Source organism: Syngnathus acus, chromosome 9 (assembly GCF_901709675.1).
Source record: "Syngnathus acus chromosome 9, fSynAcu1.2, whole genome shotgun sequence".
NCBI lineage: Eukaryota > Metazoa > Chordata > Actinopteri > Syngnathiformes > Syngnathidae > Syngnathus > Syngnathus acus.
In genome coordinates this window covers 8912591-9137644 of record NC_051094.1, presented here as the reverse complement: position 1 = coordinate 9137644, position 225054 = coordinate 8912591, and the positions used below count along the sequence as shown (strand labels likewise).

Below are 225054 nucleotides of genomic sequence, written 5' to 3'. Positions count from 1 at the left end.
TGTTTGGCACAGCTTCACGACCAATATTGCGTCAGGAAATGTTACTCACTCAGGTAGCTCGTCCATAAGCAAATCCAGAGCAGCTCAGCCTTTGGCGAATGGACGCTATAGCTAGCAATCTGCTTTTGACTGTACTTCAAAGTCCTTTGAAAAAGTAACATGTCGTATTTCCAAAGGCTTTTTTCGAAAATGCTTTATTGTTCATAACTTCTATGAAATGTCTCATGACGGATGGTGTGGCTCCCTGCAGTGTGACGACGCTTGAGAATCACGGATGTATAAAATGGATGTGTAGAAACAATTCATGATTCTTTTTTTCTTAGATGATAATGAAAGTGTCATCTGGAAACCAGACAGCTTTCTGTTGCTCACATAAGGAGTAGAGCACGATACCCATGAAGGGAACACCAAAGCACGTCTAGATCACCGACATCACTCTGAACACTAACCAGGTCAAGCAAACTTTGACATTCTATCACAGTGATGTTTTTTTTTTTTTTTTTGTGAGGCAGCGTTTGTGCTAACAAATGGCGAGAAAACCTGAGCTGATTCAGCCCATTTCCCCAGCTTTCACTTTCCATCTCCGTTTCACTTTTCTCCCCTCCTCTCAGGTACGGCGACCGTGAGGCGTACTGCCGGTCAGTGTGAGGCCGCCTGCAGTAGAGCCGAGTGCTGGAAGTTGTGTGTGATTACGCCTGAACCCCCCCCCCCCCCTGCTGCTGCGGCATGGGGACTGCGAGGGAGAGCGGTGAGCTTTTAATACCGCACCTCGAGCCCAGACAGGCACCATATTTACACTGCGCCTCGGCTCTCCCTGAGCCTTATGACAGAGCAGGCGGAATGATCACCCCTCGCCTTGCAGCCGAAGATCCATAATTCATGAAGAAAGGTGGATGGGGTGCATACAGGGCATGCTTACAGGGAGCGGGGGGCACCGCCTGAGGAGTGTGTCCTCAGCCCTGTGTGTCTAAGTAATTAAATGGGATTAGGTATGCGCTGAACCCATTTTCTGAGAGATTGGCTGGCAATGCCATTATTATTGGAAAGGATCAGAGGGGCTTAAAAGCATCGGGGAGAAAGGTAACTGAAGAGAGGTTTCAGGAGATTTATTGAAAATAAAATTACTGATGTAGGTTGCGGGATGGAGACAGTCATCTTTTGCGGTCCTTTTTAAAAGGTGAGAAAGGTTGTGGTGCTTAGCTTCCTGTGGGATGAGGGGGGAGGCACTCACGTCAAAGGCGAGCCTGATGTCCACAGACCGCTCGGCCCTAAACATCCGTTTCTAATTTGTGTGACAATGCTAGCGCGGATGGTGCCTGATTTGCAAGAGGGTGCCCACAGCACAACTCATTTGAATAAGCACACATCCGAGCTATCAGGCGGAAGTGTTTGCAGACAGACTGAGCGCTAACAATCTTTCGTCAGTATAGCCAGACAACCTCGGCAGCCGGTGTTTCTGCACGTGCACCTGGACTGTAATCCTAACACGGCTAGCGAGGCAGGTCCAAACACAATCCTGTATTGTAATCCCAACTGCATTCCTAATCTGAATCTCAGCCTGGCAACCAAAATCGGAGATGATTTCCTTTTGCCAAAGGAGCTGAGGCAACTTCTTGTTTGTGCCTCCCTTCTTCCCTTTGGCGACGGCAACCCTGGGAGAGATGCAGAAAGCACGTCCCCCAGGGAGAAAAGCTGCCTCGGGCCGCAGAAAGCCTATTTACAACAAGCTGTGCTTGTTACTTTCATCAAAATAGAGCACAGAGCTTTTTCTCGTGCCTTGTTTTTGTGCTTTTGGCAGGAGGTTGTTATTGTAAAGCACCGACTCCATTGTGTTCAGCCGTGCGGTGAAAGTTTAGTCGGGTAGAGATGGTCGGCCACAAAAGCTTTGTTCCGTGAGAGGTCATTGCGGTTTATAGACTTGGAAGGAGGTAACTTTAGGAGACGCAGAGCCGCTCTATCCTCGGCCGTCCTCGATCATCTTCAATTAAAGGATCGACGGTCTCCGGCGGCCGCGTTTGTCATAATCTATTGGCGATGGCGCATTCCAAATATTGAAGGAGAGGACAGAAAATCAATAGGCTGGATTGGTCTGCAAGGCCCAGAGGGAGGTCTCCTTACCTAGGCTCAATTCTCTTCCATCAAGGCTCTCTTTTTACTACTGTTTGGACCATCGCTTTGAATTTCGTCAAAGGGTTTTGAGAATATCAAAAAAAGGGAGGGGGGGACATATAGTAATGGGTTTGTAGTTCACTGACCTACCATATGCCCTCTAGTCAAATATGCAATCACTTCTAGTCTGTCTGTAGAAATGAAATGCTTTTGTTTGCACCATCTGGGATAGAACTTCATTGTTGCATACAATGAATGAATGGTTTACAAAGATGCTTGCAGATGTGGATCAAGTCAAGTGTGATGAAAGAATGTTTATCATGTTGGTTGGAGAACTGACTCTACTCAATATCCACAGCGTCTGTCTGTCTGTCTGTCTGTCTGTCTGTCTGTCTGTCTGTCTGTCTGTTTCTCTTAATGTAGAGGACAGAGTAAGAGTAACACTGCATTAGGTAAAAAAAAAAAATGTAAATAAATAATCTTACGTCTCTTTTGATCGTTTATGAGGGCTTTTATCCAGTCTGAGCAGACACAGTTAAAAAAACAGGCGGGGGACGAATCAAGGTCAATGACTTCTTGACAAGCACTCCGCCCGTGTGGTATTATTTTTCATTCTCTGTCCACACCAATAGCCTGTACACTTCTGTTTTTCTTCTTTTGACTTCTTTTCAACAGTAGCTATTGATTCACTGAACTGTAAAGGACCAATCATGCTGGAACTATTAGCACCTAACGGCAGTATTCTTGTCTGAAAGCTGTGTGTATCCGAGAGACAAGCTAATCACTGAAAAAATAAATTCTCCCACAGGGTGGGCGACGCTACAACTAATCGGCTATGACTTATGTTTGCCCACTCTTTCTTGCTCAAGTATTTAGAACAAAGCTGAGAAGGAATATGGCCCAGAGGAGGGGGTCCACCTACGATCTATAAAGTCCTCCATCAAAACCACCTCCCTCGCTTTATGAGAACATTAATCTGAGGTTGCACTATTCTGCGGCTCTTCAAAGCACCTCGACAGAGTGAGTTGCCTTTTTTTTTTCCTTTCAAATGCTTTTTGCTGTGTAGCCTTTGTTATACAGAATTGCAAAAACCAAAATCAATCTTGTATGTTGGATACAGACAGGGGGCCTAATTTACCAACATGTTTGTAAAAATTGAGTGTGCTTCCCTCAGAATGAATACTTCAGCAGACAAACATCTGCAAGAGATGGGAAAAGTCAGCACTTGCTGGAGCAAACATTTTTTTTGCCTTAAGCCTGCTTGCAAAGCCTCCAGCTCACCACCACCATTACACACACAGCTGCACACTGCAGCGGGCCAGTGGAGTGAGTGCACGGAGGTTGGCCTGGATACACTTTTAATTGGCAGTCCGTAGGTGCAGGATGAGTGATATGTGCCAAACAAGTGAGTACGACGAAGAGATGCACTTCAAAAGCCATCACTCCTGGAGCATAGCATTGTCTTGGCATTGGCCGTGATGAATGCAGAGCACGAGAGCTCCCCATCTACCATTATCATCAGATTCATCTCCGCCAATGCTCGGTGGTCCCACTAAAGTCTGCCATCAGGTTATTTATGACGCACATGGAAAAGGCTGTTCTTTAACAGGCCTGCCTGTGGCGGGCGGGAGCAGTACACAGAACACGAGCTTTGGTAAGCCGGTGGATGTTTAGGAAATAAATCAAGCAGCTAAATGAGGGCAAGCAGCGGAAAGCGTAAGACCCCTTTCCTGTTAATTACGCCCCAGGCTTCAGCTTCTGGACTCTGCCACTAACAAGTTCTGGATGCCGACAACAGGCCAGACGCTGTGCTGTAGGTAGCGGCGCTAAGCTCGGCCCATCGGATCCGACCCGGCCCGTGAATTATTTGCTGTCAATGGAAAGAAGCCAAATAAAACGTGTGCAGGATAATCTTCACTAAGGAGGCTCCACTCCAGTCGTTTCCTTTAACAACCCTGTTTTTTTAGTTTTGAAAAGATTCACTTCCTAATCACAGATGAGAAATGTGCACATCAAACAGCGCCAGCGACTTTGGTCGACACAGCTGCCTTATAAAAGCAAACAAGCTATAAATAAAAGAGAATTTTATAGAGGGGCGTCTGTCGGGCATGTGGGGCTGAAATAGAGAGGGGTGAATGAAATGAAGAGGCGAACAAGTAAAAGGAGAGACAAGAAAAGGAAACTACACAAAGGAGATCAAGCAAAATGGCAATGAAATGCCATGAAATTAGTGAATGAGAATTAATCGGATAGGACAGGACAAGACTTTCTAAAGGCAGACTGGGTGATGTTACTTCTTCTGCTGAACACAATGTGTGATGCCATTTAGATGTGATGCCGTGAACAGGTTGGCTTAGGGTGGGACCGGTGTCACGGCTCGTAATGAAAGCCTTTCATGTGGCAGATGATAAGAGGGGGGCGAACAAGGCAGAGGGCCCTCTGGGGAGGTGAGGACACCGAGCACCACCTCCGCCGGAGCAGTGGAGAGGAAAAGTGCGGGTGTGGGCAGGAAGCAGCTCCACAGTGACGAGACGGGTTCTTACCAAAGACAATTGACTGTTGACTAAGCCCCTGTCAATTTTTTCCATTCTTGCACAGCATGCAGTTTGTACTGCACAACGGGGAAGCTTTCCAATTTTGGAAGCACAGTTTGACATCATTTTAGACAAAAGCAGTTTCTCTCTCGAGCAATGACTGCCAATTTGGCCTCCACAAACATAACACGTCCATTTTATATTTGCATGAGTCAGTGTATTTGTTGATGTTGTTTTAAAGAAACGATTGGAATTTACAAATGTAAATGATACTGTTTGGAGAAAAGGTTTTGGAAATCTCGCCTTATCTTTGGAAAACTTTGCTAACATTTTGACTTGGAAAATTACTAGCACCGAGCTATTGAGTTCATCAATCACACAATCTCGGGTTATCACACATTTAAGCAACAGAGGTTGTTTTTCAATCAGAAGGTGTCTTGGTAGATTGTAACATATTGACAGCTCAAACTGTTATGAGTGCTCAACCAGTCAATTTGACCTTAAGTCCACCACGAGGGGTGAAAAGCCTTTTCTGCTAGGCTACACTACAGCCTGCACACCCTATATCACTCTCACAGTACATGTGTGTATGCATCTGTGCGTGCTTATGAGAGATAGCAAGTGAAAGTGCGATGTGATTTTATGACAGCTAGAAAAACAATAGTGTGGTTAGTCACTGCAGGCTACAAAAAGCATGAGGCTTTGCGAACCGCTCGATCTCGAAAGCTACTTGAAAAGTAGATTTTGGCTCAAAAAGAAGTATGCCATCTGACCTTTACATCGAAAATGCTTCATGCATGGCCATGCATAAAGTCCACATAATAGGATGATTTTTCTTCCCAGTCATTTTTTGTTAACAGAAAAAGGTAGCATTTAGCCAACCAACCAACCAACCAACCAACCACTAGTTTGGATAATCAATTTAAAGTTGCTGACGCCAGTAGGCTACCGTATTTTCCGGACTATAAGGCGCACTGGACTATAAGGCGCACCTTCACTGAGTGGCCCATTTTAAAACGTTGTCCTTATATAAGGCGCACCGGACTATAAGGCGCACCATTAATGCATCATGTCAGATTTTTAATCCAAATCAAATCATTCTCCATTTTATCTTTTTTATTTCAACTTCAGACGCAACAAATTACTTTATAATCACAAAATAATAATCCATAGTCTTTTTGATTCATGATTCATAGTCTTCAGCGAGCCACTTATGATTGATTTCATGACACAATGCTTCGGGCCAGTTTAAATTTAGGAATTCAGTCCATATATAATGCGCACCGGACTATATGGCGCACTGTCGGCTTTTGAGGAAATTTTAGGTTTTTAGGTGCGCCTTGTAGTCCGGAAAATACGGTAGTTAGCTGAGTAGGCTTGTGTTGACATGGTATGGCATTGGAGCAGCTGCTGATTAGCCACATATGCTTCCGACATTGTTAGTGAGAATAAGCAAAGAGTCATTTAGCGTAAAGAAATCTGTATTTACTCCCATGCTGTGCTCATGTAAGCATGTTTGTTTGTGTGTGGCCTTAAGAGCTTCACTCCCCAGGCGTCTCCAGTGGAATCACTCGGTCATTATCAGAAATCTCCACCTGCTGTCTTAGAGCAGCCTTGCAAGCTTTACTTTTGACAGAAATCAATATGGCCGTCACAAGCAATCATCAGCCAGCTATGTGTTTGAGTGCACACCCACCGCGCACGCAAAATGCATGCGCTCCCGCATATATAGCTAAACAAAGAGAAGTGTGAAAACAACACACGGAGCTTTGTTTGTTGCCTTTTTGATTGCAAACAAAGTGCAAAGGAGAGGGATCATTTGACTGAGAGAGTTGGAGATGTGCATCGAGAGACCTTGTACTTTTGACACCGGCATGCCAAGCATGTTATTGAAGCTTACTTTGAAGGTGAGGGCAGAGCAGTAATTACATCTCTGCTTCTGAAAACACAGGAATCCTCGCACACGTTGCTTTGTCGGAGTCAAAACAAATTGATTTTTATTAACAATGCCAGATCGCCTGATCCTACGCACAAGAAGCGAAGGCGCATTTTGATTTATTGGAATTCACATACGCAAGGGCTGTTTTCATCTCAAAAGTTTTGTTTTTTTCCCTCAGGTGTTCCACTGTTGTGCCTCGGAGGGTTTTAAGGGGAGGTATCTTGAGCTGATCAAGGCTTCTTTTGTTTTGTTTCTATCTCCCATCAGGCCAGATGCGAGGTTATCGCCAAGCCGTTTGTCCTTACAATGCTCGTAATCTACAGAGCTGCCGCGTCTCAAATATCAATTAAATAATCAGATGCAATCTCATCCCATTGTTCCCTGCAGACAGTCCAGACCACAAAGGACTTCTGTTTACTGACCTGAATATCATTTTAAAATCACAATGCACATTTTTCAACTACACACAATATGTACACTGCTGTTCACTGAGTGTGTAGTGGTCAACTTGTCGGACTTCCAGCATGGATTTAGTTCCCACTCAGTGGCAGTGAGTGTCTGTTTCCATGTGTGCGGCGTGATTGACTGGTGACAAGTCCAGGATGTAGTCTGCTTTTAGCCCCATGTCATCTGGGATAGGGTCCAGCTTCCCACTACACTCAACAGAAAAAGTATAGACACTACTGCACTTTATTGCCTCCCCTTGGGAGAGTATTTTGCATCGTCTTTCCTTAGCGTGTTTGGAAGAACCAGTTTCCACCTAATTTACAATTTCGGTGAAATATCTTAAGCCTGAAATTGCACGAGACATTTTTGAATGTTTTGTAAGAGCAAGAAAACATATTCAGCAAATGAGAAGAGTACAGCTTGCTGAGATATTTTTATTTTTTTTAATCAAGGACGTTGGTATTTTTTTCATTTATATATAATGTCAGTAAGTTAAAACTCATTTAGACAATTATGCTCTTATCTTTATTTTATAATAATCAAGATGTACATGCAACTGTTGTGATCATTTTGTAATAATTACATCTCGAGAAAATTATTTAACTTTATATTTTACAGTGATACATATTTACAGAATATAATTGTAAAACTCCTGCCAAAATATTGCTTTATAATGTCACAACCGAAGACAGACTGAAAATAGCAGTAAAGGTCATTGGAAGGTGTATCAGAGCTCTACCTACATCGGGATATTTACAGTCAACGTCTGGGACAAGCTGTCGTGTTTGAGCAAGAAACCAATGAGCATGCAGCTTTATCAAAGCAACAACTGCCACGGGCTGCCATGTGAGGGCCCGTGTGTCACACATCATTTCCCTCGGGTCTTCATGTCTTTTGGCAGTCAAATGAGTCGGGGCAAACACAACGCGGTGACACGTTTTTGTGTTTATTTCACACCAGCAGCGCTTCATGAGGAAATTTACCGACATGCTGGTATGAGAAGTACTGGCAGCCCAAAACTAAAAAACAATCAGGTGACGGGATGGGAATGAGGGGTTCAAAATTAATAATTAAAAATGTAACTACAACAAACTACCTGAATGTAATTTATTATCTAGGGTACAAATCAGTTTGATGTATGTATTATATTAAACAAATGAGAAGGGACGCTTGTGTCTCAGACGAGAGACTACACCAAGGTGCATAGTTGTGAAATTATTTCATACATTCTTGCTTGTCGGGTTGCTTTGCCAAAACTAACATTTAAAAGTCGGGCAAATGTCTGCGGGGGAAAGGCGCTTCATGCGATGTTGAGTGACAAAAGACTGTGTGAAACCCGCAGAGCACACGAACGCAGCACCCAGCTGGTAACTGTGCTCTAACAATATACATTATAGCTGAAAGTACCAACTGTCAAATCACAAATGTATCCAATATGTAAACCACATAGTGAAATTTATGTGTGTTTTGTTTGGATTCTTTTTACTGTAGCATTTGTGTCAGTGAAGTAATGATGGACAAAAAAATATATATTAAGTGGTCAGTGTGATAATGACTGAGGACAGACGGAATATACAGTACATAAAATAACAATATTACTACTACTATTATAATAATAATAAATAATAATAATAATAATAATAATAATAATAATAGACTCAGAATAAAAGACCCAGATTTTTTTTCACATTACTTTTTTCGCAAAATAACAGCTACTGGCATGGTTACAAGTCTGTTATCACGATCCATTTTTCATTTTCAAAGATACATTTTTTTACCATATCACTCGCTAGGAATAAGGTCTCAAAGCAACAAGATGAACGGTCCCCTTTTTCCTTCCTTCTCATGCTACTTCCGTGCCAAACCAGCTTTTCTAGCACTGGCACTCCCACCACATTCAAAGTCACTTGGCCAATTTTGATACTTGATGTCATCACCAGTCTGGTCATGACTTACGTGTCTTTGAGCCCAAAATGTTTTTGTGGTACAAACATGTGAGTACGTTCTTTCCGCAAGTTCTTCGTGTACATATTGTAGAGGTGGTAGTGTACAGTATTGCAGATATTTGTTTGCAGTGCTTTACAGAATAGATTTTTTTCTGATTGCTTAAATCTAGATCGTCAATAGTTAAGCAGCAGAAAGCTCTTAGCTCATGTTTTGGTATGAGTATCTCTTGAGCTAGTGACCTCTGCAGTTAGATTTACTGCTGTGACAGGAAAACAAACTCCTCCAATTTCCACTGATCACCAGAGGGCTCCTTTGGTGGTGGGTGGGGTCCCAAGCTATAAATTTGAAAAGGTTCCTATATGAAAGGGCAGCAGGGAAAAGTAGCTAATTCATCAAAGCGAACAGTTGTAGACTTTTGCAAAGAGAGCAAAGGGCTCCGTAAATCATTACTAATCAGACACCCGTAAGCAAATTAAACTGGTGAAAGAATCAATGGTCCCGGATCGATGGGTGTAAAGGACAGCTGATTTGACCCCAGAGAACTGTGGAATTCCAGAGGCCACGCAGAAAGCCACAGATCTGTTTCCACTTCATGGCCGCAGCTGTCAGTCTTCATTCATGTCAAGGCGGGCCGTCGACTCCGAAGGTAACTCAGCCAAGCTTGACTAAAACAAAACCTTGGAGGGCAAAGCAATATAGGACAGAGAGAAGTCTGATGGCATCTCGCTGGATGGACGGAAGATTAAGGTGAGATCTCGCTCTGTCTGAATTCGCCCCCCCCTCCTCCCAAAAGAAAAAGTCTCTGGAGGTGGATGCACTCCTCAGACTGCAGCTGTGCAACAGATGGCCTCAAGTTCACGGATGGCTCATTTCCACATCTTTAAGGTCACAGATAACGGCTTCACCGACGGCAATTTCAACTTTGACTTGTTGGCCTGACAAGAAGAGCACATTAAATCATTTACTCATTAAAGATTCTCTCTTTCCATGAATCTCTCTCTGTCCATCTACTATCCTCCCACCACTTTGAATTACAACAGATGGCTCCTCAATGTCTTTTTGCCTGTCAGTCTATTCCTCCATCCATCACTGCAGTGCAGCCTTCGATAACCTCAACAACGAAAATAAGTAATAGTGGTCAGGCTGATATTTGATGTCAGGATGACGCCTCAAGGCTGAGGTCATTCTCGGACATTCTTGCTTACCAGATATTCCATCTTAAGTGGTTGTTCACCCAAACTTTCCCTTTCGCACTGCATCTTCGGAATAAATAAATAGAATAGAAAAGCACACAGTACATCTAAATGCTGCTTCAGTAAAAAAGAGATAGGTGAAGTGCAAAATACACAATTTGACACATGAAGGTTCGTAATTACAAATTGCCTTTGCGTATGATCCTGCCGGACAAACGTAAAGGAGCAGTCAAACTGCTTCTGAATGCTCGAGTGGATATTCTGACGATGGATGACAAAAAGCGCATTTTCCCAAAATTCTGAATTGTGCAACTTCATTCAGCTGTGTGATTTTTGCTTCACAAGTTTTTTTTTTTTTAATAAAAAGTTGCTATTGATTTTTTCACCTTTAAATCATTAAGATGTTATTCATTCCACAATGACAGCATGAATAAATCCGTATTCACTCAATTATCACACATTTGAACTTGCTTCAATCGAATCCCCAGGTCACACACTTGCACATCCCCCACGGCACCTTTGCATGCGTGATGTCAAATATAGTTGTGAATTCGGCAAATGTTTCACCTTGTTAGAAGCGTACAATTATAGCACGAACCCCTGAGGCAAACCTAATCTCAAAGTGAAGGGAAATCTTCTATTATATCAAGCGAAATTACTGTGAGCTTTTCTCGGCCTATTCCGATAAGATACCGATCAGGCAAATAGATTGGCTTTTCCATTATCTCTGGTGTGATCTAGGAAGGCATTGGGTAGATAATTTGCTAATGTTTCCTGTGACCTCTCCAGTTTTAAATGTTGTCTTTGGCTACATGGCAACTAAAGCCTTGTGTTTACCACGGCGTAAAAATTCAGTCATTATTAATATTCTCAAACACACAAATGGGTTTTTACATTTGATCTGTTACAGTATTTTACAAAGTATAGTCTTAAGGCGACTTATGTTGTTGGCAGTGAGGTTTCTTGAGTTCTTTATAGACCTTGTGTGTGTGTGTGTGTGTGTGTTCACAAAAACAATAATAATGCCAAAGAATTGGAGCGAAATGCAAAGAGGGGGAAAAAAATAATATATTGCTAACTAGGCAACTGAAGTCCAATCTATATTTCAATGAGCAGAAATCTGCTCTCATTTCCCGGCATTTTGAAGTGAGGTTTAATTATTTGGCATCTAATTAACAAAATGAAATGAGCTGCTTTGATGTGGGGAATTTAAAGAAATAAACGCGCAGGGTGAAATCATTTTAATTATTGAGTTACTTTGTCTTTCCTCATTAAAGTAGGTGCACAATTTCATCAAGACATGGGAGCGCTCTATAAACACCAAGGCTTAGCTATTTGAATGTTTTTCATATATGATTTAATTTCGCCCAAATATGCAGACGTATAAAAAGGTTTGGAGCTTCGTCAATCAGGTGCTGCCGTCTCACTCTTTGACAAAATTGAGGCGAACTTTTTGTTTGGCTCAGATCAAAGTGAAAGCTTTTTCTGATTGTGATCTTAAATGTATAAAATGTGTTTCAAGGAGAAATGTCTTTGGTATCAAAACTATAAATTACTTCAAGAGGTGAATCAAGATAACCAAATTGACACTCCGATTTAGCAATCATGGAACCATCAATGCGCGTTCAATTCAGAACTGACTTTTCTTTTCATCTATTGGTTGTGCCGCACATTTGTTTTGAATTAAACCCAAACAACCAGTACCAATTTGATCCATATTAGGGTCACAGGTGAAAGGCAGGGTACACCCGGCCGGGACAGGTCGCCGACCAATCCTCGAAAGCACGCATTCACAAAGACAAACAATGGCAACTCCCACTTCATTCTGCATTTTAAAAGCTCGTTCAAATGTATTCAATTCAGTACGTTTAGTGGCCCGGTGCCACCCACTCCTCATGGAGTTATTAAATCAGTCGGCAGCAGTGTGGCTCTGTCACAGCCGGTATTAGAACGCCATCCCCCCCTCCTATTACCAGGTGCAGCCCTGTGATTTAAAGCTTTGATTCTGTTCAAATGACAACAAAGGTGAGCCCACAGTTGACGCTCCTAATTCATCATTCCCTGCTTGATAAGAGCCGGATTAATGCTTTTAATGCGACGGTTGCAGGCAATCATCCATTTTAAAGCTGGCTCCCCAGAGGATGCAGCTGAAAAGGGAAAACACCTGAAACACAAATGTAGCGGGGCGGGCGAGGGATGGAGGTTGCATGGCAGGGATATGCAGAACACTGTACGCCATTATTTTTTCGTTAAGCATAGCACCAGTTTCCCCCATCTTGTTTAGCCTGTGGCATCTGGCATGAATCCCAGGAGCAGATGGTTGCAAGAACCCGGTTAAAGTTCGACCTAAATGATATCATTTAAAAATCAGAGCTGTCCTCAAAAATATATAGATATTTTTTTCAATATTCATTTTTTTCCCAGTGTTTTTCTGCCATTACAAAGTCATTCCATGCTTAACATCTGCTGACTCCTTCACCTTTGCTCTATAGCCTCTAACCTGTGCAGAGGCATGGGATTTGCAATGAAAATGATCCATTATCCAGATGTATCTGGACAGAACCAGCTCCCTCCCAGCTGTTGCTCTGATCTCTACTTTAATTGTCTCTGAACTGTCGCCAAAGAAAACCATGGACGATGAGAAGACAACTGTTGCTCTTGACAGAAATAGGCCCATGCGAAACTTGACATTGCCCCCCACTATCTCATCTGACCCTTCTTGTAACCTTTAACCACATTTAAAGAGGACAGCATTGCTTGAGAAAATATTGGGTAATCCTACCAAAACAATGGAAAGTACATCTCTCCATCTCTTTTGGTCAATATTGGGAAAAGTGTCGTCATTTCCCATCGGTCAGATAATGTTGATATTTGTGTAGTTGGCAAATAACTTCCTTTGGGCATTGTCAAATAAAGTGTTTAACCTTCCGTGCGATCTCTTCCAAAATTCTTGCAAAATGAAAGACATTTCTTGCATTGATTAACAAGTTGAGAGGCACAGAGGTGGAAAGGCTAAGACTAATGTGAATTAATGACACTCTACAAAAAGTGGTGTCGGGAAATAAATGGAGAACAATGTCTTTAATTAGACATGGTAATCAAGGACAACCCGGAGTGGCCGCTTTCATCTTGAAACGAATGGATGTATTATTTTTCTTTGAATTAATGCAGATTCCTTTCCATCTTATTGATTTACATTTGGGAGAAACAGTAGCAGTAAAGATGAGCGTTGAGAGTGGGTTTTTTTTTTTTTTTTAAAAAAGACAAGGCTGAATAGATCTTGAATGCCATTTACACAGGTTTCAAGTTGACACTCACTTCAAATGAATTTTGCTGGCCTATTTTATTTCTAATCACATTCAAAGCCTCCCTTATTTGCATTAACAGAACATCAGCTGTGCGCTGTTAACGCTTGCCTCAAATGTCCTGCCAGTATACCATATTATGATTAATTTATGAATGAATATGCATGCAATTCTAAAATGAGCACGTCGTGATTACAAGCAAAGAAAAATAAAGTGATGGATGACTTTCTAGTTGATGCCCATTTATATACTAAACAGACACTCACAGATTTATGTTTGATTATCCTGAACTTCAAAAACTAGAGTTCATATTTACTAAGATGCTCTCTGCTCACTTGAGAGGGAAAATGTAAATAATCTAAGGAAACAGGACAGGAGAAATTGTAAAAAAAAAAACTCTGAATCATTTAAGTGAAGTATCAAATCCTAACATGTCGTCGCGTACCGGAACAACCTACAAAGTGTCTGCGCTTTAATGACGGTACTAGGTCAGGACAAGGTGCTGCAGGCACAAGCTCAGAGCTGTGATGTTTCATTATCATCCCCCGTTAGCTGCATTGACAACACAGTAGGCCGCTTTAATTACTCCCCATCAGTGGGGGAGTCAGCGCCACTTCAGAGACACTCTCTAATCACCCCTCTTCTCTTTTCCTCTGCAGGGCACTCATTGTCTCCTACATACAGTATCAGTTCCCTGTACTTTATGACCACCATTGGACTACAACATGGAAGCTTTGCTTAAAGGGGGTTAGCTTGATTGGCATTTGGGTGTTTTAGCCCCAGGAACAGGCTTTCTCTTATGACATTTCCAACGCATCTGCTCAGTAACCCTGCAGAGCTGATTTCACTGTTACTGTGGAAAATGGACTTTTATTAGGGGAGCCCAAACTTTCTTCCCCCAGCCACTTCATCCGGCTCCTCTGAGGGAATTTCTAGCCGTCCCCAGGCCAGCAGGGAGACATAATCTCTCCAGCAGATTTTGGTTCCTCCTCCTAGTGGGAGATGCCCGAAACACCTCATCAGCCTGATCAGATGCCCAGACCACCTCATCTGGCAGCTCTACTCTGAGTGCCTCCCGGATGACCAAGCTTCTCACAGGGGAAACTCATTTCAGCTGGATCTTGTTATTTTCATCATGACCATAGGTGAGGTTAGGAACGTAGACCGACTGGTAAAATTAAAGCTTCGACTATCAGCTAAGCTCTCCACAATCATCACAATGGACTGACACAAAGGCCGAGTCACTGCAGACGCTCCACCAATCAAGATCATTGGGGACTCAGAAATGCCTCCAGCCACAATAAGGTGATGGCTCAGGGCTGGGTACAATCATTATTTTGAGCAGGGATAGTCAGTAGTAGTTGCAATATTTTCACCATTCCTAGTATTTTCACCATTAGCAATACTGTTTTCATATCATTTATTGGTGGTTTCAAAAATATCGAGACTGACAACATAAAATAACAATATATTTTACATAATTTTTCCAAGGTCTTTGTGTATATTCCGATATCTGATGTATTAAAAGCGAGACAGTAAGACAGATTGTTTGTGCAATACAAAAAAGAAAGAAATTGGGAGCCAAGTGTTAAAATTGGATTGTGGTCCTACTGTACTTCCAAAGTGGACAAGAAACCAAACACATCCTTTGTGAATGCACACTAAGAGGTCAGCTCAGGAAGCTGCAGCGAAGACTGATTGCATCTAAAATAACTTGTGTCTCATCGTTTATGAGCCATGCAGAATTTGTCCTAATGGGAAATGACTTGCAGCACAGCCTCTGCACAGATGATGGGGATTTCACTGTTGACAAAAGCGGTTCAGAGGGGACAGCTCGCATTGTCTTCTTTTACTGCCCATCAAGCAGTATACAAAGTCCCCCATCCCTCCACTGTGCGCATGTCAAGGCTCTTTGTTAGCCTGAATGCAAGTCTATTCATCTCAGGGCGAACAACACAACACAGTAATAACACAGTCATGAGTTTTGACTGATGTCATTGAGGCGAAGTGCTGCCTCTGTAAGCTGGAACCAGCGCCGGGCCCGCTTGACCATCGAGGCCCACTGACCTCGGCGTGACCCGGTCCGGCGCTAACGCCGCTGCTGGCTCTTTACAGACTCAGACCAAGCATCAACAACAGCCGGGCTGCTTAATGCCAAATCCAGGTTAACCTCCCGACCTCCCTCGGCCCCCCTGCCTTCTGGCCAAACACAGACATGGGGCTGATGTTTCCCCAGGCCATTTTTCACAGCTAATGACGTGGAATAATATTGGTAGGGATCGTTGTGCGACGCATCAGCACTATTCATTTTTCCTCCGCAGTTTTGATTACCACATGCAAACAAAGTCATTACAGCTGCCCTAGTTCCTTCTTATATCCACTTTTGCGCTGGGCATTATGTTCTACATGCATGAATATGAAACGTACGGAATATGGCAGCAGATGTCATGAGCGTCCAACAATGCTGAATGGTTTAGGAGCTGTTATTATATGGGAACTAGGTCACTATTCAAACCCACTGGCTCGCATTGACTGTTTCGAGTGACTATTGATTTTCTGACTAAAGCAATGACTTCATTAATATCACCATTAGTCTGCCATCTGACATAAATGGGTAGTTTGGCGGCGCAGGCCGTAATTCCGGTAGATATGAATCACAAAATTAGATGCATTAAACATTCAGTACATTTGACAACAAATGTGCACCGTAGTCGTGGTAAAGGTTGCACTGCGCAATGGGGCCATTTAGTTTGCCTCGACGCTCACCAACATTGCTATACAAATGCTGTCGTTTACTTTGAACTTAATTTTTGAAAGATGAGGGGAACAGAATCAACAATGAGTGAAGGATTATTCTCTTTTTGATCCAGGGATGCCAGTTTAGTTAAAACAAAAGAACAACTATGGGCTCGTGTGCATTGGAGAATGCATAGAAGACTCACTCTCCAAAAAAAACACAAAAGAAGTACAGTGTGTGTGCGTGCGTGCGTGTGTGTGTAAGCAGCCTAGAGAAAGGGAAATAGGATTTGAGATCTATATTAAAACTGTAAATAGCGTTTCAAGATTAGTGACGGGCAGGAGGAGGTGACAGCGCGAGTCTGTGAAAAGTGGATTTCCCCCTCCCCACTGTGTCTATTTTGATTGCAGGAGCCTTGACAAGCTTTGACTTGATTGTGAGAAGGCGACATGCACAGCCGAGCCTTGATGACTTTGTTTGAGGCATGTCGAGATCTTTTGGTGACTGAAAGGAACACAAATCAGGATTACGTATTACACAGTCATATTCATGCAGTCGGAATTACGGGCTGTGAAGTGTCTGGCAAGACATTGTTGTTGCCTTTCCTCGCTCCCTCTGCGTGTGCTGTAATTGCCAAGATCTGGCTTTCAGAGAAGAGAACCATTTCATTTGAAGTCATACAACCAAGGGATGGACGCCGCCACTCTGCTCAAAATAAATAATTTGGTGGTGTCATACAGTAAGCAAAGAAATGCCCCAAATTTGTCAAAGACATCTTTGTACTTCTCCATTGCCTATACAGAACAATCAGTTTTACCCGAAGCAGCTTTGAGTAGTCATAAGCAATCAATCAATCATCATAATAATAAGAGCCAGAAAAATAGTAAAGAATAGTAAAGCAGATCATCTAAAAGTGATCGCCCCTGAGGCTTTACACTTTTAAAATCAACCAAAACCTTTTAAAGATATGTTTCAGTCAAACGTAAGACATCAGTTCAGCAAGAATTAAAGGAGTAACTCATTAGCTTTTGGCGGTTAACACTTTTGCAGGTGAAAAATTAAGTCACGCTAACACTTAGTATATGTAGATTTCAATTTAATATTAAGCAATAAATAATTCATCTTGGGCAAAGCTCACAATGGTCTGCTCTCAATGCACAATTAGAGTAAACTGGATGGACCCCTACTTCTGACACAATGGAGACTAAAATAACCTCGAACCAACTCCAGAGGATGTATAATTTCAAGTCCGATAGACTAAAGTATGATATCATTCAAACCATGTACTATATCATTCATTTTTTGCTTTCGTAACCTTACAAGAGCTACAGTAGACGGTAAAAGGGGGCACGTATTATTTTTGAAGAAGAAAAAGTGGAGCTGCCAAACGCCCTTCAACTGACTTCCTCCCCAGCCCCCATCGCTCTTATACAAAACTTGGCTGTCGCATCATCAGGCGCCATTAAGTCATCGCATGTGCCTGACACTGGGGCGATGTGTGTGCTCTGGCCCTCTCCCAGCCCTGAGCCTTTATCACCATACAACCTCTCTGTGACAGACAGGACTGATCTCCCTTGCAGCTACCCTCAACCGTGCCAGTAAAAGGACAGCATTGGAAAAGGTCCCCCGAGGGCCACTGAGGATGGACTCATGAATCAAACATGCGCCTGAAGCTTGCTTCCTATCACCCAGGTCAGCCCGAGCATTAATACGTGGTGGCTCCAGGGAGCTACCTACTGTGACCTCCCCGGTTTCCCCCAACAGTAGGGCACTGACCTCGGGTGCCAAAGAGGGCCTCCCTCCAACATGATCACGTCACATTATGTCCGCATACTGAGGAAGCGGTGCCACCCATAATGACGGGGATGAGCGAAACAAAAAAGAATAAAAGTGAGTGAATGGATTGTATTGTCGATTTTCTTTTTTGTGACGCTATCACACCTGTTGTGAAACAGGGGATGAAGAAACAATAGAATAAATGACAACAGTACAGGTACATTGGGGGCGCGCCACCTCTCAAACCATGTAATTCCATCTGAAGACAGTCCAAACGATGTCTTAAGAACCAAAACAGCGTGAATGATGAACCACAATATAACAGGAGAGCACTGTAATCGAATAAGACTCAACGCTAGCGAGGAACTTGCCTCTCTCATCAATATTGAACGCAATCATCTTAAGAGAAAATCCAGCATCTATCAAAACCTGAAGGAGCTAGACACAAACGGCGCCGCGTAGATAAAACATAACCTCGTCGGAGGGGGGGGGGAACAAGTTGCAGCAATGGAGCATGAAGGATCAAATAGACTACAAAAAGGCAACTCGATTCTTTGATGCAATGCCGGGCCGCGTGAGTAAAATCGACTGTGTACGGGGCCTTCCAAAAACACTACCAATCTTCATTGGCCAGACGGGGTGTGATATATGTGACTGTCTTCCAGCGTAAATTAGGCAGTCCAGAGCGCTGCGTGCTAAAGCATGACGGAGGCCGGACAGTGCACTAACTCAGCCGGCCCGGTGCCATGCGCAGCAGCTTCTCTGTGCTGCGCCGTGCCATAAATCACCAGCTGGGGGGAAATGAATCGCTGTCCGTCTGAGCTGGACGCACCAGCTGGCACCGCCATCACCTGGCCAGCAGGAGCCCACACCGACACCGGAGCGAGTGAAATCAAGAAAAATGAGGCGTGGAGGCAGACGGAGCCATAGCCCCGCACTCTCTCATTAGTCTCCTCCGGGCTTCCTCCTCACTGAGCTCGTCTGAAGTGAAAGGGCACACAAAATATATTTCAGAGTGTCACCTAGGGGGAGGAAAAAAAGGGGGAAAAATGATCACCCCCGGTCTCCTCACAAATCTATGTAGCACCATGCTGGCAGACAGCATTAGTGTTTCTCTGGGAGGCAACGGGATGGAGTGCAGCTCAGGGAAAGGCCGAGTCACTACTTTGTGTTATTTAATGGAGTCTGCTATGTGAACAAAAGCATAGCCGTACAGATATTTTAATCTGTTCATTCATTATTGATCTTACGTGTTTTATTTTGGGCTGTCTAATCATTTTCACTTCCTGACATGGCCACCTTTTCTTCATACATTTTATTTTACTGGAAGCAATGACCCGAACCGATTGGGGATTCAACTCTACATCCAGAAGTAGTTAACAGGAGAAAAAAAAAGGTGTTGTTGAATAGATTTACACTTTTCAATATTGCAGAGTTGCTCGTGGAGAGACCACTTATATGCTGACCGCTGCCATTATGAGGAGCTGTGTGGGTGTCAGAACCGAGGTACTCGTGGAGAAAATGGCTTGAAATTACATCAATACAGCCGCATTAAAAAGTTGGAGTGATCTAAAACAGGATAGGTTTGATCTTTTATGGACACTAGACTGTTGTTTACCTCCAGTGATTTGAATGAGCCACTTTTTTTGCATTAATCTCCACACCCCCATGAGAGAACTCATTTGTAGCAAAGGGACAGTCAAAGTCAGGATAACATGATAAAAAAGGGGGCATTCTAAATGAACAGATGTAGCCTCGATTGACAGCAAATTTGAGGCTCGGGGCACAACACGTGATTGGCAAAGCCAATTTCCTGCCAACATCCACGTCGGTTCTCGCCTAATTTCGCTGGTCCTGCGGCAGAGCCGTACAGGTCCATCACGGTTTCTGATGTGGTGGATTAGCTCGTCTCTCCTGTCACAAGGGCTGTGATGAATGGCAGGAAGGAAGCGAAAATGCACTGGCTGCTCATTGGATTGGGTCGGGGGGGCGGGGCAAGGTGATAACTGGCCAGCAGGTTGACCTCAGGCTCATATCTCACCTTGCTGTCCCTTCCCCTCCCTGTGGCTGTGACCCCCCGCAGATGTCCAGGTGTACGTTCACATATCTGCAGCGCACTCATCAGTCGTAGTAGACTACGGCATGACTTTGACACATGCTTTGACAGGGAATCCAATTCCATCAGTGTCTGAAGGTCCCTTATAGCGTCCACTGAATCCCCTCCCGTTTATATGAAAAGGGCATGTACTGTGTAAAGGTCAGGTATTTTAAAAGAGATGCATTTGATATGGAGGGAGATAACAATCACAGCCTTGTGAAACTGGCCGTCTGCTTAGTTTTCAAAGAATGTTAGGCGCGTACACGGAACACAGCATGAGCTGTTTTTCACCTTCTTGACATGTTTGAAATTTTTCTTTTACACACACACACACACAAAACTAAATTGTAAATGCAATGTGAAATAATATCGAGTGAAAAAAACTCAAGCCACAGTGTCAGCATTTGAATGTATTCAAAGGTCGAATCGCTTTTTTTGTTTTTCGCAGCAGTTCTTTGCCATAGTAAAATGAATGTTGACTATATTAATTTGCATTCAGTTACATTCAAGTTAAACAGCGACAAATTTGGACAGTTGTGTAATAACTTAACTGTTCCTTCTGCATCTACCTTTGGACCGGTCAGCCACCAATAACCCCCTGCTGAGAAATAATTGAATATTGTTAGCATTGCTAAAACAACACGCACACAAAAAAGTGAGTGCTGTTTATCTACCGATGGACTTGTTGTTTTCTTTATTATTTTGTTAATGTATCCAATTGTAATAGGTCATGCTACTTCTCTGTCAATCCCACAGACGATTAATCTTTTCTCAATTAACGACATTTTTGTATTTTTTTTATCGTGCCTTATCTTCAGGTTATTGATTGGCTGAAAAGGTCTTACAGGGATTATGTTTTGAGTTATTGCACCACCTGTTGCGTTGACAGCATGCAAATAAATGCATCAGTATATAGATTTTTCTACAAAACATCATTGGTATGGATATTTAGAATTTTAGCATTTTTTGAGGGGGGGGGGGCAAGTGGGGGGTTGCTAAAATAAAATTATTTAAATGAGTGTGTACCTCTGGACATAGTTCTCTGCAGTTGCCACTCTTACCAGTTTCCACACACACACACAACCCCAAGCTAGCTACATCTTCCCCTCAACTCCTCCAATTCGGCTGCAATCATGCAGCTATGCAAATGCTGTGTACTGAGAGTTTGTTGTTAAATCCTCCAGGACATCAATCCCAGCTGCCTGAGTCCTCAAAATTGACCACCCAAGGGAGGCAACACTAGGAAGTCATTTCTGCAGACACAGCCTCTACATTGCCAAAGAGCGCCCGCCAACTCTGAGAGTCCTTGAGAACTATATATACTAAAACATCCATTTTCAGTTGGGGGACATTTATAATGGCGAACAGAAATCAATCACACTAAACCCTGCACAGACCTACTGAATATGTCTGCTTATTTGGCTCGGGGGGTTGAGCCACCCCCTCAATATGATCCACATTTCCGGAATATTCATAATTCATCATCTTCGATTCCTGACATCTGCCACTGATTGTGCCATCGGGTCGGCTGGATTTAGCCACTCTCGGGAGCTGCGTTAATGTGCTGGTGGGCCAACACATGAAACCCGGCTCGGAAGGGGGGGGTTGGGGAAGAGGATGGAGGCCAGAGCGGCAGGAGGCTTTCACACTCCTAATGTGTAATTAGGAGCCAATTTGGAGTGCTGCCTTCCTCCGCTGAAATTAGCTGCCTGTTATTAATCGGGGCGACTAGTTCAATGGCACGATGGGCTTCGTGCTAATGTAACACAAAATGTTCTTAATTATGGCTGAGAGACGGGCTGCGGCGCCTCCATTCTGTTCCAGAATAGCGGAACACGAGCAGAACACTTGGAATGCAGCATTTCCTGAGCGATATCGAATCAAGTTTTTATTCTTTCACCCTAAGGATGCTTTCTATTTTTTTAATATCGTCTAGCACTGACATCATATCGAGAATAAAACCCTCAGAGCTACACCGCCCGTGAAATCCATTTGCAATGGCTGAATGTCAGCAGCACTTGAATGAAAGATTGTCCATATTATGTGATTACAAGCGCTGGTCGTCCTTTGGAGAGTTAAGTGCTGTGACCCTGACCGCGCTCATCAGCAATTGTGTGCTCCTGACTACACATGAGAATAAATACTTCAGTGCCCATTTTCATCCCGCTTGTTCTTTTTCTCCCTTCCAACCAAGTGGAAAAGATCAAAATGATGAAAATCCATATCCGACTGGAACTAAAAGACAACAGATTGCTGGAAGTGGAACAATTCCACGTTTCCAGAGAGGCATTAGACAGAAAGGGACATTTGCATGTGTCAGTGATGATAAACTAAAGGGAAAGGAATAGTGATGGTCACGTTATGTTTTTGTTCTTTTGGCCACAAAATAGTTAACTTAATCAATATGGTGTAACCACTGCTCGAAGCAGCCGCGCAGTGAACTCCATGATGCCTCATTTCCTGCAAACAGTCAATGAATCCATAATGGTCATCCAGTGACCAGGCATCCAGGCCATCCATGATGATAGAACTAAAAAAAAAAAAGCAAATAACTAAAGCTAGTTATATTGTTTTTATCCCTTAGAAGTACATTTATTGCAACTATAAATAAACGCTAACTTATTCATGTACCTGAACACAAATACCGAGTGTTTGTGATGGTTACGTGTATCAATGATAACTCAACAGGGATGAACACCAGCTTAGTTTCAGTTTTGACTATTGTTTAGTTAAAATGGAGACAGATTTTCTCAATTAATAAAAGACTTGGTGCTTTTTGTAATGTTTTCAAATTGCCATCACAACAGGGTTCCTTTAAGTGCAATCATGACCTCTTTTGTCGTTCCGGTGTTTAACAACGCTCGACTGCATATTTATGACTATTATGGGAGAGCTGTTTTTTCCTATAAATATCATCTCAACAGGCCGAAATCTACCAAATGGCTCCTTGAAAAAATTTCCCCTGCAGAACAAGGACCCTACCAGCTGATTTAGAAACAGTCGACACACGGTGAGAGTGCGCGTGAGCGCTAATGACCGCTTCTCGTCCATGCAGCTTGATGATCTCACACTGAGGTCATCATACGCTGCAAGGCCCGCTGAGCGTTTTAGTCTTCTAAAAAAAAAAAAATACTAACAGTGCAACTCAAGCGTTATTGATGGAACAGTGAAGAAAACAAATCTTATGTAGGGTCCCTGAGTGAAGTGTTGCTCAGCTTGAAACAGTGTCCAAGTAGCACAAAGAGCACACACAGCAGTGGTTATCAGAGGACACATTTGTTGAGGAAACTTTCAACGTATGTGTCAAATCGATGTTTTATTGCTTCAATGGCTTAAAGGTTGACTTCTGTATAAAAATGTGACTTAAACCAAAGGTTATTTATGATGTCAAAAGTTGACACTGCTATGGGTTAAATCACATAGACCACAATCGATCTCCTAGTGAGCAAGCTTCATGGAATGTGTTCAACTTTGGAGGTTCCACTGTATCTCAAATGCAGAAGGACAAAGTTCTGGCCCAGTGGAGAGAGAATTAACTCCACAGAGGGAGTCCCAAGGGAACCAGATATGCTAGCTTTGAGTGGGAGGGTATTGGACTGTGAGTCTTTGGGGAGCAGAGCAGAGGTGACTGATGGTGCACCAAAGCCCGTGTGTGGCACCTGGACAGCCTGTCACAGTTCCAAGTAGACAAAGTGACATTTGACAGGATGGGAGTTGAGACTGCAACAGCACAAGTCAAGACCGGCTGACAGGAAGGATGAGAGGTGTGCAGTTAAACTCAATGATTCCCCCAACGCCTTTTCAATCTTGTCAGCCTCCTCTTTCCTCTCTTTTCCTTTGTCAGCATGACCCTTTAAATAAACCACGGTCTGGAGGAGGCTGAAGCTATCAATTAGAGTCATCTTGATGAGCCCGCGTGGATATTAATCAGCAGGCGTGTGACAGACTGGGACGAGAGAACTCAAACCAGCAGGCTCTTGAATTTCCCGCTCTACATCACTAAACTAAACTGATATCCAATTATGCCCTCTTCGTCGACAAGCTAACAGAGCAGCTGCGAGTTGAAGAGTCTGGCCGTGTCAGAACTGGCCGGGCACGAGCTAGCGAAAGCCAAAACCTTGAAGGAGATGTCACGAGAAGGCTGGAGTCAGACGCTTGAGTGAACGATGGTCCCCACGCTTGCCTGAAAGCATGACATTGCCAAAGGGGGGAAAAAAAAAACACCATTTTATCATTCAGTGCGATTCGTGCCCTCTCTCCCTGTCAAACATGCCATATGTCCCCGTCACAGGTCGTCTTGCTGCCTTATCGGGTGTGACAGGGCTATTCACACACTGCTCCCAATCAGACACCATCTCCTGCAGGGGAGGGGGAAAAAAACTCCACCATGGCTTGGTGACAGGCTGTCAGGCAGAGGGCAGCAACCTCCACAGGGCTTCGGCTGAGAGGCCGCCCATCTGGGGAAGAGGCAGGGGCCAGGGGTTACAAAGGGACACCCATGTGCCCAAAAACGTACTCTTCCCTTTACCTACTTGAGCCGAAAAGATCGAAAGCTTGAGCACATGAAAACATCAAATGAGCCGCGAAAAGTGTTGTCCTTGGTTACTAAGTCTCACGGCTTGAAATTAACCTGAAATTTCCTGACTGAAGGTTGGAAGAGATTTCCCACTCTGACCCAGTCAAAAATCCAGTGATTCTGCAAAAGTCAAACATCTCAAGCGCTGGTACAAAGGTAAATGTTTGAAAATGAACAAACTGGTCGTCAACCAGTGATCCAGACCAAACTGTGCTGGACTTTGAACATGACTCCATTTCCCCCCCCATTTTCAAATGCCAGGTTTACTCTTCAAGCGGAGATTACTGTTTGATTCTGACTAAGAGCATGTTAAGGCACTTCTGGAGCTGGCATGTTTCCTTTGGTGCCAACGCATACCCTATGACTTAGTAGCTCCTTAGCTCGACGCACAATAACCCCGCAACCACTGAATACATTTACTAAGTGAGCAATCAGTTGTTTAAAAATCACACTTATCACCCCTGTGATGATATGCAGGGGGGAAATAAATGTGTAAAGAAAGAAGAGCAGTGGTGCAAGGGGGAGAAGTGCGATTACCTGATCTGAGTTATCTCGCACAAAGAAGTGGGATGTGTCACCTCAACTCCTCCGGAAAAAGACGCAAGCCTCCGAGCGCACATTTTATGAAACATTTTCTGTGAAATGATTGCTAATCTATGCAAGAAAGCAATCAGCGGCTCATTCATAATGCATGAGCGACGAGATAGCAGTTTTGCAACGCTTTTGGATTATTAGATGTTATCTTGCATGCGGCATCTGAAATATGAACACTCCTACCTGTCCTATTGCAATTACAGGACGCCGGAGGTCTCCCGACAAAGTGGTGGTGAGGGAAGAAAGATGGAGAAAAGTCAGACGGATATGCATCGCAGTGCGAGAGCAAATAGCTGAAGATGGGAATATTTGTTTCTAATAGTTTTGTAAATCCATTTGTGCCGTGACCTAAAAGCTCTTTAAATACTGTACATCAGGTTGACATTTTAATGGTCCATCAATCACACGCTGTCGTGTGATAACATTTTGAGATCATCTCCCCTCCTCCCTGAGCCTCTAATGGTGAAATAAAATGAATGCATTGAATTGGCTGCAATCCCAGTGAAATGATGAGAATCTATTTTCATTTCAAAGTATGAATATGATGGAATTTTGAGCTGCTCAAATTAATGCAAATCAAATTTCATTTAGGATATTTTTGTTCTATAGACCTAAAGTGCATTGAATCTATTTTTGTGCCATTTTCTAAACCCCATTTTCAAACCTATGTAAAAAAAAAAATAGTAAAAAGCTATTTTGTTTCTTTATATGAATAGATTATGCGAGGATTATTGCTTTCACATTATTAAACGCAACCACAGTAACAAAAAATGTATTTCTGGCACAAGAACTGTGATTGCTTGCATAAACTGGAATTCCTATAAACAATGGATGGATAAATACAACATACACTGCCTTTGATGAGCAAAATATATTTGCTTTAAGTGAATTGTCAAGTCAATCAATTGGATAAAACCCCATTCAAATTAAATAATGAAGGGTTGCGCAACAGACTGGGAGAACATAATGATTGCTTTTCTACTGCTTTAGACAAATTCCAAGTAAAAACATATGCTTCGTAGTGCTTCAACACAAGCCCCACACACACACACAATGAGCCAAGGATGAAGGGTGCTATAAAAATCAATGAGTCTTTTCAAAGGCAACAAGAAAGAAAGGTGCTTTTGTCTACAATTAAACAAGTGTGCTAGTGGCACTGAAGGATGACAGTGTGTTGCAGGTACCCGCTTCACACAATCAATTACTGGATCAATACGACGACATGATACAATTCTGTGATGGAGAGGAAAAAAAAGAATGGCGACTGGAAGTCAAAGTGTGTTAAGGGTTGCAGATGTTTACAACAAACAGTCCAAAGGGACTATCCACAGAGGGACCGCCCTGTAGAGAGAAATGTGCCTGACATCCAACCAATCAAATGGTTGGAACCTTACAAGAAAAATATGTATTTAAAAGGGTCACACATCTCAAGATGGTTTAACAGTCAGGAGAAAGCGAATATGCTATGCTAATGCTATGCTGTCAGAATCATTTTTGTAAAATGTCTTCAGCAGATGAGGTCAAACCCTAACCCTTATATACCAGAACTGCTTTGCCATCTTTTTGTCAAAATAGAGTTTTTACAATTTTTGTATAAAGTCAACAACGGGCAAAAAGACTGCTTGCCTCAACCTCTTGGGTTACATTTCCTTTATGTGAAGACGAGTAAAGTAGTTGCAATACCAATAAACGACTTTCTTGTTAATTCCTGTCTTAATGGTCAACAGGCCCCTTTAACAAGACTGACATTGTTCATAGCTGATAGACAGGCTAAGGTTACAGAGAAGACAGTGCTTTGTTTTGAAAGGTCACACATTCCAAATGTATGTTTATGCATGTATATATGCAATCCGTAAAAGCGGAATAGCAAAGCTGTTTATGTAGATTGCAAATATATGATTCTTAGAGCAAGAAGGAATATCCATAACTTACAATTTCAACTCAATGCACTCAGTTCCTTGGCAGTGCACTAAAACCTCCCACCCTGCTCAATGAAAGGGTAAACACCCCCGGGAAGATCATTCCCAAGATCATGACGTTGATGTTTCTTGTCTGGGTAAAATCGAGCCCTGCTGAGCAAATTTCTCCGTCCCACTCTGGCACAGCTACTGTAAATGTGTAACATTAAACTGTTGTCTTGGATAATACAAGCTGACAATATATATATATATAGTGAGGCCTGTGAGTGCAGAGTCGCACATGTAAACACTCTCTGTAGGAAGTCACTAAAACCCCTGTTCGTAAAAGCAGCCGCCATCAGCGACATGCCATGTTGTCACTCAGCTCGGGTTGTGTATTCAAACTTAATGGCTCCTGACAAGCTCTCCAGCCACCCACTGGGGGTCCAGAGGGAGAACGTCCCTGGTGAGCATGACCACTCAGCACATTCACATTTTAATCTTCATCTTAGATCAAATGAATTCAACATCCTCAATTTCTGAAACTGCAAAACTGCATTTAACATTGGCTAGCCTGCATTTCTCTGCGGTATCACACTTCTGGGACAGCACCGTTTTTTAAATCAAATCCCTCCAACTCGGACATAAGCATCCTTGACCCCTTTGCACCACTTCCTATGTTATCTGAAATAATCTTACAGCCTCCTCAGATTCTATTCAGAAAGAAGCAGGCATTGACATTGGGGAAAAAAAAAAACATCTGTGGCTCACAGGAAGAAAAAAAAAAGAGTGAGAATGAAAGAGCGGAGAGAGGCGCTTCAAATGAAACCGGCTCTGTTGTCTCGCCCTTGCCCCCCCTCCCTCTTGTCGATGCCGGTTCAATTGAAAAGCACAGTGGTAATTAAATTCCAGCAGGGGTTAGGGGCAACTGTGCAGTGTACTGCCAAGGGGGTGTGTGCAAGATTGGGGGCGGTGATGTTCACTGAACATAAAGATGACACAATCCAAGGGGACAGAGGGGGCGGCAGGCAAGAAGAAAGGGAGGGTGACAAATGTCGTTTATTCACATACACCGCAGAACTTAATCTTCATGACATATAAGGGGGGAGGAAGAAGGAAATTCAAAAACTTGTAAATCCCAGGATGACCTTTTTCCAAACCAGGAATATTCCAAACAGATCCATCATCTGTATGTGCAGCCTTTGCAGTTATAATAAGCAAGGTTTTCGAGGTTGAGAGATGTTCCGAAGACAGAGTATACAATGTTCAGAACACACCAAGCTTTAAAAGAAGTCAAGGGTGAAGCTAAAAACTTGACTTGACTCAGTCATGATCATTTTGGTAGTGTACAATCAAGAGTGCAGCGCTGCACTTGAGCAAACATTTAGAAACAGACTCTCCAATAAGGAGAATTTATGGAACTCTATCGCCATCTAGCGGAAAACGTGTATTACATACAATTATCAGTCAACAAGATGCATGATTCAATGTACTCCATTTTTTGCTCGGGTCGAAAATGTCCCTTGGTTCACTGGAGCAAACCTGAATATCAAATGTATTCACTCGCACATCCATGGCCATGTCTCAATAACGGTTTAATATTCCTAGAATATCCTCCTTTACAGAGAGGGGGGAATGCACTTGGACACCAGGCCCGCCAATACTCGTTTCCCAGCAGTCAAAGTCGCAGTCTTTCAAGTCCCGAATCGTAGTCTGGACTACCGCGGAATCTGTTTCTACAAATAAAAGGCAATTCATGATTGTAGATACTGAGAAAGGAGACATAAAAATGATTTGCAAACATTGTAAAAAGTATAGTCCAGAGAGTCTATTTAAAAAATACATCTATATATATTTCTCTAAATATATAGATATATAAATATATTTCCCACCCTCACACACAATTCAAACACACTTAAACATACAAAAACACACTTTTTGCACACAATGTAAATATTTGAACAAAAGAAAATGTAAACATGTACATGCATGTGACGATAAGATGCAGGGCTTGGTGGGGGAATGTGACGTTGACAAGTCTGTGAGTGTCTGGGTGTGAGCTGTGGCTAACAGCAGCTCCGGCATGAATCAATTGTGTTTGCGTTTTATTTTGTTCTGACATCAAATAAATGACTGAAAGGGGAATCGGCTGTGACTGTGACACTCTTTTCCACGCTCCAAGAAATTACAGTAACTGTAAAACACCATGAAAAATGATCCTTTAAAAAATGCAATACAGTGCGGTGAATGAACTGTACCATTGCGGGGGATCACTGTACATTTTTTTCAAGACTATATAAATCAAAGGGAATTTTCTAGAAAAGGACCTACCTGGTCTCAGAAGAGTAATGGCACAGCCTCCGCCCCCTGCACCTGTTAGCTTGCTGTGCAGACCCCTGGCGAGCGTGACCCGACACACGGTATCCAGGGCAGGATGTCCAACGCCCATTACGTTCAAATGATGCTGGTTGATATCAATCAGCTCCTAGAAGTGTAATGACAAAAACAAACGCTGACACTTCTGGTAGTGATGGAGATGAGATGCTTGGGGCGCGGGGGGGTCATACCTCTAAAATATTGTAGTGCTCTCCTGTGATGGGCTCGTTGGTCATCTCTAGGAGGACTTTCTCACAAGTGCAGGAAATGGCATCGACCGAGTCGAGCACAGAGGTCAAAATGGTGGGAAACTATGGGAATTAGGGTGATAAAAAATTATTAACATTCACTTCAATTAATCCCAGACCTATTTTTAAACAAGACAATGAAATGAGAAAATAGATCAATAAAACTGAACTGCGCTCGCCTGATCACAACAACAAGCAGGCTAATGTGTGCACACCTGCTGGTGTCGCCAAGGCAACAGCACACAGAGGTAATGGCTAAGAGTTTAATTTCAATATTTTATGACAGCACTCAATAGCAGACTCTGTAGCAGGTGGCATACAAAGGAAATGCCTAGGATATTAATCATAATATCAGCAGGTAGCGCACTGGGGAGGAGAAAACATTTAGTACCTTGTTAATTTTGTCCTTCACCCTGGCAACAAGCACCTTGGTGCTACGTGGCACTTTAGTGTTCGTTAGGAGGATTCTTAATAATGGCACCCTGGAAGACACAAAAAGAGGGTTGAGCTAAATTTGTTCATCTGCCCTGCTGAGAAGACAATTTATTCCCATCGACATTCATTTTTGGAGGAAAAATATGCGCTGTGATTTGTATGAACCCACTCTGCGGAGTTTAATCAGTGCCACTACCTGCTCAGTGGTATTATCCTCCCGGCCAAGAACCTCAGCATGCCTCCTGCACAGAAACAAATCAGTCATTGAAGAGATAATCATCTGATGATAATGAACACTGCTGCCGCACGTAATACTCCAGTGATTCCATGAAACAAGTGTCCGTGGAGGCACAAAGGTGTCGCACAATTAGCACTGTACCATATGCCGGGCCTCACCCCAACTCCCTACAGCGTTGTCAACTCCAGAAGGATTACCATGGATGATCATTTCTCCTTGGAAGGCCCAGCTGTTGATCAACTCCAGGTCCTCCTGACACCATCTGCAAAAATGATTCTCATTATTTCCATGATAATCTGCCAGGATGAATAAATTGTTGTGAATATTTATTCATTAAAAAAAAATGTATTACAGAAAATGTTTGAGGATCCAACCCAAACGTGCCATGGAGTAGACTGCTATGATTTTATTCTCATAATTATATTGTCATTACCTGGCGGTGTGTTCCAACTCTTTGAGAGGAGCGGGAATGGCTCCACTTGCACAAAGCAGAGCTGCGGCTAAACACACTGAATAGGCTGCGCTCGAACCCAATCCTGCTCCGGTCGGCAGCTCTGACCACACGGATATTGTAAGGCTTGGCAGCTCACTAAATGCGAAAGGAAAGAAAGTCGAATGTGTGAATAAACCTTTACTACTTTTACAATGGCATGTCACAGAGACTTATTTTGCTTGACATCCATGTGTGGTACCAGAATGGAAATTGGACAACTTTTGTCTGAAAGAGAACCCGACCCCCCTGGCTTGTTGATGGTCTCATGGCTTCATGCTATACTTTCAAACAAGGTCATTCTTTTGGAAGCCATCACTTCTGGCAAACATGCCAGCAATGTGTCAACGGCATTTAAAGCTCCCGATGACCCGAAACGCCAAAAAACCCATCCCTATCTTTACGGATCATCCTGCTTTGCCGTCTACATTTTGATCACGTTGGCAGACAGACATTTTTAAAAGGCTGTAAAAGTTGAAAAAGAAATAAGGCATCCTCCAGGAAACTGCACTTGTTATCTGGTCGACCTCCACTTGCATCATCCTTGTTTACAGCTTTGAGTTACAGCAAACACAAGAACTAATTTCAGTTCTCTCACTGGCTGTTTTACACAGCCTGTAAAAGACCACATTTCCCACCATTTTTCAGGTTCTACATGAAAAGCAATAACAAGAAAGCAGGGAACCAAGGAAACCAGCCGATATTCCAGAGTAAGGATTAGAGCGGTAACACAGTCGCCTGTGTAAATCCTGAGTGTAGAAATGTCAGGCCCAGCTTCACATTAAAGACTCAATTCGGAATCGTACCCTGATCCAAACAACGAGAGGTAGATGTAGAGAAACGCCAAGGTGGCCATGTTGCTTGTATCCAAGTTTCCATTTGCTACACCGACAAAGTCACGCAGTCTCTTGACAAGCTCAGGATCTAGTCGCTTTACTTCCTCCTGCTTGCCTGTTAAAAGTAAAAACAACAACAATGCACACAATATTACAGCATGCATGTCCAATATGATTGGGTGTGTTTACCACAAGATTGTCAATAGGGAAGGACTGCAAGTTAATATTTAATGTTGCATGAGTTTGTTTCACTTATTTCTCGTAAGGTTATGGGATGCAAACGTAAAAATGCCAGCTATTTATTTTTGGACTTGGTAGCAATTCCTTACCACGTGACAGTGGCAGAAGAGCCTTCAACTCAGAAGCATCCCAACAGAGGAAGGTGTCAATGTTTGGGAGGTTGATGCACACTTTACCACGGTTAGTGGCTTTCAACTTCAAGTATGTTCTCAGATTCAAACTCACAGCAAGTGCGACCTGGAATGCATCAGCAAAAAGTGTTAACAAGCAAAAGTGTCAGTACCTTGCTTCATTGACAAATTACCTTTCCGTGTACAACTGCATGTTCTCCATGAAGAATTGCTTTTCCCGGAGCAGATACGATGCATTCTCTGGTGTGCATCTTTTCACAAGAATAAAAAGTAGCCCGTAAAAGCAAGTTGCTACATAGAGCTAACCCTAACCCTACTTTGAGAGAAAACAGTCGTCAGCAACTCTAGCTCCAATGCTTTCGTGGAGGATCAATGAAGATTTAAGAACCTTAAAATACAGTAAAATGCAAGTGCCATTACACATGTCGGGCCTCAGTGATGGGGAATAACGTTGCCTGCTAACATCTCGCTCCACACAGTTGACAAAACGGATGACAGCTCAGGACATGTTCGACCAATAATAACCAATCAGCTCATATCACTCCTTTTTTTTCGTTGTCTTTTTAACCAATCACCATCCGTGTTTTCGCCGATCATCTGGTGAGTTATCCAATCGTGCGATTACAAAGGAAACGCCCATTAAGAACTACGGAAACTGCGAGAGGACATATTTGTCCAACTTTAACAAACATGGCTACCTTTGTTTGTAAACCTTTCATTTTGTGCAATTTTTTTAGAAATATTAGACAAATTAGCGGGCGACAGACATCGTTCATTTGGAGAAGGTTGTAGAAAGTTTATTCTGATATGCATAGCCCCTCAGATGTCTTCACGATAGTTTTCGTAAATGTCGCTGTCGACAGACTGATGCATTTAATGTATATCAATAATATCCCTTAATTGAGTTTTTGATCATTTTGACTCTTGTCATCTATTATTTTCACAGTTACACAACCGATGGAGACAATAAAGTTCCCAAAATCTACACCAAAACGGGCGACAAAGGTTGTTTTTATTGCAACTTGAGTAAATGAATTCTACATTGATGTACATGCTGACTTGTTTTGGTTATTCCTCCAAGGCTTCTCAAGCACTTTTACTGGAGAAAGAAGACCAAAGGAAGATCGTATTTTTGAAGCTTTAGGAAACACAGATGAATTGTCATCAGCTATAGGGTAAGAAACGTGACATTGTATACCTACTGCCTTTTTGTCTAACATTGATCACATTATATTAAATGTTGCAGATTAGCCAGAGAATTTTGTCTTGAGAAAGGCCATACGTTCACACATCAGCTGGATAAGGTTAGATTGACCTGATATCACTTCTTTGATGGGGCATTGGATTTATGACTTTTGTTTGTTTTTTCCAGATACAGTGTGTTTTGCAAGATGTTGGCTCCAATATCGCCACTCCTCAGTCATCAGCAAGAGAAAGTCATTTAAGTATATACAGCTGTTTTTACTGGTTATGTTTTAACTTAGTAAATGCATTCTGTTCTAACTATATTTTCTGTATGTAAGCTCGGACAAAATTTACTGGAACTCCAATAACAGATTTGGAAGGTTGGATTGATACATTCACAGAGGAACTCCCTCCGCTGACTAACTTCATTTTACCTGTAAGTCTAATTAGACATCTTCAATAATGTCAGTGTGCTTACGTTGTTTTTTTTATTTGACACTTTTACATAACAGTCTGGAGGAAAGAGCAGCGCATCTTTGCATATAGCTCGAACTGTCTGTCGCAGAGCTGAGCGCAGGTCAGTTGATGCACACACACACCCTCATCACCAGTGTGAACAAAACCCTGACCCTTACTTTGACAGCATTGCTCCAATTGTCCGCTCGGGGGAGGCTGATCCAGATATTGCCAGGTTTTTAAACAGGTAATTATGGAACTGTAGTTAACATCATGCTATCATTATGTTATATTTAGAACCTAAATCTGATTGTCAACATTTTCCACACAGGCTAAGTGACTACCTTTTCACTGTGGCCAGATATGCTGCCCTAAAAGAAAACAACAAGGAGATCATCTACAAAAGACCTACCTAATGCTTCATGGATATTTAGGCATATATTCATGTGCAATTTATTTTTAATTATACATGAAATCAAACCTTTGATTTTGATGAATCTTTATATACATTCAGTGAGAATACACAACTTTTCAAAATTGACAACCACTTTCATCATTTAAGTATTGGAATTAATCTTCTGCAAGTATTCAGTTAATGCACGTCAACTTTAATCAATTTATCATTTTTTCTCGCTGGATTTTGTGCTTAAATTAATGATATTGAGGTTTAAATAGAAATGTGGTTCCAGTTTGACCCTTCCACACAAATCACAAGATTTGGCACCAGCCCTGGCTCTTCCAGGAGAGACTGCTCCCCCACGCTATGAGGGACAAATTGCGGTCATCGTAGGGTGGATAACGCAGAGAAGTGACACATTCCAAGCGTGTGCTTCTTAGCAGACATGACTTCCTATGAGAGAATGTATCAAAGCTGTAGCGGCCATGGAAGGAACCAAATCCACTGGCACCTGTCCCATAAACAGAAAAGTCGCATTTGATATATCGTCCGATTGTTTAATAACGCATCCAAACTCACCAACTCCACCGAAAGGAATGGTAACCATCAGACTCTGCAGGATGCTGTCGTTGGAACAAAAGCTTCCACTAGAAGTTTCAGTCATGACTCTTGTGATCACCTGCGTGAGGTGGGGTAATACAGCCAGTTGAGAATGATGGTGCAAGCTCAGGTCAAAGGTCACTGAACTTGTATGGTTGAATTTGATTCACACAAAGTTAAGTTGAACTGCTAGTCTTAAAACGGGACAACAATTGCAATGTTTTTTTTCTGAAAATATCAAATCCTGTAAATCATAAAAATTATAAATATTAAATCTGATGAACATGATTTTTTTTTCTCCAAAGGTGTTTAATAAATGGAAAGATGAAGTCATTGCACTCTAAATTTACTTCAAGGCATTGTCCGTCTATGACTTTTATTTTTTTGCACAGATCAGTGTGCTTGGCTAAATTTAAAAAAAAAAAAAAGGTTGGAGGACCACAAACTAATTTAAACAGTGTTTAGCGTTTCTATTCTCTAGTTTTGCCTCATACCTTGCTGTTGTTGGAATACACATACACACAGAGGGGTTTCTCTCGTTTGTTGATGAAGGCAATCGTTTCATCCACATTGTTCACAGAGAGAATTGGAAGAACCGGGCCAAAAACGTCTTGCTGCATAATAGGGTCTGACTCATCCACTTCAATCAAAATTGTTGGGGCTTTAGACAGAGCAGAAACAGTTAAGTCAAAAAAAAAATTGACAGGATCCAGTTTTGTGTGGGCTCTCACCAATGTACTTCTCTGCCTCGGTCACCTGTCCACCCAAAGCAACCTTGCCAGATCTCCATAACAAGTCTTTCGTACGGTTAAAGATGTCCAGATTGACCATGCGGCAGAAGCTGCTGGATTCTCTGGCATCAGGACCATAGAACCGCATCAGGCAGCACTTGAGTGCCTGGACCAGACGGTTTTTTACCTCCGAATGGCACAGAATGTAGTCGGGGGCCACCAAGCTCTGCCCGGAATTGTGAAATCGGGCCCAGGCAATGCGCTGGGCTGCGATGGTAACATCGCAATGTTGGTCTACGTAACATGGGTTCTTCCCACCCAGAACGAGGGTGACAGGTGTCAAACACTGTGCTGCAGCTTGAGAAATTCGAATTCCTTCCTCTCTGGTTCCTGGATTTTAACGTACATTGATTAAATACTGTATGCCATTGATTATTTCAAGATGGGTTGTATTGCATCACTGCAATTGTCTTACCAGAAAAAAAGATATGATCAAATTTAAGTTCCACAATGTCGGCCAAGTCATTGGTGCCTACAAGAATTACATGGAAGCATTCCTTGAGAAAAACAAGAATTGTAGATCATTGATATGAAATATGGTGTGATGCAGTCACACGCTACAAATTACAAGCACATTAGTTAACATGAAAAAGATTTAAATGCTGTTCCAGACAGAACTATGACAGAGTGATTTTTAAATGTTCCTGCATGCATGTGATAAACACCATTTTATTTATGGCAAACTAAAAAAGAGCTGAAACAAACTGTTGTACACAAAAAAATAACAATTTAAGTTAACAACAATAAATATGACACTAAAACAGCACTCACATTGTCCAAGTAGGAGGGGATGAGACGATGGAGAAGCGCTGCTGTGTGAGCCGTGCACACCGAAGGACTGATGATAGCACAGTTGCCTGAACAAAATAAATCAAATCATGCGTGTTTGTAAAATAAAACAGACTGAAATGTGTAGAGCGTGGGGGTACCTGCCGCAATGGATCCCACCAGTGGCACCAGGCACATTTGGACTGGACTGCACCAGGTCCCCATGATAAACACAACCCCCAGGGGCTCGTTTACCACAAGACACTCATCCAGACTGGTGGACTGAGCCAAGCAGACACGTCGAAAGATGGTCATTAAAACTGGAACTTACGAGGTCATCAGTCCATCAGTTGGGACATCTTAAAGGCTAAAGAAACTTAGAGTCGCCTAATTACAAAAAACTGCTCTCAATGGCCTTTTAACTTTTATATTAAAAACAATGATAATTTGGGATTTCTTTTCCATAGATGCTCACTATAAAGGAAAACTTAACGGCAGAAAACTGCGATTCCTCGTCACCAAAATTAATATGGAAATTTGTACTTGGGCCTACATCTGAAATTGTTAACTATGTCCATGTTAGTGACCATGAAATCCAAAATACTCGAGCAATCCTTACAATATTTGCAAACATTTAAGTCGGCCTAAGTATGTTCACATAAATTATATATATTTATCATATGAATTAAATATTGATCAGTTTTCTCACATGAAGTGATATTAAGCTTTTCTATGAACAGAAACACACTTCCCATAAAATCCAAAAATTTACAGGGATTCATTTTAATATTTTCAGAGGTTGAAGTGGGCATAAATAATGTTAAAAACGAACATTTATCTTATAAAATTGTCCTGTTGAGTTCACATGTGGACTAAGAGGAAAACAGTTTAAGCCTTCAACAGCGCAAGGCAACGTGCATATTAATCTTCTTTGACGAAAGAATGTAGCAATCCGATGGAATGTTCCCCACTAAAATGTCATGTAATTCATTTGTAATCCCAAAATGTTTTTCATAATAACAAAACAGTCTCACCAGGTTTTTTTCCACATGCTGTGGCTGCATCCACTTCCTGAGGTTGTCAATGGCATGAAGAGCCTCACTTTTTATTGGAATCAACTCTGACACAATCGTCTCAAATCGTGGCTGGTTCAAGATGGGAGATTTCAAACTTTAAAAGTCAGTTTTCGCTTTAAAAAAAAAACCCCAAAAAATCCATCCACTCACCTTGTGAAGATCCCTTCCAAGAGCGTCCACAAAGTCACACTCGTGTTCCTCCAGCATTCGCAACACAGCTTCTAACTGGGCCAGCCTGAAGTTCTCCTTGATGCTACGCTTGGCTTGGAAGGACACCCGGGCTCTCTTCAGCAGATCTTCGCACTGCAGAGGGTACGTCTTCAAGCACGGCTCGCCTAATCTGGTCCTTCAACATCCAAAAGCCAATTATTACCTCAACATCAGAGTCAACCTTCAGACCAAAGTGATCCAACTCTACCTTCTGCACGTTAAACGGCCATTCCTTTGGCATGCAGAGCAAGCCTTTCCTTTTGCACTCATGTCTACTCTACTAAGATCTCCCGTACTAGACTTCCTCATTGTAACTGGTGAGATTGAGAAGCAAAATCCCTACTAGCAGGGAGGCATGAAAATCCTAAAGCCCTCCAGCTAGTCAGGTGATGCGCTCTACCAAGAAAAGCTCAGCCACAGTTGACATCACATGCATCTCACTCACTCACTACTGAGCAATAAAACCTTTAACTCACCTTCGTAGAGATTTGAACCAGTTGGCAGGTGAAGGACTCGGCAGGTTGTTCATGCTTTTGCCGTTCTAAGCTGTGTGGGCCATGATAGGACTGGAGGAGGTTCTGTACATTCACAGCGTAATCCACATTATTCAAGAAATGTTCCCAATGTGCTTCTTGGGCGTCTTTCCCAATCGGACTGCGGCCTGTTTTTATTTTTTTTGTGTTTGCATGGGGTGTTGCTCTCTCACACAGCAGCTGCTTGCAATCCGACATAATTGATAGGGGTCAAAAATACCTGGTGACCTTTGGAGCAAATAGTTTATATAATACCGGTGCATGATTTAACAAGAAAACATATCTTACATACATGGACAAATTTTACACAAGATTCGCTCTTTGTACACATTCCATAGTGCAGTCATCTCAAAAGACACTTTTAAGACAATTTGACTCTCACATGAAGGGGGAACAATGTCTCTGGGCGTGTATTTGCATTTAAAGTGGGTTAGATGTGGGGTTTTTTTTTTGTTGACATCATTTTTTTAGTCTCTTGTGAAAACAAACTGCGCTTCTGTATTTAATTTTGCATGCCTGGTTAAAATTAGGAAATGCAAGTCCACTTTGAAAGGAACACGACATTTTTTGTCAACCAGCTCTACACAATAATATTTTGTAAGGTAGGGAAAGGAATTATATTTGGTAACTGAGTCACTAACAGATGCCACCGAATTTAATCAGATAAAATACTGAATAATAATACATTTACATAAATATGAAAGAAAAATATTTTAGGACTTCGAAACATTAATAAAAACAATCATTTTCTGAGGTTATTGACTTACATTAGATTCAATTGCATAGAACAGGTTGACAAAAAAACATAAAGCCATTATTCTATTACTCACAAAAAAAAAAAGGCAATCGTATCTTTTGGGTATATTGGTTGGTCACTGGGGTGGTATCTCAAAGGTAATGTTTTTGAGAACATCCCCTTTAGGAACCTAGTCAAATTATTAGAACTAGGTACAGTAAGTCTACATACAACGTTCAAATGCCAGGTTTGTGTGATTTAAAAAGAAAAAGTATATAATAATTTCAAAACGTTTACATTACTGAATTATCTATTTTTAGATTTCAAGTCAAATTAAACAGTTGAGATATTGTGGTTGCACAAGCGTGTACAGGCACACCCTCTTAGAATTAGGATGTGGCTATGTTCAGAATTAACCAATAACGCTTATACTCATGCGGGGTCAGCACAAGCCTGACACTATTTAATTTATACAATTTCCAAGCCACCCTTTAATTAAATTGTACAGGTTATAGGTTACCTTATGGTGAAAGAATTTTTTTAAATTATTAATCTCCAAAACCTGGCATTTGAACACGTCTGGGCATATTTATTATACCCACTGCAAATTGGGGTAAATCTAATTTTGTGTCACAGAAATTAACTCTTGTGAACCAAGTCTACTTAGGTAAAGAATATTTTACCTTTAAATCCAAACTGTGTTATTTTCACTCAAGCTGCTGGTTATTAAAAGTTCACCTGTATGGTAGTAGGTAATGACAATGTTTTTTCTTTTTGCATAATCACAGATTTGGTTGAGATGTTATGCTTACTTTTAGGACCTTCCTTTGAAAGCCGCATTTCTATTTCTGTTAAGTCCTTGACTAAAATGACCCTTAGCCCTAAATATTACCCAACAGCAGAACAACTTCCATGACATTACCACCCAGAGGAACATCAAGCCACTTAGGCCGATGATCCAGTCCATGACATCACGTTGAGAGGCTTGTTAGAACCGATAATTCTTCGCAAGATGGCTTAGAAAGTCCATGGAGAGCATCGTCAAAGCCTCAAGACTATGTTGTCGTCGTTATAGTGGGATTACAGTGGTTGGGTTTCAGAGAATAGGCCCAGTCCTTGTTTCTATGGCTTGTTTCCAACATACAACATTATTGGTTTCACTTGTAATCGGTAAATAGGTCAAGTTGATAGCGAGGGAAAGATGGCGATACATGAGGCACTCAGTTATTTAAAAGGTGTAGTGAGCAACGTTACGGTTTTCGAGCATGAAATACAAAACCGCAGTTCATTTGAGACGTGACAAGACATTTCCGGGCCTTTTTTTTCATGGGTAAAAGTTGCAAAAGCAGACATCACTTCTGTATTTAAAAAAAAAAAAGATTGCCTGTGCCTTTAAGAGAAAGGAAGTTAAATGAGATCAACACAGGACGGGGAAGCCCTCCGTTGTGGAGGCTGAAGACAAATTGCATTTATCAAGGCAAAAACTCATTAGAGCTCATTTGATACCCTCTCAAAGATGCTTGGATACCAAAGTTCAAAATTGTAAGTGTATTACCGATGCATCACGTTGTTTTCACGCATCGAATGCCTTGCATTGCATCTGTATTGCTTTCCAGGTCTCAAATGGTGAGAGTGTTCAAGCTAAAAAATATCATGTTAAGCCTGAGAAACTGAGATCAAGTAACTCTAAAAATGATTTGATGGAGTTAAGTACGATATACGACCTTAGATTTTGAGATTTGTATGGCAAGGGGAAATGCAGAATTAGATTGTGCTGCAAAATCAGCATCCCCCTGTTGCTGGAAGGGAGTTAAATAGTAATCCTGCAAGTTTGTTGCCCTTCACGACTCCTCTACTTTTGTGGGAGATTTCCTCAGACGTGACAGGCGACCACGTAGCTAAACTGTTTTGCTTGGTTCCGGCAGCCTCATCCTGTGCACATTTGTCCTTTCGCAACACTTGTGCGTTACGAAAGCTCAAAGCCGGTGTTCATACTGATGGCGTAGCGTAGCTTGTCACGCAAGATGCTCTTTTTGCTGTAGTTGGGCAGTTTGAGCAGGTTGAAGCATGTGGAGGAAGTGGGCAGTCTACCACCAGGCTCCTTTTTACGGATTGTGAAGAAGCCTCGGAGCACGCTGCCAAGGGTGTCCCCCGTGTCCTGGCCACAGAAAATAAAACATGAGAAAGAAAAACAGACAGATGACAAAAAGGATGTGCAATTTTTGCAATTTTCACACCACATCCACAACATCATTAATTGAGAAAATTCAGAATGTTAACAACATTTTCAAATTTTTTTATTTTAATGATATACTAAGGATTGGAAAGTTACAAATCAAATCCAGTCAATACCTGTTTATCTTCTCTTTCTAAAATGTATTCAAAGGAGAGCAATTAAGAATCCTACTTTAAAAGAAGACCTAGAAACAGCCTGTCATTAACATTTCAGCATCATTTATACATTTCCTTTGGAAACAAGTCACCTGGCATTTGAGTAATGTGAACAGAAAAAAACATCTGCTTGTTTGCATGAATTATTACCATCTGCTAAACAGCAAAAAAAATATGCAATATATATACACTTGTATCACTAAAAAATAAAACACATCGGACAATAAGAAAATCTACAATGATTTCCAAAACCTGCTGTAATATTCTTGACCACTCCCTTTTTCTGTACATAAATAAAACTGAGCAACAGTCTCACCTGATCATCTGACACTTCCACACAACGGATTGAAAAAGGTGGCTTGAGGTAGGCAAAACCTAGGAGAGGAGGTCTTGAGCAGCTGGTAACAAACTACACAAGAGTAAAATGAGTTCAAGGGCACACAGTATGAGACAAATGAAAATGACTGGAAATGAGCTTACTTTGAGGAACATTGCCCTCTCCTCAGCCGTGAAATCACTGGACAAGATGTCCCACAGCCAGATGATAACACGATGGCTGCTATGAAAACCTCCGTAGTAGACGGTGTGCTTCCTAAATCATACAGACAGCAAGGCCACAATTTAGAATGGGAAGAAAGTCAAATTGTGTGCTCCAACTCCAAAGCGCAACACTTTGGAGAATGTGAAATCGTGCTAGGATAGAGGAGGGTGAAAATGAAGGACGTACTTGAGGTCATCCAAGTCAATTTCAGCATTATCTCCCGAGACTAGACGCTGAACCTCGGGTGTCGAAAACATGTGCAACCATTCTGGGTTAATGATGCTGCGAAAGCCTCGGATGAAAGCTGCAGTTTGCTCCTTAATCTGAGTGTGCATCCGGAAGTGAGCCATGAGGTGGATGTAGCTGAACCTGCAGATAAAAATGGGTCAAACTACAATCAGAGCATCAACAGATTTTACGTTTTGAAACTTTGATATTGACTGACGTACTTATTTTCATTGGTGACTGGCATGGTCTTGCCTCCAGGTATCAACTCATGACAAACAAGCTGTGTGGAAAAATATAGCAATTCATTCTGGATGAACTTGCCGACAGGTCATACGATTTGAAAAATATGCCTTTTAAATTTACAACAGCTGTTGATGTTGGAATTAAGAGCATTTTATTATTGATCATATCAATATTCCACTGGTTATAGTCATTCTCCACACAATGTTATGAAGTTGTGATTTTTCAAATTTCAGTCATTTTTTCTTATTGATATTATTATTTAATCTAATCAAAATGCAGGTCTGCCGGCATCCGGAAAAAAAATGTACCACCTTAGAGATCTGTTTCAAATCCTCACCTGTCCCATAACATCTTCATCATAGGACAACGAGAGTCCCAGGTCTCCCACATCTCCATCATAGCGCTGGAAAACATGGATAGAAATATAAAGTATTATGTAGAGAGTGATCCACAGCACGTGAGGTGATAAAAATGTACCATATGACAATTCAAGATTTAAAAAACCTTAATGGAGGTGAGGTTCTTGTAAAACTCTGAGTCCAAGGAGGGCAGCTCATCAATGGAGCTGTAAAAAGTGCTGTGGTGATGACCCAAAACTTGGCTGAGGAAGAAGGAAGCAAAAGGAACATCCACCACAATGCCCTAAACACACACAAACGATGCCAATGTTACACAATGACCCAAAATGAAACAAATCCATGGTGGGATTCCTTTGTGCGCCACAAATACCTCATAAATGGCTTTCCCTAACATCTTCCCCACAAACTCAAATAGCTGCAGATGGTTCTCGTGGATGTAGGAAGTAGGCGAAGGATAAAGCCTCTCATTTCCACTCGTGGTCTGAGACAAATATGAACAAAAGCAAAATCGGATTGAAAACAAGATCTTAAATGTTTGATTTTTTATTATTTTTAGGAATGAGTTACCTTGAATAGGTTGAGTGCAGGGTTGAACACTTTCTTAATGATCTCTTCAAGAAACTCTTTAAACACACCATCTTGATCGATACCCGCTTCATCCACTCCCAGGTCATTCACAAACTTCACACGAATGACGCCTTTTATGGAATTCACAGGTAAACGGCGGAGCTGGTCGTAACCATCCTAACATATTGACGCACACGTTAATGGAAACAGCAGGAACATTTCTCATCATCCATCCCATTTGTGTCCGTACCTCTAACATGCGTGAGCGGCGAATGGTAATGTGCGTGACGTGCGGCGAGGCGGAGTTGGTTTCTATTAAACCAAGATTCTCTTTTTCCTTAGTGACGATATTCCGAAACAGCAGCACCCTCTGAAATAGTCAGAGGGCAGGCAACACATTAGTGCATGCAAGATGATAGGAGAATATTTATTTTGTCACGGTTATACTACATTCCAGACCCCTGAGTAAGATACAATAACAATAAAAATACAGTAGTAGGATAACTCACATTTTTATGAGGAATAACATGTGGGATATATTGCAGTATCAGCTGGGCTCGCTTCTTGCCTTTCTCAAGTTCTTGGAACAGCAAGCTTGGTTTTAAGTCTCTGAATGCAGCAGATGGAGGATGAAAGAGATTTTTAAATTAATCCCCGTTTTAAACATAGAGGCGCATTCTCAGTTTGAATTTACTTGCGTAACCAGTGGTCATCAAAGGTGAATTTTCTCCGGCAATCACGTTCGTAAAGCACCATTAACCATCCGTGAACGCTGTGGAATAACTCCAGTTTCTCCCCCTTTGCGTTCTCTGTCAGACACACAAGAATACGTTTTGCAACCCCAATGTTCAAAATGTTCAAATTGAAAACTCTCTCAATGTACTCTTCAAAAAGGAGAGAAATCATCTTTCGGTGGGGATTGAATTATTCTACCAACATTTGTATTGGCAACTTGATTGATTAGGTCATTATTTGTGTGTGTCCGTTTTAGCAACTTTATCACAATTCCAGACAAAAACATTTCCACGTCCATATGAATGCACTGACAGAAAATAGGATCACTCACCGAGGATACCGTCCCATATCATTTTGTACACAAAAGTGTTAAGAAAGGAGGAGATAGTGATGAGCTCCTCTATTTTAAAGGAGGTCTGTTCTTCGTAGACTTCGATGTCATCCAGAATTCTGAAACACATCGACAACAACTCGTGAACACGTACGATTCAAAAAGCACAGACTAAAACAAATGACGAATAATTACGTGATGAGGTGCCGTGAACAGTCACAGAAGAGCATAAGCATAGCCAGGAGCCGCTTGGACTCTTCAGTGTCATTGTTGAGACACTCCATAAAAAGCTTGAGGCCTCCCTGTGGGCCCAATTCACAGATAAAAGCCCACAACTTGGGCAGGAGGTCATCGAGGTGTGTCAGACCTGCACGTTGAAACGGAAAACACAGCGACTGTCCCGTTACAAGTCTCCAAATAGATCAACATATTATTTACCGGCCGGTGTACTGACCGGTGAGAATCTGTAGTCGTATTTGCGTCAGTGTGGAAAGGGCAGTTTGGTAGAGCACACAAATGCTGCACACCTTCTGAACTTCAGCAGAGTCCACCCGCTTTCCCCCGACCGGCTTCAAGATGTTTCGTACAGACGCGGACTTCTGAAAAGCTCGCTTAAACAGGCCTATCAGTAGAGGACAGCAATTGATTTCCTCATCCATCACACTCACCACCAGAAAGTACGGATTTGGATTTGTGACCCACTTTTAACTGGCAGGTTATTTTGCGATGTGCTAGGTTGTGCGGGTGCGGGACTGAGCTCCTGACTCTCGAGCTTCTTCGAGAGGACGTCACTGAAGAGGGTCCGAATGACAGGCACGCCCCACAGATGCTGCAGTTGCTTGGTGACCAGTGGCATTGATTCGTTAAGACTACAAGAAACAGAGCAGCAACATGCAATCAGTGGCCACAGAATCAAATCAGTAAGATTCACTTTCAAGGTAAATCTAAACTTGGATTAAAAATCTGTTCCTCACCCATAATCTACAATTTGGGAAAACCAGCCCAGGACTGGGTGCCAGTGGGTGAGGTTGGACTTCTTTTGGGACACATATCTCTGGCAGTAGGACAGCATGTCAGTCAGGTCCTTCACAAAGCGATTGGTCTCCTCCTCTATGATTTGCTCATTCAGGAAGCCCAAGTGAATCAGGTTACCTAAATTAACACAGGAGGAGGAGCGAATTGAAGTATTCTCTCACCTAAAAGTATCAACTGACTCAGCAGAATAGCTCAAATGCTGTACCTAATAAGCAGAGTGTGTGGCTCCCCTCGAGACACACACAGATATCAGAACACTGCTCCTCACGGCTGAGAAGAAGGATAAACTTCTTTAGAAGGCCATGAGTCTGGATCGACGTAATACACTGTTGCGAGAGAGCTAATGTTTAAAACCTGTGCATAGCAAGTATATTATTAGCATTGTTCGTAGTTGACTTCGTACCTCTGGGGTGAGTTTACACAGGTGCGAAGTCACAGCTGGAACTGACATAACGTGAATGAGGAATGATCTGAGCAGGTTGTCTGAGAAGTGAGCAGCGATGACTGGCCTGAGATTAGACAAACAAAACAGGGCAGAGAGGATCAATCGAGGGCTGCACAATTCATTACATTTCAATCGTGATCACAAGTTTGGCCGCCACTTTTTGATTGTGTGCAGCCGGCAGGTGATGTATTACCTGACACGATGAACACTTAAATCACGATTACAATAGTCATTGAAGTAATCATTAGCATTTTGACCATAAATCATGCAATCAATCTACCCCCACCCCCAAACACTCCATTTGAACTCACCCACCTTAGTGACAAAGTAAATATAGCTGTTAAAGTGCCTTTTGAGAGAGCTGGTTTCGAACGAGCCAAGCCATTGGTCAGCAAAATCTGGAAAAAAAGAGAAAAATGTCCTTCGTGTCAGCTGGCAGTACTGCTTAAGACTAAAACTGTCACAAATTAGTAAAGAACAGAAATGAGAGAGGATACATTTACTGGTACACTTGCACAAGATCCACCGTATCAAGAAAAAAAAAACTGTAGACTTTTCAAAAGGCTCAGTCACGCAGTTTTGATTAATACATTTGTTATTATTATTATACTATGTTCATATAAGACCAAATGGTGACCCAATATTCAGAATTTCTGTTGTGAATTCTGCCTGTGATACCGAACCTGTAGTGTTGAATAGAATCCCTTTTGATTGAGATGACCCATGATATTCTCACAGATTCTCATCAAAGCAGGTCGGAGAGCTTCTCCTAAAACAAAGAGGAGGAACAAACTCCATGATGCTTGACATTATCAGATAAAACATTGCTCGTGTGGCTCCTGACCTACCTTTCCCTCTCACAATCCGCCATGTTGATGTGTCCGTGAAAGTGACCAGCATGGTGAGGTAAAGGGTTACCAATTTGTTGTCCTGCAGGATATCAGGCTGGGAATCATAAAAACAAAGACATCATGTAACCTAATACCATCCATATTGTGCTTATTTATCTTTAAGCTTGTACAAACCTTTAAAGTCTTTAGTAGTTGACAGCAGGTCCACAAAACATCTTTAATCTGTTTCAACCAAGGGATTGTGAGATCTTTGGAGAGTGCCAAAGACACATACCAGACCTGAGAGACAAAAGTGAAAACAATCAACATGATATAAACTCACATCAAGTTATTTGGCAATGAAAAGAGCACTAAACACTTACTTTAGGCTCGTTTTCAACTTCCATGCTGGCAAGAATAGCCCGACAAAGCTTTTCAAACCTCTGTCCAAAAAGCAAAATTAAACATCAAAACCAGCCCATAAATTGGGGAAGTTCAAATATTAGAACCCCCCATTATTATGATGTATTGCAGTTCTATAGTATCGCAAGCTACAATAACAAATTAATCAGTCATACAAAAATGTTTTCATTATAAAGCTGTTATCAATACAATGTTTGTATTGCCTAATGTGATATTTGTGGCTGGTTGCTGTACTGGAAACGTATCAAATAGTCTACAACAAGATGTCACAAACACCACACTGCTCTAAAACTAAAAAAAAAAAAAAAAATGTTCTTGGTTATACTCACCATCTTATCCTCCAAGTGGTAAATGAATAGTAATTTACGAGCAATTTTAAAAATTGAAAGTGCATTTCTTTTTGACGTTGCAGCTGAAGACTCAAAATAGTCATCAACATCTTTCCTGGTGAAATAGAAAATACAAATATTAACTTAATGCAGGAGATATCTTGAAGAAGCAGGGTTTGTTTTGCAAGTAGCCAATAGAGTTAAAAGAACCTTATTTGTTTCTGGAGTCTGCTGCGACATAAAAATCGTCTGACCAGGGCTTGGATGAGGATTGCTGCTCTCTCTTTCTCCTTCTGCCCTTTCCTCTCCTCCCTGGCTTGCCTGGCTTTATCCAGGAATTCAGACTTCGAGCTTTGGGGTGCACCAAACATTCTGCACTCTAAGGAAGAGGGCATTCAATCGCTTACATTTTGTGCCATTTTGCAGACTGTATAGCTATTGATGTCGATTCACAACATTTACATGCACTGCATAATTTTCGTGATGAGATCATTTGCGTGCCAAGAAAGCTCACCTGGTGCTACACCTCCATAATGATTATGTTGTCTTCGGGGTCCGAACAGCAGCAAAAGCTGATTAACGATGTGGACTAACTCGTCATCTCTGGATAAACGCGCTACACACTGATAAAGTAGCTGAAATAGTTAGCATCCGCGGCTAGTTTGAGAGTCTGCATAAATATTGTCTTCTAGTTTAGCTTCTCACATTGTTTTGTTGATAGTTATCATAATTTCAAGATGACGGCTAATCCGTGAACGACGACAGTCTCAAAAACAGGAGATACATATCACTTGAACATGTAAACAATGAGAGGCGAGCCCCGCACGACCCGAAACCATTAATGCACGGTGTCGCATTGAATTGTGTCCGTGTTGCATTCATCTACCAGAATTTAGCAGTGATATTTATCTAAAAGCAAAACAGTTCACCATGATCATATGAGAACTCCAACTCGGTGTATGTGCCCGTGAATAATAATATTTATTGAAGTATTATAGGCTTAAGGACAATCCTGTACGATTTGTACACGTGTTCTGTTTATAAATCGAAATGGTTTAACCAAGTCAAAATAACGTAACTGTGCCTTTAAGGAGTAAAATGGAAAGTTGACGTCATTTTCAACTGCGCAGCCATGAACCGGAAGGAAGTTGATGACGCTGACGTAGGTTAGCAAGTTACATTTACCAAGTCGGCCGTGGCTTCTATGGTAAATATGATATTTTGTATTACTTTCATTTGAGATCTTCTCACAACGCCACCACTAAGTTAATGTAGAGAGCGCGATATCAATTTTGATTGTCAATATGGATTTCTCCCCACTTGCTTGAGTACATAAATAGCATTCAAATAGCCAGGAGCTAGCGTGTTCGGCTTGCCTTTCTAAATCAAATTACTTCATTATTCAGTTGTTGGAAAGGGGGTGACCAACACAAAGCGCTTGTTCTGCTCATTAAAAAACGATGGACGCAATTTGTGTTGCAATCTTCAATTTCGCATAGTTTTTCTTCGTCGCTATATTTTTTGATCGAAACTAGACTAACGTGAACAAATGGTGGAAAGGGGAAATGAAAGGGATAGACTCGTAGTAAGCCACCAAATCAAATTAAGAAATGGGCACGTTATCATTGTACTTACCAGTTTACAGTAAACAAAAGCTCGATCACTGTAACTCAGAAATGATGTGTTTGACATGTATGTTTCTGTGCCACGATTAGGTTTGACGTAAATTGAACCAAAAAAAAAAACAAAAAAGTCAAATTACTGTAATTAATTAAATGATCTCCTAATAAATGTAATACACATAAACTGTATCATATTTGCATGTTATTTGGAAATTTGAAAAAGATAAAATAACACTGCTGCTCATCCTGATATTTCCTTGATATTTGAAATAATTGTTTTATTTACATCTGTAATTCACTTGTCGTATGTTTTGGTATCATACTGAACGCAGTCACTAATTGTCGCCATTAACAATGAGTTGTAATGACAGGAAACGCCATCAGTTCTGAGCATCATCAACATTAGTTGTTGTAGTAATTATTAAGTCATTTGTCAAATTTTCATGGCTTGGAAGCATAACACATTGAGAGGGCAGTACAAGCATGATTGTTCTGTTTGGTTGTGCTCCAGGAAGAGATGTCAGGAGAGAGCGCCGTGAGCTCGCCAGTGCCGGCAGCTACCACCCGGACCACATCCTTCAAAGGTTCCAGCCCCAGCTCGAAATATGTGAAGTTAAATGTAGGCGGGGCTCTGTACTACACAACAATGCAGACTCTGACCAAACAAGACACCATGCTTAAAGCCATGTTCAGTGGCAGGATGGAGGTCCTCACGGACAGTGAAGGTGAGTTGCTCGGAAATCTTCAAGTGCATAAATTACCAAGTCGACCATTCAGTGTCGAAAAATTGAACTTACAATTGCCCTGGTAAATTTGATTTCTTATGAAGGTTGGATTCTGATTGATCGCTGCGGCAAACATTTCGGAACGATACTAAACTACCTTAGAGATGGAGCGGTGCCGTTACCGGATAGTCGGCGGGAAACCGAGGAGCTGCTTGCAGAAGCCAAGTATTATCTTGTCCAAGGCCTCGCAGATGAATGCACGGCTGCTTTGCAGGTACGTCCTGTAACTGTGAAAGGACATTTTGCTGATTAAATGCTTTTGCAATTATTTTTAAATCCCTTGTCCTGCAGAATAAAGAAACGTATGAGCCCCTTTGTAAAGTGCCTCTGATGACATCATCGAAGGAGGAGCAGAAGCTAATTGCAACTTCAAATAAGGTGTCGATAGCATATTAGTGTTCCTCATCAGGATCCTTTTGCCAATTGTTTTAAACACATTTTTGCGTCTTCCCAGCCTACAGTCAAACTGCTGTATAACAGAAGCAATAACAAATATTCCTACACCAGGTGAGTCTTCCAAACTGAAGCTCTTGACACTTCCAGACAGATTCAGACTGGTTCTATATTATATGAGCTGTTCCCCCCCCCCCCCAGCAATTCTGACGACAACATGCTGAAAAATATTGAGCTGTTTGACAAGCTGTCGTTGCGGTTCAACGGCCGTGTACTCTTCATCAAAGATGTGATCGGGGATGAGATCTGCTGCTGGTCCTTCTACGGGCAGGGTCGGAAGATAGCTGAAGTGTGCTGCACCTCCATCGTTTATGCCACTGAGAAGAAGCAGACAAAGGTGAGGAGATCTATTTTGGTCATAAATGTACATTTGAAAGGGTAAGTTGATTAAAATAAAAAAACATGCGAGTTTACACATAGTTAACATGATTGTTGAGGGACTGGCAAGTTGACTATTTTTTTCAATCTTTGCATGTGTGAACTAGGTGGAGTTCCCTGAAGCTCGCATCTATGAGGAGACCCTCAATATCCTCTTATACGAATCCCACGACGGGAGGGGGCCAGACAACGCTCTGCTGGAGGCAACAGGCGGCGCCGCCGGACGATCCCATCATCTGGACGAAGATGACGAGCGAGAACGAATCGAGCGAGTTCGTAGGATCCACATTAAACTACCCAACGACCGAACGCACCACCACCAGTGACCTCCCACCTGTTTTAGCTGAGGCCTTCCACCGCACCCGTGCCTTAGACCTGCCCTCAACAGCGCCTCTCTAACATGCATTACCAGGAGACGGTATTAGTGTGTAGCTGCGCCGTTCATGTGTTCATTGTGTCTCCTTTGCTGCGGTCTGGCTAACTGACTGCAGTGTGTGTTCAATTGTATCACGGTTGTCTTCTGGCACGCAGAAGTTCATAATCATATTTGGTTGCTCACCGAAGTTTCAACTAACGTCTGTATGTTGTATGTGTGTTCATCACAAGTGGTCCTAAGGAGATCAAAAATTATGATGTCAGTAGTTACAAATGGATCATGTCATATTTTCCTTTCCATGTGGCTTTGAGTGCTTCACTGATCATTCAGAGAATGACCCAAGTGTTAATCACGAAGTGGCCACCAGATGGCACTGTTTTTATTCTTAGACATTTTTATTAGATGTTATTGTTTAATACACAGAAGTGGATCAAATATTTCCAAGTCTACCTTATTTAGTTTGAACCCTTATTCATTTTCTGTTCTTATTTTGTATGGCGGTAACTTGAGCCCTCACCTGTGGTGGTAATATGGACTTCATGATGGATAGATGCTAAGATTGGGGTGAACAAGTGTAACTGAAGATCTCCCTGCCAGAAACACATTTGCATGGACATGCTTTTTATCGAGGGGGTAAATTGACGCTGTCCATCACAGAAAGTTCAGTTTTGCACAGTTATAAATCAATATGTGTAACAATCACTCGTAGATTTATTGTACAGATTGTATATGTTATATATTTATACATCTAAAATAAATTTCTATAAATGTATGAATTGCTTCTGTTTTTATCTTGCATGTTCTGATTGCTAGGAAGCATACAAAGCTTCTAGTGTCCACAATTCATTAGAGATGACAGCCCAAAGTGCAAGCATCCAAAAATATTACCAAAATTATGCTTTTAATATGCAACATTTTTAATTTTTGCAATATGTATTATAATTGTTGTACCACTGCAGTGTAACTACAACTATCAATAGTAATATTAATACTTCTTGTAAATATAGTGCACTTTATGGTGGGTGAGTTGATAAAAAGTAGCCGATTAAAATATCCGATGGTATGAAAGTAAATTTAATCAGTGAGGAAGTGATGACATCATTCATTGCATAGGCCCATCCTAAAGTGCGTAACAGTTGAGGTCATACGTGTATCCAGTGGCCATATCTCTCCAGCTTTGGGGTTTCTGATGAAATATGCAAGGGGCCTCTTATGTGTCTCCTCTACCCCTCGTGTTACCTCGGCCTGGCCCGAGTGGCAACCTGTCATGACAAATGTTGCTTATTAACTTCCCCTGACTCAAAAGCATTGTCATTGATGATGCCAAAATTTTTCATGACAATCTAGAACGCACCACCATGAGGTGTCCATTCTTGGCCTTGTACACGTTCGGCTCCGGGCCGATGCTGAATTCTATCACGCTCTCTTTTCCAGGCTGAAACTCTATCTTGATGCTGAAAACATTTCGATCAGCATAACACCTACGCTATCAATATCCAATCCCTTCAATTTTACCATTTGGTGACTTACCTGCCTTGGCTCACCCTGACTGCATTTTGCTTGTTAGCAATGATGCTGAGTTTGGTCACCAGCTCAAACAAGTGGTTGCACTGCAGTACAAGATCTCCCTGAAACAATGTGACTCATTTATCTCGTTAGAAGAAGTTGGACCATGTTGACCTGATTTTAACATGTTATATTTGTAATAGTAGCATTTAATATAAAATCGATCTCCGTACCTTTTGTTTGGGGTCCTCACATGTTACGTGTAACACAATGATGCTGTCAGTCAAATTACTGACGGAAATCCCTACAACGAGAGATGCATCGTCCATAAACTTCGAGTTGAACATAAAATCGTAATGGTTGGTGTGTAGCTGACGTCAATGTTGACCTTTGAGAGCAGTATACGAAATTCTCTGTTTGATCCTTGCCTCCTCCACCATGTAGGCCGCCGCCTGGGTGAAGATGAGCTGCCGCGGCCTCGTTTTGAAACCGTTCCTGTCGTATTTAATCATCGGGACGCTGTACTGTAGAAATACGAGTCCCATCACAGAATAAGATTGGGTTATAGAATATCAGCGTTAAAAAAACCCCATCTTTTTTCACCTTGATGTGCTCATGTCGAATCATTTGTAAGACCCTCGCGTTAATATCTTGATCACCTGAAACGATACAAAGTTTTGTTCAGAAAAGTTTTTTTTTTTTCCTTCGGGCATTTATTTACTCTACCGCAGAGCATGCTGAGTAGTTATTATAAGGTGGCATCAATTTGGCAGGAGGCCTTTTAGTTTGTGTAAAGACGTTCATGTCTGTCTTTCTGATGACAGAAAATTGCTACTTTCATATTGTTAGATTAATTGAAGACTAAATCAGGAGTCACAAATGTTTTTGGGTCCCGATTATTGTGACGGCTTAGCTTGACAAACACTAAAATTGCATTACAATTAGGCGAGCTAACTAACGTATATGGACAAATGTGCAAATTGTTTCCACCAAACTGTCCACGTCCAATTTGTTCTTCAATACTTTTGGATGTCTTTTATGTCTTGTATCTACTTTGATGTGCTGGACCGACTCTCAACTCATTCTGAGCCTGTCTGATTATTTTCAGAAACAATCTAAGTATGTTACTCACTGATTCGTGTTTCTACAAAAGGTTGGGCGACACTTTGTGGATAACTTTCCTTTTTCCCCTTGAATATGGAGCTGGCAATGAACTTCATTTGAAGCTGAAAAAGGACATTGAAATTAGCAATAAAATAAAGTATTATTATTTGACATGTATTACCTGTATTTTCTTCTGGGGTGTGATCCCTCGAACGTATTTCCGCACCATGAGGCGGTAGTGCAGTTTACGAAGTATTTCCGACGTCTGGAGCGGGCAGAACATGCAAAGGTTGACTGGCATACAACTCAATTTGGGCATCAATGTTGTTTCTGTGTACCTCGGCCAGCACTTGAGGTGGAGATAGCCACGTGGTTTTATCCAATACGGTTTTTGGCAAGTTTTCTTTAAGCCGGTTCAGGTAATTCTGTCTCACAAAGGCCAAATACTCTGAGTTATCTGTGACTTTTGCTTGCCCTCTGGTCATGTAGCCTTTGATAAATCTGAAAATAAAAATGGTACAGTCCAGGAATATATTTCACATTTTCTTGTTATGTTAGTCCTCTCTTGTTTTCTTACTGTTTAATGACTTTCACAGCCCACGCTCTCTTGTCTCTCTCCTTCCTTGCCTGCACTCCTCTCCAACATGTCTCGATCTTTGTTGCTGTGGGCATCGAAGGAAGAAAGTGGAATCATTTACCCACATTGAATCACTCATTACTTCAGGAAGCGTCTTATGCACGCACCGGCCTCCTTCTGTTTTCGGAACTCGCCCTTTGCCCGGTAGCCTTTGTATTTGGCCTGGAGTCTTGATGCTGAAATATAAACACACCATTCATTCAATGTGTAATTGTTCAAGCCTTGATCATGATGCACATCATCGGATTTGCTCTCACCTAATTGATGTTTACACTTTTCAAAAGCATCCTCTGTAGCATACAAGGTTCTTGGATGGCGGATGAATATTTTGGTTCTAATGAAAAAGTTGAACATATTTAATTTCAATTCTCAAGGTATAGTCGAGTGAACTAGAGTCAAGTAAGACCTGATATTGGTATTTTCGAAGATGAGCGGATCTGAGTGGGAAGGCTGTGCCACTATGTGAGTGGTCACAGCAGACTTCAATCATGGCCATTTGAAGCAGCTTTCATTCCATTTAAATGCCACAAGATGGGGGTACCTGGATACCGACACCTTTCTCTGATCGTTCATATGCGCCCCATAACATAATATTTAATGGAATAAATATAAATTAATAATAATACATTTAATTAAATACAATGATTCAATGGTTCAGAGGGTTTGATACCTGCTGTTAATAGATGTGGTGTATTGTAAATATAAAATAGGTATGTTGCATTTGCCCAGCTGTCTACTCTGTGCTGGTGTTGCATGTGGTCTGAGGTGATTTTCTGTCAAATTGTCATTCGATCGGGCATAAATCCAAGACTTTGCTGCGCCGTGCATCAAATTTGAAATGAGAGAATATTGGCAAAACAATAATAATAACAACGCTTTTAGTGTCTTTGCAGAGCATTCACCTGAAGTATGAAAATCCAGTTTTTATTTATGATTTACACAACCCCCCAAATTTCATTGCAATTAAGGTTCGTACATGGCACAAACATGATGTACTGGGACAACAAATGACATGAGGTGACTTTTGTAATCAAGACATTTTTCTCACCTTCCCATTTTGTACTCATTTGGAAAATAGCCCAGATGTTGAACCAGCACCAACACCCCATCAGCAGGTTCTCCTCTCCAGTGTGGCCAAGTGGCTGGGCACAGAGCTTTATAGCTGTTCAGTGTCAAATGTATTGGCATCAGCAAAAAAAGGAATTATACATTTGTCATAGGAATAATATCCTACCGTTGTAAAAAGACATCATACTTCCTCCTATACGCAAAACCAGCACGTCTGACTCTCAGGTGCTGCATCAGGCCCAAATATTTGATCTGATGTCTGATGAGAGCTTCATCAAACTGTCCTGGGTTAGAGAAGGAGGCTAAGTGGAGAATTCATTGCGCATCTTCTTTTATAAACAACAAGTACCTGGCTTCCTGGACTCATTGGATTTAAGGCAACGTATGTACCAGGCGTCTTTGGCCATGAGGATCTCTGTCAGCTTCAGCAGGCTGCTCTTAAACTGGGTGGCCACCTACATAGAGAATGCTGCTCATAATCCCAAGTCAACAGTTCATCTGTCAGGTGCACATGGCTTGAAGATGAGATGTCACACTGACTCAACTTACTGTTTCTGGTCTCCGCCTGCTGTCTGGGTCCATGCAGGAGAAGCATTGCCTGACAATGCTGTTTTTTGATTGACATATCAGCTGGGAGAAGGTGGCAAAACACGAAAAAGGCACCATGAGGTTGATGACTATTTCGATCATTCATGTCAAAAATTCAAGTTGTATACTTACATCTTTAATGTTTTTGTATAAGAGGTCATTATTTTTATCCAGAAAACCTTTTAAATGACAGAAAACAATTTTAGGCAGTTTGCTCAAAGCAATATTTAAATATTTGAGAGCGAAAAGGTAGATTGATTTTTAATTTACCCACAACACAATAGGTGACCTCTCCGGCATAATGCAAGAGACGGAAATCTCCTCTCTCCATCGTCCTGCGTGTCTTTTTGTCTGCCAGCTTGTGTCTACGCTCAAAGAGGGTGAGGACGGATTTTCTGTCAGCCATAACATGACATTTGAGTGTGATGTGAACTCACGAGACAAAGTGCGGGTGGTTCCCCATTTTTTCTTCCAGTCTCTCCAGGAATGTGAGGTCTGTAGCCTCTCCTGGTCTCAGACACTCCTCATCCTGTAGGTTCAGAATCAGAGCATCATTTTCCCCAATCAAGGTCAAGATTGTACCCTGCAAGCACATACCAGGATTGATATGATTCCTCTATGTCTCTCCTCCACGAGATCACAAATAATCTTGTTATTGAAAAACTGCACCGGCTCCCACTGAGGAAAGCAAAACTTGAGTGGAACTCTAAATTTGGTTGACTCATGTTTTATTTTGGGGTTGAATCTCAGTACCTCAATATCCTCCGCTTGATATTCTTCCTGCTCTGCCTTGAGCGTGAGCTGGATGAAAAGTTGCTGGAGCTTCTCGTTGCAGTAGTTAATACAGAACTGCTCAAAACTGAACACACAAGCGTACAGACAATCCATGCGGCTATATATACAAATAAAATATCTAATAAAGCAAAAGTGGTCTACCTGTTGATATTAAAAACCTCAAAACCATAGATGTCCAAAAGTCCAATGACAGTTTTTCTTGCAGGGTCCTAAAATTAAAAATCACAATAAAGTGTCGCACATTACCGTAGTGCTTGACAAGATGTCCCTTATTTTTTTCTATCTCACAGTGTTCTCCATGGACTCATTTATCCTGTTTACCAGCCAGGTGAAGGTATGCCCATAAATGGCCTTGGCCAGGGCATCCCGCACATAGATGGCGTGATCCAGAGAAAATGGACTGAGCACCTTGAGAGAAAGTCAAATACAGTCCTAATGAGCCAATGTTGTATTGCGCAACATTTCTATTAGAAAATAATTCGTCATACCTGGTCCGTTTTGGCTTCAATCTTCCTGTACGTTAAACCTTCTTGCAGACTGTGAGCATCAATTCCAAGAAGCTGCAATAATATGACAAACCAGTTGGACTTTTTGGGTCTTTGCACTTAAAACGATTAAAATTTCGTCTTACATTTGACACCCAACGTAACTCCGCATTGGTGTTGTTGAGAGTGGCACGAGCTTTACTGTCAGGCTGAAACTTAACATTCCCCAGGTGAAGAACACTCGCAACGATCCCAAACAAGTGCTGCACACAAGTTGCAAGGCCATTAAAATGATTACTGTTGCCTTTAACATCAATAAAATGACCCAACTTACATTTGTGTTGATCGCATCGATGTCAATAACTTGAAGTGCGTTTTTGACTGTCTTCCAGTCATTTTTGTCATTGATAGATGGCACAATGGCGCACTCTCCCTGTCGGATCGTTGACACAGTGACAGTTGGCAAAGGTACCAACGCAATGCGCCAATGTGAGAAATCACACGCACGTACTTGGGTTAGATAGCTATAATGCTGACAGTCTCTCTCCAGGCCTAGCTGGTGCAGCAGGTCCTCCTCTCCTCCCTCCAGGAGCTGGTAGAAAATGTGGAAGTTTCTCTCCCCGTGGTTCTGATGCACCACCCTGGACTTTTCAAGCAGGTAGTTCAGGATGTGGCCACCAACTGCATCGCCCTATTGCACAGGATTCAGCAGGTAACAACTCAACATAGACGATGGTCCAATGAACAATTTTGTACACCTCTCTTGATCTCAATGTCTAAGAAATAAGTTCAGGTCACTCACAAGTTAGCTACAGATCCAATACATTAGTGTATCAAAATACCTTTTACAAGTTCCCACTTTTCCTGCAAAAAGGCTAATAGTAATGTGGGAAAAATGTGTATAATATTCAAATATATAAATATAAAATAATTACATATCATTAAGATGAATGATTAAATCTGACCTTTCTTACCTCACTATCAAACTGAATGTCCATATACTTTCCAAATCGACTTGAGTTGTCATTTTTCAGCGTTTTGGCATTCCCAAAAGCCTGCAGAGAAACATTGTAGACGGTAATTCACCCGAGCCGGACCTGTTTTTGGCAAATGTCATCAGATCATACTAGAGCATTGACCTCAAGGACAGGGTTGGACATGAGCATTTTGTCCCTGACAGTGTTGAGCAGAGCAGTACTTGGACAGCTGACTGCGTAATACTGTAGAATCTTTTTGGAGGCTTCCGTCTTCCCTGCTCCGCTCTCTCCCGAGATGAGGATGAAGTGATTGTTGAACTCGGTCAACATGGTGTGGTAGGCGTTGTCGGCCAGAGCATAGCTAGGGCAGTCGACACAATGTTAGGTCAAGTATAAACTGCAATCCACGTAAACACTCACAATGTTTTTTATACTCACATATGAGGTGGAAGCTCAAAAAAGTTGACCCCCATGTACACATCCATCTGTTTTTTATTGTAGATATCCAACTCTTTATACGGGTTTACAGATACCAATAAAGTGCCAATGTAGGTCTAAAAGAGAGAGTCAAAGTTATACAACGTTAATACGGTAATAAAGAGTTTTGTCTCCCGCTCACGTAAATGAGATCCTTGCTGAAGCGTTTCTTGAGGTTGTTGAGGAAGGCTCCCTCTGTTGTCTCATCCAAGAGAACAAAGTCTTGAATGCCAACTTGGTCCCTTGCATTGAGGGCACCCTCCATGTCCATTTCCACCTGTGGGGAAAAAACAGTATGGCCGCCGTTATTGTGGAAATAGAGGAAAATAATCTTATACTCGTCGGACAAGGTGGAATTAAAATTTATGGTGGAGCCTCCTAACTGTGATCAGATCATGATCATCATCAAGTTACTGCCTTTTTGTTTTACTGTTGCGTAACGTTTAATAATGTTAAAAATCGTTAAAATGTTTATGCGGGGTGACTTCACTTTCAAGCAATAATTACCCCGCTCCAAAATGAATACTGATTATTTTTGTTCAGTGAGTTTTGAACTCCTGACCTTTTGGTGTTGGTCCCAATGCAATGCCTCACAAGAATAACTATTTTACTTGAACTTGTGACTGAATGTTTGAATGGCTTCGTGGCGGTAAATGGAGGTGAAAAAAAATAGCCCAAAAAAAAAAAGCGCAAACTCGGCACCTGTTGTTATCTACATAGAGCACCGGCCTGCATGTTCTCCAGTGCTGATGCACCGAGCAAACACAACACACTGTGCAAATGGGATTCTGGGGAGCCCCCCGAAAACCAGCGGCACATTCAATAAGCATAGTGGGAAAAATTCCACCAATCTGTTTTGCATTCTCAGCACCGACACTCGGACCAAAGGTTTTCCCAGCTTTTGTTGGTTTTGTATTTTCTCCTCCTCTCTTTTGGAAGCAGAAGTCCTTTGATTCTCAATTCTTTCTGTAAAAACATTTAAAAAAAGATAATCCATTGGATCTAATTGACACAAAGCCCTTCACCCCCTCCCATCCTGCCCCCTATCCTTCGCCTATGGCCTTCATTTCTTCTGAGAAAGGCCAAGTGTTTTTGTCCTGTAAATACCACGAAGCGGAGACAAAAAAGATGTCTTTAAAATGCAGTCTACAATCCATTACACATATTCCCCCTGCATATCCATTCAGTAATTATTCATTAGAAAACATTTAACGTCACAATGAATTTCACACTAGGCAGTCGAAACACAATGGAGGAGATTTGGCCTATTTTGGGGCGAGGACTTTGGGAGGCGCGGGTTGGCTGTACAGAGTGAAGGCGAAGGCTGGAGAAAGAGGCGATGGCGGGAAGTGGGGGTGGGGGGGGGGGGTGATGGTTGCCGTATTTGTCTGATCTGAGAAGCTCTGAAACAGGGCCGTCTTGAGACAAGGGGGCAGACTAAACAGTGCAGTAACGGTCTGTGCCCCGCTGCTTGCTGTGACACTCATTTAGTGCGCCCCGAGGGGGAACAATAGAGGCTTGTTCTTAGTTATCCTGTGTTGTAATTTGGACTTCATTACTTTGCTTGGGGGCCCCACTGGAAGGAGAGAGGAGGCTAGTCAGATGTTTTTTTTTTCTACGTCAGCCACTGTACCCTAATATGCTTTCGCCCCGTCTCCGGGACAATACCCCACCATTAACCCTTCGCCGCCCCACCCCACCCACTTTAAGCCAATGAGACAGGTGAACAATATCATTGAAGGAACCCTTTTTGGGACGTCAGAATCAATCTGGTGATGCCATGGGGGCAATGCCGGTGTCTGGTGTCTTTGACACCCCCTTTATTCATGGGAAAAAAATTCTCTCGGGGCGGCAAAAGTAGACAATATAGTGGGACAGCGTGACTTAGGGGTCTGCCATACAGTATTACAAGTAAGAACGTGGACAGATAAGCTCCTGTCAAGATGACGATTCATGGATTCAATGGTCATAATCATGCTAATGTTTGGGGGTTTCATTGAGCGTTTCGAAGAGTTCAATGTTTTCGTTGGGCTTCAAAATGAGGGACGTGTCTCTAATAAAGAGAGACAAGATGAGCCAAAAAGCAGGTACAGTGGAGTCTCAGTGTTAAAGACAAGTGTTGCTATTGGAAAGAACAAAAAGTGGATTTTTTTTTTCCCAGGTTCCAAAACCGCACAGACAATTAAGTACCGTTTAAGCAAAGCAAAACCTTTTCAGCATTTGCCTTTGGAAGACAAGTTCATGTGCATACAAGTGTACCGGATAGCAATTATAATAATAATTAAGCATTTGAAAGCCCAATCAGGTCAACGATGGAATGAATGGTCATCCGGTGGGCCTTTGTCAGCACACATCCTTGCCGCACAGCCATTTGTATTGTAATTAAGAGATGTCCCCTCATCTTGTCTCGAGTGTCACTGTTGCCTGAGACTGTGTGACCTCATCCATGTGAGAAGCAACCTTCAACGGAGGAGACGGAGCAATTTACCAAAAAAGCGACAGGGCGTTTTATCCACCTGAAAGCGTTACATTAAAATGATGCAACTGTAAAGTCTCATCTATTTTGTAACATACTATAATATCCACCAAACCCAGTACAAAAATGTTAAAACTGCGCTGAGGCACAAATAATCATCAAACCTGCATTTCTGAAGTTGTATTTTGGTCTCGTCAGTCAGGATCCAAACTTGCAAACACTCCCGTCCTCCCGTGTCTGCTTGCATTGAGTCACCTGCAGAAATCGGCCTTTTGCTGAGGCTGTTGCTGCTTGGAGGCCTATGCGCACGTCCGGCCCATCCTGACCCACACCTAGGCCACAGTGCACCAGTTGCTTAATCATTCATGCCGTGGGAGGTGGAGGGACCAAGATATCTTATTCAGTTCTTACCTGAGTGTCTACTTCTATGCTGAGTGTAGCGTAACCACCCAGAAACTGGATCCAAACCACTCCATTTCACCGCCAGCCCCCCCGCCCCTCCACAACCTTTCTCCTCCTTCTTCTTCCACTTCCTTATCTCTTCCTCAAGTGCTTTGAGCTCCATTGTACAGTATATCAAAAAAAAAATACCCCCTACCTCAAATCTTCTTCCCCCTCACTGTGCCAACATCCAGATCTGGTTACTGATCTTTGATTAGGTGGATACATATCAGGACATACTTGATTGCTCAGCATTACAAAGCTGTGGCGGACAACACCATTGTTGTCATGAGAGGACTTATCTGCCAAAATGAATTTTCTGCTTGGGTGAAAACTGGTCAGATTTGACCATCTTCAGTTCTTATTATTATTACATCAATAACAAAGATCTGATAGACATTGAGTGCAGAATTGTGAGAGGGTTCAAATATTTTGGCGAGCTTATTTATTCAAAACTAGGAATGGGCGACGATCGATACCAGCCGATTGCCAGCCTTATGTCAAAGTATCGGTACTCACAATACCAGTATCGGCCTCCCTCTTGTGGCAGTTTTACGATCAGGAAATAAAAATGAATATTTAGAAGTCTACAAAATGTAGTAATGCAATTTTAAAGACAATCACTGTATTGTTTGTGACATAGAGGTCTTTAAAATGATCTGTCATTATTTTGGGGGAGAAACTTTATGCATCAAAAGTACTAGTGGCATCTGTACTTGGTATCGGGGACTTGTAGAATCATTCTATGAACCCATGACACCTTGCAAGGACGGTGGAATCAACTGTTTACCGCTGTTACCCGGTAACGGCCACTAAACACACACACAAACACACACCCCAGAAACCACAGGTGTCCACTTTCTTTGTTCTACTGACTCACATACAATATAAGAAGCTAGTGTATTTCCCCCATTCATTGATTGATTAACTATTGAAAAGCTTTCAGTCTACTTAGATGATTGAGTGGTTGAGTTTCTTTGACCCATCCAGTCAAGAGAAGTTGCGAAGCTTACCTTGGTTTGCCCCACCTCTCGCCCCGGCTGAGTGGTCCTGCAATGCTTGTCCAATCTTAACAAGCTTTGTGCTACCCACTGGGCTATGATTCAGCACGAGACCCGGCAAATCCAATTACACAGGAGTCAGCGAGGTTGATTTTCCCATTATGGATTCCATGCTGAGAATGAGAGCTGATGATAACATTCATATCACACCACAGCTGCCCCTGCACTCTCCTCTCATTTTTGTCCTGCCGCTCTTCCTATCTCATTCTTTGTTGAAATACCTCCTTTCTTCTCTTGTCTTTCTTTCCATCGCTGCTACTTTCATAGTCAATTATTCTCATTTTTAAGAGACCCGTAACAAATGTTGGGTTCAGTCATCATATTGGTTCAAAAGAGATGGGTCAAAGAGGTTACTGGATGAAGTCGAAATTTAATAAAGCGCAAGATAGATTTTTGATCGTCTGCAGTACCTCCTCACTGATAGTTTCAGCATTTTGTGTTTAGAAATCTGGGCTTCAAATACTACACACAAATCCAAACTACCTGACCGACGGACCTCTGAGTGCCACCATGGAAGACACCATATGCCCGCTGTGCCGCATAAAAAGTTACATGAGCTCTTTTAGAGCCAAGGCTATTTTCCACTAAGTCAACTCTATAAAGAAACAAACAGAACTTTTGCTCCAGCACCAGTGAACCAGACTGACCCCGCCTCAGACCAAAGGTCAACTAAAGGGGTCACACCACTGATTGACCCCAGTAAATTGAACTGAAAAGAAACTTTTCTGTGATGTTTCAGGACATGAAGATGATTGGCTGACTGACCTTCTCACTGACTGACTCACTTACTAGCTGATTGTCAGACCAAATGACTAAACTGCAGACTGACTAACCGACTGACTCTGATCATAGTGAGTATCTAGTTCACTGTCTCTCTGACCCGTTCAAGCAGGAATTTGTTTGTGGCCGCTCAGCAGCTAGTGCTGAGTTCCATTTAAGCATGGTTGACAGCAGCTTATCCCAGAGGGTCACCCAAGGACAGGGGTGCCAAACTCATTTTTGTTGCGGGCCGCATCGTCATCATAGTTTCTTTCGGAGGACCATTATGACTGTCAACCCAAATAAATGTATGAACGCCTCATATTATATACAGTAAAAGCTACACAACAAATCGATGAATAACTAGTTTTCAAATCTGAAACAAGTAAAAAAATATTCAAATATTTTGAAAAGTTTTTAACAGTGAAGACGATTTGCAATTCTAGTACTGACATGAATTTGATTCGTCTTCGCGGCCATATAAAAGGATGTGGCGGGCCGTATCTGGCCCCCAGGCTTTGAGTTTGACACCTAGGCCCTAGGCGATATGCTGCTCTATGTGGGTGGAGGGGTCTCTCTCTGCCCAGAGAGGATATTAGAGTGGTGAGCTGACCTCATTCTCAGAGGTGCTGGTGTGTTTTTAGGAAACACTTGGTGCAAGACAAAAACACAGGCTACAAACAGGGGCCAGCCCTTAGGCGACGATCCTATTGTTCCTCATTACTCCTGAACAGGCAAGAGAAGGGAAAACTATCAGTCTTGTCACTTGTCACACTGTGCCAGCAATGTATAGTAACAGGCCGCTAGATGGCAGAAAGTGAAATTAACCTGTGTATCCACCAGCTTTCCATGAATACAATAAAAAGACAAGATCATCAATATTCTCATCAGTATTTTTGGTTACATTTTTGGCCTTGGCTCACTAAAGTTTGGGAAATTTTGTAATTGATACACTCAAAAACCTTTTACGAAGATGACTGAGCATTTCAGTTAGCATTCACAATAGTAGTTGGTTGACAATGCTGTAGGACTGAAATGTGTTTTTAATATTTTGCTCAACCAAATGAAAGATGCGCAATATCTAATATATACAATACTACAAAATTAGGTTAAAATGAGATTTTTTTTTAAATTACTGACTGTGTCAAAACTGAGGATTTGTATCAATGGAAAGGCCATCTTTTAATAATATGTGCATACTGGATCGCATTCGATTGTGCAAGTGTACCTAATGTGTGAGCGGTTGGTATACCATTTCAATCTCATCATCATTGAACACCCTTGAGGCCACACTGGTGCCATATGGTGCCGTGCCAATGAGTCCCAAGCACTGGCCACAGTTCAAGAGTTTTGCAAGGTGGGAATATCCGATTTTACTTACAGGCAAAGAAAAGCACGATTTATTTTCTACAAATAAAATATTCATCTATTCTAGTCCATTCCATCCACTGACGCAAAGTACAACAATTCAAACCTCTTCCACTAGATGGCAGAATTTACATAATTAACCATTGTACTGTATGCACTTTTCTGACAATTTTGTCAAGTGGGGTGACATGGTAGTTTTCTGACGTAAAATCCTTGGCTCGATAAAGGTTGGAAAACACTGGTGACACGCGTCCAGAACGCTGCAGGCTCTAGGACCTTGGGAGCTGTGCTCTGTGAGGTCTTATTTTTTGTCCGTTACGTTCATGCATGTAATCATTGATTGTTCCTTTGTGACACACCGATTTACCATCTGTGGGCTCTCATGGGGATGCTCACGTCCAGTCATTGCAGACTTTGATGAAACTCCACACACACACACACGCGCGCGCCTCAAAATAAATAAACAAGCCGTGGCTCACCTATCAAGAAGTTTGCAAGTAAAAAAATCAACCCTACAGCCAAGTTGCTGAATTCAATGTTGCATGCATGCATCATCTTAAACACTTTCGCAAATTACATTCAAAAAGAAAAAGATGAAAAATGCCTGAGAGACATATGAGTCATTCAATGACTCATTGGGCACATTTTACAGCTCACTTGATAGGCGAGATGTACAGTAGACCTCCATATTGAACTATTTTCTTAAGTGGACCTGCTCATCCATCCTGGGTCCCCCTCCTCCTCCAGCCGCCCTCCCTTTGCGCGCCTCCCCGGCTCTTTTTCCCACCGCTGAGAGGAGCAGGACGCGGCTACCACGGCGGGAAGCAATGATCCTCAAGCATTTCCCTTAAAAAAAAAAAAAAAAGTTCACTGTCCCATACACAGATGCCACCACAAGTGGCGGCTCACATCGTCTTAGACCTCTCATGGAATAACCTGACAGGAGCGTATTGACGCAAATGTGGATATTTCATCTTCAATAAGACTTTCTGTTATTATTTTTTTCTTCTAAAATTGCGCGGCTTTGCTTCCATACTTCCAAGACGTGCACGTGTGCGACTACTATAACAAATGGAATGGGCTAATATATTTTGATTGATCAGATGTAATGTTGTTGTTGTTTTTTTGAGAAAATTGGAATTTGATTTGAATTTAGATTTTTTTTTCTTCTCTAGCTAAGGGTTTGACTGCTGGTGGTACTTTGGAAGCATTCATCATCTTTTGCGCAAGAACAATCAGAAAATCTGCGACGTGTCTTTCCGTGCCGATTTTGCCGTGAAGTTGATGAATGGGTCTGTTAGAAGCAGCTGTCAAAGTCATGGGATCCTCCTGCCCCCGGGCCGCCTGGGAGCGCCGTTCACAACTCCACTGCGCATGAGCGCGCATTGGACAACTCCAGAGAGGGAAATTTAAAAAACGTTCTTTGGGGGGGAGAATCAAGTGCTGCACAGTGGAATACAGTAGATGGTCTCTCGGACGATCCATTCACACATTCTTCAATATAATCCAAAACAGGTAAATTGCAATGTTGTTCTCTTCTCTGCATGTTTAGCTTTGTTGAATGTTTTGCTTAATGAGCTAATTGAAATTTCATGTCTTATGGCTTTGTTGTTATTGTCTTTGTTGTCATGGTAAAGGATGAGGCATTTAAATTTCTGGACTAACCTTAATGCCAACATTTAAATGCACGAATTAAGGTTAGAGTCCCTGATTATTTTTTTTTCCCCAATAACATCTTTGTTAGAGGAGCTCAAGTATAATTTGAATTGTGCGATTGCAAATAAATAACGATAACAACATGCCACAGTATTAAGATGATACAATAAGGACTACCTATTTTTTTTTCATTATTTATTTTTTATGTCCGTGTGGATTATTGAATTAAATATTTGGTTTTAAAATCAACTGGACCACAGCATAAGCAATGCGGCGCTTTATCTCATGTATACGATCTGTTTAAAACATCATCGGTACGTGCAAATATGTTGATTTTATTTGTACCCCTGGTGTGGTATCACATATAGATCCCAGGAAATGATAGAAGGTGGAATTACATCCAGGATGTCGGGAATAATTGAGGATGCTGGCCATCATCCGTCTCCACAAGACTATAGGTAAGACTGTACTTGACTGAAACTAAAACTTGCATTACACAAAACAAAATCTTCAAATTGGAGATTAGAACGTTCTGAACACTGTCCGTGTAAGCATTAGCAAATTGCTTTGGAGCACAATGCTCACATGTATGAGCTCTTTTCGACAAATGGGGGAAGGGAGTGGGATGAATGAAAAAAAGGAAGAAAAAAAAAGATAATAAAGACGAGAAGAATAAATGATTTTCAGTCTGAATGGATCTGTCAGAAACCATCAGCTCTGTTTACACTCCTGCTGTCGGCACACGGAGAGCTTGAACCTCTCGGGCCGTCGGCTCAGGGGGAGATGGGGCGCTCTCTGGGTGACCCGCATGCACAAGTGGCTCCCAATTAGACAAGGACGAGAGGGGAGGGAAAGGGAGGGAGGGGGAGCGGCTTTGGGGTTCAATATTTGGTGTTGTTGAACCTCTGGGAAGACTCGGGTGATAAACGAAGAGACCAGTTCAACATGTTATGCATCAGTGAGCAATTTTTTATGCTTGCTGGTGGCACAAGAAGAGGGCTGCTGGAAAGGCCCTTGTGTGCCTTTTTTTTTTTTAAAATCCGCATTTTGGACAGTTTTAGGTCATAATACATTGTGTGTGGCAGGACCAACGACACTTTATTATACTGATGTGTCATTATTGTAATGATATGGGAATGACGAATGACTAAACATTTTGGAACATGTGTCCAATTGTTTTTTTTCTTACATCTTACATTTCCAAGTACAATATTCAATGACATCAGTAATGTCACTAACTGTGTGCATCAAAAGACTCCAAATCAATGACAAGAGTGGAGTCGACGCGTGCTGTCTGGAGTGATGTCAGGTCACAACACACATAAACACACACACTCACACAAACTAGTCTGACCTCAAACTGCGTTTGCACCCCCCTGGGGCCCTTGGTTGATTTCCTCATGTAGGAGGTGTATCGTGTGTGGTGTTGGGCGTGGTTTTACCCAGGGTGGAGGCTGGAAAGGGACAGGGAAGCAGATGGTATCCTATTTGTCCCTCTTATGTGAGGCCTGTCATACCGGCAGATTAATGCAAGGGCCTGGGGCGAAGAAAAGAAATGACAGAAACAATCAAGGAAGGGTCTGACCAAGACAATAGAGCCACGTGCCACTGGGCAGATTTGTCGTTTGAGACACAATAGGTGATCATTTTTCAATAGACGAGGCCAACTGTTGCAGGCAACATGTGCTGCTGTGCCGTGTTTCAAACGATCTCATGTGTTGTTTACGTATGATTCAGCCAATGATGAGGGCCGGGTTGCGGTCACCTGACACGGTTGATTTTCGTTTTTTTTTAAATAGGTTTGGTTTGTGCATGCGTGAAGGGGGCGGGGGGGAAGTGCTTCACTGTCCCCACAAAGTGAATACTATATGTTGTCATGGCGACCCCTGTTACAAACCCCCCTGAACACTTAGTGCGTGTGTGTGCATAGGAGAGACTGAAGAGGATTGAAGAGGATTCCTCTCTTTTCATTCTCTCGCTTCCAAGTCGGCCACATAAAAGACAGTATGACTGGCAGATGGTAGTTCACTGCTTAAACTAAAATTAGTTGGGAAAAAAAAATTAAATCTCAAAAATGCATTTCAAAACCATTGACCCAAGAGTTGTGTTAGATTAAAGACCTACCCAAAATACATTCCCAATAATTCTATGAAAATAACATTTAAAGTCTTGCAATGTATAACAGTTGTTTTCTTGGGTTACCATTTTTTTAAATTTGATGCATTGCCAATATTTATACTTCACTGTGTGTCGTTCCTACAACAATGGGACAGATGATTTCTTCTGAATAGGATTTGTTTAACTCCCTGGTTGTTGATTAAAACAGTTGCCGACGAATTAACACCAGTAGCTAATCTTCTTATATGCTAAACCCTGGAGGGCACAGCTAATACACTTACACTGGAACCCAGCTTCACGGAGCAGCTGAGGCTTCTGACTTAGAGAGATAAAAATGTTCTCTTTGGAGTTTATATGTAAATGCAACCTGTGCTCTTTGAGCTGGGTCTGACAGCTATGTCGGCCCCTCCCCTTCCCTCCCATCCCCTAACCTCCCCCTTCCCTCTGAAGGCTTCTGACCACGGACCCCTCCCAACTGAGGGAGGAGGACCTCCCTGGGGACCTGCAGTCTCTGTCGTGGCTCACCTCGGTGGACGTTCCCCGACTACAGCAGATGGTGGATGGCCGCGGCCACAGTAATGGGCCCTCCCAGGGCAGCTTGTTGGAGCAACAGACAGGTGAGGTGACAATTTCCAAAACAATCAAAAAATCTTCACCTCTCTGATTGGTCACATCATATTTAATTAGAAAATGTTCAACATTCTGCTCCTTAAAGCCCAACTGAGCAGCATGGCCATGACAGGAGCTCAGTCCTCCATGCTCCACCTGCAAAGCAACATGCAGCACAGCCCACTGGGAATCAGCATCATCAGCACCCACAGTGGAGCAGTGAGTCCAACTGCATGCTCTGAGCCATTCAAGACTTTAAGGTGTGCAATTTTTTCACGCAGATGTCTCCGTTTCCCATCAACGGGATGCCCTCACCGGGGTACCAGTGCCCCACCTCGGTATACCAGTCGGCACCACAGCAGGTGTACTCGCTAACCCAAACTGGACAACAGGTAACACACTCAAATGGAAGAACCCGCCACTTATTGAACACTTCTTAAAAGCCCAAACATTCATTTTGGGACATCCGAAGACATCAGTGACAATATTGTGATTGTCTTTTTGCATTAGTGCTCAACAGGCGGGCTGTACAGCAATGTCTCTTTCACCAACCAAAGTCTATTTTCACAATCTCGCCTGGCACCACAAGAACAGGACCTGCAGCCAAAATGTTTCCCCAAACCCATCTACTCGTACAGGTTGGTCCTCAAGCATCACAAGTGACCCTTTTTGCTCACCGCTTCATTCGCAACTTCTTTCTCTCTTCAGCTGTTTGATTGCCATGGCTCTGAAGAACAGCAAAACAGGCAGCCTTCCAGTCAGCGAGATCTATAGCTTTATGAAGGAACACTTTCCTTATTTCAAGGTACATACACACAGTTTCCTCAATTGTGAACAAAATCATGAACGAAGGTGCCGCTCACACGACTCTTTCCACGCAGACGGCCCCGGACGGATGGAAGAATTCAGTCCGGCACAACCTGTCTTTAAACAAATGCTTTGAGAAAGTGGAGAACAAGACGAGTAGCTCGTCCCGAAAGGGTTGTCTGTGGGCGCTGAACCCGGCCAAAATTGACAAGATGGAGGAAGAGATGCAGAAGTGGAAACGCAAGGATCTCCCAGCCATCCGCCGCAGTATGGCCAATCCAGGTCAGGGACTTACCGACAAATTCACTGACAACGTTCAAGTCGGCAATTGTACTCAAAATGATTCACCTGCTTTTCAGATGAGCTGGACAAACTGATCACGGACCGGCCAGAGAACTGCAGACGGAAGCCAATGGAACCCATCATGACCCGGCTGCCCGGCTGTCCGACGGGCCTTTCGCTGACGGCCCAGATGCAGCAGCCCCAGCCTATCGTGACCCTCTCCCTGCCGTGTTTACCCATGCACCAGCACCATCAGATCCAAGCCCAGCTGCAGGCCCAAGCCCGTTTGGCGCCCATGTCCCCGGCCCCGGCACAAACGCCTCCCCTCCACGCCGTGCCCGACCTCTCGCATAGTCCGCTAACACAACAACCCGGCAAGCCTCCTGATGACTTTTACAGCGTTCACGTAGACAGCCACACAGAAGTGGACGCACTGGACCCCAGCATCATGGATTTTGCCCTTCAAGGTAAACCCTGCTTTTCTGTTTGAAAGCTAAAATCACTGAAAACAGAAATAAGAGCATAAATTACAATAAACAATAATAAAGGAGTGGAAGAAGTGAAAGTTCACATAATATTGAGACAGTAATCAATCATAAATAAATAACCATATGTCTATATAAATATCCATCCATCCGTGATTGTGTTCACAATCCAAAATGTATTTTAGTCTGTCAATTAATTGTTTTCAAATGTCAAAGACTAAAGATGTAGAGCAGATGATGTAGCAACAACAGTCATAACTATGTTTGCATGTTAACATTCCTTGACGTGATCAATCACTCTGACCTCAGGTAACCTTTGGGAGGAAATGAAGGACGACAGCTTTAACCTGGATGCATTGGGCACCTTCAGTAACTCCCCATTGCGACTATCAGACTGTGATTTGGGGAGCAGCCTCCCTCCTGCCGCCGCAAACCCACCGCTGTCAGACGTACAAGTGACGGGTCTGTACACGTCGTACACGTCACAGGAAAGCCTCTCCTCCCAGTACATGGGCTCACCGGCCAACAGCAAACCCATCGTCCTGCTTTAGAACAACACAGGCGAAGGATTTCTGACGGAATACCAACTGGAAAGATTCTGAAGTACAAATCAGCCGGGAACTATCAAAAATATGAGTTGTTGGGAAGTCCACAAGAAAATTGCTCACTTAAAAAAAAAACCAGACACTTCCAAGAAGGTTTTGTGGAGGAACTGTCATGTTTTTCATCCTGCTCATTTTGTGTTTGAAAGCCCTTACTGTAGTTTTGTCTCTTGTCTGCTGTACTGTGATAGACCTTATTGCTGTGTTGTTTTATTTATATTTATATATCAAAAAGGCAGCTGGGGAAATTGACCACTTGTCAACCTTTTGCTGTATATATCTGAATGTTCAAATGGCTATTACCACAGAAAAGCTTTCTTTTGACGACATTTACCCAACTTCATTCCAAAATGCTGACACGTGCCATCACTTTGTAATTCTGATTTGACACCTTACATATGTGATTTACATGTTGGATGGAATATTAGATGTGTTTTTATGTTCCACTGGAAAAATGAATGGGTAAATAAAATACGTTTCTTTTGCCAAAAATAAATCGGTGACATTTATTAACACATTTGTTGTCAAGATGACAAAGGTGCGTGTGAGCTAATATACATTCATATGAAATGATAAACTCTTAGCGGCAACTTGAAGTCCATCAAGGCCGTGATATACAGGGGAAAAAAAGCAGTCAAACACAACTCTAGATATCTGTATTAAATAAATTTGGTACGTTAGCCACGTGAAAGGGAAACCGGACCGATTCCACCACTTGAAAGCAAAACTTTAACAAAATATGAAATGTGTTCTTTCATTTAAAAAAAAAAAACATTCAAAGTCATGTTGGATTTGTAGAATTACAAATCAATGAAAATGATTAGGACCCTTGTACTACATATACTAAAATACTTATTTTGCTAGATTAGCACTACGCATTCCGACATGAATGTTTACACGATTATCAGCAAATGACTGCTTTGTACGACAGCACCTACCTCAAATATAAATACAAAGCTCTGTGTAAGCTGCAAAAGTAACAGTGGTATGATGCATGTAGAAAAGCAGCAGTTTGTCAACCAAACGTGAAATTCTAGACTGAAATGGTCTTTGGATATCCAACTGAAATGTCCTTGCAAGATTATTAAATTGACAAGTCACGTTATGGTATTTTAAAGAAGTGGACTTCAAGACTATTTCAAAAAAATAGGTTCATAAATCCAATTCCCTAAATTGCACTCTTAAAAGTGCGAGTGTAACTGGAAGCACTTAGTTCCCATTTTACAATAATACAAGCCTTAAAAAGGTCCCGCAGTTCAGTTGGTGTTGCTGTTGTCCATGGTAGCAAGCAGATGAGAAAGCTTGGCCCTCTGTGATGCAGTAATATTCTGGCTCATGTGGATGATGCAGTCCATGGCGACGTCAGGGTTGGACTCAACCAGACTTTGACAAGAGCAAAAGAAACCAGGCGGCAAATGTTAAATCCAAAGCATACATTTACTATTTCTGCTCACCAAGACAATTTGGTCTTGATTATGCTAATGCTAATCTGCGGTGTGTGTGCATGCATACCTGCGGATATGTTTCAAGGCGTTTTCCCTTTTTAGGTACTTAATATTCTCCCGGATGGCAGATCGAGTGCCATCCTCTTTGGACCAGTGCTTTTCAAGCCATTCGACTACTGCTTGGTTATTATCCCACAGGTATGCCTGGAGGGGAATTCAGAAGCACAAACTGGTTGTTGATATTGACTAGACATTTAAATCTCACATGCCTGTATGACATTTCTTTTTGGAAGACGCTTTAAACAATATGAGATGACTTGTGTGTCAGGGTAGGTAAACGCCATAAAGTACATATGTTGCAGTCACCAACCTTGACAGTTCCCTCGGTTTCGACAAACCAGCGGCGCAGCATGGACTGCATGTGTCCGTCACTGAGGTCTTTGTTGGCCTGGAGAATCTCGTACTTTACCTCCTGCTCCGACAGGAGACGCCGCAGACGCCAGTAGAAGAAAGGCCGTGCATTCTTCCAATCTAAAATATCCTGAAAGCCAGAGTGAACTCTATAATTCATATTAAAGTACAACATTTTTTAAACATATATATAAAGTAGAGTTGAATGGACCATTTTGGGGTGCAAAAAGAACAAACTGTATATTTTTGTCTGTTGAAAAGTATTTCTGGAGTGTGTGCAAGAGTATATTTTCGAAGGGTCAGAGGCCTGGAAAAGTGTTAGAAGCATTTCATCAGACTTTGGACAAAGGTAGCCTATGTACTCACATTGATGACCCCTTTCTCCTGCATCCTGCCAGGAGTATCGTGAAGATCCACAAACTGCACTGCCACCTGGTGGTAAATGGGCAACAGGAATTCTTCTCTTGCCTTGAGCTTTGCTTCCAAGTCTCTGCATTGCTTCTCGGGCAGATCTAGAGACGCTTCAAAATACACACGAATGTCAACAATTAAATAAAAATATGTGCGGGGTGGGGGGAAAATGTGCGCTCAGTTTGTATTACATTGAAAACAAAAAAAAAAAAACACTTACCAAGCTTCTCAACCAGACCAGCATAGACGGAGTCCAGTCTTCGCATGGTTTTCAGCAGATCCTTTTTCTTGAATTTGATCTCCACTGTGCCTTCAGCTTCCAGCACGCCACCTCTGGACAGATTCATTTCATGAGACAAGACTATTGATGAGCATTCAGTATACGTACACACGTGTTTCAAGCATCTTCACATGAGGTCAAATAAGTTGTGCACCTGCTCTCTCTGTCAGCATATAGCTCCATGCACAGAGGGTTAATGGTGGGGTCAATGACAACCCAGGAGCCTCCTCTCAATTCGGCATGTGGTGGAATGTACACCAGCACAGGCTGATGGAAGCCATGAAGGGCATCCACGATGTAAGCCCCAAACTTTAATATCTGGTCATACATATCTGGGAGAAGGAACGGAAACAATAGTGAATGATGAAGCATTCCACCATGTTTTGGACATAATGCAAATTTTCCGCAATATACCTTTCATTCCACCGGAGAAGCCTCTCCAGTTGGCAAACACCATGAGAGGCAGACGCTCCCGGTTGAAGTCACAAATGGCCTGAGCTGTTTTAAAGGCTGAATCGGGAAACCACACTTGACCTGCCTGTTGCAGAACCTGAAATTTAACACAGATCATTATGTTGAATTGAGTGAATGTTGACAAAGCAGTATATCAGGAGGTAGCGTTATAACCACATTGAGCATCTTACAAAACAGAGTATTCATCTCATTTATAGTACATCAATGCGTAATATTGTGAATGGCGATGGGGACAATGTTCCCATGGATACTCACTTTGGATTCTGAATCCAAGTTGGCCGGATCAGCCGGTACAGTTAACTCAACAGTGCGTGTTTCCACAGCAATGACACCAAGGGGGATCCCTCCTAACCTGTACCATTTCAGCCAGCAATTAACAATCGCTTTACACACATTATACAATACTTTATGCATTATTATGACATGAGCTTTACCGTGCTCTGCCCACTACGACAGTCTGAGCCCAGGAGCCCATGATCTCCATGAAAGAGCCATGATCGAAGAATCCACTCTGCCATGCACCTCTCACTGCTATGAATGGTTAAAAAAATAAAAAATAAAAAATAAATGTGTGTATTAAATAATTAACAGGGCTTGTTTTCTTTCTCAATGCTCACTAGGGTGGGGTCTCCCGACCAGCATCCATCGGGGGTCATATGGTGCTTTTGTGGGAGTGAAGTCAATCTCTCTATCAACAGGATCTGTGGTTGGTACAACGGGCACGGACGAGTTGTTGTTCTGTCAGAAGAGGAGACAATCACTTATGAGTGACACAAATGGTTACCACGGAAACAGAAGAATTTGTATCACTCGGCGGGACCTTCGGCATGTAGGAGAGCCACTGGAGGATGGTGACAACGCCCTCAAAATCATCTGGCACAGTAGTGTGTGTGACGCCATTGTTGTGCATGATCTGGATGCCGCCCAGCTGGTTGTTGGAGGCGTAGACCTCTCTGCCCAGAACCTGCAAAATCCAGGCCTTACTTAAACCTCTCACACTGCTGAATTAAAAGTTAATTCTTTTAAGAGGAACTGTATCAGTCTCCAAAACTACATTTAGACACACCAACCTTGTTGAGCGCACTTGCTCCGGTCAGGATAATGTGAGAGTTCTCCACCTGGATCACCCTCTGGCCCAAACGTACCAAATATGCCCCGATTCCAATGGCGCGGCAGGTCACCTGGAAGAGCACAAACGAATCAAACCTGGGGTGACGAAAAATGCTATTGTCTCATTGTACACATCTGCTATGCAACCTCACCATACTGATTGTAATGATTTCGTCATAGGCCTGAGCGGATTCTCCGGCAATGGTGCCTGAACCTCGCAGGTTCTCAACCCCAAGACCTTCATCCTTCCCAATGATGTCAGTGAGGATGTACCTGGGAAAACAGCAATCGTAGCAATGAACATGAGAAAAGATACAAATAGAAAAGGTGCTCTAAAAGTCAAACATATTTCGTTTCTCATACCTTGACTCCCCTCCTTCTTCCACATGGTGGCAGTGCACAGAATTGGTGGCACTGATGCGTGTATAGTCATGTGGTGTCAGGTAAAGATATTTAAAGCCCTAAAGAGAGACACATACGTCACATGACTCAATATGACTCCTGGGGACAAATAAAGGATGTTTTTGGGTGTTTGGGCTAGTTCCTCAACTGGAACCCAGCGAATGCCAGCAGGCCCTCACCTTGTAGGGGTCGGAGGGGTCTGTCCAGGCTACTTGGAACATGTGTCTGATCTCCTCAGCGAGACCAATGCGCGCTCCACTGTTGGCGGCAATATAAATACGAGGGATTCCCTCAGCTCTTGCCAACTCCGAGGCCCTGAGGAACAGCTCATCTTCCTGAGGTCCAAACGACCCGATCATGTGGGTGATGTCGTTACAGATGACGACGATGTCTCGACCTTCTGGATATTCTGGCGTCTTCATCTTCATCTTGAAAGCAACTATTCCCACCTGGCAAAGAGAAATACGAGGAAATATTCACACTGACGTAATGTATTCCGCCGGATGTCAATCTTACATCATTGTCTCCAGGCAGGCGGTTGAGTTGCACCAGACGACCTTCTGGGTCCAGAACCAGCTCAGTGCACATTAGCATATCTTTTGGATATTTGTCTCCTGGACCCCACTGCTTAAATAGTGCCTATAGAATGATTATAATGTGAGCGAGAACAGGGGGGAAAAAAAGGAATGACAACATTCAAGTTGAGCAGTGTTGTAACAGGACCTGCTTGAACATCTCCGGGAAGTCATAGACGTATGTTGTGCCCAGAGTTTGAGCCTGGAAACGTTTGGCCTGCAGCAAGTCTTTGGTAACATAAGGAGTGTTGATCAACATGCCTTGTAGAGGTCCTTGTTTGTCTCCATAAGACTGGAACATAATCTAGAGAGGGAAATGACAGGGAATAAATCAAGTGAATCAAGATTTATACATTTAATATATATCACTGATGAAAACCGTACCTGTCCAGAACCTGGGTCAGTAACTTCCTTATACAGACTGATGTCCAAGTAATAGCCAGACTCGTTTGTCAAAAAAAGACGAATAGGGATGGCGGGCCCAGTGGGAGTCAGGCGAATGTTGATTTTCAACTCAGCTTGCAGGACACGCAGCTTCCAAAGTCGGCTTCCGTAGCGCATCACCATGGAACGGACCGACTCCTCGATCTGAGAAACAAAAGCAGATACGCATGTATGTATGTATGTATCCGGTTGCAGAGACGTGCAGCGCACTCACTTTCGATGGGTCCATAATGACGGTGGGGACAAAGTTGAGGAAGATGTGGTTGCAGTCGGTACGAACGGTTGTGTTACTGAAAGCCACCTCCAACTCATCCATGGCCTCCAGCAAAAGTCGTTCTCCCTCATTCTGAAGATACTCAAAAGACGCTTCCTAATTTGCACAACACAATCCCAATAAAACATTAAATAGGATAATATCTATATCTAGTTTGGGCTTTTTTTGTCAACAGCCTCTTGCCTTTGTTATCAGATCAGAGTGGCGAATAATAGCTCGGATGAAGAATCTGTAATCTGTAACTTCGGCACCCTCCTGAACACGAGCGGCTCCCAAGTAGAGGTGCATTTTGTGGTTGGCACAGGGAACGGCAGTCAAGTCAAAATTCCTCATGCGGTTCAGTTCCAGCTGAAACGCTAAAGCTGGCTCCAGATTTCGGTAGATCCGATCTTCCTGGAACTGTGCGTGAAAACAGAAGGGGAGGACCTCATCAGAGAAGGAACACACTTGCTTTAAGAGTTAAAAAGAAGATAAAAACAAACGTACCCCATCTCGTGCTCTGAAAGTAAAGAACTTGGGGAACTCTCTCTGTTGAAAAGAAATAAAATGTTAGCAACTATTCACACCCATTTTCGTTTCGTTTCGTTTATTTCAAACGTGAAAAAAGAATAAGATTATTGTACACAATGAAAAGACATGACAAAATACATGCATATACATATATACACATACAGACATACCTACATACATACATATACATATATATATATATACATATAAAAATATACATATACATATATATACATATACACATACACATGCACACATCCATACACACAAACTACAAGCGTAGCAATAAAGATATAACCGCAAAAGAACCATAAGTCACATTCACATGTCTGAAAAGGCGTAGGAAGAAGTATAACTTATGTTATATGTTCTTAAAAAAGAACCTAAAATGCAATTTTTTCGGAAGACGGTAAGAAATCAGAGTATCCAGAACCTTTGACTGTGTGGCAACTGTCAACCAATATGAGACTTTCTAAAAATCATCTAATCATTTGAGGCGAATGTTTTGTATATGAAATTCATCGACTGGAGAAAATGTACCTTCTGTGCAACCAAAAATGTGATTCTTCTGATGCCGTATTCAAAGAGGGATGATCTCTAAGGAAAATAAAATGACATTTGAGTAATTCTGGAATGACTTAAGATTGAGAGCCACTTCGGTATATGAGCTGACCTTTGACTGGGCAAAAGAAGTGAAGGCAGAAACTAAGTCGTCATCATCCTCAGTGTCAGCTCTTTTTATTGAGACATTAATGATGTGGATTGGATTCTCCCTGGTGTTCTGTCGGGAACAAGAAGATGTATCACCAGTGGGAAGAAAAAAATAAATAAAATCCAAACTGACAACAAAAGTACTCACCTTAGAATTCTCATCTTCAAAAAGACTGGAGCAGGATTCTAAAAACGGCTGGTTCTCCGAGAGAGGCTCTGCAAAACTGGAGAGAACTTCATCAAAGTTCCTGCAAAAGAAATAATACATATGAAGTCAATGGCCTCATAAATCCCTCCTAAATGTGAAAAATGAACACAGGGTGGACCTTTTGAAATCGTCAAAACACTGGAACGCTACCATAGCGCCCATGCGTTGACAAGGTGGAGACAAAGCTCCCTCCAGGAAGAGATCACTGCTCTGCCGTCGCATTTTTAACTGGCCCGAGGCATTCAGTGGGACAGGAACCCTGGAAAAAAATAAAGACAGATGGTGACTAGCAGATCACACCAGTAGAAATGTGTGCTTTGTCAAAAACAAACACGAAGAACATTAACAGCCATGACAATAAGAATTTGAGGCAGTTGCATTTTTTTGCATATTAAATACAAAAAAGAACAATCGCCCTCACGTGGATTTTGGATTTCCCATTTTGACATGAATTATGATTTGTTATCAAGATTAAAACTTCCGCTCCACATTTGAGGACAATCACATCTTTGGCAGGAGATTTTTAAGAGGAACGGCCGAACCTCCCAAAAAGCTCTGTATCGATGTACAAGTTGAGAGAAGCGTTGCATTCGAAGAAGATCAGCTATAAAAGGAGAATTAAGGAAGGACTTGTTATACAGCAACAGTCCTTGAGGGCAAATGTTTCTGAATTGACAGGAACGAGAGGAAAAAAAAAAAAAAAAAAAAAAAGGCAACTGGCATGCTTAGCTGTGAGACATACACACCATCAGGTGTAGTTGGTTGGGAGGAGCTTTACTCTACCTGTTCAGAGTAGGGCTGCTCCCTCTGAAATAAGATGATTGACAGGTGAATATTAGCAGTGGAGGATCAACATCCTCCTCCACCTCTAGGCATTATGATTTATACTGCACATTCCAGTTGAGTGGGTTTAAACTACTCTTTGAATATAAAAATAATTAAAAGTTATCTACATGGATGTAATTGAAAGATTTTTTTTTTTCTTCACCTATCCTATCCACATTGTTTAAGACAGAATAGTATTTGTGGGATATGGCCTGATATGCAATCGGACTACAGGTTGTCATTCGCCAGCAGAGGAGTTGAATTTGCTTTACAAGTGTTACCTGTTGGGATGTGATGACGGCAGCATGAACTGGAAATCTACAGCGCACGTTCCATCCCGCAGCTGGTGATGCTGGATACTGTTGAGCTCGTAAGCGATGTAAGCCCGACGCACGTACACCTGGAAAAAAAAAGGCACCATGTTGTTCCTGGCGAATTAGAAAATCAATACGAGCATCTGAGGGGGTGAGTGCATTGTGCAGACCTCCAGCGCAGCCATGCAGACGACTTGATTGGCGTGGTAGAAGAAATTGGGCAACACGTCAAAAATGGAGGTCTCGGAGAGGATGAGTTTCTGGGGGAAATGAAGAAACACAAATGATGGGATGTCAAAGTAAGACAAAGTGACAATACTTACCTTGAGGTTTTCAGGGCAAAATTGATGGCCATACATGTCAATGGCAGAGAGGAAGATGGATTCCACTTGGTTGTGTCTCAGTTCATACGATGGTAAATGAGAGGCAATCAGCACCTACGCCAGAGTATCACACAAAATGAGTCACGGGGATCAAAAAATGAAAAATACACACCATACTGCGTCGTACCTGTCTGGCTCTTAAGGCGACCTTTGAGTTCTCCATCTTACTGAGCTGAGTGAGCTCATTGAGAATCGCCATCAGCTCATCTGCCAGAGTTGGATCCCTCCCGCACAGTTGATCCTAAACAAAGTGCAAGTTAGTCCGAGTTGTGTTGAAATCCACTTGTGATGAATGCGATGAAGGTCCTTACGATGAGCATCGTGACCAGGATGTTCTTCTTGAAGACCTGGGCGTGAGAAAAGATGTATTCCAGTACAGGACTCATGTCGGGCTTGTACTGTTCTCTCAAGTTGATGACGCACTTGTCGTAATGAGCTGCTTGTGGAAAAACATCAGATGGTTACGCTCAAAATATTGTTAAAGCGGAGAAAGTATGACTGTCACCTTGTTGAAACTGCATCTCTACTTGAAGGTATCGCTTCAAAAGATCCAGAACCACAGACTTCATGTAACCACGTATTCCACTGCGATACCTGGAAGACGACAAAAAAAACATGAATGCGTGCAATATCGATGACAGAAATAATATTTACTGATCATAGGAAATGTGAGCAAGCTGACCTCTGTACCAGCTGAACGATACTCTGAGTGTTAATAAAGAACACCTCTCGATCAGCCTTCCTCTGCAGAGTGGCCGCATGGCTGTCGAGAACGTTTGCAATCTGGATTGAGAAAGAATGTTAAGCCCTGTTTAGCGAGACAATTAAGTTTATAAACTGACAGAACTCAGCATTAGTGAGGACAATCCAATGTGTTTCTCCAAAGTCGTTTTTGCTCAATGGCCGCTGTGTTGACGTCTGTTTTTCTGGTTGTGGCCAAGGTGTTTCTACAACACACTTGGCATTTCTAATTTAAATTAAAAAAAAGCACCAAAGCTCTAATTGATACATTTTACTGAATTGCATGGATTTATGATGCAGCAAAAAAAAAAAAAGGAATGATGTTATATAATCCTATCCATCCATTTTTAATTGCCCTCATTTGGTCACGAGCAAGCTGGGGCTGACTTATTAGAGTAAGAACCAAAAGAATAGAAAAATCACTGCAGTTTATCTGCAATCAAAATTAAGACAAATATTAGTTTTAAAAAAATTGGAATATGCCCATTTATACAGAGCATTGCTTTCTAAACTAATTTTGTACCCTTTGGCTTGGAAACTGGCACAAGACGGAGGTGATGTTGCTGGCATATTGGGCCATGACTTTACGGATATCTTTCTCAACGCTGGGTGGGATCCGGCCCGCCACGCTAGTCATGATCTCCTGCAGCTCCAAAAGTGGCAGAGAGGGGTCCCTCAGAGTCTTCATGAGGGTTGCTACCCATTGTTTCAACTGCAGAAATAAGAAGAAAAAAAAGTCAGCATGCTCAAGTGATCGAAAATTCAGTCGCGGGTAAACTTGCTGAGGTCCACCTTGGTGCTAAAGTAGGGCTCTTCTAGGCAATAGCCATCCATTACTTTGACTAGATTTTCAAGGATGCTGTGGAACACCTGGTGGAGCCTTTCCCCAACTATGGGCAACGGGTGCTGAGGTGGTAGAGAGGCTGTATTGAGCTCCACCTTGATTATAAAAGAACAGCATGGTTAGACTTTGTGTAAATCACAAAAGACTTTTCCCCATGCCTGGACATTTGCACATCTGAGTTATTTAACTTGCCCGATGTATACTGCTAGGGTCATCCAAGCTCATATGTGCCATCACACAGCCCGACTCCAAAACCGCTCCGGGCCGCTTGACAAAATGTACATGCCCTGCTTGCTGCACAGTCAGAGTCATCACCATCTTCATCACCTAAGTCCACACCACAAAAATAAAATCGTTACATATTAGTTTGACTGATATGAATACAAATGCATATTTTGTGAAATTCACCTCAATCTCCGCATAGGCCTCTCCTGCGCAAATGTGAGCTCCGTCATCAACAATGTACTGCAGTAGTTTACCAGCAGAGGGCGATCTCAGCATAGAAGGATCTTTTTCTTTATCAAACACACAAGTCTTGTTGCCAACAGTGATGCGGTAGCTGCGGAATTAAAGTTGTAAAGCGGGGGTGAATAATGAATTCAGTCTGAATTTTGAAAGTAAAATAACCCTTACCTGTCCACCTCCTCTTTCATATAGGTTGTATGGCTGCTGCCATCATAGGAGAGCAAAAGTCCGCCATCACTGAGCCGATGGACATCTATTTCAATGTTGGAGCCATTCATTATGATGACATACGTTGTCGGCGACTGGCGAGCGACCTGTCGTCGACAAAGTAAGTTAGTTGACTGAAAATTAAAATGGGAAATTAACCATGGAACGGAATTGAACGATACCTTTAAACAGAATTTGACTCCTTCATAAATGAGATCTACACTGAGAGAGTTGAGGAGGCTGGCTGCAGGCAGAACCTGGCCTCTGTGGGTAGAGAAGAGTTTGGGCACACAATTATTCATTATTATTATTATTATTATTATCCACTGTCAAGATGTTACGAGATTTATACTGACCTTTCTAGTGAGTGAAGAAAGTCAGACATGCTCTTTCTGAAGCTTGCATCAGCAACATGCAAAGCCCCACAAACGATGCCCAACATGGTGTCTGGTCTTTCTGCCTGCAGAAAAGTCACGTGGCCTCTTTTCCCAAACTTGACCAACCCATCATGTCAAGACAGCTAACACATGACTCATACCTGCACTTTTTCTGCTATGAGATGATCCAGCCAGCTCGTGTCTATGTCATTGTTTCGGAAACTCTCCGTTTCTAGTAACTTGATGAGGTATTCGACGGTGGTCCTGAAATCCCCTCTGATTGACAGCTCCTTCATTGCCACCACCATGTTCCTGAACCAGATAGATAGCAAAGGCTGACAACGTAGCAATAAGTGATTTAAGGTCAACAAGAAACGAGACTTACGAAATGGCCTCTTCTCGGTTCTCCCCCCAAGAGAAACAGTGTCCGAACTGTGAGTCAGCAAATTCATGCAGACCCCCGGTTGCTCCGACACTAAAGTAACCCCAGACGTTTTTGCTGCTGCGGAAGTTCAGCTCTTGCACGGTGCCTGAGCTGGGTTTGAACCCCTGCAAACAACAAGCTGGGAATTATCTTTGAGGAAAAAAAGAATGGAACAGCATTGGTGAGTATGAGCTCTACCTCGTCAGGGTTTTCACTGGTGATTCGGGCTGCTATGACGTGCCCTCTTGGATTTGGTGGGCATTCTGGAGTCTCAAAGTTGATCGTGTTGTCACCCCATGCGCTTTCTCCATAAAGCAAACGAATGTCTTTAATTCTGTGAAGGGGGATGCCCATGGCGATCTGTCGGAGATGACAAAATGTGGGAAAACAATTTCTATGGTTGCAAAAATTGGTTCATTCTGAAAAAAATAACACCTGGAAAAAAATATACCTGAAGTTGGGCAGCTGGAAGGTTAACATCAGCAAACATCTCTGTACAGGGATGTTCTACCTGCAGACGAGGGTTTAGCTCCAAAAAATGGAAACTTCCATCCTCCGAGAAAAGATATTCCACTGTTCCAGCACTGACATAGCCAACCATCTTGGCTAATCGAACAGCATACTAAGTCAGGAGGAGGAAACAAAATGTCAACAAACTGGAGAAAATACATCCAAAAAATACATTCTTGACGTGACTAACCTGTTCCATCTGCTCAAACGTGGAGGGCGCAGCAATGGTTGCAGGGGCTTCCTCTATGATCTTCTGGTGCCTTCTTTGGATGGAGCAGTCTCGACCAAACAGAGAGATGGCGTTTCCATACTCGTCAGCCAGTATCTGAACCTCGAGGTGCCTTGCGTGCTGGGCCAGCTGCATGATGAAAATGGGCGAGCCGGGTACTTCTGTCTGAACCTGCACCCAATATACACCTTTGTCAAAAATGTGGGGCTGGATTACATACAATTTGCATCAAGATAAAAAAAAAAAAGAGCTCACATACCTGTCTAAATGAGCTTGGAAAGTCATCAGCACATTCGACTTTCCGGATACCTTTCCCGCCTCCGCCCTCTGAAGCTTTGATGATAACAGGATAACCAATTCTCTCAGCGCCCTGCTCCAAGGGACATACAAACCAGTTTGGGAGGTCATACTTATTTGAAAAAACTCCGGATATGTTTGTTGAACATGGCTACCTACCGCCAGACCATCATCTACATCTGCAACACAGCCTTGTATGTAGACTTCAGGAGGAACACTGATTACATTGCTGGAAATTTGGTCAGCCTCCTTCCAGTCTACTTTCAGACCTGGAAGAGCACAAGAACAGAGTTAAAGGGACAGTGTGTTGAATTTTTTGTGTGAAACAAACAAACTATCTGATGATAACTAAAATACAGTTCTACACCGCACTACATAGAAATCAATTAATGTCAATTAAGGTGAATCAATTAATGTCATTGGAGAATGAAAATTGAGAATAAGTAAAAGAATTTGAATTATTTTGGGGTGGTAATAAGCCTGAATATAGTCACACAAAACCTTTTTTGCCTGACGTCTTGAGCAACCTCACCAAATCTCAAGATCTCAGTTCAACAAGCATTAAAGGATTGTTATTCCATTTGACTTTTGTGTGTCTTGTGACACGTATTCCAAAAGACAGACCAGTCTCAACACCGGCTGTTAAAACAAGAAGACCTTGAGAGAAGAATCTACACCGAATCTAATGTAGGCGGTAAATCTGTCTGCAGCTCAGCAATGTTGTCCGCATTGGGTAAAATGACACAAGAAGAAGAGCTCAAACCTGATCCGCTCCACGGCAGTGTAGGAATGTCTGCACTCTGGGCCACAATTGAGGAAGCCACCTTATCTCCAAGAGCCCACATAGCCTTGCTGGATGGCCCTAAAATAAACAAACAATTAGAAAACCAGCACAAACTCACAAAAGAGCTTTTTCAAATTTTGTTTTACCCAAGAATGAAATGCCTGCTTTGTTCAACAACTCTGGTAGTTTGGGATTTTCCGAGGCGTGACCCCAGCCGGCCCAAACTGCCTGTTGATGGACAAATCTTTTGTTACACTTGAAACACATGCGGAGATGCCACAGTGGCGATTACCTGTACTGGAATTCGTTTAGCAATGTCCACTATCAACTCCACATTGGCATAGTTGTTGTTGTTTGGCCCACCAGGAACAGGAACATAGTGGTCTGCCATTTTGATGTATTCTAAACACAGAGACAAACAGGTAATGATTCATATAACAGCATGTCGATGAATAAATAATTAGTGGCGTGCAGTGCCGTACCTGCGTTAGCTTTCAAGTCTTCAGGGGTGACCATGACCACAAAGCGGATGGCCTTCTCATTTCGAAACATCTCGTAGGACCAACGTCGAATGGAGCGCATGCATTTGACTGCAGCGATGCCGTTGTTGGCAATCAGCACCTGTGAAAGACGCAAATTGAATAAGCAAAGGGAAAAGGGAGTGATTTGTACAACTGGAAAAAAAACAACAACAGCAACAATTAAGCATTTCTAATCTAAGAGGTAGTTTAGAAGGAACAAGATTTTAAGTTCTTACTTTTTCAATGACACGATTTCCACCAAAGCGGGTGACAAACTCGGCAGGAGAGGCCACAGTGAAGTCTCGATGAAGATCCATCTTTCGGTGTTCGCGTCCTCTTTTCACCAAGTGAAGACCAGACATGCTGGGCCTAGAACAAGAAATGAAACAACGTGGGGCTTACTTGTCGTCCTTTCAGATGACAGGTAACTAGCTGAAAAGAGTTCTACACAAGCACACAAGTATAGAGCTTGAAGCGTAGATAGAAGCAATTGAGCTGTGGAAATCAAAAGCCAAAGTCAAAGTCCAGCTTCTATGATGCAGCAGCCAATCTACACGACTGTATTTTCTTATCTTGTTTTCTGCTGTTGCAAGTACAGTATATTGTATGGCTAAAGCACTTCCCATTGAAAGTGCTTTGTGTTGAGAAAATAGTCCTAAAATGACATCATTAAAAATACAGCACAAGTATAGTGTCCAATAGAAGGTTTGTCATTAAGTGGCAAAAATTCACGTTGAAAGAAAATACAACAAAACAAAAGCTATCCGGCAAAACAGCGTGATTAACTCTGATGATAAGAAATGATTTGTTGCTATCATAGATTTGCAGGAAGAATATTTTTATTAATATGCACTCAGTAGCCACAACATTAGACACAGTAATGCAGTTTCATTGCATCATACTGCGAGCTTGCTGTTTGTAATATTTTTATTTGACTTATTTCATCATGTGAGAGAGACAAACAATAACAAACCACACCAATCAATTTCCGGCAGCCCGAGTGAAGTCGGACCATGAGTGAATCCAACTTGAAAGGCTTGCCCTTGTTTGGAAGTAAACTGTTTGATCAGTGAACTTGATATGAGTCATAATTATACAAGCTGCACTTTTTTTGTAGTACTTGTTTACAAGCACTTTTTAAAAAATTTCTCCGTCCTTGAGCAAAGCACTTGAGTGACATAAAATGGGAAGTATGAATATCACAGTGATGAAAGACACCTAACGAGAGCTGTAAAGGTCAACAACGATGACGCCATACCACAGTTAAACAACTCTTAATCCACTTCCCTCCACTAGAAAGAGCTTTTTCTTCAGTTGTACACACATTACATAACACTAGCTACATCATGAGCATGTTAAAAAAAATATGCAGCAGCATCTGCCCGGAAATGCTGCATGCATGAACAGAACTTGGAAAGTTGAAACAAAACATAGGCAATGGTGTCAAAGGACAACGCTTAGTGACTGACCTTTGACGACACGGGAACCAGGTGTTACTTTGAAAAACATCTCCTTCCATTATGTCGCATGCTTGTGCATTTGAAAAGTGAAATGAGAACTCCTAACAAAAAAAGGACACTTCCTGCCAAGCTCCCCTTTCACTTTGCCCTCCCACAAATGCAGATAAGACAGACCACAAGCTACCCATTACAAGTTTAAACAGAGCAGACTCGAGAGTAGCGCACAAGCTGGTCCTTCAACTGCAACCACAGCAAGCTACTTTATTATTAAGGCGACACATTTTAAATATATATATAGTCGTATGAAAGGAGACTTGGAATCTCTCCTTATTGTATTTCTGAGGTCGAACACAATCTGTTCCAGAATGCTGGAGTTTATCAATTAATTAATCAATTAGTAACTCCCAAAGTGAATATCAAAACTTAAAAAAAAAAAACACCGTTTTGTATTCATAAGTGACTGCATGCGTTTTGCTAAGCTGTCGAATGTGAATAAAACTGCAAAGTTGTTTTTCTTTGCATCTTAATAGACATATTCCGTGCCAAATTGTGTCCCAATTCCAAGTCATATGACTTCAGAAGCGTCTGACTTAAAGCTTCCAAAATGTTTTTCTAAAAGAGGGCGGCTAACACACGTGCTGCATAACTATTCTTTATTGCACCTACTGCAGAAATGTTTGGAAAGAAAATGTCTTACCTTCCCCCCACGGAAGTAAAACAAAAAGAAAACTCAATGTGCTATTGTAAAAATAATTCACTGACGGAATTAGGAGGGTGGGTGGTTAGCCCTGCAATCACAACACAAATTTCAAAGTCACTCTAGCTCCACTAATAGAGCAAAGGGGGTGTGTAGCATACAACAATAGCACAAGTTGTGGCAGTCAGATGATAAGAGCCAATCGGGGCAAGTATGATGCTTGTCTGTCACTCCAAGCAGAGCGTAAACAACTTTAAAATGAGACCACAGGAACACTAAAGAGTGAGCATATGTAAGGTGTATGAGGCACTATATGTATCATACTGTACGACGTCACATTAAGTATCTTACTTGATGCCTGAAGAGCTGGGCGGTGGCGCTTCATGGGATGTCTGAAGATGAGACGATTTGGCTGCAGAGGCAGTTGTGGGCTGCGAAGCGCCACTCGGCGGTTTAGCTGCCAACGGCTCCTCGTCTGAAGAATTGTCTTCTGATGCTCCCAGTATAAACTTGAGACGCTCTCTCGTCCCGGGCCTGGATCTGAGCATTGGCACATTGCTTGTAGAAGGGTTTTGATTGGTGAGGGGCTGCTTGTGCTGCTGCTGTTGCACTTTCACGTTGTTCCCCTCAGGCTGTGTCGATACACACGGTTGGCCTGGATGAGAAGAGTGTGCAACAGGCACACCCTCCTGAAGTCCAGAGGGGCTGTCGCCTGACGGAGATTCCTCTCCTTTCTCGGGCATCGCCACTGAGCTACTATTAATCCTCCGCAGGTGAAAAATAATCCATAGGATCAATCCCAACAATGCAAATGTAAGCATTTGCAAACATCCTCCTGATACTGTGGAGAAAACAAACAATTATATTACGTAACATTTCTATTCACATCGGGCCTTTGACCGAATTTCCTTCATTGATTATCCAGTAATTAATATTATTTGAAATGGGTTTTTAATACAGTATTCAAAATAAATATTTAATATTAATTTAATTATATAGCTTTCAGTACTACTGACCACTCTCTCTCTAAGTAGATTGAGGTGTCAAGTGAATGTATAACAATTGGTGGATGATAACTGTTTCCTTCTTTTGTAACGTGCTCTTGAACTGCATTTGTCTGCCCTTGCCCTTTGATTAGTCCACTGGGAGGCAGAGCAGGCTTGGAGACTGCAGTACAGTATTCTATTCTAGTCTTGGGACATTAAACTGAAAGTGGACTGCTGAAGGGGGTTTGGAGGGCATATGTCTCAGCACAAGGGCATGCTGGGTAATTTACATATTTGAATCAGACTAAAGAGTTGAAGGCAAAAGCGTGCAATGAATCAATTGATTTCCCATTGCGGCATTCAGCTCCAATAAAAGTCATGCAACCTTACCCAGGAACTGTCTGGTAAACAAACCAGCCGCTCTAAAACAGCTGACATCAGATCCAAGAGTGGCTACTTGGCTACAACAGGAGAAAAGGTCAGTCCAGACGGTCTGACTGACCATAGATGATGTACGTAGAGGTAACCAGAGTAGCAGAGCACACTGAATGTGCACATGGTGGACACGACTAAAAACTTCAACTCTGTATCGACGTCAACTTGTTGATCCTGACACTTATCGGGCGGGTCAGATGTCTAATCGAAGACATGTCTGTGGTGGATGTCTAAAAAACTTTGTTTCAGCAGAAACCCCGAATATAAGTCAAAAGCTCAGTACAATGTATTAATTGAATTTAGTAGCCTTCTTCGCTGTTCATCTCAGTAGCAGCAATGCTTTGATCTTGACACCAGGTGAGAACAGAAATCGATGTAAACAGATGAAATTGCCTTCCTTTGCTTTATTTTCCATGAAACTGACGCGTTTTTTGTTGAGATTATTCAGGTTTTGTTTTTAAAAAAATTAACAGAAGAAGTATTCGGTGAAGCCACTGTTATAGACTAAATTTGGTTGTTGTTGATGCCAGTAAGTTAGCTAACAGACAACAAAACAGACAACATTAATAGATGTAGACAATTATAAATGTTTTTAATTAAGTTACTTTTGTTCAGATAAACCTTTTGTCATGTGCACCTACCTGCAGTTTGGTGTCAATCACTCACCAGCAGCAACTCCCCAGTATAGTAAACATGTGCATAAGGGTTAAGTTTAAGCTCCTCCCACTCCCACACGAACGGAAACTCCGTCAAAGATCGTTTGGAGTGGTTTGAACCCTTATTCTTATGAAAATGAATGACCTAGACAGCAATAATAATAATAATAATAATAATAATAATAATAATAATAATAATAATAATAATAATAATAATAATAATGATAATAATAATAATAATAATAATAATAATAAAGATAACAAATGTTTTCTGTAGATATCTTTTTCAACATATTACATACACGACTGTATCTTAATGGGTTTTGATGGCCAATTTAAATGTACATTTGGCATTTTTAATCATGTAATTAGTTAATTACATTAAAAGGAAGTAAAACTCATCAAAAACAATTTAAACATTGACTGGTTAATTAAATTCAAGTAAGGATCAAGTATTATTCTGTCACTAAATTTTCGACTTTTCATATTTCACATTAAATGACCACATGCACTCAGGCAAATGATGGGGGGAAAAAAAGAAGAAAAAAAGGAGTTACACAACTTGAGTTTCGTCGATGAGGCCCAGAAGTGTGAATCTTCCGAATAAACGATCTTTGTGTGAACGATTCGCGGCGCTGATCTCGCGGGAAGTGCGAGAACGCGCCAAACTAAGAAAACACAAGGCTTGTCACTGTCAGTGAAACAACGACACAGGTTAGAAATAACTCCAAAATATTACCAGATGCAGAATCTGTCGCCGACATAACACCATATCGCAGCCGGTAACTACTTTTGTTGGCCTGCGGTCTGCCCACTTCACAAAATGGTGTTTCGAAATAGTGGGAGATTCAAATCGGACCAGGGTAAAAGTGGAGATCAGGAGAACCAGTAAGTAGTTCCGCATCGAGTCTGCATGAAAACCAAATTACACGTACATGATGGCGAGCAATGTATTTCAACCAGGGATGATGGCTCCTCAATGTCGGCCCTCAAGAGGCTGGAGCGCAGCCAGTTCACGGATGAGATGGACAGTCGCTTCGGCTTCGATAGGATGAAAGAACCCGGAGAGAAAACTGGATGGTTGATCAACATGCACCCAGTAAGTTAACACTCACTCACTCACTCACTCACTCACTCACTCACTCACTCACTCACTCACTCACTCAAGGTGTTTGCCTTTTCTGTCATTACAAAACATAAATGTCTACCTCCTTGTATATCTAGGCTGAGATCCTGGATGAAGACAAAAGGTTGATCAGTGTTGTGAACTATTATTTTATCCAGGAGGATGGAAGCAGGTTTAAGGTGTGTTGGGCAAAACTCAAATTAAAACAAACTGTTCGATCATTCTGTTGATGTATGATGCATTAAGCGCAATATGTCTTCTGTTTATAGGTTGCGCTCCCTTTCAAGCCTTATTTTTATATTGCGACAAAAAAGGTAAACCTGACCATCAAAGTTGCACCAAAATGTACACGTGCTCATAACATTTGCACTATTTTTTCTAGAACTGCGAAAGAGAAGTCATCTTATATTTGTCAAGGAAGTTCCAAGGCAAAGTGTCCAAGCTTGAAATAATCTCAAAAGAGGATCTGGACCTGGTATTTACATTTTTTTGTGTGTATATACAGCAGGAATAATGACTGCTCTTGCAAATAACTTTTTTCTCTTTTATAACTCAGCCCAACCACCTGGTAGGACTGAAGAGAGGCTACATTAAGCTGTCCTTCAATACTGTGGATGACCTCATCAAGGTCAAGCGGGAGATTTCCCCAGCGGTACGCAAAAACAGAGAAAGAGAACAGTCTAATGATGTCTACACGTCCATGTTATCAAGGTATGTTTTGTTCAATGAAACCATAATCAAACAGTCTTCATTTGTGTGTTTTTATTTACAGGCAATTGCTTGGTTGCCATTTTTGATTTGTTATGTAGTTCAGGACTGCAACGGCAGACAATGTCGCTCATCCTCTTGTTTTTTATTTTTTTGGGGGGACGATGGGAGTGGATGAGGTAGCCTAATGGGTTCGCTGTTTTCTGTGTTTGCAGTGCACTATCAGGTGGGAATGTGACTTCAGCAGAGGAAGATGGGATGTCCAAGAATATTTCTGACCAATTAGACAACATTGTGGACATGAGGGAGTATGATGTGCCTTACCACGTGCGCGTGTCCATTGACCTAAAGATCCACGTGGTGAATACATCCGACAGCTACTGACTGAAATAAATCAAAGAGCTTATATCTGTTGTTCTAATATTGACTTTTTTTATTATTATTATTTCCTCAGGCTCACTGGTACAATGTTCGATACAGAGGCAGCACTTACCCACCCGAGATTGTTCGCAGAGACGATCTTGTCGAACGACCCGTATGACAATCTTCTTGTTGAAGTTCTGTCTCTTGTTTTTTTGCATTGACGTCCCATAATTCACTTTTCGTTCTTACTTTTAGGACCCTGTCGTTTTGGCTTTTGACATAGAGACCACCAAACTTCCACTAAAATTCCCAGATGCAGAGACTGATCAAATCATGATGATCTCATATATGATTGATGGGCAGGTGGGTTTTATGCCGCTTCGTTTTGAACCCCGTCATTGTAACTTTTTTTTGTTTTGCTTTCTCCTTTTAGGGCTTTCTAATCACAAACAGAGAGATTGTCTCTGAAAACATTGAAGACTTTGAGTTCACACCCAAACCTGAATATGAAGGTCCATTCACTGTTTTTAATGAGAATGATGAGGTACATGTCATTAGACATATTGTAGTAGATTAAGCTCCTACTTTTAAAACAAATTGAACAATAATGCCATATTGTAATAATATTATTTATGCCTTTAGGTGGGACTTATTCAGAGGTTCTTTGATCACGTTCAAGAGACCAAACCTAACATCTTTGTCACGTATAACGGAGACTTCTTTGATTGGTGAGCTTTTTTTTAAAGTTCCTGCATTTAGTCATATCACACAAATGTTGTCAACATTTTTACTTTTTGACTTGACTGTAATTCTCTAGGCCTTTTGTGGAGACACGAGCTTCCGCGCACGGACTGAACATGCACAGGGAGATTGGCTTCCAGAAGGACAGCCAGGGAGAGTACAAGTCCACTCAGGCCATCCACATGGACAGTTTTAGGTTCGACACTGATGCATCACATACCGGTTTCAAAAAGTATTATTTTGGGGGAAAAAAATATCAGACAACATAAAAGCAATACGGAAAGTATGACAATAAGATAAATATTGTGTGACCTATGATATTCCAAATCTTGACATTATTATTTAGTGTATCTTACATATAATGGAAGGCTTGATTTAATCGCATTTTCCTCTTGTGCGCTAGGTGGGTTAAGAGAGATAGCTACCTGCCAGTGGGAAGCCATAATCTGAAGGCCGCAGCAAAGGCTAAACTGGGCTATGACCCCGTGGAGCTGGACCCGGAGGAGATGTGCCGCATGGCAACGGAGGAACCACAAGTATGAAGTCTATCTGATTTTAATTCTTAGTGCTAAAATCTGTTTCATTCTGTTATTTACTTATTTTTGCCAGACGTTAGCCACCTACTCCGTGTCAGATGCTGTGGCCACATATTACCTTTATATGAAGTATGTTCACCCCTTCATCTTTGCTCTGTGCACTATCATCCCCATGGAGCCCGATGAGGTTTGTTTACTTGGCAATAATATACTTCAATGTAGGATTGTGCCACGTGACATGTGCGTTCTTCTCCACGCAGGTGCTGCGTAAAGGCTCTGGCACTCTATGCGAAGCTCTGCTCATGGTGCAGGCCTTCCACGCCAACATTGTCTTCCCCAACAAGCAGGAGCAAGTCTTCAACAAGCTGACAGACGACGGCCACGTCTTGGATTCTGAGACTTACGTGGGGGGCCACGTGGAAGCGCTGGAATCTGGAGTGTTTCGAAGTGACATTCCCTGCCGTTTCAAAATGGTACTTTATTTGCTTTTTTCGTATCAGTATATTTCCTAACCATTGAGCCAAGGCACATACTGTGTTTGTAATAAAAAAAAAAGTCTTACAGTGCGATTTTGATTTTGAATGGTGATTGGTTTGTTGACAGAATCCAGCTGCGTTTGACTCTTTATGCCAGCGAGTTGAACAAACAATGCGTCATGCCATTGAGGAAGAGGAGAAAATCCCCCTTGAGCAAGTCACCAACTTTAATGAAGTATGTAGAACATATATTTGGTTTTCTTTCTTTATTTCTGTGTCAACCTATTCTACTTTTGCAATATAAAGTAAAGGACACTTGTTTTTTTAATAGGTCTGTGAAGACATAAAAAAGAAGCTGTCTTCCTTGAAAGAGGTTCCAAACAGGATTGAGTGTCCCCTCATATACCATCTTGACGTTGGTGCAATGTACCCCAACATCATCCTCACCAACCGTCTACAGGTTAAACAAAAAAGGGAAATTTAGATTATAAGAGATAAAGACATTAAAATTGTATTCTTGTCATTTCTATTATTCCCCTCTAGCCTTCCGCTGTGGTAGACGCAGCCACTTGTGCTGCCTGCGACTTCAATAAACCAGGCGCCACTTGTCAAAGGAGGATGGCTTGGCACTGGAGAGGGGAAATCAGTAAGTTGGTGTCACACGCTGGGTTTTCAAGGTATCCATGAGTTTGTCACATCCTCATCCCCTTTTGCGTAGTGCCCGCCAGCCGTAGTGAGTTCCACCGTATCCAGCAGCAACTCGAGTCTGAGAAGTTCCCTCCGTTCTTCCCGAACGGTCCACCTCGGGCCTTCCACACACTCAACAGGGAAGAACAGGCTAAGCATGAGAAAAAACGTCTTGCAGGTGTCGTATTTGATTTAAAACAGTTTTGTTTTCCACCTTGTCGAAGGCAATTTTGACTAATGTTGTTTTTGTGTCAGACTACTGCAAGAAGGCTTATAAGAAGATACACGTCACCAAGCTGGAGGAGCGAGTCACTACTATCTGTCAGAGAGAAAACTCCTTCTACGTGGATACTGTTCGAGCTTTTCGAGATCGGCGATATGAGTTTAAAGGTCTACACAAGGTAGGTACCTTGCTTTGTAACATGGAAAAGAAAATGAATCATGTCCTCCTCCCAGGAGGTTTCCCGGCTGGGACACTTGTTAGTTTGATTGGTTAATCTTTATTTCAATCAACTCTTTGTGGTGACACAAAATGGTTTTATTCGAATGCATTTTTTAAGGTGTGGAAGAAGAAACTGTCCGCAGCTCAAGACAGCGGAGATGCTGCCGAAGCCAAGCGCTGTAAGAACATGGAGATCCTGTATGACTCTCTTCAGCTGGCTCACAAGTGTATCCTGAACTCGTTTTACGGCTATGTCATGAGAAAAGGGTATGAGTTAACTCTGCTTTTTAAATCCAGTTTCCTAAACGGCCTCTGTAAAAAAAAAAATCTGTGTTGCTAAACTGCTGCGCTGTGTGTCCACTAGGGCTCGCTGGTACTCAATGGAGATGGCTGGCATTGTGTGCTACACTGGTGCCAATATCATCACTCGGGCAAGAGAGCTCATCGAACAAATAGGGTACGTAACATATGGCAACGGTAATAATTGATGTAGATTTCCTCTGGCATAATCTGTTTCTTGTCAACTTTCCCGTGACTCAGGAGGCCTCTTGAATTGGATACTGATGGTATCTGGTGCGTCCTTCCAAATACTTTCCCGGAGAACTTTGTAGTGAAGACTAGTAACGAGAAAAAGCCCAAGGTGACCATCTCTTACCCTGGTGCCATGCTGAATATCCTGGTGAAGGAAGGGTTCACCAACGAGCAGTATCACGAGCTGGTAGACCCCGCGTCGCTCACGTATAATATCAGGGCGGAGAACAGCATCTTCTTCGAAGTGGACGGGCCGTATCTTGCCATGATTCTGCCTGCCTCGAAAGAAGAAGGCAAGAAGTTAAAGAAAAGGTAAGGCCAAATATCACATTTCATGCCAATAGCACAGTTGTAGAACAACAGCTCCATTACATGCGTTAATATTTCTGTTGGCCTTTGACCTTAGATACGCCGTATTCAATGAGGACGGCTCTCTGGCTGAGCTGAAGGGTTTTGAAGTGAAGAGAAGAGGAGAGCTGCAGCTCATCAAGATCTTCCAGTCTTCCGTGTTTGAAGCTTTCCTCAAAGGTACCACCTTGGAGGAGGTCTACGCCTCTGTAGCCAAAGTGGCTGACTACTGGCTGGATGTGCTGTACAGCAAGGTAAAGAAAGGCAGTTGTTTAAAATGGTCACACTCTTAACATGACAGGAATTATTTCACAATTTCTGTGATCTTCCAGGCTGCCAACATGCCGGATGCTGAGTTGTTTGACCTGATATCCGAAAATCGCTCCATGTCGAAAAGGTTGGAGGACTACGGAGAGCAAAAGTCCACTTCTATTAGCACAGCCAAGAGACTGGCAGAGTTCCTGGGAGACCAAATGGTGAAAGATGCTGGTCTTAGCTGTCGTTACGTCATCTCACGAAAGCCAGAAGGATCTCCTGTGACGGAGAGGTGGGGAAACGGCACATGTTACTCCTCAGTGCTAAAATTGTGATCACAGGCTGGCAGAAAGTAACTTGAAGCCAGTTTTCATTCATGTCTTCTCTTTCAGAGCTATCCCTTTGGCCATCTTCCAAGCTGAGTCGAGCGTGACCAAACATTTTCTGCGCAAATGGCTGAAGATGCCCAGCCTGCATGACTTTGACATCCGCTCAGTAAGGAAATAACGAAAGTTATGGATTTTTTTTTTTGTACTCATTTTGCATCAGATTGCCTTTCCTGTTCTCATCACAGATCCTTGATTGGAGTTACTATATTGAAAGGCTAGGGAGCGCAATCCAGAAAATTATCACCATCCCTGCAGCTCTCCAACAGGTAATTAGAAAATGCTAGTGATGCTTGGGTTTGTTATTGGTCATCTGGGTAATCTAGTAGATAAACAGTCAGAGAGCTAGTCTTTTGAAAATATTTTTATCGTGATAGTAGTTTGCAATTGGAGAAAACTGCATCATACTAGAATATCTAATACTTTCAATTACAATATACTCGTTGTGATGTTCAGGTGAAGAATCCAGTTCCCCGAGTCCGACATCCCGACTGGCTTCACAAGAAGCTTCTTGAGAAAAATGATATCTACAAACAAAAGAAAATCAGCGAGCTGTTCACCAGTGAGGGCAAGAGACAGGTAGGTAACGATTATTCGACTCACGATTCATCATCAAGAAAATGTAATTTGCTGCCCGTTGAATAGAAATATTTAATTCCCAAGAAAATCAGTGCTTTGACATAATACTGTAATTAAATTTAAAACACATCAAGAAGTGTATTATCTTGTTTCAAGGCCCTCTTCAAACCGCTCATAGCTGATGTTTTTCTTCAGGTGGCTCCTCTGCGCCACGAGGGCCATCCAGTTCCCGATATGGAGGACTTTGGGACGCCAGCTAAGCCGCTGCAGCCGGCCATCCTCATCAGCACCAAGAGGAAGAGAACTTCTCAGGGGGAGGGCAGCCAGGTGGAATCTCAGGATCTTGAGCTTACCCAGTCATGGAGAGAGGTTTTGGGACCGCCACCACCAATGGGCAAGACAAAAGTAGGCAACCGTTTGCACATTACGTATAACTAATTCTATGTCCTCATATGGAATTTTTAATTGTTTGTCCACAATGTGTCACATTACATAGCTGTATATTTTATTTTTTTAAAGGAGGAGCGCCTTGTGTGGTTGCGTTACCATAAGAAAAAGTGGGAGCTGCAAATGAAGCAGAGGAAGGAAAGAAAGAAAAAGCGAAGACTGCTGGATGGCGAAGCCCAACCTGTCGGCGGAGGATTGATCAGGGATGGCCACACCACAGGTCTGGGAAGTTTCCTCCGCAAAACGGCTCGTAGCATCCTGGACATGCCTTGGCAAGTCGTGCAGGTGGGCACCGCCTTCATTTTGTTTTTTATATGCAATCCATGGAAGGAGTGAAATGGTGATTGGAGTAATGTATCTGATACTTGCAGATTGCAGAAACGAGCCACCCTGGACTTTACAAGTTATGGGCAGTCATTGGAAATGACCTCCATTGCATGAAGCTCAACATTCCTCGCATCTTCTATGTCAACCAAAAAGTCCCGAAACAGGAGGAGGGACCAACATATAAAAAGGTAAGCAGTTGAGCAAGATGCTTTTTTTTTTTCTGCCAGTTGTATTTTTTTTTTAAGCAGCCTGTTTGTGTTACATCAGGTGAATCGCTTGCTCCCTCGCTCCAACATGGTCTACTACCTGTATGAGTATTGTGTGCCCGAGGACATGTACCAGGAGCACATTAACGAGATCAACACTGACCTCTCGGCCCCAGACATTGAAGGGGTTTATGAAACACAGGTATCGTGCAAACACTACTGCCAATTTATACCGCAATAATTAACAGTGATAATATACAACCGTGAATTTTGATCATCCATCTTTCAGGTGCCACTACTTTTTCGTGCACTGGTGCAGCTCGGATGTGTGTGTATGGTCAGTAAGCGTGTTGGGAGGGATATGGCTGGCAGGGAGGCAGACACTTTTGATCTGGAGAATCTGGATATGAAGTCTCTGGCTCAGTTCAGCTACTTGGAGCCAGGTATGAACGTGTTGGTGTGATTTACTAATTGTCGTCTAACAGTCTGTTAATGTCCGCTCATGTTTGTTCCTCTTTCAGGGAGTGTTCGCCACATGTACCTTTACCATCACAGTCAGGGTCACAAGGCCTTGTTTGGCCTTTTCATCCCTTCTCAGCGCAAAGCCAGCATCTTTGTTCTGGACACTGTAAGAATAGTACATTGCTGTATTGTTTTGCTGCCTGTTTTTTTGTGTTGGGGGGGGGCTCAGTTCTACGCACTGTTAAAGTACTGTGAAGTTCATACATGACGGATTGAATTCCTTCTTTCCTCTCTCTCCTATGCAGGTGCGAAGCAACCAGATGCCAAACCTCAGTAACGTCTACACTGCTGAACGCACTGCCCTGTTGGAAAAAACTACAGAGGACCTTCTGCCTCCAGAAAAACACAATTTTGAGGTTCGGGCTGAAAATGATGTGAAGGCCATCCACCGTGCACTGCAGCGTATACTTCTGAGCTACAAAGTAAGAAAAAAACGAATTATCCATTGATATGATTTTTTTTTATTATTATTATTCTGGCTTATGTTAGGATTCTTCTAATGTGCTTCTCCCCGTTATGTTTAGGAGGAGCGCCGGGGTCCGACCCTCATCGCAGTTCAATCCAACTGGGAGTTGCGACGACTGACTACGGGGATGCCAGTTTTGGACGAATTCCCGGTTGTGCCGGTGCATGTTATCGATGAAATCAGTTACAATGTGCTGGACTGGCAGCGACATGGAGCTCGGCGCATGATCCGCCACTATCTGAATCTGGACAGCTATCTATCGCAGGCTTTTGACATGGCTCGGTAGGTAATGTGTGCACTTCAAATGGGTGTTATTAATTATTAGCACTGGATTTTAAAAAAAGAGTTTCATATGAGAAATTGTGATGGATGACCTTACTTTGAGTTATGCTAAATGATTAATTTAGTTTTTAAGCTGATTTCACGTGAAACAACTGAAAATCTGTCCGTTATCTCTTTTCTATTTCAGGTACTACCACTTACCTGTAGGAAACCTGCCCCAGGATGTGTCAATATTCGGTTCTGACTTGTTCCTTGCTAGACATCTTCGGAAACACAATCACCTCCTATGGCTCTCTCCCACAGCGAGGCCAGATCTGGGTGGCAAAGAGGCGGATGACAGCCGCCTTGTTATGGAAAGTGATGATCGGTGCTCTGTTGAGATTAATGCCCAAGGGTGCTACTCCACAGGTACCTCGACACTTGCTTAAACCCAACTCTAGAAAATAATTAATATAATTGGAGTCTCCCAGCATGATTTGCCATGAACTCAACAAAGCAGATACGAGATCCTAATGAAAGACAAAATGTACCCTATTGTGAGGAATGAATTTTAAGTTCCAAATGTTTCCATCTTGCAGTGTGCGTGGAGCTGGACCTGCAAAGCTTGGCTGTGAACACCATCCTCCAGTCGCAGCATGTCAATGACATGGAGGGAGGAGCCAGTCTGGGTGTTAGTTTTGATGTGATCCAACAGGCCTCTTTGGAGGACATGATGTCAGGAAACCAAGGAGCTAACTCACTCGCTAGCTACGACGAGACCGCCCTCTGCTCCAACACCTTCAGGTACATCCTGAAAACACACTCGGGTTTTATATTTTCCCCACTGCTCCACTGATTTTTGTTACGCATAAACAGGATCTTGAAGAGCATGGTGGTGGGATGGGTCCGAGAGATCACACAGTACCACAACGTGTATGCGGACAACCAGGTGATGCACTTCTACCGCTGGCTGCACTCTCCCAGCTCGCTGCTCTATGACCCCGCGCTGCACCGCACTTTGCACAACATGATGAAGAAGGTCTTCCTGCAGTGAGTGATGCACAGCCTTTATTGCTTGCCTGTATTGTTTTGTTTAAGCGATGCTTTTGGACTCGTGGCGGGAGATTTAATTGGCTGGCCTTGACATTGTAATTCCTGTTGTGGTTCTGACAGGTTGATTGCGGAGTTCAAGCGTCTTGGCTCCACTGTGGTGTACGGAAACTTCAACAGGATCATCTTGTGCACTAAAAAACGGAGGATAGATGATGCCATTGGTTATGTGGAATACATCACAAATAGGTTTGATATTTGTCATCTAACTTATTAATACTAATCAAGGTTTCATTGGATTCATCCGATCAAATGTGTGTCTTGTAGCATACATTCCAAGGAAATCTTCCACTCTTTGTCCATCTCCTTTTCTCGATGTTGGGAATTTTTACTGTGGATGGATCCGGCTAACAATGGTGGTGTGAAAGGCAAACTTCCATCCAGCATCTTGTGCGGCGAGGTAGTTCAAACGGACAGTAGTTCATTATTCATGTCTACCAAATAGGCGACTTATTGCTGCTTCGGGCTGGTGCTTTCTAGGAAGGAGTCAAAGCAAAGACAAACACAGAGGGAGGTGAAGATGGCAGTGAAGATGAAGAGGAGGATGAAGTGAATGCTCAACAAGATGAGGAAGATGCAGCGACGGATGAGGTGGAGGACTTGATTGAGAGCAACTGGAATATCATGCAGTATCTGCCACAAAGTGCTTCCTGCCAGAACTACTTCCTCATGATTGTGTCATGTGAGTCCTTTTTTGAAAGTACAGTCTGTTTATTCTGGTTCTGTCTAGTATTTTCTAAAGACTTGCATATTTGCCATTTTGGGCCAATGTCATGTCTAATATAAAAATATTGCTTTGGCACCATCTAGTGGTGTTTTGTTGCCAAGCAACCAGGCTGAAGTGTCATTCTATTTGTAAATGCATTACACCACTTTTCATCCATTGACTTTCTACTCAGCTTACATTGTAGCAGTTTACCAAAGCATGAAAGAAGAACTGAAACGCAACGCACCTGGTGCAACGCCAGTCAAGAGGCGAGGCAGCCAAATTTCCCAGCAGGCCGTGGGGGATTTGAGTGCTCTTCCTGGTACAATGCTCTTTTGTAGAACTGAATAACAATGCCGCATATTATGGTGACCTTATGATGCACATTTTAAATCTTTCCTTTAGGAATGATCACTTTCTCCCAGGAGTATGTGTCCACCGAGCTGACGCAGAATATTTTTACTATTACACAAAAAATCCAAAAAAAAGTGACCGGTACCAGAAATGTCACCCAGCCTTCGGAAATGTTCCCGGTCTTGCCAGGGTCACACTTGCCACTTAACAACCCAGCTCTGGAGTTTGTCAAATATGTCTGTCAGGTAAATATGAAGAAAAAGAACCATGTCTTCAATGTTAAATCGGCTGATTGATGTTTCTCTATCTTTTGTTGTTTCTTCAGGTCCTCTCACTAGATGGCAACATTGTGAACCAGGTAAACAAGCTAAAGAGGGACCTTCTGCGCCTTGTGGATGTGGGGGAATTTTCAGAAGAAGCCAATTTCCGCGACCCCTGCAACTCGTACATACTGCCCGAAGTTATATGCCACAATTGCAATTACTGTCGTGACCTCGACCTCTGCAAAGACCCGTCCGTGGCACAAGTAAGCCAGCAGAGGCTCCCATGGTAGTCCTACGTCTTAATTGCATCAACAGATTTTTTTCTTTCTTCATTCAGGATGGCGCCGTCTTACCACAGTGGTTTTGCTCAAACTGCCAAGCCCAGTATGAGACCGAGTCTATTGAGATGGCTTTGGTGGAAGCTCTGCAGAAGAAATTGATGAGCTACACTTTGCAGGACTTGGTGAGTTAAAAAAAAGCTGCAAAGGCAAAACTACTGAAATGTACTGACAGCAAAAGGAATTTGCTTCAAATGGATAGAAACTGTAGAGGTCAATGTTCCATCATGAGGACAATAAATGATGTGATTAACTTCATTTAAACAGCTTGCTAGCAATTGTGTGTACATGTTTCAAGAAATAATCCGCCTGTTGTCAAACATTGATCTTTCGGTGATGTTTAGGTTTGTCCTAAATGTAAAGGAGTGAAAGAAGCAAACATGCCCGTCTACTGCAAATGTGCCGGAGACTTTGAACTTACTTTCTCAGCTAAGGTACGTGTTCCCTTATCGTCTTCTAATATCTGTCTTTATTGTTTTGTGTTGTTTTTTAATATACATGATCTCTTTCCCTCAAAAGAACTTCTCAGAGCAGGTCGCAGTCTTTCGGAACATTGCTTCCCACTACAACATGAGCTTCCTGAAGGAGACCATTGACTGGTTGATGATGATGACTCCTCAGATGAGCCAGAGCGATTCTTAAAAGCACAGCTGAGATTCGCAACTGTCTGTTGCATTAGAACAAATCAGTCGTCATTGTTGGTGAGTGTTGCTTGAGTGTGTGCGTGCGTGCGTGTGTTTGTGAGCTGTAGATATGATTGAACTCTCTGCGGTGGGAGTTTTGAAATATTGTATGCACGTCAATAAATATTTTTTACTTTGTAATGCTGTAGTGAGGTGTTTTTAAACGTATGATTACATCTCTGTTGGCACCGTCTCTTGGGACAACCATCAATCTGTACAAACACTCGTTTTTCCAACCAACAATATTTGACGAATTCCCAGGACAACTTTGTCTTATGAGCTGGGAGGGCTTTTTATTATTGCCATTTATTTGTCATAACTTCTACACACGTCCCTTAATTTTGTGGTAATGCCTAAAATATCAAATAAAATAGAAAGGGCTCCTTCAGAAACTCAATGCAAAATATATTTTTTTACATGTTGTCTGAATGTATGTATAAAATGGGAAAAACGGCCAAAAGATTTAAACAGCATCTTTGTTGCAGAATATTATTGGTGTAAATGTTGACTCCATATTCACACATGATTCATAAATGGCTCACATTCTGCTCTACTCTTTCTGAGACATATAAGGTAATTATAAGAAAATAATATTAGCTTATCCATACTGGCTAATAACGTACGTTTACATGTTCTCACATTTTACTCATGTTAGTTCTACATACCTACAAAGCTTATACTAAATTTTCCCCAAACTGAAATGATACTTCACTCATCACGGCAGAAATGGGTCGATGACTCTTCACCGACTCTTGGCCGTTGTGGTCTTGTGAAGAATCCAGATGAGTTTAGACAACCGCAGAATCTTGTTAGCGATGCACTTTATGGGAAGTGACTTATTGAATTACTGCTCATTACTCATCTCGTGCGTCGTTTCGTGCTGGAAGCTCTCATCAGGCTAAAAAAAAATGATGCCAAGCAATTTAGATGAATCTTATTAGTATTCAAGAGAGGTCATAGAAAATCTTGGAGTCCACACCATGAGGTGACTTTTTTGATGACATCACAGCAGCACGTCATCTGACAAGTCTGATTGGTATGCGCTGAAGCTAGTGATGTAAAGCAGTTGTGGCGGAATGGACTCATCGGTTGGTTCATCTATAACCTGGAGAGAAAAGTAGCCATGTAAAGGTCATAGTTCACTAAAATTTGTGAAGTGTTTACTTTCTATGCTTTTACAGCGCATCAAACTAATGTATGTGCACAAAGGTGACTTAATTGTGAATAGTTATTTGCCTTGCATTATGAAATTATTATTCTAAACACTTGCGATTGATAGAGATTGATGAATTGTTAGCGTGAGTGAGAATGAATATTTCTGCCTTTACTTACCTAACTAAATGTGGTCTTAAAACTGTTGAAGTACATTCTAAAGAGAAAGCTTTTGGCCCATTTTTTTTTTTTTACTTACTTCATCAAACTTGCTCTCACTGTAGACGTTATCTTTGTCAAGAAATGTCAGCATGATCCAGTCACAAATAATAGTACACTAATGGTAGGAGAGGAATAAAAGTCAGAAAATGTTTTTCAGTTGGACAAATGAGGAAGGATGAGCTAACTCACAATTCCGACAGAAGTCAAAGCGGTCACCGCACTGATGATGGTTGGAATTGGGCTGAATTTACCTGCCTGGAAAGAAGAAACATTTTAATATGTCATAGTAGAAATTCCTAAATCGACGTAGATTCTTACAAAACCTCTGCTTACTTGTCCATGAACAATGATATCCAAACGAATGCCATAAGCCTTGATAAGTGTCCGAGACTCTTTTCCATTCTTTTGGTAGTATTTGGCAAACCTAGAGACAAGCAGCATTTCAGACCACAACCTCAGTTTTAAGCTTTTATTCTACCTGTGAAATTCACCTGCAATAGTAACCAGAGTTGGCCTGATCTTTTCTGAGGTCCAGGCGCCTAAAGGAATATTTGGGTTTACAGCGGGAAGGATCCAGGTCCAGGTCACAGTTCCAATGAATAAAAACACCAATCACACCTCCCTGAGAAGTCAATTAGCATAAAATAGGTGCTGTGTAATATTTGAATTAGTATTCCTACATTATAACATCAATTGAGATTATATTGACTCAATAAAAGAAATGTATTAAAAATTGCAGCGATTGATCAGTTACAACAAACCATCTTTATTTTTTTTTTTTAAAGGTCAAACATTTCTATTGAATCTCATTCTGCAAAATGCAAATATGACTAATGTTTAATGCTTTCTCTACTAACCGTTCTGCAGAGCTCACTAAAGTTCTCCCGGGCTTGATGTGCAATGTAACCCAGTCGGAAATTTGGACAGTAGGGCTCCTTCTCCTCATCATATAGACATTTGTTCAGGTATTTGTGCATGTTGCGTCTGTTTGAAGAGCCCTTAATATTACCCCTGCCACAAAGATAACATCAATATTTATTTGGATTTAATGTGTGATCTCGCTTATGTGATGTGTGAGTGTACCTCCGCTCTCCAAACTTTGGGAAAAGTATGGAGTTTCTGATGAATACAGTGAAATTGATGGCCTCCATCAAAGGTGGCTCTCTGTACCCATTAGAAAAAAACAACTCAATATACCAACTCATTTGACAGTTTTACAATAACTTGTTTTTAGGGGAAGTCTGTTTTGGGGAAAAAAGCTAGACTGACTTCACCCCATTTATTTTCGGGTTTCTTTTGACCTGCTTTCTTTGCCCTTAATTGGACAGGGAGCCATATTTGGCAACTGCACGGAGGAATTAAATATTGCTTGAAATTCAGGCAGTGGGCAAAAAGGAAAAAAAAAAATTTTGAAAAATGACAAAAGTGTTGAATCACAGAGAGAAGCTGGCTATTTTACATGGGGACTTCACATGCATGGTTCTAAACCCCCACAATGGGAAATGTCTTCTTCTTACCTGTGGACAGCATATTCCTCGATAGGACACCAGGATTTGATTTCACAGGTTTTGAAGGTGTAGTTGTAGTATCTAATGCATCTGCCCGTCCTTCTACCTGTCAAACAGAACCAACAGAAGCTTGAGACAAATAAATACCTAATCGCACGGGACATTTTGTGAGCATAGCACTACCGTGGCCATTAAAGTCAACCTCTCCTTGGATGCAGTCAGAGTCCCTCGAGCAGTTAGCATTTGCAACACCAAAATACTAGAGACAAAAGCTGACAATCATTGATGGGGTACTTAATACATATACATAATATTTCAAGTGTTTAAATTAGTATGTTGTTTGACCTTTTACCTCAGCACAGTTTTCTTGCTTCTGGTCGTATGTGACCTCTCGTCTCAATATTGCAGTAATGACATCTCCACCCTGACACATTAACACTGCTCAATAATCGTAACCTCCATGAAGGCAAGATCATAATGTGAAAATGCATGAGAGCCTCTTCACCTCCGATGGTCGAACATATTCCACAGTGTCCAGGATTTGATCTCCATGAACTGCTGAGCCTTTCATGCGAGTGTAAACTGAGCTCGCGGGACGTGTTTCAGTTTCTTGGTAGGCTTTCTGACTTATGAAGACGTACCTTGAGAGCACATACAAAACCATTGATGACAAGGATACGAAGCTGAATGATACTTTATTGTTAAAAATAAAAGTTTTTATATGATATTCTTATATGATATTTCAACTGAATTTGCATCATCAATTTTCTGTTTTAGATATATTACATTTTGACCAATCAAACAAGCACAGTGTGTAGATGATGAAAGATAGATACATAAACAATAAAAACATACAAAAACAATGCTTACCAGACAAAGTAGGTGATGACAATAAACTGAACTCCTCTGTATATGACTCCAAGAGTTAGATTCTTAACTACCATGATTTTGGGGGTTTCATAGTCCCAGAAACCAAGAAAATAGTCCTTTAAACATGCACCTACTCCCATGATTAACTTATGTAATGCACTACCTCTGAGATATCCTGTCTTATTCTGGACCCTGGAGTTCACACTAATTTTATTTCACTCTAACCAGCTTCAGTTCCCAGTGATATTTCTTTGTTCTCCGCCTCTCTGCCCTACTCCAGTGTGCATCTCCGTCGTGTTATTGTGCTTGCCCAAACCAGAGAGAAAACAAGAGGGCGGAGTTTGTGTCATTTATTCTGATTGCCCTTGCATGTTTATGACCTCTGGGTTAACTGATGAATCTTTAACCAACATTTGAACATTTAGGGCTATTTATCATACATTAGTAATATATCATAACATTATACATTACTACATAGTGGTATTAAAAGTTCTCAGTTTATGTTGCTAATTATCCAGGAATCAAATCTCAGCACATTCATATTCATAAAATTTACTATATTTACTCTGTGTACTGTATATTTGCTGTACTTAATTTATTTCGATGATGATGATGATTATTATTATTATCTTATATCTTATACATGATGATGATGATGATGATGGTTGTTGTTGTTGTTGTTATTGTCATCTTATACATGGGGCAACTACTAGAATCTTTTTCTACACTATTACAGTACATAAAAAGTGCATTAATGGTCATATTCATAATCCTCTTGTTACATCGTTTTATTACATTTTTACACTGTAAAATGACTAGCTTTTATAATGTAATTTTACAATTAGGTTTATTTTCATACAGGCAGATGATCGGGCGGTCCAGGGTCCTGAAATCGTCTCCTGTGCGCATGTCAAATTGCACGTGCATAGCTTGCATGTTGCGGTGGTTTGTGTTGTAATCACCTTCGTAGACTGCTTTTAGCGATAAAAATACTTTTCAATCCGTTCAACTCAAACGTTGTTTGTAAATGGGAGGCACACAAAAAAAGAAGGTAATTGTCGCCGTTAACTTATGTCAAACATTTGACAGTGGAGGCAACGTGGGTGCTAGCTAGCATTGTAGCTAATAGTTTGTTTTCCTTCGCTGGTGGAGTTTAGTAAAAATGATTAAAAGTGTTTAAGATTTTGTATTGAGTTCATTCAACTTGTTCATAAGGTTAAGGTATATAACGGAGTCTCTTGGTCTTTTTTTGCAGTATGAGAGTGGCGCTGCCACAAACTATATCACCAGAAACAGAGCCCGCAAGAAATTACAACTCAGCCTTCCCGATTTCAGGTAAATCCATTTTCGTTTCATTTCAGGTACTGTTTATGTCATCATGCTGACATGAAACTGTCGGGCCAACAAAGTCTCTTGTAGTCAACAATTGATTTGTTTGGATTTTCAGACGATTATGCATTCTTAAAGGCATTTACCCTCATGAACCCAAGCACAAGAAGAAAGTGAACAAGGGCTCCACTGCCCCGAGAACCTTTTACCTTCTCAAAGACATTCGCTTTCTTTTGCACGAGCCAATTGTTGGCAAATTCAGAGAGTACAAGGTAGTGTACAATATTTAATACCTAAACACTAATATGCTTTTACATGCTGTATCTTTGTGTGTTGTTTTGACTGTCCCTTATAACTGGTGTTTCTTTGTAAAGATATTCGTTCGCAAGCTTAGGAAAGCTTATGCAAAAACAGAATATTCTGCAGTGGAAAGGCTCAAGGATAACAAGCCAGCATATAAATTGGACCACATTGTCAAAGAAAGGTAAGAAGTTCATCAGTGTGATCCATCGTTGAGTTTAGCAATGTAATGAATTGGAGAATCAATTAAACTAATCCGCCTATAACAAACAACTTTTATTGTTGTTGTATTCCAGGTATCCCACATTCATTGATGCTCTCCGGGATATTGAAGATGCACTTTGTATGTGCTTCCTTTTCTCCACATTTGCTCGGACAGGGAAATGTCACGTGCAAACCATACAGCTGTGTCGGCGCCTCACTGTGGAGTGGATGAACTTTGCGATAACCTCCCGTGCCCTCAGAAAGGTGCGAGCTTTAACTAATAACAGTCTAGTTCAATTTCAAAATGGAATGTTTTTTGACACTGTCATTTCGTTGTTTGGTTCCCTGCAGGTTTTCATCTCTATCAAGGGAATATATTACCAGGTTGAGGTGATGGGGCAGCTAATTACATGGCTGGTGCCGTATCAATTCGCCCATGATGTAAGTGCACATTAATGAAAGACAGCATACTGGATAATGATTTGCAATTACTGCGCATTCAGCAGACCAAAAGTTCATAGTACACCGTTGGATACAATTTGTGAATAAATGCTTTGCTCTTTGTTTTGCTTTTTAGCATCCTACTGATGTTGACTACAGAGTCATGGCAACTTTCACAGAGTTCTACACAACTCTCTTGGGCTTCATCAACTTCCGGCTCTACCATTCTCTCAATCTGGTTTACCCACCAAAGGTAGATGGTTGAGTGCCTAACAATTGTTGCCTGGGCTATGTGAAGCCTCACATCAAGTCAAACAGTTGTATTTTTGCGATAAAATAAGCAGTACAGATAATGGATGGATGGATATTAAATCTCACATTCAATAGCAAACCTCGACTGTATATTCTATTCTGTGCTGTTAATGTTTAGTTGTTGTTGTTTTTTTTCTTAGCTGGACAGTAAATCAGAGCAGGAGCTAAAGGACACAAATGAGGATGACTATGCCTTGGATTCAGAAAGCTACTTAGAGGTAAAAATTACAATCAAACCTCATTAAATAGACTTTAGAGTGTCTACTTGGTGTGCTTGTGAATGACATTTGATTGTGGGTTTTCTTCCACGCAGAAACTCTCCGCCTTGAGTTCGAGTCTGGCCCGGGTAGTTTCTTCTGCAGAGGAAGAAGAAGCGCAAGTGGACCACTTTCCTGTTGATGGGGTACAAAGCAAAAGCAAATGCATGATTGGCTGCTTCAAGTGTTAATATATATATACAGAAGTGTACCTGGTACTTTTGCGTCATTATTTCCTCCATCCACTTGATTCTGTCTATACTTTGTTCTTTACCTCTGCTCTGTGGTGTTGAGCCCAAGTACTTGAATTCCTGCACGTCTACTCGTCAACATTCCATTGGCCTACCTTTCTTTCACACATACAAGTCACAGCTAAATATTGATGTTTGATAAGTTACTTCCAGCTCTTAAACATTCTATGTTGTGGTAACTTGACTCATTGCCTCTGTATCGAGAAAAGAATGAATTGAACTTGTATCAGTGGGTTTAAATGGAATATGATGCTCTCTTAGGAAGACATGGAAAAGTTGGAAGAAAGAGAAAGGGAGCACAAGCAGCTGGAAGCCCATAAGAAAATCTTTGAGGGATTCAAGTTTTTCCTCAACAGGGAAGTCCCCAGAGAGTCTCTGGCTTTTGTCATCAGGTGAGTCGGAACCACTGCACTTTCATACTGTCAACGCTAACGTGCTCCTGCTCCGTCGTCAACTTGCGGCATCAACATTGACAGGTGCTTTGGTGGCGAGGTGTCCTGGGACAGGACCGTCTGCATCGGGAGCACGTACGATGAGACAGATGAGACCATCACACATCACATTGTTGACAGACCCAGTGTTGGCACGCAATACATCAACAGGTAAAGTAAATGTTGCATTATCTATTTGAAGTCAAATGTGTGATTCTGAAAAATCAACTTCATAACGTTTAATGCGTTGTCATTTTCAGGTACTATATCCAGCCACAGTGGGTGTACGACTCTGTCAATGCCAAAATAGTGCTTCCTGTGGAGGACTACTTCATGGGAGTCGCTCTTCCGCCTCACTTGTCTCCATTTGTGGAGGAGAAGGAGGGAGACTATGTTCCTCCAGAGAAATTGAAGATGATGGCGTTGCAAAGGGGCGAGAAGCCGGGTAGGGCCTTTGTTAAGTGTTGAAGGCTAGAACTAGTAGGATTTGAAAATGTGTGCACAGCCTTGACCTATTTTTTTGTTGCGCATTTAAAACAAGGGTGGTTATTGTCGTGGTATTCTTGCTTCAGTACTTTAAATTTATTCTTAACAGCCCAGCAAAATGATGAAGAGGAAGAGAGTGAAGAGGAGGACGAGGAGGGTGAAGAAGATGAGGAGGAAGAAGACAAGGTCCAAGAGAATAAACTCAAGAAGATGGAGCAGCAAAGATCCCATCCCAGGGTTTGTGACACACAAGCGAGTCTGTTAGGGTGGTGCTCACTCTAACTTATTTTGCAAGAACCACACGGGAGACAAGTAAGTCCTTTTAGACACCTTCAGGTGGAGAGTCCATTCGTCGCTGTGCGTACAGCGATGATCGAATGAGGTCTGACTCAGGCCTCCTGCAGGAGCATTTTTATTGAGAGAAACAGAGTGGGGGTGAGAGTGGACAGGATGGGGTTGAAGCCCCTGGCCTGCTGATCAAAACATAGCAGGGGGTCTTTTACGACGTTTTGTAAACAAAGCAACTTTGATTGCTTCCTCTGCAGCTAGTCAATCCGTTCAAAAGATCTTAGCACTTTGTTCTACTACTTTTGTTAAGACAGGACAAGCTAGGTTAATTATTACAGGTTACATTCCAACATAATCATACGATCAAGATAATCTGTAAACCCTAACACGAGTCATCTCCTCTCATCATTCCTCACCCGCTGCTTCATATACCATAAAAGATTGACTTGACCATTTCAGGTCAAAGTAACTGCCGGGAAGTTGAAAGTGGATAATCGAGCTCAGCGGGAGCAGCAGGAGGAAGCTGAGGAGAAGCGACTGGCCATCATGATGATGAAGAAAAAGGACAAGCACCTCTACGACAAAATCATATTTGGAAAAAAGAGAAAAGTCCGAGAGGTTTGTCCCATTTCTTATCAAATCAATATGGATTTCCATCACGTCTGTTTGGACTGATAAGTGTCACTATTGTAACATTGAATGCCTTATTTACAATACCTGCCCTCTTATTGATGCCATGTGGGAATGTTAAACACTATAACAAATGTGCTTCTTCAAGAATGTGCAGACCATATGACCTGTGAGTCAACTCTTTGCTAGAACTGAGTTTGCTCTTTTGTTCTCTCGCTCACAGGCAAACAAGCTCGCTGCAAAGAGGAAAGCTCACGATGACATTGAAAAGGCAAAGAAGAAAAAGGCCCGAAAATGACTTGTGATAAATCAACCTTTGTAGCATAATTATAACCGGTATGTAATTCTTGATGTAGAAGTGACCGTTTATCATTTTGTTCCAGTCTTCAACACACACTTTTCATCGACACTCTTTTAACTTGTGGACTGTATTAGCAAAGTATTTCTTACGACCATGCAACAATGATTCAATTAAAATGGAATATTCTAGCTGTTTGTTCACACATCACCTCTGTGTAACACGTTACATGAAGACGATTGCAGTGAAGCAGAACACAAATGCAAAGCTTGACCTGTGATAAGGTCCAGTCAGGCATACTTCCCCCTCCAAATGCTTCTGTTGTGGTTTTGGTGGGCTCGTTCTGCCCGGCACACTCAATATCCTCATTCAGTTCCATGTGCATCCTCCTTGCCCTAATGTGCATTCCAAGCGCGCCCACCCAGTTCGGGTCTCAGCCTGGCACTATGGGTGCCTGAAGGAGCAGGGTGCTCAACAAAAGAAGCAGTGTCAAGCTACAGTGCGTCTTACACAAATCTATGCGCTGAACAAAAAAATGATTTCGCTTGTAACCTGTAGCCACAATATTAGGTACACCATGTAATGAGAGCCAATATACGTACATCAGAGCTCTATTTGCCTTTACATATTCAATTTGTAGTGAGTCCAAATGTAAATTTTGCTTAAATGTTAATTAATTGTTTCCAAAATAGAAAATACCTGGAATTTTTAAACTATAATAGTCCATTTCTTGAATCCGTTTTGAACCCGATAGATAGGATGTCTCATTATTATTATTATTATTATGAGGAACCAACATTTTTTCACTCTCAAACCCAAATCTCCCGTCTCACCTTTTGAACCTCAGAAAGGCTAAAATGACAACAGACATCGACAAAATCATACATTTTTCTCCCCACAAGTATCTGTACTCAAGTATAAAGTGAAAGCTTTTGCATCGGAAAACTGTGCCAAATAGGAACTTCATGACAAGGTTATGAATGGCCAGGCCGCTTAACAATCAACTTGCAGTCAACCATACATTCCACATGTAGCATGTGCAGAAGGCAATTCAAAGAACTCGGACATACGCAAGTCTTGATCGAGTGGTACAATTGCTGTCTTTGTTCTTTGGATGCCTGCATTTGTTCTTTTTATGCTGATTTCCACCCCTCCTATCAGCTTGCAGCTCAGACTCCAGTGTGTGCACTCAATGGCCCTCTGTATGGAGACACAGGACTATACAGGCCTCTCCTCCCTCGCTCCATCACTCCCCTCCCCCCTTGTGTGTTACGCTCTCACTCACTCACTCTCTCTCTCTGACAAGTGCTTGTCCCCTGACAGTGACCCTGATGTCACAGGGACCCGAGACTCCCTGCAGTGCTTCATTCAGCAAGATGGCTCTTGGATTAGAAAGTTAAGAGAGGGAGGCGGCCTGAGGCATCAGGTGCGCCTGCAGCGGCGCCGCGAAATTGGAGATCGGGGAGATCTGTTATCTGTGGACATGTGATGAGTTGAGCATGCATGCAACTTTTCTGCCTCTCGTCTGCGTGCGTCAAGATCACATGCAAGAAATGCTGGCGTAGGCGGTAGATCAACTTGTGGGATGTGAAGGGAATAAGGCAATGGTGATGGACAAGGGTCACGTCCTGCTGGATTGGATTTATTATTTATGGAGGTAAGAATTCACTGGCCTTTGAGTTGATTTCCCTGAGTGAAGTCATTTTGTAAATACTATGGATACCAATGTGCTGAATGTAAGAATCATATTTAAATTCATGTCAAGTATTCTCAGTATTTTTTGTCTGCATCTAATGAAAGCCAACATACGATCTGTATCAACAACTTTGCCTTTAATAAAATATTTACAATATCCAATTTTGAATGTAAGGTAACCAGACAGCAGTAATTCAAAACCACACATTCCGTATCATCGTTACTAGTAGTCCTTAACCTGAAGTGGACTGAATAGATTAATGAATTGGAATCATTATAAGCAATACAATCTGGTTTTGTTTAATTATAGTAAAAATGATCATTTAATGTGTAATATCTATGGATTACATCACATGCTTAAGTCTGTATTGTGCAAGCTTTTATAGGTCAAATCTAGAAACAAAAAAAAATCTAACGTGCTAAAAAAAATGACATTTTCAATGTCAACAATACATTTAGAGACACAAAACTACCTGATTAAAATTGTTAATAATAGATAAATATCCCAGAATACAATCATATAAAAGAAATCCATTCCATTTTACCAGTCGCTGCTGTTATCCCTGCTACCCGTTACCAGACCACAGTATTATATGACAAAGAAGGCACAGGGTGTCTCTGCCTGGTACATTGATGGTATCACATAGTGCTAAACACGTTTTACATAACCAGCACTCCAAACAATGCTGATAATGCGTAACCTCAGTCTCAGTTTTTCTGACTCTGGCCAAGTATTTAGCACATATTCTCGGGCCTATTCCTACGTTACACAAAGATACGTCTTAAGTTAGGTGAAGGTGCTATATTGTCCTTAGGTGTGAATATGAATGGTTGTTTGTATAGAGTAAATCAATTCTAAATTCCATTGTGTGAATAAAATATTTACAAGGTTGATTAAAATAACTGCTTGTCGTATTCCACCTTTGGTCCAACACATGACGAATGAAGTGAGAAACGGATGGATTGGGGAGAAACAAAATTCTAAAGCGCATGTGCTTCTCAAATTCAAGAGCCCTTCAAGCATCATTGAGTGCTTTCATGTGTACTCCTTCATTTTCTGATTGTTTAACATGCACGACTTGTTATGAGTTGTTTTACAGGTAAGCCTTGGATTTTCTCGACCATGGCGACAATACACGGGAAGCACTGGAGGTCCATGTGCAAGCGTTTCATCCTTGGTGTCCTGCTGACCAGCTGCATTGTCCTCCTTTACTGCCTTTCCATGACCCAAGTTCCCTTGAGCATGCCTGAGTATGGTGCAACACATGCATGCACGCAACACTTGATCATATTTAACAGTGCGTGTGTTTGATTGCTGCAGAATTCCAGTGCCTTACTCCTGTGCCCACCGTCCATCCCGGCTGCCCAGCAGACGAAGCAGCAACAGCTCACACGAAAACACAGGGAGGCTGTGCACCCCCAAAGTGGACATCATGTTCATGAAGACCCACAAGTCGGCGAGCAGCACCTTCCTCAACATCCTCTTCCGCTTTGGAGAGAAACATCGACTGAAGTTTGCTTTTCCTGACAGCAGGAATGACTTTTTCTATCCCGCCTTTTTCCAGCGCTCCCACGTTAAAGACTACAAACCCGGAATGTGTTTCAATATCATCTGTAATCACATGCGTTTCAATGCCGCCGAGGTAGCCAAGTTGCTTCCCCTTGATACCGTCTACATCACCATTCTCAGAGACCCCGTAGAGCTTTTTGAGTCGTCCTTCCACTACTTTGGCCGGCTGGTGCCTTTCACCTGGAAGATAGCGGGAGATGACAAGCTGGCCGAGTTCCTCCGTAACCCCCACTACTACTTTGACCCGGAAGGCTTCAACGCGTTCTACCTCAGGAACCTGCTGTTCTTTGACTTGGGACAGGACAACACTCTCGAGCCGGACGATCCGCGGGTTGACGAGGGAATCAGGTCCATCGCGGAGCGTTTTCAGCTGTTCATGTTGGCGGAACATTTTGAGGAATCCCTCATTCTGCTCAAGGATGCTCTCTGTTGGGACATGGATGACCTCATCTTCTTCAAGCTCAACGCCCGCAAGGGGTCAACTGTCTCCAAACTCACACCCAACCTGAGGGCCAAAGCCCTTGAGTGGAATGCTCTTGACTGGAAACTGTACCAGCACATGAACCGCACCTTCTGGAGGAAAGTGGATGCTTACGGATGGCAGCGCATGGCGGAGGACGTGGCGGAGCTCAAAAGGAGGAACGCGGAGATGACAGCCACCTGCATTGAAGGCGGACATGCCGTCGATGCTGGCAGCATCCAGGAGAGCGTCATGCAGCCGTGGCAGCCAGTCGGGGAGAAATCCATCATGGGATACAATCTGAAGAAGAACATTGACAAGGCCCACATTAAGTTGTGCCGCAAGATGTTGATGCCGGAAATTCAGTACTTGAGTGAGTTTGGGGTCAACCTGTGGATCACCAAACTGTGGGGCCACATTAGAGATATCATTAACTGGTGACTGATTACGAGCAAGTGGGGACAAATACGGGTAAATAAGTGACCAATGGGGAGCAAAGGGATTCCGAGTTCTGTGACATTTCAGTCAGCTACTTATTCTAATGAATGCATGCTTGATAGAAATATTTCACAATACAGTATATAGGTACAGTACTGAACTAAGTTGTATATTCTCTGTTTATTGAAGCGGTAAAATATTTATTGGATTAAACAGTACGTGTCCTTGATCTTTTTCCATCTTTGCCAACTTCTGTTGAAAGACAACCTGATAAGAACATACCACAGTCCCGAAGAGAATTTTAGAAAACAAATTCCTAATGACGTAAAAATTCATGAATTGAAAACAAGTTAGATTGGAAAACAGAACGTTTCACTCGCCTCTGCCTTCATACTGTGAATGACCATGTCATTTTGTTGTAAAAGAGCTTTAAATACAAAAACAATACAATATAATATAAATACAGTATAAAATTTGTCTACTGTGTTTTTTTCCCTACAATATAACATGTGTCTGTGCTGCTTATGTGGATTTTATACATACATACATACATACATACATACATACATACATGCATAAAAATCTACTTAATTCACTGCATATAATATTTTTTCCCCATCTATTAATACCAGTGACATAATAGGAATAGCAATGAAATGTTCTTCTACTTGACAGCAGCGGTTGAATAAACCTTTACACATTAAAAGTAATTATTTTGGTATGAATGGGAAGACGTGTCCACTTGTTGTACACTGAGTATTTATTTAGTAAATTGCAAAGAGGTGGATCACCATTATTTCAGTATATTTTTGCATGTCTGGTGGTCTACAGTGAGATTTTTCTAATGTAAAATACGACAGTAATGTAATTCCACCACTAGAGGAAGTCGTGCGCTCTGACGCAAATCTGGGGGCGTGGCAGGGCGACAGTGCACATTTATGACAGCGATCGTGTTTGCTTGTTCCTCATTATTTTTGTTCTCAATTCTGTGGAGAACAAGGCACATACCCACGAATACAACGAAACGGATGAATTACATATTATCTGATGTTTCCCCATCCTTCCATATTGATAGATTTGTCGTTTTTTGTTGCCGTTTTACACGTTAGCATTAGCTTTGCAGCTAGTGGTTGTTTTTAGCATCGTCTGTGTTTAGCTAGCGGCTAGCCGGAAGTTTTCGTTCTCTACAATTTGACGATGATATTAGCTGCAGATGCGTGTCCCTGATACATGCTCACGTTGGATGAGTGGAGAAAAATGTCGTGCAAATCAACCAAAGTGGCACCCAGTGTTGACTTTGACCACAGTTGTTCCGACAGCGTGGAATATCTGACTCTTAATTTTGGTCCATTTGAGACTGTTCACCGTTGGAGAAGACTGCCTCCATGCGATGAGTTTGTTGGAGCAAGGTAACGTACTGACAACCTAAATGGACACTAATAGGCAATTATGTGTCTTTTCAATTTGTGATTTAAAAATATATATATATATGAATGCAGGCGCAGCAAACACACTGTTGTGGCATATAGGGATGCTATCTACGTATTTGGGGGAGACAATGGGTAAGTCAGAAGTTGACATTAAATATTGTTTTTGCTACATGAATTGATGTCAAAATTGTATGTCTCAACAGCAAGAACATGTTGAATGATTTGCTTCGCTTTGATGTTAAGGACTGCTCATGGTGTAGGTAAGAAATGAATCAAATAAAATGTGTCATTAAATCATAAAATGCAAAATGTAACTCTTATTCCATAGGGCCTTCACCACAGGAACACCACCTGCTCCCCGCTATCACCATTCAGCTGTTGTCTACGGCAGCAGCATGTTTGTTTTTGGTACCGCTGAAAGCTCCTTCCTCAACCAGTGCCTACAAATTTCAATTTTACTAAGTCTAATGTTGATGTGCTTTTGAAATGTATTTCAGGGGGATATACTGGAGACATCTACTCCAACTCAAACCTTAAAAACAAAAATGATCTTTTTGAATACAAGTTTGCAACAGGACAGTGGACTGAATGGAAAGTGGAGGGGAGGTAATATTTTGAATCTTATCAAACGTGTGACTAGCAATCAGATTGTTTTGAACCATAGTTTCTTTCAAATAATGCAAACCATTTATGGTTAAATGAAGATTTGTTGTTACATTTCTTTGGGTTGTAGCTTGCCAGTGGCCCGCTCTGCTCATGGAGCCACAGTTTACAATGACAAGTTGTGGATATTTGCCGGTTATGACGGGAATGCCAGGTATGTTTTCTGCTCTAGTGCTTCTCCCTTTTCATAACAGCAACTTATGCAATTATGATGCATATTTTTCTTCATGTAGGTTGAATGACATGTGGACCATCAGTCTACAGGACAGGGAGCATGCATGTTGGGAAGAGGCCAGTATATTAGCAGCACTTATGGTGGAGTACAAACAAATACTTGAATGTGCTGACATTTATGTTTGTGTGTCACCCATCAGATCGAACAGAGTGGTGAGATTCCTCCATCTTGCTGCAACTTTCCCGTAGCTGTATGCAGGGATAAGATGTTTGTGTTCTCGGGTCAGAGTGGAGCCAAGATAACAAACAACCTCTTCCAGTTTGAGTTTAATGGCCACATGTGAGCTCAACTAATGCTATGGAATGTGCTAACTCGCACACTCAAATTATCTAAACGTTACGGCCTTCATCCCTACAGGTGGACCCGCATACCCACCGAACATTTACTACGAGGCTCTCCGCCACCTCCGCAGCGGCGTTATGGCCACACAATGGTCGCCTTTGACCGCCACCTGTACGTGTTTGGCGGTGCTGCTGATAACACTCTGCCCAACGAGCTGCATTGCTATGATGTGGACTCTCAGAGCTGGGAGGTGATCCACCCCAGCCTGGACAGTGAGGTAGGAATTACCAAGAATTGCTTTTGCAATTCTTGTTACTCAAAGTCACAAAGTTCTTCTGTATTATTTGTGTCCTCACCATCTTAGATGCCCAGTGGGAGGCTCTTCCATGCAGCTGCTGTGATTCAGGACGCTATGTACATCTTTGGAGGGACTGTGGACAATAATGTTCGCAGTGGGGAGATGTACAGGTTTCAGGTGGGCAAGTGTTTATTGGTACATGTCTTTTTGAGTTTTTTCCCTTGGAGGCAGCCTCTGTCACCTGCGGTTCTTGTAAAGCGCATGGAGATAACTTGATTTGTGCAATGGCATTATACTGTACAAATTAGTTAAGCTTGATTTGTCTCGACTTGTATTGTCCCAATGAATCACTTTCCTCATAAATGTTTGTCTTCCTAATCTCAGTTTTCAAGTTATCCCAAGTGCACCCTCCATGAAGACTATGGCAAATTGTGGGAGAACCGTCAGTTCTGTGATGTGGAGTTTATTTTGGGAGAGGTGGGTTTTGCTCTCAGTTGTGTGACTGCTTTAGTTTACTTAGTTATTATTAGTGAAGGAACGTGTTTTTTTGTTGGTCTTTTTTTTAGCGAGAAGAACGAGTCCTGGGGCATATAGCCATTGTGACCGCAAGATGCCAGTGGCTCCGCAAGAAAATCTTGCAGGCTCGGGAGAGGCAACGACAGGTCAGAAGCATTAACATTTGTTGTGGGTAAAAATCAGCAATACATGATGAAGGCCTATGTATGCATATCAAAAGTCACATTTTGTGTCCTGCAATATAACTTTTGTTTTTTTTAAACTAAAATGTAATTATTGAAAAATACATGTTTATTTTTACGAGATGAAATTATGCCTCAAGAACTGTAAAACCGTTTATTCGAATTTTTTTTGTCTTAGAGGACCAAACAGGACAGCAGTGAGGAGAGTGACGAAGGGGCCACCGGAGGAGAGACTCACAGGCCGTCGGGCAGACAGCCCATGCTGGAGGTATCCATCAGGGAAGCAGAAGCACAGCCTTTTGAAGTCTTAATGCAGTTTCTCTACACAGACAAGATCCAGTACCCACGCAGAGGTAGCGTTGTCCACATGTGGTGGCATTTCTAAGCTCATAAACGAATAGAAATGTGGGTCATGCATTCTGGTTATGTTTTGTGCAACATTAGCGATTTTCATGAATAAATTCCAATTTGTAAAGTGGCTTTTCTTCTCTGTTTTGCAGGTCATGTTCAGGATGTTCTCCTAATCATGGATGTTTACAAACTGGCTCTAAGTTTTCAGCTCTCCCGCTTGGAGCAGCTGTGCGTTCAGTACATTGAGGCTTCTGTCGACCTGCAGAACGTTCTCAGTGTTTGTGAAAATGCCAACAAGCTCCAACTTGACCAACTGAAGGTACTTTTTACTGGTTTTGCTGGTCATATCAGCCTGTCAGCAGGCTCTTCAAATGGGAACCATGAACCTGTTCACTTAATACAAATAATGTCTTGGTGTTGTCTTTTCCTTCAGGAACATTGCCTAAATTTTGTGGTGAAGGAATCCCACTTCAACCAAGTGATAATGACTAGAGAGTTCGAACATCTGTCCACGCCCTTGATAGTGGAGATAGTCCGACGAAAGCAGCAGCCTCCTCCCAGGCTGTACTCGGACCAGCCTGTGGACATTGGGACCTCCCTGGTGCAGGACATGAAGGCTTACCTGGAGGGAGGGGGCCTGGACTTCTGTGACATCATTCTACTCTTAGATGGACACCCCCGACCAGCTCATAAAGCCATTCTGGCGGCTCGGTCCAGGTACTGAGCCAAGGGTGCCGGGGTATTTCTTTCCAAGGCTTTCCAATTCATCACCTTTACCCTTTGAACCCTCAGTTATTTTGAAGCCATGTTCCGCTCCTTCATGCCAGAGGACGGCCAGGTGAATATCTCCATTGGAGAGATGGTCCCCAGTAAGCAGGCATTCGAGTCCATGCTGCGTTACATCTATTATGGAGACGTCAACATGCCTCCGGAAGACTCTCTGTATCCTTTTTAAACTCAAACCCTTCATCACAGTTAAGCGCCATGTTGCCATGTTGTAGTAGGGCCTTGCAAAGTGTGTGTAGATAGTGCCCTCTTGTGGCAGTGGTTAGTTTTTCCCCATTGAGTCCAGAGGCAAAGGTGACTGCAGTGTCATCCGGTGGTCATTTTAGGAACTGTCTATGCGTGTTCTATACTTCTTGTGGTCATAATATAATGTAAATGAAATACTTAATAAGTCTTTTCCTTGACTTTTTCTTCTACAGTTATCTATTTGCTGCACCATATTATTACGGCTTTTCAAATAACAGGTTGCAGGCTTACTGCAAGCAGAACCTGGAGATGAACGTCACCGTAGAGAATGTCTTGCAGGTATTTATGGTTGAGGGCTTCACCGAGGGCACAGTGACCTGATTGGAAAACGTGTGTGAGACATGTTTTTTTTTTCTTTTTTTTTCGGTGCAGATTCTGGAGGCGGCTGATAAGACGCAGGCTTTGGACATGAAGAAGCACTGCCTCCACATAATTGTCCACCAGTTCATCAAGGTGGGTGGGCTCATATCCGGCGCCCTGGGGGCTTGCTGCCCACTCGCTGCAGCTGAGCTAACCTTGTAGTCACGTCATCTTTGCAGGAGACTTGACACTCTTGGCCTGCTAGTGGAGCGGCCTCCGTCTCCTCTGTAGAGGGGGAGAGTGTTTACAGGGCGGCCGGCTGAACAAGCACCTCCTCGCGTATACACTAGCCTCAAATCGGCTCTCTTATGATTATTGTTTGTTTATGCAGAAAATACTCCTCCCCTCGTCACTGACGTTTTCGTTGGGCTTGCTTCAATATTTTTCAGCATGAGCAACCCGAGCGCCGTTTATTCCTTATTTTACTCTGTTTGACTTGTGGTCTTTTTCCCCCCTTTTTAATTTTTGCTCTCCTCCTCCCCTTCCAAAGGTATCCAAGCTCCCCAACCTGCGATCCCTCAGCCAGTTGCTGCTGTTGGACATCATTGAGTCGCTAGCTACACACATATCAGACAAGCAGTGTGCCGAGATGGGCTCCGACATTTAGGAGGATGGCAAGAGGCCAGCACTTTAATTTTGATCCTCTTTTCCCAAAAGCTGTTTACAATTTTGCCACACCATTCCTCCCTTTATACACTTTGTTTGAACCTTGCATGTTATAATCTCACATATGGCGCATTCATTTGATAGCAAGGTGCTTTGGGGGGTTTTCCCGTCTGCATATCATTGTGGTGTCATTTTATTTTGTTTTTATACAGCATCGATTTCAAGCCTCAAGCATGTTATGCTCTTTTTTTTCCTAAGTATTATTACTGAGAAAAAAAAGATACTATACAATTGTTCCCACCGTGTCCCTTAACAGCTGAAACTACCAAATGACGTGACTTGTATTTGCTGGATCAGCATTATTACATTACAAAATTACAATTATCATATTATTGTTATATTGTCATGCTATACTGTATTGTAAAAAAAAAAATCATTATTGATAACCATGTGCGTGATTAACCACCACTGTTAGACATTACCCATGTTTACCTGACAATACAAGGTATAGGTAGTAATACATACCCAAATGTACCGTATAAAAAAAACAAACACACACTCAAGTGAGTGTGTGTTGTAAATGTACTAGTATTGTCTTTTTTCTAATTTATAAACTTATTCTATGTTTTCTGGCATCAATTTTGATTTAGGAGTAAGATACCAATTGTGGATCCTTTATGTCAACAATAAAAATTGTGCCTACGTCTGGAAAAGCCTAGTCCAGAGAGTCAAGACATTGCTTTGAGTCTTGTCAAATCCCACATTTTAATTAGACTTTGGCAAAGCTGGAATGAGTTACAGAAAGAGGCCTTTATAGCGGCTGCTTCTTTTCTGCACTCATGTTTCATTCATCCAAGGGTAGCCGGGCCCAGGATACCATCGGCCCTATTAGGTTTCATTTAAAACAGAGTTCATTGTCTTGATATTGAACACTGAAACAAAACAGTAGTTGTCTCCCCCTTTTTTCTTTTTTTTTTTTATAAATATAATTGAGCCTCAATGTTGGGGCTACATCAGCAGGTGGGCCAGGCTGTGAATTTTCAGAATGCACCTCTGCGAGGCACAGCGCAGTAGGCAGTGATGGTTCTCCTCACCACCAAAACTATGCAAAGGACAGCAGTCTTTGTCACCTTTGGGGGACTGCTGACCTCTTTCATCACCACCTTCCTTCCACTGTGGAAGACAATGAATTCAGACTTGAACGAAATGGAAAACTGGTACTCGGGACTGTGGCACATGTGCCTCTACACGGAGGAGGTTGGCGTGCAGTGTAAGGCCTACGATTCCTTGCTGGGACTTCCTGTGGACCTGCAGATCTCCAGAGTGCTCATGTTGGTGTCCATATGCACTGGCGGTTTGGCTCTGCTCTTCGCCCTGCCAGGACTGGATGGGGTACACGTGTGTTTGGACAAGTGCGCCAAGAGGAGAAGCTTCCTGATCCTGGCCGGGGTGCTGTCCTGGGTGGCTGGGATCACCACACTTGCTCCGGTGTCCATCGTGGCGTACACCACTGTTGTGGAATTTTGGAATCAAGGTTTTCCTGACGTGATGCCGCGCTGGGAGTATGGAGAGGCTATCTTCTCTGGTTGGTTTGGAGGTTTGGCTTTGGTCACCGGGGGCACTTTGTTTTTCATAGCTGTGTGCATGGCCGACTATGAGCTGCGGACAACAAGTGTGACCAACAGTCCACACGTAACGCACAGGATACGACAATATCGCAAGACCGAGGTTCTGTAAAACGTGTCACAAAAAAATTCTAATTAGAAAATCGCGTTTGACTTTACTGAATTGAATCGTTACATTAAAATGCGACTTGGACTCATGTGAGCTTGTGGACTTGGTTGATGTCTTATTTTTTATTTCTGTATATTGATTATACTGTGACATATGTTTTAGATTTTTTTTTTTTCATTTTTAAGCAATTGAATTCCAGATAATTATGACAAAGCAATGGATTCAAATGTGACAACTGAGTGACTGTGATTTATGCAAACTGGAGAATCAAAATCTTACATCATTAATTTCAACTGGCTTTTATTGATTTATATGATCGTGAATCACAGGAGGAAAAAAACACAAACATGATTATAATGCTGAATGATTTGTTAACATCCAAGCAATTATAAATACATACAATATAATGCTGACATCGACAGAATGTGGTTCTGCTTTCTTCCATGTGTAAGTGCTGGGTTAAAAAATGTGTTGCATTCCACAGCTGCAGTATTGAATTTCTTGTGGATGGGGGGGGGGGCTGGGCGAGGTCATGTACCTGGAGGTCATCAATGCACAATACTCTGTGTGATGATTGCAATTCACAAAACTCTTGCTGACCGTGACTGACAGGATATCGATCTTCCCTCCTTGATTCTTGAATGCAGAAACACTGGCAAGGATCACAGCAGCCTGATGGCAGCTGATGCTGCATGTCGTTTATATATTTTCTACACTCAAAGCAATCTTGATGTCTCCTTCGCATGCTGTAGCATAATTCAATTAAAGTGTCTGACTGAGCGCTGAGCTGTTGTCTTGCTGCACTTTTATCAGCCTCCTGTGTCAAAAGAATTTGCATGGGGTTGTCAGCGACCTTGTCTGAAAGGACATCACAGTGTTACCGATGATTAGACATATGCAGTTTTTTTTCATTTTCTAGTCCATGTCATTAACAATAACTACTCATAACTGTGAGTTAAAAAAAACACATGACCAAAATCCCAAATTAAATTGCATAACAGTAAAAAAAATTGAACAGGTTATTGAGAACTCATTTAAATTTGTCTTTCTGTCATTGAGCTACTTTGACCAAAAACATATTTGCCAGTCAATTTTTATGGTTTTTTTTTCATGATGGTGTTCATGCTGTGAATTTCAATTTAAGCTTCAATAGTATTTTTGTATCGCAGGGGAATTATTTTACCGCTTTCAGGTTTGTAGCGGCAGTTAGGGGAAGGCAATTTTATGCCCCAAATCTAAGACCATGAAAGCACTTATGTGAGGTAGGGGAGTTTTAAAATGAAAAAAATAAAATAAAATGTCATATTTGATCAAACAGTCAGTAAGACCTGCGAGTAAAGCACATAACTAAAATGATCTGTGAAATAAATCCACCCTCTCTATCCCCAGCTTGTGCCTTGAGTTGGATTTGTAACCAAACCACTGCGCCCGAAGAAAAACAACCAATCAGAGACCGAAAGCATGAATGATGGTTCAACCATTTCTCCTGCACTCGTGGGCAGTAATAAATTTATTACATTTGCACGCTTCTATCTGCAAAAACAAAAGCCGTGCATTGAGAAACTCTTTGAGAGAGAGAGACAGAGACACAGAGAGAAAGCGAGAGAGAAAGAGAGAGATAGTGCCTATGTGTGTGCTTGGGAGCAAGAGGAGTGGAGGGAGGTGGAGGGGACGGTGTGAATTCATGCTGTGTTAGCATCCCCTCAGCAACTCCATCAATACTGCATACAGCTAAGAAACTGGCAAAGGTCTTTTGTGCTGCAGTTGCAGGCTCGGCCAGCAAAAGAGAGCAACTCCCACGACCGGTCGGCCCAGTCTACTCCTGCTGCGCACGCACGCACACACACACGCACGCACACACACACACACACACACACACACACACACACACACACACACACACACACACACACACACACACACACACACACACACACACACACACACACGCACACACACACTCCAGATTCTGTGCTGCATCAAGAAGGAGCAAGGAGGGACACACGGACTGGGAATACTCCAGAGGAGAAGAAACAGTCCCACAGAGGAAGCGGATTTTTGGGGACTGCTGCAAATATGTTCTCTGCACTGCACCGCTCCATGCACCTGCTTCATGACCACAGATCTCTTTGGTAAGCTCTGCTTGACACATTTTGATCATCTAATTAGTTTATAGCAGGATGTGAAAGTAACTACATTGCTGGAGAACTTTTGGATTTGAAAGCTGCTAAATCAAACCCTTTTTTTTGGGGCGGGGGGCAAATTCAATCAACTTTAAAATATAAATGTTGTTCCAAAACAGTTAGCTGAGATGGATCTTGTTTATCATTTAGGTTGGGGGGCATTATAATACAAGGAACAATTAATTTAAAATTTCAGAGCAACAAAATATTTTGTAGAAATGGAAATGTTTATGGAAGTTTGTTGCTGTTTGTTCACTTTAACTGCGATGGAAAACAGTTGTATGGGGTAGAATGGAGGCTTAAAAGTGTACCATGTGACTTTTCCATTATGTCACAGAGAGTGTGCAACTATTTTGTTACATCCCTCAAAGAATGAATGGTAGAGGTCCCTCAATTTATTTGATAATTTATTGACCAGTGCAGTAAATAAAGCCACAGAAACATTAGCATTGAAGTTAACATAAATTGAGATGTGTCATGACTGGCATTCCTATGTTTTCAAGCTCTTATTTGAAGATAAAACTATTGACTTGACTTGACAGTCCTCTGCCTGTCATATTAAACCTTTTTATAAACAAAGCAGACAGCATGGCGAGAGACCACTTTTAAGGCAATTGGGGGATGATTCAAGTGCCTTATCTTGTTTTTTATGAGCCAATTGGATTTGGAAATGAGGGAAACAGGTATGGTCAATTATTTACTATGTGGCTGGATTGCAAAGAGCTCTTCATCATCAGGCCCGGTCAGTAACCGAGTGTGGGGACCAACATACCAGACAAGCAGTTGTAATTTAACAGTTTAGTTCATTTGAACAGCTCTTTTTATTGAGCTTCCCTGCGAGCGAGTGTTTGAGCCATTGAGGCATTTCCTGTTCCGCTTAGATTTGATATTCAACACAGTTGTCTTCATCATGCTATTGATGTGACACAATGAGACCATGACGAAAGCTACTTTGTTTTAGCTTCATCCTGAAATTTCACTTGGAGATTGAATACTGAACACCCAAATTTTGTTACCAGTGTATAATAATAATAACAATGTGTTTTGACATGTAGTTCTGTTTGAAGATGTGGACATTCCGCTCAGTTTCACATTGCTGGACATTCCTGCTTTTCTTGGTCACACTCAGGTTATGGATCGGGCAACCAAGCTGCTAATTCTCCCCCGACATTCCTGTAACTGGTTTTACATTTGTAGGGAAATGAGTGAAAGTGACAGCTTCTTTGCAGACTGGATTATGAGCATTGCTTGGGGACGGGGCCCGACCAACACTGCCATTTGCGTCATATGTTGTGACAAACAAATCTGCTTAGCCTACTTTAGTTTGGAGAAAAAAAAATCTTAGGCCAAAAAAAATATACAGCCACTTTTTATATTATAAAATTGTTGTTTCCTGATTGGCGTGAGTCGCTAAGGCAAAAATGACCTTCTAGCAAGGTCAGTCAAAAATCTTTTTCCAACCAACTATTTGAAGTTGTATGTCATATAAAAGCTCCTGTTGGAGATTTTCTAGCTCTCTTAACTTTATGTTGCCACTGTGCTCTCATAGAATTGACAACAGGCTTTATTAGTTCCTTTGTGGGAAAACTATACTTGTATAGTTTCAAAACAGACAGTACCAGTGTAAGGAGAACAAGCCCAGAACATCCATGTTATTTTTTTTCCGAATCGTAAAATGGACAATCGACAAGAGTAGGGAAGGCAACAAGTAATTAATTAAATGCAGTCAAGAATGATGCCTTCAATCTAATTGAGTATACCTATTACGTAAACACAGTTGTAAATAATACAGTATTTACAATACAGCGGTCTTTCAAAGGATTGGTGAATTCAGTGTAAAACTGCTGCAGTATGTCATTAAAAGGCGTCTTTCACGAGTAAGTAATTTTGCAAAGTTGATCGGTCTCAGCAGCAGAGGAGGCCGGTCACAGTGGGGATCTTTCCACTTCTCATTTGGAACTTTGCAGTGCACGCTCCCACTGAGCTTCGCACACTTTTTCCCCCCTTCGCTGAAGTTCAAGAACATTAAGATGTGCTCAGAATACCAAGTAACTCTTTTGGTTTTTACTTAACTTGCTAATGGACGGCTGCACGTTGGCTGCACGTTGCAAGCACATTCAAACTGGCCCGAGCTCGGTGGGGAGTCGCTGTACCAGAGTGGAAAGAGATGGGAGCGCAATTTGGCAACAAAACATGGGAGATTTTGAAACTCGAGGGGCCCCTCGCTTTCCTTTAATGTGACAAGAAAGTTAATAGGTGTCGAAGTGCAGTCAATATTTAACTCTGCAATATACAAGGTGTTAACTGATGTTGTCAATGAGCTGAATTGCTTCTTTTCGACAATCATGACACAAAGCAAACATGAGGAAAAACTTGAAAAGGTGCAGACATGTTGTTGATGTGATGCTCTCTTGTATCCATGCAGATTATGTGGAGGGACTGACAATGTCCATTGTGGACCTGCAGGTTTTCATCCCTTCACTTCTGTGACACCGCTGCAGTCGTGGGTAGAGGATCCGAACCAAACTCACGTCCCCTCATCTCTCTCTCCCCCTCCCTCCCACCTCCCCCTCGGTTTCCAACAATCCTGAGCCCACCATGGGAGGATGCTTCTCCAAACCCAAACCAGGTGACCGACACCAGCTTTGTTTGCAAGTTAGTTAAGAACTAACTTAGTAAATGTGCTAAATATTGATCTCATAAAGGAAGTCACTCTATTTTAGCGGCTTTCCATTTGGGATGATTTTTAAGGATACCAACCCGCCTTCATACAGGATTATGCGCAGCCTTTTATAGAGTACAACCTACTCTGCTTGCAGTGTAGTGTTTCACGGAGGAGGAATTTTAATGCTATTTTGGCATCTTACTCAAGCGGATTACATACACATGAATATGAAAAGGTGACATTGAGTGTGTGTGTGTGCTATTTGAGTTCCTGTATTTCTGGCCTGATTGGAAGATGAGCGTGCATTATTCTAGGTAATAAAAAAAAAAAGTAACCTGCCGTGCCAGAGATGCTCGGCTGGCTGTAACTTCCCTCAGCCACACCCCTTCGTTACCGTAATGTCTGTCACCTACTTCCTCTTGTTACCTTGTGTTTTTAAACCCTGCCCGTGTGTTACTCCCTTTCGGTGTCTACTGTTGTCTTCCGTCCCTGTCTGCACCCAGTGTCCTGTCCTGTTGTCTAGTTTTCCCCCGGTCTTGTCAGGAGGCTCACGGTCAGAATTTTTTCCGTGTCCAAGTGGACTTCTGTCGGTCTGTCTGTTTGCTGGCCGTGAGTCTCTATCCTGTCTGTGTCTTTGTTGCCCACCTTCCTCCCTTCCAAGTCCCTTTTCCCTTCAATAAACCCTGGTCCAAGCTGCTTTTGGTCACCCTGGCTCAACTGATTTCCTGACAAAAAATATATATATTTGCATTAAACATCATCTAAAAGGAGGTAATGTATTGTTAAAAAAATTTAATTGTTAAAAAAAAAAAGGAATTCTTACTGACAAACTTCCGTGTATCCCGATGTCTCATTTTAGCAAGTCAGAATCCATTCAACTCTAGAGAGCATGTTTTTTTTTTTTTTCCTTTTCCCCACACTATTACGATTTTCCGTGTGTTTTAATTAAGACTTACTCAGCGGGAGAAAATTCCAGCCAGATTACTTTGTAAGACCTGGACAATGAGCACATTTTCCAGCCAAACAAATAAAGCCTGCTACATTTAAAAAAAAAAAAATAAAAAATAAAATATTTTCATGCACACTTTGATTTTAATGTAAATCAGTTTAAATGACTGACACTTTTATTTTTCAAATAAATCCCTCAGAAATTCATCATGACAGCTAACTAAAAGAAAAGCAAACACAGGTGGACAAGTTTGCCCTTTAAATGAGTCCAGTCACCCTTTTCCTGCTTTCATTTGTTCCACTTGTGGAGATGTCAGGCTTCATTTGTCCTTTATTTGCGTCCAGACGGCAGCCCCTCTTAGCTGAAAATCGCTCCTGTAATGAGAGAGAACAAAAAAGTCACTCCAATGCTCATTCACGCTTTCCGCTATTTGCTAAATTGGCAATTTCTGTGTTGTGCAGTTGAAGTCAAAGTGGAACTGTCTCTCCTGGAAAACGAGAAAGAGGTGGATGGCCTTTCACCTAATGGCAAGGCGAGTCCTTTTGCAGACTGCAGACCAAACGGGGCACTCGGACACAGCTCGGACGACGACTCCACCTTGCTCCACGCTTACCACAAACCACGGGATTATGTGGAGGCCTCCGTCTGCCATGTCAAGGATCTGGAAAATGGACAGTGAGCAGAGGAAACATTATGTTAAATGCAGTCACCAAAAAGTTGAAGTCAATCGATGAATATTATGTTCCAGGATGCGAGAGGTTGACTTGGGAAGTGGCAGAGCGTTGTTGATTAAACAACATGGCGAGTTCTCAGCAATGGGCCACAAGTGTCCACATTACGGCGCTCCGCTCGTCAAAGGTAAATAATAATGTTGAAGACCGCCAACCATGTGACCTGATTTAATTTCTTTGCGCATTTATATTATGGTTTTATACGGGTTGTGTGGTTTGCAAGGTGTGCTGTCAAAAGGACACGTGCGCTGCCCGTGGCACGGCGCTTGTTTCAACATCGCAACGGGCGACCTCGAAGACTTCCCCGGCCTGGACAGCCTACCGACCTTCCAGGTGACCTTCCCAGCTCGAAGCGTCTCTTGACACATTCCCTGCCTTCTCAGAGCATGTGTGTACATAATGCATGTTTGCTTTAGGTCAGAGTTGAAAAGGACAAGGTCATCATTCGAGCAAACAAGCAGGTAAATTAGCAGCAGGAACTAAAGGAGAACGATAAGCCAACTGATTGAGACTTTTACAACTTTTTCAGGCTCTTCAGCTGCAGAAACGGTCAAAGGCCATGGCAAGATGTTCTGCAGTCATTAATTCCAGCACAGCCTTCACTAATGTTCTAATTATTGGATCAGGTCAGTGTGTCGTGCTCTCTTCTGTCACTATGTCAATGCTGAGAGACAAGTTCAGGTGTTTTGGTGAAAGTTCAAGATGAACCAAAAATGATAGCTATTGCAGGTTAGCTTCATTTGACTTTGCCTAAACGTTTGAATGCACATGTCCAACTTTCCAAAGTATTTTAGGGGGGAATTCAAAATGTTTGAATTGACAACAGAAGTTTGATCCATGAATTGACCGATGCATTTCCAAGATGTCTCATGATGTCAAACACCATGATGGACTAAATTTAGTGTGATAGGGAATTTCCCATTCATCCTGAAATGTCAGCCCAAATCTGAATACCCTAAACTTTTTGTGAGTCGTGTACCAAACAATGATGAGTTGTAATCAACAGTATGTTGTTGTCATTTTGCTCCTGAAGTCTAGCATATTTGAATCTAAGTATTAGAATATATTTTCTGTGTGCAGTCTATTATTTCTCCGCTTATCGAGGCCGGTCTTCCTTTTTCAAAAGTAACCCAAAATAAAAGTAAAACATGCAGGCATCATTAAGTGGTTTGTTGCAGATCTCATGAGATGTGCTGATGTCTGGCTTGACGTCAGTGTGACGGCGACTTAAACTCTGTGCAAACTTTGGAGGCACATTTCATATTTTTGTTTGCATTCCAAAGTGTGCAACCTCCTGGGTGTTTCCACTTAAGTTCGCAGGATCCTCTATTTATAAAGCGTCCCGTCAGATTGTACTACTCACAACCACTAGGGGTCGTATGCGTGGCATCAGAAAAGTGCAACATGCTATACTATTCGGTGTATTATACCATACAGGTGCATCTCGATACATTTGAAAATCGTAGAATGATTTTTTTCCAGCAATTCTACTGAAACACTGTAAGATGCATGTACAATACAAAAAGCCACTTCTTAGCTAATTTCTAATTATAATGGGTTTTAAGTTATATTGTATTTTTATTCGGACTGTCACTATCAAATATTTTCAGAAATCTATCGGTTATTCTATCAATTTTATTTTGCATGAAAGTGCGTTACAGAAACTTTTTTTTCTGATTACTGTTTGTTCACCAATTATTTGGTGTCATTGTTAAGTAATAAAACTAACTAAGCAACAATTAAGCAATATCACATGAGCAGAACTGACGTTTTAAAATTGATTTTGTTCCTAGTTTTCCAAAGTAAAAGTGCCTTTTTGCAATCGCCTTACTTTGATTGAACACAAAAACTGATCACTGAAGGGCTAATCGATTAATAATTACTGTTAACACGCTTAAATCTGAGGATTGTGACTATGTGAAATTAAGGAATGACTAAACAGTTATTTGGTTATTAATTTCTCAATTTATAATAAATTAGATGTTTAATTTTTGACATCTCAAATTTTCATTATTATTTTGCGATTGCATATTTGGTGTTTATCTTCATCAAATGATTTAAAAACAAATAAAATCATGAATCCAGTCCATGGAAACCAATTTTAAAATTGAATTACTGAAATAAAAAAAAAAATTCCATGGCGGTCTAAATGAACTCATCAACCCCAAGCAATTCATCAGGGGTTTTGCAGCCCAATGAGTGAAGGTCAACATGTGTGCAGGTCCAGCAGGTCTAGTGTGTGCAGAGACGCTGAGGCAAGAGGGATTTACTGACCGCATCATCATATGCACCATGGACAGACATCCTCCTTATGACAGGCCAAAACTGAGTAAGGTTTGTACACAGAACAGTCATATGTAGAACAAGCTGGTCAAAGCATTAATTTTTTGTTTTGAAAAATAGTTGCTGCAAGTATATTTATGATGGCCTTGATAACATCCCCAGATTGTTTTTGTTGGACTTGGAAATTGTGGGAGAGAAGTTGTTCCTTTAACAAGCTCTTTATTTAATAAACGCATTCAGCACTAATGTACTAACCCCTCAGTCCCTAGACAGCACAGCGGAACAGCTGAGGTTGCGTTCCACGGACTTTCTGCAGGATCACGACATTGAATTGCTCACAGAAAAAGAGGTGAGAGGTGGTGAACTCACAATCGGAGAGTCGCCGTTTAAAATAGTGATTTACAACAGTTTGTATACTTCTCAAAGTTGACACTTGTATTGTCTGCAGGTTGTGGCCATAGATGTGAAGACACACTCCATCACTTTTGAAGAAGGCTTGAAGATGGAATACAGAAAACTCTTTATCGCTACAGGCAACAAGTTAGGGGAAAAACAAAACCTGCATGTTTTTGGTTTTGCTTGAACTAATCAAATACATTTAATTTGCTCTTTCAAAGACCCAAACCTCTCAACTACAAGGGCGAAGATGTCAGGAATGTGTTTCACCTCCGAACGCCTGAAGACGCAAACAGCATAGCAAGACTGGCCAACAACAAGAACGCTGTGATTGTGGGGACATCTTTTGTCGGTAAGCACTTGAGTGTCGAATGTTGATTTAAAAATGTTATCTAGCGCTTTCAATTCAATTTCGTTTGGATTTTGGCTGATAGAAAAGCTACAATTTCAAAATGTGATTAGTGCTTTCAATTCAATTCCGTTTGGAGTTGGTTGATAGAAAAGCGAATGCTGTCACTCACAAATTAGTTTTTACGCATATTTCTCATTCATTTCTCTTTTGTGCAGGTATGGAGGTGGCTGCCGCTCTGACTGACAAGGCCCACTCTGTCTCAATCATTGGGATTGAGTCAATCCCATTTAAAAAAGCCCTCGGTGAGAAAGTAGGCAAAGTCCTAATGAAGGTACGTACACTATCAACTGAAAATATAGCGACTGCTATTTCCACTACAAAGTCCGCCTTCATTTCTGTGTCACATCTATGTTGATGTTCTCTGCAGCTCTTTGAAGCAAACAGGGTGAAGTTCTACATGTTGAATGAGGTATCAGAGATGATTGGCCATCATGGACAGGTATTCCGAAAGTGAGAGACACAGCATGAGTTGCACTACTCACACATCGTGTATCTTCAAATTGTAATCATCTAATCTAGAATAATGCAGAACAATGCTAAATTTGTCTGACCTGCTTGAAAAGAAAACATGGTGTTGAAGGCCATGCTGCTCCACTCCCAGGCCTGTAGGTGCAGCCCCAGCTGCTGGATTACTTGGCCCAAGTGCGAGTGGACTGCAACAGAAAATAGTAGTTAGCACTCTCTAGTTTCTATTGCTGATGTTCTTGTAAGGGCAGCGGCCCACTGTAAACAAAAGTGAGTGTAGTGTTTATACCAAATATTTTTAATTTTAAATGTTTCTTTTTTATTTTGATTTATTTGTATTTTTGTTCATTTGTATTTTATTTTTTTTATTTCTGTTTTGTTAGATTTTTAATCTTAAAAATATATCTATTATTGGGCGCCATTTTCCATGACTGACCTATTTTTGTTACGTTTACTTTTTGCACATTTATTATAGGTGCACACAATTCTTGCGTGGAAAAAAAAACGTGCTGGTGAGAAATGTGTTTTGTTTCTTCAGCTGAAGGAGGTGGTGCTGAAGAGTGGCAAAGTGCTGCGAGCGGATGTTTGTGTCATTGGAGCGGGTGAGCGAGGCAATATTCAGGTTACGTTTTATTGCGAAATATTTCAGGTAGCATCCCATCTGTATTTTTTTTTTCTATTTTTATCTAATATCGAGATGTTAAGAATAACTGGACAGACGCGTGACTTGGCACTTTCTAAAAGCCAGTGGCAGCTGAGCAAACATTTTCTCCCCCTTAGATTCATACAGTATAGTTCCAGGATGAAAAGTTGGTCTCTTTTCTACTATTTGGACAAACGCTGCTCTTCTTGACTCGACAAAACTGACATGGGAAACATTACACCCGCATGTCAGTGTGCTCACTGATTTTTCCTCTCGCAGGATGTGTTCCTGCAACAAGCTTCTTGAAACAAAGCGGCATTCACGTGGATTCAAAGGGCTTCATCACTGTCAACAAGGTATTTTGCGACACATCAACCTGCCTCATGGCTGAATTTTTGGCCCGAATTGTCTTTTAAAAAAACAGTAAGGAGGAATTCTGTGGTTCTTCCAACAAAACGATTTGATCAATTTGTTGGCATCCTTGGCGTTGTCGAGGGCTTCTCTGATCTTCTTTGACTGTTAATGCGATGTTGAAGATGTTGATTGAAGATCAAATGGACATGTCGTGTCGCTGTCTCTGAGATGATGCAGACAAATGTGGATGGGGTCTTCGCTGGGGGAGATGTGGTGACCTTTCCATTCCCGCCACGCAACAATAAGAAGGTTAACATCCCTCACTGGCAAATGGCTCATGTGCATGGTGAGTGGGTCATGATTGTTTTAACCTGGTGAGGTCATGCTTTTCAAGTTTTACTTACAACAGGAAGAGTCGCAGCTCTTAACATGCTGGGCAGGGTCACTGAGGTGAAAACAGTGCCTTACTTCTGGTCAGCCATGTTTGGGAAGACCATACGCTATGCAGGTGTGTTTACTGTGTGAGGCCGAGCTGGAAATTGTGTGTGAACAATTTCTTATTATTATGAGGTGTCTTTGTGTCAAGGTTATGGGGATGGATTTGATGATGTCATCATTCAAGGTGATCTTGATGAACTGAGATTTGTGGCATTTTACACGAGGCAAGTTTCTTTTAGTTATGCAACTTTATTTATGACTATAGAGATTTGAATCCATTGGCACATTAACATCGTTTCTTTGACCTCATTCACAGAAGTGAGGAGGTGGTTGCGGTGGCCAGCATGAACTACGATCCCATTGTGTCCCGAGTGGCTGAGGTCTTGGGATCCGGAAAGACGATTAAGAAACGAGACGTAGAGTAAGTCTCTATCCAAGACTTAAACTCGGTCGTGATTCAAATAATCTTTATATTCTGTAGCGTTCTCAAGATTTGAAGGGAAACGTCACAAATGTGAAGGCAGTAGCTTCATCATATGACAAATGGAAGACTGGAATTGATTTACTGAAACATTTTGAGTAGTACAAAGTTGACAGTCAATGTTGCATGACTCAGGTTAGAAGTATGAAGATGTAATCAAGTAGTTTTTATGGGAGATATTATTATTGGACCATTATGTTTCTGCTGGCTGTTTGATCCAGGACTGGAGACATTTCCTGGTTGATTGACAAGGGCTCCCAATAACTTCACATGTACACACGCATGAACTGGAATTCTGGATGCAGATACTAAATGGTGCGGAGACAAATGGCAGCTATTCCTTCTCTGAGGACTGCGACTGTTCAAAATACTGAATTGTCACGGAGAGACTCTCTGACCTGAAAGCGCTGAGTCAGCGAGGCTTTGGTGACCCGACTTGTCATGTTTCAAGCAATAGTGGATTCAGCTGTCATCAACATGTACACTTTGTTTATAATGGGCATTGGCGTTTTATATTAACAATATTAGCTATAATCTTGAATGCACTGCAACTATAAATAGAACTTCTATTTGAGATGATTTTTTTCAAGTGATGGAATGATTGCATACACGTCTCTTACCTGCATGATACAGTTTTAAGATAGTCTTCACAAATCCCTTCAGTAGGTTCACATGCATAATCCAATGAGATCCAATACAACAGGATGACATTTTGTAATGGATCACATTTGACTGTGCAAGTGAACCGATATGTGATTGTGGAAGACACACGCAGCTTTAATCTTTTCTTGATTAAAATGTATATTTTATTATTGGCTGTCTTGCTAGATTACTCAACAAAATTTGATGTCTTTGATTTGACATTCATGCTTGTATGGCAAATTTTTAAGTATTGTCTAGCACAATACAGGATGCTGATCATGATGATGCTAATTGCTAATAGCAGTGTCCTCCAGTGGGATGTTTTATTACTAACTCAGGGAACTAAGGTTTGTGGCCTCCATGGGTACCCTGTATTTTTTTCAAGAAAGAAATTTGTTGGTTTCATTTTTATTTTCCAGTTATTACATCTTCTTTGGTTCTGTCCGTATGAATTCAAGACACTGGTAATGTACAGAACTTCAGGGTAAAATGGAATGTTGAAAAAAAATATATATATATATTGTTCCTCCTACAATGGAGTATGGGTGGGATTTTTGTAACTTTGAAATAAAGGTTTTCTGCTTCACAGAATCCTCCATGACTCCATTTGCTAATTAAAAAGTAAAACACAGAAGAAAAATAGGTCAGGAGAAAATATTTAATGACTTTAATAGAAGCGGGAAAGTTCATGTGTGCGTTTGAGACATTACATTCTTTGAGGCAGAAAGCTATTTCTATATGAATGGGATTTCTTCCTCCTAATTTCACACCACAAAGACACATTTAAATATACTGTATACAATTTAAACTCACTAAGATCACACACCCAACACAAATGGATAGGATATTACATAATTTAAAAAGTTGAAATAAAAATATACCTGCACATTTGCCTTTTATGTCATGATACAATAGACCAGGAATATTGCTGGCACTGAAAAGTCAGTTTTAGGCCTGGAGTGTCTTTTTGGAGTACAATTTTGTTTTTAATAGCTTGACAAACAGTGGTCTGTTATTTGCGTCACAAAACAAGACACATCTTAAGACAAGATGAAACTTGTAAACTGTTAATTTACACTTTATTGATGCACTCATGACTGCATAGCGATTATTTAGTTTTAAAAATATTTCTTTAAAAACACTCATAATGTAATGATCTCCAGTATATGAGCGATTACTCTTTAAAAACACATTACATTGTAAAATGTACTGTAAAATATATATTACATATAATATATATTACAAGTATTTTAACAAAGCATCATTATTTGTAGAAAATATTAACATGTAATATAATGTGATTTTTTTCAAGTGTTTTTATAAATACAGACCTCCCGGTTAAACAATTTGTCAGATTTTTTTTGCACCCTGTAAGCAGGTCAAATCTTTGATGAAATGAAGTGCATTTGTAAACTAGCTACATTGATGAACTCTACACTGTCAAAAGATATTCACATTTGTTTTCCTTTCAGTAAATGACCACCATCACAGTCTCTTGACTATACTAAACAGCAAAGGCACTTGCTAATATCCCAAACACTCTTGGCTGCATTATTTGGTGAATGATTATCAGTATCTTTACAAACTTGCCAGTGTTTCGTCACAGACTACACAACGTATTTTGTCCAAACAAGTGGCTTTTGAGCACCATGCAGATATACACACACACGTGAAGAACATTCATCTTACCCAGGGTCAAAGGTCATATTCCGCAGCACACTGTTGAAGGTACCATTCATACAATTTGCCCTATGGAGTGAATGAAATGTAAGACACGGGTTCACAAATTATGAGGTGGATATGTGTAAGCCTAAAAATGTTATAAATAAACAAAAATTAAATGACCGACATTTTATACGGCTGTGGCAGAAGTGAAGTTAAGGGCTTATTAAGTAGCCAAAGTGGAGTCTTACCTTCTTGGTTCTGACGATATCCCGGATATAATCATTGTACTCTGTCATTTTTCTCTTCTCCTTCTTTGTTAAAGTCTTGTACCTCTGACTACAGGATGAGACAGACTTGGAATTAAATTATGTGTATGTAATTATTTCACAAAAAAGTGCAACTCCTAAAAAATATATATACTGTATTTATAAGCTTATTTCTACTCATGTGAGAGTTTGTGGTACATATTTACCCAGAAAAATGTTTGGCGAGGAAAAAAAAGAAGTAGCAGAGGGCTCCAAAAAACATTAAAAACACAACTTGTCCATCTTCTGGTATCCAGTCCCATACGTACATCACTATTCCCTATATGCAGGAACAAGATTGCAAAAGGCACGTTTTTAAAAGTTTTGATTAACATTAAGTGAGGTATTCATTTAATAATACAAGGTCATCAGACTGTGCAGGTATACCTAAAAAAAAATGTTCAGTGAATATGAGTGAGATGACTCACAGTGCAGATGAAAAGGGTTTGTGCCAGCCCTTCTCCCAACAGCTCACTTAGCTGCTCTTTGGAGAAGGTGCTCACAATGAAACTAAGGAGGAAGACAAGAGGAAGGAAGACTCCCAAAGCACCGCACACAAACGAGTTCAGGCGGACACTTTTATTGTAAGTGGCATCAGTCCTGCAAAAAAAGGAGTATTCAATGTCACTGGTATTGTACAGTGTACACTTCAAACGTATATAGTAATGCACATTTGACCAGGTTTTAAGACAACAAAATGGGTTTTGACCATTTGATATTTTTCACCTGTCCTGTTGTAGTCTGTCGCTAATGGTGGAGCAAATACAATCACAGTCTTTCTCCAATTGGTCCAAAGTCCTCTGCACAGCTTGGTTGATGGTCTTTTCGATGGTCTGACACACTCTGTCAATCTGGTTCACACAACGGCTTGGCTGAAAGAGAGCAAAAAGAAAAAAATGATTACACCTTCAACTTGGTGATCATTTGCATCTGTTAGAGGACGGAAGCTGCACTTGATCATTAAATAGGTGTTATTGTTTTTGTGTGGGTATCATTTTTGATTGTGCTGGTTGGTGCTTTACATGTACTGAAGAAAATAATGCAGACTGAAGTTTACCTTCTGTGGGTTAGGAATATATATAGTTGGCATTTCAAAGCCACATTTGTTGAGACCTGGGCGGCGGCACAGTTCCTGGACAATCTGCATCATTACTCTCTACAAAAAAATATATACAGTTTATATACAATATATCAGCCATTTATCGAAAAAAAATGACTATCCATTCAGATACCTGTCGATCTGTTTCCCTTCCGGCCTCATCGGCCTTGCTGAGGTAGAACAGCAGTTTGTCTCCACATTTCTCACTCAGTTTCTCCACAATGTTCAATGTGCGCTTGCACAGGGCCTGACCCATTGGGTCGAAGAACACAAATACCAGATCGGACTGTTCTCCTGCACGGAAATAACAGGTGTCACCTCGGGCTCAAACATACAGTGATCACACGGTATTATGCAGACTTACCCAGCCATGTGATAGCGCTGTTGACATTAAAAGGGTAAATCATGTCCCCGTCCACCAAGCCAGGCGTGTCCACAAAAGTCACAAGGCTGAACTTTTTCTGCTTGGATGTGGAGATCTCTGCAGAAAGGTAGTCCAAAACACCTGGAATATCCAATAAAACAGGACTACATAGATGGCATACAGTCACAATATTTACCTAAAGGATCATTTTAAAAAGAGAGAGACCATTGTTGTGTTTTAATAATAATAATAATAATACATTCTATTTATAAGGCGCCTTTCAAGGCACTCAAGGTCGCCTTTTGCACCTTTTGAGCATTTAAAACTGCATAAAAAAAGATTTAAAACATCTATATAAACACAACTAATGCATCATGACAATTCCTGGATGACAAAAATGGACAACAGCAATTTCCACACATCCTGTCAATGAATTTGCCAAGTCAGTTTTTCCCCACTCTCTGTGTAAAGAAGTCTGTTGTCATGGTTACACACAACAGCTCTTCAACTGGCAGCTTTAGCATAGGGGGTGGGACATAAAGCTAGCCAGTGAAGAACGACTGTGAGGCAACGCACTGAGCTTTCAATACACCCACCAGAACAGGACCACTATTGAGATGTACCCAACACACACACAACTATTGACACCCTCCCTCTACACAAACACACACACTCAGAGCGAAGCAGGTGTTAAGAGGCCGCACAATTTACATCCTTGTGCTGCGCACAGCAGAGATGGTGGTAACGCCACATTAGCATTCCTCATCAGCGGAGCCACCTCATATATAGGGAAGCAAATAGACATATTTTGCATGCAGCATCCCGCTGATACGTGACATGGCAAAACAATTGTGCTTCTCAACATACTGTAATGTCCAAAATATGCAGAAACCCATTCTTAACAAATATGAAATATCAATAATATTGCCCCATGGACTCTCTTAAGAGAAGAAACAGCAGCGACTTTTCTCAAGGGCTTGTAAGTGATAAAGTTCCCCCATAGATCCTGTGTACGATGCTGCAATAACGCTGAGGGAAAAGAACTTCTTGTACCAGACAGGTCCAACGAAAGGCATTTACTGAATAGTAAAATCAACTCCAGAGATAGGGTCAGACACATGATTTTAAAGCAATCATCATCATCAGCTTCTCCCATATACTGTATTTCTGATGAGTCATCTTCAGTTGCTCTGCAGCGTAAACATATGCGCTCTTCTATAGGGTGTTTCCGAGCAGCGGCATTGAGGTTCAAATAAAAAAAACATGCTTGTATTCCAGATCAGAGCTGTCGGCTTGGCGAAGTTCCGCACCACGGAGCGGAGCGGTGCGGTGCTGTCTCTGACGGTTCTCAGCAGCTCCTCTCGCCTTCTCCCCACCGCCCTGTTTCTCTCACCATGCCGCCAGCACCCAGTGAACCTTCAATGCCACTGCACAGACATACATCACTGCTCTCCCCCCACCCCACCACCTTCTTTTAACCTCCCCACCACGTCACTCCCTGACACAATCGCCTCGCCATTCCCAGGCTCTGGACCACAGCTGACGCATGGAGAACAATTGTCTTGATTTATTTGCGCTAGTCAGAACTATTTCTTCTATAATCAACACAACTCTAAAAGAAAAATAACAATTGATGTGTCAAATTATTTATCCATCCAAAGTATGGCTTACCTTTGAACTCAAGGAGCGGTCGAAAATGGGGGTAGAGATGTAATGTTGCATTCCCCTGTGAAAAAGAGAGAGACAAAGAGAGAGTGTCAGCGAGAGAGAACGAGAGGGGTAGAATTGATCTTCAGTAGTTTTCTGAGCAGCCAGCCCTCTCTGCTGCAAGTGCTTGCACTACTAATTATTTGGTTTCATCTTCTAAACCGCAGCAGGAGAATATGTGAAGGCAAGGAAGATGCCTGCTGAGTCAGTTTCTACTTTGGCTGGATGAGTGTATTCAGTATTGCTTATGATGTGGGCAGATACAACAGTTTTATCACTCACAGTGGGGATTGGCTGGTTTAATTACTAATGAATGGGTGGCTTCATCAACCTTCACGAGAGGTGTACAAATTTCGCAACAACAAGCTGGACTGGAGCATTCACTTCTTACCGTCAATGATTCTCTTTTGCGCCCACTTGTGATGAATGTGAAGCCCTGTGTTTCGATGGCAACCCCGGTTTTTTGGATATGCTCTTCTACGTACCTGGAAAAAAAAGTCAATACTTCAGAATTCCTCAATGTTTGAATTGGATTTGGCAGGAATTTGAAGTTGTGCTCTTTAGACATTAAGGACAGAAGCTACACAAGACTTAATATATTTATACTTAGGTTTTGAATGCCCAATTATCTCTCTGATTGTGTTCACCTTTTAAATTAAAAAAAAACTTTGGATGATAATCAATAACAGAAATTTATTTTTTACAATGTTCATTATTAACCTGAATAATAACTCAGTAAACTTGCTTTCAATACAAAGACATCACACATGAAACACTTATTGAACATTTTGGAATTGGAGCATAAGATAGGTGAGATACCAGTAAATAGATGAGATGATAGGCAGTCATTGAAACATACCAGTTAATGAAGGAGCTCTTTCCTGCAGAGTGGTTCCCCATGATCATCACAATAATCTTTTTTCTAGGGGGCAGGAGACACACTCCAAGGCTGCTGGCAATTTTGACCAGGCCTTGAAGATAAATAGTAGTCATGAGGAAAACCCTAACCCATTTCCATTGAATGCAATCCAAGTCAATCAAGTGACATTATTAAGATGATAGATGGATGTAAAATGTCAAAATTCGGATCATAAAGCTTTGATGGAGAACTGGACTCTGGAATAATTAATTCTAGTTGACAGTTGAAACAGTGAAATGTCGATTTCTTGCGGCAGCCTAATCTTGAACTATACTTTGATGTTGAGAATTTTTATTTTATATTTGAATCGCCGTTATTGCACATATTTAAAAGGGGCTGAATCAACTTGTCTGCAGCAGATGAGTCCAAGTGCAATATGACTTTGGAGGACCGGTGTCCAATGTCAAATGTCACATGCTGGCACAACTGCAAACACATGAAGCTATACCTTTTCATGAGTTCATCGTGTATGTATACCACTAACCTTCGCAACAGCAGAGAACATATATATTTGTAATAATATATCTAATATTGTACCATCGTAAAAGGACTACCTGTTCATGTTTATTGTGCAAACTTAGCTCCAAACTTGCGTTTTTCATGATTTACCGTTTTCGCTGTCGACATACAAATTGTGGCATTCTTTGAGTATCCTCTCACTCGGTGAAGTGATAGCAGACTCCAAAGGGTTGGCCACCGAGCGAGGCTTTCTGGCCGCCATGACGAACCAGATCACGGGCACCAGCCTGTTGACGCACGGCTCCGCCCAGCCTCGATCGGGGAAGGCTTTCAGTGTTACACCACTGCATGATTTTAACGGGAATAGCACGCCCTCTTGTGGCTATACTTTCTTATTACACACGGTTGTGCCAGGAGACATTGTTACACTGTTCTGTGGGAGCTTTATTTATGTCAAAAAGAAATTTAAATGTTTACATGTTTAAACATTTAAATGTTTATCTATTTATTAAATTGGCTAGGCGCAATACTGGTTAGCACATATGATGCTGAGGTTTTTGGGGTTTCAAACCAGCTGAAATTTAAGTTCAGAATTATGACGGAAACATTACTAACATTATCATCTTTGTGGGGGGTGTAAATATAATTTTTGATACAACTCTTACTTTAGGATTGGGGAATATAGGGCCTATATGTCTAATTCTGCTTTGATGTTATTGTTTTAAACAGAAAGAAAAGATGGGCAATGTCTTAAATTTATTTGTCTTAGTGCCAAAGCCTTTGTCCTTGCATAACTGAGGGAAATACTAAACACACTGAGCATTCAACCGAGGTTGTAATATTGTTCTATTGAAGAAAACACAATGGGAAGCAGATGGGGAACAGCTGGAGGGGCGATAACACACATTTCATTGAGCGCTCTAAATGTCTTGTGATTCTCAGAACGTCTTCTTTTTATTACTGAGGATTTAATGACAATTGTGGGCTTTTTTTTTTAAACTACACAGTAATCTAAAAGCTGTTTTTCTTCAGGGGTTCTCTGGTCTGATGACCAGCCTCAAGGTTTGTTAAACAAGCTCGTCATTGATTCTGTTTATAATCATATGACTAAAGTAAACACAAACTAATCAACTTGTTTTTAGGAAACACAATAAAGAAATGACACACTTTCTAATCAGGCAGCCCATATCATCCAGCATTTCAACTTATTTCATCATTTCCCATAAATTTCCCAGTTCAGCCCCAAATTCAAAACGTGCAGTTTAACCTCCCAAAGGATTATCGGGTTATGCAGAAACTGGATTGCCTTGCAGAAATTTGGCTGATGTAGTCCAGATGACATTTTAGTTTTGCCTTGCTGAATAGTGTATGTATTTTTTTTAAACCAGTTAAGCAACTGTCCTTTTGTTTTGCTATATGTTACTCATTTTACTTTATTTTATTTGTCAATATTTCTGCTTTAAAATCTATTATTTCATTAGGTCTTTTTCTTTTGTTCACTATTGTCCCTTTTTTATTTTTACATTTAATGAATTTAAGAGAATATGCGGTTCTTTGTGGATCTTGCTTGTGTGTGCACCCATAAAGTTTTGGTCTGTTTTTTTGATAATGGGTAACAAATTCTTTGTAGTTTGTTTTGTTATGTTTTGTTTTTCACAGGTTTCTTTCTCGACATAGTACTTACATACATACTTTTTGTTTTGCATATGGGTCAGAAATCACAATGCTCATCACAGAAATCACAAGTTTCAGCCCAAAGAATGCATTTTGAGGGGTAACTGAACCACTCCCCCCACCCCCTTCATCCCTCTGTGGAGGAGAAATCATATGCTACACCTTGTGGTAGCATTCCATTATGCAAGACTTTTGTCTGAAGCGGAACATTCATTTTCTACATTTCATTAAAACATAATAGCTCTTTTGGGGTCTTCGTCATGGAGCTCAGTGAGGAACCACCTGTATCAAAGAAAGGGGTAAGTCAAACATTAAATGTAGTGGCTAAATAATATGTAAATCTTGTTTGATATATTTTAGACATTGGTGTGTTTTTTTTCTGAGCTGAAGTTATAATAAACATTCCTGGAAAATATTTATATACATGGGCCTTCCTATGATCAATCGAATGTAGCAATTCATTTAAACGACCTTGTACTTTCAGTTGGCAGCTTTAGCAAATCCAAAGGAAATCTGGTGTTGATGCGTGGGTGAACAAAAATCTACTTAAAAGTATTTGAAAGTCTACATGGAGTCCTATAACTTCAAAGTTGTGTGATAATAGAACATTACAACTACTGCATACTGTATTCGTAAGCATCTATTATTCAAGGAATAATTACTTGAATATTTGCAGGAAACAGCCAAATATAATAAATAAATATAAAAATACATATATATAATAAATAAATGTAATGAATTAATAAAATGAATTAAGAAGTAATGCAATTACGTAAATACTTCTCTTCTGCTGTACTAATAGTAAAAAACCTATGGCCACCGGTTCCCCTCTGCTATCCCTCTTTTTTAATCAATCAAGTCATGTATTGTGATGGTAACAAAACACTTTCTGCAATATATTATTAGGCCGGCATCTGTTTTGATTTGTTCATGGAAGATTAAAATGGTGAAACACTATCACAGAAAATTGAGCGTGCACCTTGTTGACATTCATGCTAATTCTGGTCAAAGATTTAGAAGGAACGATTCAGTATGGTTTTTAAGAAGGCAGGTTCCATGTTAAAGTTGATTAAGATGTGACCTAAAAAATTGTAGTTATTGTGCATGCGTGGGTTTTCTCTGAGCACTCCGGTTTCCTCCCTTATCTCAAAAACAAGGCCGATTTCGCACTCCAAATTGCCCGTAAGTATGAGTGCGAATGGTTGTTCGTCTCTGTGTGCCCTGCGATTGGCTGGCAACCGGTTCAAGGTGTCCCCCGCCAACTGCCCGATGACAACTGGGATAGGCTCCAGCATGCCCATGACCTCTGTGGGGACAACCGGTACAGAAAATGGATGGAAAGATGGACGGACGGATGTATGGATTGTTAATGTCACTCTGAAATTCGAGTGAAAGCTGTCACTAATGCAGATTTGAAAAGGCTTTTATTTTAAAATGGTACATCAGATATAAATAAAATCTCCAGGATGGCATTTCTGCATGGAAATCACAAGAATTGAAAAGGTTGTGTGAAAACCTTGGGATTCACTTTGAAATCTGCTTTTATTCTGACATGCTACATTAGATTTAGATTACATTTCCTGAGTGCCTCCCTGGGATAGTGGACCTGGGCAAACTGTCAGAACTTGAATTTGTTAAGTGATAACAGTGGGGTTGCTTCTAATGTCTCTTTGAATTCCCGCTTTATGACAGATCTCAAAATGTTTTTATTTTGAAAAGCTACATCAGAGTGATATTTCCTGGGTGCATCCTGTATTGAAATGACTGATTAACAATAAAATACAGTTTATAAAGAGAAAAAAGACCCAATGATTGTCACACACACATCTGGGTGTGGTGACATTTTTCTTTGCATTTAACCTATCCCCGAAGGTAGCAGTGAGCAGCAGCGGAGCCGCGCCTGGGAATCATTTGGTGATCTAACCCCCCAATTCCAACCCTTAATGCTGATCCCTCCCACACCACTGTATATCTGTAAATCCTGTTCTTATTGACTGCTTTGAGGCACAGTCTGAACTATAAAATGTCAATTTTTGACATCATAAATTACTACATGAGTCTACTTTTGAAGGAAATCCACTTGTGATGCATGAAGATTTCATGACCTCATGCGAGACATAAGTTGATTCTTCACACGCTGCGGTCGCATTAGGCACAAGAACACTGTCGTTGTTGCAGGATAAAACCAGCCCCTTGTCAGATCTCAACCGCTGCATGAGGAAGACGCTCAGTGTGCAAAAGAGACTTGGGATACGACTGGCACACACTGAGAAAGGCGCACAAAAATGTCGAAAAAAAATCTGGAAAATAACTATGAATATACTCCTTTGTTAATTAAAGAGGCCGAAGAAACAAAGCCGGCATTGAAGGTATGCGAAGTATTTTGTTAAGTTGTGTCAGCGTGACTTGAGGCTATATTTGGTTTACGCTGAGATTTTTTGGGGGGCTTTTCAGTGTACTCCATTGTAGCAACAAATAGTTGGGTCTTCTATTTTCATTTTTTGTGTACATTTGTGTCTCTCAGGTCCCAAACAAAATTCTTCTTCTGGCTACCTTTGCTGCTGGGATTGGAGGGACCTTCCAGTATGGATATAATGTCTCCGTCATTAATGCACCTACCAAGGTAATGCTGCTATTTTCTACCATATTAACATTTTCAAATGTATTTTTTTCTGGGAAACATCAGGTGGACTCATTTCTGGCTCACACGCGAGACGTTCCTTTGTTTGAATCTCGGATGGTATTTTTATCTTTTGTCTCCTCATGTTCATAGTATGTGCAAAGTTTCATCAACCAAACATGGATAGAGCGATACCAAAGCAACATTGCACCTGGTGTTCTCACTTTAATGTGGTCCACCATAGTGTCTATATTCACTCTTGGAGGACTAATAGGAGTGTCGGTTGGAGGAACACTGTCTATAAAGCTGGGAAGGTATGGTTTTCGTTTTCAAAATTCATGTTGCACTTTGTTGTACCAGATCTCATGAGATTGACTCCCCAGCAATGACATAATAATGTCATACCTCTGTTGATGGTGTCTTTGTTGCTGCAGGAAAGGTGCAATGTTGATCAATAACGTTTTTGCCATGGCGGCTGCCCTGATGATGGGTCTGAGCTACCCAACAGGAATATTCGAACTAATCATCCTTGGACGTTTTCTCATTGGATTAAATTCTGGTAAACATGATATTAAATTCTACTTCAAATGAAAATGTATATGATAAGATTTTCTATCACTGACTCTGATCTGTACTGTGTCATTTGTATAGGCATTGGTCTTTGTGTTCAACCTTTATACTTGGTGGAAATTGCTCCAACATCAATTCGCGGCCTCATGGGAATGGGAACCTCAGTTTTTGTGACAGGTGGAATCTTCACTGGACAAGTGATGGGCCTTAAGTAAAAATATTTCTTTTTTTTTTTTTCGACTGCCATATAGCTAATGGTTTTAATATATTTTAAATATTACCACAGTGGTGCCTTTAGTCAAAAGTTTGATTTGTCCCACAATCGTGATCCATAACAATTAACTTAAATCAATTTCCCACATTGAAAAGAATGGAAATGCCATTAATCCGTTCCAGCCTTCTATGTATATGTCAATTCGGGTTGCAAAAAGGATGTTGCTTTGTGTCTGAATAGAGAGCTGCTTGGTAAAGAAGAGACCTGGCCCATTCTGCTTGCCACCATATGCATCCCAGCGGTCATGCAGCTCCTGATGCTCCCGTGGTTCCCAGAGAGTCCACGCTTTTTGCTCATTGACAGAGGAGATTATGAGGGATGCAAAAAAGGTGACCTAAACACTGCTATGCATTCTTATCCAATGCACGTGGTTAAAAAAAAAAAAAATACAGACTGTCTTGACAATAACCTGTGGCAGAGATCATGCGATCACATGTGATGCAGTGATTCAAAAGGAGAACTCGGGACAACAATCACCACATGTTGTTTATCATTTTTCCTGCTTGCAGCCCTCAAGCAGCTTCACGGGGCAGCTGATTGGGAGGCTGAAATGGAGGACATGGAGAAGGAGAAGAACAACCTGGAACAAGAAGGATTCCAGGCCAAGAAGCCATGGGAGCTGCTTGCAGACCGCAGCATACGCTGGCAGCTTCTTACCATCGTGCTTCTCAATTCAGCCCAGCAGCTGAACGGAATTAATGCCGTACGTACAGTAATGTACTGCCTCTTTTACAACTGTAGGCCTATTGTGTGTTGCTCCAAATACCAACGTCATACTGAAGTTAAAGTTAAAGTTAAAGTCCCAATGATCGTCACACACACATCTGGGTGTGGTGAAATTTGTCCTCTGCATTTAACCCATCCCCATGTGAAAATTAGAATGTGACTCTTATAAATAGTCTTTTTTTGGCCAACATATTCCTATATTAAGATTAATTTGAGATTTGAATTGGTAATTCCAATCTATTTCTGCTGCAGATATACTTCTATGCAGATTATGTGTTCGCGCAAGCAGGAATTCCCAATGAGAGAAGACCATATGCAGCCGTTGGCACTGGTGCCTGTGAATGCATCACTGCGTTGACCTGTGTAAGTATTTTTTGTATTTTCTTCATTTAAACCTTCCTCGTACACACACACACACATTTTGCGATATGATGTAATCACACATTCATTTATTAATTCAGTGTATTTGTTGGTTTAACTCATTTAGCTTCTGACCTTGTATGATCTTCCGATTCGGGATTTTATGCTCAATAGACAGTCATAGATAATGAATGAAACATTATTATGTGAAACAAAGCCTTGTGCCCTTTCTGGAGGATGTCGCACAAAAATGATTAGCTATGCAAAGTCACAAGGTATTTTGTCTGGACTCAGTCTAATATCCATTATAATCTTTGAAAAGTAGGCTTTTTATCAATTCCCAAGTGAAGATAAGAACAATTGTCTGTAATGGTCCGTGGTGGTATTGCAGATGGGCCGTGAAATTGGAAATGCAAAATAATGGCAACATTTTTAAAAATAAAATTGATTTATTATTTAGACTTGATTTATTTTTCAACTAATTTTGTGAATCATTCCTCCCTCCAAATTATGTCAAATGTATCTGAGTTTGCCAAAATAGAAATACAGATGCAAATAAATAGCCTGTATAGGTCTATCCTCCTGCAGTGCAAAATAAAATAATATTCCGCCTAAGCCTAAGTTACTTCTTGGTTTTATATAGTGGTCCCTTGGACAAAACCAATTGAAAACCCCTATTCTAGTCCATAGAAGCACCTCACAGAGAGATCGTAACCTTTGACTCACGAACAGCATTTCGTGCTGTGTAGTATGATGGAACAAAATGAACACAAAGTAGCATGAAAGGTCAGTGTCAGGCGAAGAAAAAATGCTTTCATGCAGTGTTTTCAATCTTGTCATGCGCTACATGTGTCACAGGGTTTGCTCATCGAGCATCTGGGACGGAAAGTGCTCATTACTGGAGGATACACGCTGATGAGTATCTGCTGCATTTTGTTCACTCTGACCATTACTTTTCAGGCACTGAACCACTCTTTGTAAATAAAACACATGTATTGGTGTGATTGGCTGTATCTGACCTCCCTGTCTTCCTTTATTACTCACAGGAGATCAGTCCAGTTTTTCCCTACCTCAGCATGGCTTGTGTTTTTGCCTTTATTCTGAGTTTTGGATTAGGGCCAGGTAACAATTTGCAATTTGACCAGAAATTGGTGCTGGTGCATACCTAATCTGATTCTCATGTCTTGTCCTCTCCGAAGGTGGTGTGACTAATATCTTGACTATGGAACTGTTCACGCAAAACGCACGGCCGGCAGCCTACATGATTGCAGGCTCCATAAACTGGATCAGCTTCTTCTTTATCAGCATGATCTTCCCTTTTATTGTCGTAAGTAGCCAAGAAATGTAAAACCTCTGAAGTCAAACAAAACCTTGGATGTAGGTGGACATCCAGTTTGCTTAGATTTCTATTACTGTTTACTATAGATAATGCAGTCCTCAAAATGGATGGCACACTGGTTAACATATCTGCCTCACATTTCTGGAGTGCTGGGTTCAATTCCAACTCTGCCCTTCAGGAGCTAAATTACTGATTATGTAACATTTGTGAACGTGGGTCAAGCTTGTGTGTTTTTGTGTTTTCCACAGCTTGGTCTCAAGCAGTACTGTTTTCTGGTGTTTATGGCCATCTGCACGCTGGTGGCACTTTACATATTCTTTGTCATTCCTGAAACCAAGAACAAAACGTTTCTGGAAATCCAAAACGAGTTTAAGACTGGAAGAAAAAAGAAGGGCCGTGGCACTAATGGCTCTGGTATTACACTGTTGTCAACCTCAATGTAACATGTACTGTACCTCATGACTCTTGAGTGAATATTTTTTTCTACTCATCACAATGCTGACTTGAATTGTCATATAAAATTCAACTTTTTGTAATGGGAATGTATTCTTGTTTTCTACAGTTTTATTACATGGACTTAAAATTGCCAATAAAGTTCTCTTCAAAACTATGAACTATTAAAAGTACTGATCAAAACCGGTGAGCGAGTTTTAAATTTCTCTAAGTGGTGGCAAAAACATACCTTACATATATGATACACATCATGGGCATTCTGCAAATAAGAATCTCAAAACAATGTACATAGTATTTTTGCTTGGTAATCTTCATACTAAATTTGCGCTTTATAATGAAAACAATTGAGATAACCAGGAGTTCTGCAAGAGTGGTAAACGTGGGAATGATTCCAAGGGTCCATGACTGACAGGGACAAATTCAGCGCATTTGCATGCCTGTCTAAAGTGTCTGTGGACATTTCCATCACTACTCAGTTCTCTAAAAACTCTTCCACTCTCGTAAACTATTGCACACAATATTAACTCTTTTCATTATTCAGCATGCAATGAAAAGATGAAGTTGACTGCCAAGATGGTCATCCGCTTAGGATTGTGGGATACTTTACTATTTTTAGTAGAAATTTAAGGACGTGGCAAACCCATAACGTTGCTTTAATGTGAGAAAACTAGGAGCAATTGTCATCAAAATGTATGTGATCATCGTTTACTCATATATCAAGCTGTGAAAATGAGCACATCTCCAGTAGGTGGCGTTCTGGGCAACATATGGCAAATAAAGCGACGAAGAAGTAGCCCAGTCCAAGATGGCGACCAACTCGATTCACGTGCTCGTTTGTTGACAAGTATAAATAATCAAGGTTTTTGCTTCATTTGCGAGTTTACAAACCTACAATATGTCGAGACTTATCGTTAAAAGCCTTCCAAATGGGGTAAGTACTAAACATGGATGGTAAAGAGGGACAGCTAAATTTTACGTACGCATATCATGAATGTGGAACTTGTGCTCAGATGAAGTTGGAGAGGTTCCGAGAGATGTTTGCAGCCTTTGGGACCGTAACTGACTGCCGCCTCATGTTCACCAAGGATGGCAAGTTCCGCAAGTTTGGCTTTGTCGGATTCAAATGCGAGGAAGATGCAATTACAGCGTTGAAGCATTTTAATAGGAGTTTCGTGGATACATCCAGAGTGACTGTAAGTTTCTGTGGACCTGCTGTCTGCTTCACAAGCGATGTGTCCATAGCCACTGATGTGTGACTTGATTGACTCCATTGCAGGTGGAGCTGTGTAAGGCATTTGGTGACCCTACTAAAGCAAAAGCATGGAGCAAACACACTCAGAACTCTGAACCAGACAAACCAACCACGCAGACTGAAACTGCTAATAAAAAGGTGGGCTATTCATTGCATGAATTAAGAGAAACTGGCCTGGAATGAAAACTAGAATTAGTGTTTGGAAATGTTATACTCCTGGGCTGTATTGTACTGTTTTCTAATTATATATGTTCCTAGGAGAAGGACAAAAAGGAAAGCAGTGCACTGAAAAATGTGAGTTGCTTTCAATTTTTTTTTAATATATTTAATGTGTGTTGGTTACTCATCTGCTCAATTCTAATTATGCATTCACTGGCAACATTAGCTGCACCAGCACAGTCTAACTTGCATCCAAAACAAGAGATGAATTAAATAAATATGATAGAAATGCCTCTCAATATGATACATTGCAGTTGTACACACTACAATATCACCTTCCCTTTTTTCTAAATTTCAAAATCTAACCTATCTGTATGTATCGTGCGCATCAGCTTGAGGAGGACGAGCAGTTCAAGGAGTTCCTGTCAGTGCATCAGGTTCGGTGCAAAGTACCAACATGGGTGAACGATACAGTGGAGCAGACAGTCGACCCTGACAGTGCCAAGGGAAAAGGCAGGAAGAAGCCGGCTTCTGATGATTACCTCAACTTTGACTCTGACCAGTCGGACGATGAATATGAAGAGAAAAAAGAAGACGACGATGAGGAGGAGGAGGAAGACACTGGAGATAACTGTAAGTAACTTTGAAGGACTTTAAAAGATGAAAGCTCAATGAGCAGTTGCGCAAACGTTGGACACCTTGTATTTGTGGGCTACTTTGTTACGTTTTACATATCGCCAACCAAAGGTAGTGTATGGTGTGTTTTCTAGACACCTCTAAAGAAGCTCTGAAGTCCAGCTTGTCAGATATGGATTATCTGCGCTCAAAGGTGGTACGAACCGTGGACGCTACGGATGAAAGCAATGAGAAGGTTGACAAGCAACAAGGGGAGGAAGAGGATTGTGGACTTGCACAACTCAACGACAGTGTTCACAAGAGTGGGAACCAGGATGACTCCTGCAAGAAGAAAATCCCTGTTTCGTCTGAGGATAAGAAGCAGGGAAAAGCCAAGAAAGATGCAAGGCAAGAGGTGACTAATCGGTCTCATTTACACTTCTGTTTTGGACTATGTGTTTCCTGGTCAGTTTACCCAATTTCCGTTCCAGTTTGAACCAACAACAGAGTTCACAGTTAAGCTGAGAGGACTCCCATTCAATGTTAAAGAGGTGAAGAGACTTGTAATTGTTGTGAAAGTTTGTGTACAAAAAAAAAACCAGGGCACTTAGAAATTAATCACACACATCTTATTATGAAACTAGTATGAAATTCGAGAATTCATGACACCGCTGAAGCCCGCTGCCATCCGAATCGCAAGAAATGAACATGGCCACCAAACAGGTATTTTATGGGAAGCATGTTTGATTAAGCTGTACACATTGTTACTTGGCGTTTGTGGGTCTGAAATGCATGTGTCCCTTCATAATCTTGTGTGTGTTTTAGGGTATGCATATGTAGATCTTCACTCTGCACAAGAAGGTGAAAACGCCTTGAAGAAGAATAAAGACTATATAAGTGAGAGTTCTATCTCATGATTGGAGCCTTTCCAATGTTGTTACATGACACTAATGTCTATGGTTTTGTTTGTCTTTAGGAGGCCGCTACATCGAGGTCTTCCGTGTCGAAGCATCCGGACGGAAGACGACTGACCAAAAGGCCGAAAAAGTTCAACAAAACTTCACCCGGAAACTGAAGGAGGACGAGGAAGTAGAGGATGTTGCAGAATCAGGACGCCTTTTTGTCCGAAACCTCCCTTACACGTGCACAGAAGAGGACATCAAAGAAATATTCTCGAAACACGGCAAGTTGAATCATTGAAAGGGTGATGAATATGTTCCAATTGAAGCTTGCCCATGGCAAATATAATCATGCTCCTTTTGCATTTGGCATTGTCGTAGGTCCTTTAGCCGAGGTGGTCTTCCCCATTGACACTCTAACAAAGAGTCCAAAAGGTTTTGCTTTTATAACGTACATGATTCCTGAAAATGCTGTGGCAGCTTTGGCTCAGCTAGATGGGCACGTATTTCAGGTATGTTTGATAGGATCTCCATAGTTATGATTGTTGAGCCTGCTCTGCATGAAGAGGTTCAAATAACACTTTTTGTTTTTTTCCAGGGTAGGATGATTCACGTGATTCCATCCATAATAAAGAAGGAAAAAAGTAACTCTTCAGAAGCCGGCGGTCCCGGCTCCTCAACTTATAAACGTCAAAAGGATGCAAAAAACAAAGCGTCTAGTTCCAAGTATGCATGTTTGAATTAACGCTCTTCTGATTGTTTGTTTTGCCACCTTTTGATAGAATTCTTTGTTTTTAGTTCACACAACTGGAATACGCTCTTTCTGGGCACCAGCGCAGTGGCCGATACCATTGCGGAAAAATACGCCACCACCAAAAGCAAAGTCTTGGACCATGTAATTTTGTCCTGTTTTCCACACTAATCCTCCAACATACTGGACTTTCAAATCTAAATCCTGCTTGACTTTTTGTTTTGTTTTGTTGCTGTCTCTGCAGGAGACAAAGGGAAGCGTTGCAGTACGAATGGCTTTAGGGGAGACCCAGATTGTTCAAGAGACTCGCCAGTTTCTACTAGACAGCGGTGTGAATTTGGATGCCTTTAGTCAGGTATGGTTTGCTTGAAGCACCGACTCAAGACTGGTGACTTTTTTTTCCAACTCAAGTTACTTTGTCTGGTGTGTAGGCAGCTGCCGAGAGAAGCACAACGGTGATGTTGGTGAAGAACCTTCCAGCCGGCGTGACCGTCTCAGAGCTGGAGGAGCTCTTCTCCACCCATGGCTCTTTGGGGCGAGTGCTGCTGCCGCCTCCCGGCCTTACCGCCCTCGTGGAGTTCCTGGAGCCCACGGAAGCCAAGCGAGCTTTTACAAGACTGGCCTACACCAAGGTGCGTTTGACGCCCTTTTAGTTGCGTGTAGCATGCAGGGAGCTGAAACTTAGGGGTTTTGTTTCTGTACCACAGTTTCGTCATGTCCCACTGTATTTGGAGTGGGCGCCCATGGGGGTGTTGGTTGCAGCCAAACCCGCACCAGGTACGATACCACTCTCACTCTCCCTAAAAAATATTTACTATTATTAAATGAACAATAAATGTGTGGACCTGTTCAACCAAGTGAGAGCAAAGGTTGAGGAAGAAAAGAAGGAACAACCAATGGAAGAAAAAGGAGAGGATGAAGAAGAAGAAGAGGAGGAAGACTCTGTTCCTGGTTCCACACTTTTCATCAAGAATCTAAATTTCAGCACAATAGAGGAAACACTTCAAGAGGTACACTTTTGTAATGCTGAGTTATGGAGAAGATGATGTCAGTTTTTCATTCCTGCTCATTTGTTGTTTTAGACTTTCTCAAAATGTGGCAAGCTGAAGTCATGCACAATCTCCAAGAAAAAACATAAAACTGGTAATTATGATCAAATGCACATGTAGTAGTGAAGAGAACTGATTTACTGTATTTAGTATTTGAGTTTCTTTTTTTAAAGTGATATTTGCTTTGACTTTTAGGCAAAATGCTGTCAATGGGCTATGGATTTGTTCAGTATCATACCACTGAGGCAGCACAGAAAGCCTTGCGACAGCTCCAGGTATTTGGATTTGCGTCCACGCTGTTGCAGGTTAAAACTTGCCATTGCCTCGTCTGTAGGTCACATGATTCTTTCTTTCGCATTTCCTCCAGCGCTGCAATGTTGATGGACATTGCTTAGAACTGAAGATTTCAGCGAGAGCTACAAGGTAAAAATAAAAGATAAATGCCTTGTGCTCTCATTGTGGGGATTTGGAAACTGATTTCACTATTATTTGTTTTGTTTTTTCTTATAGGACTGCTGAAGTGTCACACAAGAAAAAGCAGGTGCAGAAGAAGCAAACGGGATCAAAAATCCTTGTGCGAAATGTCCCTTTCGAAGCGACTGTCAAGGAAGTTCGAGAACTCTTCTGGTAGCAGCTACATACACACACAGCGACTGTATATGAGTCACTTTGTAGATGGACACTGCGATGATCTACTCATTCTTTCTCAGCACATTTGGAGAGCTGAAGACAGTCCGCCTTCCCAAAAAATTAGCGGGTACTGGGAGTCATAGAGGTTTTGGCTTTGTTGACTTTATCACCAAGCAGGATGCCAAGGTTTGGGCAAACACACACTGCATTTGTCTCTCACAGTCACTGGTGTAATTGACTACAGAATTTGACTGGTGATATCCTCATCTTTATCTCCAGAAAGCATTTGCTGCCTTGTGTCACAGCACTCATCTTTACGGAAGACGCCTTGTGCTGGAGTGGGCTGATACGGAGGACACAGTAGAGACACTGAGACGGAAAACAGCTGAACATTTTCACGGTAAATGATTTGAAAAGTGTGCGTGATTAGTGCTATCGGGGGAATCATTTGTCTCACCTTTTTCATTTATTCCTAATTTTAGTGGACAGCAAAAAGAAACGGAAGGCAGGGATGCTGGGGGAAATTCTGGAAGATATGGAAACTCCACATGATGCGGAGGACTGAAAGTGATGTTGCCTATATTGAAGCCATAAAGAATTGAGGGGTTGAGAGATGTGTTGTCACTCAATCTGAAGATTGGGAGTTTGATTCCTAATGACCACCTCACAGCCTGTTGAGGTATTCTTGAGCAACATACCCCAATTTTGCTGGATCTGAGCGTGTGAATCCACTACAATTCATGCCACCATCATTAGCCATTATGTTAATAAAGATGGAATAAAGTACGGCAAAAGAGGTGTTAGGAATTACATTTAAAACAGTCTTGATCTCATATGAGGGTCTATTCAGTGTAGATCTGTTTTATTTAAAGAAAAAAAACCACCTTTTATTTCATAATACAGATGTTTTGTACAGAATTTTTTAAAATCTGTTTTAAATAAAATGTTTAAATGTGGTCCCGTGTGCTGTTGTCAAACGTGCTATTACAGATTAGACTGTTCACTATGAAATTGAGTCTATTTGTTATTGTTTATGGGGCCCATCTGCCACATCCAAGATGGCAGCTCACGGCTCAACCAACTCACGTGATACGTTATCTACATATGTATTGTCAAATTAGAACGCGTGGCTGGTCACGTGATAACTTCGTCATATCATATGACTTATTCGTGAAAACATGGCCCACAGCTCGGCAGAGATGTCTTTTATGTGTAGGTTTATCTCGCTTTTTATAATTAGTTGTGTGTTACTCACTGACGTTGTTGGAGCTGAAGTGCGAACGGCGGTGATTGACAAAAACACGGGGCAATTGTCTCTCCTCGAGGGTTTTAGAAAAGATTTTGTGGCGTGGGCCAACTTCACCGACGACATTGAAACCTCAGGGTCGGTAACATGTTTATTTATGACAATACTTGGCTTCTGCATTCACTGAGTCCATATGTGTTCATTTACATAAGATGGTCGTTCTTGGAGGTGACCACTAGCAGTCAATACAATGACAGCATCCAGGCGTATGCTGCTGGAGCTGTGGAGGCTGCAGTAACTTCTCAGGTCAGTCTCCAAAAACACTGGGCTCTCCAAGATTGTATGTTTTACTGTATTTGCTTATGGGTATTTCTGTGTTTAGCTTATCTACAAGCACTGGATGAACACTCTCATGGGTTATTGTGGACCCTTCTCGAGAGATTCTGGTTACTGTGATCGCCTTAAGACCTTTATCACTATTAACCTGCAGTGGATTCAAGAGCAAACTGAGAAGGAGCCTAATTCACCTTACTGGTACCAGGTATGTCGGAAGTCTTGTGAATAAACAGAAGTCATGTGGCTCAAGCTGAAACATGTCAAATATGTAAATAAATAAAATACAATTAAAAAGAAAAGTCACAGTTTTCAGTGTGACGTTTTTTAATCATAAGCTCTTTTCAGTTTCAGATATTTTCGGGCCATTAAAAATTACCCTGTAATATTGATTGATTGATAGATTGAAACTTTATTGATCCCGGGGGTGGGGAAATTCAGGCCCCAGCAGTATTCATACCCCAGAGCGGGTATATAAAAGACACACAGATGACAAATTTAATGTGAGCTGATGATCGAAAGAAATAGTAAATAAATAAGGTTATGTTTTTCATGGCAGGTTCGACTGGCTCTTCTTCAGCTCAAAGGTCTGGAGGACAGTTACAATGAACAACTGTCATTTCCTTCTGGCCCAATATCCTTTGACCCATTTGGTTTCCTGTAAGTAGGTGTGATTTGGAGAAAATACAACAAACTAAATGTTCACCAACAGAAATGTCCTTGCCTTGTGTTACCAACCAGACTCTTCCAAATGGGCGGAGATCTGGAGGATTTGGAATCAGCTCTGAATAAATCCAGCTTGACTCAACCACTGGGATCCGGCTCATGCTCCGCTCTCATTAAGCTGCTGCCAAACAATAAGGATCTACTGGTGTCACATGACACCTGGAACACCTACCAGTCAATGTTGCGCATCATGAAGAAATACTCCTTTGCCTTCAAAGTTTCACCCTCAAGTGCGTTTATACAGTATTAGTAAAAGTTAGTCATGTTCAATGTTTTTAAGGGTGATAAGTCTACATTACAATGTGAAATGTTTCTCGGTTGTAAGATAACAGGAACATTTAATCATTTATTATTATATTTATTGATTTTGTCCTCAGATAATCTTATACTCCCTGGACGGATCCAGGCATTCTCCTCCTATCCTGGATCGATTTTTTCTGGAGATGACTTTTACATCCTCAGTAGTGGCTTGGTAAGAGCCGTCATGATACAATGCTAGGCCTTTTGTACGATTGATGATTTTAGGTATGAAAGGTTTAGCCAACAATAGAGTGTTTTTCTTATTTGTCTGAATGAATTATTGGCGTCATGACTGCAGGTTACCCAGGAAACAACTATTGGAAACAGCAACCCTGCTTTGTGGAAGTTTGTTCAACCCACAGGCACAGTGATGGAATGGCTCAGGAATATTGTGGCGAATCGTTTGGCAGTGACCGCTACTGCTTGGGCGGAGGTGTTCAGCCAGTACAACAGCGGCACGTAGGTTTCAAGCATGATTTAGCTATTTGAATTGTAAATTTTAGAATTCTGCCAGTCTTGAATATTGAGTCAAGGATAAGGTAAAGATTATATTTTTAATTTGGACTATGCATACGTTTTTAGGTATAACAACCAGTGGATGATTGTGGACTATAACAACTTCACTCCAGGGAAGACCAACATCATGAAGGACCTGTTTGTCGTATTGGAGCAGATTCCGTAAGTCCGTTAAACTTTTGTGTTATGTTTTGTTTGCTCTAAGGAGGCTCTTCTTTAACATTACAGGGGTAAAATAATTTTTATGGATAAAACTGAAGAATTGCTACAGAAAGGATACTGGGCAAGTTACAACATACCGTAAGTATTGAGCCACAGTATTTACAGCATGTTGAATGTGACCTGCCCATGTTTGCAACTTACTGTATGTAATTTTTGGACCATATGTGATGGAAGATACTATGAGGAGATATTTAATGCAAGCGGCTGCAATGAGTTGGTGAAAAAGTTTGGTCCGTGGTTCTCCCTGGACCAAAATCCCCGGGCTCAGATATTCAAGAGAGACCAGAAAAACATTACAGACGTTGCCTCCATGATGCGCCTCATGAGGTTTGAACCATGAAACAAAGGTTTATGCATTTAAATACATTACAATTTTTCCTTCACATTGATTTTTTTTTTGTCTATTTAGATATAATAACTTCAAGGAAGACCCCTTGTCACGATGCCAAGATTGCAATCCACCCAAGAATGGAGAGAACGCCATCTCAGCTCGCTCCGATCTAAATCCAGCAAATGGCACTTATCCATTTGGCGCCTTAGGGCAAAGGTCCCATGGAGGAACGGACATGAAGGTATTTGTCCTAGAGTCTGTCAATCCATTCATTGGCCTTGTCTGCAACACACTGATGTCTCTTTGGTGCAGATGACCTCCTATGGAATGTTTCGTCGTTATGAGATGCTGGCCGTAAGTGGGCCAACTTGGGACCAAGTGCCACCCTTCCAATGGAGCACTTCTCCATACAAAGACCTGCTGCACATGGGTCAACCCGATATTATGGCATTTAAGCCTGTTAAAGTCACCTGGACATCTTGATCGCAATAAAGTCTTGCATAAAAGAAAGATTGGGGGGTGGAAGTGCTGTGGAGGTTTTGACAAAGGGAAACAACACGATGTAAATAGTTTCTTGGAAATCTCAGGGTGCAGATTATATTCTGTACAATTATATTCTGGATTTTCTGCTTATTTTTTTTTGCTCAGTAAAACCACATAAGGGAGATTTTGAATGTGAGGAATTATGAAAAACAAACGAATTTGTTTTATGTCTGATCATGAATGAGTAAATTAGTATTGTTTGACACATTTTAATGTGATTGTAATGTGCATCTTACATTTTTTAAACTATTTTCTAAATAAACTATCATCATTTCTTTGTGATTTGAGATTAATTTTTACTTCACATTCAATCTATGAAATATGTTCCGAACAAATATACGTATGCTTCGAATAAAAACATCACAGTTTGTAGGAATTATACTGAAAGTGAAATTTTGGGTACATTTTAACAGTACACACACTGCACTCAAGCAAAACCAATTAAAGAGCTGTACTTGTCATCCTGGAATCTTAAGCGATAAATTTGAAACGTAATTGCTTAATTACAATGTAATATAGGCAGTAAGGCCACCGTAGCTGCATCTGACAGCTCGCTGGTAAACAAGTGACGTCATCAGCACGTAAACACTGCTCACTCGCCCAACCAATCTACAGCCGTAAACCGGTGAAGTGACGTAAAGAAAACACTCGTGTCGTGTTATGGCCAACACAGCAGCTGTACTCTGTGGACCCCTTATCTAAGTTATGTCGATATACAAGAACTGCATTTTGCAAAATAACTACGTTATGAGCGCAGCCTTCTCAATTTTAAGGTATGGCAGTAATGCAGACGTTTTATAAAGTATGCATTTTGTTGAATATTTGCATGCTGCAGGAACTTGTTTGCTTGTTTCGCTGTGCGTGTCGCCAAAGAGATGAACATATGGTAAATCATATTTAATAAGACATAATTAGTGACGTTTGTTTCCCCATGTTTGCTTAATTCCAGGTTTAATTGTGCTCGATGATGGCATCTTGGCAGCCCATTAGTAATTTAAGAGACAAGGTGTCCCAGAACCCGCCGGCTGTGACATTTTTCCTGTGTCTCGTGACACTGGCTATTTCGTTTATCTGCCTCGGTTCCTATAGCAGTAATCACACAATGCCCAATCCTGACACAGAAAAGGTAAGAACTGCTTAATTTGTCTTGCAGGCGGACAGAAATGTGACATTAAATATAAAATGTGCAAGTTGGAACCAGCATGACTCGGGCAAGCAATTGTATTCACTTTTTTCAAGCCCATTCTAATGGATAATTGATGGGGGGAAAAAATATGGGAAATGCTTGTTCACTACCTGAGTACTTTCAAGGTGTCTTTAAGGAAGGCACTAACTGCAATGGAGTATTATGTGCATGTCGGCTTTACAAATGTCAAAACCATATATATTTGCTACATAGGTGGTTCTCAAACTTTTAACATTAAGAAAATATTTTTATCTCCAAATTCCACCATCATGAGGTTATACTCAACAGAGTTGTGGAAAGAAATGTATTTTTCAACAAAAAAATTGCATATGAACTTGAATATAACTATTTATTTAGACTGCCACTGTTATCATGCATATGCCAAATATTGTTTTGTCTCGTAGGACTGGAACCATCTCCTCTCTACGTTAGCACACTTCCATCTGTGTGTTAAAAGCAACTGGAGTTCAGATGAGCCAGTGTCTCTAGGCCCATCTCCACTTATAGAACAGAAAAGAAATAAAGATACTTCACTCGACTTGACACCACAGCCCTCACATGTGAGCAGCTTGCATCTCAAGGTTCCTCTGACGATCACAACCAGCCACGGACTTCCAAAAGATGTTGACCTTATCACAACCTTTACAGCCAATCAATTGCATCTTGGGGGTTGGTATTGTATTTGAGCATGTGAGTTTGCGGTAAACATGAATGTCTTGTATTGTTATTGTGCAATTGTTTTTCTCTTTAGGCAATGAGATTGTGAATGTAGACATCCATTCTGAAAATGATACTGACATTTGCCTCACTTTAAGAGCTTCAACTGCTCTCTTCCCAATGAGTCTGTGAGTTTGGCTGCACTCAAATGTGTATTTTGAACCTTCAAGTATGAAGATGCTTCAAGTTATTGTTTACAATATGCCATATGTTTTTATGTAGGCTTCCGCCAGAGTGCCCTGCAGCAGGCAACATCCATTCACTTGTCCATGTAGAGGCAATTGACCAACCACCACCAGCATCACAAGCCTGCTATGGTCTTCTCTCCAGGAATGACCCTACTCTCACTATCATGTTAACAAAGGTACCACGTGGATGAAAAATATATATTCAAAAACAAAACGAAGTCATCTATCAAATAACGCAACTAGCAATTTCTTCATTTTTAGGACGAGCAGTGGGTGGCAATGCGGCATCTGATAGAAGTCAGTATGTGTCTGATAGGAGTTTGTTTAATACTTTGTTTAGCTGCTAGCCTGTCGCATTCAAAGATGCGCAACTACCACAGGAAGGAGCTGGACTTTCAAAATGTAAATAGTATTTCTTTTATTATTGTTGTACAGTCGTGAAGCATACTTAACTTAATTTTGATTCCTAACGCTATTATTGTTGTGTGTTTGTTGCCAGGAACCTTTGCTCGACACTTGAATCTTTTTGTCAACTGCACGTTGAAGGATTTATTCCAAGGCAGTGAGCAAAACTAGCCTTTTGTCCAGTGGGATCCTATTGACAACATTTATCCAGCGTCTCACGTGTAAATGTGCCAGATTTAAAGTAAAGCTGTAAAAAAAAAAAAAGAAAAAAAAAGTTTAGTCTTCTGCTATTTAATTATACTTAATATATGATTTATGTTCAATTATTCTGTCATTTTCGGTCAGTCTGATTATAATTGTATTTTTGTAATAAAATTCAAACAATGTGAGTCAAACAACTATGATTACAAGTTATTTAATTTAAGCTGATGCCAAACATGAACCGTAATGAACTACAACCACATATATTTATTTTTGTGTCAATATATTTATTTTACTGTTTCCGGACATTTAGATTTCTAATTGATAGTTGTGCAGTTGAAATGCGAATGGATTAAACTGAGTGGCTCAACTGTAAACGGTCGGCCACCGTACTCCCAAAATAATGAAAATACTGCCGCAAATAATTTCTCATGGGAACATTGACTACCACTCCAAAGCAGACGGTGGCAGCAAAGTGCTCTGTCAAAGGAATGTGTAGAAGAAGAATAGAGGCGTGGCTTTGAAGGCCAAAAGAAACCCAACTTCTAATCGTACGGTAAGCGCAAAATGCTGCTTCTTACCAGACGTAGAACGTTTGACGTTGGCTAAAGACAAATTAAACCTACCAAATAGTTGTGTTCTCTGTACATGTTGACACCGTAAATAGATGGTGGCAGTCCTATGGAATATTTATCAAGCACCATCTGTAAAGCTAACGTTAGCTACGAAGCTACTGCTAATTCATAAACAATGTACAAGTATGCTAATGCCCGCTCACACGCTAGCCTGACATTACGCGTGTATCACGTTTTAAGAATGAACTATTCATACCACGAATGTCTTGGCAACACACGAGAAATGGTTACAGAACTCAGCAATCTCCACGCATACCTATCATGTGATGCTGTAACCATAACAATTTCCCTCCATTTTCAGTGCAAATGCTCCCAAACGGGTCTATATGGCTAACGCATAATACAAAAAAAAAAAAAAAAAGGAATCAAATTTGTATTGATTCTGCTTCTTTACTGATGCAGGAGTTAAACCTGTCTGTGGTTACCGGGAAGCTGGTTGGGAAGGTCATGGCCTACTCGAGCTACAGCAACCTGAGCAGGGCTCAACTTACCTTTGAGTACCTGCATACAAACTCGTAAGTGCAGCTATGGGTGGTTAACAGCGAGAAGGTTTCACAACAACAATCATTATGTTCTTCATGCCGGCCATGTGCAATTGTCAGTGGATCTCAGCCACTGCGCTGCAGCACATAAATGCATTGAGAGAATTTGGATTTAATGTAACTTAATTGTTTCGACACTAAACTGTATGTACTACAAATACTGTAACTTTGCGTCATGTCATATGTGTTTGCTAATATGGTAATATATTAGATAATTGATGAATTAAAGTTAAGGTTCAGCAACAGGTATTTTTATTCTGAAACATATTTATATTAATGTATATTTAAATGTCATGGCATGGTAAAAAATAGATTCCAACTTGAACTAACATTGCAAAACACATGGAATGATATAATGCATAATACCATTTTTTTCCCCATTGACTAATTGGAATGGTGTTTGACTTTAGGACAACACACGAGTTCTTATTTGGAGCTTTGGCAGAGCTTGTGGACAATTCGAGGTATTTGTGTTGATTTTCTATTTTATGAAGACCTATAGATGTTAATTTTTCAAACAAGTGTGGTTTTATATTCAACAGAGATGCCAATGCCACACGAATTGACATTTACACAGGTACATTTCAGCATTAAATACACTTCAATTTGCTTTTAACTTAACTTAACTTGACATCTTCATAAATTGTTGACAGAGAAAAGGCCTGATCTGCGGGGTGGCTACATGCTGTGTTTTCTTGATGATGGAATTGGAATGGAGCCAAGTAAGTAGTACTTTTGAATCACTGACCTTGAAGTTTGTGTTGAGTTCATTGTCTAAAATGTGGAATGGACATTTGTGTTCCAGACAGATGTTCACATGATAAGTGTGTTTATATTCATTTCATTTTGTTAGACGAGGCAACGCACGTGATCCAATTTGGAAAGTCGAGCAAACGATCTCCTGAGTCCACACAGATTGGCCAATACGGAAATGGACTGAAATCGTAAGATCCCGAGAATCTTTTACAACAAAATAACAAGTGTGATACATGTTTTTAATAACTTCTATTGGATGCGTGTCTTGATAGGGGATCCATGCGAATTGGCAAAGACTTCATTCTGTTTACCAAAAAGGCCAACAGTCTTACCTGTCTTTTTTTATCGAGGACTTTCCATGAAGAGGAAGGTCTTGATGAGGTCAGGTGAATTTGTATTTCTGTTTTTATATTTCATTAGATGACAGCTACATGTCGTTACTGGAGGCTGAAATGTAAAAAACATCTTCATACATAATTGATTTACTGTATATTTTCAACTGTTGATATCTATTTATTTTTTTTGTTTTGGGGGCCCTTAAGATGGTCTGACCTCAAAATTGTTAATAAATTTGCAGGTAATCGTTCCTCTGCCATCGTGGGATTTGGCAACCAAAGAGCCGCTGACGTCCGATCCAGAGAAATACGCCATTGAGACCGAGCTGATATTCAAATACTCACCTTTTAAAAGTGAACAAGAGTTGATGGAGCAGTTCAGCAAAATTGAAAGTATCAGTGGTTAGTATATGCATTGTGTGTGATGACTCCCATCTGCCTGATAACAGCCCATGTATGTATGTTTTTGTTTCTCAGGACTTGCTGTAAACTACTTCAGCGCTACACACACAAAACACCTCACATAACCACTCGACAAAATAAAACTTTGTAAATTTAACACATCATCTTTTTAGTGTAATATCTGACTGAGATACTTGTTAAAATTATGCCATTAAAAATATTTTCATCGTTTGTTTAACTACACAACTTTAACTTCATGAATTGGACATTCAAGGTTTTTTTTCTTCTGTTAATTCTCTGTTTCTGTTAACTACCCGAGATGCCTACATGATTTCTCATTAGCCATGATGTGTTGACATGTTGTCATTCTCATTGTTTGTGTTATGTGTCAAGGTACCCTGGTGATCATCTATAATCTGAAGCTGATGGACAACAGAGAACCAGAGCTAGATATAGAGACTGATCACCAGGACATACTGATGGCCGGAGTGCTTGCGGAAGGAGTGTGAGTCCAGTGCTATTGTTAGTCCATTAAAATTAAGCCACATGTTAGCATCTGCCCGTAATGATAATACACCCGCGACCCTGAATGGGATGAACGCTAGAAAATGGCTGGAAAAACAAAAACAATGCTAAAGTGACAATGTGTCTGTGTCCTCCCCTCACTTGCAGGAAACCAGAGAAGAGCTCGTTCAGAGCATACGCTGCTGTGTTGTACATTGATCCCCGCATGAGGATTTTTATTCAGGGGCATAAAGTGAGGACCAAGAGGTTGTCCTGCTGTCTTTATAAACCACGGTAATGTAACACACAAACCTTTGACAACTCCGTGCCAGGTGAGAGGTTCTCAACTTTTTCCTTCCTCTGTTCACAGGGTTTATAAGTACTCATCTACTCGTTTTAAAACGCGAGCTGACCAGGAAGTCAAGAAAGCAGATCACCTAGCTAAAATTGGTGAGTTGGTGAAATGTGTCCATCATTTTGCCCCCTCTGCATGTTTCTTGATTCGTTTTCTGTCATCAATTCCAGCGGAGGACAAAGCTAGAGAGGCAGAAAGTAAGAGTTTAGCCATGGAGGCAAGACTTGGAGAGGATGTGTCTAAAGATTCTCGAGTAAGCAAAGCCGGATCATTTTTCTGGTGCACGGGTTCGTCAGTTGATAACGCCGACTCCCCACTCCCCTTCCGTCTTTCAGACGATCCTGAGAAAGGTCCAGGATTCAGCCATGATGCTTAGACGGGATGCTGACATGAAAAAAAGAATTCTAGAGTCCAAACAGAAGTACAGTACACAAAAGCAATAGTCGTATCTTTGTTTGAACAGCAGAATGCTTTATGTAATCAAAAAGAAAACTAGCATAGTCCTGAGTTCTTTTTTTGCACACATCTACAGAGCCTTAAAGGAGCCCAAGGAGTTGAACTTTATCTTTGGGGTGAACATTGAACAGAGAGACCTGGACGGGATGTTTGTGTACAACTGCTCTCGTCTTATCAAGATGTACGAAAAGACGGGTCCTCAGTTGGATGGAGGCATGTGAGTAATGTGCACATTGACTGTGATGAGGTCAGCAGTGATGAGCTTGGTTGGGGGGGTTTACTATTTTATCCTTTGGGTGTTTTTTTTGTTGTTACACAGGGCCTGTGGAGGTGTTGTCGGCGTGGTGGATGTCCCATATTTAGTTCTCGAGCCGACTCACAACAAGCAAGACTTTGCAGACGCTAAAGAGTATCGACATTTGCTGAAGTCCATGGGGGAACATCTGGCTCAGTACTGGAAGGACACCAGCATTGGTAAGGAACACTTGACATCTTAACTGAGCGTTGTCTATCACATACTGTAATTTCTACATCGTGGGAGTAATAAAGGCTATTCTGCTCTATTCTATTGTAATCCTGGAAAAATGCTGTGCTGAATCCCTGCATAATTTGTACCTGTCACATGTCTTTCCCTTAAAGCACTTCTAAGTGCTGCACTGAATGAAGTGCAAAGTGACTCTCTCACTGTATAACGTTAACCCATTTAATGCAGGTTACCTCGTCAAAAGTGGGAGATCGGGTGATAGAGTAATATTTGAACTAGAGAAGAATAGTAAGTAAATGTTGCAATTGCGGTTCTTGCTTAGCAACAATCCCTGTTGGAACTCATGAGTAAAAATGTTCGGTGTTGAATCCAAATGCTGCTTATTTTCTGCATGATCCAGTTCAGAAAGCGTCCCTGTTGGACCTTTGTGGTTAAGAATGCTAAGTGTTGTGTTCCTTGTCAAATGCCGAGTATGTTTTTGCGCGATGCAGCTCAGAAAGGCATCGTGAAGTTCTGGGATGAGTTTGGATACCTGTCTGCCAGCTGGTCTGCACCTCCGTCTTCGGAGGCAAGATATAAGAGACGCCGAGCCATGGAGATCCCGACTACCATTCAGTGTGGTAAGTACCGGACGACCAGACACATTCAGCAATCCAAATCTGTCCTCACGCCGCTTTTACGGTTTGTGTTTTTTAGACAAATGCTTAAAATGGAGAACGCTTCCGTTCCAGATGGATGCTGTCGACAAACGCTACCCAGACAGCTGGGTGTGTCTTATGAACCCAGATAGCACCCAGGACAGGTACACACGGCCACAAATGTAAAGCGAAATCATTTATGGACTCACTGACCCCAACATTAAGTACTTATTAACTTTACAACCCAATGAAGTCCATTAACAAATGTGTGGAATTAGCGAGGTAACACTTTGTCTGTGATTTTTCTTTTCAATGATTCACAGATGTGACGCTGCTGAAAAGAAGCCCAACTTGCCCTGCGGAGTCCTGAAAAAAGAAAAGCAGACAGCTGAAGACAAACAAAAAGAGCTTGCAGAAAAAATCAAACAGCAGCAGGATAAACTGGATGCCTTGCAGGTGTCTTCTTTATTCCTTACCACCTTATTTCCTTGCCTTGCACTGGCACTTCACATATTTGTATCTCCTCCTCAGAAAACCACTACAATCAAATCTGCGGCAGACATAAAGAAGTTGCCAATGGATGTTAGCATGAAGCCTGCAACAGAGAGCACTGCTAAGGTACACATGCCCTCACTGGAATTCCTCTTATATTTCAATGAAAGGCCTGCATCAATCTTGGAAATGGTTGTAACTTTTTTATTCTTGATGAATGGTGACTCTTTCTTTTGGGATATTTGTCATTGAAGGCGAGTCGGTCTTCCGAGAGGTCTGTAACACGTCCACGATCACCCCCGTTGCCAGCTCACCTCAAGGTGCCGCACAGTGCTCCCCCACCCCGTACCGCCTCTCAACGTCCTACCCGGACACCCGCCCCTTCTCCTGCTCCACCTAAGGTTGAACCAACCAGGTCCAAAGCTACAGCAAAGCCTACAGCCAGACCTTCCTCCAAAACACCCCCACCAAGCCGCACTTCAAGGGTAAATCAAATATATGCCGTATCAGTAGAAAATTCTGTATCAAAATGGAAGCTTAATGTCTTGTTTCTTTCTTAGTCCCTCACCAAATCATCAGCCAAAGCTGCAGCTGCTGGACAACGTAAGAGAATAATTTTAGAGGAGGACAGTGAAGAAGAGGACGACGAGGAGGAAGAAGAAGAAGAAGACGACGACGAAGAAGAAGAAACTGGGGAGAGTGAAGAAGAGGAACCCCAGACGAAGAAGTCAAAGATGGTTGCTGCAGCTGTTAACAGGGGAAAAGTGGCGGAGAAGGCCCCACTTGCCAAGCGTGGCAAGTTAGACGAGGTAAACGGCAGTCAACGTTAAAAGCATCAACATCAGCTTTGGCTGAAGCTGCCATGCGCATGCATGCAGAATTCCAACAGCTGTCCGCCTTTTTATTTTTAATGAAACTGTCGCTTGTTGCCTAAACTCCCCCAGCATTACCTTTCTGCCATCAGCATTCATTTCTTTAAAGAGGGTTAGCAAAAAGAACTGTCAGTTATTGACTTGCTGGTTAAGTCACGAGAAGCTCAAACGAAGGCCATCTGCTGTTGACCTCACAGGTTAACACATACTCACAGACTGGAAAGAAAGGAGTTGCTACTCCTTCACGCCAGACCCCTGTTGCTAAACCCAAGGTAACTCCACCAGTCCCGCTTTCTTTGCTCCTCCTAAAGCTGGCTTGCACCTGCTCTTTCCAAACGCTAATAATCAAGATTTAATATGCAACTGATTAAGCTCATTATAACAACCTCTTTGCAGTGACCTTTTTTGTTTTTCCCCCAACCAGAAACTGACTTCACTTTCACATCTTTCACTAACAGGCATTGAACATCTCATTCATTTATATTCAAGTGTTGTGGTTCTAGTTCTGAGGGATTTGTCTTAGCAGGCACCCGAGAAGGTGCCCCAGAAGGCGCCGGAGAAGTTGACAGAGAAAGCACCGGAGAAATTGTCAGAAAAGGCACCAGTGAAGGCGCAACAGCAGGAGCCGGAGAATGATATTCGGAATGCTCAGAAAGGTAGCAAATTGATCAGAGAATGTTTATTTCTCAAATTCCTTTGGATATTATCTTGCCACACAAACTGAAATGCACATGCCTTTAATGACTGGTTTCATACAGAGTCTTGATTCAATTTATTTGTCTTTTCTTTTCGCCCCGGAAGATAAGGGACTGTTAGTTGAAGTCCGTGTCAATAAAGAGTGGTTCACAGGAAAAGTCATTGCTGTAGAGACCAATAAACAGAGCGTTCGCTGGAAAGTCAAGTTTGACTATGTCCCTCGAGCCACCCCGAAGGACAGATGGTGAGATTTTTTAGTCCTGTGTCCAACCCTTCAAAATGCTAGTCGTTTGTAATTGATATTAATGGCTGCTGTCTGTCTGTCAAGGGTGTTTAAGGGCAGTGATGAAGTCCGCCTGATGCGCCCACCGTCTCCCATCTCCCAGACGCCTGACACTCAGCAGGAGACTGAGAAAGCATCTGCAGCCATGGAGCCAGATACTACACAACCTGGCACCAGTCGAGAAGTTACCGAGAGCTTGGTCACCATGTTAAGGCGAGTGGCTCCAGGATGAAATATTTTTTATTTCCCTTTAGAGCTACTACTCAGCACTTAAACATACTTTAACTGTCAGTCTTACCCAGATTTAGTTTATTTTCCGTGTGATGGATAATTGTGTTATTGACAAGACATCGTACTGTTTTTTGTTTTTTTTTTTCAGGACGATGCTGCGTTACTTCTTCCCTCCTGCTTTTCAGATTCCTAAGGATGATGTAAACAGCATGACGGCAGAGGAGTTGGTAGCCTTTCCTCTGGTGAGAGGAAAGCAACTGTACACTGGCCAGCACACATGACTACACTACACTTTTTTGACAACTAATTTCAGGCAACTACCTGAAGTAGTGAAGTCAAATCTAGTGGTGATGTATCCGTTTGTGATTCTCCTGTCTACCTAGAAAGAGTATTTCCATCAGTACGAATCAGGTCTCCAGTCGCTGTGCAATTCGTACCAGAGCAGAGCGGATGCCAAGGCCAAAGCTGTGGAAGAGAAAAGCAACAGTACAGAGATGAAACTGAAGGAAGCAGATGAGAAACTCCAAAAACTGCGAACCAACATTGTTTCTCTTCTGCAAAAAGTTCAAGAGGTTGGACAGCTTACTGTTAGGATATGCATTTTATTTATTCATGGTCTTGGAAATGCTGATCATTGTAATTTGCCTAACTGCCCACGTAGGATATCGACATCAACACAGATGATGAACTTGATGCATACATCGAGGACCTTCTCACCAAAGGAGATTAAACGGGATGGACAGCAGCTATCGACAAGAAGGAAAGAGACATGCACATAAAACGACTGGCAGCCGTGTTGCTGACATCTATCGGGCACTGTGTGAAAAGCATCATGAATTTATTGGGGGGGGGGTCCTCATGGTTAAACATTCTCCATTTTTTCATTTAGCAGTAAGCGCACACTCAGTGCCGGTGTTTCTTTTTGTTGTTATTTCTGTTTTTATATTATTGGCAGCCCTTTAGCATGTGGATTTTGTTTTAGTATTTTTATATACGTACCTGCTTCTACCGTAACTGTTAATCAGTTCTCACGCAACCTATCTTACTTTGTAGGTGTAGTATGGTTTAGGTCCCAGTGACAAAACTGCAGGTCTTTATTTTGCGCCATTGTCAGGTGAGACATTAACACCAAGTATTTTAAGAGCTTGGGTTGACTGCCTCACATTCTTTACTGCTGTCTATATGTAAACGTTAACTATTATTTTGTACACTCGAAGTTATCGGTGTCAGTCATCATATTGCCCCATCCTGGCCAGCTTGGAGTAAGGTGTCTATTACACTAAAAAATTCATACTGGGTTTTATCAGTATAATTGTTCTGTTTGGTTTTGAAGAAGAAAAAAAACTCAATTTAATGCTTTAGTGTTCCTACTCATTCATTATCTATTACCTGTTTTTCTGTTCGAACATATTTTACCATGTCAAGAAAATGTTTTACCTAACTGCATGATTTAGTGTTAAACTGGAAGAAATGTTTCAGTATTTTTGAAAAATCTTTACATAAACAATAAAACAGGTTCAACATTCTGTGTTTCCATTTTGATGCAAAAATAAGGTTAAAAAAACAATCCAATTTAGTACATGTAAAAAGATGGTGTGCTTGTGGTAAGCAGCACATCTGCTATTAACTGCTTACTGTTCAGTTGTATTTAACTTTGAAGCTAAATACATTTGCAGTGAATCTTTAAGAACACTTTATTTAGACACATTTTTTTTAAATTAAATTTTCTAACTTATGTGCAATACGTTTTAAATAGCCAATGTATTTCACTCATTTAAGCAGCGTAGTGTTAACTTTATGGTAAAACAACAGTGATATCTTTTGTTTTAATTATTTTTGTAACACCTTGGTTTTTATGAATCCTTCGTCCTATCCAACTATATTTTAATGTTGATCAGAAATATGTTTTAGGCCTCAGTGGATGACAGCTGGAGCTCTTATTTTGAAAACGAACGTTTCGTTTGGTAAACATAAACAAAGCTGCTCGGTAAGCTCGGCCCTTTTAACCAACGTACCTTTTACGTATGACTTCATACTTCTATCGAGACTTAAGATCACATAAAACATAAGGGAAAATCGTCAACTCGTACAAATTATACTAAAGCGTGTACTGTTACTTGAAGTCTAATTGTTAGCAGATCGAGTGCTCGTAAAGCTCGGCTAACTATCAGCAGAGAAGCTAATACTCGACATTAAAAAGTTGAAAGTGAAATACGACAAGCATGACCTTGGACTCAGATTTGTGTTCGACCTATTGTACAGACATTAACAGCAGCGAACTGTGGACTTTTAAAGTTATTTTATTGAGCAGCAATTGATAGTTGACACGAGTAGATGTGCAACATAATTGACCTTACATTTTAATAGTGATAAACGAGTTTGGTTACCATGTGTGCCTCACTTCTAAATTTGATGTTCGAATCTCGTAGCCAACTTTCTCTGTAAAGCTTGTGTGTGATTTCTCTGGGTACAGTACTGTGCAGTTTCTGCCACAGAGAAAACCAAGCTAAATGTAGATTGTACATTTTCCAAATTGTCGAAAATAAAACTGTGTCCTGTGGTTGACAGCGACCAATCCTGGGTGTGCCAGTCAGCTTTGCAAGTGGGATCAACGTTCCTTTTCCATTCAAGCCTGAACAACTCAATGGAATGAAGTCGTCTTTTTTGTCTCCACCGCCTCCTTTTAGACTGAGCCATGTCAGCCCAGGCTGCTGGCTGCCGTGGCTGGAAGATGCTGTATGGTGTCACCCGGCCCGCCATCCACATTAGATGTGTCAGTAGCACTGAAGCAGGCTCGAGACCATCTGAGGATGAGCAACTCTGGGAAACGGTGGCACTTCTGCCCTTTTCTGCAGCCAGGCTGGGATCTTTCTTTCAGGACAGACCTGTACTCAAGAACCCTTTTCTGGAGGATGCCTTATTGAGGGGTTACTTGAGGAGACACCTTCCTCAAGAGGTCAGTATCATGATGACTGTAACACACAGAGAACTGTTGGTAATACTTAGCATTTGCATGTTTATTTCATAGGCAGTGTTCTCAGACTTACGTGCCTTTGGCAATCGTGTGGCGGCAGAGGTGGACGGCTGGGGCAGAGAGTGTGAGGTTACTCCTCCGCGGTTGGTGCACTTTGACCCTTGGGGACGCAGAGTGGATCACATCTTGACTTCCCCAGCATGGAAACGCATGAAAGAGCTGTCTGCGCAGGAGGGATTGGTTGCCATCGCTTACGAGAGGCCAATGGGAGAGTGGAGGTTGCCCCCGCTTATTATAACCAGTGGATCATTTTGACAAATTGAGTTGATCTAAGTGTGTTTTTGTTCCAGCCGGGTTTATCAGATGTGCAAGTTGTACATCTTCTCCCCTTCCTCTGGCCTTTACACTTGCCCCCTGGCCATGACTGATGGGGCTGCCAAAGTCATTCAGGTTGAGTAACATCTTAGCTTTAGTAGAGTTATAATGAAAATGTATCTTTTTTTATTTTTTTTTAAGGTTGTTGTGCTCCATTGCAATTGTATGTGGCAGTTCCGCCTCCATCATCCAATCAGAACAATTAAATACTCTTCCACTAGATGGCAGAACTTGCTGCCGTCCATACAACAGCATTGCATACGATCATTATTTATGCTAGTATATTGTGCTTTTTGTCACATTTGTTTGATGGTGTGCCGAGATGTTTTAATGTGTCAAGTAATGGGCCTTTGCTGAATGAAGAAAGTAATAGTCCTTTGCTGAATGAAGAAAGTAATAGTTAATTTGACATATGTGTGTTTATCTGAAGTCCACAGGCGTTTCTTGGCCTGTAGAAGCAGCCTACAATCGACTGACCAGCCGTCAGCCTGAGCATTTCTGGACATCGGGACAGTGGATGACAGAAAGACAAGGAGGCTCAGATGTAGGTGAGTTGTTGTTATAATGCATTCGTACAACTTTGATACAAAACTCACCTCTGTGTGTGGGTGTGTGTGGGTGTTTGTGTTTGGCAGGAAGTGGCACAGCAACAATGGCTGTTCCGCAAAGTGATGGCTGGTATAAACTTTATGGCTTCAAATGGTTCACCTCTGCCACTGACGCCGACATGACTCTCACACTGGCCAGAGTGTGTGACAGATCAGGAGCGACCATACCGGTATTCCCAAAACTATATGTGTGTTTGTGTCCGTGTGTGTAGAATAAAGTTTCGCTAATAATTCCGTGTTTGTGTTCCTCAAGGGCAGCCGAGGTTTGTCTCTGTTCTACGCAGAGGTGAGTCGAGACCATGATGGCTGTCTGAGAGGGATTGAGGTTCAAAGACTGAAGGACAAGCTGGGCACCAGACAGATGCCCACAGCCGAGTTACTGCTGGACGGCCTCCCGGCACACAGGGTGATTTTTGGGCACTTTTAGAGACAGTTCTCCTTATGGATCGCGATCACTTGTGCAGGAATACCAAATGAAATTGTTTATTTACTGTTCTTTCTTACCAGCTGTCAGAAGAAGGAAGAGGCGTGGCCTCCATAGCAAACATGCTAACGATAACCAGGATCCACAACAGCATCGCTGCAGCAGCATCAATGAGAAGGCACAACTCAAGCACTTTTATTATCGCCTGTCCAAGTTTATTCTTTTTTTGGAGCAAATTAATGATACTTATGTGCACACAGGGTGGTCCAGTTAGCGCGTGACTATGCCACCCGCCGCACTGCTTTCGGAAAGCTTCTTAAAGAGCACCCGCTTCACATGCAGACCCTTGCCAGGATGGAGGTAAGCAGGCAGGCACTGAGGCATAAAAGCTCCAGTCAGCATTTCCCATCATGCTTTTCTCACATGCTACGTCATACGTCATCGCATCCACTGTCTTGGATGTGCTTTTCTTTTCTTGTCTCACTAAATCCTTGTAGCTAATCAGTGTGTACTTTTTCTAGTCACTAAATGTGTTGTTTATATCTCTGTGACAAACGTAGGTGGAGACCCGTGGAGCTTTCCTCCTGGTGATGGATGTCTGTCGCCTTTTGGGACGAGAGGAAAGTGGCATCGCCAGCCAGTTTGATACGCACCTCCTACGTCTGCTCACACCTGTTGTCAAACTCTACACCGGAAAACAGGCGAGCACGAGTACTTTGGACTAGCGAATGGCTAGCCGACTAAGTCTGCCCTCTGAGCTCTTGTTTAATCTCAGACGGTCGCCGTGGTGTCAGAAGGTTTGGAGAGCTTTGGCGGGCAGGGCTACATGGAGGACACCGGGCTGCCGGGACTACTTCGAGATGCACAGGTGAAAAACGGCCCAGATTTTCTTCTGGCATTGTATTTATCTCCTACATAAACGAAACAAAAATTACAACCTGATTCATTGAGATACAAAAAGGTTTCCGCGTTACTATCATGGAAAGGGTCAGGGTTCCGCGTGCTCACATTTAAAAAATATGCACACTGCATCAGTTGGACACTCTACATTGTCCCGAGTGGTTTAAGTGAGTGTGAATAGTTGTTTATATGTGCCTTGACTGCGTGACCCTGCAGAGGATATGTAGTCATAATTGTAATAAATGTAAGTCAACATTCCCATAAAGACAATTGCAACAGTCTGAGAGCAACCGCAGCTGGCCCATTTGCGATATGCTGTAATAGTATTTTTTTTCTTCTTTATTCTCATCATATTTTGAATTTATTCTTTTCTATTCTTGTTGCACTGTTACGAAATGAAATCGTTTTAACATCTGATTATTCTACTTTACAACATCTTTTATCGAGAAAGGTTGTCGTTTTGTCATTTTAATGAGGGGGCATTTTAGGGGGGCAAAGTCATGATGGTTCAAAACACTTTATTTACCTTTACACGGTTTATGCTTTTTTTTTGTTAGGTGCTGAGCATTTGGGAAGGCACAACAAATGTTCTGTCCCTGGACGTGCTGCGCTGTGTTCATCGGAGCTCCGGGATGGTTCTTCATGCTTATTTCACTCATGCCAAAGTAAAAGCTTTTTTTTAGAAGAACATGTCAAGCAAGTCCACCAATTGTCATCAAACGGGAATGTTCGAGTGATACTGTGTATGCATGTGTGTAGTCCCTGCTTGCAGGAGCTTCAAGTGTGTCCTCTCTGGACCCAGCTGTGAGAGCAGTGGATGGGGCGCTCTCTGAACTAAAAGGTTTTGTACAGGAGGCAGCCACCAAAGCGCCAGGCTATCTAGAACTAGCAGCCAGAGACTTGGCATACAGCTTGGCTCGCATCTATGCGGGTAGATAATAAATGCAAACATACACTGCATTGGAATAGATTAAACTGCCATCCAGTAACTCCACACACCTTTCCTCTTAATCATAGGTGCCCTTCTTATTGACCATGCAAGTTGGAAAGGATCGTCTCCAGCTGACATCTATGCAGCTCTCAGGTAAAAAAAAAGTGTGATTGACAATCTGGAATTTAAATTTTAATACTACATTGCTTCATCAGGTGGTGTGAACAAGACTTGTGCATCGTGGCAAGCAATAAGACGAGAGGATGCTATGATGGCAACTGTCCAGGACTTGATTCAGCACTTGTGTATGAGCAGGCAACGGAGGGCGAAAACTGATGCATACTGACCTTCTAATGTTTATAGTCTTACCATATCATATGTTTATTTTCTATGCCCGTTATTCAGCAAATGAAATCCACATTGAATTGCACGGCCAACGGAACTAACTGCACTATTTGTGAAGCAATTACGGTAAATACATAATGATACAGTATAACATAATGGCATTTCACTTTGTCTCCTTTAAAGTTTGTGCGGAGAATTAAACATTCAGGAGTTTGTAAAGTTTGGACCACCTTGGTTGGTTGATGATAAAATTCAAAAGCCTTGGTGCCTTCAAAAATAATTAAAGCGTGGGAATATTATCCATCAATCCATCAGTTTTCTACACCGCTTGTCCTGGGAATATTATAATAAAAAATATAAATAAAATGTGCAAACAACAGTCAGAAAATAAAATATTTGACAAATGCAGTTCTGTTTTGGTATGTTAGTGTGGTGTTCCACTGCTTATTTCAAACCGTGATTTAGTTTTGTACAAAATAATGGAACTGTTTTGAATATAAATGCATTTAAACGAATTCTTAAACATTGAACGTTTTCGTTTGCCCCTAGGTGTGAGTGCGAGTGCGGATGGTTGTTCGTCTCTGTGTGCCCTGCGATTGGCTGGCAACCGGTTCAGGGTGTCCCCCGCCTACTGCCCGATGACCGCTGGGATAGGCTCCAGCACGCCCTCGACCCCCGTGGGGACAAAGCGGTACAGAAAATGGATGGATGAATGGGCTTTTAACTATCGTCAATAAAGCGGTTCATGTAATGAATAACCTACCACAAGATGGCAGTGCCCCCATTCACTTGTATGTAACCCAGCGTAAAATGAACATGTCCATTTCCATTTCATCATTGCTCCTTCTTTAATGAAAATATCTTTTTAGTTCAGTTACAATATGGTTATTAGAACTTAAACACATGAGTAGTTTACTGTACATTTGTTTAGTTTCAAATACCATCACATAAGCAGAATTAAATAAATACGTACGTCGTACGATATTAAACATACAGGCTTTTGACTCGTTTATGTATGTAATGACGCCAAGCTACCGCAAGATGGCAGTGCCCCCATTCATTTGTATGGAACCCAGCGTAAAATGAACGTCAATTTTTCCTTTTCGACCAGACGTCCTCTACGTACAATACACTACCTTAAAAAAAAGCCGATTTTCCCCGGCAAAATGGTAGAATGGTTTATAACTTTACCCGGTGTTCGGGAGAGCATGGTTCGAGCCCCACACGAAGCAGACTTTAAGTTAAAGTTTGCATAGTGTAAGACTCGAACTGGATTCTCCCGAACATAAGGCAAAAGCTTTACGTACTACACCATTGGGTCTTCTGAAATATAGATGTGATTTAGTAATTTTAGCTATTTCGTGAAACACATACTATGAATACATAACAAAACTCAAAAAAATTCAACGTCAAAATGGCTGAATGGTTTATGACTTAGGTTGGTGTCCAGCAGCCTCGGGTTCGAGACTTGCTCTTTGCAGCTTTTGCAAATCAAATAGAGCGACACATAAGATTCGAACCCACCTCTCCCAAACTCAAGGTAAAAGTTACAACCATTCGGCCATTCGAGCTCTTGCATGGATGGTCAAGTGTTTGAAATTGAAGGTTACTCTGAACCTTTCCTGAAGATAGCTTCATGATTTGGGATAATAGAAAAAGATTATTTGGTTGCTGATCAACGGATAATGGTCGAGGGGATAACACCATTGACTCCGAAGTTTGCAGAGCTGGTTCGAGGCCAGTATCCCCCAATGACTCCACATAGCGTTTTTCTCCCTCTTTACTGAGTGCCTGAGATTGATTTTTTCCCCCTCCCTCCTTTTAATGACGTCATCGCAAAAAGAGTATAAAAGGCGTCAAGAACGCGACGCTCATTCTGTCACTCACGTCTGACAGCGAGCGCCACGTTGCTCTGGTCCGCCGGCTGCCCTCTTTTCCACAACAGCGTTTCAAAGTGACAAGGTGAGTGTTCAACGATTGCTAACCTTTTCAAACTAACTGCTTTTGCTCTCTTTCAGCGTCAACTTGCACTTTAGGCGTGCTTCCATCTTGCAAGCATGCGAGCTAAAACGTTTGCAGAAGCTAGCGTTAGCAGTTAACATCTTCAACGACCACCAAAACGCTTTTATTTGGCGTGCAACGAAACAATTGAAGCATTTAACGGTGGGTAAGTACATCTACATTTTGAAAGCTCTAAGCACGCATGTGGAAAGATGACTAACCCAATTTTTGCACAAACATTTAGCAACGTCTAGAAAACAGCGCCGTTTGGCCGAAGGTAAGTTGACAAAGCAGCGTTTGCATAAATCCACCAGAGAATGAATGACTAAAATATTTCGATGCATTAATTTTCTACTTTCTGTCTGCAGGTGCGAATCTTTAAAACGAGCCCGACACGGCCGACTGACTTTCTGAGTTTTAAAGGTAACTCTTTCAGTCGACTGCTTCTAATTGTCTTCTCATTTCTGTCCACAGGCCTGCATCTGCAACAGAGGGAGCAGATTGACTGCAAAATGGCAAAAATATTTTTATCAAATTGACTAAATCAAGCATTTTTTCTTTTGTCTGCAGGGTCCAAGATGGCCGACTTGCAGTCCTCTCATGGCTTCATGCGACACTTGCAGGTAGGTCTACTCTTGCTCAACACGTTACCCAGCCCAATTTGCTTGTTAGGCTGAAAATTTAAAAGCAGAATGGTTGTAACGTTACCGTGTCTTTTAGACCAGCAAGCTGTGGTTGGAGAGACGTCCGGCGCTGCCCTCCATTCCTCACTGATGAAACGTGCACACGTCCAAATGTTTGACACGTCAAACATTTCAGCATGTTCTTCCTTTTGTCCACCAGGTGGGGCCAAAGGACCTAGTTTCTGCAGCATGGATCGACTGGTGAAGATCTACAAAGTTTTGAACCTGTGGAATCAACCTCCTGTCCAACGTGCTGACAGGTGACAACTTACTACTAACTTGGCATTGTTTAAAAGCACTTACCTGTTTTTTGTATGCCTGCCTCTTCCTGCAGAGCAGTTTCCAGTAAGGATGCAGTTGGAAAATCTGCCACCTGCTGGACAAAGGAACCAGCCCTCCAAAACCATGCAGAGGTTCCTTAAGGCTGTCCATTTTCAGAGTTGACGCTCAGATAAAATGTACTAAATGGCAGCTTGATGGCTCCCTTGTTTGTGTTGTGTGCAGGTGTCCACCCTGGAGAGTCTTTACAACATTTCAGGAACTCTGCCTGTGCACCAGCGACCGGCTGCTTCCAGTCTACAGTTAAAAATAAAAGCAGTAAACTTAAATGGAGTCGTTGTCAATGTTCCTTTTTCTTTCCAGGCAGAGATGGCAAATTCTGGTCCAGAAAGTGAAAAGCCTGCCAGTTTGTCTTCAGCCTCTGTCAGCTCGTTCACCTGGGTCCGTGCTGCCTGAAGAGCCCTCTGCTGGTAAGAGAAGGATAGTAAATGACATTTTAGCAAACATGTTTCAACATTTTTGAGTAACTTTTTTTTTTTTGTGTCCGGTGTGAAGCACCATCAAGTACCTGCTCATAGCGGAAGCTGATGACAAGAGCAGAGCCGCATACCAGCAGCACTTTGGCAACCTGAGAAGTAAGGCACTTTAAATGCTCCTCATTGCACAATCTTATCTTTATTCCAATATTTTTTTTTCTCCAATTTTCTGACAGGCAGCAAGGAACAAAATCAACTTCCTGGGTCATGCAGCAAGGAACAAAATCAGCTTCCTGGTCATGCAGCTTGCAATACTCTGTACAATACTCTACTTGCGCACTGGTATGTATCATGCCAAAACATTGTCTGCACAAAACGTTGACTTAGCTTTTTACTTGCCAATCTCTTTTTGTCTCAGGTCCAGGCATGGAGTAACACTGGCCGGCCACTCTTCTCTCTGGCTGACCACTTCACCACTTGTCCCTCTGGCCGACCACTCGGCAACGAGCAGACTGCCATCCAACTTGTTACTTTGTGATTGAATGTTTACTCTGCAAAAGAAATAAAGCTTTTTTACAAATAACAAACTTTCAACTCAATTTTCAAACATCAAATCAAAACGAAAAATTTTCTTTCCAACAAAATAATTTTATTTTTCACCACCCAAAAAATTTCTGGATTTTTTTTCCTGGTGAAATTTTTTGAGAAAGGGGGCGGAATCATGACGAATACTGCTTCATGATTGGCGGAGAGCTCTAAAAGTGGGTGGAGCAATGAGAATGAAAGGCTGTGATTGGTTGAAAGGTGGGCGTGGATATGCAAATGAGGTGATTGGTTAGAGTGGGCGTGGTTTCCTTAAAATGAAGCAATTTGATTGGTTGGATGTGCAAACGCTGCATTCTGATTGGCTGCCAGAAAGTGGGCGTGGATATGCAAATGAGGTGGGCGTGGTTTCCTTAAAATGACGCACTTTGATTGGTTGGATGTGCAAACGCTGCATTCTGATTGGCTGCCAGAAAGTGGGCGTGGATATGCAAATGAGGTGATCTGTGATTGGTTAGCGTTGGAGTGGGCGTGGTTTCCTTAAAATGAAGCAATTTGATTGGTTGGATGTGCAAACGCTGCATTCTGATTGGCTGCCAGAAAGTGGGCGTGGTTATGCAAATTTTGCGATGAGACGTGATTGGCCAGGCTGAATTTGGGCGGAGGTAGGAGGCGGGCAAAGTGGCACTTAGGTTTTGGAAGGTTCTTTTCAGCTTTGAGTTGAGTGTTTGCCTTCAGCCACTGAACAGAGCCCAAGTGTTTGACTGCTTCACTCTGTCTCCACGAGTCAAAGCAGTCAAAGATTTGGCTCTGTTGCAGTGACGCTTACCTCAAGGCTGAAAACTTGTGTCCATAGTAGTGGACACTTAGGTTTTGGAAGTGGCCAACTCAAGACTTCAAACAGTACTTTGACAATGCAGTGACCACCAAGCATGAAAGACTTCAGATGAGCAAATTTGCTCATAAATCACAAAGCCTCACATTCCATTTGAACAATTTATTGAATAGAAAAGCAGTTAGAAAGGCCCTGCCTGCATGGAAGCAGCTTAAGTACTTGATGAGCTCAGGTACGATGTCACTTACTTCTCATGGCAGGCACTAGGGGGAAGGTGAGCACATGCAAACATCTCTCACTGGGACAAAACCTAAGTGCCAGGTACTGCACAGTACCACCACCACTCACTTTTGGACACGTTTTTCCATGACACTGACGCAAACCAAGTTAGTCAGAAACATATTTAACTAACTTGGTTTGCATCTATGTCATGAAAAAACACATCCAGACGAGTGTGATGATGATATTGTGCAGTACCTGGCACTTGGGTTTTGTGAGAGATGTCAGCTGCTTGCATGTGCTCACCTTCTCCCTGGTATGCCATGACAAGATGACATCGCACATCAGCTCCTCAAGCACATAACACTACCAACTAACTAACACAATTTTTTTCTTTAGATTGATACATTTTTTTAGATTCAAGTCATAATTTTAGAAGAACAAAGTGGTACACTTTCACTTTTCATGTGTGCCAACTATGATCAAAAATATACTTTTTAAGTTCAAATGCAAGTACATTTTTCAAAACTATACTTCTTAAATTGACATGTAACTTTAACCATTGTAGAGCAATTATTTTGTTTCTTTTCACTGTGGCCCAAATAATCATCAGGACATTATTCATTTGGGAATTGACCACTTAAAATGTCCTTTGATAACATTTTGGAATATTTTAAGTCCTATATGACACGACCTTCTACATTTAAGATAAGGAGGCAAACAAAATGGGGAGGTACCTTTCGAGATATGCAGATAGACGACCAGCAGCCGACGCGGAGCCTCCAGTCTTCAAATTTGGACATGGAAAAACATAGAAAAACAACGTTCAAGTCAAACGCTTTCCTTGACTATCGATTGATTTACAGCCGAGTGAGTGCTACTTGTGGGTGTGCTAGCTAACGCTCCACCTCTTGTTTCACGAGAGCTAGCGAGTTTCCACTGACCTAACGACTAACAAATATTCTCCTTTCATGTCATTGTTTACATGTACGCATTTACATACATAAGGCAAATCGAGAGCTTGGAAAAAGTTGACATTACTCACTTGAAACCCCAAATGGCAACAACCTGAAGAGCTAGCTGCTCACTGAAGCGGTAGTGTACGGTAGCCGAGAAAGCTCAATTCAAGTCACACAAAAACGCCTCTTTTCGCAACTTGCACAAAAGACACTCCCACATCATGCATATGACACTAGATTCAAGATTCAAGAGTTTTTATTCGCCATGCTTGAGCTTGAGCGTGCCAAACAAGGAATTTGACTTCGGTACATCACAGCCTCTGTTCAACATTTAGGTGACTAACAACACTCAGGACATGTGAAAAATGACAAATATTCGCATACACTAGTTCGGATCATTAAGTAAACACGCATAAAAGGTGCTCAAAAACTAGTCAAAAAGACCAGCCTTGTCAACAAAAAAAATTCTGTCATATAGTTTGAGTTTCATACAAATTTATGACCGAGTTGTAATGATATGAGCAAACGCAGATCTGCTCATCATTGTTTACGTGAATGTAACATGTACCTCCGGACCGCACACGGCGATGGGAGGATGGAGAAAATGAAGATGACGAGGGAGACGTAAAACGTAAAACAAGGAATAAAACACCAGACAAGTTTTAACATAAATGTTTATTATAAAAAATAATAATAATAATATCAAAAGTAAATTTCAAACCAGCAATCTAATGTGAAATTGCAGTAGATATACTGGATAACAATATTTAGGAGTATATATGCATACACGTTATTTAAAAACTACAATAAGTAAATCATAAATCTACATTCTGGCTTACATAGTTCACGCCAGGAGACGCAATCCACTGACTGATCCGTTGATGCACGGGAAGGCAGTTCACCCATTGACTCGTTCGCGAACAGGAAGTCGGGAAAGTCAGGATTCGTTCCCTCACTGATCCGTTCTCGCGATGAAACGGAAATGCAAATCACTCACTGATTCGTTCACTCACTAATTCGTTCACTCACTAATTCGTTCACTCACTAATTCGTTCACTCACTGATTCGTTCACTCACTGATTCGTTGGTGAACGGGAAATGCAATTCACGACTCGTTCGTTAACGGGAAGTTACGTCATTTTCTTCTTCGCTTTGTTTTACGGCGAGGTGGCACCAGCTTCAATGCGCATTACTGACATCTACTGGTTGAAGTCATATGAACTGAAAAAAGAACGAATCACTTTAGGAAGTGATTCGTTCACTCTCGTTCACTGAAAAAGAAATCCGTTTATTTGAACGAACCGTTCACTTACGAGCCAAGACTAGTTTGTGTTGTGGTGGGCGGAGCGTCGCATTAGGTAGCTGTCGAAAATTTGCGGACGTTTGACCCGTGCATTTGGAAAGACGGACAAAGAAACATACTTCACGTCTCTGGAATGTGCACCTGCACGGAATATCGACTTTGTCTTTTTAATGTCTTTCGACAATCATTTTAGTTGTGGTTGATCGGAAAACAGATTACGCCAGCAGCCTCCATCGTCGTCTAGTCTGTAGTCGTCAACAGAATGGACGTGTCACCTGGATAAAGAAGAAAAAGGAAAAAAATGATATCTGTGTCTACCCTGTTGAATCTCTTGGTTGGGACATTGATGTCCCAGGATGCTACCTCGGACTTCTCTGTCCACACGACTCGGACAGGTGTGCCAGTAGATGGAGGGTCCCTGAATGCCTCACTGGCTGTCATGTCTCAGATAAACAACAACGACGAGGTTGGTGAGATAAGAAGTGAACATGAACTGTGTCCCTCGTTTTTTTTAGATTATTGGAGACAATCTGAGCTGTTGTTTGTGAAAATATGTATATTCTCGTTAGGTCAAGTTTAACATGTCAGCAGATTTGGATCACATGACCACAGGCAGTAATAACGACTGCTAGGGGAGAAAAATCACGTTTTTACCAGTGTACAAATATTTGTACTTGTTGTTATGGCAAAGGAGCCTACGATGCTACAGTACTATAGACTGCAATGATCATTATGTTTATAATATAATTTTTTTTTTACAGTATTACTGTGTACTATAAATATTTACTATTTAAAATTTATTTCCACTCCATAATGATTAAAGTAACATATATTATAATAATATCAGCTGTACAGAAATATGGTACACGACGAAATAGAAGTTGATTTTAAAATAAGTTCATACATAATTATATAAATTGAAGATGATACAAGTGGACTTTGTGCAGTGTGTGAAATAGAAAACAGCAATAAAATAAAATGCAATGCATAAAAGTGACATTTTAGAAAAACGGTCAATTTAACCTTGTGAACGTATTATTTTTTTCACATACATATATCATTACATTGTTAAACTCTTTGTTTTTTGTTGTTTTTCTTTTTTTAAAGCAAGACGTTATCCTGCACGCTGGTCAAATACAAAATAGTTAGTAGTTGTCATTTTGCCCAGAACATAATGACACTTTCTTCAGCTTATATTCAACTTATATATGATTATAATATTGAATATTAGATATGTACATGAGCCATGCACAACTAACGTGAGCAATAAACAACTAGTGCATATAGGGAATTGATGCAAACTGATATATAGTCGACGTGTTTGTGTGTTCAGTGCGATCATGTGATGAACATCAACGCAACGGACCGCTGCGCATTCGTCAAGAGCACACCAGACTGCAGCATGGAAGATGGTTTCGTCAAATATCTTCAAGTGGCCTTCTGTCTGCTTCCCCCTGACCTCACGCCTCTCTCAGTCATTCTCTGTGTAAGCCGTGTCCGTGTGTGCCATTTGAGGAAGTCTGGGGGAACTTATTTTTGTCACAATAATGGGGCTTTCTCTGTTTCAACATTGCACACAATACATAGCATTTGGAATTACATGTTTCTTTTTCATCCCTTATTCGAAAATAGAACACATCTGATATTTCTTCCCTCCTATTCTCCACAGATCATATGGCTGTTCTTTATGTTCGCCATACTTGGCCTTATTGCATCTAAATAGTAAGTCTATTGTCTGTCCTGTCAAGTTTCACGGCCACGGTCATTTTATTCCTTAATTCAATATAGTCAAGCATATAACATGTGAATTGACCTATTCATTGTGTAACTACAGCTTCGCTCACATTACACGTGAAACTATAAAATTGTCATTGGTTTCACTTCACTGGTGTGAGTTTGAAAGTGGACTTTGTTCTTCTTTTCTACATCATTACACTGACCATAACTGGGAAATGAGCTGTTGTATGTTCAGAAAACATTTTGATAAATTCATTCTTTTCTGCTTCTCTCCAGTTTTTGTCCCAACCTGTCAGCCATCTCCACAAGTCTGCATCTCACCCACAACGTAGCTGTATCCTTCATCTCCAGTTTGATGACCAGTCCTAACAAAACTGGCACAGTGTGTTATGATGAGAATAAGACATGTACATCAATTGTGCTTTGAATTTCACAATCAAAAATACTTCCATTTCAAACTGTACAATGAGATAGTTCAGTTCTATAGTTGCATAATGCATGACATCATAGTGAATAAAAGGTCTCAACAGGCTTAAACCACGGCAACCACTGGTCCGCGAACCGGTACCATTTGGTACCAGATAGGTTTATATGATATAAATAAAGAAATAAATCTATTTTTCTATGTGTTTGTTAAGCAGAGCATATATTTCCCAAATGTACCTGGGCATGAATGTTTGTCAGCATGCCTATTTAGAATCAATATCACTTGTATTAAGTCTTTTGTCCATACACTCCTTGACTAATCTTTTCATTGAGGGTGTGACTTTCCTGGCTCTTGGGAACGGAGCTCCAGACATCTTCAGTGCCATAGCGGCGTTCTCCCGCCCTCACACCGCCGGGCTGGCGGTCGGAGCATTATTTGGTAGGCGGGTGCAAAATTGGTAGTATATATTACAAACGTGCAATTGATCCACTTTTGTCCGTCACTCTCGGCAGGCGCCGGTGTATTTGTCACCACGATTGTCGCCGGCAGCGTGGCGCTGGTCAAACCTTTCGCCGTACCCTCGCGTCCTTTCTTGCGTGACGTCATCTTCTACATGGTGGCGGTGTTCTGGACTTACCTCATCCTGTACAGAGGAACCACCACGCTGGGGGAAACACTGGGTACCCACAGAAACTCAGTTTCCCATAATTCTCACCTCCTACCTTTACTCCCTCCACTTTTCTTGCAGCATTCATAACATTGATGTGTGCATCTCGTGTGCGTAGGGTACTTGGGCCTCTACGTGGTGTATGTATTGACAGTGGTCATCAGCGCCTACATCTATAGCCGACAAAAACGTTTGCGCAACGCAAGGATCGATAGCCTTCCTCATGTTCAAGGTTGCACGCACACACACACAAGGCAACACAAATTCATTCGCTTAATGTTCGTTTCCTCCTCAGCAGGGTTTGAGTCATCGGACACGTATGACGGCGACGTTCCCTGTCTGCTAGCTGGATCGGACCAACAAGAATATGGTGGGAAAGCGGACCCGTCTAAAAGCAAAATCTTGATTAAAACGAAACTACAAGCCTGAACATTACTCCCACTTCCTCCTTGGAATGAACGCTTGTTTTTGTGTAGACTAAATACAAGTAACAAACATGACAAAAAGATTGATGAGGAAAAAAACTAAATAGACTCAGCGGTTCCCCTGTGGGCAAATGTCAATTGCGAACCACTAGCAGTGTGTCTACTGCGTTTCAGAGTCTGAGTACAGGCCACTGCTGCAATACCCCGAATCCACCAGCCAGATCTTGCTGAGCTCGCTCAACCCGGTGGACAACAGGAAGTGGAGGAGGAAAAACTGGAAGTGGAGAGTCCTCAAAGTTTTGAAGGTGCGCCAAAGACTCAGGCACGCACAGTCCAACTCCATGTGAAGGTTTTATTAAAAGGCGGCGTCCACCTCTCAGACTCCTGTGGAGGTCATACTGCTGCTGTGCATCCCCGTTGTAGATCTCGATAAAGAAGACAAGAACTGGAGACGACCTCTCAACTGTCTTCATTTGATCACTGCCCCGCTTATGTGTGTTCTCGCTTTCCAGTCTGGAATTTGTAAGTGCAAAGAGGAAATGACTTGCAACTCCAAGCACTGTCTACTTAAACGTCACGTGACTGGTTCTAAACTTTTGGATGCACAAATGTTCATTCGCAATTTGAATAGCTTTACTTTTTGGGAGACGTTTGTATAAATTTCCACGTTTGAAGGCACCTGCTTTTTTTTCCGCCTAGTTAGCGATTACTTGATTGAGGGCCAGTTTCCTTTGTGGTTGCTGATGCTTCTCTTGGGACTCTTCCTGTGTGCCATTGTGTTCTGCAGCACCACTAATGAGTGTCCCCCGAGATATCACCCAGTAAGTGCCACAAAACACAGATTGCGCATCAACTTGCCTTTTGTCCCGATCCAGCGAGAAAGTTGAACCACCTGTGTTCTTATTTTTGCCAGATCTTTGCTCTCTTGGGCTTCTTGGTGAGCGCAGTGTTGATTAGTGCGGCGGCGTCCGAAGTGGTCAGTATTCTGCACATGCTCGGCGTGGTGCTCAGTCTCAGTAACACGGTGCTGGGCTTGACTCTCCTGGCCTGGGGCAACAGCATAGGAGGTGAGCCCGCTCAAAGTGGTGCAGTGTTTATCTGCCAATGGAATAGAAATGATGATATAAATAATATTTAATAAATTATATTTGTCTTTTATTAGATTGTTTCTCAGACATCACCCTCGCACGACAGGGATACCCCAGGATGGCCATATCGGCATGCTTCGGGGGCATCATTTTCAGTATCCTTATTTCCCCCTCACTCGCTCACAACCACTTTTTCAGCTTTTGGGGTTGATTTAAAGATTTAACGCCATATCATCAAAAAACCTGTACCTTAACTATGCCTTCACTAGATATGTTATTTGGGGTGGGCTTGGGCTGTCTGGTGCAGATGATCAAAACACACGGTGAAGTGCAGGTAAATCACACACAAAACACGTCATCTACATATTAATATGCACAACATGATGATGTACAACACAAGCGCAAATGTGCTCAGTTTAATGTATGATTTCAAAAATGCTTGTTATTATTATGCTGTGTGGATTGCGGTTCTACAAACTGTCCTATACCGGTGCTTCTCAACACTGTCTCTCTCAGATGCACAGTTCTCTGATTATTGCCAAGGCGTGACCCACTTTATATAAGTTAAAAAACAATAAAGAAAAACCTTTGTCAAAAAATAACCTACACAAAAAAACGTTTATAATTGCCTATAATAATAAACTGTAAATATACTAAACCTTGAGCCCCGCAAAACACTTTAATATAATCTCAAACTCATTTTACATTAGCTTGTGCAAATAAATAGCTTACAGATGATTTGATTAGAAAAAAAAAACCTGCACCGCAAATGCACTTGTAAATGCAACAAAGACTTCCACTAACAACCCAGGCTAAACTTAGCTCCTCTCCAACATATCTTTGAGATGGATTTTAATCGATTACTTCCTTGACGCCATTCAGTATTGTCATTTGTCAAGCCTTGGCGCCATCTTGTGACTTCATGAATGTCATTGAAAAAGTGCAGTGTTTTCAGCAAATTTAGGAGTACTTTTGTAATGGCAGAATATTTTATCCAACTCTTGTTATTGTCAGTGTTGTGCCTGATCAATGCATGTCGTTTTTTTTTCTGCACTGATCAATTCATGTCTTTGTTCTCCTCAGCTGGAACCAGAGGGACTGCTGACATGGATCCTGGCAGGTTCTCTGGGCTTGTCTTTGGTTCTGTCTTTTATCATCGTCCCACTGAGCCGCTTCCACCTGGGTCGGCCTTACAGCATTTTCCTCCTCGTCTTCTACGCGGTTTTCCTCATTGTTGCTCTGCTCACAGAATTTGGCATCCTCACTACAGCATAGATGCCACTCTATAACCTGACATAAGGGATGTGAAATTGATACACTGGGACCACATGAGCACTGTTTTTATATTCTACTTGATTGCTACCTACAATCATGCTGTGGTGTAACCAGCCAAGTGTTTTTTACTGAAAGGCCAAAATATGAAAGTACCATAATTATTTTTTTCAATCTTATGACTGACACTGCTATGGCAATGTGGTTTTAAAAAAATATTGGCTAATATCAATTCAGCATTTCTGCTTTTAAACTATTCAATACCTTAATACTGTTCATGACAATCAAGTTGATTTGGGGGGGATATTAAATATGGAGTCAACATTGTGCCTTTCACATACTGTTACACTATTGTCATTTTTAAACAACTCTTCAAATACATTACTACCAGCCCAAAAATGCTTAATTTTGTCTGAGACAGTAATATCCAAAGTCAAGGACAGAACATAATTTGCATTGGTTGTGACTGTTGTTAAATCTGAGCCAAAGAGCCATTCATTTAAGACATCCAGTTGAAATACAGACTCTACAAACGCCAAGGCATTGTGTTACACAGAAATATAACAATTTAATACAGTACAAAGATAAAGTGATGATCTTGGTTGATTTTAGTCACTATACAAAATTGATTTGATAGCTAGGAATTCAGCAGTAAGTACTGAATGTAGATTTGGACACCCTCAGGTACTATTACTGCATTAAAATATTGCATGGATATTGCTACTTGGGCTCACTTAGGACCTCAATTGGTAAGCTGTTGAGGAAATGTACTAGTCATCATCTGACAATATTCATAGCAGCCCAACTTTGGTTAAATGGGGGTTTCAAAAGGTCACAAAAGACCTCCACCATTATATATGTACATTACATACTGTAAGAAGTATTATTGACAGGTTCCTCCTATAAAGTTGAATGGTCCCTGGCAAATCCACCACATGTCTGACAGCAGTGGACCTGCTGTCTCTCCGGTGTGAGGACAGACACCGTGTCCTCATCTCACATCTGTTCAACAGACACCAGACCGGCTCCCACTGTGTGAAAAGGTGAGTGTGTTGGGGTGGGATTAGAAGTCCCGGAGTGAAACAATTGTTTGTAGTATCACTGCCGCACGAGTTGGTCAGTTAATACTGTAAGGTCCAGTATGTGAGTTTAGCTGAGGCGTAGGCACAAAAGGCGGATTGGAGGTGGGACTGTCCAAGTCGGGTTCTTGATTTTGGTCTGGCTGAGGCAGGTTTTCCCTTGAATACTCTAAATACCACACCTGGAAGAAGTAGAGGAAGAGCGATAGGTTAAAAGATGCACTCGTACCAGCTCTATAGTCATTAATTAAGGCTATGTGATTAAAAAATGCTATCAGTTCTATAAGGCCTCTAACTAAATTAAAACACAGACATTCAAGTTTGTAGTGACCCACACAATTTCATGTTTTCTATGAATACAAATTTTTATTCAAAACAAAATTCTGCTTTAAAGTCAAGTACGGTAGCTTAATGCTAACATAGGGAAATGTCATACACAGACTTACATTCGTGTAGTTGTTGACCAACATTTTGGATGTATTACTTGGTGTTCACTAAAGAAAATACACCACGCAGCTTGGACCTTTGGAGTAAATCCAGCCAATGGTGACAAATGCTGTTCTTACCTGCATCTCTTCTTCATACATTTTCATGCTGAGGTCACCCTTAGTCCTCGACCTCCGCCCTTGGTATAACAGAGGCGAGTTTTGTTCACCCTGAATGAAGTAAAAAGAGAGGATGTTTTTTTTGGGATTGTTGCTTTGTTTTCTTAAACTGGACAAAGTATGGTGGTTATGTTTTTTTTTTTTTTACCCCACAGCGATCCATCGCTTGCATGACTCCCAGCATAGAGCTGAGAGATGACTGTCCAGGACATGCCTGCTTGTAAAATTCCAGAGTGGACAGAGCTTCGTCACGGCTCACTTCTACTTCAAACATGATTCCATTCTCATCTAGAGCACACACACACATGAATATAACTTCAGTGTTTTAAGCAATACCGCCGCATAGAACAAAGATAATTTTTGATTTTGACACACACACTAAGACAGACACAAAGTCAAACACAGTGCGTCCCACCCTCTGGGTTCTCCAGCATTTCCCGATTCTTGCGGCTGTAGTTCATGCGGAACACAAATGCATCCAGAATGAAGGCCACGATAATGGTCATGACCACCTGAAGGGCGCACAAAGCAACGGTGCAGGTTGACAAGAAAGCAAAGTGAAAAGCGTCTGGTGACACACATCGAGCCTCACCATGGTGACGATGTAGAAGGTCATGAAGTAGAGACGACTCCAGTGGCTGGTCATGGAGGTCACTCCTTCCTACAGACCAAGGGAACATGGCAGCCAGCGGTCAAGCAGCAGCAAACAGGTAATAACATCATCTGAGGACATCATCTCACCATTGTGATGTACCAATTGTTCACAACAGTCAGCTCAAAGAGAGTGACTGGAGAAAGAAGAAAACACAAGCAAACATACTTAAAGGGAAATAACCCATCATTTTTTATGTAAAAATATAAATTGTTCAAGCACAGATTGATTCAATAAGAACATAATTTTGGGATGGTGTTTCAGGCACGACTATACGATGGCAATATAAACTGGGTTCTTTTTTTTTTTTTTCTTTTCATTAAAGAAGGAAACTGGAGCCGTACCAAAACTGCTAAGAATGTTGTTGAAGTTGTTGAGATAATAGTAGCCTCCTTCCACCACTGTTTTGTTGTCAATTGTGACGACGTCCTGCCTGTAATAGTCAGCCACTGTGCTGGTACTGAGGATTGACACAAAATGGAAGAGATGTGATGTGTTACTGTGATCTTTCCTCGATCCTGAAGAGCAAAGGAACGCAATTTCAGCAACTTACTTGCAGCAGTTGGGGTGAATATAATCAGCGAAGAATTCCATGCCCACAATGGCAAACGAGTAGTAGAAGATGATCAAGGTCAAACCCAGACTGGCCATCCTGGGCAGGAGTTCAAACATGGTGTCCAACACGTTGCGATACCTCTTCTTGATCTTAAACAACCTGCAATTATGTGTTGCATAAAAATAGTCACAAAGGCTCAATGTTGCTTAACAAACTCGTCGTACGGGTGTTACAAGTACAGATGAGAACGCACCGAAGGAGCTGTAGTGGCCGTAGCACAACGATGAAGTAGAAAGGCTCCATATTCAAGGCGAGCGTAATCAGACCCAGGAAGGCAGACGCGGTCACAGAGAAGTCAAACCTGGACAGAAAAAGAACAACATATGGGTCTGTCGTCAAATGACTGAGATTTTTTAATGCGAGGTCTTGTTCAAAGTAGAAATGAGTACTCACAGATTCCACCCAGAGCTGAAATAAGACAACGGTCCCAAGCCTGAGATCTTCAACAGCACTTCCACACCATAAACTCAAAATGGAATAAGCAGAATTACAACAAGGCAACGAAAACAAATCCCAAACAATCAAGACGACGGCCAAAAAAAATGATCAGATATGAACTTTTGACATTGAAGGCCACTCTGTTCCGATGTTATTGTTTCTGTATTTAGGTAGTCAATGTTTTGCCTTTTATAGGACAAGGAACCATATTAGGCCATTTTGATCTTGTTTACTACAGAAACCGATCTTGCTTCTCTTTTCCCGTTAAAAGGAGACTTATTGAGTCTCCCTTTTTCTAATCTTGACTATGGTGATGTTTTTGTATATGAACACTCCTGTTCAGAGTCTGCAGATGTTGGACAGCGTGTTGCACGACGCTCTGAGATTTATCAATAAATGCGGATTTCTCACTCACCAGTGTACCTTGTACTTGACAAAGTCAGCTGGACTTTTCAGCGCACACGTCGTCTTGGACATTGGTATGTTTTCAGTTGTAAAGCTATTCTAGGCTACATTGCAGAGAACCTTTTTGGTTGATCATGAAGGATGCATTGTGTAATTTGTATTAATTTGGCTTTGTACAGTTTGTTGTTCCCCAGGTACTAACAACTGTCTGCTCCTTTTGCATGGCGCAATCCGCAAACTCAATTTGAGCTGCAGAACCTTGTGTCAATGCTTTGAAATACTTGTTGGAAACTCTAGAAATCAATTTGTTTGCCATAACTTTAGTTGACATTTTCTTTTCTTATTACTGCGTGTGTAATATGACCTGTGTAAGTGAGAATGTGTAGTTGTATTGGGGCCATTCGTGGTCAGGTCTTTCTGGGAACAAAGATTCTTTATCTCCAAGTAACTAGCCTTGGGTAAATAAAGATTAAAAGTAAACACAACAGCGTGCTCATTGGATTATTATTATTTTTTTTTTTTAAAACTTCAAAATGTGAGACTCCGAAAATTACATATTACAGTTTTTGTTTTTTACTGAGTAAATCTTACTCGTGTCATAATTTATTTTGAACAAATTACCTTGACTTATATGGTGAGGCATGTGACGTTTACAAATATAGTTGTTTGTCCTGTAAAGGCTTCAATTCTCTTTAATTGTACATCATTCAATAACGACCCTAATTTGTGTCTTTGTGGATTAAAGTGTGCAGCCTGCTCACTGGTAAGGAAGACAGTATAATTCCATGGCACCAATTTAGACCAGGAGAAGCCACCTGCAGGACAGATTATATCCCGTAGTCAGATTTATTGAGTTTTGTCCGACGCATTGACGGCACAAGAAAAATGACTTACTCTCAAGTGTGAATGTCTCCACGAAGATCCACACGCCGTTGATGGCCACGACCACATCTGTTGTGCATAGGGAGACAGTTAGGGGCAAGTACCAATTAAAATCCTCAGAAATACTTACACATGGTGTACTGGAAGGCCTTCGACTTCACCATCAGGTTAATGCCTATGAAAGTCGAGGATGCAAATAAAAAAAATGAGAAGATGAGATTTTGTAAGATAACAAAGGGGCTATAGAGAACTTGCCTTTTAAAATAATGTAGGCTGTGTGTGGGAGGTCATCAAACCAGTGTTCCCCACTGCGTCGTGCCTACACAACACATATGCTTACATAAGCAACAGCACCTATAGAATTCTGGCATGTTCAATACATGTTAGCTCTTTACCTTCCATTTAAGGCCTGTCACCTCATAGAACTTATAAAAATCCTGCAGACTAGAGGAGAGTCAAAAACACACATTCAAAGATGCACTGAACCGTGAGAGCAAAATCTGATTTGGAGCGATGCAGCGCGGTCACTGACCTGAGCATAGGAGCACCAGATCTGTTAAGAGCTTTATAGGTAAGGAAGCGGTCTCTGGCAGATATCCGTGGTCTGTAAAAACGCATCAGGCCATCAAACTGTTTCAGTGAGACACCCGTTGGCCTCTGAAGGGAAACGGCAGACACGTATTAAAAGAGCATGTCAGTCTTCATAGTGGCTGCGGATGCTTTGAAGCAGCGAATACACGCAGCATTATTTTATACCTGCCGGCTGACTAAGAGCTGGAAGGCGTGGTCGACAGCAGAGCGCTTGTGAAGCAACAGAGACTTGAACTTCATCTTCTCCACATCATTAAATGTGTCAAACACCACTGCAAGGAGCTGCACACAAGAGCGAAAAGCAAACCAGCTACTGAAGGGGGAGTCAACAAGATTGCTTGAAAAGTATGAAAATGTATGCCTCAGCTTTTATTGTACGGGGAAGTACCCACAGGACTCGCGGTTTGCTATTTGTGGATTTAATTTGAGAACATATCCATTATTTGCTGGTTTTGTAGTGAGACCAAAGCAAAATAAAATATGACTTTAGCGCCATCTTGTGAAATCTTTGTGTTGGTGCAGTTATTTGTCCATATGTGATGTCACAACAGTTTGTGTTCATGTAATTGGCTAGTAGGCAATCTAATATTATTAAGCATCAAGAAGGTGGTTTCCATTTTCTTTATAGAGGAAAGAGTTGTGAAATCTGACAAATTTAAGGGTGACTTGTGTCACCCATGTCTTACTTAAACATTTGGCTAGAATCTAAAAAAAACAAGTTGAGAACTCCTGAGTATTCCTCGACCACGACTATATCAGTCATGATGTGCGAATACAACTTAAAAAAGGTTGTACCAGGTTCATGATGAAGTAGAGCTCAATGGAGAGGTACACAATGAAGAACACACAGGACCAGCGGTTCTTTGCGTACGCCGGCATCATCACATCAGGGAAACTGCAAGAAAATGCAGATGAAACTCATGTTAGTGTGTTTGCGCGTCACATGACAGCGTCAGATGCTGCTGCGCTTACTTTGCTGTGGTCAGCAGTACAAAGAGGCTAACCATGCTGTTCTCCAGCGTGTTGAAGTACTGCGGTGACCACAGATGCTCAAAGTCAGGAAATAAGACAGCAACACACCCAAACAAACACAGAAAGGGAGTCTCAAGACTGAGAACATTAAATTAAACTCCAACTCACTGGATCTGATTTGTTTGTAGAGAAGAGGCAGAAACCTGGGTTGAGGGAAAAAAAATAGTAGCACTTAAAAATTGCTCTATAAAATATGATCACTTTTGGTAAGTGTGGACCAAAAATGATTACCATTAAAAAGGTTCTTTAAAGATTTATGAGAATAAAGTAAAATTTAAGAATTCAAGAATACAAAGAAAAAGTATGCGTGATCAGGTTTACTCATGAATTACTGGATCCCAAAAAATAATGCGCACTTTTCAAAAGAAACGATTCTCACCCAGGATCGCGAATATGACCATGAAGAAGAGCAGTAGTAGGAGAATGTCAATAAACGGTGGGAGGGACTGGAAGATCTGCCGCAAATTTCTGATTGGATGAGAGAAATGCTGTTAGTTACCTTTGCTGAAAAACATTGCCCTTGTGGTAACGTTGAAAAACTTGGGCCAGATCCTTTTAAGTCAAGTGCAAGGCTGTTTGTGGTTACGTGCAAACGTCTATTTTTTCTTTTCTTTTCTTTTTTTCTTTCAGGGAAGAGAAACAAAACATTGAATCATAGTATAGGCCTACCTGCGCACAGCACCGCAGTATCTACAGTCCACCAGGAATATTGGTCTGAGTGCTCGGGTCACTCGCATGTGGGACGTCTGTCGGACCAGAACCACTATGGCCTCTACAAACTGCAGCAGCAACACAAACGCCTGGAGAGAGACGACACGAAGACCCGAAGCAAATTAATCTTGTAAGTCAAGGTAGGACTGCATTTGTCAAAACTTTTAAAACATTCTACACGACAAGGTTTTCATCAGTTACCTTCACCATGGTCCTCTTGTGTCGTATGAAGGTGTGGAAGCCCAGCCAGCGAAGCTTCATGCACAGCTCAAACGCCACAATAACCAAGGCTAGGAGCTCCAGAGTGGCGTGGATCTGTACACGGTATCGCACATTCTCAGCAAATGTTTTACATTTATGTGGATGTGCGGTCATATTTACTCACGTAGACGTCCAAACGCAGCGAAGGCACGGCGGGAGCTTCGCACAGCGACAGAGTCATGAGCAGAAGGCCTGTTAGCAGCTCCATCATGTAAAAGAGGTGGTTGTGGGCAAAGAGGTACGCCGCCAGCGCCTTGGGGTTCCGAGGATGGGTGAAGAACTTGTCATTGTTCTCGCCCTCCTGTAGGTGACATTGAGAAGAAACGGGACACTTCAAGTTTGAATGACATCATCATGACAGAAGGTTCTTAGCATGCCATGTCAAATCAGGCAAGTTGGGGCACTAATTCTCGTTTTGTTTTGTTTTGTAGCCCAGCATTATTATAATATTATCGGTAATTCTGAAAACAAAATTTAGTTTTTCACTGGACAACTTAACTGCTGACAAAATGAAGCCTCAACATCATCAAAGAAAATAGAGTTGTAAAGGACATTCTCTTACATCTCGACACACTTATGAATGCTTCACTTCAACCCAATAAAAACAACATGGTCAGGTGTTGTAGGTGAAATAGAAAATCTCATAATCATGTGACGCTGCACTTGTGCTCACACTGCTGTATTCTTGCATACGTGCGTTTGAATACCTACCTGCAAGAAGATGGCCGCCTCCTGGTAGTTCATCTCCCAGCTTTGCCGTATAGACGCATCGGGTGCCCGGTGGATTTGAGACCCAGATGTTGACGTTACGCCACTATTTCTTACATCATAGTTTCCAGCACCTCCATCTGGAAGAAGACACAAGTAGCGTAAAGAGTTGCAGGGTTGAGTTCAAAGTAAGTCAACCACCGTAGCAGTCCCATTGTATCTGCGAGCAATAGGAGGAGACCACCAAAGGCTCATCACTTCTTATATTCTGATGTAAAGAAGCTGTGTGGTTGTTTAAACCCTCCATTGATCCTTTTGGAGCTTTGTGTGTGTTTGTCTGTGGTTGAATTCCACAGTACGTATCATTTACTGTCTTACGATCTTGTTTCAGCTTCCACACACATGGGAATACAGATGGCCTAACATTCCACAAGACTGATGTGAACTGCAGCGACTCTTCAGTGCTGTCATCATCACGTGAGTGTCCAGGACACGCGAAGAAAGCAAAGTGTGAATCTATTCAAAACAAGAGTTTAAAATAACTCCTGGTCCTTCAACCATGAAATTTGAATCCAAGTGTTCATCTTATTAGAGATAAAGTTAGGACTCAAAAATACACAGATTAAACCAAAGGGGAAAAAAAGACTAGGAAAACATAATCTGCCCTACTCCAGCTGCATGCTTACTTCTAAGTGCTCATCCCACACATAGTTCATGAGTCCAAGATTCTGGCGGAAGGCCTTGAAATATTGCCATAATCAAGCACAGAATACAAATATATCGTGACACCGCAGTGTAAAGCTCAAATTCCATTCCAGCTGTTTGGCGCAAACAAAATCATCTGTCACACTCACCATTTCTATCGAGCTAAACAATCATGAATATGAGCTTCTCCACCCCTCTATGTCATCATGTGACCTGTCATATGATTTATAATGACTGTAGTCCATTTTAAGAAATCCAATTTCAAGAGTTGCCTCAGTCCAGAAAAGTCACCCAAGAATTCTCTTGTTGTTTCCTTCTTATCCGACACTCCCTGCCATCCTGGAAAACAACCGCTCCTCTTCCTGTTCAGTTCTGGATCCAGTCTGCTCAAGCCCAAGATTCTGACATTCTACACATGGCCACCAAAGCGGGGCGAGGGGAACGGCTGAGGCAGCATTTTATCTGATGACTCACTTATGTAACTTGTTTGAGGGGAACACAAAGATGAGCGGATGCTTGAATGTCCTACAAAAGTTGTCAAATAGTAAGAACTTTCCTCCATTTTGTTTGATTCTAAATGTGGAGATGTGCAAAGATGGACTTATTCTGGTGGTTTACAGGACAGCCTCATCACAACTCCAGAATCCTTAAAAAGCCTGCACTATTTGTGGATTATCATCTTCAATGGAACACTTTGAAAGATTACACACAATTGTCTCTCGTTCTTCTCGTATTTTTCAAGTGAAGTCATTGATTGATTGACTGCTTCAACTTAAATGGTGTTTAAAACAGTACTTACTCTCGTCTCCCCTCGCTGGGTCCTCGTTGAGTAAATCGCTGTTTACATCATCCCAGGTGAGGATAAGAGGCACATCATCGTCGTCAACTTCCATTCTTTGATACAAATCAAACATCAATGTTACAATCTCGATCTACTGGGGTCAAATACATTTCAAGAGAGGAGCTAGCTAGCTACACGAGTACATGGTAAAACTGCTCTCAATAAAATATGACAAGCTAACGCTGAACTTGTTAGCGAATATACACTTCAAGTATGACAGCAAGACAAGCAATATGAAATTAAAATGTCGAGCAACGAAGTTATTATCGAGTTACTGTGCGAAGGGCTAGTTGTTTACAGTTTGGGTTGTGTCCTAGCACGCAGGGGACATCTGTCACTGAATCAATTGGCTCAGAGTGTCACAAGCAGTCACGAGCGAACATCGCGGCATCCTCAGATTTCACTCCAGACCAACTCCGAAACTATTAGACGGCTTCACCAAACGCGACAAGGTCCTTTGAGACTAGTTTGTCATAAACAACAACACCGATATACGGAAGGCATTTAATCCAAGCTCGACATTCAAGTTGGCTTTTTGTGGGGCGGTGTGTTTTACGACAATTTCAGCAATTCACGGCAGGCTTCGGCAGATTCACAGTAGTATGTTTCCAAAATAAAAGTATGCAATTTGTGTGTACAATATGAAACATCAACAATACGCATTTTATGGGCATATGAATACTGACACGATTGATACATCAGAACATTTTAATAATTCCAGGCTAAATGAACATTTTGCTCCACCATATCATTGGGCCGCCGTTTTCGACCGTATCCTAGCAACAGTAAACATGTTTTGCAAGCGACAAGTCAAAGTAAGTCCCTTTCTGATCTTCAATACAACCTGGGTTTGTCGTTTTGTTTCGATAGCTCTCGTTGTTATGCATGTTTGAATTTGCCCACGACGAGCGACAATGTTCAGAGTAATACAAAATTTACAGAGGGGAAAAAAAACACTGTCGAAGTGGAATATTTACTCTCGTGCCAAAGTAAATGTGATCAGAATAAAATATCGTTAACATTAAACTATGAATGAAATAAAACAAAATATTGTTGAAAAATGCAGGTTTTGTTTTAAGGTAGCTAAAATGCTTTTGAAGAACCTCAGTAACATGACGTCATCACATCGCTTTAGAAGGCTCTGACGTAGGGGCGTTGTCAAAAAAAACGTTGGAGGCATTGTCACAATATACACAAGGCAATTGCAAACTATTTTAGGAGAAATCAATCAATAGTTAGATTTGCTACCTGTTTTATAATGAATATCTACATTGCAAAGCAGCAGCCAACATTTTATATGTGTAACTAATTGTCTCATATGTTATTGTTTTCTCTCCATTAGTGACAAGTTTGACAACATGTCTGAAGTTGTGGTGATGGAGCCAATAAATGGGGACAGCGCTGATCTCTCATCCACTGGTCTGCAGCAAGATGACGATTGCGAGGCTAATCTTGATCAAGAGGAGCCCCAGCAGAGGCTCCTCTCCTCCGAGGCCCAGACCGTCTCAAACATATTGGAGAACTGTATCAGTCAACTCGAGATAGCAGCATCTCTATCTGCCGTCCGCCAATCGGTCTGCTCGTGTGATGTTGTCCAAGAGGAGTTCAATAGGATCCTTGAGGTGCATCAGATGTTAACCAAAAGCCTGGAAACATCAAATGACCTCACAGAGGTCATAGGTGGACCGGCTGGAGAAGAAAGTGCGAGAAGGAAAAGGAAGGCTCTACTCGAGAGAGAGTTCAAGTACTCTGTTAGGGATTTGCTCAGGTTTTTTCGCACCTACCCCGATATCATTATGGGTTTGAGACTAGAGGTTGGCATGGAAGTTGGGGAGACTGAGTACACACTCATCGTAGGGCTGAAGAAATTTCATGTACATATGATAGAGAGGTTGCAGACCACCCCAGAAGAGGAAATACGGTTAGCTCTTGAGACAGTGTCACCTGACACAGAACTAATTGTCAAACTAGAACAAACAGCTGCAGCTATAATACAAAAAGATGTTGAGGTGAGTAGGTAGTCAAAATTCTTGCACCCAAAATGGAATAGAAAATCTGTTCGGTGAGAGGTAGCTTCACAATCGGACAGATTTTAAGTATGCATTCGTGACCTGCCCTCTTTTTTAGTACATTGTTTTTACATAAAGAAAAAAAATGAGGTGTGTCAACTGTGCAGTCATCCCTCGTTACAAGTAGCAATAAAAATATATACTGTGACTCAGAACACTTAATGTCTGACCTCTCCCACTTTTTGGATTGAATCTTTAGATTTCCGAGAAGAAAGATGACATCGAAACTTTGGAGCGCCTTCTTAAGGAGAACCAGATAGAAGTAGTCGACTGGAAGCTTTTCGCCAATGAACAGTGCCAGTCCATTATCAAGGCTTCTCAGGAGAAGCAAGCCAGCATCCAGCAGGAAATAGACCGACTCAACATTCGAATCAACACTTCGACACTTAAATTCAGAGAGGTGGAGAAAACACTTCAAGAGGTGCACTAACTTTTTTAGCATGGTTCTATGACATCATTTATGTGGAAGAGATGAAACGAACTCCATGTTCTTTCCTTTGACAGATAAATGAAAATGTGGAGATGGAAATTGAGTACTTGATCCAAAAGTTTGATGACGAAATACAAGAGCATCAGGTACACATTTTGAAGACAATGTTTTGTTTCATGTTACTTAATTGTAGCTAAGTAACATTATTTATTGACTTCACTAGAATTATTGACGAAGATACCAAACCGAAGTCACTCATTTGAAAAATAATCAGGCCTTGCCTTATAGGTTCAGTTCCAGTCTCATGATGCAAAACACTCAAATCTGAAGTCATTATTTCCCACAGAAATTATTTTAGTAAAAAAATAATAACATCATTAAATAGAATAACCAAAATGAAGGAGTTTATGTATCATGATAATTTAATGGCCATTATGCTACTCATGATGGTGTGCGCTCCTTGGCCAACAGAGAGCGATATAGATATAAACAGATATAGAAATACTGCAAGTTAATTTGAAAAGCAGAATACCTTTAATTATGTTCAAATACAAGTTGTTTAAAGGTTTAATTACTGCGCCATAAATACCAGTTTTGATTCCCCATCAAAAGGTGAAATTGTCCTTGTTTCATATTTAATTTCATAGTAAAATCGAACCAATTGTGGGAATTTACAATTTGAAGCAAGCACTTGCCTATTTTTCTCCAGCACACAGCTGCTTGTTCTGGAGTTCACTGCCGCCATGCTGGTCTCATGATGTCACTGGCAAATTTATGTAGTCAGTATGGCAATAAATTAAAATAGGAATAACCCTATCGTGAAATTATTTTAATTCAACTTTTTTTTAATTCAATTTACGAGCATACTGGGTACATAAATCGGCCAAAGAAATTATGATTAGGACCAGCACAGCCAAAAATGAAATAACTAGTCACTTAAGAAGAATAAAAAATGTCTTGAGTCGTATGGCTGCTAGTGAGGAAGCGGATGTGGAGCTGTCCAAGACAAACCACAAAATGTTAAAACCTGCTTTACTAACTCTGACTTCATTCCTCAGACTGATCTGGAGTTATGTCAGTCGGATGTTGAGAGGGAGGAAGCGGAACGTGAAAGACTGGAGAAACCTTATGCTGATCTGGAGAAGGAGTACGACTACATCATGGAAAAGCGTCGGATTGCAGATGAGAAACGAGTTGCTGCGCTTAAGCTTAAGGTTGCTCTTTATTGTCAGTCATGGTGGAGGGGCTACTGTACTCGCAAATTCTTGATCAGTAATCCCATCACGCCTCCTAAGAAGGGCAAAAAGGGCAAAGGCAAACGTAAGGGCAAAGGCAAAGGCAAGAAGAAAAAATAGACCAGATTTAAAAGTCCGCAAAATACACAGTACGCAATCTTAGAAATATCTGGAATATTTGTTGGCTTCTTCTTAGTCCTACAGAATCTTGTCAAAAGATGATCACAGATTTTACACCAGACGCCCTTCCTTACAAAACTCCCTCTTTTTTTTTCAAAGCCAATCCAGCCATCCAGCCACCATAAATGTTTCCTAAGAATGTTACATTAATTTATTTCAAATTCAGTACAGTGGAGACCAGCTTCCACTCTTCGGCCTTCAAAATTCCAATTTCCAACTCAATCTACTCAATAATTAACCCAATAATGGATCAAATTAACCCGATCTGATGAATCCACAGCTACACTCGTAAAAACTGCTGGGTCAAAAACAACCCAATTTAGGTTAAAAATTGAGCCAACTTCCTGGGTCGCTCTAATTTTTAATCTAAGTTGGGTTGTTGTTATTGTTTTTTTTTTTTACTTTGTATATTTGGGGACAGTCATGCTGGAACATCAATTGGACATGGGTCCACCGGTTGTTATTTTCTTCAACACATGATGGCAGCATGGGACTGCTCAATGGTGACATCCAGCGTTTGCCTCCTGGGAGTCATGCTCCGCTCCAGATTCAGTACAGAACCTGATGTTGACGAATGTTAAAATGTGATCTATCGAAATTTGACATCTAAAAATGTCCGCCTAATCTTTATTTGGGCCCAGCTGTCCTCATGGTGGCTCTCCATTTGAAGGAGGGTCAAAGATCACGTAGCAACAGGAGTCATTCAAAATGAATGAATGCCCTGGGGAAAAGTTATATATTTCGATTTCTGTTGAGTTAACTTGGTTTCTATCTCACAATGTATCTTTCCTAGGTGATGTTGGTACATTTTTCTGAAAAATTAAGAATTGAAAATGTTTTTGAGATTAAAAACAGTTTTATGTGACTCCATCTCCAACATGTACAGCAAGTCATTCACTAACTAAGATCTTAAAACATGAATACTGTATTCACATTTTAGATCCAAATCAAATAAAGTCCTTTAATGTTTTGTTCATGGAACATTGATCTTTTCTTCATCATGTCTTTGTGCGCTACTTTGATGTTGTTTGACAATGTCCTTGTGGTCCTGGATGAACATCTTGATCTACAAGAGTCAAAAAGATATGTGTCATTCTCCACTAGATCATCTGTCAGACTACAAACCTTGTCCAGTTGTGTGTCGGTGTCACCCAGATGGACGCCTTTCTCGCCATCCACATGACCGCCCGTCACTTCATAGAGGTTGAGTGCCGCCATCTTGATCAGGCCCAGCAGGAGTGTCTTCTTGGCTGCGGTGCCCTGAATGTGTTTCCACTTTGTCTCCTGTATAAAGAGAGGAGAACAAAATGATCCTAAACCATCATAAACATTCAATCTAGAATTCCTCTTAGTCAGTTCGCTACCCAGCGTTCCACTTCCGGCTGTGCCCTGTCCAGTTTGTGGTGCAACTGTGCCAGCTGGTTACTGCGCTGCAGAAGCATCAAGCGATGCTGGCTGTTAAAGGTCAGCAGGGCTTTCCTCTGCAGGTCCACCTGCTCCTCGGCTAACCTTCGCTTCTCACAGAGCTGCTCTCTGATGCGGAGAAGATTCTCTAGGTGACCTGCCAGAGACGCTTCATCTTCAAACTGGTAACACACACAACCAAGACACAGGACAAAATTACACTTATGATACTGATATTCTCTAAAGAGCCATATAACGGCCACATACTCTTATAAAACGGCAAATTTTGTTAATAATTGGTTCAATTGTGCTTCAGCGTAGCCAAGAGGGTACACATCTTTTGTCCGTCTGTGTGCATGATGTGCAGAAAGACTCTAGGATCATTTAACATTGAATATTTCAGTACAAAGTTCAACATTGCTGTACAATAATATTACCTCGCCAGCTTACCCGTGTTAGTTTGAACACCTGTTGCATGAAGTCCCGATACATTGCGTCTCTGTGCATGTGATGAAGGAGCTCCTGTTTTCTGTGCTGCAGTTGAGCGTACTCTTCCTTCAGCATCTCCAAATCAACCTCTTTCTTGTGCACCTCTTTCCTCTCTTTCTCTGCTTTTTTGATGTTCTGATCAGCATCTTGTTCCTTCACATGGAGATATGTTGTTTTAGGAAGGAAATGATCCAAAAGCCACGTTTGTTTGCTGTTCATTGTAAGGCAGTCAAAAGCTGTCTTGTGGCACACTCAAGTGTTTAGTGAAAGTTAATGTATGTATTTTGGGGATATGTGGAAGTTAGGGTTTTAGATTTTTATATTAGCATGTGCAAGAGATTTGAGGTCTTGTACAACCCCCCCTCTGGTCCCACTACTTAAGTAGCAGACCAAAAATTTGATTTTCTAGCTCTTAGAATCAATTTCCTCCCCTGTATGCCCCACTTCATGATTTGAGATGTAAGCCAAATGTAAATGCAACATTCACACAAGAGTAATTTAAAGCATAGTAATGAGGTCTTGTTGTGAACCTCTATGTGAAGTTATTCACTGTACCTTTGGAGAAATATCGAAGTTCCAGATTAATTCCTTGGCCTTCTTTGCCTCCTCGAGTAGCTCATCTTCACATTCTTGCAAACTCTTCAATTTCTTTGAGAACACAAAAGGCATACGGTTACTTTGGGTATTTTAAGTGACTGTTGTAATATTAAATATGTGCCAGATTTTCACCACCATTATTATTATTATTATTAATTTACAGCTCACAGCAACACTTTTTTTTCATTGCATGAAAGCAGGCAATACTTCAACTTTTACCGAGGCCCTCAAGTATTTTTACTTTTGCATCCAGTTTCCACAGCGCACCTGTAAGCGCTGCTCCAGTATAGTCATGAGATGTTCTTGCTCCCGGCGATCCTTCAGGAACTCAATGAGAGTGTCGTTCCTGTCACGGTACGTCCTCGTTGTCATCACCACGCAGCGTTCACCCTCAGACATGCTCTTTTTTCACACTTGTACACAGAATAAAGCTCTTAATGAATATTGATAGTTCACGCACGGACTGGCCGAGTTTCACACAGCTTCGTGCAAATTTCCTGTGAAATGATACCCCGGGAGCCTCAGAGATGATTAATGATGTCGAATACTCACGCAGTGTTCAATTTGAAGGTTGACTCCGATACTTTGATTTACATTGGTGCCACTTTTCGAAATCTTTCAGCACTGAGTTGACAGTGCTTCCGGTTGTTGCTATGGTAACCTGTAGACAGTTGCATGGATAATTTACATAAACAAGAGTACCGCACCAAATATTCAGTAAAATAACATCTTTAAGAAAAAAAATCACCTTAATTAGATTATCTCAATTCTTAATCTAGCTACATTTAATTATTTTTTATACTCTAAAGGGGCTTAAATGCAAATGCACCGTATTTAAAGAAAATAAATGTAACTTGAACTACACTATTGTGCTATTTAAGCTTGGTTAAAGGGATATTTTACTTGTTTAGCCATTTTCAGCCACAGAAAAATATTTTTTTTCTACAATTAGATTTGTCAAAAGTCAAAGTCTGCTTTATTGTCAATTTCTTCACATGCCAAGACACACAAAGAGATGGAAATTACCTTACGTTTGTTTTCATTTATTTACAATTAATATAATTAAAACCGCAAAAATGACCAAAAAAACACAAAAAACAACAGATCACAACTCACCTTGTAAGCATCACCTGAACAAACCCAGAAAACATTTTCACTGCTGCAAATATCTGAATAAGTATACTTTTAACATTCTGCACAGTTTCGAACATTTAGAATGTGACAACAGCAGAATTTGCATATGGGACTTGAATGTGATGGCTCGACTGACAGGTGTTACAGATGTGAAATGTGTGACTTTTTCACTTAAAGCAAAAGTCACACTTAAAGTAACACCCTCGACCCAAGCACGCTACAGCACGTGGCTACACAACACGCTCGCATCAGACTGACACAATGACATTTAGCATGATGAGTGTGTCACACATTGTTGTCTAAGACCATTTGAAGTAACTGCAAACTACTTGTGATAACAATTTGATTGAGGGCTAGTTTAAATATACATTGGGCATTTCATTAGGTACACATATAAAATCTAATACGATAATACAGATAACAATGCTCAAATTTGAACAAAACAATATTGCCATGCACACAAAACTTTCTCATATTCATCACCAAATAAGATTAATCTTGTGCAAGGCATCCATCCTTAAAATATATTACAAGACATGTTACCACCTCTCAGGAAGGATACGGTGTAACGGTGTAAGGTTGTAACACACAAGACAAGGTGACAGAGGCAGGTGGCATTAGCACACATAATGGAAATGTGATGTGCTCTTCTTTTTGCATAATCATCACTAGGTGAGGCGGCGATGGAGATGCAGACAGAAGCGACGTAGAAAAACTAGGAAAATGATTTAAATTGATTTAAATATGTACACACAGATGATGCGCTTTGAAGAAATAAGAAACGCTTGACCAAAGAGCAATGAAGAGGAAAAACAAAAACACACTGAGATGCCTCTCGATCTATATTTAATGAATTCCGGATAGCTTACTATGCACACACACATACATGTACATTCATAGAGTGTACTTTATTAATACTAATGGAATGGAGTGCTATTATAATAAAAGCACGTTGTGTGAAGTGATGGGCCGAGTGGGAGGCTGAGAAGGTTGAGACATCACATGTATGTTAACTTCAGGAGAGCTTTTTAACTGCCTGGAAGGAAGAGCGGGAAATGGGAACTCTGTGTAAACTGTGAAAATTGCATTCAACAGTGTTCCTGACGAGAGAAGGTACTTTTGCTCCAGTTTTCTGAAAACAAAAGTCCCTGTTAATCAGTCACATATGTCGAATATATTAATGGAAATAAGTTCGTAAAGATTGAATTGATCCAAAGTAAAGATCTTAATACGTCTCCTGGGTAGTGTTCTTTCTTTGCTCTTTCTCTCGTCAGTAGCCTTCTAACTAAGATTGGAAAGAGGTTTTTTTTTCTTACTTCAGAATATATTATTGTAGGTTATAAGGGGAGTGGGAGTACGTACCATAAATCCATTGAAAAAAAAACCATGAAACAAAACCAAAAAAGAAGCTCGACCAGCCCTTGACATTGTACCAATGGCAGCATTTAATAAAGAACGCCCTTACTGGCTCGCAACCCTGGCGGCAGCCAATTTAATTTCATCCACAAAGTTATTTCAAGGCAGTTTTCCAAAGGATCAGGCTGGACCAAACTCCTAGTACATTAAAGCGACCCAACATAACCCCATATGATCAAACACTTTGGCGACAGAAGCAAGGAAAAAAAAAAATTCCCTGGCAGACTAAGATCTACCGCAGCTGTATTAAATGTATTTGTCCTAATAATAGAGAATTTGATTGGGGGACACTACCCTGACATTGCAAAATCTGGCTTAGATCAGTAACCGTCGACCGGGAATCACTCCAACTTGCTGCAAGTTGTCATTAGGACAAGCAGGAACACAAATACATGGTTTAAATGATCTCAAGGAAAAACATGAATGACTTGAAGCCCAAGTAGAGCAATTTGACAATCACAAAGACAGTGAAAACAGTAACAGTAGTTGTTGGATACACGCACTGAAAAATAATGACTAAAAAATAAATACATTTTGCATGTGTGCAAATCTTTGTCCATATTTAAAATAGCATTTGGTTAGGAAGTGTGTGGTCCTATGTGGCTCCCCACTAGCCCTGATGAAAAAATTGTGGCACCCTCCATCATTGAAGTTGCTCATCCCTGGAGTATACTGAAATAAATAGGCATTCATAATTGATGGTCAACAGTGTGTTGCAAAGCGATATTGAGAGGAAGTCTGTGTTAATGCAAATGCATTGTCAGACAGAGAGACCAGCGCTTCTATGACACCATCTTTTAATAATGAGCAACAATGGCAAAGATGCGCTGAGTGGGACCCAAACAGTGTTGCTGCTGCTGCTGCTGCTGCTGCTGGCAAATAAAGAAGCCTGACAGCGAGTTGAGTGAGTGCAGTGAAATCAGGCCGCATGTGCACTCAAGGGAGTGCAGTGTAAAGTAGTACGAATAATTTGTTTGTGTATTGATGTTTGTGTTTGCTGTTTGTCTCACAGCAGTGGTCTTGTCCGGCCTGTTTGCAAACATGCCAGAACATAAACAGGAACAAGGCTTCAATGGCACGCTTCATGCTGAAAAGAAGCCTGCCAGAAAAGAGACCCATAAGGCCAGGCTTCAATATACAGTATTTATCAATCTTTTTTTTTTTTTTCCAGAACACAGCAATATGGGTTTTCTAGGCATTGAAAAAATAGCCATACTATATTTTGTTTTCTGGCATGAGTTAATATTTGATCATGAAATGTTATCCTGGGGATGTAGCTGATGTCTTTATATAGGACAAAAAGTGGTGCACCAACATTATAGTCAGAATACATGCAAGGAAAATAAAGTACTCACACAGTACTCATTTGCATTTTAAAATGAAATGTTTTCTCTCTGTACATAAATTGTAGTTAGTGACGTATTATAAAAATCTACAACTGAAATTTCAGCTGGCCTGCAAATACAGCAAAGTTGATCAACAGACGTTTTCCACTTGAGTGCACAGCCATCTGTTGCTAGACAGAGTCCACAGTGCTCAATCAAAACTGCCCCATATGCCATTATTTTATTATTATTACATAGTCCAGTCACACCCACTTGACTGTTTGCATAGCACACCTAATAGCGCCATGCCACAGAACTACAACAGCACCCCGAAAAGGACTTGGAGAAAAAAAAAAAAATCCTTGATCCTTAGGGTATTTTTAAAACATTGTTTAAATTGTGGGGTGGAAATGCATAATAGAACTAGAAAAGCTTATTTTGTGTGGGTTTCTAATTGGAAACACTGCTCCTGACCTGAGTATTCAGAGATGGTGGCTCTGACCTTTGTCGTCCCACTTGTTCTGTATTGTAAGCAGAAACAGTGATGTCCTGCTGCTATGATATTATTATGTGCTGTCTGGACATGTGGGCCGACATGGTGGGTGTCTCTCTCTTTGACTCACGAGGCATGTCTTTGTCTTACTGGTCGTCTTTGTCTACCAAATGTATGTGTGCGTGCGTGCGTGTGTGTGTACGGCGGATTAGCGTGCCTCTCCAGTCCTCTGGCCGTAATCAGATGGGACATTGGCTCCGTGACGGCCCGGCAACCCCCACCGCAGCCCAGTGAGGGAGCACCTCCACTGTTGTGTGTGTTTGACAGGCACTCATAGACCTTCCCAGTATGTTGGGAGCTCAAGCAATTAAACCTGCACACATCAACCGTGTGTTCTGGGCACAGCGAGAGAAAATTTGAGATGCCTTTGCACTAATCTGGCTGAATAGAACAAGAAGAGTCAAGAAATGGACATGACGATAAAGCAGCTCAATAAGGCAGATGAACTTCCATTAGGTTAGTCTGAGCCCTCTGACCCTCCTCTGGCCTGTCTGCTGGTAGGTTGACCCTCAACCTCTGACCTTTTGTCTTTCAGATACAACACACATACATACACACGTGCCTCTTGCTCTCTTTTCCTTGACAGCCCTCATGCTCATATTAAGATCTACATGGCTGATTTCAAGGCAATTTCAGCCATAAACTCTCATTTGGGAGGGGAATTAGTTTGCCTCCGAGTCTTGTTACTGTGCTGCGCTTAACGACATTAGTGCGTTCTTGTGGCTTTTACATTAAAGCAAGGATGGATTGTACCGTTCTAATCAACCAGCATTCTATTCTATTGGCCGGGCATTTATTGTTCAACATCATTATTCTTCCGTTGTGCTGTTGCTGTTTTAAGTACTGTATATCTTGTAAAACAAACAAACAAAAAAAACTTGCTGTCTAGGTTCTTTTGACAGTGCGCCATTTCAAGCTGTCCCATTTACAAATAATGTGCGCCAGGGTTAAATGTCGTATTGATGTTGACTGGCCAGACTAAAAGATTCAAATCTATTTCCGCTGTAATAAAAGATTTAGTCGGGCTTTGGCATCCTGCCCTTCGCACAGACGGAGGAGCACCATCAGCAGAGAAAGATGAACCATAATGAACTTTTAGCAATTACACTTCATCTCGGCCCACTTATTCTACACAAAATGGCTTCCTTAATGGCCGCCTCCGCACAAATGTCCCTTAGTGTCCTACAAAGGCATCTCTATATATTCAAACCAACTCTTCCATTAATAATTTAATAAAGAAAAAAAAGTTGTGCAGATAGATAGTATCACTGTATATATCGACTCAAAAACCAATTTTCTACGAAGAGGCAACCTTAACATTCACCGTGGCTGGTATTAAAAATAAAATCTGTATTTTTTCTTGCATTCTTCCACATATTTTCTGTTATACGTAAAAATCAAGAGTTTTTGCCACAAATGATGAACCATTCATTCCAGCAAAGAATAACACAAAAAATAATTGGATGTAAATTTGATGTAATTATAATGAAAGGTTATATATAAATCGAAGTTATTATTATTATTATTATTATCATTTATAAATGCTTAAGTATGAATAAAGCCACAGCTCCCCAAAATTAAGTATGTGGATGCTTTTTAATTAAAAATAACATTTTAAATGTTAAAACACAATTATTGTTATTAATTGTTAATTCACAACAAAAATACAAAACCTAATAATGCACAATATTATTTCTTGATGAAGACAGAGTGAAAAGAAAGTCACATAAATAGGACTAGTTTCTATCAGTGGGTTTTAAAAAGAGATGAGACTACTAAAATGAAAGCTAGGGCATATATGTTTTCTCTCTTGATATAGCCAAACACCCACAGTTTGCTAATAAAATACTATTTAAAATAGGATTTTATCACAATAAATCCTCATTTTGCTTTCATTTGTGAATTTGGAGAGAATTAGGAAAGGAAATATGCAGATAGTGGAGAATCGTGAGAGAGGGCGAGAGAGAGAGTGTGTGTGTGTGTGTGTGTGTGTGTGTGTGTGTGTGTGTGTGTGTGTGTGTGTGTGTGTGTGTGTGTGTGTGTGTGTGTGTGTGTGTGTGCGTGTGTGTGTGAGTGAGTGAGAGAGAGAGATAACGATAAGCACCCACTTAAGTTCTTTGATCGCAAAGGTCCATCAATCTACTGTTGAAACAGTGTGTATGAGAAAGTCCTCACTGATTGATTGCACATGTATATACTCGTACTACGCTCTCCTGCACTTGGGTGGAACTTAACTTGACAACAAATGTTGTTTTGCCAAATTATACCAAACTTTTTCTAAACTGGACCAAAACCCAGTATTCCATATAAAAGCCAGGTTGCAACCTCAAATGCTTCTGAAAATGTTAACTTGCACAGTACAGAATGTACTGGCTCTGAATGTCCGAATCTCATTTTAGTATCCCACAAAGCACACTCACAAGCTTTATTTTCCACTTTACTTGCAGCGACAATCCAAAGCATTTTCAAAAAGATGGAGTCCCATGGAGAACTCATAATTTCTCCGCCTCCTTTAACCCTCCGCCCCCTCCTCCACCCAGTCTGGCATGGAAGGGTTAAGGAGGAACAGAACCTCTGAAGAGCTGCCTGCTTAACCTCTGACTTCAACGTGTAAGAAAAAAAAAAAATCAAAGGAAGACATACATATGTGACAAGTCATTAAATGTAAATAGATTTCCTTTACAAAAATGCATCATGTATTTCTCCATCAAGTGGGCCAGAAACAAACATTACTACATGAGTGTTCATCTTTACAGAATATGTGTACAGGTTTGGATGGGTACAGGAGTGAGCAGCAGCACCCCTCCCCTAAATTTCTTCATCCCACACCCCAGCAGACTCCTCCCCTCTGCGGGCAGCAGGTTGTCAGTGAGGAGGTCCAGCTGGTGGAGACTGGCGATGCTAAACAACGTGTCACAGATAAGACAAGGCGGGGAAGGTATGCACAGCCACCACTCTGAGGGGATTGATGATGAGTGCAAAGGTTGGGAGGGTCTCTCTTGCGTGTGACGTTGTATATATTGTTACACAGCCAACAATACCCCGCAGTGATGAAATGTGACTCTTTACAAGTATACTTTTAGAAAAAAAAAAAAAGGTTGCGAGATTGTGTGGTTATCAGGACCTTATGTGCATTAAAATTAACTGCACACTTTCCATTCCGTAGGGCTGTATATAAATAACTTTGAGGAATGGTAATTACCTCTGTCATGTGTGTTTCCATGTTAGCAGGATTATGCAAAATCTAATCTACTGAAGACATAACATTTTGGTCATTATCATTGTGGAAATTCCAAAGAAGACAGTGGGCATGGCACTTTTTGCCTTCGTTTGCTTGACTATTGTATAAGGAAGTGTGGAGTAAATATATTTTATTTTTTTTGCACAAGTAAAAAAAATATTTTGGACATTTGGCCTACATTATGCCTATAATAGTCACCCACTCACCTGCAACTCTGGTAAGAGGTTGAACAGGTGGACCTTTGGAGCTTTTGACTTTGGGATCGTACTGCACAGCATGTTCAAATCTAGAAGCACATTCGGCTATAAATGCAGGCAGAACAAAATTGCAACCAACAGCTACCAAAATTCTCCAAAACTTTATTCAATTCTGTATATAAATTTGATTCCAATTAACCCCCACCCCATATAGCACAACTATTTTTCACCACGTGGAAATAGAAGGTGAAGCCAACTTCGGAAAAAATCTCTGCACAACACAATCTTGTTTCACAAGAATGACATCGAACCAAGAGTAATAAATACTAGAAAACACAAAAACACTTTTCAGCTTTCATACCATCTCGTACAGGTACACACATTAAGGGTGCAGACTCAGCACCTTCTCATGTTACTGCATATAAAACCCGGGTGGAAATGTAACAAAACTGCTACAAAAAAAAAAAAAAGAAAATCTCAACTTCAGCTTCAATTTTGCACAGAGCCACAATTGTCATTTTACAGTGGTCACAGGGAGGAAGTAACACTATCCAGATGTGCAAGGAAATGGGTTCCCTCTAAAACTACAGTAAATGTGGGACTAACAAGGACCAATTGGATAGGCAAATAACCGACTGTTTATTACTAAACGTATATTAACCTGAGTGGATCAAATATCACATTTACAGCACTGTTTACAACCCTCACAAGTCATGAGACTATCAAAACAAGTAACCAACTCGCCTCCATTCAAAACAAACCCAAAAAAGTTTTCTCCCAGAGTGGTCAGCTTAGGAGAAGGGTGGGGCCCGAGCGTCTTTTTTGGCCCTGGAGATGATCGGTCAGCTGGGGGTGACAGAGAGGACAATGGAGACAGATGCGAAATGCTTCACCAAGAATGCGGTGGAAAGAGTGTTTACAGGTCTCTCAGCCCCGTAGCGCCATCTAAACAAACTGTTTATCTGCGTGGTGCAACGCCTGCAGCTACTACAGCCTGTCTCGTTGCAAATGAGCTCATAGCGTTCTTGAGCTGAGCTGACACAGCCTTCACACACACACCAGCACTGTCATGAGGGCTGTGCGTGGAGCTGTGCTTTGCTCCACTCAAGAGATTTAAAAATAAAATAAAAGAATAGGGTCCCCCTCAGGCTTCTGCCGTGAGATTATTTTGGTCCATAAATGTCTGACGACAGGTCACAATTTACATCTTTCACGGTGACGGAAAGCGGAGGAGAAAAAGCAGCCTGTTCTGTTCAGGCTTTGGTTTTAAACGGGGCTCACAGTGCAAACATTTGGTTGACATCAGTCATTGGGTTACGGAAAGACAATAAAACACAACTTTGATGTTCCTTGCAGGGCTTTTGTTCAACGTCTGGACTTTAGTAGAACGTGGCCGCGTCCGAGCCTGGTTTTTAACGACGCGGTGTTCCCAGCAGCACAGGGGAGGGAAACGTGACCAATTCGCACAGCACAAAATGACACAGCGGTGATATCATCTATTGGGAGAATCACAAAGAATGATGTTTTTTAGGAGGCGGTGGTCCATTCGGGGACGCCGCACCTGATGTGTGTGTGCGTCTCCAACGTGTGGTAGAGTGGGGGGGACAGGTTAGGGGTAAAGCGAGGATACTCTCTGTGGAGAGGGGGGCTGTGATGCCTGCTTGCACTGTTTTCCGAGCTTTGCCTCCTGTATGGGTCGTGGGTGACGGCCTCTCCCAGCGGTGGCGAGCCGTGCTGGGCTACGCCGCTGAGCCGGGAGCCCTGCGGGCTGGAGCTGTAGGAGGGGTGCGGGTTATATGGCGGGTAGGGCTCCATGGCGGAGGGCAGAGGGCAAGGGTACGACCAGGATGCGCAGCCGCGGTCATCGAGTCTGCTCTCCGAGCCGGCGAACATGCACGCCTGCCGCTGACCCATGTCGGAGCTGTAGGGGGCGTCTGTGAGAGCCGGGCCAGGGGTAGTAGACAAGGCGGGCGCCGGTGGAGGCCCAAAAGGGGAGGCGTGGTAGTAGGAGTCGCCCGGGCTCCGTGAGCTAGCGGGGAAGGCTCTCTTGAACGGATGCTGGCAGTTTTCTGTGGAGCAGTTCTCCTCCACTGTACAGAGAAAACGTTGTGACATTAAATCAGCGCAGGGAAAGTTGGTGCTACTTTAAAAGCGTTTTATTGCTACGCTGAGCACCAAAAGTGCACATAAAAGACAATTGCATTCGTTTTGAGGCTTGACATTTACTGAGGCACAAAAGTAAAGAGTGGCTGATTCATGTTTGTCAGATGATCTTAATGGACTGCGCGCATTGTACTGTAGTTGGCACTGAGCTGAGGTCAAGTCCTACGTCTTCTTGGAGAATTTAGACATCAACAATCTTTGCCATGTTTAGACTATGTTGATATTCATGACACTGTTCTAATATTGGAGCTCATTGAATGGTCGCTATTGGTAAGGATAGTGAATGTATGCTGGATGTTACCGAATATGTAAAGTGGAAAACCGTTGTTTACGAGCACAAACCCATGTTACATAAACGGTTGTAATATTTGACACAAACAAACCACCTTTACACGAGGCTCATTAATAAGATTCGCAAATATATTGGCCTAAAACAGACGAACTGCTGACATCACACAAGGCCAAACAAATAAGCACACGCACACTTTACACAAACTATATTAGATCATTCAAAACGCATTTGTTGCATTCAAGGACCGCCAAGAGAACAGGACATCTAAAACGCAAATTTGCAAATGCTGAATCACAAATATGCCAGCGTTCAAGTACTGTACAGGCGAGAGCAATAGAGTACCTCCACATTTTATTATTGTAATGTGACACTGGCGACCTACAGGCTGAGCCACTCTTACCTTTCCTCTTGGTGCAATGGTAGAGTTGAGCCTGTTGGATGTGCTGAGGATGAGACAAAGTGTAGTGAGTGGACGGAGCCCCCAGCAGCGTCTGCGGGCTGCTACTGCAGCTCAGGCCGTTCTCACAGCTGTAGGGTGATGTGGCCGCTTCGGGCGAGCCCCTCAGAACCCGCACCTCCCCGCCAAAGGGACTCCCGGCCGAGCACGCTCTCTGGCGGCCAGTGCTGCGAGGGACTACCGGGTAGTCCTTCCTGAAACAGAAAGAATCCACACATTTGAATCTGCTTGTGTTTTTGACTGCATTCAGGTATTTTTGCCTGATCCTATTATTGTGACCCCCCCACCACACACCCTTTTGTCGTTCTCTTTCAAGTCTACTTAAGCGCTCTCCATCCTTCCAGCTCTGATCTCTCTCTGTAAACACAGCCCTCTCTGTGAACTCTGTGGTATGTAGGGGACAGCGGGCCACATCTCGCTGACTGGCGCTGAGATAGTGACACGCACAAGCAGACACATGCACGCACAAACACAGCCAGGGCCGCTGTGAGATAATTTGCCGCTCTAAAAATAAACATCTAGCCATGTGTCACTTCGGATATAGGCTCATCTCCGCAAACCAAAGCAGCACAATAACAAAAAGGAGGGGGGGGGGGCTACACTGCTCTGCACTGTACAGCGGTGCCCCCTCCCTCCAGTAACAGGCTCTCTCATTGGCTCACTAACAAAACTGCCCGACACAAGTGGAGCTACCATAGTGGAGATCAGCTTGGGACACAAGCAGTTGATGAGGAGTGACAGTGTGATTCACAAGCAGGAGTGCGCTATCATTGGTCTATCACTGCTCCATATGTGTTGTGTTGTGTTGTGTTGTGTTGTGTTGTGTTGTGCTGTGCTGTGTTGTGCTGTGTGGTTAATGCTGCAGACCAGCTATAGGGTCAAGCTCAAGCTTCAGGTGACAGCAGCTCACATCTTTTGCCACTTGGCTCAAGCCAACACATGCACTCTCACACCATATGTGCGCCATCATAACAGAGTGGGAAGAAGAAGGAGAAGAAAGAGGAGGAGGAGGAGGAGGCGGCTTGGGTAGTAGCAGTAGACAACTGCTATTCGTGGGGAGAAGGTGAGTCTGAATTTTCACACTGAAGTGATCATAATTGCCTGTATTTATAAATTTTACAACTATACAGACAACTATGGATCCCAAAACCATTTTAAATAGTTACAAATATATTTCAGTCGCAAATCAGACGGTTGTTGTTACATTTGGAACTGGGTAAGTCTTCTGCTTTTCACCAAGTTTAATTGAGCGAACAACTACTTTTGATTCGTGAACAATTTTGAGTTTCGTGGGATATGAATGAAACAGTAAAATCCACCACATTTTTATTTATCTCAGCGGGTAGCCATTTTGCCGCCTGCCGTCGATCAAAAATGACATCACAGTGTCACATGACTAAATGTAGAAAACAGGTTGCTAATAATAAAAAAAAGGTTTATGACCTCATTAACAACAAATGTAAAAAAGCCTGTCAGGCTTGCCTTGTTGCACTCAAGTGTAACAGGAAGGACAGTTCAGTTTGTAGACAATGATTTTGATCCCATTTGACTGATTGACACGTACACATAGGTGCTGGCACACACACACGCATGTACTCACCCCTGCAGTTTGGCCATGCGGTGCAGCTCGTTGTCGTCACTGCCTCTGAAGCCCTTTGCAAAAGGATTGTTCTCTATCTTTAACTGAGTAATCTGAGGACAAAACAAAGGATCTCTTTTATAGACTAGTGCTGACATTAAGGCGCAGCACATCCACAGGACCATACATGCACACAGACGCAACGGGCCCTTTTAAACCTTCTCCCCAGCGAATGAAAGTCGATGGTTTATTATTAGTGGGGGCCCTGTAGATGTTAAAAGCAGCCCCGCTCGAGCTTCGCACGGCCAACATTCCTCAGCCGTTGACGTTCCTGACGGAGAGGACAGTGTTCTCGCCAGCTGACACCGAATAAACTGTTTAGCCAAACAGTCGCCAGGTTTAAGCATTTTCAGGCCAAAGCTTTTAGAGGTTCTGAGCTTTGATGTTAGGTCTTCAAACTTTTCTCATGCTTGCGTTTGGCTGCAGATTGTGTGAGAACGCAGGAGAGCCGCTCAGGTCGGGTAGCTGACGACAGAGATAGCGACTACAAAGTCAGCAGAGATAAAGTCAAATTACTGTGGCAAACGCATTTTATACACGTCATGATTGATTTTTAGTCTTCAAAATAAAATAATGCTACTGCTCAATGCAAAAAGACATATTTTTTTCATAATACTGTGTTGCTCTATTCATTTTTCACTAGATGGTGCCAAAAGATTTTCTCAAACAATGTGTCCTATTTTTATTTATTATTGCTCATTGTGTAAGCACAATCTAGGATCTTGTACATTTTTATTAATAATCCTTTCATATATATTAGAATTATTCCAAAAAGCATTTTGCTGCATATTCTCGATTTTGCTTGGCAATCACCTCTTGTGAGGAAATGAAGAAATGAGCAAGCGCAAACAGCAATGGATCAACTAATCGTGTAAAGGAATTAGTAATAGCTTTTAGACTTTGCTATCAAAGGTGATTGGCTGGTCGCAACCGCATGGAGCCTAAATAAGCTGAGGGGCTTCAAGTCTCCATGGACTGAGTGTAAAATGCATGAGCCAAGATCAAGGGAAAGAAACAGGTCATTAGAGTGACACACACACACATGCACGTTTTTTTTCACATGCTACCTTTTAACCACAACACAGCAAAAACAATGCAAAATAACTTTTTGCATGACAATAATACAAACATTGGGAAATTGTGTGTGTGTGTGATCTTCAGGGACAGTTGGAAACATTTGGGTGAGGACATTTTGGACCAAACTTTGTTTTAAGAATGGAATTGGGTCAAGAAGTGTAAACCCTCTCATAATGGTTAAGGTTTGGAAAAGATGCTAGGGTATTATGCAAACGAATGTCCTCATGGGACCATATGAGTACAAATGCTTTGGGAGTGTGTTGAGGTTGAACTAATTTGCTGTGCACACAAAAGGCTTCTGAGGTCGTTTGAGTATTTTCAGATGTGATGAATCTGCGATGGACCATCGCCGCAAAGTACTAACATGAAAAAGGCGTCATTATTATACTCTCATCTTGACAAGTGTTAAGCCTGCTTCTGGATGCGATTCATGCCCTCGGTCAAACTGACCTTATGGTTCTGGTAGGAGGTTACAGCGATGAAGGCGGTCTCAGAGAAGACATGAGTGCAGAAAGCCGTGTTCTTCGAGCCGAAGCCGTTGTTCTCGTCCGCCTTGACAATATGGATGCGAGGCTGGTATTTGTGCATGGAGTTGAGTATTATCTGCGCAGGGGTGAGATTGAGAGGGTGAGGCTGAGGTTGAGCAATCAGCAAAGTTTCCACCGAGGCTAGGTTCAGGTGATTAACGCGTTTCGAAGATGACATCTCTTTGAACAAAGGAACTCACAAGATAAAGTGAGGGAATACAAGATGTTCTACTTTTTGTTAACTTACAATTTGGTGAGCTCTCTAAAAATAAAAAATAAATATATATACATGTCTGTGAAAAAAAAATGGTGTTCTACAACACTGCGAACTAAAGTCATAATAATAAAATTACCGTATTGCTAAATGAATATCTTTACAACTGTTTGAATCAAAAGCGAGAATTTTTACCTTAACGTGGACAGAATATGTTATACGGTAAAGAGTTTTTCCAAAAGTCAGTGATTCTCAAATGTGTGGTACAGATACCATTGGTGGTATGTCGGCTCCATCTAGTGGCATATTAAAGAACTGCTGCACAGGTACAGTTCAGTTGTATTTAACTTTCAAGCTAAAAACATTTGCATTTAATTGTTAAGAACGGTTTATTTTTAAACATTTACTTAAGTATGTTTTTTAATTCTACTTTTATATGCAGTACATTTTAATTGAAAGTTTTAAACATTATGTACAGTTTTTTTAATTGTCTTATATTTAAGCAAAGTGTTAGTGTTCAAACTGTGCATGATTTAACAACAGTTTATAAAATGATCAAATATGATTTTTAGGACTAAAACCTCTGTCTACTTTACAAATATTCTGCAGTTTGTTAAATTGGGAGGCTGACTTCAAAAACTGATCATCAATATTTTTGGGTGATATTAGAAGCTTTATTTTGATCTTTTTTTACCTTTACTTTGCTGTTGATAATGTTTGATTGACAGCATGACAGAGGAATCAATCTAGCTATATCTTGCTATATTATTGCAGTTTGCAGTGATCCCGAGCTGCACTATACTGTATATTTCTGATATTTTGCTTGTCTCTTAAGAACTCATTTCAAAATTATTAGGAAGCTTTTGCACAATTTTAAGCAGCCGGATAGCGTTTTGGACTTGCCCCTCTACAATGTAAACCACACACGCTTTTCTCCGAGGAATCACTGACCCTTTTGTGCGCGTGCGCTTGGGCTCATGCATGCGCGCCTTCATCCAGAGGGGCTCAATTTAATCGCAGTGACGTGTCCGCCGGTGACATGCCTCAATGAATGGTCTTCACAAGTCTTTGGGTTCATTACTTAGGGGCCTGGAAATGTGATGTTTTGTGTTTGTTTCAAACAATACACGTTGACCTGCTGTTAGTGCTGCTGGTAGCCTAATTGGTGCTGCAAAAGGGAACCAGTGTGCACTCATGAGGCCCTTGGCTGATTTGTGTTCTGTTATGATGGCTGCTGACTTCTATTTACAATTGCTGCTTTAAAATCCAATGCAATCACTCTTCCAAAATTGAAAACACATCGTTGCTATTTATTTAAAACGCAGGGCTAGTGGTTGATTGCGCCACCGCAGGACTCCTACAACATTTGTGCCGTTTGAAATCAACCTTACATATTATTGTACTCTATATAATTATAATTAAGCAGCAAATCTCACATGTCCAAATGGGTCCAGGTGGTTGTTGGTGAGTTTGAGTTTCTGGAAGGACACCAGCTGGCGGCTCCAGTGGGCCCCCGTGGCAGGAGAGTCCGGGTGGACGTAGAGTCTGCCTGGCATCGCTGGTTCTGCCTTACCAGTTACTGACCTACACATGTACAGTTGATAAATATGAATGTAGCTACTGTAGTAAGCACCAGTGTGAGACATTGACATGCAGTGAGTCACAGTGGTAGGTCTGACCGGGTCATGCACCACTGTACTCGACTGCAGACAAATCACTTCATGCTTTAATTAGACTCAAGCACCAATATTTTATGTTTTCAAATTAGACATGACAATACAATGCCAAATTCTGTGCTTTCAAATGTATACGTTTCTATTCTACATCATGCATGATGGACATTTTTTGCATTACAATGTTTTGTTCCACTATTAGAGTAATATATTATTTGGAGACAATTGCCCTTAATTACTTTGTAAAAGCACACATGGGCCATTAATTGCACGTTAAATGCCATTTTGCCCACATTGCAGTGCAGACAAAAAAAGTGTAACGACACTACGAGGTCCTGAAAGGTTACACGTTTAAACAGGCAAACGATAATAATAGAAAATTAAACAAAACAAAAGAATCAGATCTGCTTCTGTTTTTTTTTTTTTTTTTGATGGAATTAAATTTGGGTTTGGTTGATGTGCCATTTCGTCCGAGTCTTGCTGATGTGCAAGGCGCCACACACGTTTTACGTTTCCCTTTGTGTAACGTGTATTCATCATTGCGACCTTGTAAAATATATTTCACCTAACTTGACGCGTTGTTGTACTTGAATTGCGCGCGCTCAATGGTATATTAGCGCACGGTAACGAGGGTTGAAAGGCGCAGAGGAAAGCAGGAACGCATCAGTGGGACCCATCGGATCGCCCCCACCCCCTCCGTTGAATGGGAGACTTTAATCCGTTCCGTGTCGTCTGTCCGCCCGGTGAACCCTCCGCAGACTGATTTAACCGGCGGGTAGACGGATGCAAGAGGCGGGAAGTAGGCCAGCCCGGTCTCCATAGAGGGCCTGACTTTTACGAGCGGTTTAACCTTATGATATGTTTTTTAACATATTATGTCAGCAGTAATATCAGAAAGTCACCCCACCCATATCCATTTTGTATTTGCTGACAAAAACACCCAATTAAACGCTGGATTCTTCTGATATGTTCAATAAATATTGCTCATAAATGAAAAAAAAAATGACACCCACCATTTGTTGTCTGCAAACTTATATCGATGGTCATCGCCGGGCACAATGTCCATCAGGAGAATGTATTTGGTTTTTGGGTTGAGTCCCGTCACCTTCACTTTATAACTGGGGAACATCCTCCTGAAAATACGATAAAAAAAAAAAAAAAAAAAATCACCAACTACTCAATCAAATGTGTCGGGAAGGGAATAAAGATATTTTGGTTTGCGTCATAAAAGACGTTCACGCAGTGTTTTGGTGGAAAACTGCGATACTTTTTTTTGGTCAATACGCGAAATTCCTCCTTACCTTCCAGCCTTGGTGATGATCATTTCAGTTCCTACTTCATCAAATCTCGTCCAAAGCTCTCTGTCATGAAGGAACACTTTTATTCCTTCCATGCCCTGCGGCAAAACATACAAATAAATGATTCCACAATAATAATAATAATAATAATAATAATAAATTTTTATTTATCAATTGCATCATCGCCAACTTGTGGATAAAAGGCCAAACAGCGACCATGAAAATACTATAACAAATGGCAAATAATCCAAAGGTTCTACCAGTTGACTGGAATTTGTTTGTGGTGAAGCAGGCGATTTTAAAGTGTAACTGCTGAGACTGTCTTGTTTATTCTCCTTGGGAGAATCCGTGCAGTTTGAGTCTGGACGCTCAGCGAGGCCGAACTGGTCGCCTCCGTTGGCCATTGTTTCCCTACACACACACACATGCGCATGTACACACAGACAAAATACAACATCATCAATCCAACGGCAATTTGCTGATATATATATATTTTTGATTAATTTTTTTCTATCTTGTTTAATGAAATATAAAGATCAGTTGTACAATCTAAATAAATATAGCACGTACATAGAGCGGGTGGAAGAATGATCTAAATATTCAAATTCACACTAATCCAATAAAAACAAAAATCCATCAATCATTCAATGAGTTGAAAATACGAAGAAACTTAAAAATATTTTCAAATGTCTTGATTAGAATGAAAGTTTATAACTTTGAGTTGTAGTCCTTTATCTTTTCGATTCTCACGCAATTAACGTAAATTGCAACTATATACTGTAACTAATGATTGATTTTCACTTTAAATTGAATTAAACATTCACTTGACCTTTCACATTGTTTTAAAGTGAGATTTATGCCACTGAACAGGCATGGACCTTGCATTATATGTTTAATTTATTATTACATGTCAGACGTGTACATGTCAGATTTGTACGGCGCAACTTTGCAGAGATTAAGCGCTGCACATTAAATATGCAAGAGGCGATGTTATAAAATAGATACAGCAGCTATAAGTGACATCAAGTGTGTACAGAATATTTGATTGTCCTCTCTTGGGGCAGTGCACCTACCTCAAGCAGTCCACCCCGCAATAACCACGATCATCATCCTTCTCCCTCCACCATCACCTCTCTTCAGTATAGAACTTGTTTTAATTCCCCACTTGAATATCTGAATCGAAACGGTCCACGTGTTTCAGCGAGATGTTAAAAAGTCAATATAATCCATCCACAAATTTGGAATAACATCGGTTCTGGTTTGAGTGTCTGCGGGCACGCAGCTGCTGCCTTCCGTAGCTCAATCAGATCATTGCAGCTTTAATTGGTGGTCCCTATAAGTGTCGCTCCTCTCGAGCTTGCCCTCACCGACTCGGTGCCGGCCCCGATCTGGACCCCGCTCATCACATCCTTCATCTCAAATGGAGTCAAGTCCGGTTCAGACAAACAGCACCACCCCCTCGTGGCTCTCCTTTGCTCCTATTGGCCAGTGCCGTGCGAGTTGCCACTACATGGGCGCCCCCTCGTTGCTTCTTTTTTTTTTTTTTTTTTTAAATACAATTATTCAATATACATTTAGTTGAACTGACGTTTCGAGCACGGACGTGTAATTTGACGTGTATCCAAAGGTTAAAAAAAAAAACATAATTGTTGTCCAAGCATAATGCCAAATAATAATTGCATGATTTTAAAAAAGCGAACCCAGTCTGTGACGTCATTACAACGCTAGTTGCGACGTCACACAACAATCATGTTTAATCTCGTCGTAGATTCACGAGGATCATCACAGTGACCGGATTACCGGAAAACCTCATCACCGGGAGCAAACATGAAGGGGTCAGCGGGAGGTTCTTACGTCTGTACTGTCTTTTGCGACTGAGACATTTACGCATCGTCAGATATTGAATGGGCACGATATGATCTTTTGTTGACATTCATTGGAACTGGGG

The 225054-nt window shown here is 41.5% G+C and overlaps 28 protein-coding genes and 4 long non-coding RNA genes across 51 annotated transcripts; 18 read left to right on the top strand and 14 right to left on the bottom strand.

Annotated features, from left to right (window-relative positions):
- Positions 1-26111: 26111 nt before the first annotated feature.
- Positions 26112-32654, bottom strand: mvk (mevalonate kinase). The gene is made up of 10 exons (XM_037259586.1): positions 32321-32654; positions 32106-32253; positions 31747-31891; positions 30884-31039; positions 30609-30712; positions 30409-30454; positions 30169-30259; positions 29721-29840; positions 29485-29638; positions 26112-28889 (listed from the first exon to the last, which is right to left on the bottom strand). The coding sequence occupies exons 1-10, from the start codon at positions 32396-32398 to the stop codon at positions 28738-28740; spliced, it is 1194 nt and encodes a 397-aa protein (XP_037115481.1). The 5' UTR covers positions 32399-32654; the 3' UTR covers positions 26112-28737.
- Positions 32655-32789: 135 nt separating this feature from the next.
- mmab (metabolism of cobalamin associated B) lies at positions 32790-34253 on the top strand. The gene is made up of 9 exons (XM_037258698.1): positions 32790-32932; positions 33094-33152; positions 33229-33322; positions 33394-33451; positions 33520-33592; positions 33671-33768; positions 33845-33909; positions 33976-34035; positions 34120-34253. Exons 1-9 carry the CDS (start codon positions 32838-32840, stop codon positions 34202-34204), a joined length of 687 nt encoding a protein of 228 aa, XP_037114593.1. The 5' UTR covers positions 32790-32837; the 3' UTR covers positions 34205-34253.
- A 2-nt stretch (positions 34254-34255) lies between these two features.
- aldh3b2 (aldehyde dehydrogenase 3 family, member B2) lies at positions 34256-38295 on the bottom strand. Of its 2 annotated transcripts, none has more exons than XM_037258696.1 (10): positions 37839-38057; positions 37571-37766; positions 37379-37489; positions 36506-36626; positions 36348-36433; positions 35992-36073; positions 35517-35906; positions 35280-35446; positions 34765-34864; positions 34256-34696 (listed from the first exon to the last, which is right to left on the bottom strand). In XM_037258696.1, exons 1-10 carry the CDS (start codon positions 37937-37939, stop codon positions 34497-34499), a joined length of 1554 nt encoding a protein of 517 aa, XP_037114591.1. In that variant the 5' UTR covers positions 37940-38057; the 3' UTR covers positions 34256-34496. The 2 variants fall into 2 exon arrangements, with proteins under 2 accessions (XP_037114591.1, XP_037114592.1); XM_037258697.1 differs by lacking the exon at positions 37839-38057 and adding an exon at positions 38107-38295 and having other exon boundaries at positions 34257-34696.
- Positions 38296-38569: 274 nt separating this feature from the next.
- On the bottom strand, positions 38570-48205 carry ube3b (ubiquitin protein ligase E3B). The gene is made up of 28 exons (XM_037258695.1): positions 48062-48205; positions 47871-47979; positions 47567-47735; positions 47357-47471; positions 46988-47047; positions 46800-46904; positions 46623-46719; positions 46458-46543; positions 46090-46172; positions 45733-45838; positions 45535-45655; positions 45269-45446; positions 44997-45163; positions 44749-44916; positions 44490-44661; positions 44295-44413; positions 43923-44037; positions 43738-43837; positions 43479-43598; positions 43229-43405; positions 43032-43142; positions 42807-42944; positions 42640-42705; positions 42281-42339; positions 42018-42200; positions 41771-41882; positions 41607-41699; positions 38570-41057 (listed from the first exon to the last, which is right to left on the bottom strand). Exons 3-28 carry the CDS (start codon positions 47725-47727, stop codon positions 40866-40868), a joined length of 3204 nt encoding a protein of 1067 aa, XP_037114590.1. The 5' UTR covers positions 47728-47735; positions 47871-47979; positions 48062-48205; the 3' UTR covers positions 38570-40865.
- A 265-nt stretch (positions 48206-48470) lies between these two features.
- On the top strand, positions 48471-51409 carry kctd10 (potassium channel tetramerization domain containing 10). Its single transcript, XM_037259304.1, has 7 exons — positions 48471-48563; positions 49490-49703; positions 49808-49977; positions 50055-50141; positions 50218-50270; positions 50358-50553; positions 50702-51409. Exons 1-7 carry the CDS (start codon positions 48561-48563, stop codon positions 50918-50920), a joined length of 942 nt encoding a protein of 313 aa, XP_037115199.1. The 5' UTR covers positions 48471-48560; the 3' UTR covers positions 50921-51409.
- A 619-nt stretch (positions 51410-52028) lies between these two features.
- On the bottom strand, positions 52029-58878 carry myo1ha (myosin IHa). Its single transcript, XM_037259305.1, has 31 exons — positions 58750-58878; positions 58569-58684; positions 58293-58491; positions 58128-58208; positions 57665-57844; positions 57488-57586; positions 57300-57416; positions 57157-57228; positions 56957-57076; positions 56810-56877; positions 56627-56732; positions 56471-56551; positions 56311-56402; positions 56144-56238; positions 56006-56052; positions 55835-55915; positions 55635-55740; positions 55452-55569; positions 55266-55379; positions 54475-54551; positions 54325-54393; positions 54158-54242; positions 53919-54081; positions 53762-53845; positions 53609-53702; positions 53080-53135; positions 52865-53000; positions 52710-52780; positions 52501-52598; positions 52325-52424; positions 52029-52232 (listed from the first exon to the last, which is right to left on the bottom strand). Exons 1-31 carry the CDS (start codon positions 58876-58878, stop codon positions 52206-52208), a joined length of 3081 nt encoding a protein of 1026 aa, XP_037115200.1. The 3' UTR covers positions 52029-52205.
- A 6654-nt stretch (positions 58879-65532) lies between these two features.
- On the top strand, positions 65533-71892 carry foxn4 (forkhead box N4). Its single transcript, XM_037258494.1, has 10 exons — positions 65533-66227; positions 66737-66826; positions 68937-69103; positions 69202-69314; positions 69377-69487; positions 69606-69733; positions 69804-69900; positions 69977-70184; positions 70262-70651; positions 70979-71892. The coding sequence occupies exons 2-10, from the start codon at positions 66747-66749 to the stop codon at positions 71218-71220; spliced, it is 1536 nt and encodes a 511-aa protein (XP_037114389.1). The 5' UTR covers positions 65533-66227; positions 66737-66746; the 3' UTR covers positions 71221-71892.
- Positions 71893-72036: 144 nt separating this feature from the next.
- On the bottom strand, positions 72037-89765 carry acacb (acetyl-CoA carboxylase beta). 2 transcript variants are annotated; one of them, XM_037258492.1, is made up of 54 exons: positions 89667-89765; positions 87956-88445; positions 85684-85816; positions 85409-85547; positions 85219-85328; positions 85073-85154; positions 84906-85004; positions 84302-84411; positions 84105-84215; positions 83807-84016; positions 83558-83728; positions 83305-83466; positions 83068-83231; positions 82844-82994; positions 82662-82765; positions 82488-82569; positions 82267-82412; positions 82042-82192; positions 81826-81960; positions 81582-81728; positions 81313-81501; positions 80731-80831; positions 80554-80642; positions 80360-80484; positions 80176-80289; positions 79989-80102; positions 79836-79925; positions 79633-79751; positions 79310-79333; positions 78645-78785; positions 78467-78566; positions 78281-78388; positions 78148-78204; positions 77584-77625; positions 77281-77496; positions 77038-77193; positions 76764-76967; positions 76528-76683; positions 76321-76443; positions 75984-76253; positions 75766-75863; positions 75555-75675; positions 75363-75473; positions 75113-75256; positions 74910-75030; positions 74727-74823; positions 74548-74644; positions 74233-74368; positions 73973-74150; positions 73759-73871; positions 73494-73648; positions 73087-73257; positions 72784-72920; positions 72037-72654 (listed from the first exon to the last, which is right to left on the bottom strand). In XM_037258492.1, the coding sequence occupies exons 2-54, from the start codon at positions 88423-88425 to the stop codon at positions 72528-72530; spliced, it is 7221 nt and encodes a 2406-aa protein (XP_037114387.1). In that variant the 5' UTR covers positions 88426-88445; positions 89667-89765; the 3' UTR covers positions 72037-72527. The 2 variants fall into 2 exon arrangements, with proteins under 2 accessions (XP_037114387.1, XP_037114388.1); XM_037258493.1 differs by lacking the exon at positions 79310-79333.
- A 567-nt stretch (positions 89766-90332) lies between these two features.
- On the top strand, positions 90333-102683 carry pole (polymerase (DNA directed), epsilon). The gene is made up of 48 exons (XM_037259306.1): positions 90333-90569; positions 90645-90780; positions 90906-90986; positions 91077-91121; positions 91190-91282; positions 91364-91518; positions 91731-91875; positions 91970-92050; positions 92134-92241; positions 92312-92422; positions 92521-92606; positions 92696-92815; positions 93023-93155; positions 93229-93342; positions 93416-93628; positions 93759-93866; positions 93963-94091; positions 94175-94277; positions 94350-94496; positions 94574-94719; positions 94879-95027; positions 95125-95217; positions 95301-95603; positions 95698-95893; positions 95972-96186; positions 96287-96389; positions 96469-96549; positions 96737-96859; positions 97055-97264; positions 97379-97591; positions 97678-97821; positions 97901-98041; positions 98129-98282; positions 98361-98467; positions 98607-98783; positions 98886-99109; positions 99297-99517; positions 99688-99892; positions 99965-100138; positions 100262-100387; positions 100466-100598; positions 100679-100880; positions 101098-101226; positions 101310-101503; positions 101584-101784; positions 101859-101984; positions 102204-102293; positions 102379-102683. Exons 1-48 carry the CDS (start codon positions 90505-90507, stop codon positions 102499-102501), a joined length of 6876 nt encoding a protein of 2291 aa, XP_037115201.1. The 5' UTR covers positions 90333-90504; the 3' UTR covers positions 102502-102683.
- A 249-nt stretch (positions 102684-102932) lies between these two features.
- Positions 102933-106582, bottom strand: p2rx2 (purinergic receptor P2X, ligand-gated ion channel, 2). 2 transcript variants are annotated; one of them, XM_037259308.1, is made up of 13 exons: positions 106295-106582; positions 105930-106065; positions 105777-105848; positions 105608-105683; positions 105434-105530; positions 105000-105080; positions 104774-104927; positions 104408-104538; positions 104250-104340; positions 104106-104171; positions 103954-104031; positions 103522-103647; positions 102933-103440 (listed from the first exon to the last, which is right to left on the bottom strand). In XM_037259308.1, exons 1-12 carry the CDS (start codon positions 106432-106434, stop codon positions 103546-103548), a joined length of 1224 nt encoding a protein of 407 aa, XP_037115203.1. In that variant the 5' UTR covers positions 106435-106582; the 3' UTR covers positions 102933-103440; positions 103522-103545. The 2 variants fall into 2 exon arrangements, with proteins under 2 accessions (XP_037115203.1, XP_037115202.1); XM_037259307.1 differs by having other exon boundaries at positions 102933-103647.
- Positions 106583-107203: 621 nt separating this feature from the next.
- Positions 107204-111712, top strand: pes (pescadillo). The gene is made up of 15 exons (XM_037258852.1): positions 107204-107345; positions 107550-107629; positions 107742-107895; positions 107998-108107; positions 108220-108391; positions 108479-108568; positions 108705-108821; positions 109021-109098; positions 109194-109283; positions 109650-109780; positions 109865-109990; positions 110080-110264; positions 110415-110542; positions 111053-111211; positions 111447-111712. Exons 1-15 carry the CDS (start codon positions 107322-107324, stop codon positions 111519-111521), a joined length of 1719 nt encoding a protein of 572 aa, XP_037114747.1. The 5' UTR covers positions 107204-107321; the 3' UTR covers positions 111522-111712.
- Positions 108181-112031, bottom strand: LOC119127123. Its single transcript, XR_005098758.1, has 2 exons — positions 111796-112031; positions 108181-109582 (listed from the first exon to the last, which is right to left on the bottom strand). It is a non-coding gene; the product is annotated as an uncharacterized LOC119127123 (long non-coding RNA).
- gal3st1a (galactose-3-O-sulfotransferase 1a) lies at positions 112019-116157 on the top strand. 2 transcript variants are annotated; one of them, XM_037258854.1, is made up of 3 exons: positions 112019-113178; positions 114317-114467; positions 114538-116157. In XM_037258854.1, exons 2-3 carry the CDS (start codon positions 114340-114342, stop codon positions 115685-115687), a joined length of 1278 nt encoding a protein of 425 aa, XP_037114749.1. In that variant the 5' UTR covers positions 112019-113178; positions 114317-114339; the 3' UTR covers positions 115688-116157. The 2 variants fall into 2 exon arrangements, with proteins under 2 accessions (XP_037114749.1, XP_037114748.1); XM_037258853.1 differs by having other exon boundaries at positions 114306-114467.
- A 419-nt stretch (positions 116158-116576) lies between these two features.
- Positions 116577-122191, top strand: lztr1 (leucine-zipper-like transcription regulator 1). Its single transcript, XM_037259265.1, has 19 exons — positions 116577-117093; positions 117184-117246; positions 117318-117374; positions 117443-117522; positions 117612-117720; positions 117848-117931; positions 118011-118068; positions 118152-118291; positions 118370-118571; positions 118659-118769; positions 118977-119069; positions 119159-119254; positions 119469-119643; positions 119791-119960; positions 120075-120358; positions 120434-120583; positions 120847-120952; positions 121046-121126; positions 121524-122191. The coding sequence occupies exons 1-19, from the start codon at positions 116915-116917 to the stop codon at positions 121638-121640; spliced, it is 2355 nt and encodes a 784-aa protein (XP_037115160.1). The 5' UTR covers positions 116577-116914; the 3' UTR covers positions 121641-122191.
- Positions 122192-122481: 290 nt separating this feature from the next.
- si:dkey-98f17.3 (uncharacterized protein LOC793143 homolog) lies at positions 122482-123622 on the top strand. Its single transcript, XM_037259266.1, has one exon. It carries the CDS (start codon positions 122720-122722, stop codon positions 123374-123376), a length of 657 nt encoding a protein of 218 aa, XP_037115161.1. The 5' UTR covers positions 122482-122719; the 3' UTR covers positions 123377-123622.
- A 1657-nt stretch (positions 123623-125279) lies between these two features.
- Positions 125280-136523, top strand: LOC119127369 (apoptosis-inducing factor 3). Of its 3 annotated transcripts, none has more exons than XM_037259276.1 (20): positions 125280-125505; positions 128023-128185; positions 129632-129845; positions 129919-130028; positions 130125-130234; positions 130318-130362; positions 130431-130527; positions 132123-132235; positions 132447-132533; positions 132633-132724; positions 132802-132932; positions 133148-133263; positions 133360-133431; positions 133996-134059; positions 134380-134456; positions 134683-134800; positions 134864-134962; positions 135041-135116; positions 135209-135313; positions 135595-136523. In XM_037259276.1, exons 2-20 carry the CDS (start codon positions 128155-128157, stop codon positions 135635-135637), a joined length of 1800 nt encoding a protein of 599 aa, XP_037115171.1. In that variant the 5' UTR covers positions 125280-125505; positions 128023-128154; the 3' UTR covers positions 135638-136523. The 3 variants fall into 3 exon arrangements, with proteins under 3 accessions (XP_037115171.1, XP_037115172.1, XP_037115170.1); XM_037259277.1 differs by having other exon boundaries at positions 127982-128185; positions 134692-134800; XM_037259275.1 differs by having other exon boundaries at positions 127982-128185.
- Positions 129300-133758, bottom strand: LOC119127372. Its single transcript, XR_005098816.1, has 3 exons — positions 133544-133758; positions 129692-129831; positions 129300-129544 (listed from the first exon to the last, which is right to left on the bottom strand). It is a non-coding gene; the product is annotated as an uncharacterized LOC119127372 (long non-coding RNA).
- A 136-nt stretch (positions 136524-136659) lies between the features above and the next one.
- si:dkey-98f17.5 (uncharacterized protein LOC569123 homolog) lies at positions 136660-142847 on the bottom strand. The gene is made up of 12 exons (XM_037259278.1): positions 142684-142847; positions 142015-142126; positions 141547-141640; positions 141120-141174; positions 139449-139589; positions 139218-139378; positions 139043-139141; positions 138712-138857; positions 138414-138585; positions 138153-138265; positions 137929-138016; positions 136660-137764 (listed from the first exon to the last, which is right to left on the bottom strand). The coding sequence occupies exons 1-12, from the start codon at positions 142793-142795 to the stop codon at positions 137711-137713; spliced, it is 1347 nt and encodes a 448-aa protein (XP_037115173.1). The 5' UTR covers positions 142796-142847; the 3' UTR covers positions 136660-137710.
- A 1509-nt stretch (positions 142848-144356) lies between these two features.
- slc2a11b (solute carrier family 2 member 11b) lies at positions 144357-150739 on the top strand. 2 transcript variants are annotated; one of them, XM_037259660.1, is made up of 12 exons: positions 144357-144506; positions 146732-146830; positions 146981-147141; positions 147262-147386; positions 147479-147608; positions 147852-148000; positions 148181-148374; positions 148650-148760; positions 149616-149717; positions 149804-149879; positions 149957-150084; positions 150345-150739. In XM_037259660.1, the coding sequence occupies exons 1-12, from the start codon at positions 144468-144470 to the stop codon at positions 150537-150539; spliced, it is 1509 nt and encodes a 502-aa protein (XP_037115555.1). In that variant the 5' UTR covers positions 144357-144467; the 3' UTR covers positions 150540-150739. The 2 variants fall into 2 exon arrangements, with proteins under 2 accessions (XP_037115555.1, XP_037115554.1); XM_037259659.1 differs by lacking the exon at positions 144357-144506 and adding an exon at positions 146114-146576.
- A 597-nt stretch (positions 150740-151336) lies between these two features.
- rbm19 (RNA binding motif protein 19) lies at positions 151337-156774 on the top strand. The gene is made up of 24 exons (XM_037259436.1): positions 151337-151480; positions 151560-151742; positions 151826-151939; positions 152060-152095; positions 152353-152593; positions 152731-152990; positions 153067-153126; positions 153220-153298; positions 153401-153472; positions 153552-153758; positions 153856-153986; positions 154073-154200; positions 154273-154369; positions 154470-154580; positions 154657-154857; positions 154933-155002; positions 155084-155235; positions 155308-155368; positions 155470-155549; positions 155642-155697; positions 155785-155901; positions 155985-156090; positions 156184-156304; positions 156387-156774. Exons 1-24 carry the CDS (start codon positions 151445-151447, stop codon positions 156467-156469), a joined length of 2802 nt encoding a protein of 933 aa, XP_037115331.1. The 5' UTR covers positions 151337-151444; the 3' UTR covers positions 156470-156774.
- Positions 156775-157049: 275 nt separating this feature from the next.
- On the top strand, positions 157050-160502 carry plbd2 (phospholipase B domain containing 2). The gene is made up of 12 exons (XM_037258224.1): positions 157050-157288; positions 157363-157456; positions 157533-157691; positions 158043-158143; positions 158225-158439; positions 158587-158681; positions 158808-158968; positions 159092-159187; positions 159254-159325; positions 159422-159574; positions 159657-159819; positions 159891-160502. Exons 1-12 carry the CDS (start codon positions 157083-157085, stop codon positions 160059-160061), a joined length of 1686 nt encoding a protein of 561 aa, XP_037114119.1. The 5' UTR covers positions 157050-157082; the 3' UTR covers positions 160062-160502.
- Positions 160503-160734: 232 nt separating this feature from the next.
- On the top strand, positions 160735-163002 carry zgc:158398 (uncharacterized protein LOC568894 homolog). Its single transcript, XM_037258225.1, has 7 exons — positions 160735-160894; positions 161071-161247; positions 161712-161976; positions 162059-162152; positions 162247-162388; positions 162474-162614; positions 162712-163002. Exons 2-7 carry the CDS (start codon positions 161086-161088, stop codon positions 162730-162732), a joined length of 825 nt encoding a protein of 274 aa, XP_037114120.1. The 5' UTR covers positions 160735-160894; positions 161071-161085; the 3' UTR covers positions 162733-163002.
- A 262-nt stretch (positions 163003-163264) lies between these two features.
- Positions 163265-172025, top strand: morc2 (MORC family CW-type zinc finger 2). Of its 4 annotated transcripts, none has more exons than XM_037258216.1 (28): positions 163265-163374; positions 163856-163968; positions 164406-164459; positions 164538-164572; positions 164649-164717; positions 164849-164939; positions 165024-165132; positions 165329-165488; positions 165882-165993; positions 166161-166286; positions 166363-166442; positions 166518-166600; positions 166683-166768; positions 166880-167020; positions 167123-167277; positions 167779-167907; positions 167984-168089; positions 168249-168381; positions 168457-168543; positions 168672-168902; positions 168978-169226; positions 169487-169561; positions 169816-169945; positions 170091-170229; positions 170314-170481; positions 170648-170741; positions 170883-171071; positions 171161-172025. In XM_037258216.1, the coding sequence occupies exons 2-28, from the start codon at positions 163901-163903 to the stop codon at positions 171227-171229; spliced, it is 3168 nt and encodes a 1055-aa protein (XP_037114111.1). In that variant the 5' UTR covers positions 163265-163374; positions 163856-163900; the 3' UTR covers positions 171230-172025. The 4 variants fall into 4 exon arrangements, with proteins under 4 accessions (XP_037114111.1, XP_037114110.1, XP_037114114.1 ...); XM_037258215.1 differs by having other exon boundaries at positions 169813-169945; XM_037258219.1 differs by lacking the exon at positions 169487-169561.
- Positions 172026-172447: 422 nt separating this feature from the next.
- On the top strand, positions 172448-177568 carry LOC119126800 (acyl-CoA dehydrogenase family member 11-like). Of its 4 annotated transcripts, none has more exons than XM_037258223.1 (15): positions 172448-172495; positions 173187-173455; positions 173528-173751; positions 173824-173923; positions 174279-174396; positions 174484-174626; positions 174710-174862; positions 174964-175058; positions 175141-175240; positions 175441-175581; positions 175656-175748; positions 176338-176445; positions 176540-176711; positions 176798-176864; positions 176927-177568. In XM_037258223.1, the coding sequence occupies exons 2-15, from the start codon at positions 173195-173197 to the stop codon at positions 177045-177047; spliced, it is 1896 nt and encodes a 631-aa protein (XP_037114118.1). In that variant the 5' UTR covers positions 172448-172495; positions 173187-173194; the 3' UTR covers positions 177048-177568. The 4 variants fall into 4 exon arrangements, with proteins under 4 accessions (XP_037114118.1, XP_037114117.1, XP_037114116.1 ...); XM_037258222.1 differs by having other exon boundaries at positions 172472-172510; XM_037258221.1 differs by having other exon boundaries at positions 172492-172521.
- A 1336-nt stretch (positions 177569-178904) lies between these two features.
- LOC119126838 lies at positions 178905-181046 on the top strand. 3 transcript variants are annotated; one of them, XR_005098714.1, is made up of 7 exons: positions 178905-179018; positions 179075-179223; positions 179302-179334; positions 179426-179680; positions 179778-180000; positions 180080-180153; positions 180245-180323. XR_005098714.1 is itself a non-coding variant. In XM_037258296.1 (6 exons), the coding sequence occupies exons 1-6, from the start codon at positions 179750-179752 to the stop codon at positions 181035-181037; spliced, it is 744 nt and encodes a 247-aa protein (XP_037114191.1). In that variant the 5' UTR covers positions 179693-179749; the 3' UTR covers positions 181038-181046. The 3 variants fall into 3 exon arrangements, 2 of the variants coding, with proteins under 2 accessions (XP_037114191.1, XP_037114192.1); XM_037258296.1 differs by lacking the exons at positions 178905-179018; positions 179075-179223; positions 179302-179334; positions 179426-179680 and adding exons at positions 180383-180489; positions 180732-180837; positions 180914-181046 and having other exon boundaries at positions 179693-180000; positions 180075-180153; positions 180245-180321; XM_037258297.1 differs by lacking the exons at positions 178905-179018; positions 179075-179223; positions 179302-179334; positions 179426-179680 and adding exons at positions 180383-180489; positions 180732-180837; positions 180914-181046 and having other exon boundaries at positions 179694-180000; positions 180075-180126; positions 180245-180321.
- LOC119126840 lies at positions 179716-180639 on the bottom strand. Of its 2 annotated transcripts, none has more exons than XR_005098716.1 (3): positions 180588-180639; positions 180044-180486; positions 179716-179730 (listed from the first exon to the last, which is right to left on the bottom strand). It is a non-coding gene; the product is annotated as an uncharacterized LOC119126840 (long non-coding RNA). The 2 variants fall into 2 exon arrangements; XR_005098715.1 differs by lacking the exon at positions 179716-179730 and adding an exon at positions 179844-179965.
- Positions 180912-183176, bottom strand: LOC119126841. The gene is made up of 3 exons (XR_005098717.1): positions 183138-183176; positions 182830-182879; positions 180912-181046 (listed from the first exon to the last, which is right to left on the bottom strand). It is a non-coding gene; the product is annotated as an uncharacterized LOC119126841 (long non-coding RNA).
- A 1191-nt stretch (positions 183177-184367) lies between these two features.
- slc8b1 (solute carrier family 8 member B1) lies at positions 184368-190316 on the top strand. Of its 2 annotated transcripts, none has more exons than XM_037258292.1 (15): positions 184368-184820; positions 185688-185840; positions 186024-186076; positions 186368-186425; positions 186851-186956; positions 187031-187198; positions 187304-187417; positions 187484-187555; positions 187785-187915; positions 187991-188132; positions 188310-188431; positions 188524-188677; positions 188773-188853; positions 188968-189032; positions 189782-190316. In XM_037258292.1, the coding sequence occupies exons 1-15, from the start codon at positions 184656-184658 to the stop codon at positions 189971-189973; spliced, it is 1776 nt and encodes a 591-aa protein (XP_037114187.1). In that variant the 5' UTR covers positions 184368-184655; the 3' UTR covers positions 189974-190316. The 2 variants fall into 2 exon arrangements, with proteins under 2 accessions (XP_037114187.1, XP_037114186.1); XM_037258291.1 differs by having other exon boundaries at positions 187481-187555.
- Positions 190317-190513: 197 nt separating this feature from the next.
- Positions 190514-200053, bottom strand: tpcn1 (two pore segment channel 1). 2 transcript variants are annotated; one of them, XM_037258289.1, is made up of 27 exons: positions 199795-200053; positions 199455-199549; positions 197954-198090; positions 197367-197543; positions 197183-197296; positions 196940-197070; positions 196650-196738; positions 196379-196413; positions 196211-196269; positions 196034-196133; positions 195404-195520; positions 195180-195304; positions 195043-195091; positions 194903-194966; positions 194778-194822; positions 194660-194716; positions 194527-194580; positions 193316-193388; positions 193116-193223; positions 192860-193021; positions 192651-192766; positions 192396-192442; positions 192247-192315; positions 192070-192166; positions 191803-191942; positions 191616-191705; positions 190514-191231 (listed from the first exon to the last, which is right to left on the bottom strand). In XM_037258289.1, the coding sequence occupies exons 2-27, from the start codon at positions 199546-199548 to the stop codon at positions 191088-191090; spliced, it is 2493 nt and encodes an 830-aa protein (XP_037114184.1). In that variant the 5' UTR covers position 199549; positions 199795-200053; the 3' UTR covers positions 190514-191087. The 2 variants fall into 2 exon arrangements, with proteins under 2 accessions (XP_037114184.1, XP_037114185.1); XM_037258290.1 differs by having other exon boundaries at positions 199878-200053.
- Positions 200054-200146: 93 nt separating this feature from the next.
- iqcd (IQ motif containing D) lies at positions 200147-204280 on the top strand. Its single transcript, XM_037258293.1, has 5 exons — positions 200147-200311; positions 200839-201505; positions 201765-201986; positions 202070-202141; positions 203054-204280. The coding sequence occupies exons 2-5, from the start codon at positions 200855-200857 to the stop codon at positions 203348-203350; spliced, it is 1242 nt and encodes a 413-aa protein (XP_037114188.1). The 5' UTR covers positions 200147-200311; positions 200839-200854; the 3' UTR covers positions 203351-204280.
- Positions 203799-206641, bottom strand: cfap73 (cilia and flagella associated protein 73). Of its 2 annotated transcripts, none has more exons than XM_037258294.1 (7): positions 206453-206641; positions 206168-206313; positions 205859-205951; positions 205265-205456; positions 204775-204996; positions 204536-204694; positions 203799-204476 (listed from the first exon to the last, which is right to left on the bottom strand). In XM_037258294.1, exons 2-7 carry the CDS (start codon positions 206297-206299, stop codon positions 204384-204386), a joined length of 891 nt encoding a protein of 296 aa, XP_037114189.1. In that variant the 5' UTR covers positions 206300-206313; positions 206453-206641; the 3' UTR covers positions 203799-204383. The 2 variants fall into 2 exon arrangements, with proteins under 2 accessions (XP_037114189.1, XP_037114190.1); XM_037258295.1 differs by having other exon boundaries at positions 206168-206290.
- A 7056-nt stretch (positions 206642-213697) lies between these two features.
- On the bottom strand, positions 213698-224521 carry tbx5b (T-box transcription factor 5b). Its single transcript, XM_037258818.1, has 9 exons — positions 224180-224521; positions 223367-223517; positions 223110-223204; positions 222822-222941; positions 221572-221719; positions 219845-219997; positions 218279-218370; positions 216622-216872; positions 213698-215856 (listed from the first exon to the last, which is right to left on the bottom strand). Exons 2-9 carry the CDS (start codon positions 223508-223510, stop codon positions 215294-215296), a joined length of 1566 nt encoding a protein of 521 aa, XP_037114713.1. The 5' UTR covers positions 223511-223517; positions 224180-224521; the 3' UTR covers positions 213698-215293.
- Between the last annotated feature and the right edge of the window lie 533 nt (positions 224522-225054).

What these genes read in the sequence shown, in the direction of transcription:
- mvk (XM_037259586.1), bottom strand. Translation starts at nt 32,398, where the DNA reads ATGCACACCAGAGAATGCATCGTATCTGCTCCGGGAAAAGCAATTCTT. An exon ending in GAGTTGGAACACACCGCCAG is followed by an intron (nt 30,713 to 30,883) that starts GTAATGACAATA and finishes TCATTTTTGCAG; the next exon opens with ATGGTGTCAGGAGGACCTGG. An exon ending in AGGATAATACCACTGAGCAG is followed by an intron (nt 30,260 to 30,408) that starts GTAGTGGCACTG and finishes TGTGTCTTCCAG; the next exon opens with GGTGCCATTATTAAGAATCC.
- mmab (XM_037258698.1), top strand. Translation starts at nt 32,838, where the DNA reads ATGGCTACCTTTGTTTGTAAACCTTTCATTTTGTGCAATTTTTTTAGA. An exon ending in GAATTGTCATCAGCTATAGG is followed by an intron (nt 33,323 to 33,393) that starts GTAAGAAACGTG and finishes TAAATGTTGCAG; the next exon opens with ATTAGCCAGAGAATTTTGTC. An exon ending in AGCAAGAGAAAGTCATTTAA is followed by an intron (nt 33,593 to 33,670) that starts GTATATACAGCT and finishes TCTGTATGTAAG; the next exon opens with CTCGGACAAAATTTACTGGA.
- aldh3b2 (XM_037258696.1), bottom strand. Translation starts at nt 37,939, where the DNA reads ATGAGGAAGTCTAGTACGGGAGATCTTAGTAGAGTAGACATGAGTGCA. An exon ending in GGTGGGATCCATTGCGGCAG is followed by an intron (nt 36,434 to 36,505) that starts GTACCCCCACGC and finishes TATTTTGTTCAG; the next exon opens with GCAACTGTGCTATCATCAGT. An exon ending in TGATCATATCTTTTTTTCTG is followed by an intron (nt 35,907 to 35,991) that starts GTAAGACAATTG and finishes GTTAAAATCCAG; the next exon opens with GAACCAGAGAGGAAGGAATT.
- ube3b (XM_037258695.1), bottom strand. Translation starts at nt 47,727, where the DNA reads ATGTTTGGTGCACCCCAAAGCTCGAAGTCTGAATTCCTGGATAAAGCC. An exon ending in AACTACTAAAGACTTTAAAG is followed by an intron (nt 46,720 to 46,799) that starts GTTTGTACAAGC and finishes TATGATTCCCAG; the next exon opens with CCTGATATCCTGCAGGACAA. An exon ending in TGTGTAAACTCACCCCAGAG is followed by an intron (nt 45,656 to 45,732) that starts GTACGAAGTCAA and finishes CTCTCGCAACAG; the next exon opens with TGTATTACGTCGATCCAGAC.
- kctd10 (XM_037259304.1), top strand. An exon ending in TAATTGCAACTTCAAATAAG is followed by an intron (nt 50,142 to 50,217) that starts GTGTCGATAGCA and finishes GCGTCTTCCCAG; the next exon opens with CCTACAGTCAAACTGCTGTA. An exon ending in CTGAGAAGAAGCAGACAAAG is followed by an intron (nt 50,554 to 50,701) that starts GTGAGGAGATCT and finishes TGTGTGAACTAG; the next exon opens with GTGGAGTTCCCTGAAGCTCG.
- myo1ha (XM_037259305.1), bottom strand. Translation starts at nt 58,878, where the DNA reads ATGGACATGGAGGGTGCCCTCAATGCAAGGGACCAAGTTGGCATTCAA. An exon ending in TCGATGCGATCAACACAAAT is followed by an intron (nt 57,417 to 57,487) that starts GTAAGTTGGGTC and finishes ACTTGTGTGCAG; the next exon opens with CACTTGTTTGGGATCGTTGC. An exon ending in TTCGTATACTGCTCTCAAAG is followed by an intron (nt 52,781 to 52,864) that starts GTCAACATTGAC and finishes CTCTCGTTGTAG; the next exon opens with GGATTTCCGTCAGTAATTTG.
- foxn4 (XM_037258494.1), top strand. Translation starts at nt 66,747, where the DNA reads ATGATAGAAGGTGGAATTACATCCAGGATGTCGGGAATAATTGAGGAT. An exon ending in TCAGCACCCACAGTGGAGCA is followed by an intron (nt 69,315 to 69,376) that starts GTGAGTCCAACT and finishes TTTTTCACGCAG; the next exon opens with ATGTCTCCGTTTCCCATCAA. An exon ending in AACACTTTCCTTATTTCAAG is followed by an intron (nt 69,901 to 69,976) that starts GTACATACACAC and finishes CTTTCCACGCAG; the next exon opens with ACGGCCCCGGACGGATGGAA.
- acacb (XM_037258492.1), bottom strand. Translation starts at nt 88,425, where the DNA reads ATGCTTACATTTGCATTGTTGGGATTGATCCTATGGATTATTTTTCAC. An exon ending in AGCCCTACTTTAGCACCAAG is followed by an intron (nt 81,502 to 81,581) that starts GTGGACCTCAGC and finishes TTATTTCTGCAG; the next exon opens with TTGAAACAATGGGTAGCAAC. An exon ending in CTGACCCAGGTTCTGGACAG is followed by an intron (nt 76,684 to 76,763) that starts GTACGGTTTTCA and finishes TTCCCTCTCTAG; the next exon opens with ATTATGTTCCAGTCTTATGG.
- pole (XM_037259306.1), top strand. Translation starts at nt 90,505, where the DNA reads ATGGTGTTTCGAAATAGTGGGAGATTCAAATCGGACCAGGGTAAAAGT. An exon ending in CAAAAGAGGATCTGGACCTG is followed by an intron (nt 91,283 to 91,363) that starts GTATTTACATTT and finishes TTTATAACTCAG; the next exon opens with CCCAACCACCTGGTAGGACT. An exon ending in ATCCACATGGACAGTTTTAG is followed by an intron (nt 92,816 to 93,022) that starts GTTCGACACTGA and finishes CTTGTGCGCTAG; the next exon opens with GTGGGTTAAGAGAGATAGCT.
- p2rx2 (XM_037259307.1), bottom strand. Translation starts at nt 106,434, where the DNA reads ATGGGAGTAGGTGCATGTTTAAAGGACTATTTTCTTGGTTTCTGGGAC. An exon ending in AGCAAGAAAACTGTGCTGAG is followed by an intron (nt 105,684 to 105,776) that starts GTAAAAGGTCAA and finishes TTTTGTCTCTAG; the next exon opens with TATTTTGGTGTTGCAAATGC. An exon ending in ATATCATTGTTCATGGACAA is followed by an intron (nt 104,172 to 104,249) that starts GTAAGCAGAGGT and finishes TCTTCTTTCCAG; the next exon opens with GCAGGTAAATTCAGCCCAAT.
- pes (XM_037258852.1), top strand. Translation starts at nt 107,322, where the DNA reads ATGGGAGGCACACAAAAAAAGAAG. An exon ending in CCTCCCGTGCCCTCAGAAAG is followed by an intron (nt 108,392 to 108,478) that starts GTGCGAGCTTTA and finishes GGTTCCCTGCAG; the next exon opens with GTTTTCATCTCTATCAAGGG. An exon ending in ATTCAGAAAGCTACTTAGAG is followed by an intron (nt 109,099 to 109,193) that starts GTAAAAATTACA and finishes TCTTCCACGCAG; the next exon opens with AAACTCTCCGCCTTGAGTTC.
- gal3st1a (XM_037258853.1), top strand. Translation starts at nt 113,126, where the DNA reads ATGGTGATGGACAAGGGTCACGTCCTGCTGGATTGGATTTATTATTTA. An exon ending in TGGATTTATTATTTATGGAG is followed by an intron (nt 113,179 to 114,305) that starts GTAAGAATTCAC and finishes ACTTGTTATGAG; the next exon opens with TTGTTTTACAGGTAAGCCTT. An exon ending in GTTCCCTTGAGCATGCCTGA is followed by an intron (nt 114,468 to 114,537) that starts GTATGGTGCAAC and finishes TGATTGCTGCAG; the next exon opens with AATTCCAGTGCCTTACTCCT.
- lztr1 (XM_037259265.1), top strand. Translation starts at nt 116,915, where the DNA reads ATGCTCACGTTGGATGAGTGGAGAAAAATGTCGTGCAAATCAACCAAA. An exon ending in CAGCAGCATGTTTGTTTTTG is followed by an intron (nt 117,523 to 117,611) that starts GTACCGCTGAAA and finishes AATGTATTTCAG; the next exon opens with GGGGATATACTGGAGACATC. An exon ending in AGCATGCATGTTGGGAAGAG is followed by an intron (nt 118,069 to 118,151) that starts GCCAGTATATTA and finishes GTCACCCATCAG; the next exon opens with ATCGAACAGAGTGGTGAGAT.
- si:dkey-98f17.3 (XM_037259266.1), top strand. Translation starts at nt 122,720, where the DNA reads ATGGTTCTCCTCACCACCAAAACTATGCAAAGGACAGCAGTCTTTGTC.
- LOC119127369 (XM_037259276.1), top strand. Translation starts at nt 128,155, where the DNA reads ATGGGAGGATGCTTCTCCAAACCCAAACCAG. An exon ending in CTTCTCCAAACCCAAACCAG is followed by an intron (nt 128,186 to 129,631) that starts GTGACCGACACC and finishes TGTGTTGTGCAG; the next exon opens with TTGAAGTCAAAGTGGAACTG. An exon ending in ACAGCCTACCGACCTTCCAG is followed by an intron (nt 130,235 to 130,317) that starts GTGACCTTCCCA and finishes TGTTTGCTTTAG; the next exon opens with GTCAGAGTTGAAAAGGACAA.
- si:dkey-98f17.5 (XM_037259278.1), bottom strand. Translation starts at nt 142,795, where the DNA reads ATGGCGGCCAGAAAGCCTCGCTCGGTGGCCAACCCTTTGGAGTCTGCT. An exon ending in CAGCGCTATCACATGGCTGG is followed by an intron (nt 139,379 to 139,448) that starts GTAAGTCTGCAT and finishes ATTTCCGTGCAG; the next exon opens with GAGAACAGTCCGATCTGGTA. An exon ending in GAAGGGAAACAGATCGACAG is followed by an intron (nt 139,142 to 139,217) that starts GTATCTGAATGG and finishes ATTTTTTTGTAG; the next exon opens with AGAGTAATGATGCAGATTGT.
- slc2a11b (XM_037259659.1), top strand. Translation starts at nt 146,493, where the DNA reads ATGTCGAAAAAAAATCTGGAAAATAACTATGAATATACTCCTTTGTTA. An exon ending in CTCTGACCATTACTTTTCAG is followed by an intron (nt 149,718 to 149,803) that starts GCACTGAACCAC and finishes TATTACTCACAG; the next exon opens with GAGATCAGTCCAGTTTTTCC. An exon ending in GAGTTTTGGATTAGGGCCAG is followed by an intron (nt 149,880 to 149,956) that starts GTAACAATTTGC and finishes TCCTCTCCGAAG; the next exon opens with GTGGTGTGACTAATATCTTG.
- rbm19 (XM_037259436.1), top strand. Translation starts at nt 151,445, where the DNA reads ATGTCGAGACTTATCGTTAAAAGCCTTCCAAATGGG. An exon ending in AAAGCAGTGCACTGAAAAAT is followed by an intron (nt 152,096 to 152,352) that starts GTGAGTTGCTTT and finishes CGTGCGCATCAG; the next exon opens with CTTGAGGAGGACGAGCAGTT. An exon ending in GAAGAATAAAGACTATATAA is followed by an intron (nt 153,473 to 153,551) that starts GTGAGAGTTCTA and finishes GTTTGTCTTTAG; the next exon opens with GAGGCCGCTACATCGAGGTC.
- plbd2 (XM_037258224.1), top strand. Translation starts at nt 157,083, where the DNA reads ATGGCCCACAGCTCGGCAGAGATGTCTTTTATGTGTAGGTTTATCTCG. An exon ending in GTCGTATTGGAGCAGATTCC is followed by an intron (nt 159,188 to 159,253) that starts GTAAGTCCGTTA and finishes TTAACATTACAG; the next exon opens with GGGTAAAATAATTTTTATGG. An exon ending in TGGGCAAGTTACAACATACC is followed by an intron (nt 159,326 to 159,421) that starts GTAAGTATTGAG and finishes ATGTGATGGAAG; the next exon opens with ATACTATGAGGAGATATTTA.
- zgc:158398 (XM_037258225.1), top strand. Translation starts at nt 161,086, where the DNA reads ATGATGGCATCTTGGCAGCCCATTAGTAATTTAAGAGACAAGGTGTCC. An exon ending in GCTCTCTTCCCAATGAGTCT is followed by an intron (nt 162,153 to 162,246) that starts GTGAGTTTGGCT and finishes GTTTTTATGTAG; the next exon opens with GCTTCCGCCAGAGTGCCCTG. An exon ending in TCACTATCATGTTAACAAAG is followed by an intron (nt 162,389 to 162,473) that starts GTACCACGTGGA and finishes CTTCATTTTTAG; the next exon opens with GACGAGCAGTGGGTGGCAAT.
- morc2 (XM_037258215.1), top strand. Translation starts at nt 163,901, where the DNA reads ATGGCCTACTCGAGCTACAGCAACCTGAGCAGGGCTCAACTTACCTTT. An exon ending in CCAGATAGCACCCAGGACAG is followed by an intron (nt 168,090 to 168,248) that starts GTACACACGGCC and finishes AATGATTCACAG; the next exon opens with ATGTGACGCTGCTGAAAAGA. An exon ending in ATAAACTGGATGCCTTGCAG is followed by an intron (nt 168,382 to 168,456) that starts GTGTCTTCTTTA and finishes TCTCCTCCTCAG; the next exon opens with AAAACCACTACAATCAAATC.
- LOC119126800 (XM_037258223.1), top strand. Translation starts at nt 173,195, where the DNA reads ATGTCAGCCCAGGCTGCTGGCTGCCGTGGCTGGAAGATGCTGTATGGT. An exon ending in ACGGCCTCCCGGCACACAGG is followed by an intron (nt 174,863 to 174,963) that starts GTGATTTTTGGG and finishes CTTTCTTACCAG; the next exon opens with CTGTCAGAAGAAGGAAGAGG. An exon ending in CTTGGCTCGCATCTATGCGG is followed by an intron (nt 176,712 to 176,797) that starts GTAGATAATAAA and finishes TCTTAATCATAG; the next exon opens with GTGCCCTTCTTATTGACCAT.
- LOC119126838 (XM_037258296.1), top strand. Translation starts at nt 179,750, where the DNA reads ATGGTTGTAACGTTACCGTGTCTTTTAGACCAGCAAGCTGTGGTTGGA. An exon ending in GCCTGAAGAGCCCTCTGCTG is followed by an intron (nt 180,490 to 180,731) that starts GTAAGAGAAGGA and finishes ATTTTCTGACAG; the next exon opens with GCAGCAAGGAACAAAATCAA. An exon ending in AATACTCTACTTGCGCACTG is followed by an intron (nt 180,838 to 180,913) that starts GTATGTATCATG and finishes TTTTTGTCTCAG; the next exon opens with GTCCAGGCATGGAGTAACAC.
- slc8b1 (XM_037258291.1), top strand. Translation starts at nt 184,656, where the DNA reads ATGATATCTGTGTCTACCCTGTTGAATCTCTTGGTTGGGACATTGATG. An exon ending in AGATAAACAACAACGACGAG is followed by an intron (nt 184,821 to 185,687) that starts GTTGGTGAGATA and finishes TTGTGTGTTCAG; the next exon opens with TGCGATCATGTGATGAACAT. An exon ending in ATCTCACCCACAACGTAGCT is followed by an intron (nt 186,426 to 186,850) that starts GTATCCTTCATC and finishes CTTTTCATTGAG; the next exon opens with GGTGTGACTTTCCTGGCTCT.
- tpcn1 (XM_037258289.1), bottom strand. Translation starts at nt 199,548, where the DNA reads ATGGAAGTTGACGACGATGATGTGCCTCTTATCCTCACCTGGGATGAT. An exon ending in TGACAGGCCTTAAATGGAAG is followed by an intron (nt 194,967 to 195,042) that starts GTAAAGAGCTAA and finishes TGTGTTGTGTAG; the next exon opens with GCACGACGCAGTGGGGAACA. An exon ending in GGCCTTCCAGTACACCATGT is followed by an intron (nt 194,717 to 194,777) that starts GTAAGTATTTCT and finishes TATGCACAACAG; the next exon opens with ATGTGGTCGTGGCCATCAAC.
- iqcd (XM_037258293.1), top strand. Translation starts at nt 200,855, where the DNA reads ATGTCTGAAGTTGTGGTGATGGAGCCAATAAATGGGGACAGCGCTGAT. An exon ending in TAATACAAAAAGATGTTGAG is followed by an intron (nt 201,506 to 201,764) that starts GTGAGTAGGTAG and finishes TTGAATCTTTAG; the next exon opens with ATTTCCGAGAAGAAAGATGA. An exon ending in TGGAGAAAACACTTCAAGAG is followed by an intron (nt 201,987 to 202,069) that starts GTGCACTAACTT and finishes TTCCTTTGACAG; the next exon opens with ATAAATGAAAATGTGGAGAT.
- cfap73 (XM_037258294.1), bottom strand. Translation starts at nt 206,299, where the DNA reads ATGTCTGAGGGTGAACGCTGCGTGGTGATGACAACGAGGACGTACCGT. An exon ending in TACTGGAGCAGCGCTTACAG is followed by an intron (nt 205,952 to 206,167) that starts GTGCGCTGTGGA and finishes GTGTTCTCAAAG; the next exon opens with AAATTGAAGAGTTTGCAAGA. An exon ending in AGGTGTTCAAACTAACACGG is followed by an intron (nt 204,997 to 205,264) that starts GTAAGCTGGCGA and finishes GTGTGTTACCAG; the next exon opens with TTTGAAGATGAAGCGTCTCT.
- tbx5b (XM_037258818.1), bottom strand. Translation starts at nt 223,510, where the DNA reads ATGGCCAACGGAGGCGACCAGTTCGGCCTCGCTGAGCGTCCAGACTCA. An exon ending in AAACAAATTCCAGTCAACTG is followed by an intron (nt 223,205 to 223,366) that starts GTAGAACCTTTG and finishes GTTTTGCCGCAG; the next exon opens with GGCATGGAAGGAATAAAAGT. An exon ending in ACCTGGACCCATTTGGACAT is followed by an intron (nt 219,998 to 221,571) that starts GTGAGATTTGCT and finishes ACCCCTGCGCAG; the next exon opens with ATAATACTCAACTCCATGCA.